This window comes from Bos mutus, chromosome 23, assembly GCF_027580195.1.
Source record: "Bos mutus isolate GX-2022 chromosome 23, NWIPB_WYAK_1.1, whole genome shotgun sequence".
NCBI lineage: Eukaryota > Metazoa > Chordata > Mammalia > Artiodactyla > Bovidae > Bos > Bos mutus.
The window spans coordinates 35,358,479-35,645,670 of NC_091639.1; the positions used below are offsets into that span (position 1 = coordinate 35,358,479).

At 49.5% G+C, this 287,192-nt stretch overlaps 1 protein-coding gene, 1 long non-coding RNA gene and 2 other non-coding genes across 5 annotated transcripts; 2 read left to right on the forward strand and 2 right to left on the reverse strand.

The window, feature by feature from the left end:
- The first annotated feature begins 6,227 nt into the window (after positions 1-6,227).
- TRNAR-CCU (transfer RNA arginine (anticodon CCU)) lies at positions 6,228-6,300 on the forward strand. The gene has a single exon. It is a non-coding gene; the product is annotated as a tRNA-Arg (tRNA).
- Positions 6,301-31,343: 25,043 nt separating this feature from the next.
- LRFN2 (leucine rich repeat and fibronectin type III domain containing 2) lies at positions 31,344-234,335 on the forward strand. 2 transcript variants are annotated; one of them, XM_005896428.2, is made up of 3 exons: positions 31,344-31,797; positions 189,964-191,388; positions 231,029-234,335. In XM_005896428.2, the coding sequence occupies exons 2-3, from the start codon at positions 189,989-189,991 to the stop codon at positions 231,990-231,992; spliced, it is 2,364 nt and encodes a 787-aa protein (XP_005896490.2). In that variant the 5' UTR covers positions 31,344-31,797; positions 189,964-189,988; the 3' UTR covers positions 231,993-234,335. The 2 variants fall into 2 exon arrangements, with proteins under 2 accessions (XP_005896490.2, XP_070216814.1); XM_070360713.1 differs by having other exon boundaries at positions 189,964-191,374; positions 231,029-231,716.
- LOC138985160 (U6 spliceosomal RNA) lies at positions 215,805-215,909 on the reverse strand. Its single transcript, XR_011462415.1, has one exon. It is a non-coding gene; the product is annotated as a U6 spliceosomal RNA (small nuclear RNA).
- Positions 234,336-245,691: 11,356 nt separating the features above from the next.
- Positions 245,692-247,197, reverse strand: LOC106700865 (uncharacterized). Its single transcript, XR_001351479.2, has 3 exons — positions 246,997-247,197; positions 246,740-246,809; positions 245,692-246,292 (listed from the first exon to the last, which is right to left on the reverse strand). It is a non-coding gene; the product is annotated as an uncharacterized lncRNA (long non-coding RNA).
- Positions 247,198-287,192: the final 39,995 nt, after the last annotated feature.

Genomic DNA, 287,192 nt, shown 5'->3' on the forward strand with positions numbered 1-287,192 from the left:
AGATTCCCTGGAGAAGGGCATGGCAACTCACTCCAGTATTCTTGCCTGGAGAATCCCCATGGACTGAGGAGCCTAGTGCGCTACAGTCCATAGGGTCGCAAAGAATTGGACACGACTGAAGCGACTGAGCACGCACTCACAAACATACATCTAACCCGTGACTCAGTAATTTCACCCCAAATGAAGTACTATTTATCCAAATGAAGTGAAAGCATATGTTCACAAGAAGTATTGTATAGCATGTTCATATCGTCTTTGTTAATAATTTTCCCAAACTGAAAACAATCTGGGTGTCCATTAGCAGGACAATGGAACATAAAACCCTGAGTTCTCCAGTCAATGAACTTAGCCGCAAAAAGGAATGATTTACTGACTCACACTGCATGATGAAGCTTTAAAACATGCTATGTGAAAGAAGTCTTAGGCCAAAGAGTATGTACTGTTTGTATATGTGTCCATTTATATAAAATTCTAGAACTGGCAAGCTATTCTATGGGTTTTCAGTGTTTTTTTTTTTTTGGCCATGCAGAGTCTTAGTTCCTGGGCCAAGGATCTAAAATCGAACCCTTGGCAGTGAAAGTTCTGAATCCTAACCACTGGACCACCAGGGAATTCCCTATTCTATGGTAAAAAAAAAAATCACAACAGTGCTTATCTTTGCAGAGAATGAGGGTGATGCGGAGGTGACTGGAAGAGATATGAGGGGCTTTCTGGACTGATGATTTGGGTTTACAGACATGCGCATCTGCCAAAAACTCATCAAATGGTATATTTAAGATCGATGCATTCACTATATGCAAATTTCACAGGAAAAGAACTGTAAACTAATATTAAATTCTAGTTAATGTTGTGAATACCAAAGTATTTAAAAGTGAATTTCACTGACGTCTATAATACATTTTGAAATGTATCAAAAGCAAGACTTATTAATGGATGGATACATGATAGATATGATAAAGCAAATATTCTAAAATACTGATCGTAGAATATAGGTGATGAGTATATAGTCCATCCGTGCTCAGCCTCTCAGTCATGTCTGACTCTTTGAGACACTATGAACTGTACCTCACCAAGCTTTTTGGTCCAGGAGACTTTCCAGATAAGAATACTGGAGAGGGTCACCATTCCCTCCTCCAGGGGAGCTTCCTGACTCAGGGAACAAACCCAGGTCTCTCACATTGTGGGCAGATTCTTTACCGTCTGAGCCACCAGAGACGCCCATCTGGGAAACCTCAAGTATATCATAGTCACTGACAAATTACTTTCTCGTTTCAGTCTGCTTGAAATTTTTCATTAAGAATGTTTGGAAAATATGAGGGAAATATTGTTGGAAAGTATTTGTATACACCCCCAAATTTATGGGAAATAAGTTTCCTTTATAATGATAAATACCAGCATGCTTAGCTTTTAAGTGACAGATTTGCAGCAAAAGGCTACCCCAAAGAACAGAGGTGCCATGCATTAATTAAAGAATTTTCATATGAACATATAACCTCAAGGCTAAGCTTTTTAGTGTATAGTATGATGTTCTGCCTTCATCAAAGTCATTAGCGGGATTGAGAATATGATTATGTCCTGACACGTCTGTTTGCATTTCACAGCTGCTAGTCAGGCTCAGTCAACACTTCCACGTGCTGATAATCGTAATCAACCCATTTGTTCATTTAAGACAAACAAATGATTACTCTTTGGGGAAGAAATACCTTGAGTCCTAATTGGCAAATTATTCCTTCTTATGAACATTAGCCAGTTATTCTGTTTTTCTCCCCAAACATATAGAACCTTAGAGCTACTTTTTCCCTTCCCTGGAAGATTGGTCTGGGAACTTTCTTCTACTCTTCTGGCTTGTAAATGCCCAATTATAAGAAATATGTAATGGGCATTTCACACACAAAATCCACACACATATGCACACACGGTAATGGGAAGCAAGGAGGCATTTTACTTTAGTGCAAATATTACTGTTTAAATTACAGTGCAAGGCCTTTAAATGTACATTAAAAACCATAATATGCAGGCTATGACCATGCCAACTGGCGGAAGGGATGCCCAGCTGCATTTGAGGATTTGATGCATCCATTCAGCTGTGCCTAGGCCCTGTCCTGAGGAACTCTGTCCTTCTAAGTTCAGATTAGAAGACACAAACCTTTCACCAACTTTGGAACTAGAATGCGGCCCCTTAATCAAAGATCTTGCCAGATCAGAATCTGGCAAGAAGCGTAATCTTACCAGAAGCGGAATCAAGACTAGTGGAAACTCAGGGCAGTCTCTTCACTCGGCAGACTTCCTGGAAGAGGTGAGCTCTGAGATTAGCCGAGAACGACAGGAGAACCAACAAAAGGAGACGGCGAATGTTCCAGGGGTTTGGTGAACAAGAGTGGAGGGAGAGGGCACATTTGCTGGGTACCATGCCCATGGGGGAGATGGCTCACCTGGCCATACCAGCCATTGAAAGCTCTCAATTCTGTGATACCACCCCCCTTCCCAGCCAGGTCTTCATGTTGAGGTCCTCTGAGATGAGCAGTGCGCAACCTTAACAAAGCTGCGTGGTCAAGGCCACAGGGGCCAGCCTCATGCTCAGAGCACCTGCTTGGCCGGAAGACAGCCAGCTTCCTCTTTTGCATTGTATCTCTCTCATGGGTGCTCTGCAAGCCCTCATTTCTCAGTTTTAGTGTTCATGGGCTGTGGCTTTGAGGATAGTAGCTACTTGCCCATTTCTCTAATATGCTTACTTTGTCCTTTAGGCTGGGATAAATGCTGAACAAGGAGCTTTTAATCCAGAGAGATTCAATCCAGAACAAGAAGGAAGAAGGGGACCAGGAGCCTGGGGTCCATAGTAGGCAGGAAAAGACAGTCGTTTAGGGTGACCCGCTCATCCTGGTTTGCCTAGGCCTTGCCAGTGTTAGCCCTGAAAGTGCCGCACCCCAGGAACCTGCTTCCCACACCTCTGCTGCTGCTGCTAAGTCACTTTAGTCGTGTCCGACTCTGTGCGACCCCATAGACGGCAGCCCACCAGGATCCCCTGTCCCTGGGATTCTCCAGGCAAGTTGAGATAATTGGTTACCTTACAGCTTTCCTGGTCCTTCAGGAGCCTAGGACATTACTGATCCCCTACTTCTGGGAAAGGCAAACGGGCCCCCAAACTGGGGGATCCCAGAGGAAGCAGAGATGATAAAGCTGATATTCTCAAACTCAGAGTGGATAGGAGCCTGTCTGGAGGACTCAGAAATCTCTAGCTAAGAATGGCTTCTCTCCCTACTCCCTCCCCACCCCATGGGCTGTTCTGGAGACTGACGAAGAGATGGTGATGGGCACGGGCCTCTCTCTGCTAGCCTTTCAGCAGAGAAATCTGAAAAGCCACAGTATCATCCCAGGCCTGGTTGCTCATTTTTCTGGGCAACTGTTTAGAGAAAGGAGGCTGCCAACCCCGTCATCCTCAAAGACCTGCCCTACCTGCGTGGCAGCCAGCCTCAGAGCTCCTCAGGGTCCCTGGCAGGAGGATATCTCTACTGTTAGCTCCGTGTCAGGCCTCCCTCTCTGACTTCCACCCTGACCGCTGCAGCAGCCTGCATCAGAGCAGCAAGGCACAGCCCACCTGGTGGTGGGCCTGCAGGGGAGTGGGCGGCTGCACACTCATGGGGGCAGCCCGGCAGGAGGGAGGGGACCCCAGCCCTTTCCATCACAGCTTCCATCACCTCCAGATACTTACCATGCTTCTGTTTTCTACTTCCTTTTTTCTTTTTGACCATGCCATGATGCTTGTGGATCTTAGTTCCCCAACTAGGGATCAAACCCATGGAAGCTCAGAGTCCTAATCACCAGGGAATTCCCTAGCTATGTTTCTCAGTGTAGACCAGTGGATGGATCTGAGCCAGGGTCCTAGGCTTTCCTTGTGCCAGTGACACCATCTGGAAAATGGATTTGTAACCTCATAATAAAGAGTTCAAGAAATGAACTCATTGAGGGGAACTTTGGGCTGTGGGAGTTGGGGTGTTAAGCTGTTTAAGAAGCCCAGGAAGATTGTGTTGGCTGATTGTTCTGGGCAGGTTTACAAATAGTAACGTTTTGGTTACAGATTACAGGTGTCTGCTCAACTGACATCCCAGTAATGGAGTCCCTAGAACATGCAGCCAATCTGGGTTAGGCGTGAGACTAGCAGGAAGTGGAATTTACCTTTGGCAATCAACACAGAAATTCCCAGGAAGGGGAATGGATCTAAAACCAAGGGGATGGGATTGAGATTTTATTAAGCAACCAGTCCAGTGCCTGGCATGGAGTGGGCCTACTACAGAAGGATGCTACTACTGTTACTCTAGAGAGAGTCTGGGAGTCAGGGATTGAACTGAGAGTCACAGGGATGAGGAACAAAGAGAGGCTGGCAGGAACGGCCACAAAGGCAGAGATCATGAGGAGTCATCGTCCTGCCCACAGGCATGTTCGAGGGTGTGGCAGTTAAATGTTTCCATGGACTTTCTCTGGGATGCAGGTTGCTAGGAAAAGAAGCGAGGCCCCAGTTTACAGATGAAGACGTCAGCTATGCTTGGAGCTGGGATTTATAATATTTTACTGTCAGCATCACCCCATGCCTCAAAGATCATGTGCTTTCTTTCTCTTTCTACTGCATCACCCCTCTAGTATTTTTCAAGTATTGGGGGGAGTCAGCTGAATTCCTCGAGGAGAGGGGTTGTGATTGGAAATTCTGAGATTATGGACTTAAGTGGCTTCCTCAAACTGGAAATCCCTGAGGCCAGGGATGGGGTCTATCCATCCCTCAGATTGGGAATTCTCAGCTCATGGCAGCTTTTTTACATTTTGGGTGAAAAGCAGGGCTGGGCTGGCCCTGCCATGAAAGTCGCCCCTGAGCTGGACTCAGGCTCTTTGAAGCCTCTTTGTATGAAGATGGTGGAGACTGTCCCAGGGTCCTGGCGAAGCAGTGGGACCCAGTCACATCCCAAGAGGTGGGGCCAAGAGTGACAGGCAGGGGACAGGTGTCAGGTCACACAGGTCACATCCTGTCATGCCTGCTGTTTGCACGGCCCTCGGGCCGTTTCCTGCATCTTGTACCCCACGCTCTTGCTGCTCTGGGAGCAGGCGTTGATGTGGGAGAAGCTCCGAAGAACTCCACGAAGACTACAAATAAGTGTGCTGTGCTCCTTGCTAATGCCTGAATTATTGCTTTCCCTTCTCCTCAAATGAAAGGAGCATTTTATGGGCTTGGGTTTAGGAACAAAGCATGAACAGTGGCTAGTTTTTTCGTTCTGACATGGTGAAGCTAAGGCGGGATAGGGAAGTGCTGCGGGAGAATGAGGAGGCACGGAGGTGAGAAGTGGGAGGCAGGCTGGGGGTGCGAGCAGGGTGGGTTCAGCCGGAAGGAGGAGGGAACAGTGGGACAAGGGGGTGAGTAAAGATCTGAGGAGCGGGGTAGAGGAAGTGTCTGAGGAGGGAGGCAGGAGTGGATGCTGCTTGGTGAGACATTGCATTCATCTCCCAAGAGCTCCCTGCCCATGGGAAGGTGCTAAGAGCCAAAGGCAGCAGTCAATTCCAACTAGAAAAGCATCGACTCCCTGGAGACGCTGCCCGGTCTCAGATGCCAAGGGTGCAGAGCGCTGCTTGAAGGCCAAGCAAGGGGCCAGGGTTTCCTCTAGTTTTTCTGGCCCCAGGCCACCATCATCCAGGTTCCTACATGCTATTTTTTTTTAATCCCTGAATCTGGAGTCCGAGGTTTTCGAGGGAAAGGACTTGATGCTTCTCTCATTTGGTGAAGGAGCAAGGAGAGGTCTTAATTCAGGGTGCTTTGATCTGGTTCTTCTCCTTCTGTGCATTCATGGTGCCGTTTCACGTTGGGAGTGGAGATGGAGTGAGACAGAGGGGGCAGGACTCCATCGAACCCCAGGTGCCGCCCCCCAAACTCAGCGTGCCTTTCCTTTGTCTCTGCACTCCTCCTGCTGAGGGCCATCTACTGCTTGATGATCTGTTAACCATGGGTCGCCCTTTATGTGTTGACTCAAATTTACTTCCTTTCTGGAGTATATCCTGACACTCCCAGTCTATGTTCCCACATCACCCTGTATTTATCTTTATTATTGTTTGTGTCATGCTGAATTTTGATGGTCAATGTTATCCATGCAGCATTAACTGGGTGGGGGGGGGTCCTTAGGGGGCAAGAATGGAGTCTTACTTACCTTTGTATGTTAAGTATAAGGTCGGAAATATGGTTAAGTGGAATTTCCCTGGTGATCCAGTGGCTAAGACTTTGCACTCCTAATGCAGGGGGCCCAGGTTTGATCCCTGGTCAGGGAACTAGATCCCACGCAACTAAGAGTTCACATGCTGTGATTAAAAATCCTGCAGGCCGCACCTAAGAACTGGTGCAGCCAGATAAATATATATTAAAAGAAAGGAGGGCTTCCCTGCTGGCTTAGTGGTAAAGAATCTGCCTGCCAATGCACCAGATGCGGGTTCTATCCCTGGGTTGGGAACATCCCCTGGAGGAGGAGCCTCCAGTATGCCCCTGGAAACCCACTCCAGTATTCTTGCCTGGAGAATCCCATGGACAGAGGATCCTGGAAGGCTGCAGTCTATGGGGTTGCAAAAGAGTCATGTATGATTTAGCCACTAACCAACAACAAAAGAAAGAAAGAAATGTGGTTAAATATCCAACGGTGCTCAAGGAAGCAGGAGAGGAAGGAACCGCAGAGAGGTGTCCAATGCAGCGGAAGATGCGTGGACCTTGGGTTGAGACAGCCAAAGTTACATATCTCTCCTCTGTTATTTCCAAGCTATGTGGCCTTGAGAGCTTACGTTTCAAGGTTGCCGTAAGGATTGAAGTAGCATATACACACTGCTTATCACACACCCTGGCACGTAGTCGGTGTTCAGTAGATAGTAGTGATTATACACCAGGCCTCTGGAGTGATAGGGTCAATCCTTACCAGTGCTTCCTCTTTACTCTGCCATCAGTTTTATCCACAGAATCTCCGGACCATTTTTTCTAGGAGGCAGACATGGATTTTTTTCATGGGCGGAAACAGTCTTCTTGCATCTTTGCCAGAGTTGTCAGCATGTCTGCCACAGGACTGTTGATAGGAGGTGCAAATGTATTTCCTAATTTGAGACGATGGTGTTTGGAATGCCTGCCACTGGGCTATATTTAGCTCTGAATTCCCCAAATAGCAACAGGGAGGAAGAGCCTCCCAGCCAAATATCTCCCATCCAGCTGGAAAATATAGCAGTCATAATGATTATTTTTATTATTGCTATTATTATTTGTTGGTGAAATGAATTAATGGAACTTGAATATCCATTGGCACCTAGAATGCTGGGGTCTCAGAATACCCCATCAGAGCCCTTTGAATGCTACGCAGTCAAATATAACCCATCCTACAAACAAGGAAACTGACACTGAGAGAGGAGCTGTGACTTGTATACCCAACATCAAAGCCTGGATGAGAACCCAGTTCTTTGGATTCTAGATTTGATGCTGTTTATTAAGTTCTAAGGGGCTTCACACAAGGGTGTTGAGCTGGCTTTGACCAAGAAGCTGGTCATTCTCTGGCTTATTCCTATGTCTGTCTCTGTCTTTCAAGGTCTTTGCTCAGGGGGCCACATGGAGCATGAGATCAGGAGTTAGAAGCCCTGCCTTTTAGTCTCAACTCTGCCCGACGCTAACTACATGAGCTTGGGTGGGTTGTTTCACTTTCTGGGGTTCTGTTTCTTCATTCAATGCCCATTATTTACCCACCTATCCATTTATTCATCCACTCATCCATCCAACAAGTGTAGATAGAAAATCCACTTCCAGTGGGGAAGTAGTATCATCCCTGCCCTTTAGGGTTTACATGCAACCACTGAGAGGTAGTGGAGATCTACCTGGCATGTCCACAGAGGAGAGTTATGACGAACTGGCCACATTTAGGAAGGCTACAGAGGCATGGAGAACATTCTATGACTCTTTCTCTCTGGTATTAAGAGGGAGTGAGAGTTGGCCAGTGGGCTTCTGCTTAGCCGAGACACTCATGTGAACACACACTCCTGACTGTACTCAGTTCCCCTCAAGGAGCTCTCCAAAAATGATCCTGAGAAAATCTGTGGAAGAAAAGGCCAAGGTCACAGTTAACCAGGAGCAGATGTGCGGCAGGTCACAGAAAGCTGAGGATGCAGGCTGTCGGGAGAGATGCACCCATTGTTACTCAGGTATAATATCCCAGGAAGGCAGACACTGTATCTAAGGACACTTTGGAAGTTCCCAGACCAGCAGGCACAGCCTAGGCCTGTTACTATGTGTTAGTAATTGATTGAATGCAACTGAGTTTCCTCGAGTAAGTCCATTTCCTTCCTGAGCCTCAGTTTCCACATCAGTAGGATAGTGAAGGGGTGTGAGAATAGATGCCACTTGAGTTCATTTTCAATCTTAAGAATCTGTTGTTTTATGAAAGAATGATCCTCAAAGACCTTCCCTCTGACTCTTAATCTCAGTGTTCTTCTTATATTCCATCCTCATGTTCCAAAATTTGATGTTCCAGCCATCTGATTCTTCCCTGCTCTTTCACTGTCCCTCCATCATATCCCAATTTCCTAAGCCCCCAATTCTGCTAAATCCAGTCCTCTTCTAATATCGTGGGATCTGTTAGTCAAACTAGAAATCCTCAGTTTACGGTTAGGGGGGCTGCTGCGGCCCTTCCCTCTGTGCCGTGTGTGTCTAAACACCGAGTCCCATCTCTCCTCGGTGCAATGTGCACACAAACACCCAGACCTTTCTGCAAAATGCAATGAGCCAAGAGTCCCAAGAGGAATTCCAGCTCTTGTCCGAGTTAATAGGAGAGAGGATGAGAAGAGAAGGCCTGAATTTCAATCACAATGTGATTATTGGCCTTTTTGAAGTTTTGCTGATGTTTTTTTAACCTGGTTGGCTTGATATTACTAACCAAATGCTTGTCTCACAAATCGGCTTTGGCTGCAATTCAAATTTAATTACATTCTAGCTAAGTAAAAGCAAGAAAGAAAGCAAGAGAGAAAGAGAGGAGGAAAAATATAGCTATGTTTATAGACCAGACAACTCTGTCCTAAATCTTTACATCTCCCTAGGTGCAAGAGTCAATGGGATCCAGACACAGATGGGTCAGGCTTGAGATAGATGTGAAGCAATAACAAGCTTCTTGTAAATTGAAGCTAGTGAACACTGCATGCTGAGGCTGAGAGAAAATTGAGAAGTTGGCAGAGTTGACGCAAGTGCTCCAGCCACCTTGGGTTGTTTCCATTTGGTACCTTCTAAGGCCCTCGGGCTTTCTTCCTGTGTTCCTTTCATATTCTCCCATCAGAAAACTTAACGACACTAAAGTATAGATGACAAGTGATAATTTGCATTTTTCCTGTCTAGAATTGTTTTTACTAAACACAAAACAAGGACAGACACATACACAGACAAGCACCTAAAAAGCAGATGAAAATGTTTAACTGGCAAATAAACAAGTGTGTGTTGAGTGGCCTTAAGACTAGGTATTGGGTAACTACAGATGTGTAATGTATGGAATACTAGTATAGGAAGGTATGAGGAAGGTGGGGAATGGAGTTAAGGGTGACTCAAGTTCTTTGCTATAGAAAATAAGAGAAAAAACTACTTGTGGGGAAAGGGTGATAATTTCTGCGGAGCATAGGATGAGTTTGAGGTGCTTGTGAAGATCCAGTGAAGGTGGATATTTGTGCCTGGTTTAGAGGACAGGGATACTCTAGACCATGCGTTTGGGAGCAATGAACTCACGGGAGAGAAGCCCAGGAGCATGGTTGGGCTTACTCAGGGAGAATGAATAAAGTGAGAAGAGGAGAGGATCAAGTGCAGGATCCTGGCGAATACCAAAATCTTTAAGGAGTGCTCAAGAAACTGAGGAGTGATCTAAGAGGGGAAAAACCACCATGGTCACAAATACCAAGGAAGAAGAATGATTTTTAAGGTGCTCAAAACTGTGAAGTGGTAGGGAAAATGAACTAAGAATTGAATTGCAGGGGAGGAGTCTAAGTGGATGTCGCAATTATGAGGTCACTGGTGTCCTAACCAAATGGGTATCAGTGAAGTGATTTAACTAATACCATTGTGCAGTGGATGGAGGGATGAGTGGGGGTGAGAGAAATGTGTGCTGCTTTTTAAAGAAAATCTGGCTTTTCAAGGAAGGTGAAAAAGGAGATGATTAGTTAGAAGAAGACTATAAAATGACAAAAACTTGAAACTGCTTCTGTGCTGAGAGGTAAGAGTCAGTGGAAGGGAGAGGTACATGGGAAGAGAGTGCCTTATTGATGGGAAAATGTCCTTGGAGAGATAGGATAAAGGCTCTACGTCACAGATAGAGGGGTTTTCTTTGGGCAGAAGAACACTTCCTTCTTTATGAGAGAAAGAAAGAAGGAATACATAATTGTGAGAGCAGATGGACTTTTAATGGAGCTGAGGGAATCCATGCCTAATAGCCCAATTGTTCATTGTTAACAGGGAAATGTTGTTATCTACAGAGAGTAAGTGGGACGTTAAGGATCTTCAGAAAGGTTGAAGAAGGAGTTTCCCTGGTGGTCCATTGGTTAAGAATCCACTTTGCGATGTAGGGGACGCCAGTTCGATCCCTGGTCCAGGAGGATCCCACAGGCCGCAAGGCAGCTAAGCCCATGCATGCATCATGACTACTAGGCTTATGCTGTGGAGCCCACGAGCCATAACTCCTGAGACCACAGCATCAACTGCTGAAACCTGAGCATCCTCAGCCTGTGCCGCTCAACAAGAGAAGCTGACGCAGTGAGAAGCCTGTGCACTTCAAGTAGAGAGAAGCCGCTACTCTCTGCAACTAGAGAAAGCCTGCATGCAGCAACCACACCTAAGGCAGCAAAAAATAAATATTTCAAAAAAGGAATATCAAAGTTGAGGAAGGTTAGGACTGCCACAGCAGACAGCGAGAAAGGTAGATCACACGTGCTTAGTTGCTTCACTTATATCCGACACTGCGACCCCATGAACTGTAGCCCACCAGGCTTCTCTGTCCATGGAACTTTCAAGGCAAGAATACTGGAGTGAGTTGCCATTTCCTTCTCCAGAAAAATGTAGATCACCTAAGCCCAGGTCCTAAGGGGATAAGGGGCTAGATTGAGGCATGAGATCCAACCTCTGGTCACAGTTCATAGGTGCTAAGTTGCTTCAGTTGTGTCTGACTCTTTGTTATCCTATGGACTGTAGCCCACCAGGCTCCTCCGTCCATGGGATTCTTCAGGCAAGAGTACTGGAGTGGATTGCCATGCTCTCCTCCAGGGGATCTTCCCCACCCAGGGATCATACCTTCAGTGTGCGCCTTTTCTTCCCAGGGCTCAGCAGCAGAAGTATAGGGGAAGATGGTTGGATGGACGAAAGATGAAGGGCTTCAGAATGCATGTGGTAGGCTGACAAGGTGAGGAGAATGCTGGAGACTCTGGAAAAAGGTGGCAGATAAGATGCTCTTAAAACCATGTTTTGTGTGTGTGTGTGCGTGTGCATGCGTATGTGGGGCAATGTTGTAAGGTCTGGTGAAGGAAATATGCTTGTACTTGTGGAATGGCTTGTAGTTTACCCTCATGTAGCCTGTCCACAGGGCACCCTTAACCCTAGGCTGGCTACTCCTGACTCTTCTCCCTACCTTTTCCATCTTTCTGTCTCTTGCCTCATTCAGTAAGGCTCAACACGATTACAAAAGTACACCTGCAACCCCTGCTCCCCCAATGGCTTTGAATTCAGTCTATACTCAAAATAGAAATTATTTTGTATTACATGCTATTTAGAATTCTATGAGCTTCCTCTTCCCTTCCATTGACAGAGGTAATCAAAGCCAAGTTATATTTGATCTTCTTAAATAGCAGGTGTAATCATGCCGTTGGAGAACTCCCATCTGTCCTCTGGGTCTCACATCTCCCCCTGTACCACAAGGAGGTAGTATAAGTGATTATAAAGCTCTTGTTCAGCTGTGAGGGTGTTCTCAATCTCTAGCTTCCAGCAGCCCAGTCCAGCTCAACCCAGGCCAACCCAGCTTCCAGCACCAAGGCCAGCATGCAGCAGTACCAATGGCTGCTTGAGAAGGGCATACAGCAGCTTGCCAGGACACAAACACAAAGTTTGTTCTAACGTCTCTGGTTCTAAAGTCTCAGAAGAACTGTGCAATTAACCTGGGTCGAGGCTGCAGATTCTTGCAGCCCATAGCTGGCCAGAGAGGCAGAATGATATGACTTGTTGACAGACAAAGTACAGGGGTGAATCATAATGAGATTTATGGACTGCAGGTTTTTCTACTCTCATTCCCTCTTTCTCTACCATCCTCATTCCACTTTCCAACCAGTTCCACCAGTTCCTAGTGGTGCATTCCCAATGATATATGACTTCTGGGGATGTGGCTGCCAGAGGTTACAGGAGGGAGCCCCCAAATGGAGTGGGAGCTGGACTAAGAGTTGGAGACATCTGTGGCTCCAGTCCATCTTTGCCTGGTATGTGGCTGCCAGGCATGCAGGTCTTCTCTCTCTCTGGGACTTAATTTAGTTATGAGATGGCTGAACCAGAGGACCTCTAAGATTTCAAGTTGACTGTCTTATCCTGGCTTCTCCGAGAAGCAGACACTGAACCTAGGATTCAAGCACAAGTAGTTTATGTAAGACATGAGTCCAGGAAGTACCAGTAGCAGAATCAGGAAGTCAGATGGGGAAAGAAGCCAATAGAAGGTCTGTATGAACAATTTACCACTGTGAATGACTGGGATTCAGTCCCACTGGGAACTTATAGATGGTGTAGGACATGTGTTCCAGAGGTGTCCTCATGAGGGGGTGACAAGGTAATTGATCACAAAATTCCAATTTGTCATTGATTGGATGCCTCTCTCAGGGTGTTAACTCCCTAGCATTTACAGTGTTCTCTGTGGGCTGAGGGAGGGGGCTCATGTTCTTACTGCTAGAGAAAGCCCTCAGGCAGGGAGATGCAGGTGCTTGCAATAAGAGACTCTCGGCAGGCACAGAACCAGTGACTGCTAAGGGGATGTGGGCAGGACGCTGATGGCATTTGCCATGCATATTTAATGTCCTTAAAATTCTATGACTTCCTATGACCAAACTAAGAGTGAGAAGAACCATCCATCTTGGAAGCACTCATAGGAAAAGAGTTCTTCTTTTCACCCTAAAGCTAAAAGCTCACAGAGTCTGAGAATCTTTCCTGGATGAAGAAGGCTGATAGCCTGGGTTACAGTCACAGGCTTACTGTTTACTATGGGCAAATAGTAGGGAAGACACCCTGGAGGAGGGCATGGCTAACCCACTCCAGTATTCTTGCCTGGAGAAACCCATGGACAGAAGAGTCTGGAAGGCTACAGTCTATGAGGTCACAAAGAATCAAATATGACTGAAGTGACATAGCAGCCACAGCAGCATGGGCAAATTATTCAACCCCTGTGAACTCCAGCTTCTACCCATAAAGAACACTAATACCTTGATGAGTTGTCATGATAATTAAATATAGAGGGTCAGGGGGTGAGAGAAGGGTTGGGTTGGGCTGGAGCTGAGGGAACTGATAGGAACATGTCCAATTCCCCCTGTTGAGTGTCCACTCATTAGTCCATGTTACAGCAGAGGGAGGAGCTAGGAAACTGCAGCTGGATCTGAACTGGCTCCACATCCAAGGAGGCCAATGTGATGGTGGGACACCACAGTGGGTGTTTGTGGTCATGGGAGTACACTGAGTTCTGAGGTGGGGCATACTCTTGGCTTTAGATGAGATTTCTGCTCTGGGGCATCAGCCATCAACCCAGATAAGCTGATGCAAGAAACAGGGTTTAGATTCAGGCAGGAAGAACCACTCAAGTTGGGATGTATGTTCCAGGACAGTCTCAGCAAGAAAGCCAAATATAAGACATGGTCTAGGGGGAAAGCTGGGGAATCCCAATGCTGTGTGTGTATGGCACACATCAGAAACTTTGCTTAGAGCTGAAGCAGACACAGAAATATCAATCCAAACCTTACCTGTTGCAAACAGGAATGTGGCATTAAAAATATGGCCATCATTGGTGAAAACTGGCATGGCTGAGAAATCAGGTTAATTCAAGGGAGTATTACCATGAATTTGGAAAAAAAACTGTCAGAATAGGGATAAGGGGTTCTGGCACTTTCTAATCACATGCATGGACTTGTATGAAGCTTGAGAAACCTGTGGTTTACATGGAAGGACCTAGAAGAGAGTCTCCATCAGAATGAGGTCCTGGATGAAAGGGAAAGGTTTGGATATTCAGAAATGGATATGTCTGTAGAGTACACAGTGATGATAACGATCTCCAAAGCATCAGGCCCATGAGAGGAGAGATGAGATGAGCAGTAATGGGATACCAAGTAGTAGGTTAGCAAAAGACACACAAAAAGAGAGCACACAAGACAAGCAATGGGGGTGAAGGATGGAAGGACTTGGTATCTGCCAAGGAGAAAGGTTCTGCTGAGCGCTGAAGAATTGATGCTTTCGAACTGTGGTATTGGAGAAGACTCTTGAGAGTCCCTTGGATTGCAAGGAGATCCAATCAGTCCATCCTAAAGGAAATCAGTCCTGAATATTCAGGAAGGACTGATGTTGAAGCTGAAAACTCCAATACTTTGGCCACCTGATGTGAACAACTGACTCATGTGAAAAGACCCTGATGCTGGGAAAGATTGAAGGCGGGAGGAGAAAGGCATGACAGAGGATGAGATGGTTGGATGGCATCACTGACTCAATGGACATGAGTTTGAGTAAGCTCCGGGAGTTGGAGATGGACAAGGAGGCCTGGCGTGCTGCAGTCCATGGGGTCGCAAAGAGTCGGACACGACTGAGCAACTGAACTGAGCTGAACTGAAGAAGAAAGGAGTCTTGTGCATAGACCTCTGGGCGAGAAGGAGATATGATCAACGCTGAGCCAGTTTGGTTGCAGTTACTGCTAAGGTCTTTGATTGCTACCTGGGTCCTGCTTTGCTAATTCTATCTCCTTAGCACCAAGCTAGCCAAAGTGCCACTGTGCTGAGCTAAACCTCATTCCATTTTCACCATAATATGTTGTGATGAACAATCCAGCTTCCTCTCTTAAGGACCTCTCTCATTAGCAACAACTACAAAACCACCCTCAGCACAGATGGTATCTGGCAGCTTGGGACAAGGAATGGAGTTAGGGAAAAAAAGACACTCTTTGTTGGGGGTTGAGGATGTCAAAGTGGAGACATGTAAATAAGGGAGAGAAAGAGAACCTTGGAAAAAGAGGAAGACAAAAGGATACACGGGAAGACAGTGATGCAGAAGACTAGATGGAGGAAGCTCTTTCAGCAAGTCAGGTGTCCCCTGAGATGCCATGATGAATGAGCAAAGCAATTATCACTCTACTTGGCGGGGTGCTATGCACCACACAGATGGAGAGCTGTCCACAACACGGAGGAAACTGTGCATGCAAAACTCATGCAGCAGGCCTGGGAAAGTGACACCCTGCCCAAGGGCGACAGCCATCCGCTCCACTGAGCACACAGCAGAAGCCTGCACATCTGTGCTATGCTGCACTCAGCTACACACCCTGTTGAGGGTGCCTTTATCGCTTTGCATCACAGTTAGCTGTCTGCCTATTTGCCCTGTGAGACTAAGACCTCTTGAGAGAATATGCTTTGTCTTATAGATGGTTTATCTTTCTTTGAGAAAACTAAGGTTTCACTGGAACATAATGAGTACCTTAAAAGTTTGGGGACTAAATACGTTATTTGTGCATGGGGATTCCTGAGTGTGTGTGTGTGTGTGTGTGTGTGCTGCACAGAGGGTAGGGGATATGAGGGCAGAGAAGTCATGGTGGAGAGATCAGAAAATAAAATCAGAGAGATATTCCAAATGCAATATTTCTCAGACTTCTCTGAACTGGTGCCTGGGAAAAGGCAATCAAGATGCATGTTAAAAATGCACATTGCTAGTCCTATCCCAAGCCTACAGAACCGGAACTCCACACTTAGGCCTGAAGATAGGGATTTTATCTCCCACCATAGGAAGTATTGATGGCCAGCCAGATCTGAGAGCCACTGTTCTACGGGCATCTATCGCATTTACAAGCAACTGATTCATAGCCGACCAGAACACTCAAGATCCTGTCACAGCATCTGGAACAAATTCTCGTTTTGCGGATGAAAAAAGTTGAGGCCCAGTAAGGAGGCGGGCCTTACTCAATTCCACGCTGCCACCTGGTACTCGTGTTGGGGAGACGTCTATCACCTGGGCTTTCCCCATTGCACGCACCCTGTCCGTGGTCCAGGTGATGCTATTCCTTCCATTCCTCAGAGACTTCCTTAGGCCGAGGGCGCAGTGCGCTGTCCAGCACCGCATGCTCCTGAAGCACGCCGGCCCGCAGCTGGGCAAACTCCCGCGTCCCGCACTGCGGTGAATTCAGCGACGGTGGGCGGCCCGCAGTGCAGTCTGCAGCACTGGCCGCCTGCCTCGCCCCCCGCCCCGCCCTCTGCACCCGCCGGCGTGCCGCTTCTGCTGCAGCCGCAGCGCGGGGCTTTCTCCCGCGCAGCGCTTCATCCAATTCAGGCTAGTTATAAATTGCTATTGCGAGGAGATGGTGACCCAGTCCCTGGCACATTAGTCCGCAGCTCGCTGATCTATTCCCATGTTAAAGGACCGCACAAGCAGAGGAAGTAGATTAAAATATAATGTATTGCATTGAAATCTAACACAATGCTATACTTAATATTCAGCCGGATTTGCATATTCACGTTTCCCTCCCTCAGTTTCTCTTGTAGGGTCCCACCAGGCCTTCCTTGTTAAGCTTCCGTCACTGCCGGACAAAGAAATTTAATGACTTGAGGGGCTAGAAGGGACTGCCAAATGTCATCTAACTCAGTTCCTTGTTTCTGGCGCAAGGATATTGAAATCCTGGATTCTGACCTTAAACTTGGTAAAGAGGGATGAATGATGGCTGATAGAGACCTGTTGGGTGGTTTCCACTTCACCTTCGGCCCACTCCATTGTGTCTTCTTCCGTGTGGCCTCTCATCCTCAAATCTTCTTCTCTGAGCCACGAGAAACGGTCTTTCACCGCCGTCCCTCAGATCTCCAACTGAGCACCTGATCTCAGAAACAAGGCCCACTCTCCTGTTTCTATTAGCATCCCTCTCACTCGATTGCGAGCCACGCTTATAGGGGATGATGTTAGATAAATGCCGAGTCTCTAGAGGCTTCAGATGGTGGTAGGACAGGTCTTGGAGAAAAGTACTCAGAGTGTTGAAAAGAATGACAGCCAAAGAATCCCATTTAATTTGATGGCGCAATGAATATTTAAAGTTTTATAAAGAAGTACAGGAAAGCAATCAGGCTTATTCAGGCATGTGCTCTGGGGAACAGAGTACACTCCCCATGTGTTGGCAATGTGGGAACGGGAGATGAGGATGAGGTTGGGGGTGGCGGACACACACATAAATAGTTTGTATTCTTCCCACTCTTTGTATTAAGGTGAAAACCAGCTTACAAGTGCAGTTCAAGAAGAAGTGGGGGGGGGGGCGTGGAGAACGATCCTCCCAGATAATTATCATAACGTGCTGACACCCTAAACAGTTCCTTTTAAAAACTGAATTTCTAATATCATCGCTTTGGAGATTAAAATATTGAGACCTGAATCCCTCGGCAAATGATTCAGGAACCATACACACTGTGATAAAAGCACCTGCCACAGAAACAGGAGGGGTCATAAATCTCCTACTGCATGAGTGGAATGTCTAATGGTGTCACCCTCTGGCAGAGTGAGGTTCCCAGAAACCTCCAAATAGCCACTCTGAGGGCAGTTCATTCATTATAAACAGGTACCAGGTATTTCCACTTTTTATCAGCTATTATGTCAAGTTCCAGTATCAGAGAATTAGGGTGAGATACAACCCCTGCCTTCAAAAAGCTTCAAGTTCTCCCGAAGAGACAGATATGCGTGCACAAGATACTTTAGTGCTAGTCCAGCACAGAGCCCAGAGGACAAGCTAAGAGCCAGTGGGGCAAGGACTGGGGACTTTATCAATGATGATTGTGGGAATAGGGGAAAGGCTTCATATTAGTCACTGCAGCAGTTGCTGTCATTGCCCTGCTGTTATCTCTTGAGCATTCATCTTTATACAACTAAGTTGCTACTATAAACACCTAAGACTTCATGCCGGAGGGCTTTTCCTGGTCAAGGGAGCCAGTTGTGCTGGAAAGTTAATGTCCCTGGAAGCCCTCAGTCAATGATAGATAGCAACTAGGCAGATAAATCCTCTATTCCCTCACCCCTAGAGGGGACAATTCAGAGTGCCTCACACTGTATCTCAGAGATCCCCAGTAGAATGAGCTCCAACTGAAAATACTTGCTTGATTGGATTATCCCCCTTTCTTTTTTTAAAAAATATATATTTATTTATTTTAATTGGAGGCTAATTACTTTACAATATTGTATTGGTTTTGCCATACATCAACATGAATCCGCCACAGGTATACACATGTTCCCCATCCTGAACCCCCCTCCCACCTCCCTCCCCATACCATCCCTCTGGGTCATCCCAGTGCACCAGCCCCAAGCATCCTGTATTCTGCATCGAACCTGGACTGGCGATTCGTTTCATATATGATATTATACATGTTTCAATGCCATTCTCCCAAATCATCCCACCCTCTCCTCCTCCCAGAGAGTCCAAAAGAGTGTTCTATACCTCTGTGTCTCTTTTGCTGTCTCGTATACAGGGTTATCGTTACCATCTTTCTAAATTCCATATATATGTGTTAGTATACTGTATTCAGAGAAGGCAATGGCACCCCATTCCAGTACTCTTGCCTGGAAAATCCCATGAATGGAGGAGCCTGGTAGGCTGCAATCCATGGGGTCGCTAAGAGTCGGACACGACTGAGTGACTTCACTTTCACTTTTCACTTTCATGCATTGGAGAAGGAAATGGCAACCCACTCCAGTGTTCTTGCCTGGAGAATCTCAGGGATGGGGGAGCCTGATGGGCTGCCATCTATGGGGTTGCACAGAGTCGGACAGGACTGAAGCGACTTAGCAGCAGCATCAGCAGCATACTGTATTGGTGTTTTTCTTTCTGGCTTACTTCATTCTGTATAATAGGCTCTGGTTTCATCCACCTCATTAGAACTGATTCAAATGTATTCTTTTTAATGGCTGAGTAATACTCCATTGTGTATATGTACCACAGTTTTCTTATCCATTCATCTGCTGATGGACATCTAGGTTGCTTCCATGTCCTGGCTATTATAAACAGTGCTTCGATGAACATCTTCACTTCTCACCTACCTTATCCCACTCCCCACTGACATTTTTAGGTCACCTCCCAGACTTGTTCTGAAATTCCTTCTAATGGTCTGTTTCTGGAGGAATCCAAACTAGCTCAGTTCCAATTCCTGGACTGTAGCCTGCCAGCCTCCTCTGTCCATGGAATTCTCCAAGCAAGAATACTGAAGTGGGTGTCAACCCCTTCTCCAGGGAATCTTCCAAACCTTAAGGAGCAAACTCAGGTCTCCTGCAATGCAGGCAGATTCTTTACCATCTGAGCCACCAGGGAAGCCTCAGTTCCAATAGCTGGCTTTTACTAAAAGTCACCATGCCCAGCACTGTGCTGACTTTTATACTATTTCTAATCCTTATAATAATCCTGAAGGCTAGGAATTATTGCTTCCATTTTACAGATGAAAAAACTGAGTCTTAGAAAGTGAAAATGGATTTCTCAAGATCACAGGAAAAAGTTAGAGATCTTGATCAAATTAAGTTCTGGAGACTCATCAGTAATTGTTCTTTTTCTTCCTAGAACCACACCCATTGTGAAGGGAACAATGATCCCTTTGAAACTGTGATAAATATGATATCCTCTCCCTCAGTTAAAGGAAAAAAAAAAAGCATATACACATACATGTGAAATTAACTGTGCAAATCCTAACCCTTAGAATCTCCATGGGCTCCAGATTAAGAAATTATTTTGAGGAATAATATTTGTCAAAAACAGGAGGCAAAATACATCCCTAGAGATTTGGGGAGGTGGGAAAACTATGAAGTGGACATAGTTTAGGAGGGAGTAACAGGGATAATGGGGATAATACACATATCACTGTTTGAGTCATCAGTGGGACCCATGAGGTGCAGAAGATAATGTAAACTTGGGCAGGTCGGGTAAGGACAGTGCTCTGGCTTGGGTGAAAGCTGGGAAGGGACGTTTGAGGGAAGAGCCCTTGATCCCAACAGAATTCAGAGCCCCGAGGAGGGGGTGGGAGTCTCTAGCTTCAGCTATGAATTCTTGTGCAGAGCTGTGCACTCCCTGATCTCTCAATTATTTGACCTCAGAACACCCCATCCCAAGCCCTTCCTCTCCTCTTTACTTCAGCCATCCATATCATACGCCCAGTCACAACCTGGGCTTTCTAACAGGTAAAACTGTCTCATCTGGAAAACAGAAACCATCCCAGGTATTTCAAACAGGAAGGATTTAATATAGGGAATATGTAGCAAAGGGGTTGGTTGGATTTTAAAAGTGAAGAAGAGAAGATGCAGCTCCCCGGAGATTGATACTTCACATAGTCATTACTGCTCATAGAGCTGAAGGAGTGAAAAGGGGCAAGGGTCCAGATCCCAGGATCCTGCACTCCGAGACATGAGTGGAACCGCTGCTGACAACGGCCAGAGACCCAGGAGCCTGCATCCCTGCTAACGCTGCTGCCTCATGCAGAAAACAGCTTCAACCTTCTGCATGCTTTCTAGTCTCACTGGAGCGCCTCCCCTCAGTGGGTCTTATGCAGAATCTAGCTGTCAAGGGAGTCTTGGGAATGAAGTTTTGATATCTCTATGGTGCAGGCGGTGGTGCAGTGCTCAGTCAGGCCTGACTCTTTGTGACCCCATGGACTGTAGCCCACCAGGCTTCTCTGTTGATGGAATTTTTCAGGCAAGAATACTGGAGTGAGTGGCCATTTCCTACTTCAGGGGATCTTCCTAACCCAGGGATCAAACCTGCATCTCTTGCATCTCCTGCGTTGGAGGGCAGATTCTTTACTGCTGTGCCACTTGGGAAGCCCTGTGGCACAGGGGAGAGTATGAAAGAGCAAGTATGGGTCTCCTACCAACAGGAAACACTCAGCACCAGCCTCCAAACCTGGAACTTTATCTTCTCATTTGCTCTTGGCCACATGTTCTTATCCATCTCCCACTATACATCTGTTGAACTCCAGCCCCGCTTCAGAGCAAGTCCACTCCCCATCACTAACCCTTGCCCATCCTCACTAGCCTGCTTACCTCAGATCCCACAGTCCATCTTTCACAAGGACTCCAAGTCCACCGCACACTCAGTATGTCCCCACTTGCTCCTGACTACCTGATGTCCTAGAGCACATACATACTGGTTCTTTCTGTCATTCTCAGGGTGACAAATGTCAGGACAAAGTCCCATGACCTCTCTGAGTTTCCACCACCATATACTGAAGATAGTGGGCCTCATTTCTGCCTGAAACATCCATATATATTCCCTGAATATACACTCATCTCATCCTCAGGGGGCAGTTCCAACCTTCCTCTCCCCTCAAATCCCATTTCCTCTTTCTCTACCACTCAACTTGCAAGATCCAGACCACAGAGCACTTCCCTCCACCTCGAAATGCCTGTCATCTCCTTTTTCTTTGTTCATTTCCTCTGATCTCTGTGGAAGGACCCCGCTTTCCAGGGTCCCTGCCTGAACACTTCCTGCCCCTCCCTTACCCTCCCTTGGAAGATCTCTTCTTGTTTTCTTTCTATGCTGGATGCTTCGCTCTGGCTCACACCCAACTGCTTCCCACTCCCAAGAAAGCCTTTCCTCCACTCTGATTTCTCCTGAGCTTCCATCCCACCTTCCACCCTCCTTTCACAGCTAAACTTCTCGAAAAAGTATTATACGTTCACCGCCTCTACTTCCTCACCTCCCACTCAGTTCCAACCACTAGCAATCTGGTTTCCACATCCATATCACTGCAGAAATTGCTCTCTTGAAGGCCATCAATGACCTCCGAATCACCAAGCCTGATAGTTCTGCTTTACAACCACCATTCCCCCAGCCTACTCCTCTGCCAGGTCAAACACACTATGTAACCAAATTCTGAGCCAATGGTCCCAGCTGGTGTGCCATGGCACACGGGTGTGCTGGAGGTTGGTCACAGGCAGGCCTGGGATGCAGCATTCAGCCATATGGGTGATGAAAATAGAGAAATATTTTCAATCCACTGCCAGAGTCCCCTATGTGCCCCTTTTACCACCTGGTTCCCTAAGCCCCTGCTCTAGGACCCCGAGATGGACCTCTTCATTATGTAACAAAATGATGTTTGGTGTTGTAGGGGGTTTCTGCTCTCATTAGTGGGTGCCTGGATATACCAGTTGTTGGATCTTTACAGTGTCAGAGTGTGTGTGTGTGTTTGTGTTAGTCGCTCAGTTGTGTCCAACTCTGCTATCCTGTGGACTGTAGCCTGCCAGGCTCCTCTGTCCATGGAATTCTCCAGGCAAGAATACTATTCCCTTCTCCAGGGGATCTTCCCGACTCAAGGATCGAACCCAGGTCTCCTACATTGCAGGCAGATTCTTTACCATCTGAGCCACCAGGGAAGCGTAATGCTGTGGTGAGATATTGATTACTTCAGGACTGGGACTAGCCACGTAGAGTCAGGGGAGTCTGGAGGGCAAATCACCCCGTGAAGATCAGCCTCTCTACTGACCCGCCATGTGCCATGCAAATATTTTCTATATGAGTCCTGGTATGGAGACTTGGGTAGCAAACCTCCAAGTCCTCTTCCCTTCTTTGAATCCCTTGATAAGGGGCTGTTATTCTACTCTTCTATGGGATGTTTCTCTGCTTCCTTGTCTGGCTTCTCTAACAAAGTGATCTTGGACAAGCTACTTAGTCTTGCTGAGTCTCAGCCTCCTTCCCCAACCAATTTCTGCTTTGCAGGGAGGCTCATGCATAACGAGGAAAATGGCCAGTGCAGGACCACTGGTGGAGTAAAGTCCACTGAGCGGAGGTTTCTAACCTCCACCTCCTGCGCTCTCACTCTGGGTTTTCTCCCTTAGGGATTTTCCTCCATTCCCTTGAGCTTCCACCTTCCCTGTACCCCTGACTATTTCTTCCTGACTCACTTACTAAATTACTTCCTGAACAAGAAGATCTGGGTGTCCCCAAATTCTCAAACTCCAGACATTCAACGTGGAACTCATCATTCCCCATTTCCCCTCCCACTTTCCGCCATCTTTCCAGCATCTCTCAAGGACACCAACCATCCTTCCAGCCAAGTAGACTTCATACCATAAAGTGGGCTTTGACCACAATCATCTTCGCCCTCAGACCTCACAGCTAGGCGTCTCTGAGGTCTGGTCCATTCTGCTTCTCACGTCCACCCTCTTTTATGGTCACTACTATACCTTTCAATGCGATAGTCCCCGCCCCCCACCCCGCAACCTGGATGATTTCAATATATTTGTGCATGCTTTTCTTTTATTCAGAAACTTCTCCCAGCAGGTTGACCACCAAATCCCTACATAGGTCTGCTCAAAGCGCTTCAGGGATGCCCACTGATCTGCGTAAAGGGATCTGGACCTTACCGTCACGGTGCGTGCGTGCTCAGCCGTGTCACCTTCAGGCGAGTGCCAACCTGTTCTGCTCTCTCATTTCCCACTCTGCTCTTGAATAACAATAACAGTAATAACATAGAACATTTCTCAAAATTTACTATATGCCACTTTATCTAATATTCTCAAGTTATTTATGTCACTTAATCCTCTCACGCAGGCTATGTCATTATTATTATTCTCACTTTATTGATGAAGGGAAGGAACTGCAGCGAGGCTCAGCAACTAGCTTAAGGTAACTCCCCTTGGAGGTGGGGCCTTGAACATAAACTGAGTCTGTATTCAAAGCCCATTTCTAGCCTCCATGCCTCCTTCTGCACTTGCTTCGGGCACCCATCTGCACCCCCCACCTCCCTTGCACACTTCCTGTGCTGCCCTGCCTCTGAGCCCTCGCCCACACTCCTATCCCCACCTGGCCTGCCAGGTTCTCTCATCTCTTTGCCCTCTTCCAGATGCTATTCAAGTGTCATTCACATTTTAATGCCTCCTTGAAGTCTTGTCTAATTTCCTTTCTTGGAAGTGATTCTAGTCTGTAAATACAACATTTTCCCAAACTTTTTATTTTTACCTTGTTTCCTTATATGACAATCATTTGCTCAACCAGCATGTGAGATGGGGCCACAGCTGATTTCCCCCTTAAACCTTCTCTGTATGTTTCACATGAAGCTTACAAAAGCAGTTTTATGAGCTGAAGCTGAATTATTGTCCTGCTTGGGATCTAGAATGGGTTCTGCTCTGCTCTCCAAGTCCCTCTGAAAGAAAAGCCACGGGCTTGATTAAGGAATGGAAAGAACTTTGTAGTCAGTCAATTCCTGCTGCGATAAATCTCTGGGGTGAAGGATGGTAAGGCAGGGACATAAATGACGATAGCTGTGCTCCCCGAGTCAGTTGGATTATAAAATAAACCGCATACTTATGACTGTATGTTCCAAACAATACATAACAGAAGGCAGGGAGAGGTGAAGGGAGGCACTGAGAGCTGGTGTGAGAGACAGGGAATCAGCCTGTCCATTCTGAGAGTGACAAAATGAATGAATGGCAAAATGAATCCTTATCTTGATTCTCCTTAAACAAGTTGACTCCACAACCAGTCACTGTGAGCACTCCAGCTCTGGACTTAGAGTGCCAGGGTGAGAATTCTGGCTCTGCTAGTCACCAACTCTCTGACCTAGGAAGCCACTCGGCCTCTGTCTACATCAGTTTCCACATCTGTAAAGTGAGGTCAGTAATAGTACCTGCCTCAGAGGCTTTTGTGAGAATTAAGTAAAATGACCTTTGACCAGTGTGCAAAGGAGTGGCTGGTGCCTGTGTGCCCTAAATGTAGCCTAGCACCCTTGCTGGTATATATCTGATGGCAAGAGAAGAGCCTGGGACTGGCAGGGAGATCTGGTGAAGCACTGGCAGTGCTGGGGCGGAGCTAAGAGCTGTAGTCCTTCCCAGATCTTCCTGGGCATGGGCCCCAGCCCACAGCGTTTTCTGTTTCAATACCATCCTGAAGGTTTGGAGATTCCCTGGTGGTGGTGGTGGTGGTGGTGGTTTCGTTGCTATGTCATGCCTACGTCTTGTGACCCCATGGACTGTAGCCCTCCAGGCTCCTCTGTCCATGGGATTTCCCAGGCAAGAATACTGGAATGAGTTGCCACTCCCTTCTCCAGGGGATCTTCCTGACCCAGGAATTGAACCCAGGTCTCCTGCATTGCAGGCAGATTCTTTACTGACTGAGCTACTCTGGCAGGAAGCATCTGTTGCCTCAAGTCCTGTTCCAGACGACTGTTTCCTTTATTGCTCTCTGGATCCTAGAGACCATTTTGCTCCAACACTTCTGTTTTAGAGATGGAGAAGCAAAGGTCCAGAGAGAGGAAGAGTTGCCCAAGGTCACATTAAATACCAGAATCCAGATCTTCTGTCTTCCCCTCTGGTGTTCTTCCAACCACACTACCTCAAATCCCAGGGTCTCCTAACACTGTGCATTTGTCAGGGTGCTTCTTTTGGGCTGCAAAACATCCACCAAGTTGGCCCTAGTTGCCTTGGCCTTCTCTTTGCTGGATGTCTACTGCACTTCAGGTGCACTTGGTAATTTACCACTTACTAGAAGGCAATGGCAACCCACTCCAGTACTCTTGCCTGGAAAATCCCAGGGACGGGGGAGCCTGGTGGGCTGCCGTCTATGGGGTCGCACAGAGTCGGACACGACTGAAGCGACTTAGCAGTAGCAGTAGTAGCAGGCACCCTGGCTAGTATTAGAGAGGTTGCCTTGTACACAGGAAGGAGTCTTGGGATGTGGAGTCAGAAGATTGAAACCCAGTGCCATCCAAGAGCTCCAAACTCTTGGAGCTACCATGTTACCTGTATAGGGCTTAGTCTTTTTGTGTATATAATGGGGTAATGATCGATTGCCTGTGACTGGTATGGCGAATGAGTGAGACAGCATTTACGAATGCTCTTTACAGACTGCAGGATGCTGTGCCGGTGTCAATTTGTGTCCTTTCTCTCCAGAAAGAGACTCTGCCTTCTTCCTCCCTGTCTTCTCCCCTGTGGTATGGAGCAGAGCACTAGGCAGTGTATAAACCGCACACAGTCAAGACTTCCGTGTTGATTGAATGTGATCTTTCAGGATTGTCTGACCCTTTGATGAATCAGGAACCCAATCCCAGACCTGGTATTAGGGCAAGACAGTGAGGCTGTGAAGGGAGCCCCCTGAGGCCTGGGGGAGGGGGAGAGATAAACAGAGGGCTTGCTGATGAAAAGTAAACTGGATTTAGAAAACAAACTCCAGCTAATGGCTGTAGGTGGTGTTAGTCATTCTGTTAAGGAATTTGGGAATACATATGCATACTAATAGGAATTTATTTTGGCTGCTTCTTACTCCAGCATTTGGGAAGGGAGGAGGGGTAGAGGGCACTGCAGGATTAAAAGACATGGGACTTGAATCTCTGTCAAGTTCGCTCCAGGGCTAGGCCTTGGCTCCAGAGGAAACATGGCAAGATCTATAAGGCCTGTGGGATAAACTGGGATCAGGCTGGCTGTTGGTCCTGGTAGAAGCAGAGAATGGGCCTGGAGATTTAGGAATGACTCCTAGCTTCTAGTCATGCAATCAACTCAGTGGAGGGAGGTCCCAAGGCCTCATGAGACTGTGTCCCAGGATCTCTCTGATTCCTCTGGCCCACAAAATTTGTCATCACTCCACGATGTGCTGAGGGGGACACCAAGAAGCATCCAGCGAATTCCTGGGATTACAGATGCTCTTCTTTATGGAGCAGACTCAACAGTCCTCACTCTGTGATCCCATATGTTCAGGCACCTGGCTGTGTCCTGTCATCTACCCGAATCCCTCACTGTTTTGTTTTGTTTCTAATAATTTTTGTTGATTGATTATTTGTTTATTTTTGGCTGAGCTGGGTCTTGGTTGCTGGGTAAGGGCTTTCTCTAGTTGCAGCAATCAGGGGCTACTCTCTAGTTGCCGTGTGCTGGCTTCTCATTGCTACCGAGCGTGGGCTCTCAGGCTTGCAGGCTTCAGCAGTGGTGGCGTACAGGCCTAGTTTCATGTGGGATCTTTTCAGAGCAGGAATCAAACCGATGTCCCCTGCATTGGCAGGCAGATTCTCCACCAGCGGACCACCAGGGAAGTCCCCCTCACTGCTTTTTAGACCAATTCCCTCTCTTCTCCATACTGGGTGGATATAGAGAGGCTCCTCCTTGTCTTTTGCACAAGAGTCCTTCTTTTGGTTATGAGGGCCCAGGCTAGCTTGATCTTCTCCTCCTCAGACTGAATGCCTCTCAACCTCCAGCCCCTCACAAGAACTCCTCTCCTTATGCACTGAGATCCCACTGAGCAAGCAGGATTGGGAGTCACCACCTGTCCAGAAGTGCGTAGTGGGGATCAGTACCTATAGCTCAACCAGACAGCCAGGGGATGCAGACAACAAGGTGAAGCTGGTCAGGAGTGCCCAGGAGAGCAGGGGAGGATGGTTCATGATGGGGGGCCAGCAGAGCTTGAGCTTTCTCCGTGTTGGGACATAGAGTTACCTCTGGGGAGGCAGTGCTGCCCTGATGTGCGGTGGGAAGCACAGGGCACCATCACTCTCTGCCACATAGAGACATGAAAAGGTGTATGAAAACATTCTTAAACACCTGCTGGGAGCTCTCTGGGAAATCACTTATCTGCCCTGCACTTCAGTGCCTTGGCTCTAAAACTGAAACAAAGAGGTAAGTATTATACAAAGAGCCCTGCAAATGTTCATACCCTTCTACCCAGTGATCCTACTTCAGGGAATCTAACTCAAGCAGAGAAGCGAGAAGGTGGGCAAAGACTTAGGTACAAAGATGTCCACCATAGGGTTATTTAGAAAAGTGAACAGTGTAGAAGAATCCCGATGCCCGTCCTCGGATTGGATGGTGTATGAGCTTTCATCTCCTCCCTGGACCTCTCTCTCCCTCTGCCCCACTCCTACCTCTCTCTCACAGGATGGCAGTAGCAGCCCTTTGGGAAGCCTTGGTCCAGCTCTGTGGTCAGCAATCAGGAAAAGCAGCTAGCACAGCAGTGCCCCTACCCAACCCTTCTGGGCTTGCTCAAGGAAACAAGAAACCCACCATCCCTATCTTTCCATTACTGAAGTGTAAATTGTCTTCTGGGGACTTTCAACCATGAATGGTGACGGCAGACTGGTTATTTCTTGGCCTCCTGAGGAGCATCTGGGTCCCCACCCTGCTCCATCTGCCAAGGTTGCTCATGGGTTCCTAGAGCTGGGCAGGCTGTTAGAAAGCACACAGGCTAGCCCCTTTGAGGGGATGGGGATTGTCAACATCGCTTGTTAGTATAGAGGCATGTTGAATATCCAGGCCGCCTGACTACTAGCCCAGTGCTGAGTGCTCAGGTGAGGCGAATATTATTCAAAAAAATAAGCCAGTTGTCCTCAGAATTATCCAAAGTACAAGAAATGATCCAGGTCCTGGCTCTTTATGGGATAGCCATTCCCTTCTCTGAGCTGGGACAACTTTTTTCTTTCTTTCTTTTGGTTTGCACTGGTCTTCGTAGCTGTGCACAGGCTCTGTCTAGCTGCTGTGAGCAGGGACTCCTCTTCATTGCGGTGGCTTCTCTTGTCACAGAGCATAGGCTCAAGGAGCTTGGGCTTCAGTAGCTGCAGGCTTAGTTGCTCCGAGGCATGTAGGATTTTCTTGGACCAGGGGTCGAACCCGTGTCCCCTGCATTGGCAGGCAGATTCTTATCCACTGTGTGTGCTGCTCAGTCGTGTCCGACCCTTTGCAATCCCATGGATTGTAGCCCACCAGGCTCCTCTGTCCATGGAATTCTCCAGGCAAGAATACTGGAGTGGGTAGCCATTCCCTTCTCCAAGGGATCTTCCTGACCCAGAGATCAAAACCAGGTCTTCCTTATTGCAAGCAGATTCTTTACCGTCTGAGCAACCAAGGAAGTCCTTATCCACTGAACCATCAGGGAAGTCCTGGGACAACTTCCTCATGGCGTATTGGGTTCCCTTTGGAGCAGGCATTGGGCTACCCCCAGCATCCCTGGCCTTCATGCCATCCTAATGTCTTATTGGTTTCTGAGTGCAGCTTCATTTCTGCTCTGGTCCCAGTCTCATCTTATCCCTGCTGCTAGATTCTGGTCCTCTCCTGGGTGACTGTGAAGGGGATAATCTAGTCTGATGCCCTTGAGCCTTGGAGGGGAATTCAGAGAGGAGAATCTAAGCTAAACGTCCTTCCACTCCTAACTCCTCCTCTTAGAATTCCCACCTATGGAATGCAAAACCAAAGTTAAACAAGGAAGAAAACCTCCCTGCTGATTCCCCCCATTCATTCCTTCCCCCACCTCTTCCCTTGGGGAGTCCTCCTATTTCTGCCCCCACTTCTTCTACTCAACCTCTCCTTCCTCCTTGCTTTCGCCATTTATCTTCCCTTCCCTGATGGCCTAGAGGTAAAGAATCGGCCTGCAAAGCGGGAGACCTGGGTTGATTCCTGAGTTGGGAAGACCCTCTGGAGGACAGCATAGCAACCCATTCCAGTAATTCTTGCCTGGAGAATCCCCATGGACAGAGGACCCTGGCAGGCCACAGTCCATGGGGTCGCAGAGTCAGACACTTAGCAACTAAGCATAGCACACATCTCTTCCCACCCCGTTTCTACCTCTCTTTTCTTGCCCACTCTGATGTACCTTGAGTTTCATCCTGACCATGCCCTTTCCCCCTTAGGTTTTCTAGAATTCCCCCAAGGAAGTGCCTGTCTTCCAGGGTCCGCAGAACTATGATCTGGCAGTTTCCCTGAGTGCCCACGGGAGTGCCGCACACGGGGAGTCTGGGTGCCTGGACTTGGGCAGACTTTCATCCACTTCACAGTGCACAGAGGAGGCAGGGTTTCAGATTACAGATTTAAGCAGCTGAGCTAGTCCTGGGCTGCAGAGACACATCCACATGCCACATGTGCCTCCCTGTGGGTATCTGGGACAGGTGCACGGGAGGTGTTAGCTAGGAGAGCAGAGAGGGATTGAGACATTCTCCCTGGATTTAGCAGCTGGAGTACAAGCAGGAATCTCAAATTTTCAGTTCTTTCTGTGGGAAAGGTACCTGAACCTCTTGGAAAGACCAGTAAGGCAGAGCCTGGTCCTACCTTTCTGGAAACTGGTTGCTGATCCCAGTGGACAGAGAGGATACAACCAAAGTTAGATGAGACCCCAGCCAGACCCAGACCTTCTGATGTTAAGCCCACGGGGATTTAATGACACGCCACGGGCCTCGGACAAGTCACTTTACTGTTCCGGGCCTCATTTTCCTCCAATGTCAAATGAGGGATGGTGGGAGGATCAAACAAGGGAAGGCGCTGTGCAAACAGTTAGCGCCACTGCACACTTTACAGATTCTGACGATATTCCGATATTCCGAAGTCTAAAGGTGCGTGTCCGACTCTTTGCGACCCCATGGACTATACAGTCCATGGAATTCTCCAGGCCAGCCTGCACTGGGCTCTCATTTGTCCTGGGTCGCCCCGCTAGGCTGTGGGAATCAGAACCCGGCCAGGGCTGGGTGGGCGCGATCGTCCCAGCCCCCACCCTCAGCCCAGGCCGGCGCGGCGGGGTTCTCCTCCGGCAGGCGGCGGGCTGAAGGCTGCACGGCGCGCTCCGCACGTGAGGCGGCAGCACCGGCTCCGGCCGCAGCACTCAGCCCAGGCCGCCCGGCTCGCTTGGCGCAGGGGCTGCCCGTGCCGCCGGGCCGCCCAGCCCGCCCTGCCGGCTCCTGGGCGCCAGGCCCGCCCGCCGCCCTCCCCAGACCCCAGCCACCGCTCCATGAGAGCCCCGATAGCCAGCGGCTGCCCTCGCGCCACCCCGGCGGGGACCGCGAGCCCTCCAGTTCCGGCGGCCGTGCGGGAAGGAAGGGGGTGCGCCGCGCGGCGGGCCCGAGGCCGGCTCACCGGCTCCTGCAGCTCCGCCGGCCGCCGCTGGGGGCGGCCTCGCCGAGGGGCTCGGCGGGGACGGCGCGCACGGCCCCGGGCTCCGGGCGCCTCCGGCCGCTGGGCTCTCTCCGCCGCCAGCCCTCGGCGGCCGCCGCAGCCCGCCCGGCTCCCTCCTAGCTCCATGCGTGCGATCGCCGTGCGTGTGTGTGTGTATGTGTGACGGGGGCGCGCGTGTGTGTGCGCGCGCATGGGGGGGCAGTGTGCATGCGGGGCGTGCGGGGGAGTGTGTTTGTGTGCGTGTGGGTGTGAGTGCCTGGCTCGTTCTCTCTGAGACACACACACACACACACACACACACACACACACTCACACGCACAACCGGCTGACTCGTCTGAACTTGAAGACGCCCCACATTCCAAGATGCTCGAGGTTCCTGGGGATGCCCGGGTTTCTTCGATTTGGAAAATCCTACCGCCGTCTTCCTAGGGAGAGATTATGTTTTGTTTTGTTTTTTAATCTGGAAGAGAACAAGTTGTGCTTTTTCTTTCTTTCTTCGTGCTAAATGCCGTGGATATAACTGAATAAGCCGCTCAGGGCTCTCCCCGCGTGGACATCCGAGGCCACCATCTGCCTGTGTTCGCCGGAGCCGGAGGGCTTAGCTCGAGCCGGTCTCGGGCGGGGAAGGATGCGTGGCCGAGCCGGGGAGCCCGGGCGCCCTGCGGAACCGGCCTCGGTGCCTCCCAGCCGGGGGTAGATGCTGCCTCGCCCAGGTGAGTGGTCGCCGCCGCCACCGCGTCTCAGCGATCGGGTGTCTTCGCGAGCTCGGCGCGGGGCTGAACGCTCCCGGGGGAGCTGGGAACTTTGCATCCCTTTCTTTTTTCACTTGAGGGCTCTCTCACCCGAGCATCCCTGCGGATACTCTCTTCTTTTTCGCCCATCGTTATCGCGGGAGGTTTCCTTTTCATGTCTTTCTTTCTTTCTTTTTTGATCGTGGGGGTGAAACTCTGGCCAGGAGCGGGGAGAGCGAGTTCCGTTTGAGGCCAGAGAGCAGGAGGGAGAGATGGGAGCTGCAGGTAGACCGAAACGTTGAAACAGCAGGAGAACTTTGCCGCCAGACCACTCTGTTGCATCTCCCCACAGGCGGAAGCCTGGCTGGAGCGGTTGCTGGGGGCTGGGTCGGACGCCAGGGCTCCCTGCGCTCTGTGGGTTGGGTGGGGTGGGTAGAGCCGGGTGTGGAGGAGTTGACTCAGTGCTGATGGAGCGAAGGAAGGCTTCATTGCAGTTCAGGGAGGCAGGCATGTAGGGCAACCTCAGGGACCCTCTCCTGTCTTCAGGTAGAAGGCAGGGAGATTGGGGAGATGGTGTGTGTGCAGCTTGGGGCATCAGAATGGCATGATGAAGCAATATGGAAACTGGTATTAGCTGCGCCTGGTTGGTAGGTCTGTCTCCCACCAGCCCTGCCCTGGTTCTAGGGTTCTAAGGTTGGCCTGGGCAAGGAGGAGGGAGAACAGTGGGCAGTCAGTGCCAGCAGTGCCTCGCTCTGCACAGACCCAAGGGGACGACAGGGAGGTGTCCTACCGATCTTTGCATCACCCCAATACAAAGGACATAGGCAGTGAGTTCCAGGGAGACAGAGCTCCTGAGAGCCAGAAAGTGAAAGAGAAACAGGAGGGAGCCTGAGCGGGGACCGCAGGGGGACTGATCCAGGCCAGCACCAAGTGCCTGCTGAGATGCCACAGACAGACGGGCAGATACCTGCGGGGAGCGGGAGCTTGGCGGAGCCCACACCCCACACCCTGAGCTGGTGTTACAGGCATGGCTGTAGGTGATGACCCTCTGCACTCATGACAGTGAAGTGTGTATGTGTGTGTGTGTGTGTGTGTGCATGCGTGTGTCAGGGAGGGGGTCCTCTGTGGCTGCAAAGGGCTGATTGGCCTTGAGGGGCCATGGGAGCCGGGAGGCTTCAGGAAATTGACCCCCCCATGGCTGGGGAGGAGCAGAGCTAGGCAGGAAACTGCCTGTCTCTGAGCTGTGAAGTTCCCTGGGACCAGGCTGAGAGGTTCTTGTTGGGCTGTTGTACGAGGGTGGGGGCCGTCTTGGAACTCACGGCTTGTGGGGAGACTGGGAGCACAGATGGGGGGATTGTGGGGAGACTGGGAGCTCAGATCCCGAGTCTTGGGGTTGTGTCCTGGGCTGATCGCTGTCCTCTGCGAAGAGCTGTACACAGCCACGTACAGCAGAGCCCCACCAGCTGTGGCCTCGCTTGTGCAGTACTTTGGAGGCTGAAGGGGATCAGGGTCCTGCAGGGGAGGACGAGGAAGCTCCAGAGGGCCTGCCGGCAGCCTCCGCAGACCATGCCAGCTTCCCCGGGCCCATCTGCTGACGCTGGGATGTCGTCTCTCCCTTCTGACTCGGGCTTGGGGTGCCGAGTTCCATCTCTGTCTTCCAGCTCCTCCCCTGCTTCTGCTCAAGCCCTCTGCCCAGTCCTCAATTTAGAGTTTCTGGTCTAATTCCTGTTCAGGAATGTAATTACGTATCTTCCTACCCTGGCCCTGGGGGATACAAACAGCTAACTTGGCATTTCGGTTTCAGCCTCTGGCGATGCGTCTCTGGGAGGTCGGCTCCCAGCTCCATCCCCTGTTGGGTTGGACTGGGTGCCTGCCCACCTTCTCTGATGTGCCAGTTCCTTCCTTTCCCAGGCCCTGAAATCTGAGACGCTGGGGAGTCCTGGCCTGAGAGAGGGTGAGCAGGGAGCTTTCAGGAGGCCAGATGGAGGAGGAGAGGGAGGGTGGAAGGGGTGGGAAATGCAGATGAGGTGGGTGGGGCCACTGGGAGAAGCAGGCAGCCTTTTGGGCACCCAGGCCCTGGGTTGGCTACAGTGAAAATCGCCTTTGTGTCTTGCCTGCAGTTCTGAAATAAAATCAAGGATCCAGGGGACTCTGGCCTCCAGTGTCAGGTACGTACGTCAAGCCTGTCCAGCCTGTGAGATGGAGCAGTTCTCCTTCAGAAAGTCCCCTGTCCCAGGCTGGAGGTGAGCACAGTATTGGCATCTAGGGCCTGGCTTCCCATTCTGATGGGGGAGGCTTCTAGACTGAGAGCAGAGACATGGAGCAGAAACCAACCAGAAATAGCCGAATGTAACAGGACCCTGGACAGAAGCAAGAACTATTGGAGTGTTTTGCAATTTTATTTTGAGCATAGTTGGAGTCTTAGCACAGTTTATTTGAAGTTTAGTGGTAGTTTTTGGGCACAGTTTATTTGAAGGGATAGAGTTGTCATATACAGGCATACCTTGGAGATATTGCAGTTCTGTTCCGCTATAATAAAGCAAATATTGTAATAAAGTGAGTCATGAATTTTTGGCTTCCCAGTGCATATCAAAGTTATATTTACATGATACTGTAGTCTATGAAGTGCATAAGAACATTATATCTTAAAAAAAAAAGCAAACCAATGTAATACCTTAATTAAAAAAGACTTTATTGCTAAAAACTCTAACCACTTGTAAGCCTTCAGAAAGTCATAGTAATAACATCAAAGATCACCGATTACAGATCACTGATTACAGATCACCGGTAGCAAACACAATAAAAATGAAAATGTTTGAACTACTGCAAGAATTACCAAAGTGTGACACAGAGACATGAAGTGGGCAAATGCTGTTGGTAAAATGGCCCCAGTATACTTGCTCGAAGCAAGGTTGTTGCCACAAACCTTCAATTTGTAAAGAAACACAGTATCTATGAAGGGCAATCAAGTGAAGCGCAGTAAAGCAAGATGTGCCTGGAGTGGAATGGAACCTGCACTTGGAAGGCCTGGGGTGGAATTCCAGCTCTGCCACATGTGTGTTAACCGCTGGGGCCTCTGTGCTCTCATCTGGTGACAGGAAATAATGGCACATGCTTTGCAGATGTGTATGGCCCCATATTTGCCCCAGTGCCCCCCAAACCCCTTACAGATCTGGGGGAGTGTTTGGTTGGAGGGAGAAGTTTCAGAGAGGGGGAGGGGCCCTCAGAGACCTGGAGGAGAGTGTCCCCAGCCTCCCCTGCACACAGCTGCCAGGAGGGTTTGATGCCATCCTACATAAGCGGGTCATTAAAAGACTCCAGGAAACCCTCCAAGAAAACTTGGAGAATTGATATTCGAGGAGCAGATTTCACCTCTGGGGCTGTGGCACCTGCTTCTCTCCCTGCCTCTTGTTTGCTGTGGGTTTTTACAGCCATGCACATTTGCTCAGGATGCTCTGACTCTGTGTTTTACAAGTATCATCTGTCACGCTTTCCTATCTCAAGCCTGAGTGTGAAATCTCTCCCAGAATTCAGCCCCTCCTCTTCCTTCCCTGGTTCCACCTCTTGCTGCCCCAAGAGTGGCCTCACAGGGCTGGTGTCAGAGCCAGGCTAAGTGAATGGACATAGCTCTGCTGGGGCCTCTACAGGGCCTGTGATTGGACCTGGGTCCCATTTGTGGAATTGGGTGACCCACCCAGTTGGGAAGAGGGGCTTGGGCCCAGACATGTATTTAGTGGGATCTGACTAATGAGTTACTAGAACAGGGTTGGAGGACTAGTCTAACCATCATGGGTGGGCCTAAGAAAAGGTATATTCAGGGAGCAGTAGGTCAAGTCTGGAGACGGGGACCAAGGGAAAAAGCCATGTTCAGTATGCTCAGGGTGAGGGCAATCAAGAGGGCTTCTTGGAGGAGATGAAGATTTAGGAACAGCAAAAGCCCATAAAACTCCATAGAAGTTAGATTTTGTCTTATAAATTCTCAGAGGTCACTGGGAATTTGGGAGTTTCAGGTGGGGAAAGTAGAATGGATATTCTGAGAATTTCTTAGGCTGTCAAGACCAGCTCCTTCGAACAATTTCTTGTTTGTTTATTATGTACCAGGCACAGTGCTAAGAGCTTCACATTTTTTTCTCATTGAATTCTCCCAATCCTGTGAAATGGTCACTGTTGGTACCTCCACTTTACAGATGGGGAAACAGAGGTTCAGAGAAGCTGGGTGCCTGCCAATTAGTTGGTAAGTGGCAGAGCTGTCACTGAGTCCTCACATCTGTCTGGATCAGCACCCACACTCTTAACCCCTCTGTACTGCCTCTGTCCCCAGGGGAGGATCAGTAGGATCAGCATGGATTGGTCCCTGTGTGTGCTCTGCTGGCCTCCTGGTCTGGCTGGTGAGGTGACTTCAGAGCCTTCATCACAGAGCCCTGGGGGGCTCAGTCTTCTCGTGGGCTTCCCTGCCTGCCATTCTGGCTCATACGCATCTGTTTAAAAATTCCCATCAGATAGTTAGCATTGTCCTTCTGGACAGGATGGAAGATGGTAGGCTGAACGCTGGGCTGTGAATTAGGGGTCCCGACTCTACCATGTGTGTGACTTGGGTGGGGCACCCCCGAGGCCTGGTTCCATTACTGATCTGTCAGGGTGCTGATGTTGACTTCCTAAGACAGATGTAAGGTCAGGCCCATGTGAGTGTGCTTCAGCCTTGAGCAAGCCCTTTAGCATGCAGGATTATATTTGTGACCCCTTCCTAATTTTAGATCAAGTAATTAAACTGTCAAAGGCAGTGCTGCCCAGGTATGAGGGCATTGGGGCTTCCCAAGTGGTGCTAGTGGTAAAGAGCCCACCTGCCAATGCAGGAGACTTAAGTGATGCGGGTTCGATCCCTGGGTTGGGAAGATCCCCTGGAGGAGGGCATGGCAACGCACTCCAGTATTCTTGCCTGGAGAATCCTCATGGACAGAGGAGCCTGGTGGGCTACAGTCCATGGTGTCTCAAAGAGTCAGACACAACTGAAGAGACTTAGCACACGTGCACGCACGAAGGCATTACAGGTAGGCTTTAATGTATCCATTTCATGTGGGACTGGAGTTCCCCAATAATACACTAGGTGAGGCAGGTGGACACTGTGCCTTCTGGGAAAAGGGATGCAGAACCTGCGGAAGAAGGGTCTTTGGTCCGGACAGTTGGGTGCGATCAGTGGCGGGCAGCAGGGAAGGGACACACTGATGTTATTTCATATCATGTCATATCATTTATTTGCAACTAGGTGCCATTATTGAAGCTTTGGCACCAGAGACGGTGAAGGGAGTTAGCCTTCAGCCCGTGTATCTCAACCTTTCTTTAATTATTGCCCTCTTGATGAAAACTTTTAAGACACTATTTCTTATAATTTCACTCCCATAAAATTTTAATATATACTATATATCTGTTTATGTACTGTATTAGGTATCGCTGTGCTTTGTATACAAAGAGTAAGCTGCTCCCAATAACAATTTTTGCCCCCTTGGGGGCGCTGTTGCCACCAATGAGAATTCATGTTTTAGGACTAACCAGCAACTTAGCCCCAGCAGCAGCAACTGGTGGCTCAGACGGTAAAGCGTCTGCCTGAAGTGCAGGAGATCCGGGTTCCATCCCTGGGTTGGGAAGATCCTCTGGAGAAGGAAATGGCAACCCACTCCAGTACTCTTGCCTGGAAAATCCCATGGACTGAGGAGCCTGGTAGGTTACAGTCCATGGGGTTGCAAAGAGTTGGACACGACTGAGCGACTTAACTTTTCAACTAGGATTAGAAAACGAGGTAGATTTAAAGCAAGGAGAATCCAGGAGATGGTAAGGACAGAGCCACACTGGCATGTCACTGCCTGGAGTGTGGTCCATGGACCAGGAGCATCAACATCACCCAGAAGTGGGCTGCTGCTGCTGCTGCTGAGTCACGTCAGTCATGTCCGACTCTGTGGACCCCATAGATGGAAGCCCACCAGGCTCCCCCGTCCCTGGGATTCTCCAGGCAAGAACACTGGAGTGGGTTGCCATTTCCTTCTCCAATGCATGAAAGTGAAAAGTGAAAGTGAAGTCGCTCAGTCGTGTCCGACTCTTAGCGGCCCCATGGACTGTAGCCTACCAGGCTCCTCCGTCCATGGGATTTCCCAGGCAAGAGTACTGGAGTGGGGTGCCATTGCCTTCTGGATGGATGCAAAATCCCAAACCTCTTGAATAGGCATCTCCATTTCATTGAAATGGGGGGTAAGGGCAGGGTTGGATGCATGATCCTGGAAAACAAGGCTAGTCTGTGAACAGAAGATCAAAGGAAAAGGGGTGAGAAGCCAGAGACAAGTACGTGCTGGGTCAAACGGGTTGTTAAGCTGAGTCCTAATGGACCGAGCACGTTTAAGCAATGACACAGTCTGCCTGTGTTGTGATCCATCACTTGGTTTTTTTCCCCACGATTCCTTACATTGTGGTTGCACGTTGTGTAGAAGGTGTGGGGGTCCCATGGAGGAGACGCAAGGCAGTGTTTGACTTTGCTCCTGAGCAACAGAAGGCCAGGTGTCTGATTTGGACAGATCTAAGTCTGCTTTCTTGAATATCCCCAAGGGTCAAGGTTAATGGGCACCAGACCAACCCAAGAGGCAGACTGGAACTGTAGGCACAAGACTTAGGTGTTAAACAGGGTCAAACTGGATTAAAGAGCAAAACTGAGCTCTTATAATTTATCAGTCTGCTTGTAGTTCTCTGCATAGAGCCTGGGACTCCTTGTCATAGTCCTATATATATAGGGTAATCCCGAAACATGAGAGACTGCAAAATCCCAAAGTTGGACTCTTTAGAACTCAATGCATTTACAATCGGCCCTCCTTATCCGTGGGTTCTTTATCCGTGGATGCAATCAAAAATTTTCAGAAAAAGACAAATCCCAGAAAGTTCTGAAAAGCAACACTTGAGTTTGCCATGTACTGGCAACTATTTACGTAGCATTTACATTGATTTACATAGCATTTACATTGTAGTCGGTATTATAAGTAATCTAGGGAAGATTTTAAAGTATGTGGGAGGCACAGATTTAGAGAATAAATTTATGGTTGTGGGGGGGCGGGGGGGAAGGATGAGGGGAAAGGGTAGTTACGGAGTTTGGGATGGACATGTGCACACAACTATATTTAAAATGGATAACCAACAAGGACCTACTGCATAGCATATGGAATTCTGCTCAGTGTTATGTGGCAGCCTGGATGGGAGGGGAGTTTGGAGGAGAGTGGATAAGTGTATATGTGTGGCTGAGTCCCTTCCCTACTCACCTGAAACCATCACAACATTGTTAATCGGCCATACCCCAGTACAAAATAAAGAAGTTAAAAAGTAAAGTATATGGGAAGATGTGTACAGGTTATGTGCAAATACTGTGCCATTTATAAAGAGATTAGAGCCTCTGGGTTTTAGCATCTGTGGGAGTCCTGGATACTAGAACAACCGTATTATGGGCATACCCTGCGTTAACTCATTCACAGCAGACGCAGCAAGAAAAGTGAGATGCTGTGTCTGTCTTAACCCCTTTTTCCTCTATATTTCCCTCCTGGGCCATCTCCCCTTAACACCCTCTTCTTCGGTCTAAGGCCAACACAGGAAGGTCTTCCCTTTCGTCTTAGCTCAGGTCTCTAATAAGCTTCACAGAAATGCAAAAATCTGTTTGGTCCTTCTACCTTCCCTCCCTAAGACTCACTTTCTACTCCTTTTCCCCAAAGCTAGCACCATCTTTCCTAGTTACCCTTCCTGATCTGTTCCGCTATTAAGGCAGCTTCAGTCAAAATAGCTGGGGGTGGGGATTTACTATGATCCCCAACTAATATTGGGAGTCTGTGCAGACTCCTACTTCAGACTAGTTGTAAACTAGGTCTTGCTGTTACATGACTCCCTCTGGTCCCCCAAATGAATGACATATGGTCACTCAGCCAGCAGGAGTTGGAGGAGATTGGGTGGGAAGCCAGGTTTAGGCTCCAGCTTGCATCTCAGTAGCTGATGAGAAAGAGATGTTGGGGCCCCCTGGAGGACAACAATGGAGGTGTAGGCAAGCTTGACCTGAGCTCCTGGAAAGCCCTGGAAATGCCCAATAAGGGCCATAAGATGAGGTCTAGTCATTCTAAAAAGGTATTGAGGACTCCTGGGTGGGCAAGTTGATCCTTTGATTCGATTTCCCTTCCCCTGCCCCCAGTGGAGCCTCTGTAATACCCAGATAAGTCCTCTTAGGGCAGAAGGGAGGAACATGGATGACCTGGAGACATGGAAATCAAAGGTTAGAGGTTAGAGGTCCTTGTACAGCACAAGGCACCAAGGTGTAGAGGACTCTCTGGGGTGCTGGGGAACTTGGTCAGGAACTTTCCAATGATTCACCCTGGGAGGTGGAGCCACCCTGGAGCCCTCTCTCTGCCAGGACACCTGTGTACTCTACATCTGCTCCTGTGTGGCTGTTTGGTGATTGTTCCTGACTGTCAGTCTGCTTTCAGGAGCTTTGATTCATATCACACCTCCCACAGTTGAGAAATCCCATGCTAGGTCAGTCCCCTGCGAGTTCTAGCCCCAGTTCTGCCTCATTTCCACCGAGATGGAGTGTGGGAGAGGGCTGGGAGATTTCTGTCCTCACACCGTGGAGGACGCCTTCTCATGGCCATTTCTCATTATGCTTATTAAGGGTCAAGTTATGGGTGTCATGATTTGCTAGAAACACTTTCATGGTCTCAATCCACCCCACCTCTTGAGCAAAGTTCTGTACTTTGCTGCCAGTATGAGAGTGAGGTCTCCTTTGATTTGTTCTAAAGTGTCCCCTCCACCCCGTGCGTGCTAAGTCACCTCAGTTGTGTCTGACTCTTCGTGACCCCACGGACTGTAGCCTGCCGGGTTCCTCTGTCCATGGGATTCTCCAGGCAAGAATATAGGAGTGGGTTGCCATGCTCTCCTCCAGGGGATCTTCCCAGCTCAGGGATCGAACTCATGTCTCTTACATCTCCTGCATTGCAGATGGGTTCTTTACCACTACTGCCACCCAGAAAGCCCTCAAGCCCATCGAGCTGTAAAGTCAGGAGAGCCTGAGTGTTCAGGATTTGGTGATCAAGCTCATGCTCCCTAGACCTTCCCTTTCATGACTGACTGGTCAGTGGTCCTCACTGATTCAGTTTAATTCAACACGCAGTTATTGAGCACCTACTCTGCACCACCCCCAGACCAGACACTGCACACAGCCCTCCGCCACCCCCATTGTTTGATTTCCCCTTCTGTATTTTTTCCAGCCCTGCATGTGGACTCCAGGACTTGGTGGGGGTTGGGGTTGGGATGGTGGTGGGGGTGCCCAGCTCTGGCTTGTTTCTACTGCCTTCCCTCGCCTGTGTTCCCGCGCATGCATGTGCATGTGTGTGTGTGTACATGTGCTCAGGACTCAGCTGAAGGTCATGCACGATTAACCACATGATGTAAAGCTGACAAGAGTGTTGTCAATGCTGGAGGTGGAGGGGTGACGTGGACCACTTGAGAAACGCGCTCTCAAGCTGCTTTCCCAGATCCCTCCCTGCCCCGCTGCTTAACTGGCTTCTCATCCTCTCACCCAAATGTGAACTGACTGGGTGAAGAGATTTGGGGGCTGTGGTCCCTGTTTAGGGGCAGCTGACCCTAAAGGAACCACTTAATCTTCCTCCCAGCCCGGGCATGTACGTCACAGAGGCTGAGCTGGGAGAAGGGGAACTGAGGGGAGACCCTAGAATAGACGTAAATCCCGGCCCCTCTGTCTGATCACAGCTTCTAAGCACATGAGAAATGAGGGCCATTGCACTGGGGGCGGGACGATTTCCTAGTCCTTAAACGGACAAGAATCTGGGCAGAGAGCTGCTGGCAGCAGGAGGGTGAGCAGAGAGAGGTTGCAAGTGGGCAAGGCGGGTTCCTTACTCTTGAGAAGCCGTCCTTGGGTGGAGAAAGGCCCACTTCTTGTCCTTGGGAAGTTTAGGTCTAAGAGGAGGGTGGAGCAGAGAAACATACACATTATCCCGGAATGCTTAGGCACTAAAATATGTGGACACAGTTCTTTCTTATGTAGGGAGCCTGGGTGCACTGGGGCCCCCATTCCTAGGGCTTACACCGTGTTCTCTTTTCCTGATCGTGTGGACTTGGGCAGGTTACTCGCTCTGGGCCTCAGTTTCCTCATCTGCAAAATGGAGACAATAATAGTACCCACAGCATAGGGCTGTTAGGAGAACTTGATGAATTGCTGTATGTGAGGGGCTGGAGCAGTGCCTGGCACGTGCTGCATGCTGTGTAGTGTGTGTGTGTGTGTGTGTGTGTGTGTGTGTGTGTGTGCATCCTAAGTCACTCAGTCATGTCCAACTCTCTGCGACCCCATGGACTATATAGCTCGCTAGGCTCCTCTGTCCATGGACTTCTCCAGGCAAGAATATAGGAGTGGATTGCCATCACTTCTCCAGGGGATCTTCCTGATCCAGATCCTGCAGGTGGATTCTTTATTGTCTGAGCCACCAGGGAAGCCCTCTGTGTAGTATACATTACTGTTATTCATGGTAGATAGACTAGCGGCATTTTTCCTAAGCGTGGAGGGGAGCAACTGTGGATCATCTTAATGGAGGCGCCTCTCCAACAACCACCCACTAAATCATCCAGCACCTTGGGGGAATTTCATAATACTCTCCACGTGATCTCATTTGATTCTACTGAAGTTCCTACCAGGCAAGCAGGAAGGACAGATGCTATGATTACACCCATTATACACGAGAGGACACTGAGGCACAGAGGTCGCTGAGTAGTTCCTGATGCAGTTGGGTTCTTATTATACCTGTAACCATACTGTGTTCAGCTTCGTGGCTGGGGAATTTTATGGACGAGGGGTTTGTCTGAAGATGGCTAGTGGATTCAGAATTGGACCTCACACATGGGCCTTCTTTGTTTTGGGGTCAGATTACAGGGCAATCAAGCCACATTGTGGGAGGATGTTACAGTCTACAGGCTCAGGCGGTGTCTATAGGACATGCCTCATGGGAAAGCACAAAACAGACCCTCAGGGGACGGGAGTTAGTGGCGGGGCCAGAGAACATGCTGCTTTGGGTCCTTTTGAAACCACTGTTTGGTGTGCTGTGCTGGATGGGGGTGGGACGGTACTGCGGGTTCTAATGGGGATGTGGCACTTGGATTGAGGAACTTTCTATCAAGGAAGGAGGCATCTGATTCAGCCTGGTCTCTTATGTGGAGAGAAGGCCAGAGAGCAACATCTCCCTGGGCCGTGATTCCTGCCCCCGCCCCCGACCCCAGAACCCGTTCCCCAGGGCTGAGCCAGGTGGTGGGAAGTGGGACTTCCTGGGTATTTTGGTCGGAAGAAGCTGGAAAAGCCTCTGGGGGTCAAGAAAATAGGCCTTGGAGTAGGAGGCAGAAGAGGGCATGAGCTCCCCAGCAGGAGAAACCAGATTTAGAGGCATGCTGGTGGGGGCGGGGTTTCAGGAACTGGGAGGGTCAGGTGTAGGGATGTGGGGTGATGATGGGAGGATGGGTGTGTAACTGTGGGGAGGGGACAGAATTCCGGCAGTGAAGCCACAAGAGAAGAGCTGCCATGGACGCTCCCTGGGGCTTGAGCCTCCAGATTACCCCCAGGACAAAGCCCAGGCTGCTGGGAACCCAAGCCCCATCCCAGGCTTCCTCTCTCGAGGGGAGAAGTCCAGGCCCCAAGCACATTTCCAGGACTTCATGATCAGCTGGCTCCATAGATCTTGGGCCGTGTGAATATGGTACATAACTAGGAGGCCCTGCAGGTACCTGTGGCCCTAGGGTAGCACCCAGCTGCAGGGAGAGAGCGATGGCCCATGAGTTACAGGGGAGGCCGGGGGGAGCGGGGGTAACTCACAGCTTGGGGCTGTGAGTTATCTCTGGCAGGGCCACCCTGCCATGCTGCTGCTCTCGGCGCCGGGCTGATATTTACTGTATATTGGTTTTTAAATTACAGTACGGCATTGATTCCCTGCTCTCCAAGTTCAGCCCTCACTCGCTGCCCCTGTCTTGCTTGGCCTTTCTCCGCCTCTCCTCCTCTTTCTCCATCTGTCTTCTCTCTCTCACAGTTCAGTTTTTAACGCGGAGTGTTGTCTTACGTTGGCTCATGTTACCCTGTAGTGCTATGTTTCTATTACCTTACGTTTATTAGAGGATGCGTTATTTTCAGCCCTTTCACATATACAGCTCTTGATGGTTTTTAAAGCGTAACTCACAACCACGTTTATCTGCTTTGGATCCCGTGACAGTGAGGAAGTAGGGGCGAGCGGAGTCGTCTCTGTTTAAAGGTAAGGAAATGGCCTCAAAGAGGCTAATGGAATGACCAGGTCATGCTTGGATTGAATTACATTATATTAAATAATCAGAATAATGGCTCCTGGGTATTGCCTGCTTATAGTGGGCCCGGCGCTGTTCTAATGTAAGATTTATATACTGATTTTATCCCCACATTAGTTCTGTGGGGTGGGTGCTGATTAGCTCATTTTTACAGGTGAGGAAACAGGCCCAGAGAAGTTAAGTCACTTGCCTGAGGTCACACAGCTAGTCAGAGGGCAGAGCTTGGACGTGAACCTGGGGCAGCCCGGCTCCTGAGCCCACACTCTTATCTGCGATTCAAGCTGTCACATGTTGTGATATGTGTAAGGGTGAGAGATGGGAATAGAGGTGGAGCTTCCCGGTGTATGAGAGGCTTTCTTTTTTCTTTTTAACTGGAAGGCAATTGCTTTACAATGTTGTGTTGGTTTCTGACGTATAACATCACGAATCAGTCATAACTATATATGTGTGTGTGTATATATATACACATACATATATCTCCTCTTCCTCAGAGAGACTTTCTTATTCTTGTACACCTTCAATGTCTGCAGTAGTTCTCCTGCACCCAAGGAGAAGGGCTGGAGAACCTTGTGGTGGCTAGATGTGCCCTCAGAGGGGGATTTCAGCTCTGATCACAGGCAGAGCTGCGTAGGGCTGGACTGTCTCCTAGGGGCCCCGGCAGGCCAGTGGGCATCAAAGGAGGAGCTGAAAGTGCCTGGGGGCCCACAGGTTGTGCTGGGCACAGCCCCTTCCCTCCCTGGGGAACCCCTGCTGAGCACTGCCTCCCCGCTCCTGGGTCGTGGTGAGGATGAGGTGAGTGAACATCTATGAAAGAGCCGCCATGTCTGGCGTAATTGACGTGTGTTCTCTCATTTCGTTCCCCTACAACCTTCACAAAGTAGGTATTACCTCCTTTTGTGCTGACGCGGAAGCTGGAGCTCAGAACAGCAATGGGATTTTCTCTGGGTCTAAGGTGACCAACTGACCCTCTTTGGGACCCAGGGGATTCTGGGATGCAAGACTTGAAACCAGAGAAGTCCCAGGCCAACTGGGAGGCGTCCCAGGTCACATGGACACTGAGTGGCCGAGCCAGGACCTGACCCCCCGCCGTGTCTGATTCCTGCCAGGTGCCCTTACCCACTGCTCTCGATTCCCTCAGGGGTGGTGCCTCTTCTATAGCTGCCCACGTTTGCTGAGCCCTGGCTGGCTTTAGGGATGCTAAGCTATTTCATCCTTGTGCAACCTTGGGAACTAGACGTTCAGCGTTTCCTGGAGAGGAAGCAGAGAGGGGAAGGTAACTCGCTCAGGTCCCCCAGTCAGAAGGTGGGGATTTGGGACCTGCACTCCTGGCCACTCTGCTGCAGCTCCCGTTGTATCTCTTCCCAGTCTTCTCCATCCTCATGGTCTTCTTTCCTCATCCTGGTAGCTTGTGGAGTAGACAGGGCCAGGCATTTTTAGCCAGTGTACAAGTCAGAAAATGGGAGCACAGAGAGGCCAAGGTACTTAGCCGATGACACGGCCTGTAAGTGATACAACAGGAGCGCTTGTGCCAGGCGTCCCCAGCTCGTGTTTTCCCCTTGTGCTTTCCTTGTTCTGTAACTCGGAAGAGGCCCCCAGCCCAGCCCAGCCCAGTCCTATTCAAATTCCTAGAGGTCTGAGGCCTGCGGTCTTGATCATCACGGGTCCCTTATGCAGAAGGCTGGTTCCTAGACTTGGGCTCCAGGTTGTCCTCCTGTGCTCCGGCCTCGGCAGGTAGAGGGGGCACCTGGCTGCAGTGGACATGCCTGCTGGCCTCTCAGCTCCTCTCCTCCCACCAGCTGGGAACTGAAGGCAGGGTGGGCTGCATTTTCCTGGGAGGGCAGCAGAGGCTCTGTTAACGCCAGGCTTCCTTCTAAGGCAACGACATAAAAAGAGTTGGGAAGGACAGTGACAAGAGTCTATAAATTCTGAATGATATTCAGGAAAGTACCCTGGCCCCCAGGGCCCATAAAACCCAGGCAGCCTGCTGGGTTGAGGGTGAATTATGGGGCCCTGCCTCTGCCACAGGGTCACCTGCCCATCAGGCCTCCCACTTCTAAGGTTCTTTTCTTTTTAACCTCTAAACTCTTTTCAGGATTCTTGGCATTTCATGGTTGTCCTCCAGCCACTCATAGAGATGAATGACTCCCCATTTAAAAGGTGGGGAACCTGAGGCATACAGTGGGTTGGTAAATAGCTCAGGCTCACCTAGGGACCTGAGTCTCTTGAGTCTGTCCTGGAAAATTCTCACTCACATTTATTGGACACATTTTACTGATTAAGCACTTTCTACCTGCCAGGAACCATTCCAAGCATTTTACGCCTGTTCACCCATTTAACCCACCACAACCCTAGGACATAGGATTATTGTTATCACTGTTACCTTCATTCTATAGTGAAGAGACTTGGCAGAGACAGTTGAAGTCACTTGCCCAGGACCACAGAGCTGGGAAGTTGCGGGACTGTGCTTTGAACCTACATGCTTAAGCATCATGCTGTTAGCACAACCTCAAAGCAGAATGGCCCGTGATAGTGAGCAGGGGCCCCTGGCATCCCTGGGGCACCCGGCTGGCTGCTTCTTCCCAGGAGACAGGCGGGCTCCTCTGTTCTGGGTGTTCTCGGCTCTGCACGGTTTCAGCACACAGATAGAGACATTCCTAAAGGAATGGTGAGCAGAGGCAGGGGCGAGAAGGCCGATGGAGAAGTGGCTAGTGGAGAAACCTCTGGGCTGGGGGTCTGGAAACCTAAGTCCTGGCCAGCTTTGCCAACAACGGGTCATGCGACCTGGGTGATCCCTCTGAGTTGCCTGCCCCTTTGCCTCTGCTCTCCTCTAATTTGACAGAGGTGGGGTGTCCCTTGGTTTGGGGGGCCCCGCTGGTGACGGCAGTGGCAGCAGAAGGACCACAGAAGCTCCAGCATCAGGCCTGGCCCTGCCTTCACTGTCAGGAATCCAGAGCTGCTGTAGATATTCACCAAGCGCCTAATATCGGTCAACAGCTGGGCTACAGAGGCCAGTTAGATTGGTGTCTGCCCTCAGGGCGCTCCCAGGCCAGGAGGGAGGCCGGGAGGTATATAGGCAATGGCGACACACTGCGTGCTCAGTCGCTCAGTCGTGTCCGACTCTGCGACCCCGTGGACTGCAGCCCACCAGGCTCCTCTGTCCACGGGATTCTCCAGGCAAGAATACTGGAGTGGGTTGCCATTCCCTTCTCCGGGGATCTTCCTGACCCAGGGGTGGAACCGGGTCTCTTATGCTTCTTGCTTTGGCAGGCAGGTGGTTTATCACTCGCACCGCTGGGGAAGCCCACAAGACACTGTGATGGTGCAACGATTGGAGCTGAGGAACCGAGAGAGCGTCCTGGAGGAGGCACATCTCTCTAGGTCCTGGAAATGCTGCTGGCTAAATGGCTACAGGGGGCACCTCCAGCCCACCCTGAGGTGGGCACCGTGTGCCCTGCTGATTGCTCTCATTCGGTGGCCTGCAGAGGCACTGCCCTGTCGTCGTCTTTACTTGTCTGTGCCCTCTCGCCAGCCCCCACTGGACCTCCACAGTTCCTAGCCCATGTCATGTTCACTGGCCCCCCGCCTGGAACCCCATTTCCCACACTCTGCTTGGCTGGGTCCTTCTCATCCTTCAGGACCCAGATTAAATACCACTCCTGGGGATGGCCTGGCCACCCAAAGTCAGCCCCTTGCTGCTCACACAGGCAGCTTCCCCCCGTCCATATCCCTCTTTCTACTCTATTCATTCGTTTGTTTGTGGCTTCACTCTTGCAACCTGTGAATGGCAGGGGGGCAGGAATTCAAAGCCCAGACGGATGCTCAGACTGGCTGCATGCAAGTCCTGCAATAATGCTTACCAGCTGTGTGACCCTGGGCAGGTCACTTCCCCTCTCTGTACCCCAGATTTCCCATGTATAAAACGGGGGAAATAATAGTACCTATCCCATCAAGGTGGTGTTCCCGTTGAATGAGTTAACATATGTAAAGCACTTGGAACACGGTCTGGCATATGGCAGATGCTTAATAAATATTAGTGATCATTATTATTTTTATAGCTCATGCTTAGAATAGTGCCCAACGAAGAAATAGTTGATGATTAAATAAGACACATGGGCTGAATCTTGAAGGGACTAGGTTGGGGTTGGTTAAAGAAAACAGTGGTTCTCGGGCCTAGATGTACATTGAAGTCACCTGAGGGGTTTTAAAAACCAGTGATGCTTGGACCCCTATTCCAAGAGAGTCATTGATTTAACTGTTCTGGGTGTGGCTGGGGCACTGGAGTTTTTCTTTTTTAAACCTTTCCTGGGATTCTGATTCTAGGGTTGAGAAGCATAGAGATGGGGAAAGGCAGGTGCTCACAACACCAAGAACATCCTGCAGCTGGAAGGCCTTGCTGGAGGAGCGAGCAGAGAGAAAGAGGCCAAGGCAGGGGAGCTGAAGGGTGGCACAGGAAGGCAGGGCCAAGCCAGGCAGGGTCGCTATGTGCCACGTTAAGGAGCTTAGGCTTGGTGGGGAAGCTGGTGGGGAGCCTGCAAGCCTTTTAAGGCAGAAATGATACGGTCTGATTTGCCTCTAAGGAAATTTGCCTGAGTAGATGCATGGAGGATGGTTTACTGTGAATGAAATCGAAGGTTTGGAGGTCAGAGGACAGAAGCCCTTCTGCCACCACAAGAGCAGTTCAGGGCCTGGTTCATACAGAGAAGGAGAATTGTTTGCTCTCTGTTTAATTACTTAATCCTCCTTGGCATGTCTGATCAGCAAAACTTGGACAGAGCAGCATCCTTCCTTCCACGCTGCCCGACAGCTACATTAGAAACTTCTGTCATGCTTGTTGCTCAGTCTTTCAAGTCATATCAATAAAATGGTCAAGTTGCCCGCCTTGGATTCTTTAAAGTCTGGGGTCAAGGGATTTCTTTTTTCTTCTTTTAAGTAAGATGGAATCCACCAAAGCTCCTTTCCCGCCCACTGTAATTCCATTCTGCTGGAGGAGAGCCAAGTGGCCACAGTTTTGTTTTCTTCTCTCAGCTGTGAGGGGTCAGTAGAGCCCAGAGAAAGCACGTCTTGTTCTGTCCTTGTCGGGGGCCAAGGATGAGCATCCTGGCAGCAGGAGGCTGATCCCACCCTAAGGGGCTCCCCTCTGTATTTCCTTTTCTCAAGGAAGCCAGATGGGCTAAAAGGACAGAGTCTCGGTCTGACTAGGATGCTGGCTGTCCCAGGGACTTGCAGTTTGATTAAGAGGGTCTCCTCTCCAGCCCTCTTCTGTTGTTACTTTTGTTCATTTGCTAAGTCGTGTTCGACACTTTGCGACCCCATGGACTGCAGCACGCCAGGCCTCCCTGTCCTTCACCATCTCCCTGAGTTTGCTCAAACTCACATCCATAGAGTCAGAGATGCTATCTAACCGTCTCATCCTCTGCCTACCCCTTGTCCTCCTGCCCTCAATCTTTCCCAGCATCAGAGTCTTTTCCATGAGTTGGCTCTTTGCATCAGGTGGTCAAAGTATTGGAGCTTCAGCATCAGTCCTTCCAATGAATATTCAGGGTTGATTTCCTTTAGGATTGACTGGTTTGATCAAGGGGCTCTCAATAGTCTTCTCCAACACCACAGTTGGAAAGCATCAATTCTTTGGCACTCAGCCTTCTTTATGGTCCAACTCTCACCTCTGTTTATGACTGCAGGAAAAAACCATAGCTTTGATTATATGGACCTTTGTCATCAAAGTGATGTCTCTGCTTTTTAATATGTTGTCTAGGCTTGTCATAACTTTTCTTCCAAGGAGCAAGCGTCTTTTAACTTAGCTGCAGTCACCGTCTGCAGTGATTTTGGAGCCCAAGAAAATAAAATCTGTCATTGTTGCCACTTTTCTCCCTCTATTTGCCATGAAGTGATGGGAAATCTGTTTCCTCATCTTTAACATTGGGAGATGGAAGAGTTACAGACATAATATCCTAAGGACTCTAAGGAAACAAGCCTGCCTCTTTCTGCTTTAAGTCTACTCTTTGCGCTTCTTTTTAAGGCTGCTCTCAAAGGTCATCTTCCCGAGGCTTGGCTGGAATATAAATGTTAGGGGTCCTACAGTGATTGATCTTCCAGTCCCAATCCTCTTACAGATGATCCTGGCTATTATACACCCTGCCTCAGGGCAGGAAGAGCAGAGTGCCCTCTACTATGGGCTGAGACCTTTTCTTAGAGATGTGGGAAGGCTAGGAGTTCCACAGCAGTCTTAAGGCTTTTATTTGAACAGACAGGTGCCATGATGATGTATTTCTGAGTCTTTGTCTCAAGTCGTCAGCGCTTTGATGGCAGAGCTGTTTGCCTCCATCATTGCACATAGCTCAGGCACACAGGTGGAAAGGATGCTTTGTGAAGAGTCAGGCTTTTGGGATGTTGAGGACTGCAGTGGTGGAGGGCTTGTGGTGGAGGAAGTTGGGGTGATTGTGCAGATGAAGGGCATGACTACTGTGATGCTGGAGATGGTTGTTGAGGTCATGGTGTAGGGAAAGGCTGGAGAGATAGGGCATCACAAGTAGTTAAGAAGTGTTTTTGCTAGGGACAATGGAAAGGCATTGAAGGATTACTATTATTTTTATCAACGCATAGTTGATTTACAATGTTGTGTTAATTTCTGCTATACAGCAAAGTGATTCAATTATATATATGTGTATATATACACATATACATACACACATGCTTTTAAAATATTCTTTCCCATTATGGCTTATCATAGCATATTGAATTTAGTTCTCTTTGCTGTACAGTAGGACCTTGCTGTTTACCAGTTCTATATATAATAGGAAGGATATATATTGAAGGCTTATAATTTAAAGGAAGGGGAACCAGATTTACTTTTTGAAAAGCTTACTTTAATTGCATGGTGGGAAACTCCTTGGAAGATGACAAGAGTGGATGAATGTAGACCGGTTAAGAGGCCACCGGAGTGCTCCAGGAGAGAGACGACGGTGGCTTGGACTGGGGTGGTAGAGGTGGGATGGAGAGAAGAGGGCAGGTGCTGGAGCTGGTTAGGTGGTTAAATCAACGGGACTCGATGATGATTGAATAATACTTTGATCAGAGAAGAGTGAGACGAGTTCACCTTATTAAAGATGAATGAACCTTATGTTTCTGGCTTGGGAAACTGGACGGATCATTAGATTGTAAGCTGCACGAGGGCAGGGACTTTGTTGTGTCCACCTGTCCTCCCAGGCCCTCAAGCAGCAGCTGGCACATGATAGACCCTCAGTGTACGTTGGTTGGATGACTATTGCTGTTGACCCTTGGTCCTGATCATAACAGGCCCTGTGTATTACAGTGTATATTTTTGGTTCCAGTGCCTGTGTCCTCCACAGGACACCTAACACTCTGGGAGCTGGCCCACAGACGGTTAATATTTGAATGGTTAAGAGTTGAACCTCAGACTCCGATGAACCTGAATTTAAATCCCAAAGCCTTCCTTTACTGGCTGAGTGATTTGGGGAAAGTTACTTGACTTCCCTGAGCCTCAGTATGTTCACCTCTAGTGTGTTAGTCACTCAGTCATGTCCAACTCTTTTCGACCCCATGGACTGTAGCCCACCAGGCTCCTCTGTTCATGAGATTCTCCAGGCAAGATTGCTGGAGTGGGTTGTGGGTTGCCATTCCCTTCCCCAGAAGATCATCCCAACTCAGGGATTGAACCTGGGTCTCCAGGATTGCAGGCAGATTCTTTACCATCTGAGCCATCAGGGAAGCCACAACATTCACCCCTAAGATGAGGATAAAAAAAGAGGGCTCATTTGACAGGGTTGTTGCACAGATGACGGAAGGTAATATAATGAGATAATGTTGTATAGCACTAAGCCCGGTTCCTGGACCGCAGTTGTTAGCGGTAGTCATTTAACAAAAATTAATCATCTGTGTCTTGCATCCAACACTGTGTCAGCACGCAGAGGGTGTGTCTGTGGGGTGACGGTGAGGAAGTGAGTGGAGGCGGCGAAGCTGTTGAAGACTTTGGAGATAGGGCTGGACATACTGGAAGACTGGTGCGCCTTCCACATCCATTGCGTCACTTCCGCTCTGATCTCTATTCTTGCTGCTCAGCAGTCCAGGAGATGAGACTGTGACACCGCCCTCGAGGCTTCTGATAGGCCCTGAGCGCCGACGGGGAAGGCGGAACGTCTGGGGACTCCGCTGTTCCCGTCTCTACCTTTGCTTCTGTTGAATTCCAGCCGAGTCACAAAGAAGACTGTTTTAAAAATAGCAACAGGTGATGTTCGTCCAGACAGAAGACTCTCAAACCCACCGCTCCCTAATGGCCTTTGCTCCATGATGAGCGGTGTGGATTGACAGGGAGCCCTGGCAGTGGCTGCTCTCCATGCCTTTCCTCCCTTTGATGGGAAAGTGAGGACTCTGCGAGCCTGAGGACCCCTGAGGGCCTCCCAGAGCAGGAGGCGAGGGAGCTCACTGGCCCAGCCGCCGGCCCTGTGGCTGTCCTCATGCGTCCACACTGGAGAGAAGCGGAGATGAAAGTCCCAGACGTTGAGCTACTGACTGGATGCAGAGAGGCAATGAGAGTAGGGCAGAGAGAGGTGCCCATCCACACCTGAGTCATCTGTGGGTACCACATAGGGGTGCAGGGAGGAGTCTGCACGTGGTGCCCCTTGAGCCCTCTGTCAGCTTCAAGTCAATGCTCGGGAAGACATGGATGGGACCAGGAGCCAACCTGGGTCAAAATCTGGACTTGGGCCTTGGGGAGACCTGCACGGGACACACACCCCTGCACAGACAGAGGCGCAGGTCCTGACCCTCGAGTCCTCGGTGGCCAGCCCCTCCCTCAGGCTCACCCGTGGTCCCTTGAGGGGCACAGCCATCAGCAAGCCCCACTTCGGACCTCTCGGGAATAATGCAGTGTGTGTGTGTGTGTGTGTGTGTGTGTGTGTGTGTACACCTACGCACGCAAGTGCCTTTACACGTACAATGGAACCTCAACAGTCAGTTTCTAGGGAAGTCTTCATTCCCAAGTGGTGACAGAAATAGTCTGAATTTCTTTGGAGTGCTTTCTCTGCCTGGTTGACACGCATGTGATGGCAGAACCGGGGGCCGCGTTCCTGCTGCTCTCCAGTGACTAAGGCCCTTCAGCTTGGGGGCGGCAGAGGGAGACTCCAACAAGCTCTGCCTCTGGCTGGAGCCACAGGGTCCTGGCAAAGTGGCCCATTCCCCAGGTGGACCCTGCTTCCCCTTGGGGATGTGAGATTGGAAATCTTGTCTCTTTCCAGGCCCTTTCCTCCTCCTCGCTTTGTACCTTTTCCTTGGCATCCTCTGGGCCAGTTCCTAGTTGTTTCTATTCATCCAAACTCAGGAGGCCCCCCAGCACCTGCCAGGTCTGAACATGAGACTGACACCCCTCCTTTGTCCCCTTGGGCACCCTGTGCTCTCCAGTCCCGGCACTCCACTGCCCACATGCCTCCTGCTGCTGGCCTGTAACCCCCGCCTCCAGGAAGCCTCCTGTGGTTGCTCTGGCCCAGCCTTGCCCATAACAGCCACCTCATTCCTCCTCTGCACCTCCTCTGCCTCTCATCATATGTTCACTTTTAAATGCTCTTTCTCTTTGTCACTGTCCTCATGCCCTAGCTGGACTTCATCTTCATTCCTTCATTTATCCCTCAAACACTCAATGAATTTCCTGTCTGCTATGAGCCAGACCCTGGACTGGGTCCTGGGGCTATGGAGGTGAGGGAGACTAACTTTGGGGCTTTGGGGCTTCTTGACTCCAGGTCAGCAGATGGAGGGGGTTCCCTGAAGCCTGAGGTTGGAGAGCAGGGTTGGGGGGCCTAACTGGAGGGAGTCTTCACCTAGAGCCCAGGAAAGAGAGCAGCCCGGGTGGACCTCCCAGGCCTGCTGCAGCGCATCCCCTGCCTCCAGCCCTTCTGGAACTTATCCTCATTGGCATTCCCTCCTCATCCCAACTTTCCCATCAGGGCTAAGTGCGGGAAAGCTAAGGCTCTTGTTTTTTTAGTATCTGAAATGGCTGTGCCTCCCTTTGCTTCATTTCTGAGCAATTTCCTGTCAAATCCTTGAGCAAAGGTGCCTTCCTGCGGACAGTGGATCCAGCTGCTCCTGGAAGCCCCCTGAGCTGGCAGGGTCTAATGCAGCCACCTCCCCGCTCCCAGCACGGGAGACGGCACCATCACTGTGGCCTGCCTGTGGCACAGTACGCCAGCCCCTGGGACAGGCCTGGGCAGCAGTGGGAGCTGTGCTCATGGGAAGTTTTAGGAGACGTGGGTTCTACTCCAGGCAGCCCCCAGCCACTGGCCTCCCTCTGCAGGGGCCTCAGGATCCCCAACTACAAAATGAGGGTTGGCACAAAAACTGCCTGGGGTCCCTTCCAGTAGGCCATCTCTCCTGCAGCCACACAAAGCCTGTCCTTTACTTTCTGTTTCTCTGGAGGCGGGTGAGCTGCAAAGAGCTTCAAGGGGGTTGTCCCCGTTGCCCTTCCCCTGGGGCCCCAGCTCACGGTGCTGCCTCATGGCCTGGCAACTGTGTGTAGAACACACATCCATGCTGAACATGCCCAGCTAAGACCCCAGGGAGAGGACAGCTCCAGTCAGTCAGTTCAGTTCCGTTCAGTCGCTCAGTCGTGTCCAACTCTTTGCATCCCCATGGACTGCAGCACGCCAGGCTTCCCTGTCCATTACCAACTCCCGGAGTTTACTCAAACTCATGTCTATTGAGTCAGTGATGCCATCCAGCCATCTCGTCCTCTGTCGTCCCCTTCTCCTCTGGCCTTCAATCTTTGCCAGCATCAGGGTCGTTTCTAATGAGTTGCTTATTCACATCAGGTGGCCAAAGTATTGGAGCTTCAGCTTCAGCATCAGTCCTTCCAATGAATATTCAGGACTGATTTCCTTTAGGATGGATTAGTTGGAGCTCCACGAGTCAAATCAGGTATACCCCGATAAATTTTTTTTTAAATGTTATCTGTAAAAATTAGAATGGAAATGCCCAAGAATAGGGGGAACAGTGTGCTATAGATGGAAACAAGATAGAAGACTATTACAATATTTTTAAAGAAAGAAAAAAAGAGTCTGTTAAAAATATCACTAACGCAGATGGACATGCTACTTCATGGCTGAGTCAAATGATAAGGAGAGGGCACAAGTCGGGTAGATTTGGTAGATTTGTGAGCAATCTAGGTCACCTACATTAGTGGCTTTCAAACTTTTTTTTTTTACTGGAACCCCAGAGTAAGAAGTATATTTTACGTCACAACCTAGTCGGTACATTTGACACATACAGACACCCGTGTGTATAGTGGAAATTATAACAGAAACAAAAATTTTGTGAACTAATGTTCTTACTAAGTGTTATGCCCTATGCTATTCTATTCTGTTTTATTCCATCTAATCCCACCTTACCCTGTTTTGTTTTGTTCTGTTAAGCACACTGGTCATGATCTATTGCATTGATTCCATCACCGATCAGTGGGTCTTGAACCGCAATTTGATGAACACTGCCCTGGAGAGATTGGGCAAACCTGCTGGGATGGATGCTGGGAGCGTCTGTCTGTTCCAGTGTGTGTTAGTGAGGACAGCCTTCCTCCTGGATCATCTTCCGGCTGACCCATCCCGACAGAGAACTTTCACTCAGCAGCGTGCCAGCAACCGCAGACCCTTTCCCTGCGGGAGCGAGGCATGCCCTCCACCCGCCATTTCTGTATTTCTGCCCTGCCCCTGTATTTCTGCGGTGCTGCCCAGGCATTTCTGAACATGTGAGGATCCCTGGCCTCACAAGGGCTCTCCTGCCCGGGGATACATCACAGCCTCCTGGCCTGGTCACAGGAAGAGCCCAAAGAGCCTGGAGTACGTGATTTCTGAAAGGTGGGAGGTGGCGGTGATTGGAGGCTTGTCCCAGTGGGAGGTGCCTCCTGGCCTGGATTCAGCCCACAAACACTCATCTCACATTTTCTGTGTCCCCACACTGTGATTCCCTTGTGGCTCAGCTGGTAAAGAATCTGCCCGCAATTTGGGAGATATGGGTTTGATCTCTGAGTTGGGAAGATCCCCTGGAGAAGGGAAAGGCAACCCACTCCAGGATTCTGGCCTGGAGAATTCTCTGGACTGTGTAGACCATGGGGTCGCAAAGAGCTGGACATGACAGAGTGACTCTCCCTTTTCCCACGCTGTGATACATTAAGGCCACAAAAACAAAGAGATCTCTCACCGAATGTTCATTGAGCTTCCTCTGAGCACTCAGCCCAGGGCTAATCAAGACAAGGCAGAGATGAAGGAGACGTGGTCCTGCTCTCCAGGAGCTGGTGTCTGGGGAGGGTGGGGTGTGTGTGTGGACAGCTGCTTAAAGCTGTCCTTGGCTTTGGGATGGCCGAGTCAGGATGGAGTCTGGGAAATGGAAGAGGGAGAAAGACCAGCCCTTGTGCATTGGCTGCTCTCGCATGAGTGGGGTTGGGGAGAGCAGTAGAGGAGTGAGGACTTGTAAACAGCCTGGGGGAGACTGACCAGGGTGGGGAGGTGGAGGTCTGCAGGGTGGGAGAAGGGGAGTCAGTGCAGCCCAGTTTGGGAGGATGCTAGGCCGGGGAGGATGGCAGGCTTGAGTCACATCCCTCCACAGGCTGGGCTTCACCTTGACCCTGAACTGTGCGGGGCACAGAGGGTGCCAGCTGCACGTGCCCAGGGGAGTGCCAGCATCAGAGAAGGAGCCTGCAGTAGTGATTTCTGAGGACAATGAAGATGAATGCAGGGACTTGGCAAGGAGCTTTGTTGGGGTGCAGATCCCAGCAGGGAAGCGTGTTGGATCTCTGATCCCTCACTAATCTCAAGCCTTACTTCTCAGGGTAATCAAAAAAAAAAATGGGCAATTAACAGAAGGGACCAAGTAACCCCTAGGGTTCTCTTCTCTCCCTCTCCCCTCTCTCCCCCAGACAGTGCTAGGCTCCCCCTGACAGTCCCAGACAGCCTTCCCTACTCAGGCCTGGGACAGTCCCAGCTGGACCAGGGATTCCCAGGGTGTGGGGGCATTGCTTTCCCTGCCCTGTTGTGCTCTAGGCAGGGTTTACCGAGGCCGGAGTTATAAACTAAAACTCTAGTTGCGACTCAAACAGTGGCATCGGGCAATAGACTGAGCACTTCGCTGAGGAGCGCTGACTTGCAGCATCATCAGGCAGCTCCTGCCCTTTGCTGGGGGAGCATTCAGAGGTTGACCTCTCCCCACCACTCACTCCCTCACCCCATTCTGCACATGACACCCTCTGGAGAGCAGGGCAGCCCTGCCTCACCCACCCCCACACCCATCACAGCCAGCAGCTTCATCTCACCATCCTGACACGCTTTGCTGCTGGGACCCGCACCCCAACACAGCTCCTCACGAGCGCCCCCCATTCATCCTCATTGTCCTCAGAAAGCAGTCCGGCGGCCACCTCCCCCGATGCTGGCCCTCCCCTGGGTGCGTGCAGCTGGCAGCCTCTGTCTCCCGCACAGTTCAGGGTCACGGTGAAGCCAGGCCTGTGGACCCTGAGCTGCCTCTGGCCGCTGTGGACCTTGGGTGGGTTCCGTAGCTTCTCCCTGCCTCCTTCTCCTCACCTGTATGATGACATCACCCACCTCCCAGTGCGCTTTGTAGGGATTAAATGACAGGATGCAAGGAAAGTGCTTGGAGGAGCAGAGGAGGAGCTCTGAGTAATATGAGTAGGAGCTGATAGTACAAATAATAATGCTTATTATTACGGAATGATTCTAATGTAAGTATAGCCGTCACCTTTCCCCACTAGATCCCAAACTCCAGAAGTCAGGAACCATCTTCCCTATCAGATGGAGGGCATCTTCTTCCGCTGTGCCCCCAACCCTCGCCTTCTTGTGACCCACTGGTCTCTCACGCTCAGCTCACTGACTGTCTAAATCCCACAGGAGCCATGTGGCCGCAGCCTTTTCCCACCCCCGGTGCAAAGCCATCTGTGCTGATCCTGGCCGTGGGGCTGGAGAGCAGAACGGCAGGTCCTTCACAGAGAGCACTGGCCCAGGCCTTCAGCCATCCAGGGGAAGGAAGTCCTGTCTGCTTCTCTCATGGCTATGAGCCAGTGGCCAGGAGAGAAGCCATGCGCTGTTCACTTGGGAGCACCAAGGGTGTAGGATGGGAGTTTCCTCCCATTCCCAGGCCCTGGGTGGGCTGCTCCTGCCTAGATCCATGGGCGAGCTGGGCCAAAGGAGCCATGGTGTCAAAGAATCCCTCTGGGTGATCAAGACAGCTTCCCTGCAGACTTCTGCTTACTGAGCCCCTGGAGCCCCAGAAAGCACCATCAACCAGCAGACACTTCTTCTCCCCTCTCCCCTTCTTGAGGGGAGTCAGCAGGCACGGGGCACCCCTTCACGGACCTCCACTGCGCAGTCCTGAAATTTGTTACTTTCCACGTAAATGGGCAAATAAACCCTTACCCAAAGTCTAGAAACCGGGGAACAGCAAATCGCTGGGGATTCAGTTAGAGAAGGCTTCCATGCAATGAAATAACATCATTATCATCCACGTCAATAATAATTATCACTCATAGGGCACTTTTTACATGCCAGGTACTGTCATAACACTGTACATGCTCATTTAAATCTCTCAGGGTTCTTACAAAGTAGGTGCTGCTCTCAGTCCAGTTTCATAGACGAAGCACAGAAAGGGCGAGGAACTTGCCCCAGGTCACACAGCAGAGCCAGGATCTGCATACTTAACCACAGGTGTGTAGGAGCATCTCTGATGCAAGGGTTTGTAGCACCTCTGCGCCCCAGTTTCTTTCCCCTGTGAGTACACCTCACTCTCATCTTTACTTGTTGATGTCCTGCCAAGGCCAAGCCTGGCCCTTGACCCCAAGGCCTCCGCAGACCCTTGCCTGGGGATCTTGTTTTTTTGTGGCTCTCCGGGGTAGAGACCAGGAGTGGCAGCCTTGGCCCCACCATCATCTCCACCATTCTTGTCCCTTCTCTGAACCCCTGCACCTCTGCTTCCTGACCTTTTCCTCCCTTTCTGTATCATTTCTGTGAGACAGTCAGGACATCACTTCTGCTGGCCACCTGTCAGTGCTTTGAGGGCAGGCTTATGTCTTCCGAAGGTCAGATATGTGCTGGACCAGTGGGGGCCTTGCCCCTCCTGAAGGAGGGACTGATGGATCATGGGGCACCCTCTGTTGTGAGCTCATAGCCACCCCAGCACAAACCCTTCCAGGGTGTTAGGCTGGGGGACCTGCAGAGCATGAAGCGAGCCCCTGATGGAGAGAGGCTGGAGGCGTGCCAATCGGGAAGGGGTGCCCGGGGGGACACGGAGCAGTTGGGTGTGGATTATGATCCTGGGTATTATCATGCCCCTTGTCTTAGGAGCTCTCCATCAATAGTGACATAAATCACACGAAACTGAAGAGTTCCTTGGGCTGGATTTGTATCTTTGGTGCTCTCAGTGTTGGTGGCCATGGCCTCAGGAATTTTGGAGTGGGCCAGATTTGGGATGACTTAGACAGGGAGACAGGAGTCCAAGAAATCAGCCATTCAGAAGCGGGCCTAGGACTTCAGTAGGGGAGTGTGTGTGTGTGTGTGTGTGTAAGAGAGCTGCTGAGTCTTAGCCACCTATCACTAACCAGCTGGGTGACCTTGTGCCCACTACCTGCATGCCGTCCTGAGGATAAGTAGCTTTCTGAAGCTGTAGTGGTGGGATGTCCTGCAGAGTCAGGGCCAGGGCGTCCTAGGAGAATGATCACACTCCAGGTGTCTCTCTCCTCCCCTCCCCTTGCCCTTTCAGGAGAGCACAGCGCGTGGCCTCTCTCCTCCCTACTGCTCTGTCCCTTCAGAGCAGCTTCAGATTACATTCGTCCTTTTGGGCAGAAGGGCTCTTGCCCTGGGGTCAGAGGGGCCTGCACAGCAACCCACTCCAGTATTCTTGCCTGGTGAATCCCATGAACAGTGGAACCTGGTAGGCTGCAGTCCATGGGGTCACAAAGAGTCAGATACAACTGAAGCGACTTAGCACCCACACACGACAAGGTGTCAGGGTTCAGACTAGGACCAGAAGGGCTGGTTTCCTGCAGGCTGTAGAATCAGGGGACTGGGGAGCTGGCACCAAAGCCTGAGCCAACGCCTGGGAGGGGGGCCTCAGAGGACCCTCTGATGGTCATGGCTCCTCCCAGGCTCTTCAGACCCCAAGCCAGACCCCATCCCAGGTGGCTCAGGTGGGCGGGATGGGAGGAGCTTGAGGAGGCCAGGTCTGCCGACAGCAGACCTGGGGTCACGGTGCCCAGAACATGCTTGGCGCAGAGCCGGAAACAGAGTACATTCTCAATGTATTATTATTATTATTGTTAAGGTTATCTATTTTTAATACATATCTTGTTGTTAGGGAGCTTCCAGTCTGAGATGACACAGATGTAGGCATAAAAGGAAAGACATGGCGCAGTAAAACCATCCGTAGTTTCTAGGTAGGAAACTCTCTGGGCAGGATGCATGTCAGGGACACGTGTATGTGGGGTGGGTGCTCCGTAGTGGGGTTCCAGGTCAGGGTGGAGAGGGCTGGACCAGAATCTCCACCGCCTCTCATCTGTTGCAGGTGAGATTTCCTGATTGGGAAGCTGGTTCTTTAGCTCTTTTGGAGGATGAGAGAGAAACTGGCTGGGAACAAAGAGGGAGTACAGGGGTATGGGGCTGACAATTAGGGATGTGTCTCACAAGGCCAGGAGCTGCAGACTCCACCCCTGCCCCCTGGAGCAGGGCCTGTGAGGAGGGGTTTCTGCACGCAGTTCTCACCTCCCGGATAGGGCCCCGACAGACAGTGCAGTATCCCCTTGGCAGCCACCCATGCCTCTGTGATCAATACTCTGAGAAAGGTTTCCTGTATCCTGCCGGCTCAGCTTCACGTGCACGCAGAGGGGAGAGAAAGAGCCAGGAGGGTCTCCTCTCCTAACCGGCGCTGAGCTCATCTCCACCCGCCTCCCCTCGCCCCCCGTCCCTGTGGAGGAGCCGGCAGGAGGGGCCCCCAGCAGAGTGCATTCCATTGTCCTGGTCTTTCCAAGGTTGGCAAAGACAATGCCTTATGTTCTCAGGGAAAAGAGAAGTGGGGGAGATGATTTAATCAACCGTAAAGAGAAGGACGGAGCTGTGTTAGATGTCAGGAAGAACTTTCCACCAGCCTGCAAGGAAAAGGCCTTTCTTACACGTTATAATTAATTATACATCATTGAAAACGGCTCTGTTAGAAACAGAATGTCGTCTCACCTGCTTCTGCTGTGGAAACCACTGTGCTTGTAGGTTGATTTGCTGTGGGGTGACTTTGAACCAGGAAACTGGCTGGGGGCAGAGATAAAAGATAGGTGGAAGATACGCAGGTGAAAGGATAAGAGTGATTTTTTTCAGAGACAAGGAGGGAGGGAGGGAGAAGAAGGAAGAGAGGGTGAGTAGGGAGAGAGAGACAGATCGGGAGATTGGAAAACGAAAGCATGAAAAATAAATAGTGTTTGAGACTTCAGGCCAATCATTGGACCTCCTTGGGCCTCAGTTTGCTCATCTGTAAAAGGGGGCCCCATTTTAGCTTAGTCTGTGGTTTTATGGAGGTGTGATTATAATTTGACATCCAATTTTTGGGTCCTCTTTACCTTGAATTAATCATTGCTCTTGGAAAACAGACAATGAAAAGAGTACAGATAACTACCTATTTCTTTGGGACCTTTCTGCTTTCTGTCAGTTTGTCCATCCAAGCTATCTCCTGTCATCTTGTCTCTCCACCCATCCATCTCTGTATCGCTCCATCCACTCACACCCTCCCTCTATCCCATTCATCCACCCACCTGTCCATCTATCTCATTCATCCATCTGTTAGTCCATTCATCTCTCTATCAGTCTTGAATTCTAGCTTACTCTTTGGTGGAACCAAGGTAGGGAAGACAGAATTTTGGAAGGCCCAAGAAGAAAGACCCTGAGGAGAGTCTGAGGTTAGTACATTTAGGCAGAAGCCTCCAGAAGTGAGGTGATCTCATAAACTGAATCCCAGATTCACTCATACGTTCCTACAACCCAGACCTGTGGGCAGCCTCTGGGCAGCTTGCTCTTCCACAAACTCTCTGCTTTGCTTTCATGTATCACACAGACCATTCTTCTCCCTCTTAGGAGAGGATGGGGATAAGGGGAAGGAATCTGTATGCAATAAGGAAGCCCTTATTCTCAGATGGTGGGGATGAAGGGACCCGTCAGTGCAGGGACCCAAGTGAATAGGTAGGAGGGAAGAAGCGGGAAGTTGAGGGTGATTCCTTCTCTGCAGCCTTTGAAAGGTCAGCTGAGGGAGGAGAGGTCTCTCATGTTTGAAGCCATGGGAGACACAAAGGACCCCTGTGTCCTTGAACAACACTCTCCAGGGCAGATGGACCTCTATGGCCCAGAGAATTAACTAACTTGTTGAATAGCTGAGTATATTAATGGACTGATTAAGGGTTTTTACTGATTAAGATAAATGAGAATTGGATAAGAGCACTCCAGAACAGAATTATTCTAGTTCAGAAGACTCCATAGTACATGATAGGAGCTGGGTTTTTTTTTTTTTTTTTTATGGATATGTATGAACAAAGATTGGAAGGATTATGCAAATATAAAAAAAATAGTTGCTGGGGTGATTAGAGTGTAAGTGTTTTTCTTCCTTTCCTTTCTAAAAGCCTTTTACTGATATTGCTTTTATAATGCAAGTTTTTTTTTTTTTTTTAAGTGAGAAAGACAAGAAAAATAGGTTTTGGGACTTTAGGGGCCTATGTTTTATACTTGAATTATCTAATGTCTTTAGCTATAAATAGATCTTCTTTTACATGGTGTAGTTCTTCTCTGGGATTTTACTTTTTTCAAGTCCTCCGTGATTGTGTCTGCTTAGCTACCTTGGTAAGAAGTTCTAATTTGTACAAGTGATGGGGAGCAGATGCAAAATAATGCTTTAATACAGAGAGTTTTGCTATTCAAACTGTGGTTGGTTCACAGAGCATCGGTATCACCTGGGAACTAGTTAGAAATGACAGTTCTTGGGTCCTACCCCAGACCTGCTAAATTTGAACTGGCATTTTAACAAGATCCTCAGGTAATTTGTATGCACCTTCAGGTTTGAGAACCACTGTTCTAGAAGAGTGGTTCTCAGGCTTGAGCATACACCTGGAGAGCTTGGCAAGACTAGGATTGTGGAGCCCACTTCAGAGCTTCGGATTCAGTAGGTCTGGGGTGGAACCCAAGAGAATTTGCATTTCTTCTGGGTTCCCTGGTGGGGCTGCTGCTGCACTTGGAGATCAGACTTTGAAAACCACTCTTCTCTGGATGGAGTGAAATGCCCTGGCCCCCAAGGAGGGAACTGTGTGGCAACTGATGTGCCCTTCACCTGTGTAAATGGATCGTCATACCTGTGGGTCTTGTCTTCTCTTTTGGCTTCAACTTCCTCAGCAGTTAAGTGGGCGAATTGGACGTGATGGACTAAAATCTTCCATCTGCCTCTGATCTTTCTTAATATTCGATTCTGTCACATTTGCATGTCAAAGCTGATCAGAGTAATTAATACACATGTCTCTCAGGAGACCCAGGTCAAATCTCTGGGTTGGGAAGATGCCCTGGAAAAGGAAATGGCAACCCACTCCAGTATTTTTGCCTGGAGAATCCCGTGGACAGAGGAGCCTGACAGGCTACAGTCCATGGGGTTGCAAAGAGTCGGACATGACTGAACGAGTAAGCATGCACACAGGCTGTCTGTATGGAGAATGCTCTGTTCCTTCTTCAGCCACCCTCCTGAATTGCTAGGTTGACTGCTCACTAAGACAGCATCATAGCATCTATAGGCCTCTATAGTTCTGCCTTGGGATAAGCCCTCAACAGCTACTTCTCCTCCCATGTTTCATGGTTGTCATATTTATTGACTTATTCAACACATATTTATCAATCACGATCTAGACTCCTGCCAGTGGGTTTGGGTGCTCTGATGAAATCCAGAGAAGTGGATTAAGCTTGGGAGATTCATACACAGCGTATCTTTGAATGTAAGTAATGGAAAACCCAACTCAAAGCTAAAGCCATCAAGAGTAATTTTGGTTCACGTGCTTGAAAAGTTGGACCATAATATGGACTTCAGGAGCAGCCTGAGCAGGCTGCGGGCTCCATTTCTCATTGGCTCTTTGGGTCTTTTCCTCTGTGTGCTGGCCTTGTCTTCCTCCTCTGACTTCCCTCCTGGTCTCGCATCTGTATCCTGTGGTTTCTTGAAGGATGTGAGTTTCTGGAGGACAAAGCCCATGGCTCTGTTCACTGTAGGATCTGCCATTGCCTAGAACAGTGCTGGGATGCAGATGGCCTCTGTAATCACTTATTGCTGAGTACTGTGTCCCTGAGAGTCACTCTAAATGGACACATTTGGCCCACAGTTTCCTCAGGAAATAGTCTTTTTGGCTCAGGTCACGAGCAGTCACTATCTGTCCTTGTGTCATGTACATGCTCCATGTACATGGAGCTGAGTTTGAATCAGTTTTCCCAGACTGACCCATGGGAGGTCCTATAGAATTTGTGTGCTTCAGTGATGCATCTTTGGAAGGCAACCACAGATGTCCATTGCACGCCACCTCTTTGGTTGCCACACATCTCTTGTACTACATGTACATGTTATGGAACACCCACTTGCATACATGGACTCACCTCATGTCTAGAGCGAGGTATGAGATTTCACCCAGGTGCTTCTTACAGCTCCTAGTCCAGCATCTTTTAGGGCTCCAAATTCTCTTCATCCAAAGCTGATGAATCTGCTGATGTTTCAGGCCTTGATTTGTTAAATGATAAGCTATCTATGTCTCAACGCACATATGGAGAAAAAATATGAGAGTTGCAAAAAGTAAATCAAGCAAACAAAAACATACTCCTTCCATTGGGAAAACAATAAAACTGGAAAGCCACGCTGCTATCACGGGCGTGTGGTCCCTAGCATCTTCTTGCGGCAGTGTGCACATTCCTTGGGTAGCCAGTCATGGTGGGAGGCTTTCCCTGGGCCATTGTCCTCTCAAGACCCCTCTAAGGTGGACATGGCAGAGGGCTTCTCTTTTCTACTATGTTAGCAGTTAGAACTTGGGCATCGCCTTAGGTTGGAGTAATCAAAGGTCGTTGTCAGCCAGACTTGACAATGTAACTCTCTCTAAAGACCTTAGATTTCCAGTCTGTTTACCTCCCAGTCAATACCATGTGCCGATAACAGCAGCCAAGAGGTATTGCTGAGTAAGTCTTAAGTCTGAGAATTGTCTCCTAGCAACAGACCTCCTTGCTCTGCTTATTCCCTAGTCCTTAATTTCATAGCTTCTGCCTCCACACTCTACCTCCTGGGGCCTGTTCTTTGGGCAAGGGAGGCCCCACCGATCTGCCCTTTCCTCACTGCCTACACCTCGGCTGCCTCCTTACAACAGAAGAGATTGTCTTCCTTTACAGGAAGGGAGTTTATTTCAAGAGATGTTTGTGTGTGGTCCAGGGATTCAGACCGCCTATGGATCTCAATCTTATGTGCCACTATGGCACCTACACTTACCTTTGCTCACACACCACAGCATGACTTTTCCATCCCTGCCAGGATCCAGATTACCATAATCTCAAGAAAATTTGGATTATAAACCACAGGTGCCAATGACAGCTTCTCATAGCAGGGCCATATTTTCTTTTTTTCTTCTGCTCTCAAAGGGCCACCTTGAACCATAGGTTTTCTCTGTACTGTGAGACCCCACGCCTTTTTGAAGGCCACAAGAAGCAGTCAGTATATTCCAGAATCCTAAATTTTTCTTACCTGCCATAGCCTTATTGGGCACACAGGTCTGTGACCCCAGGAGACTGGGGCAACACTTTAGCCACCCTCCTTGCTGTTACATACAAGTGCTGATGGTTTGCCAGATTGGGTAATGATAGCCTGCTGCTTCCCCAGTTGACATCACTGCGCCAATTTTTAAAAAACCTCCCCTTCTTCAAGTCATTCTACTGCCATGTGCAAGAAAGCTGTCTTATGAAGCCACAGGTCTCTGATGGCTATGCAGTTTCAATGAACGCGCCCTGGGGCTGTGTAAGGCGCTGTGCACAGCAGCCCTAGATGACAGCATCTTTGTTGTTTGCCAGCACATCTCTTTGGCGTGTTGTAAACACTTTGTCTGATGTTTAGGGTCAATTATGTCAACATTCCACTTCTGGTAACAAAGTCTCAATCCACTAGATGCAATTTAAGACAAGTAGACAAAAACCCAATTTAACCTGACTTCTAAAAATGAACATTATTGGTTTGTGTATCAAGAAAGCAGTGTGAACTTTAGGCTGGATTCACCAGAGTCTGGCTCCATTTCCCCAACCTCTGTGAGTTGGTTTTATCCTCAGGATGCTTTCCTTGGGGGTAGTGAGATGGCTGTAGCAGGTGTGAGCTGCATGTCCACAGATCAGGCCATCTAGAAGGAGAGAAAATACATTTTCCCAACAGTCTTGGGAGGAGTTCTGAGTGTCACTCTGATTAGACCTGCTGGAGCCATATGTTCCTCTCATAACCAATCACCATGGCCTCTGGAATTAAATGTACCAATTGCTGCTGGGAGTGGGTGGAATCTACTTCACAGAACCACATAACTCCCCAAGCAGAATCAAGGACTTGGGGGAAGATAGCCATATTATACTCCTGATATATCAAACACTAATAATGCTGATGGCTGTTTATTATCCTTCTATGTGCATTGGCTCAAAATAACCTATAAAGTAGGTACAATTTTTTTTACCCTCAATTTTATTCCCATGTGAAAAGAGATGAGAAAACTGAAGTTCTTACCTACGTCACATGACTGGTAAGTATTAGAACAAGATCTGACCCAAAGTCTGCCAAACTTCAGTGAAAAAGATGCTTTCAGGCTTCATCTAGTTGACGCTGTCCATGGTTCAGGCCCTACTGGGAGAAAGATGACACCCTCAAATGAGTTATTTGAAAGGGTTAAAGGAACTGTTTGCAAAGGTGTAGGTATGGCATTGTGAAGAAGCCACAGGGATGGTGAAATACCATAAGGCTAGGTTGTTAGTACTCCTAAACTTGAAGGGATAAAGGGAGAGGGTAGTTCCTAAAATCCAGAGACTGTGACCTTTGCTTGAAGGTCACAGTGAGACTCACATGGAGGCATTAGGGGTGGGGATAAATAACCCCAATCCACTCTCCTCTCCCTCTTCCTTCTCCTTCTGCTCCTCCCTGTTTGTCCTGTCGCAAGCAGAAGCAGAGAGCATGATGGCCATTGATTTTGAACACACGGACTAGCCTCCAGGCAGTGACGAGGGTAGAGAGGCTGGATGGTGGATCTGGAGGGGAAACAAGATTCTCAGCAAAGGGTGGCACTAATTCATAATAAGCTGAATAATGTGCTAGATAGAAGAGGTTTTATGGGGCAGAAGAGCAACCATGGTTTGGGGCCATTTACTGACATGAATCAAGATATACTTTATTGCCATTTTTACAACAGAAATACACTCTTAAATCAGTAAAATGTAACAGGTGCTGTTTCTTGAACACATATTATCCTTTCCCAAGTATTTTATATAATGTTATTTCAAATCTTCTCAGTAACTCTAAAAAGAAGGTACTGTGATGAGCCTTGTTTGACAAATAAGGAAACACAGTCTTGGAGAGGTTACACAGGTGTCATGGAAGGTGAGAGCCAGGGCTGGGGAGGCTGACTGCTTGAGTTCAGATCCTAACTTTACCACTCACTCTTGTGACTTTGTGCCTCAGTTTCCTCATCTGAAAAATGGGATAACAGTAGTATCTGCCACACGGGGTAATGAATGTACATGCAAACACCTGAAACAGTGCCTGGAGCACAGTAAATTCTCGATCAACACGAGTTTATCTTATTTGCCAAGTGCCTCGAGCTGTGTGGTTTGGAAGCTGCAGAGCTGCGGTTTGAATTCAGATTCCAAAGCCAGTGAGTGGTCCCATATCACAGAGTTGGCCAAGACAGTGAGGAAGGGCCTGTCATCAGGGGCTCCCCTGGGCTTCCCACCAGCACAGCCAGGAGGTGGTTAATGTGCTTGGACCTGGCTACTCACTTCTGTTCCAACTGAATTGGGGTCTAACAGTTGGGGGCTTTACAGAGGCTGCAAGGAGACTCAAGGTCTGTATCAGCAGGTCATTGGAGTCAATGGGGCCACCTTCCTTCCAGAAAGGAAGAGTTGCAATGCACAGGATTTGGCATGAAATCCTTTGGAACATGTCCTAACTTCAATACTGATCCGCATTTTCATCTGTGTTCCATGTTGGCTCCGTGCTGTCTGTCCTGTGCTGCCCACCAGCAAAACCACTTGTCGCCCACCATCCGGGGGCTGCTGTACTGAGCTCTCTTTACCACAGCCCCCTGATCAGCTCAGCTTAGATCCTCAAAATTAGCCATTGGGATTCTCTGAGTCCCCCACCCTGTCTCTCCCTGAGCTCAGGGCAGAAGCTGCTGGGCTACAACCTGTTGGTTGATAGCCTGCATGGATATATTCTCATTCCATAAATGGTGATTGTATGTTTCCCTGGACAGGCATGAGTCTAGGGCCTGAAGATACCACACTCAACAAAGAGTTAAAAAAAGAAACAGTTAAAAATAGTCCCTACCCTCATGGAGCTTTCTTTTCAAATTCCTTTCTACTCACAGGCCAAAGGATGTCTGCAGCCTTTGGAATTGTGTTGTGGTTACCATTTCAGCTCACCACGTCCAGATCCGGAGGCTCACTGCAGCCCCCTTGCCCTCTGCTCCTCCCTGCATCCTTCCCTTTCCCCTCCTCCTCCCCTCCCCCTTCCTCTTTTCCACCTCCTCCCTTTCCTCCCCCTCCCTTCTCTCCCACCCTTTCCTCCTCTCCTCATCTTGGGGCCTCCAGTGTCTCCCTCTCTCCTCCCCCCACATCCTGCCTCCACCTCTGCAGACAGTCACCCTTTTAACATGCTCCAGGGGTGGCCCCAGTGCCTGAGTGTGGGAGCTGGGGGAATGCAAATCATTCAGTCAATTTGTTTTCCATGCGGGTGGCTCCTGCTCTCCCCTTGTTGACCAACAGCACACTGTAGCAGCCGGTGTGTCTGGCTCTGCAGCAGGAATGAGTGAGTGGTCTTGCAGGGGCCACAGCCCTCTGATATCCCGTGCTGCCCAGTGACCTCACCTTCATCCATGTTCCCACACCTCCAGGGCTCCATCATGCACTGTTCTCCAGAATTAGAGGGCTGGGTGCCTTGTTATCTGATTAGTTTTCCAAGAGAAGAAAATAATAATACCAAGTGCTAAGCACTCACTGTGTCCCTTGCTCTGTGCTGAGCATTTTGCATGAACCAGCTCATTGGATCCCACAGTTCCATCAGGTGGGCTCTTGTTACCCCTGATTTCAGTGCAGAAACCCTGGCTCAGTGAAGAGGAGTGACTGATCCTGGCTCATCCACTCCCTAACTGGGAGAGCTGGATTTGAATTTGGGACAACATGCTTCCAACCACCCTCCTGTGGGGTGGCACTTGTTCTGTTAATGTGTCCTAACTCATCTCAGCTGCAAAGGGCACTGCCACCCACTTGCTCTATCCTCCTCCTTAGAAAGATGTGGGTTTAGGGTCAAAGGAGGGAAAACACTTTGTTGAGGTCACCCATGGGGCCAGTACTGAGCAGGGACTTGCTGTTTCTGGCCAGGACCGTAAACATGCAGGTTACCCTTGGTTCTGTAGGAACTCGGCGCTGGGCCATCCCTGGAGCTGCCGGGCTGTTTTGTGAAGAGTAGGGAAGGCAGGTGGTTGTTGCTCACCCTCCTTTGAGCTTGGGTGGTTTTCTTCTCCTCCTCCATCACAGGAGGGCATCAGAGGCAGTGACTCCATGGCACTCTCCAGCTCACATGTTCTGAGTCAGTGGTTTGAGACAGGAAGGCCTGGACTCCCAGACCCTTGGGGAGGGGGAGGGTGGGGGGGGGTGGACAGGGCACGTGGCCCTGCAGGAAACACTGGATTATTCATGGCTGTTTACTCAAATCCAGGTGGAAATGCTCAACTGCAGGACCGCCAGGCCTGGGGTTTTTAATGGCAGCTTCAAGTTGATGCTGAAAGTTTGTGTTAAAAAAAAAAAACCAAGAGGTTTGAAAACATGAGCCTCAGGTGGGACTTTCAAGTCTGGCGTTCGTGGAGGTGGATGAAACTCTGAAGACTTTGTGGGTCGGGCAGGTTGCTGTGTTTGCAAGGAAGGAAGGAGAGTTTCAGCTCAAAGCGAGGGCTGCTATTCCTTCTCTCTCTCTCTCTTCCTTTTCTCTTTTCTTCTCCCAGCTGGCCAGGTTGGAAAAGGACTTCTGAGACTTGAGTAGGACTGATGAATGGTGCTCCACTGTGAGTCTCTGGATAGCCCAGAATCTCGGGGTGGGGATGGTGGTGGTGGGTGGGGATGGTCCATGCCAGTCCCGTAAGGAAGTTGGGGGCCACTGGGGCTAGGACACGGTGAGCAGGCCAGGCCCAGGGTCCTCTGCGGCTGATGAGCTGGGCATTTCATACCTGGCTGTAGGCATTTGCTTCACCGAGAATAATTCAGGAGATGACAGGAGCCCGGCATTTGATGAGGGCAAGAAATGGGAGAAAATGGGAAGAGGCATTTCCCCAGGCAAAAACTCTGGTCACGTCCCTTTCAGCCCACCTCTAGGATGCCTGGCTCTTTGCTGATATAAAAGATGCCCAAGCAAGGGGAGCCCCCAGCGCCCGCAGCTGCTTCCCGCTCAAGACTTGACCCATAATTATAATCCCTTTCCTTTGATTTTTCCCTGCGAAAACAGCAACATTCCAGCTAGGCTTTGAGCTGTAAAAAAAAAAAAAGAAAAAACAGCACCGTGCAGAGCTTAAGAGATTTATAAACACGGTGAAAAATCAGTCTTGTTTCCCCACAGCTGGTTTCCCTAGGTGTGTGGAGGGAGGAGGGGAGTCACAAGTGGGAGTAGGCAGGGTACAGATGTGCAAGACACCTGGGTGTGCATGGACCAGAGCAGAAGGAAGCCAAGAACATGACTCAGCTGCCAAAAGCCTAGCTCACCGGCTCTGGTGGCAATGAGGAAGGTACATACATACACACATAGGTGTCATATGCAGGTGCCCCAGGCGCCCGTCTAAAGGCTTGATAGAGAAACAGAAGCCAGAAGGAGAGGGATGAACCTCCTCTGGACTTCCTGCCATGGAGGAACTGAATAAGCCAGGGAGACGTCCATCAGTGTGCCTGACGATGTCGAAGTTCCACCGTTCAAGGTCAGTTGAGAGTACCCCAGCTTTGGGGGCTGGCAGGGGCTCCCGAAGTCATCAGGCCCAATCCTTTACTCTGGAAGTGGTTTGTGGCCTATTTTGCAGAGAAGTCATCTGGGTGGCAGGACGGGGGAGCGGGAATTAGCACTCTGATCCGTAGCCCCTGTTCACCTTGGAACCCTGCCTTTGTCTATGGAGTGCTTTGGTGTTAGGTATCTTGGGGAAAATGTGGATGGGGCTTTGGGAACTCAGGGCTCCTGCTGCATCCAGAGGCCTGGCCTGGAGGACTCCTCCTAGGAGGCGAGGGCAGCTGGGGGTGCCCAGCTCTCTGGGTGCAGGCTCAAGGCAGGTGCCTGAGGGACTCTTGTTCTGGCTGGAGCTAGGAGGGCCAGGGGGAACCAAGGTGAATATTGCCTTTGGGAAGAGGCAAGGTGTGGTCAGAGCTGGGGCAGGGCTGGATACAGAGCACTGAGGAAGAGGGTTGTTTTAGCATCTTACTTCTCTGCGCTCAGCCAGGCTCAGAGGCCAGGTGGTGTAGGTGTCCTGGGCAGAGATGAGGAAGCTGCTGACTGAGGCTGGGGTGCGCAGGGACAGGGGCTCAGCTCTCTGTACCTGTGGGCAGAGCCTCTGAAAGTCTCTCTGGGGCTGCTGGGCTGTGCTGCAGTGCCTCCCGCCCAGCCATCCGCCTGCCTGCCCCGGTTCCTTCCTCCTCCCACAAGCACTGCCTGAGCTGCATCCTTAATGACCCCCCGCTGCCCCTGAGCCTCTCAGGGCTCAGGTTTCCTAATTGGAAAACTCACAGCCTGCAACCCTGGAAAAGGCAATCACCCAGGGGCCTAGGAGGCTCAAGGTGGAGTATGTGGGCTTCCTCCGACCACGATAGTCTCACTCCTCCTGTCAGAAATGATGGGAGCAGGCCTTGCAGCAAGCATTCAAGCCAAAGCAGCAGCCCACATGGAAATGGAGTGTGTGCATGTGGGTCTTTGAATGACCAAGTCTCTCCTGAATGACCGAGTTTGGGTGTGGCGAAGCCCCTGCAGCTGGCTGGGAGGACAGAGGCACGGTGGTGTGTGCCTGCATGGGGCACTGCCTTGTGTGTGCATGCGTCTGGGCATGCGGGCATCCTCAGCTGTCTGTCTGTGTCTCTGTAGATATACGTTCATGTGTTCCATGCACAGGTGGGGGTGATCTTCTGGGTGCCCGTGTGACAACGCATACTGCTATGGTGTCTGATGGGTGCACATGTTTGAGTAACATGATGAGCATCTCTCAATGGGCCGGATGTCCACTGTCCGGTGTATGTCTACGGGGGAGGTGGTGCTGGAGGGCTGGGGGGCTGTGGCTGCCCTGGCCGTGGCCCCTGTCCAGCCGAGCCATGTTTTCCAGAATCCTCTGCATGTGAGACCTGTCACTGACACCTGTGTTCGGGGATTTGTCAGTGAGTTCAGTGTCTCCCTGGGCTCTGCTGCCCACCCACCGCAACCCTGAGCTTCCTCTCTGTCATCTTCTCTCCCTGATTGGGCAGAGAAGGCTCCTGAGGGCACCCCTATGCCCTCAGCACTGTGGTATCTGCCTCTGTCACTGCCTCACCCCCACCACATTCCATCCTGGATCTCAGGGACCCTATCCCTTCTTGACACCTCAGGGAAAGTGGGGGTTATGGTGAACAAAGACTTTGGGGGGTCCCCAGCTGTCCCCAGGGGACACGTTCTGCCTCCGGGCTCAGTTGTGTGTTCCTTGGGGGCTGGGCTTGGCACAGACAGGTCCTTTGGGGGAACATGAGGTTAAATGAATGAATGGACGGGTGTGCCAGACACTTGCGCTTCCCCTGTGGCTCAGTTGTTAAGAAGCCACCTGCAATGCAAGAGTTTCAGGAGATGCAGCTTTGATGCCTAGGTTGGGAAGATCCCCTGGAGGAGGGCACAGTAACCCACTTTAGTATTCTTATCTGGAGAGTCCCATGGAAGAGCCTCATTCCCATAGAATAGCTTCAGTTCAGTTGCTCAGTTGTGTCCAACTCTTTGCAACTCCATGGGCTGCATAGTCTGGCAGGTTACAATCCATAAGGTTGCAAAGAGTCGGACACGATAGAAGTGACTTAGCACTCATGCACGCCAGATACATACATATGTGCAGAGAGGTGCCATCTGGCACAGTTTGAGCAGGGAGGTTACTGGGGGTGCAGCAGCATTAATGGGGAGAGTCCAGGCCAGGCAGAAACACCCCAGGTTGAAATGGCCACTCATTGCAGGAAGCTTGAAATTTGCTGCTGGTCACCCAGGCAAGGGTCAGGACCTGATGATGCCTGTTCCAGTGGGGTGCCCATGGCAGAGTTAGGGCACATGTACTCTGTGTCTACTGGCTCTGGGTACTCACAGTCCTGCTGCTGCAAGATGAGGGGGTGAAGTGAGCCTCCAGGACATATCTTGGGTACAAGGCTCTAAGGTACCCACCCTCCTTTCCTGGGGAGAAATCTCTTTCCCTCTTTCCCAGGGGCCTCCTGCACCCTCCAGGCAGGCTCTTTCCAGCCCCAAGAAGAAGCTGGAGAAGGACTTCATTTGCCAGCTCCCCTCTTCCATCGAGGAGAGCTTTGCCTCTCTGGGCACCGCAGGCCCCTAGTATGCCCCTTGGGCCTCTGCGGGTCCAGTTGTCTCTTGGTCCCCAAGCCTGTGGGCCATCTCCACCACCAGGCCGAGCTGCCCTCCAGCAAAGGAGGAAAGAAACACATGTCTCTGCAGAAGGCTAGCCCCACTCCAAGCTTCCCTTTCATAATGAAGATACCATTACGTTTTCTGCTCTCAGCAATATCTCAGCAGAGGCAGCTGGCTGCCCCTTGGGCGACATCTTCCTTCCCCATGCTGCCAGTCACAGCAGATCCACAAAGACAACCGCAGCATCCACGACCTCTCTGGCTGTCTCCTCCTCCCCAGCCACGGCACCTAGAGATGCTCCAGGCCTCTGTGCCATCAGAGATGGGGAGTGGGCAGACCCTAACTAAGGGTCTAGGGCTGCCGATCCAGAGGGAAGATGCTCTACCAAAGTTCGGAGTCCAGAGGGGAGCTTAGGTCCAACCTGTTCATTCACCAGATGGAACACCTGCAACCCAGAGGAGGCACAGGCTGGCCCAAGGTCACCCAGCAAGCTCCTGATCGCCCACATGTCCGCAGCACTTGCTAAGTGCCAGGGACTATTCTGAGTATTTTATTTGCAGTAATACTATCAGGTGTAGGGGTAGTGTTTTCCCCATGCACTCTATGAGGAAACTGAGGCACAGAGCCTTTCTCAAGTTCCTGGGACTTGGTGGGCTTGAGCTGGTATTGAACCAAGTCAAATTCAGCATCCATTCACTCATTTGCCAGTGCTCCATGGTCTGTGCCCAGGCCTCATGTTGTGTGATAGTGGTAAAGAACCTGCTTGCCAGTGCAGGTAGACATAAGAGATGCAGGTTCGATCCCTGGGTGGGGAAGATCCCCTGGAGGAGGGCATGGAAACCCACTCCAGTGTTCTTGCCTGGAGAATCCCCATGGACAGAGGAGCCTGGTGGGCTGCAGTCCATGGGGTCACAAAGCAACTTAGCAAGCATGCATTGTCTGTGGCCACACCAGCAACATGACCCTGACCCTGGGTCTAGCACTCTTTCTGCACTGGGGGAGATTTACAAGATTTCAAACATCACAGCGCCTGTCCTCTCCTGGTATCTCACAGCATCCCAGAGAGGTGATGGGGAAGGGAGAGGAGGAGTGAGGATTAGCCTGTCCTGGTCACAGGTGGTGACACTGAGTCGGGAATTGCCGTACCCACAGTGAGTAAGGCAGGTGCCACGATCTAAAACTGAGACCCCAGCTGCCTACCCATGTAAGCTTTTCTACCCTACGTAGGGGCTTAGAGCTGTCTTCACTCTTTGCTCAAGACACAGAGACAGTCCAGTGGATCCTCCTAGGCTGCTCAGCATCACGGGGCTGTGAATCCATGCGGGTGCAGACAGGTGTGGTCTGTGAGTGGGGCGTCTGTGCGGGTGGGGCTGTGCCTCCCCCTGGGACTCAGAACGGAAGCTCTGAGGGCAGCGAGTCTGTTTCGTTCCCTGCTGTATCTGCAGCTCCTCAAACTGCACCTGCCACATAATGGGTGTGCCCACGATGTGCTGATTGAATAAATGAACGAATGGAACTGGAAGCAGCTCAGGGCTGCCCAGAGTGGCTGCCGCCTGCATCGGTGAGAACTCCTCGGCTTTATTTATTCCTCTGGGCACCAAACTGTTAGTGTTGGTTTCTACCGAACCCTTGTCAGCGGCGGTCGTGAAAGAAACATCAACATGACTGAAGTTGGGGAAGTTGCACCTCTGGGGCAGTGTGGACAGGATGAGGGGTGGTCAGTGACCCCAGAAAGGAAAGGCAGCCTCAGCTCTGTTGTGGAAGGTTTGAGATACCTGTGCTAGCAAGTGCTTCCAGCCTCTGCCCTCTGTTCCTCAGGCGTGGCCCTGGGACGGGGGGAGATGGAGGGCAAGATGGAGGGGAAGGAGTCTCACTCTACATGAAGGGTGATGGACTTGAGGCTGGGGAGGGGGAGAGGGTAGGGTGAGTATCCGGCTACTGATAGTAGTGTCAGCTGACGGTGTCAGCTGCTGTGTCATTAGAGATGGAGGAGACTGGAGAGGGTCCCAGACTCCCCCCAGCCGCAGGGAATATGTGTCGGGCAGGAACAGGGCGAGGCGCCCAGCTTGGCTGCAAAATTGAAGTGGATGCTCCAGGCAGTTGAGTTGAAGAATCTTTCAATGCAATGTTTCTTAAAAAAAAATACACACACAATTATGACAAACACAAAAAGACAGGATCTGATAGTATGCTTACACGATGGACCCCGCTCCTTGCCCTATGAACCCCTGTCCTGGGCCTGGTGAAGAATGGGTGTCACAGAATGCAGGGCCAGGATGGAGGTGGGGCTGTTGTGAGGAGAGGCCCTGGGTCTGGGTCAGAGAGGATGAATGTGGATGGTGGTGATTGGGGATGGGGTGGGATGTGTCTTGGGAGGTGTTGGTAGAGAGCTGTGATTTGGGGAAGAGGTGATTGGGGTTTGTGGTGACTGGGTGTGCTTAGGAGAGGCTGTGAGCAGGGAGGAGAGTACAGTGGCCAATTTGCCTGGTGCTGGAGGGGAGGAAGAGAGGGCCCTGTGTGTGAATATTTCCCTTAAACCAGCCAATCTCTAATTGGGCCCATTGTGTTTATGGTAATTCACACTGGGGTTGGGGTGCAGGAATCTGGAGCGGTGGTTGGGGCTGCCTTCTCTGGAATGAGCTGTCAGCAGGGAAGGTGTGGGCGGTGGGCGGCTGGGGGCCCTGCAGAGGGGAGAGTGAGACCCAGCAGAGACCTGGATGCTGGGGTGTCATTGGACCTGTGGCTTCCCATCACCCCTCTCAGCCCCAGCCCCTTCCCCTCTTTCCATGGTGCAGCCCTCACTTCTGGCCCCTCCCTAGAGCCCTGAATGCCCAGGACTTAAGTAGTTGTTTCTCCTGCAACCCTTTCTCATAACAGCAAAGAGCGAAGTGAAGAGGCAGCTCCTCCCCTTAGCACCCAGAGAGACAGGTGGTGGGAGGAGGCTCCAGGGCTTCCCTCTCTTTCTGATCCTCAAGCCTGAGCACGGTGAAGTCTAAGCCACAGGAGAGATGACGAAGCATGAGAGAGGGGGCTCCCTGGGCCATCCAGGGCCCCATTAGGTTCTGGGAGGTCCTGCTGCTGCTGCTAAGTCACTTCAGTCGTGTCCGACTCTGTGCGACCCCATAGACGGCAGCCCACCAGGCTCTGCCGTCCCTGGGATTCTCCAGGCAAGAACATTGGAGTGGGTTGCCATTTCCTTCTCCAATGCATGAAAGTGAAAAGTGAAAGTGAAGTTGCTCAGTCATGTCCGACCCTCAGCGACCCCATGGACTGCAGCCTTCCAGGCTCCTCCATCCATGGAATTTTCCAGGCAGGAGTACTGGAGTGGGGTGCCATTGCCTTCTCCTCTGGGAGGTCCTAGGGTCTCTTATTTGCAGCTGGAGCACTGAAGGAGCTGGGGTGGGTAATGTGCCCCAACTGCTCCTTGTCACCTCGATGGCCGTCCATCTTTTTTTTTTTTAATTTTTATTTATTTATTTGGCTGTGCCGGGTCTTAATTGTGGCATACAGGATCGTCAGTCTTCACTGAGGCACCTGGGAACTTTAGTTGCAGTATGTGGAATCTAGTTCCCTGACTAAAGATAGCATGCGAGCCCCCTGCATTGGGAGCTCCGAGTCAGCCACTAGACCACCAGGGAAGTCCCAGCCATCCATCTTTAACACCAAGGGGGGCCCCTGTTCCTAACTCTATGCCAAGGCACTGAGGGCCTGGGTGGCACACGATGCCAAGTCTCTGCCCCCTGCTTTGGAGCTTGTGGGTCAATGTGAAAGTGGGGTCCCCCACACAGACAGGAACCAACCCCATCAGGCGTGGCTCAGAACCACATCTGGGGAGAGGTGAAGACAGGGGGAGTCTAAAGGAGAGGGGCAGCAGGAGCTGTCAGGGATGCTTCCTGGAGGAGGGGGCACTTGAGACGGGCCTTGCTTTCAGCTCAGTCTCAGTTCCCATGGTGCTTGCTCCTTGGGAATCTCCTTGTTTGGGTGTCCGTTCCTGGGGCTCTTTCTGGCCACACTGAGTGTGGGGCTCTGCTGGAACCTGTGGCTGTGCCCTGGTCGTCGCCCAGGGGTGATGGGATGTAGCCCTAGAGGAGGTCTCTGCTGGAGGAGATTCACTTCACGACTGCTCCTGAGGACGTGTACTCTTCTCGGTGCTTAGGTCACATCCTATTGGCCCTTCTATGTCTAGGGTGATAAGCCTCTGCTCTCTGCTTCAGATTATTCTAGAAGGTACCCTAACAAAAGCAGCCTTCCAGGTACTTAGCTCCTAGTCCCTGCAATCAAGCAAAAAATGGATAGCCACATTGTAGATCCCCTGGGTCCAAATTCCATCTGTGCCATGTTCTAGCTGCTAAACTTTTGGTGCTAACTTACATTCTCTGTGCCCCAGTTTCCTCACCTGAAGAACAGGGATAATAACCTACCTCGTAATGTTGTTTAAGAAAGCTTATACACGGAAGGTCATGAAAACGGTGTCGGATATAGGTTAAGTACTCAATAAATGGTGCTTTGTGCTAATAGTGGTAATTATTGCTGTGATTATCCTCTGGGCTTTTCTCTCTGCCTGGGGACAGGAGATGAGATTCAAGGCCTCAGCAGCTCCACCAGATCTGAGTTTCTGGCTTCTTAGCTGTCCTCTATCTGTCCTCCATTCAGGAACCTGCCCTCTGAGAAGATGGGCTTCCAGGTCTGTTGTGGAGGCTCAGTCCTGCACAGAGCCCCTCCAGGCCAGCCCTCCTCCTGCTCTGCTGGGCAGGGCTGGCTTTCCCCGGCTATTACCTACCTCCTAGTGGCTCCCAGCTGAGAACAGGCTCCTCTTCATGTTCCCCGTACCTCCGTTTATCTAAACATAGACACAGACCCTTCGGTTCCATCACTCTGGTTCTTTTCATTTGCATAATTCAGTGAAGCTGAGGAAAAAATCCAGGTACCAATCTCATCATTCTATTTAGTTCTGAATACACCGAGAGTCATATCCTGACCTCGGGGTGTTGTTAATACCTATGTAAATTCCCTGCGCATCACTTTGGGAAAGGCAAGACTTTTAACTTTTTTCACACCAGAAGCTTTATGCAAGTAGAGGTTATTTCTTCTCCTACAAACTACATCTCCCTGAGAGCAGAGCTGTGTCTCCCCTCAGTGTGAGAGTTCTCCTAGGTTCTGACTGCCTTCTAGACTATTTTTCATCCTTCTCCCCTCCCCTTATGATCCTTCTACATCTTTTTTTCTGTGCTGCTTCTGCCTGAAGAGTTGTCTGGTGACTGGTCACATGCAGCTGGCACCTGACCTCAGCTTCTTTTATTTTCATCTCTCACCTGACTCCCCGATTCTGGGCCTGGACAGAATCTTTCTAACATCCCAACTTGGGTCAGACCATCTGCCTGTACATCGCTGAGCCAGCTGCAAAACCAGGTCACCCTCCCTCTCCTTGTCTTTCTTGTCCCCTTTCCCTAATCGAATTATTTTTCCTCTGCATTGTGCGCGTCAGACGAAGTATCAACAGACGCAGGTTCTCTGCACTCACTGGAAATCCTGAGCACAGTGATGAGATGGGTATAATGAGAGCCTTGATGTATAATCAGCAAAGCACAGGCCCTTCGCACCTTCCTGTCCCCCCTCCCCCCTGCACCACCACCACCACGGCTTGGTTGCAGGACTGGGAGTGGGGCTGCAGGCAAGCTGGAGTGGGGTGCTGGTTCCTAGTCCTGCCGTTTGCTAGTGGGGTGACCGAATTGGGGAGGACAGATCCAGGTGGTTGGTGGATTCCCATCAGAGCTGGTGTCTCAGTGGCTGGAGCGGGGATGTCTCCCAACCCCAAGCGGTTCCTGTCCATCCTGGGACACCAAGGCAGTAGCAGGGATGGTCCAAGCCCTGCTCCTCCCTCCTCTTTGGAGCTTTGTTCAGGTCACAGCCTGGCTTTCTGGCTGCCCCAAGCTCTCCCGAGCATCCAGGGCCCAGCTGTCCATCTGCTTACTTGGGGTGAGCCATCGTAATCATCCTGATAGTGACACTAATCATGCAGCCTTGTTGTAAATGCTCCAATGCCCGCCAAAGGGCACTCCCTGCCATTATCACATCTGACAGGCAGGGTGGCTGAGACGCAGTGATATCGAGAGGATTTTTTTTATGATTACACAGCATGGCGGCACCAAGGCCCCTCTCCCCTTGGCCCCTTTCTGCTTTCTGGAGTGACAGAGACCCGAGGCCTGACCCTTGGCTGCCCCAGGGAGGTGATGTGAAGCCTGGGCTTTGGAGTCAGACATGTGTGCTAAGTCTCTTCAGTTGTGTCCTAATCTTTGCGACGCTATAGACTGTATAGCCCATCAGGTTCCTCTGTCCAGGCAAGAATACTGGAGTGGGTTGCCATTTCCTTCTCCAGGAATCTTCCCAACCCAGGAATTGAACTCTCATCTCGTATGCCTCCTGCATTGCCAGGCAGATTCTTTATCACCAGCTCCATCTGGGAATACTGGAGCCAGACAGACCTCAGTCCAAATCCCAGCCCTGCTGTTCTCCATCATGGGCCTTGGGCAAATTGCTTCATCACGCTGGGCCTCTGGCACTTCATCTGTGAAATGGAGTGGTGGCCTTTTGCCCAGGGATTTTAGAAGCAGCAGGCAGGGCGCCTGGCACTTGGTAGTGCTCAGTAAGTGGCATCCTTCTTGGTCTGGTCTTGTCTGACAGCCCACTGCCCCTCCTCTTCCTCCCAGCAAGGTGGCCCATAGCCTGTGTCCAGGGTCCCAAGGAGAGTGACCAGAAAGGGGAGGCAGAGAATGACTTCAGACGATATCAATAGCAATTCCCCGCGCATATCAGCCTCTTATTCCATGCCAGGCAACGCCCTAAGCTCTTTACATGCAGCTTCTCAGTACATTCTCAGAAAGCCCTTATGAAGTATCTATTATTATGAAGCTCACTTTCAGGAGGGGAAACTGAGGCACAGGAGAGCTACACAGTCGGTTTCAAAGCCTGCCCATCTCGCAGTGCCTTATCCAGGGTCCACACGACAAGGTGATAAAGCTAATACTGGGCCTTGGGGCTCCCAATCCCCTCAAATGTTTAGAAAGTGGTTCAGACTCTGCAGCTCAGACTGCCTGGCCTGTGCCGCTTACCAGCTGTGTGACCACAGGCAAGCTCCTTCGTCCCTGTGTGCCTCAGTTTTCTCACCTGGAAAATGGGGATAATAGTTATAAGACTACTTATGATGTAAGAATTAAATGAGCTAGTGCTTGGAAAGAAGTTAAAACAGTGCCTGATGGAGTCTACGTGCTCAGTGAATGTGGCTGTTCATCATATTAGCATCATAACATTAACACACTGGTGCTGTTCGATTCTGCATCTACCTTGCCTTCTCACTTTTCCTCAGTTCAGGCTATGCTGAGGTCTACACACTTGGCTTCCAAATCCCCTCTCCTCCACAACATGCTTCTTATGATTTAGCAACCCCCCCTTTCCATAGGGGCTTCCCTTGTGGCTCGGCTGGTAAAGAATCCGCCTGCAATGCAGGAGACCTGGGTTCAATCCCTGGGCTGGGAAGATCCCCTGGAGATGGGAAAGGCAACCCACCCAAGTATTCTGGCCTAGAGAATTCCATGGACTGTATAGTCCATGGGGATGCAAAGAGCTGGACACGACTGAGTGACTTTCACTTTCTTTCACTTTCACTTTCCACAGGTGCAGTGCTCGTCTCCTTCATCAGAACATCAGGTCCGTACACCCAGGGCATGCATCGATCTTTTATTTTTTGTTCAAAGAAGGGATGTCCTGTCCTCTGCTCCTGGGGCATTTGGTGCTGGCTGGATGACCTGATGCCATCGAGGAAGATGTACCTTAGTTTAGTTGGGGTGATGGACAGGGTGCTTTTTTCCCCTGTCAGTTGTCAGTAATTGACAGAGGGAGATGACTTGAGCATCCCTTAAAGGAAATCTTGTGTGTGTGTGTGTGTGTGTGTGTGTGTGTGTGTGTGTGTGTGTGTTGAGCAAGAGAGCAGTAAAGTAGAAAACAGCCCACTCAGATACTTTTTTAGAGCAGGGAACAGAAAAAAATTCAGTTGGTACAACAAGCAACAGAAAATATATCTTGATTCTGTTTTTTGTCCAGTTAAGGGAAAGAGAAAGAAAAGACAAGGAGACAGAGAAAGGGAGAAAGAGGAAGGAGGAGAGAGAGAGCAAAGCAAAATAGAGACCCATGAGTGAACCAAGAGAATGGTCACTAAGACATTCTAAAAAGCCCTGAGAAACATCCTCCTCCTGTCGGAGCCTAAGACTCTGGCACTAAGACCTTTAAGAGTTCTGTTGCATTTTTACAACCATAGGCAACCTGTCACCTTTCTGTGCTTGACCTGCAGTCCAGGTGAATTAAGCTGAGGACTTGATTAAGCCTGAAGGCTGGAGGCCTTCATAACCGCCTTGCTGATATCATTCTTGTGTTGTGCTCAATACCCACCTGCTGGGCTCAAGGCACAAAATTGACAGGGTTCCGCCCTTAATGAGCTCCCAGCCCCAGTCGGGGAGGCAGACACGTAAATAACGACGATCATAAAAGTCAGGCTGCTATAATTACTATAATAAAAGTTCAGATAAAGAGCACGGAGGAGAGATGAGTTAATTCTGACTGGGAAATCCGGAACTGCTTTGTAGGGAGTAAGTGATAAGGCCTCTGGGACAAAGACCAGGGTTTCTGTAGGCAGGGCAGAGGTGCTGGGGGTGGGCTGGATTTTGTGTCCGACAACTTGGGTTTAATCTCGGTGCCACGTCCTAGCTGTGTGCTTTGGGGCGGGTGACTTCACCTCTCTGTGCCTGTTTCTTCATCCAGGAAGTGAGAGTAACAGTCTCCTTAGGCTGTTGGTTTTGTTTTGTTGTTGTTCAGTCACTAAGTCGTGTCCAACTCTTTGCAACCTCATGGACTGTAGCACACCAGGCTCCTCTTCCCTCTACTATCTCCCGGAGTTTGCTCAAGTTCATGTCCACTGAGTCGGTGATGCTATCTAACCAGTTCTTCCTCTGCTGCCCCCTTCTCTTTTCACCTTCAGTCTTTCCCATCATCCAAGGTCTTTTCCAATGACTCAACTCTACGCGTCAGATGGCCAAAGTATTGGAGTTTCCATTTCATCATCCGGCCTTCCAATGAATATTCAGGGTTGATTTCCTTTAGGATTGACTGCTGTGATCTCCTTGCAGTCCAAAGGACTCTCAAGAGTCTTCTCCAGCACCATAATTTGAAAGCACCAATTCTTCAGGCTATTACATGAATTCATAGTGCTATTACATGAAGAGATAAAATATGTGACGCTCTCTTATGAAATATCCACTGTGGGACACAAGTGAAAAAGAACCCTAGGGGACCTGGTTGTCATAGGATGACCGTGACCACCGAGCACGTTACCCTTACGTGAGACTACAAACTTGGTGGCTCCCTGGAGGTGGAGGCTGGCCAGCATTTGCCCATAGCTGTCTATATTTCCTGACCACTGGGTACAATAAGGAGTGCAGCTGGCTAGGAGGCCATCTGAGCAGAACAGAGATTCTCTCTGGCCTTTGAAAAGCCAAAAATGACCCTTTTATGGGATACGGGTAGCTTCATGCACCTGTGGCAGCTTAGACTGTTGGGAAGTGTGTCAGCTCCTGTCCTTCTGCAGCTCGGCACAAACGAAAGTTTAGTCATGTTAGGATGAATGTGTCTTGCCCTGGCAGTGGCCCCACCCACCCCTCCCAGCCCACTTGGGCGTGAACAAGGCAGCCTTCATTCACTCTTGAGTGGGCAAGGTGAGCTACCATGAACTAGAGGTCCATTCCCACCACCTTTGGGACTGATGACCCCCAAGTAAGACTAGATTGCTGCCTGTGCTGTCTGCCTGAAACAAGCCCCAAAAGGGGGAAAGAATTTCAGGTCAAGGGAAGGGCACCTACCTGGCACATGGTGGGTGTGCAGTAATAATCCTTGGGTGACTCCATGGCTGTATGGGAGGCAGCCGTCTCTGGTCCAGGGTCAATAAGGGAACTTCAGGGGGCGAGATTGGAAGGGTCAGTGGGGGCAGAATGAGAAGTGGAGCATCTCCTGTGTCTTGAGCGCGGGGATGCTCCAGGAGCTGTGAGGAGACCCAGCATCTGCCCACAAGGCGTTCCCAGGTTCCATCATGGCCACTTTGCTTTAGGTGCTGGGTACTATTGCTTCTTGGCCTTTTGGCAAAGATCAAGTGTAAATCCTGGGGATTGTCAGGTTCTTGAGCAGAAAGTGGTGATGCTGGAGGACATCCTGCTGAGAGGTGGAGGATAGAGTGGGGGAAGGGGCGGTTCAGACTCCTAAGGAAGGACTGGAATTGGTGACAGCCCAGCCAGGAGAGAATGAGGGCAGAAAAGGGAATGGCAGTGGGACCAGAGAGGATGGCAGGGATTAAAAACCTATCATGTAAATAGAACCAGCAGGACTCAGGGCCCAGGGGAAGCACCCTCAAAAACAAAAAAACTAGCACACACATAAGACAGCTATAAATGCTCCTTGGAGACAAGGGAGAAGGAGGGAGGAGTCAACACAGCTCCAAGGGCAACTGAAATTCTCCTGTGCTGCTGGATGGAGAAGGCAATGGCACCCCACTCCAGTACTCTTGCCTGGAAAATCCCATGGATGGAGGAGTCTGATGGGCTGTAGTCCATGGGGTCGCTAAGAGTCGGACACGACTGAAGCGACTTAGCAGCAGCAGCTGCAGTGCTGCTGGAGGGAGGCGATGTCAGGGCAGACACTTAGAAAACCACTGGGCAGGACTGATTACAGCTGTCTCTGTGCAGAGTCTGGGACCCGGGAACTCTCTCCTAGTTATAGAGGTGGCAGAAATGCACACATATGCCCCCCAAAGATGTGTTCTCCGGTGTTCACAGCAGCGCTGGATATCTACAATAGCTCCAATGGGATGCAGCCCAGATGCTCCCCAGCAGAGGACAGGAGATGTGACTTAAAGAACACTGTCCAGTAAAGCAAGAAAGGCCAAAATCACAGCGCAATCTGTGACAGTCTCATGAACAAAGTCTCCTGAACATCTGAAAAAAGCCAGACATAAAAGAATACAGACAGCAGGAGCCTGTTGATATAAATTACAGAAACAGATGTATCTGCGGTGAAACAAATCCAGACAATGGTCACCCATGTAGGGGATGGGCTTCTAGGGGGGCTGGGTCTGTTCTGTTTCCTGATCTGAGTGGTGTTTTCACGCTTCTATGCGTGTGTTTATTTTGTGCAAATTCACTGAACTTATAACATGAAACTTTTCTGTATGCATCTTATAGTCCCACAATCAACTTTTTTTTTTTTTTTTTTTTTGTCGCACTGCAAGATTCTCTCCACAAATAGCTTTTAAAAAATATTCCCTTTCCCCATCCCCCCAGAAAGGATTGGGTTTGGAGCAACCAGCCAAAGAGTGATGAGAATAACCAAGGTCAGGAACACAATGGCTGAAGCAGAAGAGAATTTAGTTTGGACTCCTTGGCAGGAAAGTTATGACTAACCTAGACAGCACATTAAAAAGCAGAGACATTATTTTGCCAACAAAGGTCCGTCTAGTCAAGGCTGTGGTTTTTCCAGTAGTCATTTATGGATGTGAGTATTAGACTATAAAGAAAGCTGAGTGCGGAAGAATTGATGCTTTTGAATTGTGGTGTTGGAGAAGACTCTTGAGAGTCCCTTGGACTGCAAAGAGATCCAACCAGTCCATCCTAAAAGAGATCAGTCCTGTATATTCATTGGAAGGACTGATGTTGAAGCTGAAACTCCAATACTTTGGACACCTTATGCAAAGAACTGACTCATTTGAAAAGATCCTGAAGCTGTGAAAGATTGAAGGCAGGAGGAGAAGGGGACGACAGAGGATGATATGGTTGGATGGCATCACCGACTCAATGGACACGAGTTTGAGTAAACTCCGGGAGTTGGTGATGGACAGGGAGGCCTGGCATGCTGCGGTGCATGGGGTCAGAAAGAGTTGGACACAACTGAGTGACTGAACTGAACTGAGGTTGATTTAGGGTGCCTGAGGAGTCAGTCAAGAGAAACTGAACTGGGCCCTGGGGCCGGGATAGGAGGTGGATGGCTTGCCACCTGGGGCTCCTGGAGACAGGGGCAGTTCACCCGCGAGGAGTGCAGACACTGAGGAGAGAAGCCTGCACAGAGTCGGGTGCTGGGAATACCAGGGTTCAAGGGCAGACAGAGAGGGAGATTCTCACAGGCAGCTGGGAGGGGATGGTCAGAGGTTCAAACCCAGGAAGGGGTGGGATTCAGGGAGAAAATGGTCACTAGGGTCACATGTTAGTGGAGAGGTCAGTTCAGTTCAGTTCAGTTGTTCGGTTGTGTCTGACTCTTTGTGACCCCATGAACCGCAGCATGCCAGGCCTCCCTGTCCATCACCAACTCCCAGAGTCCACCCAAACCCATGTCCATTGAGTAGGTGAGTCAGCTCTTCACATCAGGTGGCCAAAGTTTTGCAGTTTCAGCTTCAGCATCAGTCCTTCCAATGAATATTCAGGACTGATTTCCTTTAGGATGGACTGGTTGGATCTCCTTTCAGTCCAAGGGACTCTCAGGAGTCTTCTCCAACATCACAGTTCAAAAGCATCAATTCTTCTGCGCTCAGCTTTCTTTATGGTCCAACTCTCACATCCATACGTGCTGCTGCTGCGGCTGCTAAGTCACTTAAGTCGTGTCCAACTCTGTGCAACCCAATAGATGGCAGCCCACCAGGCTCCTCCGTCCCTGGGATTCTCCAGGCAAAAGTACTGGAGTGGCTTGCCATTGCCTTCTCCCATCCATACATGACCACTGGGAAAACCATAGCCTTGACTAGACGGACCTTTGCTGACAAAGTAATATCTCTGCTTTTCAATATGCTGTCTAGGTTGGTCATAACTTTCCTTCCAAGGAGTAAGCATCTTTTAATTTCATGGCTGCAGTCACCATCTGCGGTGATCTTGGAGCCCAGAAAAATAAAGTCAGCTACTGTTTCCACTGTTTCCCTATCTATTTGCCATGAAGTAATGGGACTGGATGCCATGATCCTAGTTTTCTGAATGTTGAGCTTTAAGCCAACTTTTTCACTCTCCTCTTTCAATTTCATCAAGAGGCTCTTTAGTTCCTCTTCACTTTCTGCCATAAGGGTGGTGTCATCTGCATATCTGAGGTTATTGATATTTCTCCCAGCAATCTTGATTCCAGCTTGTGCTTCTTCCAGCCCAGCGTTTCTCATGATCTACTCAGCATATAAGTTAAATAAGCAGGGTGACAATATACAGCCTTGACATACTCCTTTCCCTATTTGGAACCAGTCTGTTGTTCTATGTCCAGCTCTAACTGTTGCTTCCTGACTTGTGTACAGGTTTCTCAAGAGGCAGGTCAGGTGGCCTGGTATTCCCATCTCTTTCAGAATTTTCCACAGTTTCTTGTGATCCACACAGTCAAAGGCTTTGGCATAGTCAATAAAGCAGAAATAGATGTTTTTCTGGAACTCTCTTGCTTTTTCGATGACCCAGCGGATGTTCAAGCCTGGTCATTTTGACCATCACCACCACTACCACTGCCTCCTGTATCCTCCACTCCCTCTACCTGCCTCCAAATCTTTTCTCTCATAACGATCTACTTAGTCCAGTTACCCTCCCCTGTTCTGAACATCACTGCCCACCCCTACTAACTTAACTCAGGCCCTTTTGGATTCCTAGAACTGCTTCCGAGCCAGAGCCCCCCTATCCTCTGCCTGTGCCATCAATTGTTCTAACCCAAATGTGGAACTTTCCATTTATGTCTGTTAGACTTCACCTTTCTGTCTCAGCTGCAGAGGAGAGTGGAGGAGGGTGAGGCTTGGATGTTGGGTGACCCAAAGTCCAGAGTCTGGGTGGAGCAGGCAGCTGGCATCCCAAGGAGAGTGTCTGTCTCTGCTTCAATTCCTTCTGGATCACCTGCCCCAGGCCTGCCATTTCCCAGGTCACAGCAGGCATGTTGCCTAATTCATTTCCCTGTAGGGACCACAGTTATTTCTAACCACCAGAAGTGAAAATCTATGCTTCTGTTTGGGTGTCTGTGATATGAAATTAGGAAGTTGAGAAGAACCCTACAAAACCACAAGAATCCCTCACATTCAAATAACAACAATGATAATACTACCTACCGTTTATTGAAACACTTACTATGTGCCAGCATGTGCATATGTAACCTGATTGAACTGCCACATGGACCATGTCCGGTGTATGCAATGATTGCCCCCATTTTACAGCTGGGGAAATTGAGGCACAGGGAGGTTCACAACCTTGCCCAAAGTCACTCAGCTAGTAAGTGACAAACCTATGGCTTAAACCCAGACAGCTCAGACTCTCTACTGCCTTTCATGAAATATTACGAGTGATGTGAACACAGGAAGCTGTGACAAAGTATGCATAATCTACTCGTAAGACAATTCTTGGGCCTTTCATTTTGGGCTTAAAATGCGCTGCTTGATGACTTAACAACAAATTTATTTCCCTTCTGTATTCTATTTGGTTTAAGCAAATATTTTTTTTACTGACTTATGTTTTTTTAAATTTCTTAAATTAGTTGATTATTCATTTTGTTGCTGTGAGAGAGCTTCCTGTCATTGAGAGAGGACGTGAGAGGACTTCTCACTGCGGTGGCTTCTCTTGTTGAGGAGCACGGGCACCTAGGCTTCAGTAGCTGTGGCGCACAGGCTTAGCTGCCCCTCGGCATGTGGAATCTGCTCTCCTGCATTGGCAGGCAAATTCTTATCCACTGGACCTCCAGGGAAGTCCTAAGCAAATATTAAGCTGAGTTATATTTCCCTTAAGGCCACATTGACCAGCTGCAGGAAACAATGTGGATAGTTAGGTACGCAGCTTGGTCACAAATTTAGGTGGGGACTAAATTTCACACGTTCTTGATTTTATTTCGACTACCGTAATACTCACCCTGAATCCTCACCTCGCACCTTTGATTGATACGGAATTTCAGTTTCTGTCATGATTGGGACTTTTCTTTCCTACTCAGTGGAGGATTGTGCAAAGGTCGTGGGGTCCTCTGAAGTGCTGGCTGACCTCCCACATCTTATCAGTGCCTTCAGAGCTCCTCTTTAGAACACCGCAAGTAATTTCCTCACCAAATTTATACTTTTTTTTTTTTCTAAAAAAAGACAAAAGGGGCCATGACCTCAAGCATCTTTTACTTTCCATCCTGAGAACATTCCTGAAGCCTGTGGGGAAAAAAAAAGAAAGAGAGAGTCAAGACAAATTAGAACATGTATGTCTGTGGGGAGGTCCGTCTCTACTAGAGGAGTGGGAGCTGCCCAGGCAGTGCCTTCCCCAGACTTGCAAATGAACTCAGCCCAGGTGATGTCCTGGGCGGTGAGAATAGGGGAACTGGCATGCCTAGTTGGAGTGACCATTCTAGGAGGCCTCCTAGAGAATCTGAGGGGACCCAGGGTAAAGATCAGAGAGCCCAGAAGACTCTGCCTCTTGGAAGAGTGAAGGAAGGAGTACTAGTCTAGCCCAGAGCCCCCAGCCTCTGGAATGAGCCATGCCTCCTGGCTTTGATGGGGTTCCACCTTGGAACCCCCAGTATAGCAGCAGCAGGGCAGACAGGAGGCACTTAGTACCCCAAAGAGGGAACCCCAGAGAAAACAATGGAAGACAGAAACAAGGGCTCCCAACTTCTGAGCGCTGGAATTCTCTAGGGTCAGCTAGGCCAGCTTCCTCCTCGTGTTGAAGAACAGATCTGCATTTAAGAGCTGAGAAGCTGTGCCCTCCCACTGGGTTCCTCTGCTGGGCCCACGTGCCCACAAGGGTGCCTGGAGTGCCTGGACATCCAGGAGTTACTGCTTTCAACCTGGTCCCCCTTAGCAAGCTGCCAGGGGAAGATGGGTTTGAGAGCTGGCAACAAAAACCTAACTGCTTCCTTTAATATACTTAAAACAAAACAAAAACTAGGATATGCTATAGGGGCTATTTGAGCTCTGGCACCACAGAAAAATGGATTTGAATTCCAGCTCTGGCGCTAACCAGCTGTGTGACTTTGGGCAAGTTTCTCAACCTCTCTGAGACTCCGTATTCTGCTCTATTATTGGGAATAACCACAGCCACTTCATAGGATTGTATGAATTTGTGTGTTTAAAGTTAGTAACTGCATATTATAGCTATTAGAAGTTACAGTTATTATTATTATCTGGTGACAGGTTGTCCCTCCATCTCCTTTCCATGATCCGAACTACAAGCTGAACTTGGTTCCAAATCTAGGCTCTGACCATGGAATTTCAAATACCTTAGCATGTTTTGTTTTAATTAATGTAAAAACAGCATCATTAGGCAATCATGAATGGATAGAATAATTTATATTAGATCATTTTCAAACTCTTCTCAAGTTCAATATGGTAGCTTTCTACTTAATCATTTATACACTCAGCATATCTCTGGCCAGGCGCACATTCATTCTTTCTAAATGATCTGAAGTCCAGTTTCCTAATTTTCTTTCTGATTGGCACATCATCTGTAGTGGCTCATAACTGGAGCCTCTGGGCCCTGGAAAAAGTCCAGGCTTTGTGGTTAGACAGACCTGCTTTCCAATTCTGGCTCTGCCACTTGCTAGCTGTGTGGCTTTAGATGAATCTCTCTGAGCCTCACTAGCTCCTTGGGTATAATAAATAGTACGTTACCTCATACAGGATGGGGACCAATAAAATAAAATAAAATCTGCAACCTCTGGTTTAGGATAAACACCAGTGGATGTTAGTTTCCTTCTTGTTCCTTTCCATCCTTTCATCTTCGTGCTATGGGCTGTCCTGGTATATTGCATTGTTGGATAGGAGACCAGAAGTTGAGGCTTAATCTGACGGCAGCTCTAGGCTTTCCCTTTTAAAAAGTTTCTGGAGAACTGCTCTCCAGTGCAGAGAAGGTCAATTTCCATTTCACTTCTAAGGGCGAGTGAAACACCCGTCTCCCGGAGGAATTTCTAGAAGCACTGTATGTGAGCCGTAACTGGTCCCACATTCAGGGCCACTTCCCTCCGCCACCATAGCTGGTGCAGCTAGGAATGAAACTTCCGCTTGCAAACCCCAGTTTCTGCCCTCAGTGGCACCTTTTAATACAAAGCGTTTGTCTTTTCCTCTTGATGGAGATATAATGGGCTTCATCAAAACCCTGCCCTCCCTTTCTGCAGCCCCTTCTCACCAGGAACATATCACTTAATGCTGACCTTGTGGAGGAAGGGATCTGGCAGAGCCACAGACCACTTGGTCTGGATTCTTGCCTTTGGTTCCTGCAGTGAGGATCCGCGGGCTCCCAAAGGTCATTCCTATAGGAAGTATGTGTTCAGTCATGTCCAACTATTTGTGACCCCGTGAACTGTAGCCCGCCAGGCTCCTCTGTCCATGGGAGTCTCCAGGCAAGAATAATGGAGCCGGTTGTCATTTCCTACTCCAGGGGATCTTCCCGACCCAGGGATCAAACCCACATCTCCTGCATTGGCAGGTGGATTCTTTACCATTGAGCAACCTGGGGAGCCCTCCTATGAGAGAAGAGCCCCTGAATCTGTAATAGTAGGATAAGAGTCAGTGAGGATGATGGACTGGGAAGATATATAGGGGTGTCCTTCTCAGCCCTTTTCAGGTCATCCAGCTTAGACCTTGACCAACCCTGCCTAAGGATGGACCTGACTGTGTACAGACCTGGCTTTGAGCCTGGCTGTGCCCTCACCTGGGTATGTGATGCTGTGAGCGCTGCTTCACCTCCTGGGTCTCAATCTGCCAAGTCCCCCGTGCAGAATGAATGTCAGTGGACGTTCACTCTTTCTTGTCCCCCTCTATCAAATTTTGTAGACTCTATCTATAAAGCGTGGGCTGAGCGTGGTTCCTAAAGCTTGGGGCTAGTGATGTCGCTCAGTCGTGTCCGACTCTTTGCGACCCCATGGACTGTAGCCTATCAGACTCCTCCGTCCATGGGATTTTCCAGGCAAGAGTGCTGGAGTGGATTGCCATTTCCTTCTCCAGGGGATCTTCCTGATCCAGGAATTGAACCCGGGTCTCCCACATTGCAAGCAGAAACTTTACCATCTGAGCCACCAGGAAGATCCTTGGGGTTAAGGAGGTGATGAATGTGCAGAGAGGAGAGGGGCAGGAAGCAGGTGAATGGTGGGGGGTTCTGTTGGCCCCTCCAGTGGCTCCACACATTTGTATTCCGAGTGCCAGGTGCCCTGGGGGCACCAATGGAACAGAAACAGCTGGCCTTGCCCTCACAGTAATAGGCAGGGGGGGGGAAATAAATGGAGAGAGACCTTCCAGGCAATGTGAAGAACTGATGTGCTAAAGATGGATGGTCATGCGATCCAGGCATGACCCCTTCCTGGTGGGACAGGCTGAAGAAAGGTATCATTTTCTGGCCTTGCTAAGGTTTGTTTTGCAGCCCCTTCAAAGAAAACTATAAAAGAAGTTTAATTTGGCTTCCACGGCTTGGAATGACCTTTTCTGCTCACTGGGAAAAGGCCATAATTTGGTTTGGAGGCTGACTTTTGATGGTGCTGCCTGGAATCAATCCTGCCCGTTTGCGCCTGTCTAGTAGGTAAGCTCTCTGAAGAAGCATCGTTTTCATCAACTAGACAGCAGGCAACAGCAGCCCCCCCTGCAGAGGATGCTCCGCAAGCTGTGCCCAGAGCAGCGCCCAGCAAACAGAGGATGGAATTAAACCAGGAGCATCTTGGAGACGGGGACTTTTGATCCCTTCCTCTTCCCAGAATAGGTTCCTGCCTGCATGCTCAGTGTCCACTTTGGCAAAAGGTGGTGACTTTTAGCTGGTTCCTGAGAGGGTAGATTTTAATACACAGAGATGGAGAAAGTAGAGAGATGTGGGTGGGTAGATCATGTAAGGTGGGGTCTTGGGGGCAGAGTTCCAGGACAAGATTGTGTAGGAGGTAACAGTGGCAGCCCCTGGTGGAGGCCTGGCAGTGCTGGAAGGCCAGAGGAATGGGTGGGCTTCCTGGAGGAGGTGAGGGGGTGAGCTGGCATAAGGAAAATTGAGAGGAAGGGGTGGCAAGAGGAAGAGCCACGGGGCAGAGGGTGGGTAGGAGCTGGTGTAAATCTCAATTCCCTCAGCTCATAAAGTTCTGCAGATGCCATATTTCTGTCAGTTTTATATTAACATTTACATAACAAGTAGATTGAGAGATTGCATTATTTACATATATATGGAGGCCGGCTGGAACTGGGGAATCCTTGTGCCTGTACATGACGTTTTATTGATTAATAAATTAGACACTTACAGATCAAGCACAAATCAAATTCACCCATTTCAGACACCCATCAGGTGCAAATGAATGTAAATTGGCGGCTTCATTTGCATACGGAAAGCAAACCATTTAGTCGTCATTTGTCACAGGCACCCTCGAGAGGCTGTAATTTGCCTTGTGGCGCCAGCCTGCAGCAGGGCCGCCCTGGCGCTGCATGATTTCTGAGACTAGCAAGGCAGCTCGGCTCCAGGCAGGTGGGCACTGGCTGGCCTGGGGACTGCTCCTGTCTTCAGCTCCCTGTCCCTGGTCACCGGCCTGCTCCACTGGGGTCAGTGGAGTTGAGTGGAGGCCACTGCCTTGTCACAGAGTCAGAGTCCAGTGACCAGAACAGCAGGACATCCTTTTTTTTTTTTTTTCAATTGCAGTATTTTTGGAGAAGGCAATGGCACCCCACTCCAGTACTCTTGCCTGGAAAATCCCATGGACCGAGGAGCCGTGTAGGCTGCAGTCCATGGGGTCGCAAGAGTTGGACACGATTGAGCGACTTCACTTTCACTTTTCACTTTCATGCATTGGAGAAGGAAATGGCAACCCACTCCAGTGTTCTTGCCTGGAGAATCCCAGGGACAGGGGAGCCTGGGGGGCTGCCGTCTATGGGGTCACACAGAGTCGCACATGACTGAAGTGACTCAGCATAGCATAGCATAGTTGCTTTACAATGTTGTGTTAGTTTTGCTGTACAATGAAGTGAATCAGCTCTATGTATACATATGTGCTGTGTTAAATTGCTTCAATCGTGTCCGACTCTTTGTGACCCTGTGGACTATAGCCCACCAGGCTCCTCTGTTCATGGACTTTTCCAGGCAAGAATACTGGGGTGGGTTGTCATTTCCTTCTCCAGGAGATCTCCCAACCCAGGGATCAAACTTGCGTCTCTTATATTTCCTGCATTGACAGGCAGGTTCTTTACCACTGAAAAGTCCAGGTATACATATATCTGCTCCGTTTTGGATTTCCTTCCCACTTAGGTGACCACAGAGCACTGAACAGAGTTCCCTGTGCTATGCAGTGGGTTCTCATTAGTTATCTATGTTATACATTGTAGTGTATGCACGTCAATCCCAATTTCCCAATTCATCCCACCCGCTTTCCCCTCCTTAGTGTCCATACACTTACAGAACTGGAGGATACCTTGAAGTCCATCTCTACCAGCCCTGTATTTTATAGATAATGAACTGAAGTCCAGAGAAGGGAAGTGACTTTTCCTAAGGTCACACAGCCAGGTGAGTGCAATACCAGGACTAGACCCCAGTTCTCCCCATCCCAAGAGCAGTGCTTTATCTGTGATGCCACACTGGTTCTTTCTAATAGGAAAGAACCCTATTTCTCCAGAGTCCAGAGCTTCTGGAACCATTGAACCCCGAGTTCCATTTCCCGGAGCAGGGCTTAGGCCTGAAGATTCAGGATGAAGACAAGCTGGATCTGCTACTCTTAGGATGTATTTGTCCACAAGTCTCTGTCACAGCCTGAGTTCAGGGCACCGGGTGGCTCCTCGGCCCTGGGAATATCTCCTCCAACATCCCTCTGATTCCTCAGATTTCTTTAAGGACAGAAAGCACTTTTCATGACATAAGAAAAAGACACTGTCTAAAGGCTGGCTGGGATGGGAATAGGCAATGAAGCAGGTGAACCTTGGTCCCCTGCCTGGGTGAGCCAGATCCCAAGAAGGATGGAAAAGGTGCAAGAAGGGGAAATACCAGAGGCCAAGCTCCAAAATACCAGAGGCCAAGCTCCACCTACTTTACAACAGAAGGGAGAGGAGGGCTGCAGGTGTGTGTGTACGATGTAGGGTCCAGAATGCGGTTCAGGGCAGAGGGAGGTGGCTGACCCTCTTGTCACTGACTGCCTGTGATCCCGGGTGTCTCACCTGGCCTCTCCAGCCAGTATCCTGTGTGCGAGGGGGAACAGGGCTGACAGTAAGCTTAGCCCTCACGGCCATGCACGCCAGCACCTGGTCCTGGACGGCACACCGTGGGTGCCCAGTGGGCTGAACTGTTATTCACAGGGTCTCTGGTAAAGGAAGGTCCAGTTATGCCAACTTACAAGAGCTTTTGGTGATGAAGCACCTGAAGCTGCTCCAGCACTAAAAGCAATGGGAGTGCTTTGGTTTAATGACTCAGTGTAATTAACTTTCTCCGCTGAGCAGTGGGGCTGAGCTTGTAAAACCCACTCCTGGTGAGTTCAGTGGTGATGCCATCAAACAGCTGTCCAAAGGGGCGGAACTGGAGTCCTCAGTGGACGTGTAGAGGGAGGAAAAGGAGGGGTTCAAATTCCCCAATACTGAGCATATATTGAGCGCCTACTGCGTGCCAGGCACTTAGGTATCATCACGTTTGTCACCCTGGCCTTCAAACAGTCCCTTGAGCCTCTGAGCCACTGTAACAAAATGGTAACAGGCGTGTAAAAGCTCACACCTGTGGAGACTTTGACGCTCTTGGTCTCTCCAACGTCGCTGGGACAGTAGCTTCATTAATCCAGTCCTGGGCCCTCACCCCCTTGCACACATCCAGTGGAACCCCCACCCCTGACACTCAGCCCAGCTCCTAGCCCATCACACAGAGCAGAGAAGCCAACCAACAGGAAGCGGCTAAAGCATCAGAGGCGTTGGTCCTCTACTCTTGTTTTCCTTTAAACACTCTGGGTTCACATGGAGATGCTGCTGCCTTTCCAAGCCAATGGTTTGCAAACTGTAGTGCTCGCAGGATTCCAGGGCCCTGCCCCCAGGAGCTCTGAAGCAGTGAAGGCCAGGGGCCCAGGAATTCCCATGCAGGTAGACAATGACCTTCACATAGTCCCCTTGCTTGCTTGGGTTCCACTCCAGTACCAGCAGTGAAGTGGGTTACCAGTAGCTTTAGCCAGAAAACTCTGTTTCACCCTCCCTTCTCCCCACACATCGCTTCTCCAGCTTCTCGTGAGTTTCGGGGCAAGGTTACAGGTGCTTTGGGTGGTGGGCTCTGCCCTGGGTCTTCTCTCCCAGCAAAACAGGCTGGACTGTCAGCTTTCCGGCTCCATCACATCATCTCTGAGCTCCACGTTCCCTTGGCTGTGGCCCACATGCCCCATGACTCCACGCTTGTGGGCGCCCCTAGACTCAGCCGACTTGTACCTGGGTGCACCCCTCCTCCCAGAGTGGGCAATCAGACCTTGGTTGCCGGTTAATTTTTCCTCATTTCTCCGTGCACTGGGCAGGCCTGTCCTAGCTCCCTGCCACTCTCCCCCACGATCTCCCAGCATGACTTGCAGCTGGCGGTAGCCACCACCTCCTACCTCTTGCTTTGCCATGAGGACCCATCCACCCCAGAGGCTGTGTGATTTTCCTGCCTCTCCATTGGCTGAGCAGCACCTAGGACCCCATATAAAGACTCTCTCCCTTACTTCCGGCCTTGGAGGTGTGGCTTCCCTCCCTGACTCACTCCCCAGGCCGCCCATCTCACACATGAAAACCTGGGCTGTGAAACTCGCCTTGTCTCAAACCCCACATTGAGCACCATCTCACGGTGGTGGAACTTTGCTAGCAGCCCTTCTGGGAGCTGTTCCCCAGCCCAAGAGGTCCCTCCCCTCCTTATCGCTGGCTTTGTTCCTTCCCATGGGGGAAGTAAGAGATGGATAGAAAAAGGTGGCTCAAGGTGTGATTCAGCACAAAGAAGCTCCCTGCCCACCTCCCTCCACACCCCCAAGACAGCCCTCAGCCACAGTCCCTCAAGGGCAGAGCCCTAGAGCATCTTGTTGCTGTTTTGCGAATCTTGAGTGATAATTATATGTATAAAATTTGACTGCTTAAACTGCTCAGGATTAATCGGCACCAACACACAGAAACGCGCCTTGCCTGTAATTAGCCATTCCCTGGCAAATGCATTTTGTAAAATAGCACTTGATTTTAATAACAGGCTGTTAGTATTAGAACACTGTGCCCATTTTGTTTCAAATTGTCAGAGAAGCCCCCTTGCTCTGGGGCCCCTGCCTCTGCTCCCACGTGCTTTGGGCTCTGAGATCCTGGTTGGGGGTCCCGGCGCCCCAGAGAGAGGGTTTCTTGGTGGTGTCTTCCATCCAGGCCCTTCTAAGCCTCTCCCACCCCACCCTCCATCCTCTCAGGGTGCACCAAGATCTCAGCTGCTGGCAGAACAGAAGTGAGAATCGCAGCCCTTCTCATCAGAGTGCTCCTTCCCTTCCTCCTCTCGTCTCCCTCCCCTCCACACACCCACTCCTTGCACTTGCCTGCCTCCCCTTCTCTCCTTTCCCTCTGGCTCCAGGGTTCTCTGTGCCCCAAGTTCTGTCTCTCTCCAGCTGGACAGCTGGGGAGACAGCAGCTCCGCATCTTTGAAGGCCTCACCGGGTCTGTCTGTCCCCGCCTCCCTCCACTCCTCTCCGGCTTTCTCATTGCTTCTCCCTGTCCAGGTTGCTATTGTTTCCAAGCTGGGGTCCGGCAGAAGGGACCGGAGCTCGGGTGCGGTGGTTGCCTGCCCCTCTATCCCCATCCCTGCCTCCAAAGGCCCCTCTCCAGACAGGCACTGTCTGGACACTCCATGTCAGCACGGAGCCAGCTGCCTGTCCTCAGGATGTGTGGACTGCGTGGCCATTCGAGGGACCTTTTTGACTGGGGGCCAGGGGAAGACAGAAAGTCCAAGCCGCCTCTGGTTGGGTCGGACAGATGACCTAGTGGTGGGGTAGGACCCAAGGCTGCAAGGAAGGGCACCCCCTCTCCCGCCTCCTGCAATGGCAGCTCACCCCAGCCGAGTCTCCTTCCCCCTCACCCCCATCCCCAGAACCGACCCTCCTCCCACTTCCCCACAGCCCCCCAGCCCAGTTGCCCAGGCTGGAGACCAGGGCCTCATCCTTGGCTCCTCCATCCTGCCCCTCCCTTTCAGTCCGTATCCAAAAGCTGCCCATCGTCCACCCCCTCCGTCACTGCTCTGAGTCAGAAATGCTGCAGCGTCTCTGTTGGCTGGCCTTCCTGCCTTCTGCTCAGCAGTTCTCATGGCTGCCAGAGGGTTCTGTCTAAAATTAGAGCCAGGTCTCATCGTCACACTACTTAACATCCTTCAAGAGGTCTCTGTCACCTCAGCATGAGACCCACCTCATCCACCTGGCCCGCCTGCCTTTGCAGCATTGTCTCCCACACGCCCAGACACGCCAGGTTGTTCCCAGGCCCGCCATACCTTCGTGTATGCCATTCCCTCTGCCTGGAACGCCCTTCCCTGTCCCTTCTCATCTGAAAAACTCCAGTGCCTAGACCAGGGCTTGGCACATAGTATGTGCTCATTTGGCGTTTGTCGAATGAGTGGCGGACCTTACTCATCGTCTAGCCTCAGTTCAAATGTCTCCTCCTCTACCATTTCTGCCTGCTCTAGACTTACCTGCACCTCCTGTGTGCTATTAGGACAGCTTTTCTGTGTCACTTTTCCTACCTGAAATGAAAGCAGACCTGTTGTATCTGTCTGCTGCTGCTGAGTAACAAGCCACACTCAAAGCCAGGCGCTGAAAGCAGCAGTGTTAAGCTGGGCCAGAGCAGCTCTGCTCTCGCGTCTCATTCATTTCCTGGGACCGCAGGCTAGCCCAGGCATATCAGCGTGGCAGTGGCAGATGCACAAGAGAGCCAGGGGAACTGGAAGGTGTCGTGAAGCCTCAGCTTGGAACGGGCACAGTATCGTGTCACCCTGATCTATGGCCAAAGCAAGTCAAATAGATTAAAGTCAAGAGTGGGGCAGTACACATGTCCCTTTGTGGGAAGCATTTCGAAGCAAAGAATATGAATATGGGGGGTTGGGCCCCCCAACACTGTTTGAATCTCTGACTCCCTGCTTATCAATATAGACAAGTCATTTCACCTGTCTGAACACCAGTTTCCTTATTTTTCATGGGGTTGTTATGAGAATTTAAAAACTTCATCTGTTCATGTACTCAGTGCATGTTTACTGAGCACCTACTGTGTGTCAGATGCTGTTAGTACTGTGGAGTTATCAGGGAAAGATGACAGAAAATGATGCCCACTGCCTGTCATGGAGCCTCTCGTCTACAGAGCACTTGCCCTACCCGGGACTCAGGGTGTATTGGACCAAGTCCTGCCCCTGTTTGACATCTGTAGTCAGTAGATCATCTGAGTGCAGCAGGACAGGAAGTGACCTTAGTGATTTGCATTTAATTTGCTGTGCATCAGTTTCTCCCACTGAAAAGTGGGATTAAAATAATTCTGGCTTCATAGAGGAGTTGGAAGCACTTATCAAACAAACCAGTATTTATTGGTCATCAGCCATGTGCCAGGCATTGAAGAGAGAGCAGGGGACAGAATAAAATCAGCACAGGATCAAATAAGATGCTGCATGAAACTGCTTAGCACAAGACTGAGTTCACAGCACACACTAAATGTTCACAGCTGTGCCTATTGCCCTCGAGTCCAGATCCTGTCGCTTGACCAGTGAAATAACTGAGGCTCAGAGAGGGCGGGAATTCACCCAAGATCACACAGCGGATTAGGAACAGGGTTGGGACTAGAAACCAGGTTGCCTGATGCCCAAGCAGGGCTCCATGTACTTCACCACCCACTTGTACTTGGAGAGGGGTCAGCTGGGAGATGAGAGGTTGGCACAGAGAGGGTGGGAGGTGGGGGAAGACCAGCCTGATCCACCCTCGTTCTCCTCTTGGCACTTGAGTGATGCAATTTCTGTTGTCAACGCCCAATTATCTGCACTAACGGAGCAGAGATAATCCCCAAGTGCAGCTAATCGCATAAACCATCCTCCCCAGCCCCATGACACTGTGCCATCGTGTGGGTACTGCTGCTGGGTGTGTGTGTGTGTGTGAGGGGAGGTCACTCACTGACACCCCTACTCAGGCTTTGCACAGAGTGATACTGAAATGAGCCTCCTTCTTTCAAGTGCCTCTGCACAGGTGCTGGGGAGCATCCTTGGTGGGAGATCCTAGCTGGGATGACGGAGCCCAAGACAAGCAGGGAGATCTGAGCAAGAGCTGGCTCTGCAGGTGAAGGGAGTTTAAGACCTTTCTCTGCCCTTGTCCAGGGTCTGTAGCAGAGACCAGGGCCTGATGCTCTGCCCTGATTGAAACTCATGTGGTGCAGCATGCATTTTGTCTTAAGACTCTGAGATTGGGGTCAGTGGGAAGGTGTATCCTGTAGGGGGCATTTGCCTCCTCATTGTGAGCTTTCTGTGTCTTGAAGGGCTTAGGTCCTCCACCTGAGAACCAAACCTTCATTCCCCCTGTGTCACAGGTAGAACTGACCTGCTACAAGGTGGTGGAGACAACCTGTCAATTCAATCCAATAGGTTTAGATTGGGACCTTGGGCCTGACCTTGGGGGTGTGGAGGAAGGCGGCCAAGAGGAATGGGGCCAGTTCTCTTATCAGAACACCTGGGAGACCAAATCTTTTTGTCACTGGCAGGAAAATTGCATCCCAGCAAGAGCTAGAGTATAAACCCTGTGCAAAAAGGCACTGTTTTTTTATAAGTAGGCTTATTCGTAGTACACATCCTGAGCGCCCAGAAGAGGGCTTGGTGCATAGTGGCTGCTCAATAACAAAAAAAAGTGGTGGAAGGAACCCATCACAGATGAGGGTGGAAGGGCTCCTTCCCTGCCCTTTCCTCAAAGAGGAGATCCAGAGAGATGGAGGTATCTTCCCTAGGCTCAGACTGGGGACTCATCCATCCAGGCCCCTTGGGGGTGACTGTTTCTCTCCTGGCCACCCCTTAATCTTTCAGGAACCTGGAGACTTGAGTGGGAGCAGTCCACGACCAGCGTGGGGTGTGTGTGAGAGACAACTGCTGAAAGGTGGGGAGGCCTGCACCGCCACGTGTCTGCAAGGCGGTGGGCCGATGCTAGGGGAGAAGCCCGGGGGGGTAACTTTCTAATTAGGAAAACAGGAGACCGCCCAGTGATTCCTACAAATCACATCAGGGGACCTCTTCCTGCCATCCCACAGTGTGTGACAAGCTTCCTCTGCTGCCCCCAGATGAGACAAGGCTGCATCCTTCTTTGACCAAGCGTCCTTGTTCCTGTTTCTTTGTGAATATTTTGGTCCCTGGGAAGCCTTCTTGATGACCTTCCCAGGCCTAACTTGGTAGAAATGATTTTGGAAATACTAACAGTTCAGTTCAATTGCTCACTCATGTCTGACTCTTTGCAACCTCATGGACTGCACCACTCCTGGCTGCCCTGTCCATCACCAACTCCTGGAGCCTGCTCAAACTCATGTCTATTGAGTCAGTGATGCCATCCAACCATCTCATCCTCTGTCGTCCCCTTCTCCTCCTGCCTTCAATCTTTCCCTGCATCAGGGTCTTTTCCAGTGAGTCAGATCTTCACATCAGGTGGCCAAAGTATTGGAGTTACAGCTTCAACATCAGTCCTTCCAATGAATATTCAGGACTGATTTCCTTTAGGATGGACTGGTTTGATCTCCTTGCAGTCCAAGAGTCTTCTCCAACACCACAGTTCAAAAACATCAATTCTTCAGTGCTCAGCTTTTTTTATAGTCCAACTTTCACATCCATACATGACTACTGGAAAAAACCATAGCTTGACTAGATGGACCTTTGTTGGCAAAGTAATGTCTCTTCTTTTTAATATGCTATCTAGGTTGGTCATAGCTTTTCTTCCAAGGAGTAGGCATCTTTTAATTTCATGGTTGCAGTCATCATCAGCAGTGACTTTGGAGCCCAAGAAAATAAAGTCTGTCACTGTTTCCATTGTTTCCCCATCTATTTGCCGTGAAGTGATTGGATCAGATGCCATGATCGTAGTTTTCTGAATGTTGAGCTTTAAGCCAACTTTTTCACTCTCCTCTTTCACTTTCATCAAGAGGCTCTTCAGTTCTTCACTTTCTGCCATTAGAGTGGTGTCATCTGCATGTTTGAGGTTATTGATATTTCTCTCAGCAATTTTGATTGCAGCTTGTGTTTCATCCTGCCCGGCATTTTGCATGGTGTACTTTTTATAAGTTAAATAAGTAGGGTGACAATATACAACCTTGATATACTCCTTTCTCTATTTGGAACCATTCTTTTGTTCCATGTCCAGTTCTAACTGTTGCTTCTTGACCTGCATACAGATTTCTCAGGAGGCAGGTCACGTGGTCTGGTATTCCCAGCTCTTTAATAATTTTCCACAGTTTGTTGTGATCCACACAGTCAAAGGCTTTGGCATAGTCAATAAAGCAGAAGTAGATGTTTTTCTGAAACTCTCTTACTTTTTTGATCATCCAACAGATGTTGGCAATTTGATCTCTGATTCCTCTGCCTTTTCTAAATCCAGCTTGAGCATCTGGAAGTTCACGGTTCATGTATTGTTAAAGCCTGGCTTGGAGAATTTTGAGCATTACTTTGCTAGCATGTGAGATGAGTGCAATTGTGCTGTAGTTTGAGCATTCTTTGGCATTGCCTTTCTTTGGGATGGGAATGAAAACTGACCTTTTCCTGTCCTGTGGCCACTGCTGAAGTTTTCCAAACTTGCTGGCCTATTGAGTGCAGCACTTTTACAGCATCATCTTTTAGGATTTGAAATAGCTCAACTGGAATTCCATCACCTCTACTATCTTTATTGGTAGTGATGCTTCCTAAGGCCCACTTGACTTCATATTCCAGGATGGCTCTAGGTGAGTGTGAGTGATCACCCGTCATGATTATCTGGGCCATGATGATTTTTTTTGTATAGTTCTTCCGTGTATTCTTGCCACCTCTTCTTAATATCTTCTGCTTCTGTTAGGTCCATACCTTTTCTGTCCTTTTCTGTCCTTTTTTGTGCCCATCTTTGCATGAAATGTTCCCTTGTTATCACTAATTTTCTTGAGACCTCTAGTCTTTCCCATTCTATTGTTTTCCACTATCTCTTTGCATTGATCACTGAGGAAGGCTTTCTTTTCTCTCCTTGCTATTCTTTGGAACTCTGCATTCATATGGGTATATCTTTCCTTTTCTCCTTTGCTTTTCACTTGTCTTCTTTTCTCAGCTATTTGTAAGGCCTCCTCAGACAACTATTTTGCCTTTTTGCATTTCTGTTTCTTGGGGATGGTCTTGATCACTGCCTCCTGTACAATGTCACAAACCTCTGTCCATAGGTCTTCAGGCATTCTGCCTATCGGATCTAATCCCTTGAATCTATTTGTCACTTCCACTGTATAATCATAAGGGACTTGATTTAGGTCATACTGAATGGTCTGGTGTTTTTCCCTACTTTCTTCAATTTAAATCTGAATTTGGCAATAAGAAGTTCATGATCTGAGCCACAGTCAGCTCCTGGTCTTGTTTTTGCTGACTCTATAGAGCTTCTCCCTCTTTGGCTGCAAAGAATATAATCAATCTGACTTTGGTATTGACCATCTGGTGATGTCCATGTGTAGAGTCTTCTCTTGTGTTGTTGGAAGAGGATGTTTGCTATGACTGGTGCATTCCCTTGGCAAAACTCTGTTAGCCTTTGCCCTGCTTCATTTTGTACTCCAAGGCCAAATTTGCCCATTACTCCAGGTGTTTCTTGACTTCCTACTTTTGCATTCCAGTCCCCTATGATGAAAAGAACATCTTTTTTGGGTGTTAGTTCTAGAAGGTCGTATAGGTCTTCATAGAAACATTCAACTTCAGATTCTTTGGCATTAGTGGTTGGGGCATAGACTTGGATTACTGTGATATTGAATGGTTTGCCTTGGAAATGAACAGAGATCATTCTGTCGTTTTTTAGATTGCACCCAAGAACTGCATTTCAAACTCTTGTTGACTATGAGGGCTACTCCATTTCTTCTAAAGGATTCTTGCCTACAATAGTAGATATAATGGTCATCTGAGTTAAATTTGCCCATTCCAGTTCATTTTAGTTCACTGATTCCTAAAACGTCGATGTTCACTCTTGCCATCTCCTGTTTGACCACTTCTGCTGCTGCTGCTAAGTCACTTCAGTCATGTCTGACTCTGTGTGACCCCATAGACGGCAGCCCACCAGGCTCCCCCGTCCCTGGGATTCTCCAGGCAAGAACACTGGAGTGGGTTGCCATTTCCTTCTCCAATGCATGAAAGTGAAAAGTGAGAGTGAAGCCCCCACTTCTAGTTTACCTTAATTCACGGACCTAACATTCCAGTTTCCTATACAATATTGCTGTTTACAGCATTGGACTTTACTTCCATCACCAGTCACATCCACAATTGGGCAGTGTTTTCTCTTTGGCTTGTCTCTTCATTCTTTCTGGTGTTATTTCTCCACTCGTCTTCAGTAGCATATTGGGCACCTACCGACTTGGAAAACCACAATCACAGAAAACTAATCAAACTGATCACATGGGTCACAGCCTTTCTAACTCAATAAAACTATGAGCCATGCCATGTAGGACCACCCAAGACGGATGGGTCATGGTAGAGAGTTCTGCCAAAATGTAGCCCACTGGAGAAGGCAATGGCAAACCACTTGAGTATTCTTGCCTTGAGAACTCCATGAACAGTATGAAAAGGCAAAAAGATATGATACTGAAAGATGAACTCCCCAGGTCAGAGATACTAACAAGGGCTCAGGATCATCCAGCATCCATAGGCAACCCCAGAACCTTCCGAAGAAGTGTATGGAGCCAGGTCATGCGCCTTCTCCAATGCCAGGGAAAACCAGACTCACACCAGGCTGTGTCCAGCTCCCCCAACCAGGAAGAGCTGGATTTTTTAGTGTGTGTTCCCTAGAAGTCAACCCTGAGACAAGATCTGAGTGTAAGCAGTTTATTTTATAGCTTGGCTCAAGAAACACTGATGGGTGGTGTGGATGGAGGATGGCAAGACAGAGCAGGGTATACAGCCCAGAAGGGTGGGTTTTCAAGTCAGTTACCCCAGTGCCAACTCCAGCTTAATCCTACTGGGGAATGTAGTAATCCAGCAAAGACACTAGCCTCAGAATTGCACCTCCTGTGTGGTCAGTGAGCTGGGGTATTTATACTCTTCTCCAGCAAACATTGGTTGAGGACCTCTTGCATTGAGGATGGGGCAGGTGTTAATTTCCTGGCACTTTTGACCCACCATGTGGGCAGACAGAGTGGCTTTAGTACAAGAGAAGCCCTCAGGGAGAAAGACGCAGGTGCTGGCAGCTGGGAGTTGGGCACTGTCATGGAAAGGGCACGCTTCAGAGAGCATCGGATCTCAATGAGTGAAACTCCCTCAACCCTACCCCCAGCTCGTTTGTGCTTTTTGCAACAAATCTCTCTGAACCACATGTTCCACTCTTTTTTTTTTTTTTTTTCCTGTCACTGCTGATTGGAGCACAGTTTCAGCACCAGATCAGCACACAGTTTCCAGTCAGGAGGGTTTTTCAACAGGAGAGTGAGGAAGCAGACACGAGCCACAGTGTGTATGAAATTCCCCAGCGGCTTCCCCAAGCATCTCCCTGGGCCCTCTTCCTCCCTTCTCTCAGCATGTGTTCCAAAAAAGCAGGCTCTTTTTAGCATGTGTCTGAGTGAGGCCAAATCAGGAAGGTAAGGATGAAGTAAAAATAAACTCACTTAAGCATGCCAAAAATAAATGGCTTTTGGATTATCTGCTGTTTTGGATTATGCTATCTCTGTGGAGAGTGACCAGTGACTGCTGGGCTCACCTGCTGCAGGCTGACTGGGTTGGAGGCTGCCCAGATGGCCATCCGGGTGGGGCTGCCATTGAGGAGTTCTAGAAACGGGGCCTCGAGCCGGGGCGGGATGGGGGCGGATTGCATGAAGAGCACACACACTACAGGAAACGGGAACTGCTTGGTATCATGTCCTTCGATCTGCTGTTTCTCCAGGAGGGTTCAGAAGTGTGAGGGTGTGGGGAGAGAGAAATGAAAAAGAGCTGTGTGGTCAGGTTAGTCTGACCACGCTAGAACTGAAAAGGTTGAAAGTGTCTTTATTGCAGACATCCTCAGATCCTTTACAATGCAAATCAGCGTTGTGTTTTTCCAAAAAAAGGAATGTGGTATACATAAATATGGGCTTTCCAGGTGGTGCTAGTGGTAGAGAACCCACCTGCCAATGCAGGAGACAGGAGAGACCCAGGTTTGATCCCTGGGTCAGGAAGATCCCCTGGAGTAGGAAATGGCAACCCATACCAATAGCCTGGCGGGCTACAGTCTGTGGGTTGGAGATAACTGGAGCGACTTGACATGCATGCACGCATTCACAAATGTAAACACTTACATATATTTTGTTTGTTTTCGCCCAAACCCTATAGATCATGAAAACCTTTGTTTCATGCAGAGTTCTTAGGGCTTGGGTAAGTGCCGTGTGGAACATTCTCTGGGAATGCCATTTGGCATTTTTCCAGAGCTTTTCATACCCCGTTTGCATCAAATCCTATTAAAAACAGAACGCAGGACTTCATCACTTCTCCGCTTCAGATCCTCACGTTTCCCCAAGCATGTTGGGCAATGCTCAGATAATTTTAGCCTGGTTTAACCGGACCCTCATGAGCTAGCTACTCCTCTCATATCTTTTCTTGCTGGGCCCCCTATTCTTGGTAGCTCCTTGGGGTGACCCTGAGCTTGCTAACCCCTGGACCTTTGCACATACTGCTCCATGTGTCAGGAGGGTCTTCCCTCTAACCCCCTGTGGCTTAGTAAGCTCCTGTTCATGTCTCAAGACTCAGTCCAGCTATCACTTTGGGGGCATTTTCCTTGATCTTGTCACCATCTAAGGAGGCCTTCCTGACTGTTCTTAAAATCACAACCCATGACCCGAGAGTGAACTCTTCCCCTCCCCCTCCTTGACTCTTATCTGTATTGTTACCTTATTTGTTTTGTGTATTGTTTGTGATCCATCTCTCATCTCCTGAATGTTGGCTCCAGGAGGGCAGGGACCACCATCCATGTTGTTCTCCATTCACAAGACCTAGTGCGGAGTAGATGCTCAAAAATATTTGTTAAGAGACAGGATATAGTAAGCACTTCCTCAGCTGTTCTGCCTTGATCACCTCAATGCACAATTGTTATATTGATACAAGACCCAGGCTTGCAAACAAATAATTGCCCCAGCTCCCTGGCTTCTCAGGGGCAACTGTTCTGGGCCCCACCTCTCGATACAGCAGCTGGTAAGTCTCTGTCACTACAGACTTGCTGAACGAACCGCTGTTATGAGCATTATCTGCATTTTTATAAACAGAGAAGCCAGCTCTCCTCCTGGCTAAGCTGGGACACAGTGGACTGGATCTTGTGACCCCCTGACCCTGTTCAGCCCAGGGCACTCTGTCTTCATTGCTCTCTCCTCTCCCTGGCTTACTGTTGTTCCACAACTCGGGGATACTGACTGTAGTTAATGTTTTTCCTCTGCAGAAACCTGCAGGGATTGTCTCTCCTTAGAGGCTCGGTGTAAAGGGTGGGGTCCTGGTGTCCTCCAGGGGGACCTTTCTTATCCCAGAGTGGCTCAGATAGTGGGTCCAGGAAGCTTTGGGGCCTGGTGAGGTCTCAGGAGGGATCCAGGGTCTGTTCTGTGCATTTTCAATGCACCGAGGGGGAGAATCCAACAGGGCTGAACTAAGGCCAGAACCAGGGTTGGGGACCTGGCCCCGGGGGTGTAGATCGTCTCTGCCACTAGGATGTGTCCAGGATATTGAAGGGGATACAATATGGCATGGAACCTAAGACTTCTTCAATTAGAAGATGAACTGTTATTTTTCGTATGCCTAAGAAAGTCACGCCGCTGCCGATTAAACTTTGACATGGCATTGACTAAGACGCATTCCAGTTTCAGAAATGTTAAGAAACATCTGAGGGTTGTTGAAACGTGGCATCCTTACCCACAGGAAATGGGGGCGGTAGAAGGTTAAGTAGACACCTGGGCAGAACCGGAGGATGACTCGAGGTCTTGGGTTTGCAAGAGGCACAGAGGTTGGTTCTAATCTCGCCAGCCTCCCCTTAGGACAGTGTGCAGGAGAGTCTCTTCATGGGGGCTGGGGACTCTGGTTAGTGCCTGGGAAGCCGGCAGGGGTGGGCGTCCCTGCCTTGATGATCTGGCTCCTAAGGGTCCAGAAGTCTGACATCAGCCCCAGGCTGCTTCTCTCTAGGGTTCTGTTGACTCAGGGCTATCAAAGTGACTCTTAAAGGCCCCTCAACCACCCACTCTGCCATTTCTTATATAGCCACCCTCTGGGTCCCTCCCTCGCCTGTTTTTCCCCTTCATTCTTCCTCCTTTCTCTCTGTCTCTTGTCCTTCCTTCTTGTCAGTGTTGGATGTAATTCTTTGAAACCTATACCCTTGTATTATTTCTGCTTTATAGAAAACCCTGCCTCCAGTTGGGAAGGGTCATCATATTAAAACCTTGGATCACGATAGTACACCTCCTTTCTTCCCCTCATCTCCCTTCTCCTCTGCTGGGAGCTGGCCGTATCTCCACCACCGCACGCCTGGTTCTCACAGCCACCTTCTCAGTGGTCTCTTCCTCTCCCATCTGCCCCGTGGGCTTCCTGGACCACACTTCATGCCTCCTCTCGAAACCCCACAGCACCCCGCTGTGACCCTGGCCTCTCACAGACAGGAAGGAGATGTTCTAGGGGCAGAAAACAAGCTCCAGAGCCAGACTGGCCTGCATTCAAGTCCCCTTGGGCCTTATGAGTTGTATGAATGTGGATCAAGCTATCAACCCTCCCACTGCCCCTACTTCCTGTGGATCACAAGGCTACATTCCCAATGCTAAGATCTTTATTTAACCTCTCTGAGATTGGAATGCTTGTGACAATCTATGACATGTCAAAGTTTAAATAGCTGCGACATTTCTTTCTCAGGGCTACCAAAATTAACAGTCCATTTGCTAATCTAAAGAGCCTTAGATTAGCCAGGACATGGAAGCAACCTAGATGTCCATCAGCAGATGAATGGATAAGAAAGCTATGGTACATATACACAATGGAGTATTACTCAGCCATTAAAAAGAAATCAGTTCTAATGAGGTGGATGAAACTGGAGCCTATTATACAGAGTGAAATAAGCCAGAAAGAAAAACACCAATACAGTATACTAACGCATATATATGGAATTTAGAAAGATGGTAACAATAACTCTGTATACGAGACAGCAAAAGAGACACTGATGTATAGAACAGTCTTATGGACTCTGTGGGAGAGGGAGAGGGTGGGAAGATCTGGGAGAATGACATTGAAACATATATAATATCATATATGAAACGAGTCGCCAGTCCAGGCTCGATGCACGATTCTGGATGCTTGGGGCTGGTGCACTGGGACGACCCAGAGGGATGGTATGGAGAGGGAGAAGGGAGGAGGGTTCAGGATGGGGAACACAGGTATACCTGTGGTGGATTCATTTCAATATTTGGCAAAACCAATACAATATTGTAAAATTTAAAAATAAAATAAAATTAAAAAAATAAATATTAAGCTTAAAAAAAAAAAAAGAAAGAGCCTTAAATGTGATGAAATGTTGTAACATCTACTTCAAGGGTTGTGAAGATTCAATTACATAACACGTGAAAAATTCTCATCACAGGCCTGGAGTGTGATAGGTGTCCCCCAAATGTTGCTATAAATGATGCCGCAAGAGTAGACTCCATCTGACCTTCTGGTTCCCCTCACCGTCCCCATCAGTGGGCACGATGCCCTCCTGCACTAGGCCCCATTTGCCCATTTTCTCCCCATCCCTGGGATGCCCACTCATCTCCTGTTCACTTACATTAATCAGCTCTTCTGTTCCTTGTTGCAGAAAGGGAATCCTGGCTACACCTAGGCTTGCCCTTGCTAATCTGCAGTTCGCCCCACCCCACCCAGTTTTAACCCAGGCGTCTGGACAACTCTCCTCTATTTCTGCTGTAAATCTCATCTTCCTGCTGCTCTTCAGAGCCGAGAGCCCTGTCATCATTACACACTTACTCCTGAACCCTGCCTGCTTATGGCCCAGGCATGAATGACCATCAATGTGGCCGCCCAATCTGAAAGAGCATCTCTGTCTGCCCTTGGCCCTGCTTTCATTTCCTCCAGCACATTGCCCAGCCTGGCATCCTGGGCATATGTCTGTGGGTTTTTTTTTTAACTGGCTTCTCATGCTGGACTGTGAATTCCCTGGGGCGGTGGCCTGTCTACTCATTACTGCACCCCGGCCCCCAGCCTGAGGCCTGGAGTGATGCAGATGCTTGATAAATGTTCCTGGGATTTATATGCATTTTTCTTGCTTACCGACCCGGGATTGCAAATGTTTGCAGAATGGATATGCATTTTCTTCTCCTGTGACTGATTTGTTGATCACCTGAGGGCAGAGGGTTTGGGGGCAGGGGTGGGACTGGTGACTCAGCTCCCCGCAGATTGAAGCTCACATGTCAGGACAGAGGCGGGGGCTCCAGACAACCGGGGAAGAACTCACTGGGGTCTCCAGCCTTGCCTGGCTTGATGCTAGTCTCATCTCAAAATACCTTCCTGGTAGAGGAGGAGACCAAGGCCTGGGAAGTCAAATTATGTGCTCTAGGTGTGTGGCTTCCAAACTTCTCTGACACGTCCTATGGTAATACATGCAACTCACATCTCACGGCTATACTCACCTCCTACTCTGTACAACACTATTTTCTCTGCCATTTTATTCCACTTTCTGCTCTTTCATTATGGTTTTTTTTTTAATGTTTATTTATGGCTGTGCTGGGTCCTCATTGCTGCATGCAGGCTTTCTCTAGTTGTGGACAATGGGGGCTACCCTCTAGTTGCAGTGTATGGGCTTCTCATTGCAGTGGCTTCTCTGGGCTCTTGGAAGGTTGTGGTGTACTGGCTTTGTTGCCCTGGGCATGTGGGATCTTCCCGGCGCATCTGTTAAGTTGCTTCAGCCATGTCTGACTCTTTGCAATGCTATGGACTATAGCCCACCAGCCTCCTCTGACCATGGAATTCTCCATGGCAAGAATACTGGAGTGGATTGCCATGCCTTCCTCCAGGGGATCTTCCCAACCCAGGGATAAAATTTGCATCTTTTATGTCTCCTACGTTGGCAGACAGGTTCTTTATCACTAGCGCAACCTGGGAAGCCCAGGGATCCCACCAGGGATCCCACCAGGGATCAAACAGTTGTCTCCCGCATTGCAAGGCAGAGACAACCACTGGACCACCAGGGGAGCCCTCATTACATCTTAATGCCAGACACAACCGACTACACTAAGTTTATGACCCACAAATGAATCATGCCCCTCACTCTGGGAAACGTGGCCCAGTGTCCCCGAGCTACCTGGTGTGGAGGGTGACCGTCCACTCAGACTTGCTGGACACAAAGACTGTGCACTGTCCAGTGGGCAGTCCTGCCTGGGAGACCAGGGACAGAAACTCATGATTATGAAGAGAGAAAGATTATTCTTAGAAAGGAGCTGAGTGGTTCAATCAGAGCTGGGGAAGGAAGAGGTGCAGGTGCGCCCTTATGGGCTGGGTCATTCCAGAAGAGAGAGCCCGCTTTGTCGGTGGGAGGCTCTCTGAAAAGTGTGCTGACCGAATGAGTGAGTGAATCCCCCGCCACATCCCCACACGCCTCCAGCACAGATCCTGCTGGTGGAGAGAGAATCTGGCACGCTGGTTGCCGTGGTCCTTAGAAGGAGGGGATTTCAAAGTCCGGAAATGGAAGAAGACCCAGAAATCATCTTGTCCACTCATCACTGCATGGCAGCAGGAACTGAGGTCCGGAGAGGAGCCGTGGCCTGTCCGAGATCGCGCCCGGGTCACTGGCAGAGCTGTAGCTGGGAGTAGCCGTGCGCTGGCTCCCAGGCTGGTGCTGAGACCGTATGGTGAATGGGGAGAGTCTAGACTTTGGGGACTAGAACACAGTGCTTCTGATATGACTCTTCCTATTAGTGATGATGGTATCTTTGAGCATTTATGGCGTGCTAACTGCCTGATGAGCACAGCTTTCAATTTCTTACATGTATTAAGCCCTTTGCTCCACATGCCAACCCTAGAAATAGGTGCCCTTATCAATCCAGGTCTCCTTCCATTGCAGGGCTTTCCAGGGAGGAAACTGAGGCACAGAGGAGTAAGGCGGCTTGCTCTCAGTGGCCCACTAGTTCATGGTGGGGCAAGGGTTTAAGCTCCTGTTGGAGGCGTGGTAGGGGACGCAGAGGCTCTCTGAGCACAGGCAAAATACCCAGGTCCCCTTGGGTGGATCCCCCTCCCCCTCTGCAGGTCAGACCCCTTCAGAGACCTCCATCCCTCCTGCCTATGATGGCTGCAGAGGGAGAGGGAGCAGGCTGAGGGGGCGGCTCAAGGCAGGAGGCTGTGGGGTCGCAGAGGGGGCCCTGGAGTGGGGCAGGGCAGGAAACCTGAGCCCCCCTCCACCCCTTCCCCATGGAGTGTCCTTGGGCAGGAAACACCATAGCTGTACTATGTAGTACTATGGCTAGTATCATAGCCAGTGGTACTAGGTGCCGGCACCGTGTTTGGATCATCAGATCCAAGACTAGGAAGTAGTGGTGGGTACTCAGAGGATGCAAAACTAGTCCCAGGTGACAGCTGGGTCAGGACAGAGCCAGGTGTGGGCACCAACTTGACCCAGCTCCCAAGCCTCTGCTCTCCCCGCACTGGTGCTGAACTGCAGGCTAGTGACCAGCTCTACACCCCGGCTTCCCCACCTTTCCAGTGGAGAGGAGTCTCCTACCTTCAGTACAGTTACAATCGTCATCAGGCGTCTGGCTTCTAAAAGACTCTTATTCATCTTACTGTCATCATGGCATCAGAATCAGAATGCCTGACTCTGAGTTGTGGCTCGAGGTTTAATCAGATTCAGATAGAATCTGAAACTTTTCAGGGCCTTCATGTTTCATGAGTAGATCATTAAGAATCCACTAGAGGCAAGACCAAAGGACAAGTCAAAACGAGACGGCCCAGCACCTTCCTGGCTGGTGCAGTGTGCCAGCACTTTCTCATTTCCTCGTCAGAGCCCCAAGTGAGAAGCATCTGCCCAATTTTCAGATAAATTCTGCCCAATTTTCAGATAAGAAAACCAAGGTTCAGAGGGTCTGAAGAATCTGCTCACCCCTAAGAGAGGCCGTATAGTGTTGGAGGACCCCTCTTCCAGCCGGCTCTGTGTCTCTTACCTTCTCTGAGATGGAGCCTGTCTCAGCAAGCCATCGTGAACATGAAAGGAGATGCTGTGTGTTCAGGGTGTAGTGCGTGTCTGACCCAGAGCAAGCACTCAGTAAACTGTAGTGTTTAAAATTCCATCTGTGTTTCATTAGGGTACAGAAGACAGGGAGGAGATATCCCTCTTTAGATCATGAACTAAACCAAGCTATGTGAGTCTGACACAGGGAGGAGCTGGAGGCATCGGAGCAGTTATTAAGAGCCAGCCAGGTGTGAGACGAGTCAGGCTCTTTGGGTCTAGCAGAGATGCTGAGCGGAGCCTTGCAGGCATCAAGTGCTGGCTCCCAACTCCAAATCCAGGGCCCATGGTATCCCCACAACACAGGGAGTCGACCTGAATCACTACCATTAGACACCATCAGTTGGCTTATCAGTGTCATTTTTTGTTTTCCCTTTCAGCTGTACCACGCAGCATGCGGGATCTTAGCTTCCCAGCCAGGAACTGAACCCACGTGCCATGCAGTGGAAATGTGGGGTGTTAATGACTGCACCACCAGGGAAGACCCACTATTTAGATTAATAGTGGTACCTTCTCTGTTGTGGGCTTCCCTGATGGCTCAGACGGTAAAGAATTTACCTGCAGGGTGGGAGACCCTGGTTCAATCCCTGGGTTGGGAAGATCCCTTGGAGGAGGAAATGGCAACCCACTCCAGGATTCTTGCCTGGAGAATTCCATGGACAGAGGAGCCCAGTGGGGTACAGTCCACGGGGTCGCAAAGAGTCAGACACGACTGAGCGACTAAAGCTGCTGCTGCTGCTGCTGCTGAGTCGCTTCAGTCGTGTCCGACTCTGTGCGATCCCATAGACAGCAGCCCACCAGGCTTCTGGGTCATTTGGGCCCCCTCACATATCTGGACGTCTTGGGGCTCTCTGGAGAGTCACAGCTGGGACCCCCAGTGCCCGTTAGGAGGCATGAAGTTAAGATGGAGGTGGGGGTTGAGAAGACGAATGATCCCTGTGAGAAGTGAAATCCCACAGCCAGCCCCACCGAGAGCCACCCTAGAGGCCCTGCGGGGGCCGCCTGCCTGGTGATTCCACGATGGCGCCCAGTCCGTCAGGGCGCCAGGGGGCGCTGTGATCTCTTCCCTCTTCCCACCTGGGCAAGGCGAGGCTTTTGTGCGGCAACTTCCCGATTTCACATTTTAATTTTCAAAAAGGAAATAAATTCTCTCCAGCCAAAGCTGTAATTGATTCTGGAGTTGTGACTTTATCATGCAAATGGTTATTTGTGGACTTTTAGGAACCTGCGTCATGGAGCGAAATTACATACTTAGAGACTTCTGAAGCCATGGATTAAGGTCCCAACAGATCCTAATGATTCTCTGGGTGCCATTAGGGTATTACGTGAAAATGCATATTTAGAGGATGATTAAAAAGCAAATGAGCACGCACGGTGAAATTCCTTGTGGGAAGTGGTGATTAGACGCACTGTGAGGCCATTTTCTCGTGTTAGGGAGCTCAGTGACCAACATTTCCGCCTTGCCCCCTGCCCCCGCAGAGCCCAGCGAGGCCCTGCTGACAGGTTATAAACAATCACAGACACAAACCTGAAGGAGGAGAGACGCCCCCCTTGCAGAAGGAGCCTGCTGCCCGCTCTGCGGCAGCAGAAGTCTGGGACTGTTTTGTGCATGATCCAGGTGAATTTTCTGCACACACATCCTCCCCCTCCACTCTGGGCTCCATCACTTCACATATTCCGAAAACAGTCCAGCATGAAACCCCTTTGGCAGTAAGAGGGCTTCCCAACCCAGGTGGGGCAGGCAGTTTGTAGGGACAGGAGCTTTAGTTCTGAGCAAGGTTTGAGACCCTGGTTTAATGTCTAATCTGTGTGTGTGTATACGAAGAAATTTTGCTTTTTTCACTTAACATTTTATGATGTTTATTTTCCTGTGACTCTAAGCATTTTTTAAAAAGATTTTTTGATGTGGACTATTTTTAAAGTCTTTATTGAATTTGTTACAATATTGCTTCTATATTATGTTTTAGGTTTTTTGGCCTTGAGGCAGGTGGCATCTTAGCTACCCGACCAGGGATTGAATCTGTATCCTCCACATTGGAAGGCAAAGTCTTAAGCAGTGGACCACTAGGGAATTCCCCTAAATACTTTTTAAAATACAATTTTTAATAGTTGCACCTATATTGTTAATAACTTCTAGTCAGTAGAATAATTTCTGCTCAATGAAGAAAAGGCATCTCCCCACCCAGAAATGTACTAAGGAATAAAACAGCCACTGCCCGTAATTTACATATTCAAGGGGGATGCAGTTGACATTTTTGTATATGTGCTTCACATACATTCTCTTTCCAAACCTGTGGATATTATTTTCAGTGGTATCAGATTGCCCATAGACTTGGCAGCCTACTGTTTTTCTGAGAGGTGTAGTGACTGTTCCCCAGTATTGGTGAATATGTTTGCACTCATTGTCCTCAGTAGCTGCAGTCCAGTGAACACTGTCTGGATTACTCACTCAATGTCTGGTGGTTGGACTTCTAGGTTCCTTCCATTTTTTTTTTCGGTCATTATAAACAACACTGTAATGAACATCCTTATGTGAAAACCTCATGTGCTGCCATGACTGTCTCCTTGTATGTTGCTGGTTTCACTGTCCTTCAAAGTATTTAAGAAAGGGATTTTTCACAAAAGTGTGGGCAGAGTTGACAGATCCACAAGAATGCCAGGCACCCAAAGACTAGCAGTGTAGGAGCCATTAGGTACCTACCCCGGCCAGAAGTGATCAGGAGATGAAATGAAAGCGAGGTGCTGAAGCCAGAGGGAGTGTGAGCAGAGGTATCCAGCCTCATCTCCTCCTGTCGTCTGACCTCTCATTGGCCAACCCAAGTGGAAAGAGAAGGAATAGGGTCTGGGGGATGCAGTCCATAGAGGCCAGGCTCCCGGAGCACAGAGCTGGCCGAGGAAGGCTGCAGAGAAGATGCAGGGACAAGCAGAATAGCCCTCTCAGCGGCGACCATCCATCCATGGAGCCATGGCTTCACCCTCCATCCATCCCGCAGTCTGGGAGCTGGTCGCCACAGTTTGGGGAGAAGGGAGAAGGGTGGGAGGCTGACAGGAGCCGACATCCTCTGCGGGCTTACAGGACCGCCTCTGAATGATGTGTATACAATTCTTTATAATATAGACTTGTTTAACCCTCACAGTAGCCCTATGAAGTAGTTGCTGTTGTTTTTCCTATATTATAGATGAGGAAACTGAAGCATAGAGAGATTAAAAAAAAAAAAAAAGCCCTTCTCCTGCAGCTCAGAGAAGGCAGAGCTGGGGGCCTAAACCTGGCTCAGTGGCTCCAAATCCACTGCCCTGGACCCACTACGGGGCCAGCGGGTCCCTGGTCTCAGGCAGGGACCAGCCGCAGACCCAGCTTTCTGACCTCCTCCTCTCTGCCTGCTCTTTCTGTTTCCACTCTGTCCAGCAGGGGAATAAAGAGAAACCACACACGCACACACACCACAACCTGAAGAGGAGCCCTGCAAAGCCCTAAATCCACTCCAGTTGTGTTTTCTCTCTATCCCTTGGAAAATAAGAACTGCTTAGCACCTGCTATTTTCTCTGAAACTTTGTAGCAGAAATCTTCTCCTGGGCTCTGACCCTGGGAGTCAGCTTTCAGCCCAAAGCGCATTTTTACTGCCAAGGTATTTCTGATTCTTTAAAAGCCAAAGAAGAAGCAAAAAAAAAAAAAAAATGTCTGAAAGGAGCAGACTCTATCTGTAATGCAATGGCTCAGCAAAATCCGCTGGCCGGTGGACCCGCGTTTGGTTTCTGTCCTGACGGTGAGGCTGGGAGGCATCTTGAACAGCAAGGGGGGAGTTCAAGGCTGCAGGCAGCCCCTGGCGTTGTCATTATTTGAAGGACATGAGAGGATGGAGCAGAGAAGATGACTTGAGGTTGGAGGAGAGGTGCACACAGCTGGGGAGAGGAATGGGCCGCTTACAGATCTGACTTTGGACTTGCTCCTCATTCTAAATGAACTGCTTCCTGGGGCCTTGTATAATAAAAATGCCTTGAATCTGGGTTTGTATTTAAAGTCACCAAGAGCCGTGCATGTGTGTGCACCCAAGTGTGTGCATGCAGGTTGCGTGTAGCGCTGTTAGGCTTATGTTTCTGAGTGTGCCTTTATGGGGGCTTCCCTAGTAGCTCAGATGGTAAAGAATCTTCTTGCAATGCAGGAGATCCCAGTTCAATCCCTGGGTCACGAAGATCCCCTGGAGAAGGGAATAGAATCCACTCCAGTATTCTTGCCTGGGAAATCTCATGGACAGACCATGGGGTCCCAAAGAGTAGACACAACTGAGCAGCTAACACACATGAGAGAAGGAACCATATTGGTTTTGCCCACCTGTATCTCCTCCACACCAAGCTTGCTTCCTGGGACGAAGCAGGTGCTCAATACATGTTTTTTGGGAGTCAGTTTGAGCCCCTACATGTATGTAAATAATCTATGTGCAGGGGTCTGAGGGGATGTGTCTGTGCATCTCCGTGGATGGTGGCCTAGAATGTCACCTCCCTGAGGGCAGGGATCTTGGTCAGCTTCATTCACCAACATATCCAAGCTCATACCGCAGGGCTGTGTGTATCTGCATGTCTGTGTGGGGTCTTGGCTGGCCTGAGCATGGGCATAGTGAGTGAAAGAGATGGGTGAGAATAGATGTCTTTGTATATCGAGGTGCCCAGGGGTATCCAGATTGGATGTATCTGCATCTGGGAGCAAGTGTCTGTGCTTGTTTGTTGAGATGTGTGCATGCGTGCTCAGGTATGTCTGACTCTTTGTGACCCCATGGACTATAGACTGCCAGGCTTTTCTGTCTATGGGATTTTCCAGGCAAGAATACTGGAGTGGGTTGCCATCCCCTTCTCTAGGGGATCTTTCTGATGCAGGGATCAAACCCAGGTCTCCCTCATTGCAGGCAGATTCTTTCTTAACCATCTGAGAGCCACCAGGGAAGCCCGAAATATCTAGAAATATCTTTACAAATATGCCAGGCTCCTCTCCCACAGGCTCTGGCCTCTCTGCCTATAGCCCTTGGCATGTCTGGATTCAGGTCTTAATTGTAGACCCTTCAATCACAAACACAGCTTAGATTCAATTACTAGGAAGGACCTGGAGGTAGGAACCTGGACTGCTGGGCGCAGACACTCATTACTTACCTCTCTGGCTGTGACAGCCCTTCCAGCCATCTTTCAATTTCCCCATTCAGTCTCTCCAGGCTTCCCTGACCTTCTGGAAGAGCCATTAGCGTGGACACAGGTCTGGACACCCACTGTCGTTTGGCCCGTATTCCCTCTGGACAGTCTGGACTTCATCCCCCTTTTCTTGCTCCTCCATCTCTACCTGACCCTCCCAGGCCCCTCGTCTCTGGGCACCCCAGCGGGTACCCCATAAGTTATTCTCTCCTTCCTCAAGGTCAGCTCCATCTCAGGACTGCCCCCCACCCAACAGTAAGGATGATAAATGGTTCTTGTGGTCCCAGACTGGGGAGGTGACATTTCTCTAGCCTTCCAAGAATTCCCTGTGTGCAGCTGATTGCTGTCCCGATTTTGGTGTTTTTTTTTTTATCATCCTAGCATCCTGGGGAGCCCAAGGCCTTCTCTGCAAAGGCCATGCATCAATTCTGAGGAAGACAGGAAGGCAGGGTGGGGGTGAGGTGTGTTTTGGAAAATCTAGGGCATCTACGCTGCACAGCCTCCTCTGTGCATACATGGAAACTGAGGCATTGTCAGACACTCAGCTTCTTCTCTCCCCATCCTTGTACTATTCTGAGTGCATTCTTTTCTGTTTCACCCCACATTCTGTGAAGCACAAGGGACTTCTTAGATGCTAATGTGCCAGCGGATGACTCCTAGAAAAGGAGAAGATAAAGCCACAAGACAGGTTTACAAGCAGGTATCTGGGTGGGCAGGGATGCGGCAGGAAAGACCAGGGGAGTCCTGGCTATCAGGGATTGACACGGATAGCAGGCAGAGTTCGGGGGGCTTGGAGAAGATGCTAGAAGAGAGGGGTGCTGGGGTCCTCAGCCTGTGAGATCTGGGGAGCAGTCTGCTCCACAGGGACAGAGAATCCAGAGGAATCCCCGAGGGGGAATCTCAGGCTGGGACAAGGAGCAGAAGCCGAGGTGAAAACAAAAGAACCGACTTCTGAGCTAGACAGGCAGGTGACAGCGGGCTCAGAGGAGTCTCACTTTGGGATGCTATAAACTCCTTTCCGAGGCAAGCCCCTTTCTGCTGAGTCAGGTAGGGGACTGAAGCCTTTGCAGGGCACTTTACAGATCGTAAAGCTCTGTCACATCCAATAACCTTATACCAGCCCCTAGAGGCACATCAGGGTTGGAACACTTACCTTAAAAACCAAGAAGGCATTTTAGGGACAGTCAGCAAGGAACTGAAGATCTAGGACTAGTAGGTCAACTTAATAAGCACCTACTGTGTGCCAGATGATTTTTAGATACTAGGATTAGAGTCAGGAACCACATAGATGGAAGCCCTGCCCTCGGGGTCTAGTATTTCAGAGGGAAGCAGCTGAGACTCACACACAAGTCCATCGGGAAGATGCTTTTAAAAACAAAAAACACTTAAAAGTAATTTTATTTATGTATTTATTTTTCGCTGTACTGAGTCTTCATTATTGTATGGGCTTTTTGTATTTGCAGTGAGCAGGGGCTACTCTGTAGTTGCGGTTTTGGGCTTCTCAATGTGGTGGCTTCTCTTGTTGCAGAGCACAGACTCTAGGGGGTGTGGGCTTCAGCACTTGCGGTTCCCAGGCTCTAGAGCTCAGGCTCAATAGTTGTGGCGAACGGGCCCAGTTGCTCCGAGGCATGTGGGATCCTCCCGGACCAGGGATCAAACTTGTGTCTCCTACATTGGTGGGCAGATTCTTTACCACTGAGCCACCGGGGAAGCCCAGTAAAGATGCTTTTCAGTATCTTTGAACAAGATAAAATAGGTTAGTGTAAGGGACGGTGGCAGTACAGTGGGCTTGGGGTTGCAGCCCTGTGACCAGGGTGGTCAGGGGTGGCTTCTCAGAGGAGGTGACACATGAAATGAGATCTGAATGATGACGAGAGGGTGTGTGAAGACTGAGGGGTGGGGAGAAGAGGGATCCAAGCAGAAGGGATAAGTGCAAAGATTCCAAGACTGGGAAGAGTTGCAGCTGGGGGTCTGGAGCTTCCAGTGTGAGAGCAGGGCTGGAGAAAGATGAGACTGGAGGGGTGGGCAGGGGCTGGACCACACAGGGCCTTGTAGGCTGCAGTGAGGACCGTGGTTTTTATCTCCTGTGGAACAGGAGTCTCTGAAAGGCTTTAAAACAGTGGGCTGACCTGACCTGATTCTGGTTTACGTAGTTTCCTCCAGCTGCTCTGTGGAGGGCGGATTGAAGGCAGAACTACAGGATAGAGAAAGTTAGAGGATAAATGGACTGGTCCAGCTGAGAGATGATGGTACTTGGACCAGGCAGTAGCAGTGGAGGCAGTGAGAAGGGTCAGATTCAGGACACATTTTGGAGGTTCAACCAACAAGGTTCAGTGATGGATGGGGTATTAGATGTGAGGGAAAGAGGAATCAAGAGCAATTGAATGAGTGATTGGTGGGGCATTGGAGATGGAGAAGGCTCCAAGGGGAGCAGGTATGGAGAGGGGGTTTATTGTTCTGTTTTGGCTTGAGAAGCCAAATAGACATCAAGTGGAGATGGCATGTTGGTAGCAGTTCTGGTAGAGTCAAGAGGAAAGGTCCAGGCTGGAGGTAAAATTTTGAGTGTCATATGCTAAGTCCCTTCGGTCACAACCCCATGGACTGTAGCCCACCAAGCCCTCTGTACATGGGATTGCCCAGGCAAGAATACTGGAGTGGGTTGCCATTTCCTCCTGGGGATCCTCCCAACCTAGGGATTGAACCCTATTCTCCTGCGTCTCCTGCATTGCAGTGGATTCTTTACCACTGAGCCACAGGGAAGCCCAGTAGAAACAGTGAAAGTGAAAGTCGCTCAGTCATGTCTGACTCTTTGTGACCCCATGGACTATACAGTCCATGGAATTCTCCAGGCCAGAATATTGCAGTGGGTAGCTGTTCCCTTCTTCCCAACCCAGGGATTGAACCTAGGTCTCCTGCATTGCAGGTGGATTCTTTACCAGCTGAGCTATGAGGGAAGCCCCAGTAGAGACAGTATTAACTAGTAAACCTTTGGCTGGAGGTGAAGCAGGACAGGACAAGAAAATAGAGGGGCTAAAAAGCAATGTGGAGTCAAGGGAAAGACTTATTTCTTCTAAGATGTGAACTAGTAAGACATGTTTGTCAATCAGGTTGATCCAAAGAGAGCGAGAGAGATAGTGGTGATGCAGGGATGGAGGGAATCATTGCAGGAGAACCTTGGAGAAGATGAGCCCAGATAGGATTCCTGTTCACAGGGGAAGAGCTTGAAATCAATGGTGTGTGTGTGTGTATATATATATATATATATACACACACACATATATTTTCAAGAAAAAGGGAGGCTGGGAAGGTGAGGACAGATGTAGGTAGGTGGGTGAGGTATGGGTAGGAAGAAGAGACGGGTTTTTGATGTCATCGATTTCTCTATGAAATACACATCAAAGCCATCATCTGGTGAGAAGGGCCAAGCAGAGAAGATGATCATTTAAGAGATGAGGGGGATTTTCGAAATAATGTTTTCAGAGAGCTGGAAAGTAGGTTTACGAGGAACGTCCAGAAACATTACCTGGCAGAGTTCAAAGGTATGTCCAGTCATGAATGTGAACTAGTCCACAAGGTGGTGTGATATTCTCTAGAGAATTCCTAGAGAGCAACTGGCTGGGGGGCTGGAGCTGCTGAGGCAGTGGATGGTGGGGTTTAACCAGGGTGGGTTTTTTTTCTGATGAATATGAAGGAGGGGGAGGGGCCAAGGACATCAAGAGAACTGGGAAGGGGATGGTTGGGGGGCTGAAATCTGTGAAATCTGGGCTGAGTGATGACCGGATTGGGAGGTCTCAGTCGGTATTTTGTTAACACAGCATAACTGGAGTACTAAAGGGGATGAAGTTAGACTGGGGGTCCTTGAAGTTAAGCATTCTGAGTGAGGGTGTTACTGGAGATGATGTGGCCTACAGTGTAGCCATGTGTGTGGAAGGTGGAGAAGAAGGACAGGAGACGTTTGGTGCTAAGGCGGGGGTGGCGGTCCATGAACTGAGAGGCCAGGGTGTGGAGCAGACCATCAGAGGGATGCTAAAGATGTTGCAGATGATGGCAGGAACATGGTGGAGAGGAAAAGAGAGAGGCAGCGAGCCAAGTGCTGAGGTTATCAATGGGTGGCTAATCTTTAATTCTTGGAATTTCCAAGTCATCTAGTGAAGTGGTTTTAAAACGATTTGTCAAACTCTCAACTCTTGTTTACAGGAAGCATTTTGAGGCAGCTTGAAACAAACAGTGAAAGTGAAAGCCATCTACTGTGGAAATAGGGTGGAGTTCTGAGGCCCGAATCCTCACCTCTGCTCTGAGGGGTTTTTGGAAGGGCTCCACAGAAACTTCCCCGGCACAGCTAGAAAACCCCTGATTTAATCCACTGCACCTTATTTTTCATCTGAGGAACAAGAGTGCTCCTTCTCCAAGGTCACCCCGGTAGTTAGGAACAGAGGAAGGAGGGGGCCCAGGCTTCCTGTCTCCCACGGGACCTGGCTTCCATAACTACTCAGAACCTGTTTTCCTATTCTGTGCTGCTTTCCCTGAGGCTCCTAACAGTCTGTGTTTAAACACAAGACTGACCACAGCACTAGCAGGAAGCTTCTCTCCAGCATGCCCTTAGCGAGGTCCGTTTCACCCTGCCTACACTTTTCCAGAACAATACCGTTCTACCATAGTAGGAGGCTAGGCTTAGGTGAAAACCAGGCTGGGATGGCTGAGACACTTACTCAGCTGCACGGTCTGCCCTTGGTCAGAACTCAGGGTCCAGGGTTAACTTCAACCTGGGACTCTCCCATTTCTGGGTTCTTAGAGCATTGGCTGGACGTGGATGAGGCAGGATTGACTCACAGGCTAGGAATCAGTGCCCAGAGGTAAGGCCGGCACCCAGCTAAGTGGACTGCCCAAGTCAGACATCAGCCTGGTTGAGAGGGAGAAGCCAGCTGCAAGGCAATGGGACAGAAAACAGACTTTAAGAGATGGAGGAGGGTTGGGAGGAGGGGAGGAGACAGAAGTGGAGGGCTTTCAGAAATGCTGGAGAGCACAGGGGCTTTTCATAGTTTCCTGGGGCTCACCGGTAAGCGAGGTGCTGGACAGGACTGTATACAGGGGGCATGTCTAGCCCAAAGATGTCAAGAGGGACATGAAGGCAGAGGGCAGTACCCAAGGCCGGCTGGGCATCCCGTCTTGATTTTGAGCTGTCTGCCCACGCACAGAGGACCCACCTAGCCTGGGATGTAGGAACCAGTGTCAAAGTCAAGACACCAAGTGCACCAGAACGCCCTCCAGAGAAACGTGCAGAAGCCCCAGCGGGTGGACGGGAGCAGGGGTGTCTCTTCCACCTCTGAGCCCAGCCTTCATTCAGGCCCCCATGCACAGAGGACTCGAGGGTGTCCCCTCTGCCCTGAAGCTCTTCTCCAGCAAGACCCAGCTGCCTCACATGTCCCCTCCTAGGAGAGGTCTTTCCTGACCACCCCCAGGCCTCATAGCCCCTTCCTCTCCCAGCCCTGAACCTACTCTCTGTTCTCAGAAGCCCATACTACACCGGACATCTCAGAATGCATGTGAATACTGCTATTGTCCACCTTGCACATTTGCACACTGGGAAGCCCCCAAGGTCAGAACTGGATTTCCTTGTCATTCAGATCCCAGGACGAGGGGCTGACTCAGCATTGAGTTGGGAGGGGGTGCCCTGTGGCCTCTCCTGCTTTCCCAGCTCCCGGGGCACGGTTGAGTTGTAGCCACCCCCACTCTCAATGCCTCACGCTCTGTAGAGCTGGGTCTGAGCTTAGGTCTGCAGGGAGGCCGACCTCCCTGTCCAGCCCCATCCGCCCCCTCCTGCCTGGGAGTCCTGTTCCTCCCAGCAGAGGTGGGGGCCCTGGCTGCCATGCTGTGATGCTCACCCGCTTCCTGGGAGCAGGGCCTCACCTGAGGGCAAGTGAGCAGCACTGGACCTCTGGAAACACCTGGCCGGTTGTATCAAGGCTGATAAGCCTTAGTAAGTGGCTCTAAAGAAAATCAATTGTTTTCATTCTGAGTGAAATAACCGGCTCCTAGGAACCTCTGTTTAAAAGCCGCATACATACGTCAGATCCATCTCTTGTTAAATTGTTGCGTGTGAGGATCTGATTTGACCTGGCAGCTTCAATGTGCTCCCCGCTCAGAGCCAGAGATGGGGCTGGCAGGAGAGCTGGGGCTGGACAGATGGAGCCGAGGGGAGCTGCAGAGGGGACAGCTGAGCAAGAAGAGAGTCTAGGACAGACAAGGAATGGAACCTCACCTCCCAGCTTCCCCCACCTCTGGGACTCAGATGAGAGCTCCCATGGGAAACCTTGCCCTAACTGTCCTCCTCCTCCTCAGATCCAGGAGAATTAGTGGCTTGGCTGGAAGGCACCTCAGATCACAGGCTCCAAACCCTTGATTTTCCAGAGAGGAAATTAGAGGTTCAGAGAGGGTAAGCTGCTTACCCAAAGTCACACAGCGTAATAGTGGCAGAGTAGAGTCAGGGCCAGGGACACCAGAGTCCCACCCAGTATTCTTCGTAGGCACTGCTGGGGAGGGAATCTTCTCTCTTCCATTCGATGGTGGCCTTGACAAGGCCAGGGCACATCTTGCCCCTTGCCTGCCCACCAGGAACATCCTGAGATGGGGATGAGATAGGCACCCACTGAACATTGTTAAATGAGTTAAGAGGGGTCCATGGGGTCCCACAGAGGGACAGGAGACTTTGTGGGGAGGCAATGGGCCAGCTTGAATAGATGAGGCTCCGGAGAATGGGTAAGCAACAATCTTTGACCACACAAGGCAGATCATGCCCCCTCCCTTGCTCCAGATCCTGCTGTGGCTCCCCAGTTCACTCAGAGTGAAAGCCCAAGACCTTCCACGGTCACATGGGCACACGAGACCTCACGTGATCCCGCCCTGACCTCGTGGCTACTCCTCTGCCTTCTCAGCACCCTATGGCCACACTGGTTTCCTTCCTGGTGCCCCTTTGACAGGGAAGAGCCACAGACTCTGAAGGAGTTGGAGCCGAGAGGCATAAGTGAAGATGGCAGCCTGGGAGGGTGGACAGGCATGTGGACAGCAGAAGGGGCCTAACACCCATTTCTTGGAGCCAGGGAGGTATCCAGCAGAGGGTTCCTCAGGGTCCCTGTCCTGGTGGGCCTCACATGCGGGGTGGCTGCTGAAGGACCCCCAGCACCAGCCACGAGAGCTCCAGAAGGAGGGCAGGGACCAGGCAGCATGAGCCAGGTCGGCAGGCGGAGATGGGCCACGGTAGCCATGTTTTCACCTGACGGTCGAGAGTGACGTGGGACTCAGTCCCAGGGAGGGCGCTTCTACAGAGGAGCCGCCAGTGACCCGTGAGGGCTGTGGGGGCTCCCGGGGTGTCTGTGACTGAACCCCGAGCCTGGGTTTGCAGTCCAGGCAGCCCCACTCTGTCCACGGGGTAGCTGGGGCCCCTCCTCGTCTCTCCAGGCCGGTGGTGGCCTGAGGCGGACGTGGCCATCAATAACAGTAATAACGAGAGTCTGTTCCAAGCGAGATGATTTTGTGAAATTACATTTTTGAAAAGGTTAATTCTTCCATCTCTCCGCTTGTACTCCAATCTGGAGAGGCAAATGTGGATTAATTGGTCCCATTTCCTCCCAGGCCGCCGTGGAACCTTGACAAGATGTTCGCTTCCGCCGGGGTCTGCCTTCTCCCGCCGGCTGGCCGGAAGCTGCAGACGCCGGGCCCTGGTTCCTTCTGGCGCCGGCCGACCTCCCGGTCCGGCTCGGGGCGAGCAGCGGCCCGGCCTCTGCTGCCCACGCCATCCGGGAGCGAGGGGCCCGGCGTGGAAGCCCTGCAGGCAGATCCGCAACTCGCCCGGGGGAGGGGAAATCCTGGCAGACTGAACTGGCAGGTGGGACGGAGAGGGGACCCGGAGAGGCCGTGGCCAAGTGGGCTTGGAGTGCAGGAGAAGCAGATGGGGGTGAGGTGGGCCTAGTCGGGGACTGGAGCGGCGGGCCCCCAGGCATATGCGTGGAGTGGGCGGGATGCTGTGAGTCAGAGAGGGGCAGTGAATGGGCACAGATGACAGACAGCCGAGGGAGGAGCCGGTGGGCAGGCCCTCTCTCTGGTCGCTACTCTGCACCTTTACATTTTCCCCTGAATCAGGCAGAGGACAGACCCCCGAGGGAAGGCGCTTACCTCCTCACGAGGCAAGGAGAAGGGGAAGGAGTATTTCCTTCCTCAGAGTTCTAAGCCTCACCTGAGTCCTTCCCACCACATCTGCTCATCACCTCCCCAAGGCAGCCCTCGCCCATCACCCCACTGTCTCCCAGCAGTAAGGAGAGGAGGAGTTAGAACAGACCAGGGGCGGAACCTCGCCTCCCGGCTTCCCCCACCTCTGGGACTCAGGTGAGGGCTCCTGTGGGAAACTCTGCCCTAACTGGCCCCCTCCCTGGATCCAGGAGAATTAGTGGCTTGGCTGGAAGGCACCCTAGACCCCAGGATCTGAACCCTTGATTTTTCCAGAGAGGAAATTAGAGACTCAGAGAGGGTAAGTTGCTTACCCAAAGTCACACAGCATTATAGTGGCAGAGTAGAGTTAGGGCCTGGGACACCAGGGTCCCACCTGGTGTTCTTTGTAGGCACTGCTGGGGAGGGAATCTTCTCTCTTCCACGAGGTGGTGGCCTTGACAAGGGCAGGGGTACGTCCTGCCCCTTGCCTGCCCGCCAGGCACACCCTGAGATGGGCACCCGGTTGAATGAGTGATGAGGGGCCCAAGGGGTCCCAGGCAGTGCCAGTCTGAGGTGGCGCAGCTAAAGAGTGGCAGAGTTGGGGACGCAGTGCAGGCCTGCTGATGCCACCCCAGTTGTGTCCTCTCAGACAGGCACTGCCTCACTCTGGGCCTCAGATACCCAATCCATGGAGTTAAGAGGTCAGGCAAGCTTACTTCAAACCCCCTTCCAGCTCTGCAGGGTGGAGATGGTTTGAGTGGAGTTCAGGGGAAAGGGGTTTGCTCCGCTGTTTTGTTGCAGTAAGGCTTCATGTTGGTAAGAGATCGTCAGTGGTTTTTAAGTGCAACAAAGTGGACCTGCAGGGATCAGAGAGGGCAGCGGGGTGGAGGCAGTCTCTGTGGGGGTGTCTTTCCCTGTCCATGCTGTGAGGCACGTGCCTACATGTATGTAGGGGAAGAGGTTAGGGTTGTACGTGTCTCTGTACAAAGGACGAAGTTTATACCAGGCTGCGTGCTTCATGCTGCGTGAAATGTTTACTCCAACACCTTGAAAACAAAATAAAATTGACCATAATCAATCCAGTGCTCCTCCAGCAGGTGCTTTTTGTGTGGCTGAGTCAGTTCTCCTTGGGTTTGCTCCGAACATTTCACACTTTGTAGGTGATCCCTAATCCTAGTCATTCCCTAACCCAACACCCTGAAGCCTTGTGGAATACAGAGTGGACCTGCTCTCAAGGAGGCACAGAAGGTGAGGCTCCTTCATGCAGGAATGATTCACCTTTAGACCAGACCAGGAGGCTTAGGCTATAACTAGAATTACTCCAATTTGCAGTGGGTACAGGGAAGAGGCATTAAATCTGCCAGTGAGCTGTAGAGATCAGGGAGGACTTCCTGGAGGAGGAGACGTAAACAGAGTCATTATACTCTAAGGGCCATGGGAGGTTGGGCAAATGGTCAGACAAGGGATCGAGTGGTGGGGGCGGTGCCCAGAATGTGTGGCTGTGACTTAGTGGGTCTGAAAAGAGAAAGGTGAGGAAGGCTTCCACAGGAAATGAGGCTTCGACGGGAGGTGGGTTTGCTTCAGTGAAGGACAGGACACCCTGGCGGAGGGGTGCTGGGGTCAGGGAGGACCGGGGTGGAGGGAATGGAGGACAGGTGTGGATGGGGAAGGGACAGGCAGGTGACCAACACAGTGGAACCCGGCTGCCTGGTGCTCCAGGAGAAGGAAAGTCTGGGCTGGAGAGGAGATTCAGTCCTCTCCCCTCAGGGACTCCTTACAGGCCCAAGCCACCTATTTCCTGGTGTAAGTCCCCTCCTGACAGGCGCTCTCCCTGTTTATTCCTGTTCAAAGAGCGGGGAAGACCTATTTCCCTCCCAGGAGCCTATTTATTCTGCTTTCTCATTTTCCAATCCAGTGACTTAACGGCTTTTTATTGTTCGGCTCCATCCTCCCAACAACAAGAGGAGCCATTCCCTCTCCTGCTCGACCAACCCCCGGATGGGGAGGAACTGAGGGCCGCGGCTGTGACTGGGGGGCCTGGGGCCCTGCTATGTGGAGCCTTTACCTGGGCACCTGCCAGATGGGTCTGGGGTCCCCCACTCTCCACTCCAGGCCATTTCTGGCTGGGATTGGTGCTCACATCAGAGCTGCTGCTGTGGGACCAGGGCGTGCAGAGAGAGGGCGGTTCCCACTGCCTTGAAGCCTGGTGGGTGGAGGGGAGTAGTGCAGGTCAGACGAAAGTGCAGAGGAGCAGACTGGGTCCAGAGATCAGGTTGGGGGTGCGGGGCAGGGCTCACAGGTAGCAGTGGGTGGTGGGCCTGGGGGCTTCCTTTGGTTTGCTCCTGCCGTGTATTGTCCACACTTCTCGGGGGCGGGTCTGTATTCCTAGCCATTCCCTTACCTACCACCCTTGGAGCTGCTGGTAAAACACACGGACTTCTCACCATCTATGTCTTGGTTCTTTGGGTGCCCAGCCATTGTTTTACCTCCATCTTTCCAAAAGTAAGAGGTCCTTCCCCTTCCGCAGCCATCTGCCTACCTCCCTGCCTTTCCGTTGACTTTCCTGGGACATGTTCAAGGTACAAAGGTGGAAGGATGGGCTCCACAGGGTTGCCATTTCCTGAGATGAGGAAAGCTGCAGGAACAGCAGGCTCCAGGGGAAGCAGCGAGAGCTTGATGTGGCCCTGTTAGGTCTGAGATGTAGAGCTTGATGTGGCCCTGTTAGGTCTGAGATGTCTGTTAGTCACCCCAGGGGAGAGGTCCTGGAAGGTAGAATTGTGGGTCTAAGAGCTCAGGGTGAAGTCAGGGCTGGGGACTGGAGGGAACTCATCAGCATACAATGATATTACCCCAAGGGAAAGGAAGAAAGAAAAGAAAGGGCCAGGAAGGGCCTGGGGCACTTCGGTGTTTTGCTGAAAGAACCAGCATTAGAGGTGAGCAGGAGAGACCAGGAGTGACATCTGATTCCAGTGTCTTCCTATTATGGCTGCTCCCTGGTGGTCTTCGGACCATTTCACATAGTGAGCTCACATCTTCCGGGAACAGACCAGAAAGAACACAGATTGAATCGGAAGCCCAGTCTCAGCCCCCACCCCCCAGCTGTGTGGCCTTGGACAACTGACTTTGCCCTTCTGAAGCACACTTCTCCACTCTGCAAGCAGAGAACTCAATAAAGCCGACGTGTCTTATTTACCTGGCACCTAGTAGCCACTCCGTAAATGTCAGTTCTCCTGCCCCTCCTTACTCTTCCCAAAATAAAACCACCACAGCGTGCATCATCTCAGAAGGAAGTCCTGTAGAAGTTGAGATATTGGTCTTTAAATACACTATCTTACACTTGCCCACACCGTGTCTCATCTGTTGCTTTTCTGCCCACTCACACACACCCTTGTGGGATTCTGTCGTGTATCCCCATTGGCTTGACATTTCGCTTCCCCCAAAAAACTTGGTGCCATTTGCACATCTCCAGCTCTCACTGCTGCACACTCTCTCTTCCAGATGATACATTAAAATTTCAAATAAGACTCCCTGCCCTAACACAGGATGCCTCTGTTAGCCGTTCTCCATCCAAAGAAGTGGTCCAGAGCATCTTTAAAACTCCTGTCCGTTTCTAACCCAGAAAGGGTGCCACTGAGAGGCCCTCCCACCATCCCGAGGGCCCCTCTGTAAGTCTGAATCAATCCACAGCAAGGGCTTGCTACCTGCTGATTCCCTGAGGAGTCCTTGTGCTTTGGGGCTCTGGGGTCCTGCCCTTTTTAGAGATGAGTGCAGTTCTTACTGGGTCAGAAAGTGAAACTACTTAGTCCATGCATCCCAAGTCTCTTCTAAGATGACTCCTACTGGGCTCTGCTTACTCTCTATGGAGCAGCAATGACCCTCACCCTCAACCCCATGACGTTAACCTCAGTTCTCACCACTTCCACCTGCATCTTCAGCTTATGGGCCTTCCCTGGCCCCTGGAGCACTCTACACAGGCAAGTCTCTAGGCCAGAAGTGCTGGGGGACTTCACTACTGGAACTGCCCTCAAAACAGTGACCTTTGGGCACTTCCGTCCTAACACCCTCACCCTGCAGCAGAGAGAACTCTGATGTGGGTCCTACGAGTTGCCCAGAGGTCCCAGTGGGACTGAGCTCCATTGCTCATCATTGTAACTTGCTCGATAACACACACTTTTTGGGTTGCCTTCTGTTTTCCTTCTCATGTCCCCTACACCCAGTGTTTTCAGGGGTGACTCCCCAAGTAAACCACGTGTCCTCGAATCTGTGTCTCAGGATCTCCTGGGGAAATGTAAAATCACTCAAGTTCATTGGGCCGTGATAACCCAGAGTCTCTGGGCTGGAACTGACCTAATTTTTTGGGGTGCAAGAGTCCAGTCTCTGTGTGTACTCCTCACTGAGTTCTCCCCAGCTCTGGCCAGCAAGCAGCCTGACCTGGTCCAAGACCTCATGGGCTGCTGGGCCAGAGACCGCTCCTCTGGGTCAGGGTATATCTGAGCACAGACATCAATGCTGGAAGAGTTTATCTTGTCACTATCTGCATTGTCTGCTGATTTATCTCTGTCCAGCGGAGTGGGGCCCAGCTGCAGACAGCAAACGTATTGAGTAAATTCCTAATGAACTGATTACTCAGCTTAGCATTTTAACTGCAGCATTAAGCACCCTCTCACCCTCATAAACATGTTGAACTACTGAAAGGATTATGGCTTCCAGGCTGGCCACTCTGTCACTGGGAAAAATTAATCTTGAGATTTAATCAAAGCCAAAACCACACACTGCTGTAGGGAAGGGACTTTTTCTCTCCACGATGCCCGGTTGATGGTAGGGAATTCATAGATTTTCTCTGACTTGTGAGTGACCTTGATATGTCGCCTGGCCCATCCTCTTGTGTCTGAATGCACACAGACCCCCTTGGACTGATGGATGAGATCTTTTCTAGAAATGACCTGGCTGAGAAATACACCTTTTACAGATAGAAGTGTAAACCCAAGGGGAAGTAGGTTAATGGTGACCTTTTCTGCACAAGGTCGGAATACAATTCACAAAGCGGATATGGGGTTCTTACCATTCTTAGGCTCTTTGGGGAGTGGTTCACTGTGCCCCTCAGATCCTCATTTGGGGGATTTTCTACTAGCCAAGACTACATCCCTGGTGGCTCAGATAGTAAAGAATCTGCCTACAATGTGGGAGACCTGCGTTCAATCCACAGGAAGAAACCCTGAAGAAGGAAATGGCAACCCACTTCAGTATTCTTGCCTGGAGAATTCCATGGACAGAAGAACCTGGCTGCAGTCCATGGGGTCGCAGAGTTAGACACGGCTGAGCTACTGACATACAAGCTGACATCTGGACTCTCACTGTGTCTTCCCTGAGCTTTCTCATCTCTCCTGAACTCTGCCAGCATCTGTGGGATCAGACTGTGGGTGAGTGCAGACGACAGAGCCATTCTGTGCAACTCTCACCCGGCCATTCTTGTTAGTGTGTGAGGTCTGGAGGGATCTAAGGACTGCATTCCTCCATGGAAGGGACTAGGTGCTACGTTTCGTGGCTTAGAGGTATTGAACTCCGTTGCTCAGAACTCACGGTCTTAGTCTGAAGATGCTCGTGGGCAGGCCTGTATGACTGGTAGGCAGCAGCTGAGAGCAATTGTGTGATGTCTAGTTCCAAAGGAGGCATCCCAGAAGAAGGCCTTGGGGGGGCCATATGAGGCTTTGGGGACTCCTAGACCCTTGGCTTTCAAAGGTTTTTCTCTTAGGATGCCATCCTGAGTCATCTCAGTTCCAGTTCAATCGTGTCTGACTCTTTGCGACCCCATGGACTGCAGCACGCCAGGCTTCCCTGTCCATTGTCAACTCCCAGAATTTACTCAAACTCATGTCCATTGAGTCGGTGATAATCTCATCCTCTGCCATCCCTTTCTCCTCCCGCCTTCAATCTTTCCCAGCATCAGGGTCTTTTCAGATGAGTCAGTTCTTTGCATCAGGTGGCCAAAGTATTGGAGTTTCAGCTTCAGCATCAGTCCTTCCAATGAATATTCAGGACTGATTTCCTTTAGGATGGACTGGTTGGATCTCCTTCAGTCATCTAGGCTCTCACTAACCCTGACTCCCAAATAATGTCCAGAGAGCTAGAAATGTAGTATCTCAGGTCCCACCTGGATCTTCCAAATCAGGATCTGCTCTTTCCTGGAGTCCCAGGTGGTTGGTGTGTGCGTTTGAGTGTGTGCAGCTCTGGCTCACACTAGAGAGGCGGCTGGGAGAAACCGCTCTGGGACTCAGAAAGTTGGGGCAGGATCCAGAGAGGGGAGCCCTCCCTCCCCAGTTTGGACCTGCAGTGGAGCAGGTGAGATTTAGAAGTGGCAAATAGCCAGGAGGCTCCAGGAGGCTGAGAAAACAAAAAGCTGCTGAGCAGTAAGTGGGCAGAAGCCTCTGGAAGTGAGAGCTCTCAGCCAGCCCTGTCCCTCGACCTGTCACCACACTGCGTCCCTGGCAGGGCCCGCTGTCCCTGTCTGTCTGCTGCTAAACCCTTGCTCCTGGAATGAGATGGTTTCCTTGACTGTGGGGTGGCAGCTGGCGCAGAGTCACTGCTAAAGAAAGGTGGTGAGAGGTGAGTAACGGGACCCAGCCCTACAGAGCTGGCATGGGCTGGCAGGATGGTGAAGGTTTTGCCAGAGGAGACTGAGAATTCTGCTACCTGCAGGGACGGGCCCGTTCCTAGCAGGAAGTCTACAGAGATGGCCACGTACTCTGCGTTGGGCACGTGGACAGACTCTGGAGGTTGGTGGGTGACCTTGAACTTGAACCAAGGATGCTTTCAGGGATTCAGAGTAGTTGGGATGTGATGGCAAGACCTGTGTCAAAGCCAACTGCGACCTGGCAAAAGGAAGGGCAAGAAGACGCTGCTTGTCCCCTGAGGTGCCGGGTCCCCTCTTCCTCCTCCCCTCTTGTGTCCCACGCTGTAGAATCACAGCTCCTTCCCCGTTACCTGCCACTGCTTGTCTTCTCCAGGCATGAAGTGGGGATGGCGGTAGTTAAGTGCCACAGAGGGGCAGTGGCATGATTCCATGAGCTGCTTCGTGGAAAACTCCTCAAATAGAATCTGGCACGTTGTAAGTGCTTCATAGAGGGTGTCCACTGCTGTTGTCCTCATGCTCTCACTGGCTTCCCATCAGAGGTCAAGGCTGTCCCTTCTGGACACCAAGCATCCCCTACCCCCACCTTCCCCAAGAAGTCCTATGACCTCAGGGAAGAACCAGTGACTCCAGGCTGGAAGCAATAAAGCCTGGGGAGGAAGGGGTGGAGAGCAGACAGAGCTAGGATGATGCTGGCAAAGAGGGGAAAGCAAAGTGGATTCACAGAGACAGAAGTCGAGAAGCAGGGCGGGCGGGGAGGAGGGATGGGAACAGTGGGGAGCAGAGGGGGAAGAGTGTTGCTCTGGCATCTGCTGCGTCTCTGATATTGGCACACACTTCCCATTTATGCCCCACAGCAACACTCAGTCTCCCCTTGTGGGTGTAAAAGGTGAGGCTCTGAACGGTAAAATTCCTCAGCCAGGATCAAGCCAATCCGTTTTCACAGAATCTGTCTTCTCGACTACACGGGAGCCTTCTGGGCTATGGTGGAAGAATAGAGAGCCCGCAGGACAGAGGAGAGGCCAGGGGGACAGAGGGGACGGAGGCTGCCGCAGGCCCAGTGAGCAGGCAATGCAGCGGGCCTGGCCCCTTGGACAGCTCAGTCATGTCCAGGCATCCCTGGCAGAGGTCCCTGCCACCCGAGAGCTCATTACTGTCACTTACCCGCTTGTGTGCCTGGTTCTTCTGAAGTCCTCTCCACCCCATCCTGAGCCGTCTCCGCCTCCACCCATGGCATCTGAACCAGCCTGGCCAGGAGGAACAGGAGGCTGGGGCTGGGGACCTGCGAGGGCAAACATGGCCGGGGGTGGGACGGCGGGCTGCAGAAAGAGGGTCCAGGGCTGAGGGGGAAGCTGCCAAGGCCACGGGAGGGAGCTGAGGCCTGACTTCAGAGAAGCTGGCAGGTGTCTCCATGGCAACCACAGACAGGCGACATCTTTGAAAAAGAATAAAGACCACAAGTTTGGAGATTTTATTGGCTGTCCTCGCATCCTTTGCAGGAGGAGGAGTGGGGAGCTTGGGGAATGCTGAGCAGGTGGGTGGGTGGGTGTCAGGGGTAAGATTCCTTCTGAAGAGAGGATGTGAGTCGCCCCCTATAGAAGCCTTCTCCGTGTGGGCCTCAGGACCCTGGACCTTGGCATCCTGTCCTCTTGGCATGCTGGTCCAGCTGTACTCTGCCTCCCAGATTCTGTTTCAAGAACTGGGGACTCTGTGGGGCTTGTCACCCGGGTCTGGCCAAGGGACCCACAGAGAAAGCCTTTTCAGACTTGGGCTCACTAGGAAGAGGGGATTTCAGAAGCTAACACTTACCCTACTCTCCTACTCTCCCCATCCTGCCTAAAAGTACCTCCTCCATCTGCACAGTGCTTGACATCCATCCAAGAGGCCCAGGGGACAAGAATTCAGACCCCAGAGTCCCACTGCCTGGCCTCACAGCCCCAGTGTCCCTTCTAGCTGCCAGGGCTGGTTAGCTACGGTGCCTCAGTTTCCCTCCTGCGAGGCAGAGACGATAATCATATCTGTCTCACTGGATTGTTGGAAGGGCTTCATGTGTTGGCGTAAGTAAAATACTCAGGGCAGTGTCATGGGTCTGGACTGCTGCTGCAGGGTTTCTGTAATCTTCAGCCTCGGGAACTGAGGCTTTGATGGCTGGGCTGTGGGACTGAGCTCCCGGAGACCCCATCTCCTGTCCCCGGGCATAGGGACCTCTCAGACATGGGCCCAGGGAGCCCCCAGCCATGTGGAAGCAGAGGAGGGGAAGCCCCCTCCCCTCAGGCCGGCCTCTCCAGGAACCCTTGGGCCTGGCTGTGCACCCAGATTCCCTGGACCTCAGTTTCTCCAAGCTGCTTTCCATTTCCGCCGTTTCTAGAATTCTGAGCAAGAAAAATAAACAAACCTCAAACAAGCTGATTTCGATCCTCAGGGAGGACCTGTCGGCATTGATGACAGTCTGAACCAGACACTGCTTTTCAATAAGTAGTTTCTTTCCTTCCAGGCCCAAGCCCAAACAGACCCAGACGCTTGTCAGGGGCCTGTCAGCCATTCGTGACTCACTCAAATTAGCATGGCGTTTGCAAATGACATGTAAGTGCTCTAGAAAGGTTCTTGTGGATGTTTTCCCGTGAACATTTATTTAAACCTGCTCTCCACACGTATAGCTGATAGTATTTTAGGCTCCATCTCAGTTACTATGAAGTTCAGCATAATTAGGTTTTGCATTAAGCACCCTCAGCCATCTGATATTTTTATAAACCACAAATAATAGCACCTGCTAAGTGTTTATGTCCCACTAAGTCACTTCTGAGACTTGATGATAGATTAATACATTATTGATAATTCCCAATCATAACTCTGCAGTCGTATCCTCATTTCGGAGGTCGTGGACTCATTCAAGGCCACACAGTGACCTGGTCAATGAGTCAGGCTTCAGACCTAAGAACACTCAGCTCTAAGATGTTCAGGTCCTAAGACATGACCCCTGCTGGTGATTAGAGTCTGAACTCCCCACCAGACAAGAGGGACTGAATTCCAGTTTCCCCAGTATCCAGCTATGTGAAACCAGCTTTCAGGCCTCCATTTCCTCATCTGAAAAACAGAGATCATACTGCTAATCTGGTGCTGTTAAAAAAAAAAAAAAAGTAAGTTAATATATGCAAAGCTCTTAGAACAAAGCTTGGAACACAGTAAGTGCTAAATTTGTGTTTATCATTTCTACTAGCCCTCGAGGCTTCCATATATGGACCTGGAAAATGGGAGTAAGTGTGAGCCTCTACCCAAACACTGATATTCAAGAGTCCTTGAGATTTTCCTAGAAGCAGGCCTTAAAAAAAATCTCAGGTTTTATGCTCAAACTATTTTGCCAAACTAATGGACATGACTGAGCACACACACACACGCACACACGCACACACACACACAGAGTTTCATAGCAGCATAGATTCCTTGGGCTGGCAGGGCCTCACCTAGAGGAGGAAGAAAGGAATATGGAGCCAGATGGACTTGATTTAGAATTCAAGTTCTGCCCTTCATAAAATAGAGACCCGGGCACATTCTTCACCCTCCCTGGTGCCCTAGGACTTTCTAGGGAGAGCCTATGGTGAGGACAGTCCTTCCACTTGGCTGGGTTCCTGCTCTGGGTTTCAGCTTCCTCACCTGTGAATTGAGGACCTTGCTCCTGTGTTTTAGCAACACAGGCTCAGATTGATGTCCCCCCAACTCAGAGTGCCCCTCAGAATGCCAGGTGACAGTACCAGATGTTCATAGCAGGAAGAAGAGAGGAGAGAGATCCTAGAAATTCCACAAAGTGAGAGCTGAAAGGGATCCTTAAAAGTTACTTAGTACACTTCCCATTTTACAGATGAGGAAAGTGAGGCCCCACTGCAGGGGAAGTGCCTTGTGTGATGTCAGAGCTGGGACGAGGAAACACACATGTTGTGTCTCACAGGCCCAGGGACCTTGACACTGTAGCAGCTGTTAGCTCAGGAGTGTGAAACCTGACCCCAACCCTCCCACCCCCCCCCCCCCCGCAACCTCTGCATTTTCACTCCTTATCAGCTTAAGGAAAGTGAATCTTCTCAAGTGCTGAGGCACAAAGATGGAGAGAGACACAAATGCTATTCATTGTAATGATGGTGATGATAGCCGTAATTTACTAAGTGCTAGTGCCAGGCGTCGGAGAAGGCAATGGCACCCCACTCCAGTACTCTCGCCTGGAAAATCCCATGGACGGAGGAGCCTGATGGGCTGCAGTCCATGGGGTCGCTAAGAATCGGACACGACTGAGCGACTTCACTTTCACTTTTCACTTTCACGCATTGGAGAAGGAAATGGCAACCCACTCCAGCATTCTTGCCTGGAGAATCCCAGGGACGGGGGAGCCTGGTGGGCTGCCGTCTATGGGATTGCACAGAGTCGGACACGACTAAAGCGACTTAGCAGCAGCAGCAGCGCCAGGCATTGTTCTAAGTGCGAAATATTCTTCTAATCTTGTGAGGTGGGAACCATCTTCATCTTCCTTTATAAAGAGAAGCTGAGGCACAGAGAAGATAAGCGGTTTGCCTGAGGTTTCCCGTTTGGTACTTGTAGGAATTTGGTCTATTTTAAAAAATAATTCTATTTATTTTTTATTTTTGGCTGTGCTGGGTCTTTGTTGCTGCTTGGGCTTATCTCTATTGTGCCGAGTGGGGCTACTCTAGCTGCAGTGTGTGAGCTTCTCACTGCGGTGGTTTCTCTTGTTGCAGAGCAGAGCTCTAGGGCATTTGGGCTTCAGCAGTTGTGGCTCCCAGACTCGAGAGCACAGGCTCAATAGTTGCGGTGCACGGGCTTAGCTGCTTTGCAGCATGTGGGGTCTTCCCGGATCAGGGATTGAACCCATTCGTGTCTCCTGTATTGACAAGTGGATTCTTTACCACTGAACCACCAGGGAAGCCCCAGGAACTTGGTCTTGAGCTAAACAAAATTCTAAAACCTGCCTTTCAGCTATTTGTCTATACTGACTCCTTGGAAGGTAATGTTTCTGCATGTCCAGTCTATAGATGTGCAGGGAACATAATGGTGCTGGATTTGAGGCAGTTTAACTTCATCAGTATATTTGTTGAGACCTAGTATATAATTGGGGCTTCCCAGGTGGTTCGGTGGTAAAGAAGCCACCTGCCAATGCAGGAGATGCAAAAGATGCGGATTCGAACCTTGGGTTGAGAAGATCCCCTGGAGTAGGAAATGGCAACCCACTCCAGTATTCATGCTTGGAAGATTCCATGGACAGAAGAACCTCACAAGCTACAGTCCACAGGGTCACAAAATGTCAGACACAACTGAGTGACTAAATACACACACACACACACACACACACAGAGTATATGATCAGCAGGATAGCCCAAAACAGTGACTGGTTCTTAAGTGTATCAATATAAGATGAATTTCAGATCTAACCTTTCACATACTATGCAGGTGGATATGCACACACACATACACACACAAATACACACACTTATCACACCTACCCATACCCACTCATTAGAAAAGGCTGAGAGCTTGGCCAAGCAGAAAGTATACTGAATCCAGAGACCCAGAGCTCCTAATCAAGTCCTAACCCCACTGCTGTCCAGCGGAGGGAAGCTTGGCAACTTAATTTGCCTGCCGTGTGAGAGATGTGGCTGTGTCTATTTCATTTGCCCCTGAATTTCCAGTTGTTCTTATTCAACAAATGACTAGATTATTTCCTCACTTTTGCTTTCTAGCTGTGTGACCATTGGTAAGTTACTCAACCCCTCTGTTCCCCATTTCTCCCATCAGTAAAACAAGAATAATAACCATACTACTCATAGGACTGTTGCAAGAATTAAATAAATTGATACGTGGAAAAGACTCAGAGCTTAGCAGATAGTAAATACGCACAGATATTAAATTAACCATGATTGTGGGGATAATGGTGATAATATGATTTATTGCTTTTTGCCTACAAAATGAGCTAGTAATAGCATTTACCTCTTAGGGTTATTCTGAGGACCAAGCAAAAGTGTGAGGACCCAGAGTGTAGGTTCAGCCCCCAACTCATGTCTCAGATCAGGGACAGAAGGGTGTGCAGGGTACCACCTTGTTCCCCTGCCCAGGAGGTAGAAGAGGGCGGCAGGGTAGGCCCTGGCCTGGAGACTGGCCTGGCAGCAGACAGGGCGCTTGGTCCCCTTGTGCCAGCATGCGCCTGTGGCTTCCCGCCCTGGCGTTGCCACTTTGCATGTGTGACCCAGGCTGTCTAATTATCACGCGAGGGAGGAGAAGCTGCAAACAGGTTTACGATATTCACGGTTTGCTGCATCTGTAGTACATCCTGTGTGCGTGTAAACAGCTTCTTGTGGCATTGTCTGAGAAATGAAATATCTCTGGGCTTGGAGAGGAGTGTCGGGTCCCCAAACAGAGTGCGGGTGACTCATCGCCTGGGCCACTGCAGAGCTTCTCGTGGAGCTCTTAGAGCGAGTGCTCAGGAGGGGATAGGAGGTGGAGAGTGTGCAGCTACAGCCTGGGGGTCTGTTTACTGACAGAGGACATGTGGGAGGACACGCAGGATGTGGCCAGAGCTGGCCACGGAGAGGCTGAGGAGGGGTCACCCAGGGAGACAGAGCAGGAACGCCTTTACAGCCCCGGGTGCTGGGGAAAGGCACGCTGCTCACCATCCCCAAGACTTGTCCATCTCACTTGTCCCCTAGTGAGAGTCCCTCTGCTCAGCCCGCCACTGAATCATTGGTTGAAAGAACCTACTTATCAACTCAGTTCTGCCATCTGCCTAGCTGGGTGACCTTGTGAAAGACACTCAACGTCTCTGGACCCAGAGACAACGGAGAAAACCATGTTAAAGGCAGGCAGCCGAATCACAGCATCCAGGGGAAACTCTTCCCAGGCAGCCTTCCCCTTGGCTTAGGAAATGAGCCTAGAAATAGAACATCGTGAGAACAGAAGGGGACCCTTTTGATGAGAAAACTCATTCAACCCCAGGCTGAATGCTCCTCACCCCCTGATAATTAGAATCACCTGAAGAGTCTTTTAAAAACACCAAAAATACTAATGCGGGGGTGGGTGGGGTCCCCCTTCCCAGAGTTTCTGATGTCATTGATCTGCCCGAAGCCCAGGCGTGGGAATTTTATAAAAGCTTCACACATGTCTGACATGCAGCCAGGGCTGAGAGCCATAGATATGACCTAGATAATCCACTCCCTAGCGATCAAAAGTTGAAGGTGATTTTAATTAATGAAGAAGATGGGAAGAGATTTGGGGGAACCAGATGTCTAGGTCTTTTGGCATCTAGACCTGAGACATTCCTTGGGGTCCAGCCCAGGAGGCTGGAAATAGGATACTGCTCCTGACTCTGCTTCCCACTGAGCGTTGGCTGAGGCTGAGGCAGAAAACATCCATCAGGTCACTACTGACTCCTGAGGCTTGGGCTGAGCCCTGTTATTAAGGAAGCCCCAGGGCGCTGGGAAAACAGCCCTGTAAAGCATGATGAGGGGGTTGTATGATCTGTCCTCCAGTGAGGTTGCGTGCTGGGAACTGTGGAGAGTGGGAAAGAGGAGAGATGGCTTCTCTCTGGGAAGGTAAAGGAGGGCTTCTGGAAGCAGGAGACTTGAGCTGGGGCTTTGAAGGGTGTATATAAGTTTGCCTGGTGGAAAGCAGGAGAGGTAGCAGCATTCCTAAGCAGGAAACAGGAAACAGCGACTACGTCTCTGTGTCTGGCCCAGGGGCTGTTCCTGCCCAGGGGGCTCCCTGTGTGCCCAGCACTGTACCAGGCTTTGCTGGTGTACCTGGGAAGTGGTACCCACAGGAGAGCCAAGGCTCACCCTTATACTTACAGTGAGGCTGGGAGACACACAGTTCAAACCATTTCAAGATGGTTCCATACAAAGGGAATTCCAAGTAGGGTCTCCTAATAGGCTTTTTAGTTATCTGGGAAGGCTGCTTGGAGGTGGTGAGTCTGCAGAAATGTATAGCACACAGGAAGCAGGTAACATTTCAGGGGACTGAAGTAGCTATGGGCAGGGGAGAGCAGGAAGTCTGCATATTTGATGATCCAGCCCCTGACATGGTCTGGGGTATGGGTGGGGCAGGGAAGCCCCTGTGACTGAGGTCCAGGGAGGTTCCTGGGCAGAGCTGCACCAGACCAGGCTGGGGCAGGATGATAAAGTGTCCCTAGAAGACACACTGGGCTGAGTAGACCCATTCTCAAGTCTTTAAAGTTGAATAAAATATTTTAATGTTTAATCAGGCCTGGATCGTATTCCTCTTTATACCAATGCAATCATAAAATACAATTTTTAATATCTTTTTGTGGCAGAAGGAGCCCAGCAAGGCAAACATGTCTTGAGCCCAGGAAAGTCACGATGCCACCCTGGGGCAGACAGCTCAGCTGGAGATTCTACATCCCTAGATCCTCTTCCGAGCCCTACCTTTGATTAACTGGGTGTCTTGGGGCAAATCACCAATCTTCTTTGAACCTCAGTTTTTCCTTCTGTGCATGCCCAGTTGCTTCAGTTGTGTCCAGCTCTTTGCAACGCTATGGACTGTAGCCCACCAGGCTCCTCTGTCCACGGGATTCTCCAGGCAAGAATACTGGAGTGGATTGCTATGCCCTCCTCTAGGGGATCTTCCCAACCCAGGGATCGAACGTCTCTTGGGTCTCCTGCATTGGCAGGTGGGTTCTTTACAACTAGTGCCACCTGGGAAGCCCTTCCCTTATGAAACCAGGGGCAGTTGACCCAGCTCATAAGCAGTGCCCTCTGCGGGGTGCCAACAACCTGGGGTCCGTAGAGTATGTACAACAGGATGGAAGGGGCCACAGGAGTGAGGACTCTGCAAAATAGGAGGAGTGAAACCACTTGAAAAAAAAAGGCAGCTCTGATGAGAGCCTTAGTCTTAGCACTTGGTTAAGGGATCGAGGGCCTTTCTCTCAGCTTCAGTATCCCCATTCCCTACACATCCCATCAAGTCTTCTCACTGAAACAAAGAGACCCATTCAGTTTGAAGTACTGATAATACCCTTTCTCTGCACAAACTACAGAGCTCTGTTTGCATGCTCCTTGACACCCTCTAGCCCCAAGGCCCAGGATCTGACTCTGTCTATTCCCATCCTGCATGCCCTGCACTCAGCTCTGTCTAATGCTGCGGCCAGCACTGGTGGGAGGCCAGCTGGTGCTTGTCTGTGATACTGAGCGAAATCCCAAATCCTTCCCTACTTGCCCTCTAGAGCCGCTGCTGGGCTCATCCTGGTCTCTTCCCTGTGATGCTCCTTTGTCCCAGCTGCCTTCTCAGAGCAGTACGGCTACAGTCAAATGCAGTCTCACAGTCTCAGCCGGTGCTGGGATTCCCAGCCCAGCCCAGCCCCTGTCCACTGGCACTCTGCAGGCTCTGCCCTTCCTCCATGTGCTGGGTACACATGGCAACCCCAGTTTCCAGCAATCATGAGAGTGGGTGCAGCCAGGGCCATCCCCACTAGTGGCTGCCCAGCCTCATTGGTTGATGTGGTGCAATCCTCCTCTTCCTTCAAGACCCAGAAGAGCACATGGTCTTCTAGCACCATCTTCTCTATGTAAGGAGCATGAAGAATGTGTCATGGGTTGAATCATGGCTCCAAAAGATAAGTGCACTCAGGACCTCAGCGATAATAAGGACCTTGAGATGAGATCATCCTGGATTAAGCTGGGCCCTAATCCCCAGGTGTGTGTCCTCATAAGCAACAAAGAAAAGGCATCATCTCCCCACGCTTCCTAAGATGCAGAGGGGCACAGGGAAGACCTCCACAAGAAAACAGAGGCAGAGATTGGAGCAATGCGGCCATGAGCTAAGGAAGGCTGGGTATTTCAAGGAGTACCCAGAAGCTGGCAGAGCCAACATGGAATTCCTCCCAAGAGCCTTCAGAGGTTGCATGGCATTGCTGACACCTTGATTTCAGACTTCTGGCTTCCAGAGCTGTGAGAGAATCAATTTCTGTTTAAAGCCACAGAGTTTGTGGCAATTTGTTAAGGTCACCCCAGGAAACTACTGCAGAAGAGTCATGAGATACCTGCCTGTGTCCTGCTCTCCCTGTTTCTTTTTTCTCTCCTTATTTTTTAAAAAATCTTTTGGCCGCTCCACCTGGCACATGGGATCTTAGTTCCTCAACCAGGGATGGAACCCATGCTTCCTTCAGTGGAAGCAAGAGTCTTAACCACTGGACGACCAGGGAAGGCCCTGCTCTTCCTTTTCCAGTCTCCCTTACTACACCAATCCCGTCCCACTGGCCTTCCTGAAGATGCCATGTCTTCATGCAGTCAGTTCAGTTCAGTCACTCAGTCATGTCTGACTCTTTGCAACCCCATGGACTGCAGCAGGCCAGACTTCCCTGTCCATCACCAACTCCTGGAGCTTGCTCAAACTCATGTCCATCGAGTCTGTGATGCCATCCAACCATCTCATCCTCTGTCATCCCCTTCTCCTGCCTTCAATCTTTTCCAGCATCAGGGTCTTTTCCAATGAGTCAGTTCTTCACATCTGGTGGCCTAAGTATTGGAGTTTCAGTTTCAGCATCAGTCCTTCCAATGAATATTCAGGACTGATTTCCTTTAGGATTGACTGGTTGGATCTCCTTGTGGTCCAAGGGACTCTCAAGAGTCTTCTCCAACACCACAGCTCAAATGCATCAATTCTTCAATGCTCAGCTTTCTTTACGGTCCAACACTCACATCCATACATGACCACTGGAAAAACCATAGCTTTGACTAGACAGACCTTTGTCAGCAAAGTAATATCTCTGCTTTTTAATATGCTGTCTAGGTTGGTCATAACTTTCCTTCCAAGGAGTAAGCATCTTTTAATTTCATGGCTGCAGTCACCGTCTGCAGTGATTTTGGAGCCCAGAAAAATAAAGTCCATCACTGTCTCCATTGTTTCCCCATCTATCTGCCATGAAGTGATGGGACCAGATACCACGATCTTAGTTTTTTTGAATACTGAGTTTTAAGCCAGCTTTTCCACTCTCCTCTTTCACTTTAATCAAGAGGCTTTTTAGTTCCTATTCACTTTCTGCCATAAGGGTGGTGTCATCTGCGTTTCTGAGGTTATTGATATTTCTCCCTGTAATCTTGATTCCAGCTTATGCTTTATCCAGTCCAGCATTTTGCATAATGTACTCTGCATATAAGTTAAATAAGCAGAGTAACAATATACAGCCTTGACGTACTCTTTTCCCAATTTGGAACCAGTCCATTGTTCCATGTCCAGTTCTAACTGTTGCTTCTTGACCTGCATACAGATTTCTCACGAGGCAGGTAAGGTGGTCTGATATTTCCATCTCTTGAAGAATTTTCCAGTTTGTTGTGATCCATATAATCAAAGGCTTTAGTGAAGTCAATGAAGCAGAGGTAGATGTTTTTCTGGAATTCTCTTGCTTTTTCTATGATTCAATGGATGTTGGCAATTTGATCTCTGGTTCCTCTGCCTTACCTAAATTCAGCTTCAACATTGGGAGGTTCTCCGTTCATGTACTATTGAAGCCTAGCTTGGAGAATTAGAAGCCTAGCATTACTTTGCTAGCGTGTGAGATGAGTGCAGTTGTGCAGTAGTTTGAACATTCTTTGGCATTGCCTTTCTTTGGGATTGGAATGAAAACAGACCTTTTCCAGTCCTATGGCTACTGCTGAGTTTTCCAAATTTGCTGGTATATTGAGTGTCTAGATTACCAACAACCATAAGACCATCTTGCCTTTACCGAGTGCCTGCTGTGAGCCGGGGAACATCTGGATGTTTGCATTCTAACGTGAGAAAGACACGTGTGAGAAGTTGTGTGTGATCGTGATTAAGGCCGCAGTAGAGCTGAGGCCCGCTTTCTAGTCATGTGTCCATGGGCAGGTGATTTAACCACTTGGTGCCTCAGTTTCCTCATCAATGAAATGGAGGTGGGAACAGCAATGCCCACCCCCGGGGCTGTAGGGAGGATTACCTGAATCAGCCGCAAATGACACTTGGGGCATCAGGCTGGGACTCAGCGAGTCTCAGTCATTATCCATCACCTCCTCACGGCTCGGGGAGGAAGCGGAGGCCCGGGAGGGTTATGTCACTTTCCTAACCCCAGCTAGCAGATGGCCTGGCTGGAGTTAACTCTAGGTTTTTCTGACTTTGAAGCAGAGGCGCTTTCTAGTCTGACGCACTGTCTCCTTTTCAGGAGCTTCCTGGAGACTTGACATTTAAGCTGAGGGGAGGTGTGACGTTACCTGAGCTGCCTAACAGGGCTTCTTGTCAAGGGTGGCAGCTGGGGGCTGTTCTGCTTGTCGGTTTAAAACCATCATTCCTGGCCACCACCTGGCAGAGAGCAGAGCCTCGGAACTGGGCTGGCGCCCAGGAGGTCTCAAATTATGAGGAAAAAGAAGGTAGAGGCGGGGCCTGGAGGCAGGGAAATGGGAGGATGAGGTGTGAGTGGTCATGGAGGATGGGGGGAGCCAGACACAGAGGAGCAGGAACAGGCCAGGTGTGGGCTGTGTTCCTCTGATGGCACAAGGTGGCCCAGCATCTCAGCCAGTGAGACCTGTTCCCATAGCAACCTGAGAAACAGGTGTTTAAGGAGCTACTGGAGGATGCAGCCCATAGTGAACGAAGGGTGTGAACATCAGGATGGAAAGACACAGGAGATTCCAGGCCAAGGAGAATCACAGTCGTGGAAAGCTGAGAACCAATGAAAACGGGATTTGGGGAATGAATGACGTAGTTCCTGCCTGTCGGACCGTCAGGGTAGCTGAAGGTGGGGCTGACAGCCCCGGGCAGAGCAGAGGCCAAGGGGGAGAATAGGACATCGTTGTCTCCATTGATGCTCGGAGTCATGAGATGTCTAGGGCTCCCCAGAGGGCCTCCTTGGAACCACAGGATGCAGTTTCTTGAATGATTCGTGCCAACATCAGCATCAGGAGGAGGGACGTGCACTGGGCCACTGGACTTCCCAAGGACCGAGGCTGCGGGTTCATGGCAGGGCGATCTGGAGCTCTGTGGGGCCCAAGGGGTACGTTGGGCTGGACCCCTGGGAGTCCCTATTGGACTAAAAATGACCACAGTGGCCCCCCTGCTCCCTGTGCCCTCAGATTCTCCCCCTAACCGGCCGGGTCTTCAGATGCCAGCTCAGCCGGTGAACAAGTGAGTTCAGGCAGGTGGTGGCAGTTATTGTGAGAATAAGTCCTTGGATTTCAGGCTTTCACAAAGCCCTGCCCGCTAGGTCCCTGAACTGGTGGAATCAACCAGTTGTTTTGACCTGGAAATACCTATTCCGGCTCTGGGAGAAGAGGAAACAAGAGAAACTGAAGGGGAAGGAGGGAACAGGGAGGAAGATGGGAAGCATCGATGGAGAGGGGAGGGTAAGTGGGAGGTGGGGGAGGGTCCAGCTTTTTTTTTATAACCACCTTGTCTCTAACCTCTGTGTACACATAAGGGAGGCTTACCATCAAGGCCTCTGTGTGGGGTGGAGCATACGTTCAGACAGGTTATTGGGTCCCTGAAACTGTGCCATCAGCACGTGGGATGCTTGGGGACATAAAGTTTACTAAATAAGTGTGAATGGTGGGCCTCACTGATTCTGGGCACTTGCACCCTCTCGCTAGCCTTGCCTGCAGACATGGGGTCCCCTGTTCACCTTCTTCCTATGGGCAAATCTGCTCTGGCTATGGGTGTAGACAAGTCACCTCACAGAGGGCATCTCTTGACGTGATACAGAACAAAACAGCAGTCATTCGAAGGGGGTGCAGCCATTTTTACCCCCACTGTACAGCAGGGAGCTTCAGCCAGCTGCCCCGGGCCACACTGCTGTTAATAACATAGTGGGGATTTGAATCCAGGCCAGCTGCCTCCAGTCTATGCTCTGGACTCCACGGCATGCCACCTCTACAGGACAGCTTTAGGGTATCAGGAAGAGATTTTATCCGTCAGAGTAACATCCTTTACAGAGACCCACATGGCAGCATCCCTGGATCCCACAGCCCAGTTGGAACACATCCAATGATGGGCTGCTTGTTACTTTTCCAGGAGGCTGAACCCATCTTCCTGGAGTTTGGAGTTTTGGAAAAGAAATGTTTGGATGCTGAGCCCCAAACTTGCCTGCCTTTCCTCTCCTGCCCTGGCTGAAATTCTAGAGCCACTGAGAAGTCTGTCCCTTTGGCCTGAGATCCCTCGGATATTTGCAGGCCAGCTTCCTACCTGCACCTGCAGACTCGGATAGGACAAGTAGGGTCCCCTGGCCCTTCAACCCTTCCTCCTTCTTGGCCATCGGCTCCCATGCCCCTCACCTGTAAGGCCTGGGCCTGCTGAACATGCTCAGTTTTGCCAGCATTCTTCTCGTCTGCTGTCCACTGGCTTAGGGACTCTCTGGGTGTGAGCTGCTACTCCTGGCCCTCGGCCTCATCTGTAGGGACAGAGTTGGCTCAGGTGGCTCTGATGTCGTGTCCAGCTCTGACACTGGAGCCCGTACCCGTGTGCATCCTCCACCCCGTCCTGTCTCCTGCCTGTCACGTTCCACCCCCATCCAGGTGCTCCCTGAAGTGGGCCTGGGCCTGGCGGTTGCATATGTCAGAGCTCAACAGTTAGAGCAACAGGAGGTGATGTGGGGGCCAGAGCAGGAGGAGGGTGCAGGTGCTGAGGTCAGGGGGATGGGGCTGGGGGTCATCACAAGCTGCTCGATCTTCCAAATATCTCTCTCTCTCCTCTCTCAGGGAATTCCGATGAGAGCAGGCAGAAAGCAGCCTCTTCAATCATTGGCTAAGTTGGCAGAAACAGTTGGCATAATTCCACTGTTTGTTTCTATTGCATGAGGAGGGGCGCTGTGTTTCTTAGAGGCGGGCCCACCCTGCCTGTGGGCCCCAAGCCGGCATGCCCCAGGGGACCAAGCTGGCCAGGGCAGGGAAGTCCTGGGTGGGGTTCCACAGGGAAGCTGGGGATGTGTGGCAGGTGGAGACATGGAGGCCCGGGCACCTGCTTCAAGTGACAAGGGGCCTATTGTAACCGCATGTGATAGTTTCGAGAGAAAACTCTGCCAGTGAGAATTCGAACGGAAGGGGCTGGCTCTGAGGTGAGAAGTCTGTCCCTCTGCCCCAAGTCAGTGGGCACTGGCTAGCAGGAACACGGCTACAAGGATGACTAACTCCCAGCGTTACCAGAGGGATGAGTGAGCAGATGGTTTGCAGAGGTGTGGGCAGGGCAGCAGGACCCACTAGGGCGGGTGCACTCCCAGCACAAGGCTGGGACAGTTACCATCCCTGGGGACTGCGGAGCAAGGGGAGGGGGCAGAGGTGCCACCGAGAGCTGCGTCCAGGGATAGGGGCCGTCCCACAGGAGCTGCGGCCGCTGGACACAGCCATGGCCAGATGGCCACAAAACCCACACCATGGCAGGGCAGTGGGAAAATGCCCTGCCTCACTCTCCAGGTTCCTGTCGGTGCCCCTGGAGACCAACCCAAGAAAGCCAGAGCAAAGGGGAGTCTGTGAAATGCAGCTGATGGGGACTTGCCTGCAAGGGTCTGAGCAGGAAAGTCAATGGATTGGAGAGGGGGTGGATCCACGGAGAATAGACAGTGTGAGCCAGTGATGAGAATTGTTTTTGCTTCCTCCACAAATTGGATGGCTTAAAACAACAGGAAGGTGTCCACTCTGAGTTCTGGAGGCCACGAGTCTGAAATGAAGTCTCTGGTGTGGTGCCCCCTCCAGTGCTCTGGGGGGTAATCCTTCTTCCCCCTTTGACTTCTGGTGGCTCCAGGTGTCCCTTGGCGGTGGCAGGAACATTCCAATTTCTGCCTCTGTCCTCAGTGACCTTCTCCATTATGTCTTTGTATCTCCTCTTCTGTCCTTTGGAAGGACACTTGTCACTGGAGTTTGGGTCGAGGATGACCTCATCACCTTAACTGAATTACATCTTCAAAGACCCCCTTTCCCAAATCAGGCAGCATTCACAGGTTCCGGAAGTTAGGAGGTGGACCTATCTTTTGGGGGAGTGGACCATTCAACTCGCTTTAATGGTCATCTCGGGTGAGCGCCTATCCCTTCTCGATGTCCCCTACATGTGTCACCTCAGTGCATTTCAGAACTGGCCAGAAAGGAAGGAAGGGCTGATGCTATTTCCAGTTTACAGATGAAGCCAAAGAGGAGAAGAGATGTACCTGAAAGGATGGGAGTAAGATAGAGGTGGGAGGGAGCCTGGGGGTGTTGATCACGTACCCCTCACCCCCACCCCAATCCAGCAGACATAGATAAGCCCACTCTCAGCTCCTCAGCACTCTGTCCCCTCGTCTCTTTGTATCGTTTCCACTCAGTGGTTTTTTCCTCTTTGGGTTTCAGGTTCCCAGACGTGGTTGAGTCACACGCCTCACTGGTTTCCTATGAGCCACTTTTATTGGCTGTTTCATTACTGTCTTTAGTAATGGAGGGCATGCACTAACTCCCAGGAAACAGCTTGAATACAACCTACATCTGCACTCACTTCCCCCATCCCACACCCCTGATCCCCCACATGTGAATCCCCCATTGCTCTGAGTCCTGGACATTCCCTCAGCTTTCCTTTCTGTGTGGTTCTATTGCATGTCTTTCTCATCATGTTTCTTTTTCTCTTAAATTATGAAAATTTCAAGCATCCAGAAAAGTGTAGAAAGTAGTGTATTGATAGCTGCCTTGCTGTGTGTTAAATGCAGCTGGTTATTTTTGAGCACCAACTTTGGGCCTGAACCCCATGCTGGGCACAGGTCAGGGAGGTGGCAATCCTGACAGCCGGCGAGGTTAGAACATGTCAACAGGGCATTACGGGACCTCTCAATACAGCACTGAGGTGACACATGTAGGGGACATCGAGAAGGGACAAGAGCTCACCCGAGATGACCGTTAAAGTCCATTCCATTCCCCCAAAAGATAAGTCCACCACCTAACTTCCAGAACCTGTGAATGCTGCCTGACTTGGGAAAGGGGGTCTTTGAAGATGTAATTCAGTTAAGGTGATGAGGTCATCCTCGACCCAAACTCCAAGTGCTTGGGGTAGGGAAGAAGAGCGATGGGAGGAGGACTTGTTCATTTCCCTTTTTCTGACACTGGGTGGGAATTTCTGGAAAGTAGAGGCCAGATTCAAAGAGGTTCATCTCTGAAGCCCCACTGCCTGCCTGAGAGCAGGAGCTCAGTAAGCAGAATTGATAGAATTAATAACAGAAGTGTTTCTGAAGTAGATGCTAAACCTCCTGTTGTAGGTCAGCAGAGCCTGCGGCCCACTCAGGAAAGTCATGAGCAAGGTCTGGGGTTGGTTGGGTGGAGGTGTTCGCCAGGCAGCCCATTCCATATCTGATTCAGGGGAATCATTCCCAGATGAACCCATTATATCCCTTTCCACATGGTGATGTTTGCACTAGCCTGCGACAGACGCTCTCTGTGTATGTTCTAATCCTCTCACTAGGAGATCCTTCAGGCCAGGGTTTGGGGATCTGAGGTCAGGTCCTGAATCAGATTTGGAGATTTCTGAAGCAGAGGCCGTCCATCCCCTTTAGATTGGGGCCACCTGTCACAGCCATGGGGTCTCTTCTGCCATGAGGGGAGATACCATAAATCAGGTGTGTCTCCCCTATCAGCTTGGGGCATCCTAAGGTGTCTTTCACCTGAGAGATTTTCCTGAAGTTGGAGGTGGGAAGTTGATTGGGAGTCGCCTGAAGACAGGGGCTGTATCTCTCCATCAGACTGTAAGGACTGTAAGACTGTAAGACTCCATCTGTAAGGCTGGGGTGGCTTTCTTTTTTCCATCAGAAGCTCCTGCAGTGAGAGCTGTCTTCTTGCCATTGTGCAAGAGACAAGGTGCAGTGTTTCTTTGTGCTTCCAGAAAGCAGAGCTGGCCCCCTGCCTCCTGTCCCTGAGATGTCCTTGGGCAGTACCTACCTCTCTGAGGCATCCTTGTTTTCTTTTCTTACCTCCCAGCCTGGAGATAACTCACTTGAAAAAAAAAAAAAGTCCCGTTGCCTCTCACTGGACTTTGCCAAGAGTCACTTACCATGTTCCTCAGACACCGTGTCTCCAGCTCTGAGCTTCTGAGATGTGACCATAGCTGGACTGCAGGGGGACGCAGGCATAGGAGGGGATGCCATGTCCTGTAATCTAGGCCTTGGCTCCAGCCCAGAGCTTGCTACAGTGTCTGCAGGCTGAGTGCAGTCTCTTTGAACATGGGCAGCTGGGCCTGCCCTGAGATGGGATCTGAAGGAAGCTCTTCCCCTCTGGCCACCAACTGATGTCAAAGAAAGGACATCAGGGACCTGGGAGGCAGGCAGAGGGGAAGGGGAAAGGGCCTCATGTTTGGACCATGCATCTCATTCAAATTTCCAGCTACTGAGATAAGTAAAACATATGTTGTCTTCATTTTGCCAGTGAGAAAGTTAAGGTGGAGAGAGGAGTAGCTTGTCTGGGGTGATCTGAGTGGCAGAGGGCTTCCCAGGTGGCGCTAGAGGTAAAGAACCCACCTGCCAACAGGTGGGTTGATCCTGTTGGGTTGATCCCTGGGTTGAGAATACCCGCTGGAGGAGGGAATGGCAACTCACTTCAGTATTCTTGCCTGGAGAATCCCATGGACAGAGGAACCCGGCGGGCTACAGTCCATGGTGCTGAATATGACAGCACGGCACACAGAGAAGCAGAAGTAGGTCAGAGCATGTTCTCTCTGTAAATCTCATGCTGTGCCCAGCCCAAGACCCTGTGGCTTACCCTCTAGGAGGAGTGATCCTGATAGGAGCTTGAGTGGGGTCCTCTCCTTTCTGTTCACATCACATCATAGTGAAGACACCCACTCTTCCAAAGCTTTGTTGGGTGTGTGGCCAATGGATGTCTTCCAGGTGGGTGTCCTGATCCCCCACCCGCTGATTATATCAGGGTCTCCTTAAAGATGGGGCTGGGTCTCTGTCCTCAGACTGGGAGCTCTCCAGGCCAGAGCTCTGCTTCTGCCTTCTGGCCCTTCCCCTAGAGCAGGGGTCCCCAACTTCTGGGATCTAATCCCTGATGATCTGAAGTGGAGCTGATGTAATAATAATAATAAAAATAAAGTGAACAATAAAAGTACTGTTCTTGAATCATCTGGAAACCATTCCCCACCTCACCACCACTGTCCATGGAAAAATTGTCTTCCACGAAACCAGTCCCTGGTGTCAAGAATGCTGGGGACTGCTGCCTCAGAGCAGGTGGCGGTTGTGCCAGGAAGACCTTTGCTTAGTGCATTTATAGGTTCTCCTGATTATCCCTCTCTTTGGCCATGCTGTCTGTTCCCTGGGGCGGTTTTAAGGTCATAAAAGCTCCAAACTCAGATTTGAATGGGTCTGCAAAGGTCATCCCATTTATTCTAGTTCCTGGATCCTTTGCAGAGAAATTCCACACTCAAAGGATGTGCTTTATGGCTCGAGAGACAGTGCCCAGCTCACAGCTGGAACCTGACTTCTTCTGTGGCTCCACTCTCTCCTTTCCATAAACTGGGTTTTTTAGGGCACTGCACATCACCACCACCACCCTATTCTCCAGCTACTGTCCCTCCCCAACCTCTTCTCCAGGCTAAAGCCTCTTATTTCCTACAGGCACCTTTCTGAAAAAAGCAGAGGGTGAGTGGGAAGTCACTGCCTCCCTTCTCTGGGTGGCCCTTCTGAGCCCCCTGCTGCTCCACCTGCCCTTTCCCCTCTCTGTTCCACCCCCTCCAGCCCACCTCTCCTTTTGAGCTCCTACTGGGCTTCCCCTCACCCCTGGTCACTGCGGTATATCTCTTAGGTCTCCAAGTTCCCATAAATGTGATCATCCTGGGAACTTAATCCCCCCAAAGTTCCTGAAGCTATTGGGTATCAGACCTGGTTCAAATTCTGCGTCAGGAGAGCCCAGGCCTTATTGTTCAAGTAATACTCTAGTTATTCCAATTAACTAATGCCTTCTGTTGTGTCCCCCAGATGCAAACCAAGGCAAGGATTTGAGGGTAAATAGATTACCCTCAATCTATTGGGGATGAACTCAGGAAGCATTAGCAGAGAAATGGGGACATGAGATCAGGAAAGGCAGGAAGCCAATGTGAGGTGTGTTAATGAGCAAATTACTGGTTTGAACAACTGGAACTCAGTCCCACTGGGGAGCTCTAGGAGTGTATTAGTTTTCTGTAGCTGCTGTAACAAATACCATACACTTAGTGGCTTAAAAGGACAAATGTATTATCTTATAGTTCTATAGTGCAGAACTCCACACTTGTTCACACGGGGCTGAAACCAAGGTCTTGGCAATGCTGCCCTTCTGAAGGCTCATGGGCAGAATCCTCTTCTTGGCCCTTTCCAGATTCTAGAGGCTGCCCACATTCATTGGCTCATGGCCTCATCCTTCAGAGGTGGCCACAGTTTTTCATACTGCACCACTCTGACCTCCTCTTCTGCCTCCCTCTTCCACATTTAAGGATCTTTTTGATTGCATTGGACCTACCAAGATATTCCATGATTACCTCTATTTTAAGGTCAGCTGATTAGCAACCTTAATTACATCTGTAATCTTAATTCCCCATTTGCCACATAGCCTAACATATACACAGGGTTAGGATGTGACATCTTTGAGGAGCCCACCAAAGGAATTTTTACAGATCACACCTCAGAGTTGTTCCACACAAGGAGTGAGAGAGTATTTATCCACCCCCATCCAAGCCTGGTTTCAGGGGAAAGTAATTTCTCAGCATTTCTGGCCTGTCTGTCCTAGCTCAGGGAACTCCTGTGGCCAGAGAAAGCTTTTAGAGTCCCAGATGCTTGGAGTATGAAGCCATCAACAAGCATGGGAATGGTCCTGAGGTGATATGGTTCACTCATCAACAGAGTATGGTACAGTTAATTCATCTATTTATTCATCAAAAATCTGAATGTCTGATTTGGCCAGGTCGTTACCAAGTTCCAGTGAGAGAATGATGAAATTGATGCCAGTCCCTACTCTGTGAAGGGGAGACACAAAGAAGATGGTTATAATGTAGTATGGTCTGTTTAGTATAGGCCTGAGCCAGAGTTACATGGTCTGGATGGGGGATAAGGGGTAGATCAGAGACGGTATCCTGCAGTGCTAAAGCCTGAGTTCACACCGAAGGACATTTAGGAGTTGGCCAGATCACAGGGGCAGGTCACTGTTTCTGACGGAGGAGATGGCATGAACAAACAGACCTGGGAAAGCAATGGTATGATGCATGCAGAGAAGATGGAGTGGAGTAAGCAGCCTGGCTTACAACACTGGGCGGGGGACTGTAGGAACTCCTCTGTAGAGCTAGGCAGGGGTGTGGTCATGGAGCATTCTCTCCCACCAGAAGAGGTTTGAGCACCATCTTGTAGCAAAGGGGAAACCATTTAAGGTTTTGAGACAGTAAGAGATATAGCCAGATGGGCATACTTGGTAGGTGCCTCTGTCCCTCCCTGGTGTATGAAATAGCAAGCCTAGAAGCAGGGAGCTATTGCAGTGGTCCAGGGGAGAGAAGAAGAGCCTTCAGATTATGATTCTGGTTGCAGAGGTAGAAAGACTATGTCTGTGTTATAAAGCCAGCTGTGTTTATAGATGAAACATTATTTAGGATAAAGTGTGACTTTGACTTACAGAAAATCCAAACTGGACAATAGAAGTTTATTCCATTTTACCTAAAAGCCCAGCTAGGCAGCTGGGCCTCCTTCTACCTTGTTTCCCTGATAACTATGGCCTCTGTTTCCAAACTCACCTCTTGGCCCAAAATGGCCACTGCAGCTCCAGCAATCACATCTACATTCCAGGTACCAGGAAGGAGAAGGACCCACCCAAACTTTCTATGATTCTGACACTAATTCCAACGTGTGTTCTTTTTCCACCCCAAAATTCTCCAGAGTCAGCTGTGTGTCCTACAAGTCAATTCTGACACAATCTACTTGGAGATATTAATAGTATCAGAATCCCACAGCTTAAGGGCTCAGTCCTGCAAGACTGTTCTCCACTTCAGACACCAGTTTTAAGTCCAGTTTTGTCTCCTATGCTTCTGAGCAACTGACTATTGATTAGAAGTTCCCCACAGTCCTCTCCTTGGGTTTCATTAATTTGCTAGAGCAGCTCACAGAACTCAGAGAGACATTTTACTTACTAGCTCACCAGTTTCTTATAGAAATATATACATTACTCAGGAACAGCCATTGTAAGAGATGCACAGGGCAAGATGTGTGGGAAGGGGCAGAGAACACTTCCATGTCCTGTACGAGGTGTTCACCAACCTGGACGTTCTCCAGAGCCTTCTCACTGAGGACTCGTCATACATGCATGGTTGATTCATCTTTGGCTACCAGTGACTGATTCAGCATCACTCCCCTCCCAAGAGGTCAGGAGGGTATGACTGAAGGTTCAAACTCTAACCAAATGGTTGACTCCCCCAGCAACCAGACTCCATCCTTAGGTGTTTTCCAAAAGTACCATTAACATAGCAGAAGATGCCTTTATGACTCTCATCACAGGAAATTATAAAGGATTTTAGGAGCTCTGGGCCCAGACCAGGATGAAGACTGAATTATATTCTAATAAGAGTATATCACACCTTCCTGTAAGGACACTTCTTTTTTTTAGCTTTTTATTTTGTATTGGAGTATAGCTGATTAACCATGTTGGGAGAGTTTCAGGTGGACAGCAAAGGGACTCAGCCATACATGTGTATGTATCTATTCTCCCCAAACTCCCCTCCCATTCAGGCTGCCACATAAGATTGAGCAGAGTTCCCTGTGCTAAACAGTGGACCTCATTGGTTACCCATTTTAAATATAGAAGTGTCAGTCCCAAGCTCCCTAATTGTCCCTTTTCTGCATCCTTCCCCACTGGCAACCATAAATTCATTGTCTAAGTCTGTGAGTCTGTATCTATTTTGTAAATAAGTTCATTTGTATCATTAGGACACTTGTGATAAGTTGCATTTACCTCTACCACTTACAACTCCATGGCCAGAACTCAGTCACATGGCCATACCTAGTTGCAGGAAGGGCTGGGAAATGTTTTCTTTCTAGAAGCCATATGCCCAGCCACAAAGAAGGGCACCGTGGACTCTGGAAGCAACTGGTCATGAGGAGGTAATAGTGGCCATGTGCATTGTGACCAGAGAGGCCTGGCTTCCATTCCTTGTTACCTTAGTTAGACTCTTCCTCTGAACCTGGGTGCCCTTCTCCTTAAACAGCGATGTAGGATTTTTGTGAGGACTCGATAAAATAACGGACACAAAAAACTTTATAAGCTGTCAAGTGCTGTCACTTGTGAGATATCCCTGAGCTTGTATGCACTGTGGCCCCATTGATGAGTTGGAACTGCTTTACCAGGATGTCAGCAAAAAAGTTTGGGATGGAAGAGGGAAGTGAGGAATGTGGTGTTGGGGCTTTTTCCAGACTGAGAGGGCTTAGGGCAGGGAGGCTGTGAATCAGGTACTGAGGGCACCTGGAGGGGTGTCCACATATCTTTGGAGAAGGCATCTTCAAGCAAAGCCCCATGGTTGTACCTGAATTGAGCAAGAGAGTATGAAAGCAGTTAAATAGCTTCCCTCATAATCCAGTCATCTTTGGAGCCTCCTCCATCATCTGACCCCACAAAGCTTCTGTCCTTGGACCCAACCAAGGTGAAGATTACTTGCTGAGGTCCTGTTTTCCTCTTCGTGGGCAAATGAAATCATTGCTTGGTTTAGCTGAGGTGCCCTTAGTTCCTTGTAGTAATTATTGCTCTATCAGTGAACGGAAAGGTTTTAATTTCACAAGGGTGCATGCAAATCGTGCATTTTGCATTTATTATGCCTTTAATCAATACTGTAAGAGAATTAAGAGGTCCCAGCAAGCCTTGTGATGTTACCTAAGCTAATAATAAATGAGCGTACACAACTACACACAAGACCTTAGCCAATGTACTTGTCGATAACTGGGGACCACATTTTTCTGTCTTGTACCACATTTGCTCTGGTTTATTCAGTTATTGACTGAAAGCATGTGTGTTTTTCGTGGCAGGGCCAGTCTATCATTTCTGCTACAGTTTCAGGTTTTATGTCATCTTCTTTCATGTCAACCTGATTACATTGCATTTCAACCTCAAGTCCGGTCATCAGTAATCTCCATCCTCTCCATTGCTTGTTTTTTCTCAACACTTACTGCCTTCTAGTATTCTCTCTATTTTGTTTAACTCGTTTATTCCCTGTCTCTCCTCTGTTTTGTCTCATTTATTCACTGCTGTGTCTGTCCTTGGTACCTACAACAATGCCTGGCACATGACAGAAACTCAAGAAATTATTTGCTACTGGAAGGGACGAAATCACCTGGTATGATGGTTGTGTACAGAGTGGGCAACAGTTTCTAATGTCACTTTTGGCTCTAAAATTCTGTGTTTCCAGATGCTGGGTATATAGTGTATACTTGCCCCAGCTGGTTGATTAAATAAATGGATGAATCAAATGTTACATTACAATGATGGAAAATAATGTCATGTTCCATCCGATAGCCGCCCTTCCCCCCCTAGCTGTTCCGCAGACCCAGCTGGCCAGAAGGAAGGAAGCATGGAGAACAAGCATATATTCTCTGCCCTTATCTCTCCAGCACACGGCCAATTTTTAAAATAGCATTTAATGACCATTGCATAAAGATGTCACTGCATCAGTGCTGTCCCCAAGCAGCTGGGAGACTGTGAAGCCCCCGTGTCTTTCTGCGACATCCCTCCCAGGGACCGCAGAGGGGGCTTCCTGGCCCAGCTCACCTACTTCATTTGTAACCCAACTCCCAGGATAGGATATTCTGCTAAATACACCGGGTCCCTTATTGGTCTCTCCTATGGTAATGCTCTTGCTACACAAGCCAGACAATTAGAGGTAATTGGGATAATCGGCATTTATTATGGCAATTTGCATTTCTACAGCAGGCAGTACAGAATTTACCACCCGGCTTGGGAATGTGCTTTTTGGATCTGCGGTGAATGCGGCTCTCCATTCTGAAGCACTTTTTAGAGCCCACAGGATTTGTCCCTCCTTTGCTCTCCTGATGTCCTTAGGTCTGCATTAGGTGTGAATCTCCCCAGTCAATCAAAGGGGAGCATGCGAACTAGGGTCTGGGAACTAGGGAAGCCTCGCTTCCATCACCTGGGACCTGGGAGGAGCCCTGGGTCTGTGGCCAGACCCCTCGTGATTGATTTTTCACTACATTGACCAGATGTTTGGCTTAATTGGCAGAATTGTTTTGCTGTCTCAGCTGAGTAGCTCAAAACTCAAGCCTGCTGTTATGTGATGGCTCCACACACAAGCCCAAGGGGCTTCTGAACACAGGGGTGCCTGTTCCTGTCTGCAGCACCTCCTCTGTCATGAACACTTTCCTTGTGCCCAGCTTCTTGGGTATCTGCTTGTCCCTCTCATGAATGAGGGCAGTGGTATGCAATGACCATAACTGTCAGCTCTCTACTGCAGCTTCCTGGGCTGGAATCTCTTCTCCACCAGTTGTTAGCTTGGTGACCATGGGTTCCTTAACCTCTTGGTGCTAGTTTCCTCATCCTTCAAGTGGAGGTAACAATAGTACCTGACTCTAGGATTGACTTCCCTGGTGGCTCAGATGGTAAAGCGTCTGCCTGCAATGTGGGAGACCTGGGTTCCATCCCTGGGTTGGGAAGATCTCCTGGAGAAGGAAATGGCAACCCACTCTAGTACTCTTGCCTGGACAATCCCATGGACTGAGGAGCCTGGTAGGCTACAGTCCATGGGGTCGCAAAGAGTTGGACACGACTGAGCGACTTCACTTTCACTGTCTAGGATTGACATAAAAATCAAGTGAGAAGGACTTACCTGGTGGTCCAGTGGTTAAGATGCCATGCCTCTAATGCAGGGGGCATGGGTTTGATCCCTGGTCGGGAAATTATGATCCTACATGCTGCGCAGTGCAGCCAAAAAAATAAAAAAGTTAATTTTAAAAAATCAAGTGAGCATATATTTGAGTCCTTTAGCAGAAAGCCAGAGACAGATGTTAGATGCTCTCATTAAAAGGACCTCTCTCCAGCCACTCTGCAAGCCTTCATTATGTGTTTTCACCAACTCATCTACAAGGCACAGAGTTCCAAGGGTCCCCAAGGAAACACAGATAAAAATGCTTTACCAGTTTGGAGAAGGGAGAAATTGATCTGGGTGTGGACAACATGCAGGTTTTTCAGGGGAAAGAGGTAGCATTTGTTCTGGGCCTGACAAGACTGATAGATAAGACTGACAGAGAGGAGATGGAGGCCATTAGGAAGCAAGAAATGGTGGGCTGTGCATCAAGACAAAGGGCATATGTTTGTATCTGTACCTAAAATATCTCTATTTACATGAAAAATGTTTTCAATTTCACTGAAATTTACAAACAAGTTATACATTACTCACATCCTCCCCAAGTCTCTTACCCGATCCCATCTATCACCCCTGGGCAGGGATACCAGGGGGCCTGTGTCAGCCTGTGTCAGCTGGGCCTTTTCCATGGCAGCTCCTCTGATCTAAGACTTTACTCCTTTGACAGTCCCATCATAGACTCTGTCCACTTTGTTAAGAATGTGGCAGCCAAGCTGGAGATACAGTTTCCTTGGATTAATAGGGAAAGAGGAGTGTTAGATGATGGGGGCAACAGATCACTAGACTCTTCAGAGCCCCCAGCCTGCCTGCCTAGGAGAAGAACCTGGCTTTCCTTCTCAGGGAAGAAGCAATGTTTAGCCAGTTTCCATAAACAGGAAAGATTGCTTCTGTTGCAATTGGCCCTATGGGTTCTTGGAAAGCATGTGTGAAATCAACTAAAGCATTCACTGCAGCCTCTTTTCACCCAGTATGTCAGGATAAAGGTGAAGTTGCTGTTACAGAGTCCTGAGAGAGTGGCTTAAATGAGAGGAAAGTGTGTTTTACTCTCACATAACAGTCTAGTTGGTTCAGGCTGGTGGGACCACTGTGATTGACAGAATGTTCAGACCCAGGTTCCTTCCATCTTGTGGCTCAACTCTCCCCTGGGCATTGTGCTCATTTGCGTGGTTGGAGCTGTGAGGCTGGCACATTTGCTTTCTAACACGTGCGGACTGGAAAGAGAAGCTGAGCTTAAAGGCTCTTCCTTAGAGCAAGCGATGCAGAAGCTGCACTCATCACTTCTGCACACTTTCCTTTGAAAATACAAGATCACACTGTCACACCTAACCCTACAAGGGGCTGGGAAATAGTCTCTGGCTAGTACTTTGTGCCCGGTGGAGCCCTGGGGAAGGGGTGGGTTCTGTTAGCATAAGGAATCTGAGTGTGAGTGTTTCTGCTCTGACTGTTGAGGAAATAGAAGCAGCTGAGATTAATTTCCCATTGCTCTGGACCGTCACCTCCCAATGAAACCGGAGCTTAGAGCCCAATTATGCAAAATAACTGTGGACAGCTGTGGTGTGTACTCAGTCGTGTCTGACTCTTCGTGCCCTCGTGGACTATAGCCTGCCAGACTCTTCTGACCATGGAATTTTCCAGGCAAGAATACTGGAGTGGGTTGCCATTTCCTAAGGGATCTTCCCAACCCAGGGATCGAAACTGCATCTCTTGCATCTCCTGCATTGGCAGGTAGATTCTTTACCACTGAACCACCTGGAAAACCCAGGCAGCTGTGGAGCTGAGCACTAAAAGGAACATGTGTTGCTGTTTTCTGAGACTGCTGGGCTTTTGCTGCTCTTAAGCAGGACCTCATTTCATGAGAATGTCCACCGTCCAGCTCTTCCTGCCTCCTGCACCAGGGCCATCCCTGCTCACATGGAAGACCAGAACCAAGGGTCAACAAAACCTCCCTTCTCTGATCTAACCTGATACTGGTTCATGTTTGCAAAGCAGTTTCTATGGTTTCTGTTCCTTGTGGCTACCCTAGGATGAAGGCTGGCAGATTTTCTCCATATCATCAAAGAGAAGGCAGGCTCAGTGAAGTTAGATGTATTAATTAGGATAAGCTAGTTATGCTTTAATAACAAGCAGCCCCCAGTCTCGGTACCCAAACACAACAGCAGTTTACTTCTTACCCACACAAAGTAAAAGGGGCCTGAGAGACTCTTCAGGGCAACTGTCTTCCATGTGGTCCTCAAAGATCCAGGATGATGATGGCTCCATCTTCCTGTACGTTCATCATCTGGAACATGAAGCCAGCTCTTTGGTCCTCAAAGCGGGGCAAGAGAGAGACCAGGTAATCATGTCTGATGATGATATACAGTCTACTCAGGTTCCATTGTGACATAGTCACAGAGCTCACAGACCTGCAAGGGAGCCGAGAAGAGTTGTCTGGAAGTGGGAAGAGATGGGTATGGGTGAATGTTAGACATGAATTTTTTGCTCAAGATCTCATGGAAAATAATGGCACAAAGCCTTTTTTTAAATGATTTAAAATTGTAGTGCTGGAGAAGACTCTTGAGAATTCCTTGGACTGCAAGGAGTACATATCAGTCAAGCCTAAAGGAAATCAACCCTGAATACTCATTGGAAGGACTGATGCTGAAGCTGCAGCTCCAGTATATTGGCCATGTGATGAGAAGAGCTGATTCATTGGGGAAAACCCTGATGCTGGGAAAGATTGAAGGCAGCAGGAGAAAGGGGCAGCAGAGGATGAGATGGTTGGATGGCATCACCAGCTCAATGGACATAAGTTTGAGCAAACTCCAGGAGATAATGAAGGACAGGGAGAGTGCTGCAGTCCATGGGGTTGCAAAGAGTCAGACACAACTTTAAGGCTGAACAGCAACAGCACGCTTTTTAAAGAGTTTTCTCATTTCTGATGTAACCCTAGTCTGATAATAAGGCGAGCTCCACCTATTTTTTTCCCCTAGGAATAACAACAAATAATTACCTTTGTGACTGATAAGATAGTCATTTGGGGGAGAAAAAGGCTAATCCCATAAACAGAACCTTCTTGTGAGATGCTAGGCTTTCTTGCAGAGTAGGCAGCTTACTTATATTTCAAGGCCCCAAATCCACATAATTACAATCCCTTTTTTTGGATTAGAGCTGTGGGAAAGCCCTCTTAAAATGCACACTTTCTCTTGGCTTGGAGACAGGCATGTACAATCATCATTATTCATTCACACCTCCATATGGCGATGATATTCTTAGTGGGCAGAGACTGGGAATCAGAACAGGTATGTTTCAATAGGAGAAGAGGAGGAGGAAAAAGAGGAAAGGGAGGGGAGGTGCAGAATGGAGAGTGTGGGATGCCCAGAGGGGAGAGACGCTGACCAGTCTAATCCTTCACTGAGTAAAAAACTGAAGGTCTGTGTGGTTGACCTGTTACTGGCTAGAGAAAAACATGTATGGGGTGAGGGGAACTCTGGAATGCCGTTTTCCCCAGGTGCCAAAATTCCTCTAAGTAAGCATTAAGTAGGGCTGCCTTTCAGACTTGTTCCCAGGGCCTTGACCCAAGGAACAGAGCTGCTCCTTCTTCTTTCTTCTCTTTTATGTTCCTCCTTGGAGGCACCCATGAGCCTTGAGCTCTGGACAACCATTTAATAATGATGTAACCACAGAGAGGCTTTAACTCTCTGTTTTCATTTTCTTCCCTTGTAAAATGAAGATGAAAATATTCTCTCTGGAGTTCTTGGAGAATCAAACGTGGAAAAAAATGTACCAGTTTTTTTTTTTTTTTTAAACTATAAAGAGCTGTGCAAACTAAGGGGTTACCATTGTACTATCATCATCGTTGTCGTCATCCTCACCATTATTTTACTTCTGTATATAAGAGCAGAAGACACAAAGATAGCAGCAATTTACTAGTATCCAGAGTAGTTATCGAGTCTGGCTATTTCCGGCTTAGGAAACAAATTTGTCAGCATGCCTGGGTCTGGTTTCCCTCAGCCTCTCTTTCCTCGATCCAGTTCCCCCTGGTATGATTTCATTTTCCTCTGACTCTCTGTGCCTCCTCTTTTTAGTCTGAAAAGAATCCACACTTCTGGATATCCGGGTTAGATTTAATCACTGTACAACAGATAACTGGGGCTTCCCAGGTGGCGCTAGCGGTACAGAACCCGCCTGCCAATGCAGGAGATGAGGGTTTGATTCCTGGGTCGGGAAGATTCTCTGGAGGAGAAAATAGCAACCCACTCCAGTATTCTTGCCTGGAAAATCCCATGGACAGAGGAGCCTGGCGAGCTATACTCTATGAGGCCACAAAGAGTAGGACATGACTGAGTGACTGAGCTTGTACACACACACACACACACACACACACACATAACAAATGCTTAAATAACACAGATGTATTGCCTCACAGTGTCTTGTAGATCCTCTGCTCAGAATCTCACGTGGCTGAGATCAAGGAATTCTTACCCGGAAGCTCAGCTAGGGAGATATCCACTCCCAAGCTCTCTCAGATTGTTGGCAGAATTCCGCTACCTGTGGCTGTAGGACTGAGGCCCCTACTCTTTTGTTGGCTGAATCCCGTAGCTCCTAGAGCCTGCCTGCTGTCCCCGGCCACGTGGCCCTTCCACAGCATGGCAGTGTGCACCTTCAAGGCCAGCAGGAGAAATCTCTCTGATCTTAGAAAGAGCTGAGTCCCTTTTAAGGGCTCACCTGATTAAATCAGGCCCATGCAGTATAATCTCCCTTTTGATTAACTCAAAGTCAGTTGATTAGGGACCTTCTTCAGTAACATCCACAAAACTCTTCTGTCATATAATGTAACATAATCATGGGAGTAATATGGCAGCATATTCACAAGTCCCCATATTCCACTTCCTCACCCTGAGGGGGGAGGGAATTGTTCAAGAGCTGGGCCTCCTGGAGGCCATCTGAGCATTCTTCCTACCGCAGTATCCAAGAGGTTTCAGTTCAAGCTGAACTCTATTCAACAAAGATTGGGTCTTCTCTGGTACCCTAAATAGGAAAAATGCAAAGAGGCCTAGAAACAAGTAATTGTTGGAGTGGTTATCTTTGCCCGAGGTTCCTAGAAATGAGAGCCTGGGGCAGGGATGAAGTGCTGATGCTTATTTAGGAGGTACAGTCCCAGGGCAATGAGAGTGAGGGCAAAGGGGAGACAGGCAGGGAAGGATGGGAGCACGCATGGTGATGGGCCACTATCATTGCGATGGCCATGGCCTCACAACAGCCCACAAGGAGGCGTCAGATAAACCTGCTCAGCCAGGCAAAACTTCTCTGGACAGGTTGTATGGGAAATCTGTCCTTTGAAGGGAAGAGGCGATAGAGAAAGCTGGCTGTCTGACTTTCTCCTACCTCCTGCTTTCCATTGGCCCCTTCATAGAGAGCTGCTCTAGAAGCCAGATCCCATGCCCTGGGGTGTGGGGTGTGGTTCCAGGCCACGCTTGTCTGCATGAAAGTGTTCTGCCAGGGTGACGACTGAGATGCAGCTAATGATCTGGGAGGCAGGTGAGGCCAGGAGATCACGGTGCGTTTGGTAGAGTGATACACACTAATCTCGTGGTGATGCAAAAGCAGCCACTCACAGAGGAGGGAGAGCAAGGGCAACGGAGAGCACCTGCTGTGGCCCACGTGGAGGAAATGGCTCACAGGCAGGAGCAATGACAATATGGTGTGTGAGGGGAATCAAGATATTTATAACTGCTTTTTTTATTATAGAGGTAGTACCTTTAAATAAAGAATGGACACAGTCAAAAAAAGTATGAATGATAAAATGAAAGTCTTTTTTATGCCCTAGATTTCCAAGTATAGTTCCCAGAGAAACCACAATTTTTTTGTGACCTTCCAAAAACTGTCTGGCTTGTAAATCAAAGATAGGTAGATAGATAGACAGACAGACAAATAGATAAAGTATGTGTCCTTTTCTGGGTACATATAGGATCTCATGATACTTTAGGTTTTGGCAACTCAGCACTTCAAATATAGATGTGCTATAGGTGAACACTTAAATCATATGAAGACTTTGTTGCAAACAATGCTTTAATGAAATCCTTGTATCTACTTCTTTGTGCAGATGTACAGGTATCTATGTAAAATTCACTTCTTAGATGTGGACTAGTGGACGTCGTTTGAATTTCTGTAGGTATTGCCAAAGTGTCTTCCAGGAAATCTATCCTAATTTGCACCCCCTCTCCCTACCACCCCAACAGTGTTCGGTTATTTTTATTTGCCTATAGCCTCACAGCACTGGATATTAACGGTCTTTATCCACCCTCTCAATGGAAGATGATATTCAGATGTTTTCATTTGCATTTTCTTAATTATGGATAAGGTTGAGAATGTTGAGGGAGTTTTAAAGTAAAGTTCTGACTTTTTACCTGCCCACTGGATCTGGCAGTCCGTCCTCTTGGTCTGAAGCATCCCAGCTGAACAGGCTCACTCCTAACAGGATGAGATGGAGCAGAGAGTTAGTCAAGCACAAAAGCTCGTGGGGACTGAGGGTTAATCCGAATCAGGGGGAGGCTGGTAGATGTTTGAACCTGAGGAATGATGGATGGGACTTACATGCCTATTGACTTTGAGCTCCGGCATGTCTGTGACAACCTTGACATGAGTTTGCTGTAGAGGATAGTCAGTATGAGTGGCTTTCTGATCCTGGACATGAAACTTGCCCCCCAGAAAATCAGAGACCCTGCAAAGGATCAGTGAGTATAACTTCAAGCCCTCCTGCAAAACACCCAGTCCTGACCTCACTTCCCTTGGGGAAATGCCTTTTGGGGGGGAAAAAGAGGGATTTTTGAACCTAAAGGAAAGAAGCATCTGGACAGCAAAGCCAGGCTCAGAGTTGTGTGTGTGTGTGTCTGGGTAGGGGAATGGGTGGGGTTTCCACTACTGGGGAGTTACGGTGGGGGAGTGGCTTTGCTAAGGGTGGTGGCTGTGGGTGCGGTGGGGCAGTGCTGTTTATAAGGATGCTTTCCTCTTAGATCCCTAAAGCTAGAGGGAGCTGAGACTTCATCCATCCTCCATAGTGGGAATCACTGAGACTATCGGGGCTGGCCAGTCACATCACCCTTTCTCCACAACAGCGTTGCCACAGCTTCACCCTCCACCTCTCCTTTTCCCCTCTTCCTTCTCCTTCCAAGCTCCAGACACAGCCAGCAACTTTCCAGGGTGACAGCAGCTTACAGGACACACATAGGGAAGCACGGCTGATTGTTCACTGGATCCACCTGCAGTGGTGAATCACAGTGAAGCAGGGCCACGGGACATCCCCCATGGGAAAGAAATCACCTACGGCGTCATCGCCTGTACTTGACAACAGGACACTCTGTTTCTGCATTGGTACAACTACAACCAGCCTCCTGCCCTTGGGAGCCAGTGTGTCTGTTTCCAAAGCTCCATGTATTCATTTATAATTCTCTCGCTCTCTCTTCCTCTCTCTCCTTCCTTCCCCCCCCGCCAACTTCCTTCCTCCCTTTTTTCTCTTTCTCACTCTATCCTTCTAACTCCCTCCCTCCCTCTCTCTATATCGGTTCCTCTTCCTGTGCTATAGGGAGGTGTGGGGAAGAAGGGATATTCCCTGGTGGCTCAGTGGTAAAGAATCTGCCTGCCAATGCAAGAGATGTGGATTCAATCTCTGGGTCAGGAATATTCCCTGGAGTAGGAAATGGCAGCCCACTCCAGTATTCTTGCCTGGAGAATCTTAGGGACAGAGGAGCCTGGTGGGCTACAGTTCATGGGATCGCAAAGAGTCGGGCATGACTGAGTGACCAAAGCAGCAGCAGCAGCAGCCAGGGAGGAAGGATTATTCTGTTTGTTCACGGTTGACTGCAGGGAACCTTGCTAATGTCGTCAGTCATTTCTCTTCTGTTGGTGCCTGTGTGGCTCCATTCAGAGCCCCTGTGACCCATCTGTAAGTTCTTCTGGACCTGATGGAATGATCAGGTGTGTCTAATCCCTCAGTTCTTGCTTCTGATGTAGAGGATTTGGGGCAGGCTCCCTTCACACACTACAGGCCCAAAGACTGAAGAGCACCTCTCTCTACCATACCCAGGATGCCCTGAGGTGAGAGTTCAGCTGGGCCCAGAGCTCACCAGCGTGGACACGGACGTTATAATCCTGACTGGCGTCACCGCTGGCTCCTGTGGCTTTGACAGCTCATGTGGTTCCTTATGGATCATGCTACTGGTCTTGCGGGAGCAGACTGATGGTGTGGCGAACTCAGGGTTAGTGGCCTTGGACTTACGATGTTGAACAGCCATGACTCTGGCCTTGAGGCCAGCTGATACCATGGATGGTAAGCAGGCTGACCTAGAAGAACTCCCAACTGCACCGTCAGGTATGTGCGTGCATGCTAAGTCAGTTCAGTCATTTCTGACTCTTTGTAAACCTCTGGACTGTAGCCCACCAGGCTCCTCTGTTGATGGGATTCTCCAGGCAAGAATACTGGAGTGGGTTGCCATGCCCTCCTCCAGGGGATCTTCCTGACCCAGGGACAGAACCTGCATCTCCTGTGTCTCCTGCATTGGCAGGTGAGTTCTTTACCACTAGTGCCACCTTGGAAACCCGTGCACTGTTGCATTACACAACAAATCTGGTGTGTGTCTCACCCTTTGTTTCCAGAAGACCTTCACGGAGGAGGTAACACTGATCCCTTTAAATGTCCTTCCAGGGTTTTCTGTCAATGCCCCTGGCCTCTTTCCTGGGCCTCTGCTTCTCCTTGTGTAGCAAGGAAGATAATGGTGATCCTGACAGTGACCTGGAATGTCCATAATGTCATTTTCATGGGGAGAGGTACCCTTGGAACTGACAAGATGAAGGAGGGATGGTTCCTGGAAGACTGTCCACCAGCCACCTGTGGAATTCTTTCTCATTCCTAATCTGGAAGGGAGAAGTGACGTGTCTCCTCATCATCTCTCAGCAGCCAGAGCGGTCCGGGCCCAAGGGCACAGCCCCACTAGGCCTTCATGTACTTTGGAGTCCCCTACAAGGGCCTTCTTGCCTCCCCTGGTCACACACAGCTACACGTGAGACTAGGGGGTGGATGAGAGCTTGCACGTTTTGAAAGAGGCAAGGCTCACAAAAGGATTGTGCTTAGGACTCTGGCTCCTTCTCTTAATTGTCAGGAAACCAGGATCAACACGGCACCACTGAATTCTGCTAATGAAATGTCTGCTCTCCTGAACACAGGTCTCATGGCCAGTCCAGAGAGATGCTCATTAAGTGAAAGGGTGGATAATTCAATCACTGCAGGGCTGGACCTAAGCAGAGGATGCTGCCTCCTTGGAGAAGAGCTGGCCCTGCCTGGACGCCCCCCCTCACCCTGTCCTCTGCCTCCTGCCCACCTCCCCGAGCTGGGGCTGGGGCTGGAACTGGTTTAGTCTCTGCAAATCAATCTCAGGAATAAAGTCTGTGAAGGAAGGGCTGCATTTAGAAAACCTCCAACCTGCTCTTCATGGAGTGGATCCATTTAGACAAGTCATAGTTTGAGATCCAGCAAGGTCTTACTTCTTGCCAGCTTCTAGAATAGGGGTCCAACTTAGGGGGAGATCACCTCTACTTTGCAGAATTTGGTGGAGGCTATGCATATTCCTCCCAGAGAAGTGCTTGAATACACAAAATTCAGCACACAATTCCAGTAATTTCATGGACCCCAGAAACCCTTCCTTACTGGGTTACATCATGTGCGTTCAGCTCCATGAGTGTATTTCCATCCTGTTTGGGGGTAACAATGATACTAAAGCTGATGGCAATGTGGGTAGATGAGGTTTGTGCTATCTTTGAGTTGATTGTCCCCTTAAACCCTCCTCCGTGCACATCTAAAGGTAGATCCTTCAAGCCTCGTGGCAAAGCCTTTGAAATACATCCCTGATTTCTCCTTCCCTCTTTGTCCAAGGACCCAAAGAGCATTGTACCCCTGGCCAGGATGACCATTTTCTGCTTACATCGTATGTTTAGATGTCTTCTGTCCTCTCTAAGGGTGGCCTGTTCCCAGGAGGCAGGGACCAGCCGTATTTGTCTCATCATCAGTTGCCCCTCAGCCCCTCTTGTCGAGTCTTTTGCATGTAGCGAGTGCTCACTAAATGTTCTCTGGATGAAGCAATGGATGAGGAATGCATGTCCTCCCTTGGGGACTGCGCATGTCTAACCGGACTGCCCACGGTGGGATGAAGGTGGACTTTGACAAACACAGCCCACTCGGCCTTCCTGGTAGACTTCCAACACAGCTACATCGCCCACACACACCCGCTCAGGGACACAGAGAAGGCTGTCCCCCGTGGAGATGGTCCCCCTCCCTCCCAGGCAGCACGCTCAGGAGCCTTTGACATTTAACTCCAGTGCAATTTGTTTGTTTTCACCCGAGTTGAAAATACCAACAAATGTCACCCGCCTTCGCTTCCCTGTCCTGACATGTGACTCTGACGGGCCAGGAACCAGCAACACTAATGAGCATCTCAGGTCTCCCTGAAGTAGCAGGGGATGCAGAGCTCTGCATAGGTAAGAGGTGGGGGTAGAGGTGGATCCAGCAAGAGAAAGACGAGCGAAGATTTAAGCGTGGGGACAGGGAGGCCTGCCAAGGGCAGTGGAGGAGCAAGGAGGTGGGAGAGGACAGTCCATTCACCAGCACCATTGAAGGGAAGACGCGTGATAGTCCTATGCCTCCCACGCTTTGAAAGGACTTCTCCACACTGCCCTGAAGGTTGTCTGGTTGTTCCCTGTATCTGGACCAGCTCCTTCTGCCTACCATGTGCCTCTCTCTGGAGTGGGATTTGGATGCCATCTTATACCTTTTGGAAATTATATCAGTCAGAAATTTTTTGATTTCATTGTGAGTGATAAAAAAAACAAAACCAAGTAGCCTAAATGAAAAAGATGTTTATTTCTCTCTCTTGTAGAAAGTACAAGGAATAAGGTCTATATTCAAGTGAATGGCACTGTAATAAGGTCAAGTTCCTCCTTTAAAAATGTATTGATACTATGGGTATGTGAGATATTATCATGGGAAGAAGTGGGGTGAAGTGTCTATGGGAACTCTTACTATTTTTGAAACTTCTTATGTCTTAAACATTTTTAAAAGTTATAATTAAAACAAAAGCCAAAACCTTCAGAGATTCCAGGACTGAATAGTGGTGCCATGATCACCAGGCGTCCACATTCCTTCTGTTTCATAATTTTGTATCCTCAACACTCGGCTGCCAGTTCATGGGCCAAGATAGCTGCTCAAGTTCTGTACATGCATCAGCATTCCAGTCTTAGGAAAGAGGGAGGGGCAAAGAAGGGTGTATCCTTTTTTAAAGTACACCACTAGGGTATCACATAGGGTTTCCCTGATAGCTCAGTTGGTAAAGAATCCACCTGCAATGCAGGAGACCCCAGTTTGATTCCTGGGTCAGGAAGATCCCCTGGAGAAGGGATAGGCTACCCACTCCAGTATTCTTGGACTTCTCTTTTGGCTGAGCTGGTAAAGAATCCGCCTGCAATGTGGGAGACCTGGGTTCGATCCCTGGGTCGGGAAGATTCCCCGGAAGAAGGGAAAGGCTACCCATTCCAGTATCCTGGCCTGGAGAATTCCGTGGACTGTGGGGTCAAAAGAGTCGGACATGACTTTCACTTTCAGGATATCACATACTAGTGTTTTGCCTATAGATCATTGGATAAAACTTGATCATATGACCACACCTAGGTACAAGGGAGGCTGGGAAATGTGGTCTTTATTCTGCATGGCCTTGTGGCCAAATAACACTTGGAAATTCTTACTAGGGAGGAGGGGAGAATGGATATTAGAGGACAACAAATAATAACTATAGAGCCTGGAGGCTCCATGCTGTCACTGCATGGGGGAAGTGCACAATGCTGGGTGTCGAGGAAGAGCTGACTGATTTGATCGCCCTCTCAACTCTCCAACCTGACTTCCCCAGTACTCCTCCACTCAACTACAGAAGGAAGTCACCCTGTTTCCTTCCTTCAGCAAAGCAGGCTGAGTCCTCCTTTACTTATCAAGCAGCCTCCATCCAATCTCCTTAGCTCTTCAAGAGACCTTAGTGAAAGTGAACGTGAAGTCGCTCAGTTGTGTCCGACTCTTTGCGACCCTGTGGACTGTAGCCCACCAGGCTCCTCCGTCCATGGGATTCTCCAGGCAAGAATACTGGGGTGGGTTGCCATTTCCTTCTCCGTGAGACCTTAAGCCACAGGCATTTGTCCTTTCTGGTCCTGCTTTCTGTCAAAAGATGGGAGGCACTCATGTGATGTGAATTAGGGGAAATGATTAGACTTTCTCCAGCCTTGCAGTCTCACCAAATACCACTCCCACAAGTCAGGGGATAATGCCTAACATTTCATTAGGGACTCAGTCCCTTGGTTAAGGCAGTGCAGAAGTCTCAGTTAACCTAATCAGCCATTAATAGTTTAACCATTGATTTATCTGCTCTTTTAAAGTGTTGCAGCAAGAATAGGATTAGGAAAGGTTAGGTCTGGAAGAGGACTCAGAGATCGCCTTGCTCCCAAACTCCCCTCCCATGTACATTGGAGACAACTGAGGTTGGTAGGCTAGCCGAGGTTGGCTGTGGTCACACGGCACCAAGGATGGCTCCCCTTTGGCATCAAGTTCACTCTGATCCCCTAATTTATCAGAATAAGGATTTTTTTTTTTTTACCTTACCTGAATTGGGATCTCAAAAGAAGCACTGGCTTGCTGAGCACTAACCCCCCAAGGTTTACAGGAGAAACATAAAACTTATTGCCTCAACCGAGCACTGATCCACCTCTCCCATTCATAGCAGGAAGGACTGAGTCCTTTCCTTGTGTTGGCAGCCCCCCTGAAGCCTGAGGCCAAGCGATGGTGTGATTCAAACTCCCCCACTAAGGCCAGTAAGAAGGAGACCACTGCGGAACAACCAGCCCCCTGACCTCTCATGTACTTGTGCTCAAATTCTGGGAGCACTCTGACCTTTGACATGTCAGGGCAGGGAACCCCCACCCTGAAATTCTGAGATGAGCTCCCCATTCTCCTTCAGTTAAGTGTTTGACAATAAAGTGATTGTGCTGACTGTTGGGCTAGAGCCTGGGTGTATTTTGTTGGTTGCCTCTCCAGGAGAATGAGTGAGTCCTAGGGTCCCGAGGCTGACAATATTGGCAAACCCAGAGGCACCAGCGGCCACTGACTAAGAAGAGGATTTGGCAAGTCACCTATTCATCTCCCTGAGCCTCACTTGCTTCATCTGTATAAGAGTAATGATTACTCTAAAATGTTCACCATTAGATCATGATGGATGATGTTGATGGTGTCATGTACATTTCAAGTGCTGAAGAGTAAGAATCACTGAAGCCACATTCAAGTCTTTGGCCTTCTGAGAAATATATCAATTTAAGGACAAAGTTTTTCAAGATTCTCTAAGCACAGGTCCCCAGTTAGTTCAGGTGGGAGAAGGCATCACCAGACAGTGACGGCTGTGCCTGTGGGGATGCTAAAGGGAGCCAAGTCTGGGGAAAGAAGAGACACTGAAGGTGAGGCTCACTTCTGAATCTGTGGTTAACATCATAACATCACAACAACTTTAAAGCTACGACCCAGATAATCACGATGGTGTGATCACTGACCTGGAGCCGGACATCCTGGAATGTGAAGTCAAGTAAGCCTTAGAAAGCATCACTACGAACAAAGCTAGAGGAGGTGATGGAATTCCAGTTGAGCTATTTCAAATCCTGAAAGATAATGCTGTGAAAGTGCTGCACTCAATATGCCAGCAAATTTGGAAGACTCAGCAGTGGCCACAGGACTGGAAAAGGTCAGTTTTCATTCTAATCCCAAAGAAAGGCAATGCCAAAGAATGCTCAAACTACCGCACAATTGCACTCATCTCACACGCTAGTAAAGTAATGCTCAAAATTCTCCAAGCCAGGCTTCAGCAATACATGAACCATGAACTTCCTGATGTTCAAGCTGGTTTTAGAAAAGGCAGAGGAACAAGAGATCAAATTGCCAACATCCGCTGGATCATGGAAAAAGCAAGAGAGTTAAAAAAAAAACCCATCTATTTTTGCTTTATTGACTATGCCAAGGCCTTTGACTGTGTGGATCACAATAAACTGTGGAAAATTCTGAAAGAGATGGGAATACCAGACCACCTGATCTGCCTCTTGAGAAATCTGTATGCAGGTCAGGAAGCAACAGTTAGAACTGGACATGGAACAACAGACTAGTTCCAAATAGGAAAAGGAGTACGTCAAGGCTGTATATTGTCACCCTGTTTATTTAACTTATATGCAGAGTACATCATGAGAAACGCTGGACTGGAAGAAGCACAAGCTGGAATCAAGATTGCCGGGAGAAATATCAATAACCTCAGATATGCAGATGACACAACCCTTATGGCACAAAGTGAAGAGGAACTCAAAAGCCTCTTGATGAAAGTGGAGAGTGAAAAAGTTGGCTTAAAGCTCAACATTCAGAAAATGAAGACCATGGCATCCAGTCCCATCACTTCATGGCAAATAGATGGGGAAACAGTGGAAACAGTGTCAGACTTTTTTTTTTTGGGCTCCAAGATCACTGCAGATGGTGACTGCAGCCATGAAATTAAAAGACGTTTACTCCTTGGAAGGAAAGTTATGACCAACCTAGATAACATATTCAAAAGCAGAGACATTACTTTGCCAACAAAGGTTCATCTAGTCAAGGCTTTGGTTTTTCCTGTGGTCATGTATGGATGTGAGAGTTGGACTGTGAAGAAGGCTGAGCACCAAAGAATTGATGCTTTCGAACTGTGGTGTTGGAGAAGACTCTTGAGAGTCCCTTGGACTGCAAGGAGATCCAACCAGTCCATTCTGAAGGAGATCAGCCCTGGGATTTCTTTGGAAGGAATGATGCTAAAGCTGAAACTCCAGTACTTTGGCCACCTCCTGCGAAGAGTTGACTCATTGGCAAAGACTCTGATGCTGGGAGGGATTGGGGGCAGGAGGAGAAGGGGACAACAGAGGATGAGATGGCTGGATGGCATCACTGACTCGATGGATGTGAGTCTGAGTGAACTCCAGGAGTTGGTGATGGACAGGGAGGCCTGGCGTGCTGCGATTCATGGGGTCATGGAGAGTCGGACACGACTGAGGGACTGAACTGAACTGAACTGAATGCCCACATTTACAGGGCAGGAAACTGACGCACGAACTGGGAGGATGCTGAGCTTGAGGTTAATGAAAAGGTCAATGGGGTATTCAGTTCTTTTTCTTTTCTTTTATTTGTTTGGCTGTGTCCAGTCTTAGTGCTGGCACTTGGGATCTTTCATGTGTCTTGTGGAAGCTTTCGCTGTGTCTTACAAAGCCTCTGTGGCATCAGGGCTCAGTAGTTGTGGCTCATGGACTTGGTTACTTCACAGCAAGTGGGATCTTAGTTCTCCGACCAGGGATAAAACCTGCATCCCCTGCATTGCAAGGCAGACTCTTAACCACTGGACCACCAGGGAAGCCCCAGGTGTTCATTTATTGCACTAAAGAAGCATACACAGAGCGTTTATGAAGAACTATTATTATGATCGTGAAATACAGGATTTTGGTACAAGGGAGCCCCAGTTGCCGAGAGGAGACAGCCCATCCCCAGGGAACCCCAGTCTGAGAGGAGACACAGCCCTGCCTCAAGGAACCCCAGTCTGGGGGAGACACAGCTCCACCTCAGGGATCCCCAGTCTGGGGGAGACACAGCCCCACCTCAGGGAGCCCCAGTCTCAGGACACAGCCCCACCTCAGGGAGCCCCAGTCTGGGGGAGACACAGCCCCTGTTTCTTGGTGAGTTGCAGGGTGAGGAGGAGGCAGGGCAGATCTTACTTCCTTCATGTGTCTGCTGCCAGCTCCACCTCTCCCCTTTCCCTCAGGGCTGGCTCTTCCTGTCTTGCCTTTAATAGATTGCAGTCTCCCAGAGGACAGGAAGGAACTGTTTATTGAGAAATCTGTATGGTGCCCAGCACAGCAGGTGCTCAATAAATATTTATAGCTGCTTAATGATTTAGCACAATAGATATGTACCCAACACCTAAAGACAGAAGCCTAATGAACAGAACATGGAACTGCTGTTCTGGTGGGGTCACTGGTGAAGAAACAGGCTGGGGATAGAATTACGAAGGAGCCTGGAGTGAGAAGAGAGGAGAGGCGGGGACACTTTCTCTATGGCCCCGTAGTGAGTGGCCATAAAATACCCTGATCAGAGCTTCATTATGACTTTCATAGGTTCTAAGCACTTTTACCTTTGAAGACTCTTTCCTTCACTTAAAAAAAAAAAAATTACTCTCTCTTCATTTTTGGCTACATTTTCCCTGGGCTGGAGGCATCCTACATACAAAGCAACCCTCAAGCCTAATCCTGGAATCTGAGCAGCTGGGTTGGAGGAAGATTCAGTTATTGCTCCTAGACCCCAGCTTTCCTGGCCTTAACTCCTCCCATGGAGCCTACAATGACAAGATTTCTTAAACTAGTGGCTGAGGTCCCCTGTGGGTGCTGAGTTCTATGAATATGTTTTACCTTTTAGCTTTTGATTTTAGTAGCAAATCTAAGAAAACATCCAGTTGCAGCTTAAAGACCATCCCCAGGAGAAGAATTATAGTGGGTGACACAGGTTTGAGATTTCACTCTGTGTGGCCTGCTGAGGTGTTTGACATGGAGGGACCCAGTCAGCGTCCACAACCCTGTGAGATCATCCAGTTTTACAGATGAGCACACCGATGTAGTGGGAAGGGAAGCAACTTGCCCAAGGTCACGAGGCTTGTGAGTGGTAACCCTTTGCCCATGAAGGGGGCTGGACTCTGGAATCCACGTGCCTCCAAGTCAAGCTTCTAACCACAGTGCTTCTCAAACTGGGGCCTTCAGAAGCGCTTTCCTTTAAAAGGTTTCTGTAATTACCCAACTTCGATAGATCTTCCTCAGTCTACCAAGTACTGTGAATCTTTGTTCTTCTAGAATAATCTCCATAAGAGAATCAACCTTAGTTGTTGATATCCTATCACCCATTCTTCAAGACCACAGTTCACATCCCTTCCTCCAAGGGGGATTCCATCACTCTAGTTAGGATGGATGTCTTCTGAAGAATTCTGTGAGGACAGTGCCATTCGTGGTAGGGTTGGGTGTATCTGGACTGCCTTTTGGAATTACAGCTCTGCCTTTTTTCTTCAGTCATTGTGCAAGTTATAGAAGCTTCCCAAGCCTCAGTTTCTCCACCTGTAAAATGGGTAAATAGTACTGTGGCAGCAAATGGCTTAACTGAGATGCCATGTGTAAAGTGCCAGATGCACTCGATACACTCCCATACTCTGGTGGCTCCCGGTTAAGTATGTGTGTGTGTAAGCTCCTCTTGAGGAGAGGGGAGATATCCCATCTGACTCTGTCCACCTTTATGCCCACGCCCTGCTTGCCACATAGAGCAGCTGCTCCACGGAAGCCTGATGGAATGACTGAGCCCTTGCTGCGGGATCAGGCTCATCCCCAAGTCTGTAGCGGTGGGTGGAAGGTCATATTGGGGAGGGATTGCTGTACCATTCCAGATCTCGATTCTGACATCTCCAGAGAGGAAGCCGAGGGAGAAAGGAAGGAGAGGATGAAGCATACAGGCAGAGGGAACTTGGGAAGGATGGAGGATTATGAGAGAAAGAGGGGCAGGAAGAAAAGGAAGGAGGTAAAGGGGAGGGAGAGATGAGTCTGCAAACAGAAAAAATAAAGGAAAAAGAGAAGCTCTTTGAGATTTTCAGACATTAGGATGGAGAGAGAGGCAGCCAAGGTCTCTCATTTCCCACACGTGAGGAAGGGACCAGGTTAGGAGCGGGCTAGGGTGCCGGGGGAGCCTGGTGGGCTGCCGTCTATGGGGTCGCACAGAGTCGAGCACGACTGCAGTGACTTAGCAGCAGGGTGCTCAGCTGGTTTGAGTCTCCTTTGCTCCCCACCCAGATCTCACCAGGCTGGGGCTGGAAATGAATTTGAATAGAGGACCCCTCACACCCTCTGCCCCCCGACACCATCCAGCCAAATTCCCCAGATAAGGAAACCGAGGCCTGCAGAGGAGAGGCGGCTTGCTGAAGTCCTGGGCAGGGCCAGGATGGGACCCAGGTCTCAGAACTCCAGCACCAAACTCTTCCTGCCGAATTAGTCTGCCCCTGGGAGCCAGAGTGCTTCTATTCCTACATGAAGAAAGACAATATTAGGAATGCAGAGAGCAAATCCCAGGGTAATGGAGCCTGGTGTTTGCAATAAAAATTTAAATGTGCCGTCCTGGTGGCAATAGCGACTTTTATCTGATCAGCCTGTCAGCGCTTAAGAAGGCTGGGCTGTGTAAATGGCAAAGGCAAATTGAATTCATATTTACTGCCCTTGAGTCTGTGGGGTTTATTGTTTCCAATGGATTCATGTCTCTCTCCTCTCTCCCCTTCTTCCTTTTCCTCCCTGTTCTCCTTACACTTACAAGTACTTTTATTATCCGACTACTCACTGGGAAAGTTGACAAGAGAGAAGGCTGCTCTGTGTGTGCAGATTTTTTTTCCATCTGCTGCTCCAAGTGAACTTTCCTCCTTTATCTGCCCTGCCCTGTGCCCTGGGAAGCTGTCCTATATGAACTGCCTCCTACAGTATCCTTTGTCCTCTGGCTTCCTCCATTTGGTTGTTGGGAGGCGCAGCAGGAGGTGAGAAAGAGGATGAGAGGGGGGGCCTGTTTCCTTGGCTGGCTCCCTCCCAGGCCCTAGTAGGTCAGTGGGTTGTATCCATCCTTATCTCTCTCCCGTGGCTGTAACTCTGCATGGGTTCTGGGAACTGCCCTCTGCCTTCACCCCTTCAGGCCTGGGGTGAAAGGATTTGAAAAGCCCTCCTCTGTTGCCAGCCCCTGGGGGCCTCATCACCCCAATTGGGTTTCCTTAACCTTGCCCATACGTGCGTGCTTCAGTTGTGTCCAACTCTTTGCAACCTCATGGACTATAGCCTGCTAGGCTCCTCTGTCCATGGGATTTTCCAGGCAACAGTGCTGGAGGGGGTTGCCATTCTCTTCTCCAGGGGATCTTCCCAACCCAGGGATCCAACCCGCATCTAACCCTGCCCACACCTCCGTAAACAGTGCCTTCATTAAACGTCCCTCAGGTACACCTGCGATTCTGTCATCTGTTCTTCCCTGACTGATGCCTCTCTGTCCCTTCTGTTCAGAAATGGGCGGGCACAGAGGACACTTTTCACAAAGTGGGAGGAGCCTCAGGGGCTGGAGCTAACCTGGACTGTGAGGAGCGGTTTGCGCAGAGGTGGGGAGGGCACACAGGCCTGGCACCCCAGACCACCACCCCCCGGAAGGGCTGGACAGCCCCGCCTCACCACCCCTCCTACCCCTTAGTGCTGCTCGCCTGGGGCATGTGACAGTCTCGCAGGCCTTTTCTCTAGTGAGACTTTTTCTCAAGACTTATGTCTGCTGAGGAAATTTGTGGGGTTAGGGTTAGCAAAGGCAGCGCCGACTGGAAAGTCCTGAAAAGTCTTCTTGCTTTCGTGTGTCACCTTGTGAGTCTAGGTTGGCCAACAGGTGATGAGGATTCCGTCCCAAGGCCAATTAAAGACCTGACATTGGAGGTGGCAACGTGGGAATCCTCGTCTGTAACTGTGTCCTCCATTGCAGCAGCCCCTCCCTACTACCCACAAATAATCAAATAAACTCCCATCAAGCCAATTTGATTGCCTAAATTCTTTTTATTTGAATAATCACAGGTGTTATTAGGAGTCCAAGATTAAACATGCTATGCTCGATGTTGTACCAAAGGCACATAACAAGGAAGGGTAATAACTGCAGGCCTGCGCAGTGAGACAGCGTCCTTCTCAGAGCAGCCTGGGAGCTTTCGTGATACAATGCCCGCGAGCAGCCCCTGATGAGGCCCAGCTGTGGACTTGTGGGGAAGGGCTGCTTCAGGGAGGGCAGGCCCTCGCCTCGGCTTCCCAGGGTGGGGCGAGGAGAGGGGGCTGTGAGGAGCAGGAGTACACTGCTAATAATCCTCATCCTGAAGGAAGAACTGTGGGCAGATGCTAGACACAGCCCTGCCTCAGGGAGCCCCAGTCTGAGGGGAGACACAGCCCCGCCTCAGGGAGCCCCAGTCTGAGGGGAGACACAGCCCCGCCTCAGGGAGCCCCAGTCTGAGGGGAGACACAGCCTAACCTCAGGGAGCCCCAGTCTGAGGGGAGACACAGCCCTGCTTCAGGGAGCCCAGTCTGCTGAGTGAAATCCAACCCCTACTTCTATTGACCTTCAAGGCTGTTATCCTAGTCAGATGTTAGCCTATAATCAAGTTCCCTAGCTGGACTAAACTTCAGTGCTATTCCACCATTGCCTACACTGTAGCCTGGGTGGCTTGAAGAAGAAAAGCCAATTTTAATTTTAGCCAGAGCCAAACATAATGAGGAGAGTAAATCATAGAGTGAACATTCCCCAGCCAAATGGAAATGAGTTTTGGATTATCTGCCGCTTTGAATTATCCACCCCACTGCTCCCTTCATCACCAAGGTCCTAGAGGGGGCTACACACTCAGTTTGCTCCCCTGAGTGTGGGGACTAGGGAGAGGCTAGGGGTACTTGAGGGCGGCGCTGGTGAGTCAGTGAACCTGGGGATGCTCTGTGATTTAGAGCAGAGAAGAATGAAAGGGCTAAAATGACAGACTGGGTCATTGGATGTGAATCTGCTGGAGAAGTCCTTGGGAGAGAGAGCGAGGACTGAAAGCCTGGATTGACTAGAAGTGCAACCCTGTGTATCCACATTCTCCACACTCCACCTCTGAGGTAAGAAGGAATCAGGCCACCCAGGTTCCGAGAACTGAAGCCTTGCTTGAGCCTTCAGGTGACAGAATCGAAAAGATGCTTGAAATGGGGCCAGGGGTATTGCAGAGACAGAGTCTTGAAAGTCATGACTGAATAAAAGCACAAAATCTCTGTGTGAAACCAGAGCCCCCACACACTCACACCTGAGGGCCAGAGTGGACGCTGACAGGAGGACACGGAGAGGAAGGCCGAGGCCTAAACTGCTGCTGCGAGCTGCCAGCCCTGTGGGCTCTCTGTGTCCCCTAAGCAGGGCCGGATCACAGGCAACCATGGAGATTAATGCATTCGTAGTTGACAACACGCCCACAGAACAGTATTTGTCCCTATCAAAGCCGAACGAATAAGCTCGCCTCCCGTCCCTCACACACCCTCATTCACATCCAGGCCCTCATTCGTAAAACCAGGCCCTCCTTCACCCACACAGCCCTCCATTCACCAAGCACACAAGTTCTCTCAGTCATCACCTCCATTCATGCGACGCCCCCTCTCTCATACACAAAGGCACATTCAGTCAGACACGCCTGCTTTTTCACACACACACACCTCTCCACTCACACTCCACACCCCTCTGATCACAGGTCTTCTTCATTCACAGTAAACACTCACCACGCACAAACACTCATCCGCATATTGGCTCACACAGGTCTCAAGACAAAAGAGGACTCGGGTTCTACAACCCCAGTTGTGACTACATTGGGTAGATACATTTTCCCATTCAACTCTCAATACCAACCATTTGCATGGCAACTAAAAGTCCCTTTCCTTCAGTGAGTGGCCTGTTTGTGTTAGTCTTTGACAAGAATGTACATGGCTTTTTGATCCTTTTTTTTTTTTTTAATTCCCAATAGTCCAGGCTCAGTGGGTACATTAAATCCTGAGAGTTATAATTAAGAAGTGTCCCCTGGGCTGGATTCCCCAGAAATGGACTTGAAACAAGGATTTGAGCGTAAGTGGCTTATTCAGCCCATGATGGCAGGGCACTCGGAAAAAAGGAAGATGGGTAGGAGGTGAGATGAGGAGCCGGGACAGGTTGTATAAGAAGCAGGTTACTGCGAAGGGCCGCCAGGGCTCATTCTCACTGGGGACCTGAAGGAGACTGTGCAGAACGTGTTTGGAGTCATCCCACCCAACCAGTGAGGAAGTTGAGGGGTTTATCCTTCATCCCCGCTGCTGGCCTTGGTTGGGGGGCTGCTCTCCAGGGCATGAATTTGCCCCAGCCTGCCTGGCCTGCCCCAGATGGGAGTGAGCACACTTCTGCAGTAAGAGGGCATGAACAGAGTGTCAAAGGTGCCAGGGTGTACGCTGGAGCACTCATCCATCCATTCATTTGGTCATTCATTCATTCCTTCTCCCTTCAAATGTCCCCGGTGCCTGCTCAGTGCTAGGTACTGGCCTTGCTACTGGGGATTCAGAACTAAACAAAATACAGTCCCTGCCAAGAAGAGGTTCCCAGGTGAATGGGGTAGAAGACAGGGAAACACATAATTACACTGCAATACAATGAAAGCTACCGGGGATGCTTTAACACGGAGGCAGAGTGCTGTCACCCAGAACAGAGAGGAAGCAGTTCTGAGCTTAATAACTTACTTACCGTAACAACTGCTTACCTTGCACAATAGAAGTTTACACAGACTCTAAATGGGCTCAATCTGCCCTCGGATGTTTTAGATTCCATTTCCCCTTTTCTTTCCTGTTACCTCTGCTGTCTAAGACCACTCTTTCCAGTTTATGAAGCAGTCCCGGGATTCAGGATGTGGTTTCTGTCTCTGTGGCTTTGCCCGGGGACAGCACAGGGAATGTTTTTGCCCATCCTGTGTGGGTGTCTTTCTGCAGTAATGGAACTTGGACCTTCCAAGGGCAGAGGGATCCCTTGGGATTTTGGCTTTTTCTGCCTCTCTCTCTCTCTGTCTCTCTCTCTCCTTCTCTCTCTTCAAACTAGAAGCTGTAATCAAAATTGAAGCTGCCTGATGTCAAAGACTGGGCTTCCCAGGTGGCGCCAGTGGTAAAGAACCTGCCTGCCATTGCAAGAGACATAAGAGACGCAGGTTCGATCCCTGGGTCGGGAAGATCCTCTGGAGAAGGTCATGGCAACCCACTTCAGTATTCTTGCCTGGAGAATCCCAAGGACAGAAAAGCCTGGTAGGCTATAGTCCATGGGGTCGCAGAGTCAGACATGACTGAAGCAACTTAGCATGAGGTCAAAGACTATGCCTCCCTGATCAGACTGAGATCATTGAAGTCAGGAGCTATCTCCTCTCCAACACTTTCATTGAACTTGCACCCTCCCTTCTTTCTCAAGGTTCTAGAAGGATTCCTATACACGTCAGCATCAGAGAGGGGAATGGGGAATACCAGTTCTCTGATACTAACTCATTTTTCTTACCCTTAGAAGAAGCCCCAAACTGTTACTTCTGGAGGGCCTGGAAGGTGGTGGGCCTGGAGCAAGGGCAGGGCTTGAAGCATCCAACTGGAACCACACCCCAGGCTAGGGGCAGGGTCCCACCTGGCAACTCCTAGACCAGAGAAGCAGCGTCTTCTGGAAGCCCATGTCTGGAAATCAAGTTTCCTTTTCTAGTCCCCTGGCTCCAGAGTCGGTCCCTTCAGAGCTCGTCTTGAGTGGTGTGATTTATGGGGAGCAGCCAGCTCTCTGCGAGGGCAAAACGCAGGCGGCTGCCTCTCCTAGCAGATTCAAACCCCTCCCACTCTTATTAATTCACACTTTCCCATCAGCCTGGAGCACCCTGGAGGGGCCATTTCTTTTTACCTGAAGCAGAGACAGGCATCTTACTTGATTTACAGGCTCCAGGGGCGGGTGGCTCCTCGGCTGGTTGCTAAGGTATCTTTTAAATGGAAATCAGGGTGGAGAGATATCACATATATCGTGCCAGCCATCTGCTAAATGTTGCCTCTTCTGTCTGGAACAGCTTGAGGTGGTTCTGACGGGGAAGCATGGCCCAGGGGCTGGGGAAGTGGGGGAGGGAAGTCTGTGGTCTCCACATCAAGTGAAGGAAGGCGAACTTTCATTTTATGCCACCTTGTCTGCCGTGTCCCTTAGCTTTTCCCTTTCTGTCCTCATCTTTCTTTTTTCCCTTTTGTTTTAAATGTAAAATCCCATCTGGAGATTCTGTACAAACCACCAGCCTTGTTCCACAACTCTAAATTCATCGCCAGTATATTTAATTGTGTGCATGCATTGTGTGTGTGTGTGTGTGTACATGAGTGACTCAATACCGATGGGCCTGACAGGTGGGTCTTCCTGAGCCAATGAAGCCTCAGCTTCTGAGAACACCAGCATTCCTTCTAGGCTCCTCCCCAAGCAGGAAACACAAGTGCCCAAATTTAGCTGAACAGCTGGGCCGTCCCAGGTTACTAAGCAATCTCGTAGTAGAGGCAGCCAGTTTCTATGTACACCAGGCACGTGGAAGCCTCTGGAGTGTCTCTTCTCTATCAGGTTCTTCTCTCTCCTCTTCTACTATTAGGATGGCCCGAAGCTAGACTCTCCTGAGTTCAAATTCTGATCCTTCTTGCGGGAGCTGGGAGAGTTTGGGCAGGTCCAAATCTCTTTGAACCTTCCTGGTGGTTAAAATAGGGGTAGCAATACTCAGGTCGTCAGTATGGTAGGGCAAGTTACTCACTGGACAAATCTGTTCAGCTAAGGAGCCAGTCCAAATGCCCAGTGGGGACTGCTGCTGCTGCTGCTAAGTCACTTCAGTCGTGTCCGACTCTGTGCAACCCCATAGATGGCAGCCCACCAGGCTCCCCCGTCCCTGGGATTCTCCAGGCAAGAACACTGGAGTGGGTTGCCATTTCCTTCTCCAATGCATGAAAATTAGAAGTGAAAGTGAAGTCGCTCAGTTGTGTCCGATTCTTAGTGACCCCATGGACTGCAGCCCACCAGGCTCCTCCGCCCATGGAATTTTCCAGGCAAGAGTACAGGAGTGGGTCGCCATTGCCTTCTCCGCCAGTGGGGACACCTCTTTCTAATTACACAAGAGCACCGTTGGGCCAGCCTTAGCACTCACCTTGCAGAGTTGTGAAAACCAAGTGCAGAACCTAGGGAAGGAGACAGGAGACACTGTTCCTACCCTGGGTAAACTCCTAGAGATGTGCTGATTTTCTCAGACACTGTAGGTCCAAAGAAGACTGTTTCTCTTCCTCTTCAGTTCATCGCCTCTGTTTCTCTGGCAACTTTCCCCACTCGCCCCTCCCTTCCCCCAGTCCTGGCTCATAGACATTCTGAGCAGACAAGGTCTGGCTCCCTTGCAGATGGATTCTTCCCATGAAGGCTGATTCTGACATTTGATACCAGCATCCATTTCACAGCCTCCTTCAGATCCCCACGCACCTCTCTCAGTTTTGCCCACAAATAATCCTATGGCCCCTCCTGCCTGCTTTCATCAGCTTCTTTGTTCCTGATCCCAGCCTTCTACTCCTAATCTCCACCCCTCCGTGGTCCCCTCCACCACCTACACCATTCCGAGATGCTAAGAGGGACCTGGGTTGCTCCTTCTAGCATTTGCTAAAATCCCTTCTCAAAAGAGAGAGCCCTCTGCCCCCTAGGGTGTGCACTAATTGCCTGTTATTCACCCTGTTCCTCTCACCTCCCTCCCAACTTGGGGTTTAAGCTGCTTTTTGTTGGCTATGAGAGTAATATATTAAGTGACAGTTCTCAGAATACAATTTTAATTAAGCTTCAATAGTCACTTCTCTGTCAGTAATCTTCCATGCTGATTACTTAAAATATATTTACCCAGCTCTATTATGTCATTGATTTGAATTCATTAGACGTTTGTTAATCCTCAACAAACTTTTTTTTTAAAACAACTGTGTTTTGTTTAGCATAATTTTCAAGGACGAAACTGTTTTAAACCATGGGCTCCGTGCATCCCAAAGTGTCCAGATCTTTCCTGCTTGCTGATGCCTTGTCACTCTCTCCCAGAGGGCAGCCAATGGAGGCGCGACTGAAAGGCACAAGGATGCCGTGGCACAGGGCGGTCAGTCCACGTGACCCTGATGTTGCCATACTGGTCAGCCTTCCAGGACACAGGGCAGGGCTGGAGAGGGTGGAGAGAGGATCTGGAGGGGCAGTGGAAGATACCCCCACAGGCCACTGACAGCCTCGGCCCTGAACTCGCATGTACCTGACAATGATTATTACTGTTTGCTATGTGTGCTATGACGGGGAGACGTTGGGAAGCGCTGCTGAGCCTCCAAAAATGCAGGGTTGATGGTTGCCAGAGGGGAAGGATGGGAGGAAGGGATAGTTAGGGAGTTGGGGATGGACATGTACACACTGCTATATTGCAAATGGATAACCAACAGGGTCCCCCTGTATAGCACAGGGAATTCTGCTCAATGTTATGTGGTAGCCTGGATGGGAGGGGAGTTTGGGGGAGAAGGGATACATGTATATGTATGACTGAGTCCCTTTGCCATCCACCTGAAACTATCACAACGCTGTTAATCAGCTACACTCCCAATACAAAATAAAAAATTTAAAAGAAAAAGAAAATGCAGTGTGACAAGAGCTCATAAGGAGGATGCCTTTCTCAAACCCTGTCCCCTTCCTCCATAAACATACACATGCACATACATACATGCACGCAGGCATGCAGCCACCTCCAGTTTAACTATCGAGGGACCTCCTGGGTGTGACTGTTGCTGTCCCTGTGTCCCCCGTGAGTATAGGGGATACCTCTCACCTCTCCTTGAACAGATGCAGTGGCCAGAGGCATATTCTATGACTGCAGTGAGCCAACCTGGAGAGCATAGCAGATGACTGGCAGAAGATGCTTCTGAAGCTTCTGTGTGACCAGGCCACCCAACAAAGATGGTTTTCTCAGCTGATTAGCCAAGTGAGTGTTGGCTCTGGCCAATGTTGATACAGAACTCAGAACTCAGTGACAATGCCAGAAATTCACTGGGTTCAGTACCATAGTTCATTCACTCATTCATTCATTCCATACTGATTGGGAAACTTACTATTAGGTGGGTGTGGTATTGGTGCTAAGATACAGTGACAGGTGGACATGATAGATACATTCCCTGCCTCATGGAGTTTCCGGTCTAGGAAGGCAGACATGTAAGTGATTAAGGAACTGTGTAAGTATGGTGAGTGATACATAAGACAAGTATAGGGTTGTTGTCGTTCAGTCGCTCAGTCATGTCTCTTTGTGACCCTTTGTGACCCCCTGGACTGCAGCACGCCAGGCTTCCCTGTCCTTTACCATCTCCTGGAGCTTGCTCAAACTCAAGTCCATCGAGTTGGTGATGCCATCCAACCATCTCATCCTCTGTGGTCCCCTTCTCCTCCTGCCTTCAATCTTTCCCAGCATCAGGGTCTGTTCTAATGAGTCGGCTCTTCACATCAGGTGGCCAAAGTGTTGGTGCTTCAGCTTCAGCATCAGTCCTTCCAATGAATACTCAGGATTGATCTCCTTTAGGATGGACTGGTGGCTCTCTTTGCAGTCCAAGGGACTCTCAAAAGTCTTCTCCAACACCACAGTTCAAAAGCATCAATTCTTGGCACTCAGCCTTCCTTATGGTCCAACTCTCACATTCATACATGAGTACTGGAAAAACCATAGCTTTGACTAGATGGAACTTTGTTGGCAAAGTAATGTCTGGGCTTTTTAATGTGCTGTCTAGGTTTTTTGACTATAGGGTACTAAGGGGCAAATAGCAGAAGGGTCTGTTTTGGTCTAGATTTTGGAGAGGCTTCCTGGAGCAGGTGATGTTTAAGCTGGGCCTAGAGGTGGACTAGGAGTTTGGTTAGCCAGGAGTGGAGGTGGGAGAGAAGCCAGGAAGAGACCAGAGCAAGGAGGAAGTCCCAGAGGAAGAGCAGATTGGCATTTATAAGTGAAAGAGGTGGAATGTAGTTGGAGCAAGAAGAACAAAGGGAGAGAGAGTTGGGAGAAGTAAAGTGAAAAAATGGGCAGAACCAGCTCTTGCAAAGACTTGTTCTTATGCCAAAAAGATAAGAAGAAGGTCAATGTAGATGGAGAAGATTCCTGTTTGTGTTATTAGGACTAAGTTAAGTGTGAACCTAGAAGGTCAGACATATTTGCATGTTGAGGAAGTGGCAGGCAGACACCTCTAGGGTGGATGTGGCTGGGTGGTACCAGGGTCAGGGCAGGCTGGTACCCTTCATGGAAGAGGTCAGCGAGAGCAGGGACTGGAAAGGTGGGCAGTTGCTCACGGGACTTCAGAGCAGAGTTGCATGGAATTAGGTATGTTGACAAAGACTTTTAATGAGGGTGACCATAATGAAGATGAAAAGGGGAGATATCCTGTGGAACAGAGGTAAGCAAACTTTTTCTATAAATGGCAAGACAATAAATATTTTAGGCTTTGCTGGCCCTGTTCTATCTGTTGCAACTACTTACTCCCACCATTGTAGCATGAAAAAAAAAAGCCATAGACAATATGCAGATATGTGCAAGGCTGTGTTCTAATAAAACTTTATTGACAACAACAGGTGGCAGGCTATATTTGGCCCTTGGAATACACTTAGCTAACCCCTGCTCTAATGGTCCTGTCCAGTGTAGAAGCCCATAGCCACATAAGGCTATTGAGCACTTGAAATGTTCTCTAAGTGTTAAATACTCTTAGATTTTGAAGACTTAGTACAAATAAAAAAGATTGCTACACACCTCATTCATAATTGTTTGTATTGATTACACATTGAAATAATATTTTAGATACAGTAGGCTAAATTAAATACCTGATCAAAACTGATTTCACTTGTTTCTTTTCACATTTTTAATAGGGGTGTATAATTTAAATGTAATTTAATATGTATGTAATTTAAAATTACATTTATGGCTCACAGTACATTTCTATTAGACAGTGTTATTCAGGAATAATCCTACAGATGAAATGTAGAGTAAGTTTCTAGCCCTAAAGGATCTCAGGTGGGAGATTTACCTTTAAGGAGATACAATGATGGAATTCAAATCTTCACAGTAAAGTAATATTCAATTTGAATAGGTTTTTTTATTTACAAAGCATTTTTTTAAGAAAACCATAAATATTTACTGAGATGTAAAAAAAAAGTCTTGCTATATAAAGAGATGTCTCATATTTCATAGAAGATAGACTGACAAATATGTTAATTATTCTAAATTAATTTAGAATGGGTTTTTAAATTTACTATATATCTTGTTTTTTTTGTATCAGCTAGTTGTCTGCATCTGTGCTCCTCAAACAGAGCAATGGAGCTCTGCTTTCTCAAGATATTAATAGTTGTTATGCAAAAAAGGAGTATATTTAACTAAAAAAAGAAGCCACACGGCATTAAACATTAATCCAAATTTCTTTACTGCCACAGAATTTCTCAACCCTTCTGAACTTGCTAGTGTGTAGAGAGCTTTCGCAAGAGAGGGTGTACTTCCCAATTCACTGGCCTTAGGCGTCTTCCTTGTAGAACCCAATTCACACTCCTAGAAGGCAAATTGAGAAGTGCTAGTCTGTGTGATGCAACAAAACCAGTGTGCGCGATTTTCCAAAAGTCCAGCTCAGTGGATGTTTTTAGCACCACGTAAATAGAGCCACACTGCGTGCAACATGGAATAGTGAGAAACCTATAATATTCGAAGGTTCAAAGACCTGAACCAAAGCCCCATCCCTTCCTTCCCTGGTTAGTCATTCTTGCAAAAGCACATTCTATGTGCCAGGCGGCGCTTTAGGCCTTTTATTCGGTGGTGAATTAAAAACAAGTCCCAACTGTTTCGAGCTTTGTTGTCATTTAAGAAGACAAACGGTAACAAGACACATAGACGAAATATACAGTAAGGTAGATAGTGATTGATTCCAAGGAGAAAGCAGAGCAAGGAAGAGGGATGTGCACAGAGGGTAAGGCCTCGGTGAGAAAGTGACTTTTTCATAAGGACCTGAAGGAGGTTCTTAGGCTCCTTAGATGGACAAGTCCTCATCTATATACACTGGTAAGTCCTTCCCTGTGAAGGGTGCTCCCAAAGCCCAGATGAGGTGATGTGTACGAAGATCTGGGCAGGGGACCAGTACGTACTGAGCGCTCAGAAGAAGTCTATGCCTTGGTTTCCCATCCCACCCCCTTCTTCACTCCCCTAAGCTCCCATTCTGTGGATTCTCCATGATAAAGAATTTATCCAAAGCCAGTTCCCCGTTTACCCTGGCGACTCCCAGGGATAGCTCTCTCCTTGTCCACCTTCTTGTTCTTAGGGAATGCTGGTCCAATCTGATTTCACAGTGAGTCTAATCCAGTTAAGAAGGCAAAACCACTTCAAAAGGCTGCTATAATGTACGTTTCAAATCCAAAGATTACTAGACAAACCACTGATATGGAATTATCCATCCATCCATGCATCCAACAAGTATTGAGCACCTACTGTGTTTCAAGCACTGTGCTAGATGAACTGTTGTTATTTAGTCACCAAGTTGTGCCCGACTCTTTGTGACCCCCAAGGACTGTAGCCCGCCAGGCTCCCCTGTCCATGGGATTTCCCTGGGCAAGAATACTGGAGTGGGCTGTCATTTCCTTCTCAAGGGGATCTTCCCAACCCAGGGATTGAACCTGTGTCTTCTGCATTGGCAGGCAGATTCTTTACCACTGAGCCACCTGGGAAGTGATTAGAGCAATGAACAGAACAGACAAAAGGGCCTGCCCTCCTGGAACTGACATTCTAGTTGGGGAGATAGAAAATATTCCATAAACATAATTAATAAGAAAATCAAGTAAGCTGTTCCAAGGCGATAAGAGCTAAGGAGAAAGGAAACATTAGAACTGTTATCAGCAGGATTGCTAGAAGAGATCACTCCTGCGTGAGCTGATGCCATTCTCCACTGCTCCCTAGGGCAGCCGGTAGGTGTGAGAGTGGGCGCTGCAGGTGAGGGCGTTAGGAAGTCGCCTCCCAATCCTGACCTTGTGTCCCTCCTTCCAGGCACCACGGCCTGAGTGACCAGACCATGGAGACCCTGCTTGGCGGCCTGCTGGCGTTTGGCATGGCGTTTGCTGTGGTCGACGCCTGTCCCAAGTACTGCGTCTGTCAGAACCTGTCTGAGTCACTGGGGACCCTGTGCCCCTCCAAGGGGCTGCTCTTCGTGCCGCCAGACATTGATCGGCGGACAGTGGAGCTGCGTCTGGGTGGCAATTTCATCATCCACATTGGCCGCCAGGACTTCGCCAACATGACGGGGCTGGTGGACCTGACCCTGTCCAGGAACACCATCAGTCACATCCAGCCCTTCTCCTTCCTGGACCTGGAGAGCCTGCGCTCCCTGCACCTGGACAGCAACCGGCTGCCCAGCCTCGGGGAGGACACGCTGCGCGGCCTGGTCAACCTGCAGCATCTCATCGTGAACAACAACCAGCTGGGCGGCATCGCAGAGGAGGCCTTTGAGGACTTCCTGCTGACCCTGGAGGACTTGGACCTCTCCTACAACAACCTCCACGGGCTGCCCTGGGGCTCTGTGCGGCGCATGATCAACCTGCACCAGCTGAGCCTCGACCACAACCTGCTGGACCACATCGCCGAGGGCACCTTCACCGACCTGCAGAAACTGGCCCGCCTGGACCTCACCTCCAACCGGCTGCAGAAGCTGCCCCCGGACCCCATCTTCGCCCGCTCCCAGGCCTCGGCTCTGACCGCCACGCCCTTCGCCCCACCCCTGTCCTTTAGTTTCGGGGGCAACCCGCTGCACTGTAACTGTGAGCTTCTCTGGCTCCGCAGGCTGGAGCGGGACGACGACCTGGAGACGTGCGGCTCCCCGGGGGGCCTCAAGGGCCGCTACTTCTGGCACGTGCGCGAGGAGGAGTTTGTGTGCGAACCGCCGCTCATCACCCAGCACACGCACAAGCTGCTTGTCCTGGAGGGCCAGGCGGCCACGCTCAAGTGCAAGGCCATCGGGGACCCCAGCCCCCTCATCCACTGGGTGGCCCCCGATGACCGCCTGGTGGGGAATTCCTCCAGGACCGCCGTGTATGACAATGGCACCCTGGACATCCTCATCACCACGTCTCAGGACAGCGGCGCCTTCACCTGCATCGCTGCCAACGCCGCCGGGGAGGCCACGGCCACGGTGGAGGTCTCCATCGTCCAGCTGCCGCACCTCAGCAACAGCACCAGCCGGGCGGCACCCCCCAAGTCCCGGCTCTCGGACATCACCGGCTCCAGCAAGACCAGCCGCGGAGGTGGAGGAAGTGGGGGCGGGGAGCCTCCCAAAAGCCCCCCGGAACGGGCTGTGCTGGTGTCTGACGTGACCACCACCTCGGCCCTGGTCAAGTGGTCAGTCAGCAAGTCTGCCCCGCGGGTGAAAATGTACCAGCTGCAGTACAATTGCTCCGACGATGAGGTACTGATTTACAGGTGAGCCGAGGCTGCTGCAATGCAGGGAGGTGTCCAGATGGGCCTGGAGGAAGTTATGGGGTGGGTTTAGAGCTGTTCCTACCGATGCCGCCCCCCACTCCCACCCCCCAGAGGTGTTTGTGCGATTCCAGGGACACACTGTGCCATTTGTGCAGGTGAGGGGAAATAGAATGAACATTATGTACAAGTTTCAGGAGAGGGTGCCCTACATGTGCAGCCTGAAGAGATGTGTGTGTGGGAGGATGGTGCCTCCCAGAGGTCTGGCAGTGGTAGGTGGTCTCAATGACTATGAGCTCCGAGTTTTCTTCTTTTTTTTTTTTTAATTAATTAATTTATTTTAATTGGAGGATAATTATTTTACAATATTGTGATGGTTTTTGTCATACATCAACCAACATGAATCAGCCACATTTGAGCCTTAGATGGAGGACACACAATAACAATAAGGAGATCTCTTGGCCAGAGGATCTGACTCCTCCAACGAAGGATGAATCTGGCCTTCACCTAGATTCATAGGCAGTCATGGCTAAGGTCAGGAAGTGTAGAATTCAGATCATCACTCTGCCATTTGCTAATCATTTAATTGTCTTGCCCTGCCTCAGTTTTCCTCATCTGTAAAATGGGGATAATCCACGCCTGACTTAGTCTGCAGGTGAAAGTGAAACTCTTAGTTGCTCAGTTGTGTCCAGGTCTTCGCAACCCCATGGACTGTAGCCACCAGACTCCTCTCTCCTTGGAATTCTCCAAGAATACTGGAGTGGATAGCCATTCCCTTCTCCAGGGGATCTTTCCAACCAAGGGATCAAACCTGAGTCTTCTGCACTGCAGGCAGATTGTTTACGGTGTGACCCACCAGGGAAGCCCACACTGGCTGAAAGAAGAAACAGGCAGAGATAACTGAAACTCAGCATCCTGCCTCAGACCCAGCTAGATCAAAGGGCCCACAAGCATTCTGCACTCAGTTTCTTTGCTTCCCTAAGTTTTCTTTTCTTCTGGGTTTGGCTTCACCGTCACATACCTCTTTCCTCTGGGCAGCCCTAGAAGAAGAGCCTCCCTGTCCCAGTTGTTCCACCAAAGTCCTGGATGAGCTCTGATTAACCAGAGCAGGTCATGTGAGCCAGTGAGTATTAGGTCATCCTGCCCAGCTGTCCTGACCTCTCCAGGTGTCAGTCTTTTCATCTGTAAAATGGAGACAATAGTGTTGACTTTGTCGATCTGCTGTGAGGATCAAAGGGTCATTTCTTAGGCTGGTAGAAGGGAGGTGAAGACTCAAAAGCTGCAACAGAACTGCTTAAGTTGTCCAGAAGGAAGGCTCCATCAAATAATGGATCCAAGCTAAAGGGTCAGGGTCTGACCACAGGTGTGTTTCCTTTGCAGCCAGATTCCTGCTTGTGTTAAACATGACAGATGTGGCTTAGAGTCTTACAGTTCAAGGAATGTATGGTTTCTTTTGAAATCCTGTGTGTTTTATCTTATGCATTCAAAATGATTATTCTGAGAAGGGATCCCATAGACTTTACCAGACAGCTGAAGGGTCCATGGTGCAAGAGAGATCAAGAACCTTGATCCATTGATGAGCTTTCTTCCAGCTCTGATTTTCTCACTTGATGAATAGGTCTCTGGATAGGAAGGTGTGGACAAAGAAAGGCATTTATTCACCAAATGAGATGGAGGGTAGGAGCCCCATGGACATTGGTGGAGCCAAGGAACTTCCCTTATCTTGCGTCACATATGTGGCTTGTCTAGGGGGCAGTTTCCTTCTCAGCATGTAAAGAAAATAGCAGTAGAACTTAACTGAAGTATATGCATTCACATATATATATATATGAAATTAAATAATACATATTGTTATATATGTGACATACATGTAAAATTAAACAATATACATATGTATTTTTCTGATTACAACAGTAATAGTCTTTGTAGAAAATTTGGAACATTGACAAAATGATAAAGAAATAGAGGAAAATTGCCTGTAATCCCACCACTCATAGTTAACCAGAGCATTTTATCTCTAAGTTTTATTTCAGTTTAAAACAATACTCATGATTAATCTAATGTGTCCTTTTGATTCTTAATTCTTTCCACTCAACATTGTACCTTGCTTATATCTCACGATATTAAAATATTTTTCATTTGGCTATAACATAATTTATTTAATCAATCTTTTATTTTTCAACATTTAGGCTGTTTCCATTTTTCAGTATTAAAAGCAAAAAAGTAGTAAAGCAGCAATGGATATATCTTTTTACATAAATATAGTTATGCAAAACTTCAGTGATTTCCTTAGCCTATTTTCCTAGGGGTTGAGTTACTGGTTTCATAGGTAAATAATGATCTTTATAGATTGCATATAAACACTTAGTTATCCTCTCACCAGTGAGAGGTACCCATTTTGACCACACCCTTGCCAATTATAGATATATAATTACTTTCATTTTTGCCAATCTCACAGGTGAAAAATGGAACTTGTTTTAATTTGCATTTCTTTGATAGTGTATAAGGTTGACCTTTTGAAAATAAGTATATTTCTTCACTTGTGAATTTATTATATGGTTTTGACTTTGATATAAACTGTAAAGGAGAAAAGCTACCAGCTCTGAGGCCTACACAGGCATAGGATGAAAGGAAATGCAGTTTGCAAGGGAAGAGATGCTGGCATCAAGGTGGCAGAAAGCCAAGACTGCCAAAATGGAGCCCCTCCCTGGGGCATCTCAGAAATCCTGGGAGGACCCCCAAGAGGGGTCGGAGTTATGCTTCTGAAGTCACTCAAAGCTGGATTCAAACCACTTTTATTTGGTGATTGAGATCTTGGAGACACTAGGTTTATAAACAGAAATACAAGCAGACTTTGAAGATATTTTGGATTGGGTTCCAGACCATGGCAATAAAGCGAATATTGCAATAAAGCAAGCCACATCAATTTTTTGCTTTCCCAGTGCATATAAAAGTTATGCTGATACTATACTGTAGTCTGTTAAATGTGCAATAACATTATGTCTAAAAAAACAATGTACATACTTTAATTAAAAAATACCTTAATGCTAAAAAATACCAACCATCATCTGAGCCTTCAGAGAATCATAGTAGTAACACCAAAGATCACTGGTCACGGACACCATAACAAATATAATAATAATGAAAAAAGTTTGAAATTGTGAGAGAATTACCAAAATGTGACACAGAGACATGAAGTGAGAAAATGCTGTTAGAAAAACATCACCTATAGACTTCTTCAATGCAGCATTGCCTCAAATCTTCAATTTGTAAAAAATACAGCATTTGCCAAGTGTAATAAGCAAAGTGCAATAAAGAAAAGTAAATGGAAGCATCAGGAAGCTTAGGGGAAAAATGCAGATAACAGTGCTGACTTCCCCTTATTGAGGTCTTGAAGATTAGAAGAGAAACATCATGGAAAGCTTTCTGAATCGTGCAGGCATGTAGTAAGTGTTCAGGCAATATAAGTGATTATTGTTGTTGTTATTAGCAATTGGGGTAGGAGTAACAGTAATGGTGAGAGTGAGACCATTATCTTGTCTGCCATCCTGGGGGGCAAAGGGAAGAGGAAGGTTAGATACACAGCTCAATCTTTAAGAAGCCGGATTTCCAAAATTTAAAGGAAAAGGACAGTGTGAGTCTGTAGCTAGTTAATAGTAACGGCAATCACTAGACAACATTTTTACCAGCTTACTGTGGGTTTTACATGTAGCTTTCCAAGGAGTAAGCATCTCATTTCATTCTCCTGGACATACCAGGAAGTATAAAAGACCAAGAGAATTAAACTCTCCCAAGGTCACTCCCCTGGCTTCAGTTCCGAAATTCAGCCACCGTGGCCATTCTACCTTCGTCCTTACAGTGCAACTGGCTGTTAAGACAAATAGGAGACTCCAAGGAAGAGCAGTAGGTTTTTAGAAAGTGAACTGTCCCCACGGGAAAGAAGAGACACCAACCGGGCTGCACATTGGCTCTGTGATATGCTCAGCCTACAACAGCGACGTGTTCACACGAGGGGCAGAAAGGTTTCTACCCGAAGATGAATATGACAGCACTCAAAAAACTATGATCATGGCATCCAGTCCCATCACTTCATGGCAAATAGATGGGGAAAAAGTGGAAACAGTGACAGATTTTATTTTCTTAGACTCCAGAATCACTGTGGATGGTGACTGCAGCCATGAATTTAAAAGACACTTGCTCCTTGGAAGAAAAGCTATGACAAACCTAGACAGCATGTTAAAAAGCAGAGACATCACTTCGCTGACAAAGGTCCGTGTAGTCAAAGCTATGGTTTTTCCAGTAATCATGTATGGATGTAAGAATTGGACCATAAAGAAGGCTGAGCACCAAAGAATTGAAGCTTTTAAACTGTGGTGCTAAAGAAGACTCCTGAGAGTCCCTTGGACAGCAAGGAGATCAAACTAGTAATTCTAAAGGAAATCAACCCTGAATGTTCATTGGAAGGACTGATGCTGAAGCTGAAATTCCAATACTTTGGCCACCTAATGGGAAGAGCTGACTCATTGAAAAAGACCCTGATGCTGGGTAAGGTTGAAAGCAGGAGGAGAAGGGGACGACAGAGGATGAAATGGTTCAGTGGAATCACTGACTCAATGGACATGAGTTTGAGCAAACTTTGGGAGATGGTGAAGGACAGGAAAGCCTGGCATTCTGCAGTCCATGGGGTCGCAAAGAGTTGGACAGGACTGAGCAACTAAACAACAGCAATATACGATACAGAGATGCTCACGGCAGGGCTTTTAATCCATGTTTGTCGCTGGAAGGACAAACCTCCTGGCTGAGAAGGAAGCTGCAGGAAGACTAGACAAGAGCAGCAGGCAAAGCCACAGTTTCCAAATTGCCTCCCTTTCCCCGGCAAGAATGGCCACAGCAATAATGTTACAAATTTGCATTGAGAGCTTGTTTGAACCAGGCACTATTCTGAGGACTTTATACACATGAACTCAACAGTTTTCCCAAAACCCTGGCGTTTGAGAACTACCGTTATTCCACTTCCCATATAAGAAACTGGCTCAAGGTTTCAGAGATAGAACTTGAATCCAGGCCACGTGGAAAGGGCAAGACTAATACTCAGGGAGGGACCCGAGGCCAACAGAGACACATCATACTGCCCTGCATTTGTTCTGGTCCCCAAGCCCCAAGGGTCACGTCCAAGGACTAGAGGATACAAGCCAAGGTTCCAAGCCCATGGGAGTGAGCTTGAGACAGCACGGACAGAAAGAGGAGTGCCCAAGATGGGAAAAGTGCAGATACTCTGCTTTTGAAGACTAGACTCTATAAAGCATAGGATGCTAGGCTGGGCGTGGACAGTCCAAATTCCAGAAAGGATTGCTCAACAGATGTCTGTAAGCCCTTGGAAAAGAATGCCGATTGCCAGAACCCCATAAGGACTCCCAAGGGGCCAAATCATGCCCAGGTATTGAGTTGTCTTCAGGGGACACTGTGACCCAGTTCTTTTCTTTTTCATGTTTTAATTGAAGTATAGTTGATGTACATAATTTACAGATGTACAGCATAGTGATTCACAGTTTTTAAAGGTTATATTCCATTTATAGTTCCTGCAAAATACTGGCTATATTCCCTGTGTTGTACAATGCATCGTTGTTGCTTATTTATTTTAAATGTTCATAGTTTCAGTTCAGTTCAGTTCAGTCGCTCAGTCGTATTGGACTCTTTGCGACCCCATGAATCGCAGCACACCAGGCCTCCCTGTCCATCACAAACTCCCGGAGTTCACCCAGACTCACGTCCATCGAGTCAGTGGTGCCATCCAGCCATCTCATCCTCTGTCGTCCCCTTCTCCTCCTGCCCCCAATCCCTCCCAGCATCAGAGTCTTTGCCAATGAGTCAACGCTTCGCATGAGGTGGCCAAAGTACTGGAGTTTCAGCTTTAGCATCATTCCTTCCAAAGAAATCCCAGGGCTGATCTCCTTCAGAATGGACTGGTTGGATCTCCTTGCAGTCCAAGGGACTCTCAAGAGTCTTCTCCAACACCACAGTTCAAAAGCATCAATTCTTTGGTGCTCAGCCTTCTTCACAGTCCAACTCTCACATCCATACGTGATCACAGGAAAAGCCATAGCCTTGACTAGACGGACCTTTGTTGGCAAAGTAATGTCTCTGCTATCTAGGTTGGTCATAACTTTCCTTCCAAGGAGTAAGCATCTTTTAATTTCATGGCTGCAGTTAATAGTTTAAATTATTCTTAATCTTTAAATCTTTAATCTTCTTAATCCCCTATCCCAATCTTGCCCCTCCACCCGACTGGTATAACCGTTAGTTTGTTCTCTATATCCATGAGTCTTTCTTTTGTTATATTCACTATTTTGTGACCCAGTAGTTCTTTTCATCTGCCTCCCTCATCATTCACAAGGACAGCCCTTCACAGTGACATCCCTCCTGACACAAGATTCTCTCCATGAGACGCGTTCATCCCACGCGTCTCCATGGGGGAGGTGGACCAGAACCTCTGGGGTGGTAGATGCTGTTGGAAAGCATCCTAGCGGGTTTCCAGTGGCTGTGACTCAGCGCCGTAAACAGAGTGCATCACAACTGTCAAAGACAGTGGACAAAAACCCCACCCTGAGTTTGGGCCAAAACAGAGATGCGTAAACTGTGAAATGAGCTTGTAACTGGTCAACCAGATTATTTTTTAGTTCCTTTTTTTCCAAAAATTTAGTTTTAATTGGAGAATAATCGCTTTACAATGTTGTGTCAGTTTCTGCCACGTGACAGTGTGAGTCGCCTGTAAGTATACATATGTTCCCTCCCTCGTGAGCCTCCCTCCCACCCCACCCCCATTGATACAATACACACTACCGTGTGTAAATAGGCAGCTAGTGGGAAGCTCCAGAGAGCTCAGCCCGGTACCCTGGGGCCAGATTGCTTAACAAATTGCTGTGCACATGGGAGAAAGCCTCTGGCTTGTACCTCCACACCTGCCCCATTCTGCGCTGCTCAGAATATTTTCTTATTGACATGGATAATGACACAGAAAATGTTTATTCTTTTTGGTTCAAAAACTCAGCTGCCATAGTTCAAGATGAAGAGAATCTGGCTTGATGGGAGCTTTGTGTGGCATCAGCTCAGAGTTTTAGCTGATCTCAAGGATGTTGTGGCTGAAAAGTGATGGAGCTGCCAAAAGACTCCTGTAATTGGGGGCTGTGTTAACAGAAGTCAAGTGCTGAGATCATGGGAGGTTGCAGTTTTAACCACTGAGTCATTTTGAGCTGGTCAGAGCAGAGCTGTAACACATTTACTATAGGAAGACACAGTCTTCAGAGATTATCTTCGCCAGTGGCAATATATCCAGAGATCCACTGATGAGAATGGGATTCTAGAATCTTGTGAGATGGACGGAGGTTGGTGATGACAGGATTTGGGAAAGAAGTCATATATCCTTTAATTTATTCACAGAACGTACGAGTAGAAGAGAACACACACACACTCTAAAGCAGGCATCAGCCCATTACAACAAAAAATTTCCAATAGCAGCACCTGTACATACCTCTCTCGTTGCTCTCCGTCTGGCTGCAGAAGGACTTGGCTTGTATCTTTCTTCTTCTCTAACATGTGCCACTCATGCATACTCATCTTCGTATCCCCCGCTCCTAGCGAGACCTGGCCCACGAAGGCTAGTGGGTCAATATCTGGTGAACTGAACAGAATGGAAGTAAACATCAGGGCTGCCCGACAGCAGACAAAACAAGGGCTGCCACAGGGTAGCAAGCTGCCTGTACCAGGATGATTCAAGCTGATTCCACACCAGGGATGCCCAGTGGGCAGCCTGACTGTAACGTTTGACTTAAACAATCCCACCCTGATGGTCTGTGACTCTGTTTAAGGCTTATTATCCCATGATCAAGACAATATGCTTACCAGTTGCCAGTTGGGGCCACATGGCGTTTTGCCTCCCAGGGTTAGGGTGCCCTGTCTCATAGGGGTTTGAGCCCAGGGTCTGAGGTCACAGACAGGGACCTTGGTGGAGGCTTAATTGTCCAACCAGATTGGACATGTCATTGACAGGTCACCATTGACTGACACCATGGTCCTGCAGAAACCCTGGGAGCTGGGAGCTGTGTGTGAACCATCAGGTTCCAGTCTATATACCTTGGCTTCCCTGGAACCTAGCAATAAAGAATCTGCTTGCAATTCAGGAGAGGCGGGTTTGATCCCTGGGTCAGGAAGATGCCCTGGAAAAGGAAATGGCAACCTACTCCAGTTGATTTGCCTGGGAAATCCAATGGACAGAGAATCCTGGTGGGCTATCGTCCATGGGGTTGAAAAAGAATCAGATACGGTTAGTGACTGAACAATGACAAACAACAATCTACATACCAGGAAGGGGAAGCAGAGGCCTGGTTAATCCCAAACCATGGATAAATCAGGATTTGAATTTGGCTATGAAATAGTGTCTTGCCTTTTTTTTATTATTATCAGATGATTAGCTCTCTAATTATCTAAGGGTTTTTGCTGACCTCCCAAGGCATTCGCCTTCCCTAAGTACCCATGACTGAGCCCTGGAGGCAGCTCTGGGTCATACTAGACGCAGACAGTCCACAAGTGGGACCATGTGACTGGGGAAGACTGACTCCTGCATCTGTCAGCCCCAGGGCCTGCCCTTTCAGGAAGTGACTGTCATTCATGGGAGCAGTGTCAGAAGTAGGGGAGTCAATGAGGGGAAGAAAGGTGGGAGAGGTGAGTCAGAAAGAAGGGGCCTCCCCTCCCCAAGGAGAGAGCAACAGCGCATCCCAGCTGTGCCTCATCCCTGGTATGACATGGTAAGTTAAGTGTCCCGCATGTCATTATCAGCCCAAGTGACACTCACAAACACTTGTCTCTAAGAGTCATCAAGAACATCTGTCACCAGGCGTGATGTTAGAACAGTCCCCGGGAGGGCCAGGGGAACAGCCAGCTTACTTCTAAAGCACAGCATGAAATTAGCCAGGATGCAGCCTTGTCTTCGAGAAGCTTATTCTGCTGTCATCATCTCCACGTAGCAAAAGTGAGGGCTTATGAGGCAAGAGACCCTGAAGGTGGTGTAAGATAGTAGCCATTCTATGACCTGCTGCAACTTTATCTTGAACCCCCTTCCCGTACCATATTCCTCCATGACATAATCTCCACCTTGAAGGAGGCTGGACCACCTTATTGAGTTTTGCAAGGCTTAGAGTGGGGCATTTTTAAATTATTATTATTCCTGTTGGTCTTTCTCTCATCTAGGGAAAAAATAAGGAGGCAGATTCAATCTGCCTACTCCATCATTTTGAATCAATACCCCAGTGGAGATTGCCCCTGCCCTCTGCCCCATGAAAATGCAGCTAATTGGAACTCCACAATAGGGTAGAGGGAAATTTACTAATGAACCTATGATCCTGTGGATATGGGGAGAAACTTCTGGGGAGGATGCTCCCTAAAGTGTTAGTCACTCAGTTGTGTCCAACTTTTTGTGACCGCATGGTCTATAGCCCACCAGGTGTCTCTGTCCGTGGAATTCTCTAGGTAAGGATACTGGAGTGGATAGTCATTCCCTTCTCTAGGGAATCTTCCCAACCCAGGGACTGAACCCAGTCTCCTGCATCGCAGGCAGATTCTTTACCATCTGAGCCACCAAGGAAGCCAGGGAGGGCTATACCAGATATAAGAGCTCCCATCTATGCAGGGGAAGGGTTCTTTGATTCAGCTGCTTCCACAGACATCGCAGCTTCTACTGAAAGGTTGGATTGGACCCCACTGTCAGGGAAAAAATGTGTAAAGGAGAAAGTTGGGGTGACTGGGGTAGAAAGATTCCCGGGAACTCCCTGGTTAGAGCCAAAATCAGCCTGCCTTGGATTTTATATTTTTTTTACACTGTCTGACTATTGAAATCTGACATCAACAAGCAGGGATGGCCAAAACAAATATTAGACCCATTTTAAAGCTCATGAAACTGAGTCTTTAATGAATTGAGATTTCCCAAGGTTCCACAAAGCAAAGACTAGAAATATCGTACCCACATCCAATGCCAGGTACATGCTGTGTGAAACTTCTCACTAATATCCCAAGGAGTTTTCCTTAAGGCTGGAGACTTGGGCTGAGGGACACCAACTGTGACTTCTTTTTCTCAGAAGGATGGGGTAATTCACTGGGAGGCTGCTGAGATTTTCTCTTCCAGTTTTAGTTGCTTTCCTCACATTTCTAAGGCCTAGCCATAGCAATTAGGATGAACAGAAAACTCAACCAAAGGAGATTTAAATTCATATGGGTTTATGTCTCTTGTGTAAAAGAAGTCAGTGGAAGGGAGTTTAGTCTGGGTCTCTGGGCAGCCTGGCCACCAAGGACCCAGCTCCTACCTTTCTGCTCAGCCATCCTCAGCACACAGATTCTGTCCTTAAGGTTTCCTCATGGTGAGAAATGGCTGCTGGCATGCTAGCTATCACATCTCCTTTCTATACAGTGGGAAAGATGAAAAGCAGAAGGATAAGAGGGCAAAGGAGAGGAGGTTCTCCCTCCCGTAACTTCTGCTTCTATCTCTTTTGGCCATATCTGTCTGCAAGGGAGGCTGAGAGATGTAGATTTTTAAAGCTAGGCCAAATGCACTGCCAGTCATATAGCACTTCTAGAACCTGAGTTTGCACCCCAACTCTACCATTTACTAGTCCTGGGACCATGGGCAAATCACTACGCCACTCTCATATTAATACCAATAGTGGCATGAACTGAATGAGATCACATATTTGGAAGCGCATTTACATGGTCAACTATGAAGTATCAGAAACATGTCAGTACTTACTGTTATTAGGAGCCTGACAACTTTCCCTCCTTGGGCCCCTCTTCTTGTCCTTGTTCTCCAGGCTTCTTCTTGTGGCTCCATTCTTCAAAACTTACTCCAAGAGAGCTGTAAACTGGGAAAACAATCTGATAACATTTTAAGAGATTAAGGTGTAAGACATAATCCCTTTCAGAAATCTTTGTAGTTCAATTGGAAACTCTGAAAGACCCAAAAGAGTGAATCTCTAAGGGTGTAATTTCAAAGCCCAGAGCAGGTTTCAGCATAGGAGAGACATTTTTCAGGGGTGCCTTCCAGGAGCATCTCAAATCACATCATTACTTTCTCATCCTGCCCCTCTTGCTTCACACAAGATGAACACCACTCAGATGCAAAACCTTCAGGGCATCAGTTCAGAGGTGACTAAATTCTCTACGTGTCATTCCCTCTATTCTCCAAAGTTCTGTCTGAAGACATCTCTGAAGAGAGAAAAATTAGCAGGAGTAAAATTATTACAGTGTGTATCCAGCCTGCTTTTCTTTTGGAATGTGGCTTTTTTCCCTTGTAGTGAAGGGAGAACCAGAGAGCCAGCTCCGTTCAGCCTCATAACAGCTCCAGGAGGGCCGGAAGTCAGGCAGGTGGGAAACCCAGGCATTCTGACACCGAACCTGGGGTTTCCCACCACCCTAGTGTTCCCCAAGCCTGGCTGTGTGTTGGAATCTATGGGGAGCTGCATCCTGTCTCCAGGAGATCCCAAGCCAGCTTCAGGTGGGGCCCAAGCATCCGTGTTTTTAAAACTCCCCCAGTGACTCTGATGTGTGTTCCACATCGGGCCCTTGTGCCTGGGGAATGGGCATTGCTGGGAGGCAAGCTGCTATAAATCCCACAGGTGGGGCTTTGGTATCTGAACTTCTGGTGAGAGAAGTCAGCAGACCGGGGTTCCCACCCCAGCTCTCCCATGCCCTTGTCATCTCACCTCTCTTAGACTTTGTTTCATCTATAACACTGAAATACAAACTCTTTCAAATGGGATCATCTCCAAGGAGATAAAGTATGTGAAACATTCAGGAAACAACAGCACCTTGTGCATTTTAGTTGCTGGAGTCATTTTTCTTGCCCTTCGGCTGAGGCTGAGTGATGAATACCAGGAGGCTAGAATCATGGACTCCAGACATGGGCTCTCATCTCCCCTCCCTGTCCTTCTCTGAGCCTCAGGCTTCTCATCTGTAAAATGGGGACGCTAGTGACTCCCAAAGGTGTTGTGAAATGGGAAGAGATGTAAGGCGTGAAGAAGAGCAGCTTCAGATAGTGCGAAGTGCTTCTTATCACCAAGATCTGACTATAGCCGTTTGACCAAACTGAGGATTTGTTTCTGTCATGTAATGGAATTCCAGAGGGCTGGTGCTCAGGACTGGCATGGGAGTTCCATGGACCTCAGGGACTGAGGCTCCTTCTCAAGTTGCACAACCTTTAACATGTGGCTCTCTGCCTCTGGGCTCGCTGACCCTTCCCCCCAGGACTTCCTCCTGCGTGCCCAGCCCACAGAGAGGGCAGCTGAAGTGGAGGAGAGCTGATGTCCCCAGAAGCAGCCCCAGTCTATGCTGGGGAGGATTAACCCCCCAGCTTCCTCCCCTAGTGGGGAAGAAAGACAGTTGAGGCGTATTCTATGCAGTCCCTAGAGGGTCCCGATACGACTGAACCCAGATTGCTCACGATGGTAACTTGCTTAGCAACACACCCTGTATGGACCTTCTTCCCCAAAAGAAGAGAGTCCTGGGCCCAAATAAACTATTGGCACTCAAATCTTTGTCTTAGAGTCTGCTCCGGGAAAGCCAGATGAAGGAAGACAGGCACCAACCATTCAGATGAGTCAGCCCCTTTATTTACTTAGTTTTTGAAAGTCTTTATTGAATTTGTTACAATACTGCTTCTGTTTTATGTTAGTTTTTTTGGCGGGCGGGGGGGAGGTTGGGGCTGGGAGGCATGTAGGATCTTAGCTCTGCAACCAGGGATTGAACCCACAAGCCCTGCATTAGAAGGTGAAGTCTTAACCATCTAACTGCCAGAGAAGTCCCTGAGTCAGCCCACTGAAAGAATCCCCCAGGAATCCCACCCCATGACTCCCACTTCTATCCGTTGTATTTCCTCAGTCTGCATCAGAGGCTGAGAAAGTTGGCTGTTTGTTCAGGCATGTTGCTTTCCCAAATAAAGTCAGGGATCTGCTGAGGAGTCAGGGGAGGAGGATGGCTGTCCGGCCGGTGTGCAGCCCCAGAGAGCTCTATGCATGAAAGCATCAGTGTCGTTCACATTTCTTGGCACCCACCTGCCCACACCACCCCAGGAGCCAGCAGCCTGCATGTGTAGCTGAATCCAGCCTGGGGAATGGAGATGATCTGGGCTGCTTTTGAGCACTCTTTTCTCATCTCTAGAGACACTGAGACAGAGAAAGAAGCCGAGGGGGATGTCTGAGTCTTTGCCAATTAGACCTATGGTCTGGCAAGTGCGTGTGTGATGAGAGTGGGCACCCTGTGGGTGACAGAAGGGCTCCAGACGTAAAGTCAAATTAACGCCCATCATCTTCAGAGCCTCAGAGGTGGTGGGGGGTGGTGAGCGAGCAGGATCACACAGAACCACAGACTGTGATGTGCCAGCCCAGGGTGAGAGTGGGGCCATGGAGACGTGCAACGTGGATGAATAAGCTCATTAACTATTTACAAAGGAGAGCTATTTCTAGCGGGGGTGGGCTCCAGAGATGGCCTCCCGCTTGTGCTGTGGCTGCAGTGCTGATGCTGTGGGGGGAGAAGTATGGGTCCAGATGTGGGAGCTCAACTTCCACTGCCTTGTCAAGAAGGTACCTGTTCAGAAATTAAACGTCACACGGAACTATTAAACACTTAACCTTCTAACCAGATAATTCATTAGTGATGATACTAAGTTAGGGGGCTGTTCAATTTAGTAATTGACCACCTAAAAGGTGAAAATGTAAATGAATTGCTTGGTGAAGTTGATCTACTTGAGCTTTTTCATGAGCTAATGGAAGTGCATTCACAAGCCTGGGTGGGGAGGGGTGTATTCTGTGGCTGGGTGGGCAGAGCTTCTGGAATTAGGTGGAGTGGGCTATAAGCTGTGTCCTGGGGAGTAGGTGGGATTTGGAAGGAAGAGCGGAGGAGTTAGCTGTTTTAGGTGGAAGCAATAATAAAGAGGCCAAGGCAGGAATGATCAGGCCCAGTCAAGGACCCCTGAAAACCCTGGTGTATTAGTCAGTGCTGCCACAATAGTAATGCTGCATGACAAACAAGTCCAAAATCTCAGTAGCTTACAGCTTCTTGAATCTTATTCCTTGTGGGTGTGCAAGTTGGTTGGAATTCACTGGGTCTCAGCTGGGCTGGGCTCCAGGCTCCAAGTCTGGTTTAAATCTTCTCCATGTATTTTATTCTGGAGCTCAGGTACAGGGGCAGTGGTCATCCAGAGTATGTTTTTCTCATGGTGATAGCAGAAATGAAGAGGGCAGGTGAAGAAGCAAACATCAAGCCTCTGCTGGCATTACATCGGCTAAATCCCATGGGGCAAAGCAAGTTACAAGGCCAAGCCCAGTCAAGGGGCAGGGCATGCACATCACCCACCATCAGGCCATGGCAAGACTGTGGAGATTTCATTTTATTGGTATTTAGTTGTTCATTCATATCTGACTCTTTTGCGACCCCATGGACTATAACCCACCAGGCTCCTCTGTCCATGGGATTCTCCAGGCAAGAATACTGGAGTGGGTTGCCATTTCCTTTATCCAGGGGATCTTCCTGACCCAGGGATCGGACCTGCATCTCCTGCATTGCAAGAGGATTCTTTACCACTGAACAACCTAGAAAGCCCAATTAAAGAGAAGTGAAGGAATAGGTCCAGCAGCTCAGTCTACCACACCTGGCTGATTTGGTGGAAACGCTATCTCTAGTGCAGTGGGTCTCAAACTTGAGCACACGTCAGAATCACTAACAAACTTAGCACTGTTAGCACAGCGCTGCAGGGCCCTACCCTCCTGGGTTTCTGACCCATTCGGTCTGGAGTGGGGTCTGAGAATCTACAATTCTAACATATTCTCCCAGTGATGCTGATGCTGTCCATCCGGGGCCACTTTTGGATACCCTCTGGTCTATGGAAACAATAGGTTTGTTCGGAGAGAATGGAAGAGAGTAGACTGTGGGTGGCCTGGAGTGTCACACCCAGTAGCTGTATTTACTGAGCCCTAACTACATTCTATGCTGCGATTCATGGGGTCGCAAAGACTCGGACACGACTGAGCGACCGAACTGAACTACGTTCCAGGTATTGTTCTAAAGATGTGCTGTGTACTTCATTCTCTTACGTGGAGGGGGTGGAGCTAGACTTTGTAGCTGTCCTGACTTCAGGCTTTCTCCTTTTGGCTGTGGGGAGCCAGGGTCAAGCTCTGAGGGGAGAAACGACCTGTGACGGAAGGACTCCGGATTTGGAACTGGATGGTCTAGGCACAAACTGCACTTTGACTCTTGGTATCTAGGTTTTTTATTTATTCAACTGGTAAATACTTGTTGAGTGCTGGCTTTGGGGTAGAATCTACTCAAGACCATAAGGTTAGAACAAAATAGGCAAAGCCTTGGTCTACAAGGAGCTTACGTTCTTATGGAGGAGAGGGATGAAAAATGTTAAATGTGTGCTAGGAAAAGAAATAAGTAGTGTAAGGATACACTGGGGAGCGCTGTTTTATATGGGTGGCCAGAGAAGGCCTTTCTAAAGAGTGATATTGGAGCAGAGGCCGGAATGGAGTGAGAGAAAGAGCAGGCAGTGAGGAAACAGCAACGCCAAAGGCCCTGGGGTAGGGTGTCCTTGTCCTGCTGGGAGATGCAGCCAGACTCCACTGCATCTGGAGGGAGAGTGACAGTGAGTGAGGTCAGAGAATTGGATGTGGCTGGATCAGGTAGGGCCTCGCAGGCCATGTGAGGCCTTGGACTTTATGTGGGATGAGATGGGAGTCATTGCGGGGATGAGCACAGGAGAGTGGCATGATGTGATTAAGAAAGACAATTCTGGCTGACTACAGAATCTGGAGACCACAGGGGGCAGGGGCGGAAGCAGGGAGACCAGGTACACCATGGTTGTTGGAGTCTTAGCTATGTCTTGAGACCCTCCTGCTCCTGAATGCCCATATCCATAAAATGGGAAGAGGACCCCTTCCACTGAAATTTCCCCTCCTGGGCTTGTTATAATAGTGGGAGGGAGGTCAGGGTGTGGGCATATGAGTGAGCAGGAAATACTCAGGAAGGGAACAAAATGGCATCTTGTGATGATTTTTCTGGCAGAATCCTTGGAGCTGCGTCTGCCTGGCCCGGGAACCTCCCCGAGGCCCAGCCCACAGCCACGGCGGAGAGAGGAGTTTCCCATCTCCCCCTCCAGAGCATCACAGCTCACCCATCACTCTCCCAGCTCCTCCAGTCAGCACCCTGCCCTCTCCCCCCAAGTCCTCTCACTCTGATAGGGAAGTAATTATTTATGTTCCTGTTTAATTAGCTCATTAGGCATGTGCTGCAGTATTTCTGAGACTAAATCTCCCTCTCTAGTGGCTCTTAAGAGCATTTTTGCTGGTGCCTGGCCGCAACGATTGGGGCGGCCCTTGTGGGTTTGAGGGTGGCCGGTGGTCAGGGGCTGGGTGACCTGTGTTCGGGTCCTGGGGTGTGTGTGTGTGGACAGGTGGGGAGGCTGCTGAGGCCCTGGGCATGGAGACAGGATCTTGGAAACTGCGATGGTGGCAACAGCCGGCACTGAACACCAGAGAGATATTTTTACCACCCGTCAGAATGCCACTGCGTGTGAGCCATTGCCAAGGGCTGCTTCCAAAGGCTGCTTTTCCTTCAAGCTTTGATTGTCGATCAAAGAACGGTCTGTGTGGAACAGGGAGGCTTTGAAAATTCCCAGGTCGGCTAGGCTGGTGCTCCGCAGTCCTTTCCCTCTGGCAGGGAAGCTGGAAGGAAGCTTCAGTCCTGCAGCAAAAGTGAGTGGGTGGAGCCCGCCCTCCTGAGGTCAGGAAAGGAGTCCCCCCATTGTCCCTCATCTTTCCTAGAGGGGGCCTAGGAATAGAATCCCACCCAGAAATACTGCCTTCATGTAAGATCAGGAGGTTGACATTCCACCATTAGAGATGTGTTTCTTTCCATCTGTCATGGGAGATACTCACTCAGGCAGTTTCCTCTGGGCCTGACAGACAGAGGATACAGACATGACAGAGACCGCAGTGGAGGCTCTAGCAGGAGGTGGCAGGGAGAGTCAGGAAGGCATCGTTAGGAAACCTCGAAGCCCAGTTGCCTTGTGTGGACATATTGCTAAGGGCTTGACAGCGTTCAGGGAGAGGGGAGGACGTCAAGGTCTTGGGACTAATTCGGTTGTTCATTCTTTAAAACTCTTTTCTGACTCTTTAAAATGGGCATAGTTCTTGCTACTCCCATAGACTGAAAAAAGTCCAGAGTGAAAAGGGGACAGTTCAAGGTCATCCAGGCCCGCCTTCTCATTTCTTCACCAATTCTTACAATGCCCACCACCCTTCCTACCCATCACTCCCACCCCTACCATCTTCTTGGAATGCTGACTGGCCCCACATGGGGGATAACTTCCAGACACAAGAACCTTCCCTTCTTTTTATTCAAGAGCCCAGACCACCGCTGGGTGCCTTTAAGTTGAGAGGTTTTGTTTTTGTTTGTTTTTTTTTTTCCTTACAGGCCCCAAACTTCATCTCTCTCTACCACCTAGCCTTAGATTCTGTCTTCATCCTCATCAGGCATAAAACTCATTCTTCTTCCACAATATTTAATTTTTGCAGATAATTCTCCTGGCTCACCTAGTACTATTTGTTTTTTCAAATTCAAGATCCTCCCTCCCTGCTGCCTTCCACTTTTGCCTTTCACTTTTAGTCATTCTAGAGGTTTTCATCTGCTGCTTATGATGCCAGGTCTGGGCCACTCATGGGGAAGACAACTGGGAACAGGACACCCTCACCCTTCTGCAGCTCATATTTCCCAGGGAGGGAGGCATTAAAGGACTGTGTACTTGTATAGTCTGGTTCAGATACCATAGCTGTGATAAGCTGTGTGAGGCTTGACAAGAGCAGATGCTGGGGAGGTCCGAGAAGTCTTCCTGGAGGAGGTGACCCAGAAGGTCAAGTAGGAGCTCAATCAGGGAAGAAATGTGGGTGGCACTGCAGCTGAAGGACTGCGTGTTTGTCCTGGAGCAAGGAGGGACCTGGGCTGTGTCCCTTGCTTCAGGTGCGTGTCAGGTCGTGCCCTCCTGCATGTGTGGGATCCAGCAACTGGATGCGGCCTGACCAGAGCAGAGTGGACTGCATCTGAAGTCCCCCACATCTGAAGGCAGCCTCAGGCCCCCTGGTCTCCTCTGATCCAACTCCCACACAGACAAAGTAGCCCTACAAAGCCACTCCCCTCACATGTTCTGAAGCCCCCACACCCCCTCCTCCCTGGGTTCTTCCCAGGATGAAGTGGCCCCAGGGATGTGTGGCCACCTGGTTGGTATGTGGGCATTATAAGTGAGGTCAGTGTTTGGACATCACAGCAAACATCCTGGCATCCTCCACTTCAAGCCTTCTTAATGACTTTTGATCTGCCATAAAACATTTTAAAAATGTACTCATCTCGTTTTACATGTTTTTATGTTGCAAGTCCTTGTATGCACTTGGTTGAAGGTCATACGTGTGTGCTTGGTCACTCAGTCATGTCCAACTCTGCAACCCCATGGACTGTAGCCTGCCAGGCTCCTCTGTCCATGGAATTCTCCAGGCAAGAATACTGGAGTGGATTGCCATTCCCTTCTCCAGGGGATCTTCCTGACCCACGGATTGAACCCGTGTCTCCTGTATTGCAGGTGGATTCTTTACCATCTGAGCCACCAGGAGAGCCCTGGTTGCTCAGGTCAGTGGTCAGTGGAATTATAAGTCACAAAGTCAGTTGATGGGGGTTAGGTCAAAAGTACTGAGTGGTTGTGGACGGTCTCTTCTCCAGCCATGACAATGAGACTGAGAACCTACCTTTCTGAGAAATGGTTATATGCCAGGTACTCATCTAAGTTCATTCATTAACTCATTTAATTCTTGCAACATCCCAATGAAGAAGGTGCTGTTATGATCCTGATGAGAAAACTGAGGTCTGAAGAGGTCAAGGTGTCTCACCTGGGATTTGACTCCGGAGCCTTCCCCTCGAGGCCTTGATAATACGTACTTAGCATCTGAGTGCTTGCTGTGTGCTTCTCAGGGCACCAAGCATGTGCACCACCCCTGGGAGGCAGTTTTACACCTAAGACCGCTTAACAGGGTAGGAATCTCTGGGATCAGAGAGGGTAAGTAAGCTGCCTAAGGTCTCCCAGCTTGAAAGTGGCAGAACCAGAATTCAAGTCTAGGTTGGCTGTGCTCCAGAGAGCTTCTGACCCTTCCTTTCCTTCCCAGGACATGAGTTAGGATGGAGAGGAGCAAGGCAAGTGTCTCGGGGTCACAGGTGGTGTGTTCAAAATAGAGGTCGGTGACCACATTTCCTTTCAGACAGTCTAGCCGCTCCTTCCCAGCCACCTAGTCTATTAGCAAACCCAGGTCACTCAGAAGCACCAGGAGGAAACAGGGGGAATCTGAACCAGACCAGACCATTCCCCCCCAACCATGCACACATAGAGGAGAGGCAGGAGAGGGGAGTGCTTCAGGGAGGGGTCTCAGTTAAGACATGGGGAAGAACTTCCAGGCAGTCCTGGTGGTGTCTGGCGAGCAAAGCCAGGCTTCTTTGAGAGCAAGAGGCTTCGGCTGCCTGAAGGGCCTGGAGGGTTCCATCTGAGGCAGACAGGCTTTTTACTCCTTTATGCTAAAAAAAAACCTGATGGCCGTACCCTGGGCGTTCTAATGTGTGACTTGCCCTTTGAACACGGCTGCCTCCTCCCAGGGCTGAAATGAAACCTGGGTCATGAGTTCAGCCCTGGTGATGGGGGTGCTCTGGGGAGAGGAGGGAGATTTATGGCTCAGTCTCTGCCCTCTGTGAGCCGTCATCCCCTGGAGCCACCATGGCTACTGCCTCCTCGGCCAAGCAAGGCCCAGGCCCAGCGCCAAGGGGCAGGGGGTTGTGGGGCGGGGAGGGGACGCCATGAGTCTCTGACAGCCCTGGGGCTCCCTGGCTCACAGAAGGCAGTGGAGGGAGCAGCCGATAGATCACAGCTGGGCTGTTGACCTTGAGTCTTAAGCAAAGTGAAGAATAAAAGGTCATACTTATTCCGTCAGAGCCACGGGAGCCGTGAAATATCGGAGTGTGAATAAAGATGGTGCTAAATCACTCACCACCGCTGGGGACTTGGCTGATCTGTCTTCTGGCCCCATCATCACCCACTGGGTGAGCTGGGGCTCAGTATACTCAGAGAAGGATGGAAAAGAAGAGATGGGGACTCCAGGGGACCCCTAACGGAATAGAGCGGTGCCAAGACCCCTGCGATTCATAGGCTTCTGGAGTGTAAGATGTCCCTTGCCTCAAATGTCACCTCTAAATACCCCTGATCAGCCCACATGGAGCTGAGTCTGTCCTCCCTACCAGCCCCCAGCCCTTTCACCTTCTTTTAACCTGCTATGCTTTTTCTTTTTCCCATAGTACACTCCACTTTCTAACATATTATGTGATTTACCAGTTGTGTTCCTCACTTACTGTCTGCCTTCTCCCTGCCCGGAGTGTCAGCTCCATGGGGTGGGGACTTGTGTCTCATGCTCATGGCTGTACCCCCAGCAGCAGCACTGGCACACGACAGATAGATGCCCCATGAAAGTCAGATGAACAGATGAGTCTGGGAAGACTTTAGCAAAAGTCTAATCACAGCCTCTCACCAGGGAAGAGTGGTGACTCAGATTGGGGATGGGGCTTGCCCTAGGCCATCCAGCCTAGTGGGGGCTGCAGAGCTGGGAGATGAATCTGGGCACCTGCCTCCGGGGCTCAGGTGCTGTGTGGTCCAGGCTGCTCTCACGCCTATCAGAGGACGCGCTTGCTGGTCACATGCTATTAAATACCGGTAGGGACCCAGAGCCGCGCAGCCTGGGGTGGGGTGGGCTGGAGTCTGGCTCGCTTCTTCCCTTGATTAAAACAAACAAACAAACAATGACAACCAGAAAAACCCCAGATAGTAAATTTACTGATAATTAGGTTCCTAACCCAAAAGGGGTCCAAAACTATGGATTTCATGACTGGAGGATGTCAGGGAATTTTCCTTCCTGGGAATTTTCAAGGGGTAGAGGGGGAGTGAGGCGATAAGTGTGCATTAAGCACCTTCACCCTCGCGTGGATCATTCACTCGGTTCCATCTCCCAGGCTGTGACGGAGTGTAGTGATAATAGCCAGCCTGAGCTCTGTGCCAAGCACAGTTATCGGTGCTTTTAGGTAATTCATTCATTTCCCTTGCCCAACAGCTCTTCAAAATGGATAGCTTCTGTTATGGTCCTCATGTTACAGATGAGGAACTGGAGGCAAATACGCCATAAAATAAATGTTACTCTTCTGGGTGCTCTGGATGCAGTCAGCGAACAGAACACCCGGAGATCCTCAGCCTCATGGGGAACCGGCAACAAGCAGTATAAATGGGCAGATTATAGACGTGCGGGGAGCAGTCAGTGCTCGGCCCAGAAGAATCCATCCGCAGAGCCCGGTAAGGGGCATGGGGCTGGGGAGGGGTGTGGGCAGATGGCAATATTAAATAGGGGGTCTGGGCGGGCCTCCCTGAGAAGGTGAGGTGTGGCAACGACTTGAAGGAGGTGAGTCAAGCAGGGGTCTGCAGAAAGGGCATTTCAGGCAGAGGGAACAGCCAGGGTGAGGCCTCAAGGGTGGAGCATGTCTGGGGAGCAGCGGGAGCCAGGGAGGGGCAGGGTCCGGGAGACTGGGCAGGGAGGTCGTGGGACCAGACCACGTGGAGCCTTGCAGGCTCTTGGAGCATGTTTTCTCCACGTTCTGGCTTGTTCAAATGCTCGCCTCATCGAAATGCTCACGTTCACTGACAGCCTCAAGCCAGCACTCTCATCTCCTCACACACTAATGAGGCTTCAACCCTAGTCAGCAGGCATGCACACACAACACACCCACACACCTGCGCACCAGTCAGTGGACACACACGCAGCTCCTCCGTGGGGCTTCACCCTCTATCCCGCCTGTGTGGCTGGGAGAGTAGCAGGCGGCTCACCAGCCTAGCCCCCGCTGCAGCTGCAGCAGGGCCGCTCCCCGGCCCAACCAGGAGAGGGAGAAGTGAGCCTGGGGCCTTGGACCTGTGCACCCCCAATAAACAGCGCTGGAGAGACTCCCAGGAAGCTCCAGAGCTGTGTGCTGTGCTCACAGGATTACTTCCCTGCTGAGATCAGAGACTGATGGTGGGCTGTCCTCCTGGGACCCTGAAGCACATTTGGAGGCTCATTGTCCCCACAGGAGCTGCTGCCCCCAGGCTGGGGGAGGGGGTGAGGGAGGGGAAGATACGAATAGCGCTTTAAGTTGTTCCCAGTTAAACCATGAGGATGCATGGCTACACCCAGGCCAGCCTCACCTGAAAACTCTCAACTCATGAGGAAGTCCCACAGTGAAGTCGATCTTCCCACTTAGTACAGGGGCGACAACCCCCAGACACCCCACCAGTGACCCCAGGCAGTTCACCTTCACCACTGCAAGAGGTCCTACTGGGAGATGGGTGGGTTGGATGGTGTTCATGTTCTCTATGATGACACTATGATGACATGATGACACTATGATGATAGTTAGGTGATAGGTAGAAGACAGATAGATAGATATGATACATAAACAGATGATAGATGGATAGATGATAAAGTAAGCATTCACTAGATACGTACATGATCTATTGAGTATATATTGCATGTCAGCGCCTTCCTTAATTTAATTCTCATACGACTCTGCAGATTAGCTTTGCAGACTGCTTTTACAATCAAGACGACTAAGCTCTGGGAAGTTAAGCACTGGGGTAAAGATTATGCAGCCAGTAAGATGTGAGTCAGGACTGAAGCCCAGAGCCCAGGTCACTCTGGTGTCAAATCCCATTCAGAATTGGGGACCCGGTGCCCAAACTCCCACAGCCCTTTGATGACTGTGCCTGGCCTTCTCTCCTCCTGCCTCTCCCTTGCTCCCATCACCCCTCTCCCAGTAATATTCTTGTGGAGTTCTAGATGTCAGAATTGGACACTGGAACACAGAGAAGGAAGGTGACTTGCCCAAGGTCACACAGCAAGTCCATGAGAGAGCCAGGGTTAGAGTCTTGTCCCTCCAGCTGGACTGGAGAATATTTGGTGGGTGTGGACAGTTCTGCTTCTCCATCCACTGGACAGAGTGGCCTCCCCATTGCCCACAGAGGTTTTCTCCCTACCCTGAGTCATCCCTTCCCAGTCAGCCTGCTTGTTAGAGGCAGAGATGTCCAGGGCAGGATCAGCAGAAGTGCAGGCCGGAGAAGTGCCGAGTGGGCTCCACGAGACCACCAGCTGAAAGGACATCTCTCCGTGGGGTAAGGCAGCAAGCACGATGGCCCTGCAGCTCAGTGAGCCGGAAGTCGAGCAGCCCCCTCGGTCGCGGGGTACAGCCTCGGGCATGTAACTTGGAGCACCTGTCAGTTTCTCAGTTCCTCATTCATGCAGAGCTGTTGAGGGTCGTCATTTAAAAAAAAAATGACACCTCACCTTTGCAAGCACTTTACCACGTGCAGACAGGAGCTTGGTAGGTTTTCTCAACAATCTCCTAGTCTCACTCAGCTAGTAGCTGCCAGGGCCAGGGTTTGAACTCGATCTTCAGGCACCAAATCCAAGTATCATCATGACTGCTTTTTCTTCCCCAGTAAACTCTTGAGGCCTCTAAGAAACAGCACAGAGAAACACTTATTGCTAAGTTGCTAAAGGTAATACTGATTACTGCTATTTTTTAAAAAAAATTTGTTGAAGCATTAATTTAAAATGTGTTAATTTCTACTGATGGCTGCTTTTTATTGCACAAACATATCTTGAGCACTGTACTCAGTACTTAACAAATACTATTGTGTTTAAGTTTCACAAAGATACTGTAGGATCCATGCTATTAACCCATTTTGTAGGCAAGAAAACTGAGGGAGACTTAGAGATGTGAAGCGACTTACCTACATTGCATGGTCAATAAGCTTTTTTCACCCTAGCACAGACTTACCTAGGGAGTGATACAGTTCCCTTCTTCAAGAAGCTTCTGATCTGATAGAGGGAGGGGATTACAATGGGGGTAAAAGGCAACAAGCATCTTTTTTGGCCACTTTGTTACTGTGCTAAAATGTACATAACATAAAATTACCATTGTAACCATTTTTAAGTCTGTAGTGCAAGAACCTTAAGTATATTTGCGTTGTAGAACCATCACCATCACCCATCTTCACTTTTCCATCATCCTAAACTGAAACTCTGTGCCAGTCTGATGCTAACTCCCCATTCCCTCCTCCCCCAGCCCCTAGCAAACATTCTTCTACTGTCAGTCTATGAATTTGACCACTCTAGGTACCTCCTGTAAGGGGAGACACACAATATTTCTGTTTTGTGTCTGGCTTGTTTCACTCAGCATTATGTCCTCAAGATTCACCCAAGCTGTAACATGTGTCAACATTTCATAGAAATGCAGAATGCTTCATGAATTTGCTTGTCATCCTTGTGCAAGGATCATCCTAATCTCTTCTGCATCATTCTGATTCAAGTATATTCGTAGCTTAAGTAAGCGCCGGCGTGACATTTTTAAGGAGTTGGCGCCACAGGTGACTTTGCCTCTGCGCGGTGCCCCTGGGAAATCACAGATCTGCTGGCTGGGCAGGGTTGTCTGATCGGGTACATCCCTGGGTGGCACTGACTTGGCATCTGCTGGCTGTTCTAGTGCGTTTGGAGGTGGCTGGTGGGGAATCTTCATTTTGTTCACTCCTGTGTTTACAATGAGGTATAATTGGTCTGACACCTTCTGTGTTTCTTCTGTAAGTGATGAATTGTTATTGAGCAAGTTTTTCTCAGCTCCTTGAGGAGATAAATGGCAATGATCATCGCCATCGTCATCGTCGTTGGGGTACCAAGTGGCCCTGGGAAGGAGAGGAGGGGCAGTCGTGTTTTCCCCAGCACACATCATGTATCACACTCACTGCAGGAGGTTGGTACCGCTCTCCCCATTTCTCATGTGAGCAAACTGAAGTTCAGAGAGAGGGAAAAAGTGACCGCGAGTTACACCGTTGGTCGGGGGCAGAACCAGCCTTCAAAGAGAGGTTTCTGCCAGGTTCCAAAGACCACAGTTTTTTTTCCCTGTGATGTGCCGACCTGGTGACTCAGATGATAAGGAATCTACCTGTGATGCAGGAGATCCAGGTTGAATTCCTGGGTCAGGGAAAATCCCCTGGAGAAGGGAATGGCTACTTGCTCCAGTATTCTTGCCTGGAGAATTCTGTGGACAGAGGAGCCTGTGGGCTGCAGTCCATGAGGTTGCAAAGAGTCAGACATGACAGAGTGACTAGCGCTTTGCATTTTGTATTGTGCTGACCCAATCCTCAGGGGCTGGAAGCCAAGGACAGTTAAATGCAGAGAAAAGTCCCATATCCATAGAAACGTGGATGAGGAGAGACAGAGAGAGAAGGATATACAGAGAGAGAGAGGCCTGGTGTGGGTAGGGGGCCTTGCCTGGGTGGGCTCAGCCGACAGTGGTGGAGACGTGACTTCAGGGAGCAGGATGGGAGCAGTGTGGCTTAAACGTGGGTAATCTGAGGGCGTTTCCATTAACTGCCTGCTTAGGGTGAGCTGTGGTTGCGATGCGGCTTCCTGAACAGAGTGTTGTCTTAGGGTGGGGGGCCTCAGGAAAAGTAGGGTCTACTTGGGGGAAAGTGATGCTTTTCTAAGAGTTCAAACCCACCCCCAACACTCATACATGCAGAGAGGAGGGCCAAAGACAGATGGGCATGTGATCAGAGGGGAGCAGCTGGGGTGCAAGCTGGAGAGCAAGTCCCAAGGAGATGGTGGGGAGGGATGGAAATGTTCATTCCGGAGAAGTGGAAACGCAAGGCAGGCTGAGAGAGCTGCTGCACAGTTTGGGAAGTGCCAACATATGTTCAAGAAAGAAACGCCTTGTCCCGTGGGTGTCCCCATGGGGTTGAGTTGGGACTGGTGGGACCAAGCGGCAACTGTCAGACCTCAGCAGTGAGAGCAGGAATTCTGAGCTGCTCAGGGTTGTGTGAAGCTGGAGGTGGGGCTGTCTGGTGTGTCCGTGGAAGTGTGTGAGTGGAGGGCCAACAGCCAGAGGTGTCGATGGCCCCCTCGGCCCACCCTTCCTGTGATCTGAGAGTGGAGGTGGCAGAGGGAGGGCTAGAAGGAGCTGCAGCATCGTGGCGGGTCAACCGGAGACGGGCCGGGCTGGAGGGCTGGCTGGGCCAGTGCAGAGTCCCGCCACCAGAGCTCGGCCAGCGGGCCTAGAGTGGGACTGTGCGCCTGCCTCCCCAGCTAGTATTTAATCTAACCTCATGCTGCAGATTCATCTCTGGCCTCATTGGGACCAGATGACCCCCCTCGGTCAGAATCGGTAACATCCTCTAAGCTCGTGATGGACCAGGGACAGTTTCAATTGCAGGCACTGGCTCATTTCATCTTCATAGCAAGCCAGTGAGGGAGGCTCTATTGTCTGTCCCCCTCTACAAAGAGGTTAAGTGGCTTTCCCAAGGTCACAGAGCCAGTGAGCAATGGCACTGGGCTTGGAACTCTGGGGGTCCAGCCCCACGCTCACATGCTGACCTCTCGGCTTTACCCGCTTGATGAAGGGATGCCGTGGAACAGGGAGGAATTCCTGCCCTGACACTGTGGTCTCAGCTGAACACAGAGGCTGGTGGTTTCCCAAACCCTTGCCAGGTAGCTGGGTCTGTCGCAAGTGCCGGGTCAGGGAGCAAAGGCAGGGCCTCCCCAGGTCAGATCCTTACCTGTCATCAGGTAAGTCCTGACCCTGGGGAGGTGGGTGAAGAGGCAGCTTGCTGGGACTTGGCTCCCTTTGGTTTATTTTCCAGTAATCTCTGCAATCACTCAGCCAGGGCTGAATGAACACTGTCACCAGGTGTCATCTGAAAAAGACTTTTGGAGTCACATGAGGTGGGAGCAGGGGGGACGGGATGAGGGTGGGGGGAGACATGCTGTTGAAGCCACGAGGTCTCCTGTCGGCCCAGCCAGGATCCAGGCACCTCCCACATCTCCCATGAGATGCTTGCAAGAGATTTGCCAGCCACGAACCCTTGAGGCCTGGATTTCCACTGTCAGAGATAAACGTTACTTTTAGCTCAGCATCACCCAGTCCTTTATATAACAAACCCTCCAGTGGCTCTTACTGTGTGCCAGACACTGATCCAGGTTCCCCATGAATCATGACTCATTTAAACTTTATAACATCCCCACAGAGTGGAGATTATAAATGCCTCATTTTACAGAAATAGGATATTTCTAGGAAAATAGGCCCCGAAGGTAAAGAATTTGCCCCCTCTACCACCACCAGTAAGTGATTTCAGCTACGAAGGGGCAGAAGCAGTGTTTGAACCCAGCATCTATCTATCTCCAGGGTCACCATTGCCCTCTACCACCTCTCTTTCTAAAGGTGTCTGTTCCTGAGAAGGGTGACAGTCATAATGGTGACTGGATTCATCAGGGACTTTTCTTAATAGAGACAAAGCAGAAGTCTAAGGATAGCTAGTAGATGAAAAGTGGGAATGCAGGAACGCCCTGCAGCAATGGGGGGACCAGCGGGGCCAAAGCCTCTCTGGTTTGGCCTGGGGCTGGCCCAGCCTGTGAACCGTGGGTAAAGGGAGGCTGCTTGGAAAGGGGCTGGACCACAGGCTGAGTGAGAGGCAGACAGGCAGAGCACTGTGGAGGAGGGGCAACAAGCTTGCGTCAGGCCTGGGGGAGCCCCAGAGAGACCCCAGTGAACCTAGAAGGCCCAGGAGCCAAGGGAAGCTGGAAGAGCTGAAAAGAAGGGCTGAAACTCTCCAGAGTCACAGAGAGAAGGCCTAGGAAGACAGAGAGCTCAGAGGCCTGGATTGAAGCCTACGAGATCAATTGTCCTTGTTTGGAGGGTGTCTGTGAGCCTGACAACGCTCCCCGGCCTGGCCCACCTTTTTGGGGGCGCCGGGGCTCACGTGGGAGATGGCAGGACTCCTACCACCTGCTGGAGAGGGGCATAGAGTCTCGGTGAGTAGAACTCTGTGACGGTGGGCTGCTTCCCAGCCGCACGGTCCAGTGTGGAGCCACTGGCCACTTGTGACCGTTGAGCCCTTGAAATATGCCTAGTGTGACGGAGGAACTGAAAGGCCATGTATAGCTACTGCACTTTATTTATTTGATTTGTTAGTCACTCAGTCGTGTCTGACTCTTTGTGACTCCATGGACTGTAGCCCTCCAGGCTCCTCTGTCCTCGGGATTTTCCAGGCAAGAATACTAGAGTGGGTTGCCATTTCCTTCTCCAGCGGATCTTCCCCACCCTCCTACATTACAGATGGATTCTTTACCAACGGAGCCACCTGGGAAGCCCAGCTACTATATTGGGAAGTGCCAATACAGAACATTCACTTCATTCCGAATGTTCTTGAGGGCCTACTATGTGCCAAGTGTTGTTTTAGAGGCTGAGGAAATATCAGTGAGCAAAGGAGACAAAAAACCCTGATCTTAACCCTGAACTGAGATTCTAGTGGGAGAAGAGAGAGAGAGAATTAACAGGAAGCCTAGTAAATAAGCAAACGACAGTGTCTGTCAGGCAATAAAAATGCAGTGGGAAAAGACAGAGCAGAGTAAGGGGCTTGCAGGGGGCAACAGATGGGGAAGCTGGCAGTGTTAAATAGGGCAGTTAGAGGAGGTGACGTTGGAGCAGAGTTGAAGGAGATGAGGCAGGGAGTGTAGGACGTCTGGAGGAGGAGCATCCAGGTAAGGGCAACAGGCAGTGCAAAGGCCCTGTGGCAGGAGCACCCTTGGCAAGTCTGAGGGGTAGCAGGGAGGCCAGGAGACTGGTGCAGAGTGGGTGGGTTGAGTAGGATGAGGGAAACTGGGAGGGCTGAGAGGAGATCACAAAGGGCCCGTGGGGCAGGAGAGACTCTGACTAGGTGAGACAGGCCTCACTGGGGGCATGGGGCAGAGGAAGGACTTGACCTGACCTGGGCCTTAACAGGACGCACTGGCCATTTGTAGAGGAAGGGTGGGGGTGGGGAGCCAGGGAGGTCATCTGAGGCCGGTGTAACCGGAAGTTTTGATCCCCAGCCCCGCCTGCTGTCCTCAGGGCTGTGGGAATGGATATTGGGGTTCTCTGCCTCGGAATCTCACTCCTGTTGAATGTGACTCCTTTACTCTCTGATGGGCAAAATCATTGCCAATAAGACAGAGTGCCTCAGGCACCCAGGAGAGCCCCCGTGTTCTCAGGAGGGGTAGGGGCTGTGGGGCAGTGACTGAGCCTGGCCCCTGGCCCTTCTCAGAAGCTAATGAGAGGCTCTTGATTCTCGGAGCCCTCACTGAGTCGAGCCGGCTCTACGGGAATCCTGTTCTGAGAAGGAGCCACGGGCCTGCCCCTGTTATCACTCAGGGCCCTGCATTCAGGGAAGGCCAGCACCTGGCGCAAGACCAGAAGAGGGGATTCTGCGATACATATTGGTAATTACAGTCCTTCTCTCTAATTGCTCTCTGATCCCGAGATCAGAAACGACAAATACAAAAGACAGGTCCTTCCAGACCCACGGCAGTCTGTCCTGCTGAGTTTGAACACAGCCTCAGAATTCTTCTCAACACCAGCACTCGTCTAATCCTTGGAGCTGGCACACCAGACAAGGCCTCTAGAACCCAGCTCCTGGCTCCTAATTTGGTGACTTCGTTTCCCACCACTCTCCCTTTCCATCACTCTGTTTTGGCCAAACCGGTCTTCTCAAGGTCCCTGCCTCAGGGCCTTTGCACTGGCAGCGGCTCCCTCTATGGGAAAACTGCCCACAGAGAACCAGGCAGCCCCCTCATTTCCTTCAGGCCTCCCAGAAGCTTTCAGAAGTAGTAGGACAACGCTTACCACTCATGGAACTCTCGTCTCTGATTAGCTCTGTGGCTTCAGGTCAATTCGGCTAATTCTCATCTCTAAAGTGGGGAGCATTATTACGAGAGGTACTTCAGGGTTATCAAGAGCATTGATTGAGAGTGCTGGGTTCAAGTCTCGGCCAGGCACAAATGTTTTCTCTGTTGAGCAGATCACTTAACTCCTCTGAGCCTTGATTTCTTCTTTTGTGTAAACTGGGGGTAATAATAGTACCTCCCTCATAGAGCTGCTGTGGGGATTAAATCAGTTAATACAGGTAGAGTGCTTAGAACACTGACTGGCATATAGTAAGTGTTCAATAAATGTTACCTGCCATTGTAGTAACAATTTTGTGTTTTTTGTGTTTTACAAACAGCTAGACACTGAGATTTGCTTCTGCTATGATCTGATTCTGCCCAGTTCAGTTCAAGGTAATAATACGGTACAGGGAAGATCGTGCTGGGTGGCCTGGCAGCCCTGGCTTACAAAGCTGGCTCAGCCGCCTTCCAGCTGTGTGAACTTGAGCAGGTGACTGATCTACCTGAGTCTCAGTTTCTTCATCTGTAGTATGGAGATAATTATTCCTACTCACAGAGTCAGTGTGCAGAATCAGAGAGACCCTGCCTATCAAGTGCTGGGTGCATAGTATGTACTCAATAAATCATATGCCAGATAGACCCAGCCGCTTGGGTTCTCCTCCCTTGCAGCTGCGCAGGGAAGCCAACCGGCCCCTTTGGGACTGGCAGGTAGAGGGAGGGGCTGGGGAGCCAGGCTGCTTGCCTTGGTTTAATGAGGCCCTTTCATGTGCCCTGAGATGTCATGGCCGGCCAGGGAGCTTGGCAGGCTGGGGATTCTGTGAAGAGCCAGTAATGAGGGTGCAGAGCCAGCGAAGTGGAGTGGGGGCAGCTTGACGTGGTCTACAAATTAGTGCCGGGGCTCAGCAGGAGGCCGGTGCATCGCTGATGGGGGAGGGGAGGGGGAGGGGGAGGAAGGGAGAGCACCTCAAAGTGCTGGGAGCTGAGGGGATGGAGGCTGGGGTGAAAGACGTGGTGTCTGTTCCCAACTCCAGGAAGGCAAGAATTGCATTTCTTGTGTAGACACCAGCACCAACTGCTTCCTCTTACACAAACACACACATTCCCCTTCAGTCACCTGCCCCCACACACACACTCACCCCCTCTCTTTTTCTCTGTCACACACCTACACATAATGAACTCCTCAGGGTCACCTCATTATATCTGCAGGGGGCTGGATTAGTCAGGAGAGGCCAGCTCCTGGGGTGAATGGAGGCAAATGCAAAAGGCTCAAGCATGGGGGAGTTTGATGTTTTGCTCTCCCGGGGGTCCAGGGTGGTCTCCCAGGTTTGTCAGGAGGCCTTCCTCACATGCAGACTTGGGCACCAGGTTTCCAGCGCCCCTCGGGTGGGCTGAGGCTGGTCACCGCACCCAGGGTCCAGGGAGAATGGAGCAGGGAGTCCCCCTGTTTCTGGGCCTGGCCCAGAGGTATACACACTGCTGCTGCTGTGTCCCCTTTGCCAGCACTCACCACCTGGACGCCGCCCAGGGCACAGGTGGCTGGGGAGTGCGGTCTGGAGTGAGCCCACGAAAGGGGGCCAGTCGTCATCGGTGGTCCGCTCACAGGCTTTGCCCCCAGGCTCAGGTGGCCTCTAAGAACCTCTCTCATCCCCATTCCCAGATGTTCCAGGAGTAGTATAGCTTTAATGGTAGTAGTAGTAGTAGTAGTAGTAGTAGTAAAGCTGCTGCTGCTGCTAAGTCGCTTCAGTCGTGTCCGACTCTGTGTGACCCCATAGACGGCAGCCCACCAGGCTCCCCCGTCCCTGGGATTCTCCAGGCAAGAACACTGAAGTGGGCTGCCATTTCCTTCTCCAATGCATGAAAGTGAAAAGTGAAAGTGAAGTCGTCACTCAGTCGTGTCCGACTCTTTGCAACCCCATGGACTGTAGCCTACCAGGCTCCTCCATCCATGGGATTTTCCAGGCAAGAGTACTGGAGTGGGGTGCCATCGCATTCTCCGGTAGTAAAGCTAGCAGTAGCTTTAAAGGTAGCAGTTAGGGAGAAGTAGACTTGGCCTGCAAGGGTCTCTGGGAGAGGTCATGTGGGGAGTCCCCTCAGAAGTACTGGGGGACATGTGGAGTCTCTGGGGCACTGAGGAAGCTGGGTAGAAGAGGGACATAGCAGTAACCAACGCTGGATGGAAGCAGAACTTTTGTGTACCATTTGTATGTGAACACTTACACACACACACACACACACACAAATACTCAGGCAGTCAACTCTCAAATGATAGACACACAGACATGTCTCCCACACATCTTTTCACACACACACACACACACACACACACATTCACTTGCACTCACACAGTCCAACATGTATCTATGTGCAAGTTCATAAAGATTGTCAGGGGTGCCCTTCAAAGATGTAGAAAAATGCCTTTCCAGGAAGATTTCCTTAGGACCAGCCAGTGTCTGAGAGTCACCAGCCATCGTATTATATTTAACTAAGAATCCCTCAAATTTGTACAGGCCTTAACATTTAGCAAAGCACTCTTTCATTCACTGCTCAACCATAGGGTAAATATTTACTCAGCAGTGACTCAAGGCCAGATACTATGAATTGGCAGAGGAGATGCAAAGATGAAGACACAGCCCATGTCCTCCAGGGAGACACAGGCATCTGTGGAGAAGGGCTCTATTGGAGGAAGGCAGGAGGGGCTGTGGGAGCAGAGAGTAGAGATGGGGTCGGAGGTGACGCTGAGTCAGGCCTCGAAAGACGAGGTCACCAGGTGGAAAACACAAGTGATTTCCAGGATGAGGGTCTGCTCTGTGCAAAAGTGCCAGGTGGTAGATTTGGGGAGTGATGAGTGATTCCGAGAAGGTGGCAAAGTGCTGCCTTCAGCTGGAGTTCTACTAGATAAGATGTGATGCTACTGACATGAAGTAATGACAGTTTTCTCCAGAAATGCAAGGAAAAAACAATTTTTTCCTTCTTGTCGTGTAAAGTATATGTTCTTATGTCACCTAGGATTCAGTCAAGGGAAAAAATGAGCATTCTAGATCTAGGAAGGAATCTGGTACTGGGGTTGGGTTACAGGTGATGGAATTGCTGAGGGGTGAGCATCGCAGAGATTAGCTATAGCCAGAAGCCACTGCCACCACCCACCCCACCCCAGGACTTGAGGTACATGGAGGAGATGGTCTGATCAGAGCCTAAGATCCAGGTCTATCTGGCAGGAGCTAGAACCCCTGAAGGTGGGATCACAGAGGAGGCTCAGGAGCTGACAAGCAGATACCACTTGAAGCAGAAAAAGAGGAAGAAATACCAGGCTCTCCCCTCCTCCTACCTGCTAGGGCCTCCATTGGCCAACTCTACCTGGGAAGCAAAGGAGCTTGGGGACAGGCAAGGGAGTCTGGGAAATGTAGTTCCTTGTTGTTCAGGAGCGGGCAGATGAAGGGAAGACAGATGGCAGAGAATAACCAGTATGAGAATGATGACCACTATGAGAGAGTAACCAATATGCTCCTGTGTGATTTCTTCTAAAACCTCTGCTATCAACTGTAGAAATCAGCTGTATATTTATTTGCTAGTGTTAAACTGAATGAACAAATACCAAAAGAATATTAATGGGGGGAGGAGGAAAAACAGCTCAGAAGCAGCCACTTAACGCTTGTTTTGTGTTTCCTGGGTAAGCACTTGGGGTGGCAGTTTTAAATTACGCTTTAGAGCGTATGAGCTTAATTAAATTTAACACTTTGGAGCAACTTAAAATAGCAATTCATGTTTTCTACTAAAAGAGATGTTGCCAGTTTATGTGACGGAAAGAAATCTATCAAGATTTCAGGTTGAGTCTTTCACAAAGAGGGCTGTGACCCAATAGTTGTGCCAGATATCTTTTTTTTTTTTTTCTTGCCTCTCCAGATCCATTTGCCCCTCCTGCCCACTGCTGTGTGCCCTGAAAGGCTGACCAACGCGCGCCCATGAACTCTGGCTTTCAGCTGGGTTCGGTCATGGGGAGCAGTAGCAGAAGCCTGGGAAGAGGGAAGAGACTTGAGGCTGGGGTACCTGTCTGGTCCTCACCCTGTACAGTTGCCACTGGTTGTCTCTGTTCCTCAACCAAGTTTTCTAGACTGATGTGTCCCAACAGGAGGTGATTCTGTCCCCAGATGGTAATGTCTGGAGACATCTTTGGTTGTCATAACTGGGGAGGGGGGCGGTTACTGGCACCCAGTGGGCAGAGGCCAGGGATGCTGCTAATAAACACATATAGTACACAGGACCGCCCCACCACCAAAACTCATCGCCCAAGTGTCAGCAGTGCCAAGCCTGAGGCACCCTGCTCTGCCTAGGCCAGTGCTTCTCAAGGTATTTGTGGTGAACGACCAGCTTTCTTTTTTGCAGACCAATGCTTTTTTAAGAATATCATAGAAACACTTTATCAGAAAAAAATGATCACTCATTCAGGTGTCACAACCAGTGCTAAATGGCTGTAAAACATTCTTAAAGCTTACTCTCAATGTCTGTGCTGTCTGATCAGGGACCAGGAACAAACAGCTCATGAACGACCACCCTCCTATGGGCCACACTCGGAGTAGTGCTGACCTGCGTGAGTCTCCTTCCTGAATCTGGAAACAGCTTGGCTGCGGCTAGCCCTGGGTCACTGCCTGTGCTCTGTGGTCCCCATCCCCTGTCCACTCTTGGTAACGAGTCCATTTACAAGTGGTCCTTTATCATCCCATTGCTCTGTGAGTGTGCCCTCTGCACCACAAGGCCTAACTGATTCTGAGTTGTTTTAAGAACATGGGCTAGGATGAGGGTATGTGAGTGGAAGGGCAAGGATGGGATGGGAAGTCTGGATTGGGAGCCCAGCTCAGGACCCTGGACATCCCTTGTAGGTAATGGTTAGCCCTTGAAGACTGTTTCAGCGGCCAGGGGACACGTCCAGAGTTGTGCTTTAGCTGGAGCACTCTGGAGATGATGGTGCTGAGCACAGACTTCAAGGAAGCACAACCAGAGGCGGGGAGGCCAGTTTGGAGAACACTGCATCCATCCAGACCAGAAACGACGAGGCCCAGGCAAAAGCATGAGTGTGGTGATGGAAAGAGGGAGAGGTTCAGAAGGCACAGCCTTCCAGCCAGAGTGCTAGTAGGGTGTGGGTAGGAGTGAAGTTGTTAATAACCTGGGTTCTTGGACTCTTTAATCAATGGAAATTGCTAACGGCCAGATGAGAAATTCAGGCAAGGCTTTATTGGGGCTCCTGCTGTAGCACGAGGAAGCAGAAACAAGTACAGTTGCCCTTATTCACCCCCCAGGGGGAAGGGGGTTGAGCTGGCCCCTTAAATGGGACAAGAGTGGGACAGATTGGTGGGTCAGGCTCAAAGGGTGGCTTGGGTGGTCTGCCCACCCCTGTGTTGGTGCTGCGTGCAGAGATCATGCACAGGACCCTGCTTTTGCTTCTAGCACCTCAGAAGTGGCAGTTGGGTTTTGGCCTTTTTGTAGCTTGTTGTTCATAATTTGCCCCAACTGCACATGCACGCAGTTACTTTTAGTCCTTTGTAGCTTCTTTGTCAGAGAAGGCAATGGCGTCCCACTCCAGTACTCTTGCCTGGAAAATCTCATGGACGGAGGAGCCTGGGAGGCTGCAGTCCATGGGGTTGCTAAGAGTTGGACACAACTGAGTGACGTCACTTTCACTTTTCACTTTCATGCATTGGAGAAGGAAATGGCAACCCACTCCAGCATTCTTGCCTGGAGAATCCCAGGGACGGGGGAGCCTGGTGGGCTGCCGTCTATGGGGTCACACAGAGTCGGACACGACTGAAGCGACTTAGCAGCAGCAGCAGCAGCTTCTTTGTAGGGCTTCCCTGGTGGCTCAGATGATAAAGAATCTACCTGCAATGTGGGAAACCCCAGTTCAATCCCTGGGTCAGGAAGATCCCCTGGAGAAGGGAATCTTCTTTGTATGCCGTTGCTCGAGGAGACATTTGTCCAGGTGCAAGCACTGCAGTGAAGGGCCCCAGGTCCTAGTCTGTCTCAAAGAGGGATCCAGGCTCCCCAGATCTAGTCTGGGGGCAGTAAGTAGTCAGGAACAAAATGGGGTGGACATGGCCACATGGGCAGGAGATGAGGTTGGTTCTGTTACTAGGGTTTGAATAGTGCCTGATTCACATAACTTTCTCACGCAGGCCGTCCTTTTGCTGCCTGGAGTGGGGAGCAGTCTTGCTTGTGATTAAGAACCGGGCTCTGAATCCTGGATACAAATCTGGTCTCAGCTCCATTCCCCCAAGGGAAAGTGAAAACTGTTTAGCTTCCTCCTTTCCTAAGTGGGAATGATAGCTTATCATTGTTAAGAGGCTAAATGAGATACTACATGTAAACTGCCCAGCACAAGGTTAGCACTTGGTGAATGTTGGTTATTATTGTCAGCAAAGGAAAGCTTGATTTCCAACGAGGTTTGAGCCAGCTGGTTCTAGTTCTCCTGTTAAGTCCACACACACACACACACACACACACACACACACCCACACCCCCAACCCCCCAGAGAAAACAAGAGCTGCTTTTCTGCTCTTAATCCTGGAAAGCAGGCTTTTCTATCTGGCCTTGCTTCTGATGGACCATTTACAGTGCAAGGGTTTCCCCAGCCTGACCCTTCATCCCCGGTGCCAGCTGCTTGCTAAGGATCAGCCTCACCCTGAAACACCTCCCTTAACAGCAGCCCAGTTGCAGCTTCATCGCATCATGATCTTCCCTGACTCAGGAAGCAAGGGGGATGGGGAGAGGCCGGGCAGGGTCCACACAACGTCGCCCCAGGGAGGGCAGGAAGACAGGGCAGTGGCTGTGAGGCAGCAAGGCACAGCGATCAGGAGTGGAAGCTCTGGGTCCAGACTGTCTGGTTCGGATCCCAGCTCTGCCACGTACTAGCTGGGCACTCTCAGGCAGGAAACTTAACCTTTCTGTGCCTCAGGTTCTTACATGTAAAACAGTAATAATAACGACCTCCCAACAATTGTTGGATTAAATGAATTAATCCTCTTAATGATCCTGGCACAGAGGAAGCCCTCAGTGTTGGCTACTCTTCGTAGTAGTAGTAGTAGTAGTAGTAGTAGTAATAGCCGGGTCTGCTTCCAGGATAAGACAGCTAAATACTGAGATGATTTCTAGGCTCAGAGTCCCTCTCCTGTGTCCTGGGATTGTGGTGAGGTTTAAACACAATATTGAGTGTGAAAACCCTTGTCACATATCAGGGGTTCAATAAACCAGCCAACCCATCCCCGCCCTAAAGGGATATGTTCTTTTATTACTCATGACCCAGAGAGGTGGCCGAGTGAGGTGGGTCAGAGTGGATAGGAGCTGGACTGCCTGGGTTTAAATACTGACTTGGCCATGTTACGTTTGCCTAACACCTCTGCAGAAAAAAGACCACGACAGTAGCTGCTTCAGAGAGTTGCTGTAGGGCTAAGCGAGTTGATAGACATAGGGTGCCTAAAGCAGAGCCTGAACACACTTGCCTTGAAGCATTTGCTCTACTGTCATCGGGCTTCCCAGTGGCGCTAGCGGTAAAGCACCTGCCTGCCAGTGTGTAAGACTGAGAGACACGGGTTCAACCCCTGGGTTAGAAAGATCCCCTGGAGGAGGGCATGGCAACCCACTCCAGTATTCTTGCCTGGAGAAACCCCATGGTCAGAGGAGCCTAGCAAGCTACAGTCCATAGGGTCGCAAAGAGTTGGACACAACTGAAGTGACTAAGCACACAGCCTACTATTGCACTATTCTGGGTGTGCATAGCTCCTGCTGCTCCAACTCATGACACTCACATCGCTACCCTGAGGTGGAAGGAAGTGAACTCTGCACAGCAGTGGGCCTAGCAGAACCAAGGTTCTGTTTGTGGAGGAGCGTGAGCCTCAGTGAGCTAGGTTGCTCCATGGAAGGGGCTGGCTGATCTGCAACAGGCCGGGGCAAGGTTTTCACTGAGATGAGGAAAATCATCCTCATTTGTGGAAAGGAATAAGCCCAGACTGTGGATCTAGAAGCTAGTGTCAAAGCCCCAACTGCCTCATCCTGGCAGTCCCAGCTGGGTGACCTCAGGCAAATCACTTAACCTCTCTGAGCCTTGGCCAGTCCTCTGTGATCTGAGGGCCCAGGCTTGCCATGACGCACAGGTGGAACAGATAGACCTAAGGGGCTGGGTGCAGTGCCTTTGCTGGATCCAGGCCCCCAACTCCTCCACTCACCTCTTCTGCCCCACGCACTGTAGCTATAGGATGGAGGTGGGCATGGGGCAGAGGACTCAATTTCCTCGTGTGGCTTCCCCAGCAGCCTAGAGGGGCCGAGAGTGAGGCGGGAGGCAGGAGCCTCCAGGGCTGCCCACTGACGAGATGTCAATACCTGCCTGTCAGTCCCAGCCTCCGTGCGCAGTTCCCAGGTGGAAGTCTTCAGGCTCCAGGATTTCATGTTTGAGGTCTCAATTAAGCTGCCTGGGTGTGAGCCATTGACGGGCACAGATGGCGCTGGAGTAGCAGGGGACAGGAGCACACCGGGCTCTTTGGCAGTGTGGGTCTGGGGGGCGGTGGGGAGGCTGCAGGGAGATGTGGCTCCTTTCGGACTAGGTGAGTATTTCTGCAAGAGTGTATGTGGGATGAGACAGGCGTCGTTTCTAGGAACTCCCACCAGAAGGCATGCTGGAAGGGCTAAGGCTAGGGTGGACCGGCCCCAGTGTGGGGAGATTGCTGCCCCCTCTGACCCTCCCTTAAGGTGGAGGGAGCCGTAGAGGCCTCCCCAACCAGTGATACTGCCCCGGGGGTCTTTGGATGGCCCTGGCCTGCTATGGCAGTGACGGAGGACCCCTCCCCCACTCTGGGAAGCAGAGTTCCCCCCAGTCTTCAACATTGCACCCTGCCCTTCCTCTCCAAGCAACGCCCCTCTTCACGCCTCCAGTTTCCTTCTGCCTAGACCCCCCCACACACCCCAACCCATCTGCAGCAGTGAAGTTGTCCCTCCTGAGACGTGAGAAAGCCATCTAGAGAGGAGGATGGCCTTGGGCCCTCAGGACAGGACCTTGTCTGTGACAGCTCAGGCTCTGAACGGCGCTCAGTCAGTGCTGGGGAATCTCCCAGGACAGACAGCGGGTGGAGGCAGCCCTCGGGCTGGGAGGCTATGGCTGACCTGAGTCTCACCCCCATGGCCCAGAGACTGAGGGGGCTGTTTGAAGCAGACAAGGCAGAAGGAGGTGGGGAGTCCCTTTTGTTTAATTGCTGCTGCTTCACATCTTTAATCTCTCTGCCTCCCCCTCCGCCCCTCCCCCATGCCTTCTCTCTCTCCTCTCCCCTGAATCTCTCCCCTTTGGTCTCCGAACCTCCAACTCTAACCGCTTTCCACCGTCAACTACCTCCTGTTCCATTCCCTTCTTGGTCACACTCATCATCGATTTATTTCCACATCTTCTGGGTTGTTTTCCGCACCTGGTTGCCGATGTCTCTTTCTCTGTGTATCCGGCTCTGACACATCTTCCCCCTGGCCCGGAATCTTCCTCTCTCTTTCCCCCCATCTCTGTTCTCCTGCCTGGGTCCCCTCCTCTCTGTCTCGCCCTCTCTCCCTTTTCCTGTCTCTCCACCCGTCACCTCCCCTCTCTGCCTCATTCTCTCTGCGCCTGTGGCTCTCTCCTTCTCCACATCTCCTCTCTGTCACCCTATCTCTTTCTTCCACTTCTGCCCCTGTCCCCCCATCACCTGACTGCTCCTCACCATCCCTCCCCGTCTGGACCTATCCCCTCCACCTCCCAGGATGATCCCAGCCTCCAACAAGGCCTTTGTGGTCAACAACCTTGTGTCCGGGACTGGCTACGACCTGTGCGTGCTGGCCATGTGGGACGACACAGCCACCACGCTCACGGCCACCAACATTGTGGGCTGCGCCCAGTTCTTCACCAAGGCCGACTACCCGCAGTGCCAGTCCATGCACAGCCAGATCCTGGGCGGCACCATGATCCTGGTCATCGGCGGCATCATCGTGGCCACGCTGCTGGTTTTCATCGTCATCCTCATGGTGCGCTACAAGGTCTGCAACCAGGAGGGCGCGGGGAAGCCCGCGGCGGCCGTCACCAACGTGCACTCCCAGACCAACGGGGCCCAGCCGCCCGCTCTGGGCAGCGTGCCCAGCGGGGCCCCTGTGCCCGGACCGCCCAAGGTGGTGGTTCGCAACGAGCTCATGGACTTCAGTGCCAGCCTGGCCCGAGGCAGCGACTCCTCTTCCTCCAGCTCCCTGGGCATTGGGGAGGGGCTGGGACGGGGCCCCTGGAGGCTCCCACCCCCTGCCCCCCGCCCCAAGCCCAACCTTGACCGCCTCATGGGGGCCTTCGCCTCCTTGGACCTCAAAAGTCAGAGAAAGGAGGAGCTGCTGGACTCCAGGACTCCAGGCAGGAGGGGGTCTGGGACGTCGGCCAAGGGCCACCCCTCGGACCGAGAGCCACTGCTGGGGCCGCCCGCGGCCAGGGCCAGGAGCCTGCTCCCCTTGCCCCTGGAGGGCAAGGCCAAACGCAGCCACTCCTTCGACATGGGGGACTTTGCGGCCGCAGCTACCGGAGGGGTCGCCCCCGGAGGCTACAGCCCCCCGCGGAGGGTCTCGAACATCTGGACAAAGCGCAGCCTCTCTGTAAATGGCATGCTCTTGCCCTTCGAGGAGAGTGGCCTGGTGGGGGCCCGAGGAACTTTCGGCAGCTCCGAGTGGGTGATGGAGAGCACGGTGTAGGCCTGGGGGTGGGCCTCCTCCCTCCCACCCTACCAGGGTGGGGGAAGGGGAAGCATCTTTACCCACAAGTCTTTGTGGAGTTTCCATGGTGATGTTTACATCCAGGGACCATTTTGTCTCCCTGTCAACGGCCTCCCCCCTCCCCACTACGCCACCCACACACACCTTCCCAGGCCCGTCCCCCACCACCCGTCGGGGTGTGCTCAGGGAAAGCGGACTCGATCGCTCACATGTCAGACTGAGCCCTGAGTGTTTGGAAAGGCAGGGCTCCTGCCCTTCTAATCACAAATGTAGCCTATAAGCAAGCGGCTTTGGATTGCGGATGGTTCCAGTGTTGTTTTTGTTTCTTAATTTATTTCTTCCACGTCCCAGACTCCTCCTCTTCAGTGACACAGATAATGGAGAATTTATGCCACACAAAAGCAGGTCCCAGCAGCCCTGGTAGTGGGCAGTTGCTGCCAGCTGAGCAAAGCAGGGAATGATTTGGGTGGCACATTTGTTTGGGGGAACATTGAAGTCCTCCACCTAGACTCTCTCATTATTCCCAAGTCCCCACACTCAGGAGGGGTGAGTGAACCCCCCATTGCTGGCCCAGCTTCCTTTGCTTCTCAAACACAACGCCCCACACCCAGCACATCAGCTTAAACCAGAAGGGTAACTTCCAGGACTCTACATGCGGGAGAGGGAGAAGGGTTTTATGAGACCCATGGGTATAAGGTATGTTAACTTATGGAGGTGCTTTGGGATTTTTGCTTCTTTTAAGGGAAGCTGGACAGGGTGGGGCATGGTTGTGAGGGGCTTGCCAAGAGGTTTTCTCTTAAGGGGAGCAGACTCGAAGGAGCAGAAGGAGCACTGGACACAGAGTCCAAAGCTGCAAGTCTGGGTTTCAGAGCCACCACCCAATATCCAGTTGAATACAGCAGGCAAGACCCCTTCTCTCTGGGACCTCAGGCTCCTAATTCATAAAATACCAAGAGTGTACCAAATCTCCAATCCCTTCCAGCTCGAAGGACTAAGGACTCTTCATGACTAAATGAGTTGTAGGATTTTGAAGATCGAAGAGGTGTTTGCGATCATTTCAACCTTCTCTCTCCTTCCCGCCAGAGTCCAAGGGACCTGCCCAAGGTCACATAGTGAGTTAGTGACCAAGTCAGGGCAGGGCCCAAGGCCACGTACCTCTTGGGGGTGGTGTCTGAAATCTGTTACCAAGTCTTCACCGTGGCTAGGGCGTTTCTGTGTGTAGAGCCTGTCCTTCGTTGTTCTTGAAGAAGGTGGCTCAGGGTGGGACACGGGGACACAGGGGCTGCCTTCCATGATGCCAGTCAGGAGGCGGATCTGTCATGGAAATGACAAGATGAGGAGGGGCACACGGGTTCCTGTCCATCTGGAGACTGAACCCCACACTCACAGACACTGGTGAGAGGAGACAGAGGACTTGTGGCCAGTGTGGGGGAAGGCATCTGGAAGCATCTGGAGGGTCTTCCCCAGCATCTCTGTCTCTCTTGGCCCCTGTCTGTCCGAGGTCTCGCCTCACTGCCAACACACTACCTCTCCCCACCTCATTCCTTTCTCTCCCAAACCTCCACCACAGAGTTCTAGCCTCCGTTTCCCACTCTCCCTCCTTCTGCCACTTGCCGACCACGCAGCCTACAACGCATACAGGTGAGTCCATTTGGGGCTGAAACGTTCTGATGGGCTCAGGCCTGGAGCTGAGCTGGTGGTCTCCCAGCCCTGCCCAGAACACACAGGCAGAGGGCGGGGAACCGTCTATGCAGGACTGCCTTCTGGCTCCCGCCCAGGAGCCTCCAGACCCCATGCCTTCCTCCTTCCCTGCCCCCTCCTCTCTCTCCTCACCTTCCCTCCTGTCTCCTGTCTTCATTCCTTTTCTGCTGGTGCCTCTCTGCCTTCCCCCAGTCCCTTTCTGGGCCTGACCAGGTCATCAACAGACCGGGCCGGGCTCTTCCTGAGACCACAAGCTCACTTCCACTCCCAGCGCTGGAGCACAAGCTTTCTGCAGTCATGGGAGACCTCCAGCCTTGGTGGCGTGAAAGAAAAATCTCCCCCACCCTCCCTTTCTCTGCCCCACTTTCCTCCTCTCCTTTTTCCCTCTGCACTTTCTCACTCAGCCTTTTCTAAATGTAGCCATTGAGGAGGTGACCCCAAGTGCCACTCTCTTTTTTGCCTTTGGGTTCAGACGCCTAGAGGAAAAGGGGTAGGCTTGGGAAGCGAGGGGAACCAGCTGTCTGTTCTCGTCGGCGGCTCCAAGCTCTGTCGTGACATGACATGTTTCTAGCACTTGTGTTTGCCAGGTTTGGAAAGCGACATCCCTGTGGGCAGAATACAAATGCCAACCTTCTCCTTTGCTAAAAAAAAAAAAAAAAAAAGTGTACAGTAAAATGTACAGTTTTAAAAACAACTAACCACACTTCTTCGGAGAGACAAAAAAAAAAAAAAAGAACATTCCTGTGTCTGTGAAGTCTGCTGTTTATTTCTCTGGAAACTCTGTGGTTTTCTGAAGGTGGCCTTGAGATGGCATTTTTCTCTCACACCTGTGTCTGGTTCTGCCTGGTGAGAGCCTGCTTCCTGCCAAGTTCACATATAAGACGGGAGCCTTCCGAACTAAGAGAGAATGGGCCCGCCCTCCTGGAGTAAAGGTCAGTAGAGGGTCTGGAATGAAGCTCCAGGCGAAGAAGGAATAGTTCAGTCTGTCCAGGCTACCTACCACCTGACAGCTCTGTCCTCTCACCTTCAGCCCCGCTTCCTTTTTCCTGGACAGTGGCCACCACCACACGTGGCCACTAGGGGCGCCAGAGTGCCTTCCACCCACTCTGTGCCCAAGATGGCATTTTTTTTTCAAAAAGGTCTTTTTTTTTAAATTTTATTTTATTTTTAAACTTTACAATATTGTATTGGTTTTGTCAAATATCAAAATGAATCTGCCACAGGTATACATGGGAAGCAGGAAAACAAGGTGGAGCTAGGGGTAAAGAACCCGCCGGCCAATGCAGGAGACACAAGAGACTCAGGTTTGATCCCTGGGTCGGGAAGATCTCCTGGAAGAGGGCATGGCAACCCACTCTAGTATTCTTGCCAGGAGAATCCCCATGGACAGAGGAGCCTGGCGGGCTACAGTCCACAGGGCCACAAAGAGTCTGCAACTGAAGTGACTGAGCATACATGCACGCAAGACAACAAACCAAAGCACAGACCCACGGTAGAGAAACAAATGAGCTTCTGGAACACAGCTTCCCAACCCTATCTTCCTCTAGTGTCTAGGTCAGCACTGTCTAAGAGGTATAAAGTCTGTGCTGCCCTGTAATTTTAAATTTTCTAGAAGGCCATTAAATCAAGTATAGAGAACCAGGTGAAGTTAATATATAGTTTATTTAACCCAATATATTAAAACTATTTTTATTTCAACATATAATCACTACAGAATTATTAATAAGATATTGTACCCTTTTTCTGTACATGGTGTCGGGAATCTGATGTGTGTTTCACACGGCACATCTCAGTTCAGACTAACTGGCTTTAAAGGGCTTGAGAACTGCACGGAGCTCATATAGCCAGCTCTACATGTACAGCCACTGACTTGCAAGCTCAGTTTCTGGAAGGGGAAGGAAGCTAACAGTTACTGAGCTCCTACAGTTCTAGGTCCTGTGCTGCTGCTTCAGCTGCACATATCACTAAACCCTCACGGCAGCCTCTCAAGGTAAATACTATTATGCCAGTCTTTCAGATGAAGGGCTGAGGCTCAGCGGGGTTAAGTAACTTGCACAAGGTCACACAGTAAGTCTGGCTGCAAACCCTTAGCTCTTCCCATGACATCACACTACCTCCCCCACTCTTTCTTCCTCCCTTCAACTCATTAGCTTCAGACAGTATTTTGTCCTGGCTGAAGTAGTCAAATTTATAGTCTGATCTGAAAGCCCTTGGTTTGGTCTCAAGGACTAAAATTCTCAGAATGTTGACTCAAGGTCCTCTTGGTTAAGTGACTTCTTCTGACCCCATGTTAGTCTTTTTGGCCTTTTTTGGCTTGTATACATTCCTACTCTGGCCAGGAAAATCCACCCAGGCTTCAGATGGTCCTGCCCAGACCTTACCATTCCTCCTCCTGGCCTGGTGACCTCTAGAGGTCCCTTGTTTAATAGTTTTCCACCTCCAGCCTCATCTGGTCCTCTCTGCCCTGAAAGCCTATACCTTTGTCTCCTAGAGACAGAAAACCTCACAATAGCGCACTCCAAAGACCAAACCCATCTTCCTGTCTCTTCCTAATTCAAAAACCTCTAACTGAAGAGGTGTTTGCCTACCAGATCCTCTTTCCTGATAGACAGAAGGCTTTAGCTCTCTGATCTCTTGCAGAAGAGAGGTGGCTGATACACTCTGAGCCTGTCTGAATTATTAATCTTTCTGGCAAGACTTCAACCCTCTCCCCCAAGTTCAGTCAACAAATTGATACAGTCCACAGATTCTCCTCAAAGGAGATTTTTATTTTGCCATGATTACAGCACTAAAATTCCAAAAGAACTTAGACTTGCTTTTTTTTTTTTTAAGTGATATCATTTCTAACCAGGTAAGAGGAAGGTCACTGTCTCAGATGTCCCCCTTCCCACATGGGTAGTAACTTTTCTCCCAGAGTCTGTGGGTATCGATTTTTTGTAAATACAGGCTGAGTACTTCTGTGTCTTCTGTTGTCTGTTCTCAGTGTTTGTAGTAAAGGTCTCAGGGCTTCAGTAAACTGGGTGGGGCTTCCTCTGTTTTTGCAGCAATGGGGATTTCTGCAAACTGCTGCTGGTGAAATAGACACAGTTATCCAAACGAAAGGGCTTCCCTGGTGGCTCAGACGGTAAAGAATTTGCCTGCAATGCAGGAAACCCAGGTTTGATTCCTGGGTAGGGAAAATCCCTTGGGAGGGGAATGGCTATTCAGTCAAGTATTCTTGTCTGAAGAATTCCATGGACAGAGGAGCCAGGTGGGCTATAGTCCATGGGGTTGCCAAGAGTCGGACATGACTGAGCGAGTAAGCATGCATGCATCCGAAAAAAAAGACTGTTGATAAAGAGCAGGCAAAATCTGAACACATAGTTTTGCACATCACGCTTAGATTCCCCAGACCTGTGTGATGCAGTTGGCGGCAGGAAAAGTTTGCTGTGAAAAGAAGGCTTCTCACAGGTAAACAACTGAGGTTTCTACCTTTGAATAATAAAATCAGACCCCTACATGGATTGCTCCGCAAACATCTCAAAGGAACACTACCCCCTTCTCAGTCTAAAAATATCTATTTGTGTTTTCAGCCTTTAAACCAAAGATCTTAGATTCTCAGCTTTCATTTTCTTATTTCAAGTTCCCAAGCTCACAGCAGTGAATGTTTACAAGGCTCATAGGTTTCCCTTCCCTGCAGCCTCTAGCAGAGGGAAATTAATACGTTTCCCAACAGACCAAAGAGGGAAGCTGACCTTTCCCTCTCCAGCTATCCTGTGATCCCCAGAAGGGCCATCCAGTGTCTTCGGACAAGTGCAGCGGTCTTGTCCCATGATCTTATTTGGGACAATGTTTGACATCTTTCTTCTGCTCACTGACTCCGGGGAAATGGACCCAGATTGCAGGCTCTAGTCTGGTTATTGTTCTGCTTTGTTGGGATAAGGATCTTCTGATCCTTTTAGCCAACAGTTGAGTGTACTCCTGGTGAAGCACAGCCAGCATTCTCTCCACCACTGAGTGCTGGAGTCTCTCTGGGGCTGCGCTGAGGAAGATCTCACTATCCAGGCCCTTCCTGGGATGTCAGTGAAGCCTGCAGTTACTTACCTGGCTTCCTGTTGATGAGAGGGTGAATCTGGAATTTCACCCATCTCCATGGGATCCCCAAGCCTGTCTGGTCCACAGCCAGTCAGCCTACTGACCAACCTCCCACGGCCCTGGGCCCCTCCATCCAGACTGCCCATCTGGGGGTGATGATGAGCACACCCCCTCTTCTTCTGTCACCTCCTCTGTAACATGTGTTCATTGGTGCTTTCTGGCACATCCAGCAGTGATATAAATCCAGCATTTATATGTCTTTCCTGGGTGAATGTCTTTCCTTTGAATCCCCAGTGCTGTATCTGAGGTGTCCTTGGTTCCCCAAACCATGGTTACATGTATCAGCTGACCTTTCTGTGGCCAATCCCACTTTCCCATGAGACAAAACCTCAGAGCCCCACACCTGTCCCCTCCATCTCTGACTTGGCATGTCCTGGTAACAAGCAAGTATCTTGTTCACCATTTGAGAAGGAATATTGCCAAGAAGAAGAGAATTAAGCCTTCAGTTACATCCAGTAATCTTGAATGTTACCCTCCTGGGTTTCCTATCATACCCTTTCCACACATTCCTTGGGGGATCTCTCGAGGATAATATTCTGCCTGTCTACCAGGGATTGGCTGGTTGCCTTAACTACCCTAATTATGGGAAAGTTCTCATCCATTCATAGGTTGACACAAGCTTGGTATTTTCCAAGTTGACGTTGAACTGCAAGATTACATTGATAATAGCTGACATTCATTGAATTTCCTATGTGCTGTGCACTGTTCTAAGAGCTTCCTATAGATTGTCTCAATTTGTCATCAAAACAATCCAGTCAAGTGGGTTACTATTATCATCCCCACTGGGGAAGCTAAGGTAGAGAGGGGTTAAATAACTTGCCCAAGGTCACACAGCTAGTGAGTGGCAGAGCTGGGTAAACATTCAATAAATTGATTTACACTGAAGTTACCTACAGAACTGCAGAGACCATTAGAGATGCAGAGCTTGCTGGGTTTTAGGTCGGAGCTTGAATCTTGGTATGTGAACCTTGAACTTGAGAAAATGAACCAGAAGAAAAAGTGAGAGAGTTGGAGCAATCAGCACTAGGTGCTTTCAGCAAGCATCTGCGGACCTACTGCATGCTGAGCACTCTCTAGCGTGGAGAGAAATCAAAATAAAAGTGAAGGACACGGGGCACACACTGGAGGGGCACACTTCCCCAAGGGGCAGGGTTAAGCTGGTTTCCAGGTCTCTGGTTTTACAGAGATGGCCTATTTTCACTCCTTAAAGATAACCTATAGATCTACTACCCAGGAGGAGACGTATGGGTGGATGGATTGGCCTCAAGCCCACACGGCACCTCTGACTGGAAGAATTCACTAGATTTTAAGTTTCAAAGGGACCAGCATGGTGACGTGACCAGCTTTGGGTCAAAGGGACCCAGGCAGGACTAGAATCCTGTACCAGACAAGCAGGGGCAGAAGGATAACAACTGTGGCAATCCCAGGAGCTTCTGAGGTGGCTGGGAGGAGGCCTGGAAGAGGGCAGATGGACAGCTGCGAAGAACTGGAGGGTCCTGAATAGCCTGAGGCAGGAGCACCTGCTCCTCGAGGAGGAGGGGCATCCAGCGTGAGAAGCTGGTTTCAGAGTCTGTTTTTTGGCCTGAGTTTTCTTTCTTATAAAGTAACAGTGGTAAGTATCATCTCTGGTAAGTACGCCTGAGGAGTTACCATTTATATAGATCACACTTCAGGTTGGGAAAGGCAGAGTGATAACGGTCATTATTATTAATGATATGCATCATTGAAAACATTATTATAATTTACAGCATATTAGCAATAATATTAGGGATCTCAGGCTCACAGAATCTCAGGGCTCACAGAGCTATTAGGGGTCATCCACGCTAGCCTCCCTCAATGGGCATTAGAATCACCTGTTCAATATCCAGGAAAACTATTAGTAATCTTATTACCAGTAAGCTCACGCATGATGAATTTCAGAATTCACCCCAGACAAGGAGCAGCTCCCTGTACTCCAGTCAGACCAGTGCTTCCTGGTGGGCCCTTGCAGAGCCATCATTCCTTCCTTCCCAAGAAATCCAGAGCCCAGAGAGAAAGTAGCTCGCAGAGACTGCTGTGGCCCAGCAATGGTAGGAAACAGCTATAGAGCCACAGTCCTGCAGGGAGAATCTCCCCTGGGTGCAGTCAGTGGCGGGGAGGAGCTGTTGTTTCCTTGCTGAATCAACCCTGGTCATGCCATTGAGAGAAGGAAGGAGGCAGGAAAGGAGCAGAAAGTACATGGTAGCCTCTGCAGTCCCTGATGTTCCTTTAATTTCTGAGCTCCACTGTCCCAGCAGTTAGAAGGACCTGGAAGATTCCAGACCTCTTCCATAGGTTCCCCCACTCATCGATTCCCCAATCCCTGCTCCCCCTTCACCCTTGTCCCAGGTCTGACATGATGATGAAAATCAAACCATCGGGGCTCTGGAATGACAAGTGCTGCCACTAAAAACCTCCCACTGGCTTTTCCTTATTCCTTTGGGTGAAAAGACCCTTCTACAAGGTAAATACTTACAGGAAGACGCTGTCAGGTGCCAGGTAAACAGGGAGAGGCTGGCTCTGTTCAAGAAAGTAGAGGGGCCAGAGGGTCCCCTTTGGAGTCAGGTGATGAGTACTCCCAAGGGGTGATGGGATGACCCCAGGCAGCCCTCTCCCCAGCCCTCTCTGCCTCTCCTTAACATCCAGGTTTCCTGTAGCAAAAACATACATCTGCTTGAGGTGGAAAGATCATAATTGGCTCCCAGTTTGGTTTTTACTTCTGAAACATCACACTAGTCCAAGCTTGAATGAAGAAAGAATGTTAGAGAAACATTTCACCCACTCTGGAGGTAGAGGGGGCTGGCTGGAGTGTGCACAGCTGGAGAGGTCCCTTGCGAGAGCTGCCAGCACACAGTTGCTTCAGGAAGGGCAACGGGACACGATACTGGGGATCAGTGACCCCCACAAGACCAAGAGCTTGGCTTCCATGTCAAAAAATAAATGGAGACAACTGTGAGTCACCCTAGAGGTCTGGGAGGAGGCGGGGAGTATCGCAACAGCAATCAAGGGGCCTCATTCTTCCTGTATCTTCACACTTTTAAGCCTTCTGTTGAGATTCTACCTTCTGAGGAATCCTTCAAACGGCTGTAGGTTAATTCAGCCCTGCCCTGCTAGGGAAGCAGAGGCTGGGACTTTCCCTGGGACTTTTCTGTTGAATTCTAGGGCCTTCTGTCCTCCGTGAGATTTATGGGAAAATGGGGTCTGTGCCAGGCATGATAAAATCCCCTTGCCTGAGCTGCCTCCATCTTTGGTTTGGAGTAAAATACAAGACAGAGCGGGCCTAGGCAAGAGTATCCAAGTCTACCCAGGAGGAATAAATGGCAACCCACTCCAGTATTCTTGCCTGGAAAAAACCCCATGGACAGAGGAGCCTCGTGGGCTATAGTCCGTGGAGTTGTAAAGAGTTGCACACGACTGAGCACTCACTCACACCATGGCTTCTTTGGTGAGCCATGTTCTTTTTCAGGTGCCTTGGCTAAGATTTTAAAATCACACACACACACACACTCACACATACACTTCTACACATTTGAGATTTTGATTGGCATTGCACTGAACCTGAAGACCAGATCCAGTGACCTGCCATCGTTGCAATATTGACTCATAACTCAAACATGGTGTCTCACTCCACTAATTTAGGTCTCTGTAATTTCCCCCAATATTTTCCCCACTTTCTGCATAAAGGGCTTGTATATCTTCTGTTAGGTTTATTCCAAGGAATTTGATGTTCTGATATGGTATAAATGGTAAAATTTCAAAATTCCAAAATTTTCATTTCATACTCTTTAAAAGACTGTTTGCTGTTTAAAATAATAATACTTTCAATGTATCATGGGGTTCATAACATGTTGAAGTAACCTATATAACATGGATAATACAATATTAAGAAAAGATCAATAAAATTATAATTAGGGGAAAAATAAATAAAATTATAATTAAAGAGTATCCAATTCTAGGGGTGGTCAACCAGTGTTCCTTCCCCACATCCAACTTTGTCTGCAGAATGGTGGAGGATGAAATGTAACTAGAGACACTTATGATACATAAAGTCAGCAGCAGAGGTAGAGAGCCTGTGTGGCATCTCACTATCAAAAAACGAATTCTTTCACATGGATTACCATTCCTTCCATTCCTTACCTAAAAACTCCAACTTATACATTACTGCTTTCCCCACTTTACAGATTCTCCAAACTGAGGATGAAAGTTGCCCATTTCCGCCCAAGTTCTTATAGAGCTTATGAAGCAGAGTGGGTCTCAAACTAAATTTTCTGACCCCACAATTGGAGTTCCCTTCACATGATACCCCCGACACTCAGCCATCACAGTGCTGGCTGCCACAACAGGAAGGCAGGCAGCCAGAGGTAGGAAAGACAACCACACAGGCAGGTCTTGGAGAGGCAGGCAAAGGCTACAGGACCCTAGGAAGTTGAGAGATGGGGCTGAGAAGGGCAGCTCTGCAGGAATTCTATGTGGATATGAGGCTTGGCCCTCTGGGGACAGCCCAGATGGAGAGGGGTCATAGACTCTAATCCATCTTGGGATAAGCAAAAAAGAATGGATGTGAGAGGGGTCCAAGCAAGGATGAGCAGGACAGGAATACAGGGCAGGATCAGAAGAGTAGTTGGGAGGACAGCTGTGCAGGTCCAAGGTGTGGATCCAGTCCATCCACCGTCCTCATCTAGAAGAGGGGGAAGGAGCTGGGGTGCACTCCACAAGGAGTACCCTTGAGGGCCCTCTACCTAGTGAAGCCAGGAGGCTAGCAGGGCCCACCAAGGAGTTGGTTGTTTTTAGGATTTGAATGATTGTAAGCTTTGAGGCTCTGATTTCTCAAAGGAACCAGTCTGGCAAAGATTCTTGACCCATGTAGTAAGAGAGTGAAAGTGAAGTCGGTCAGTCATGTCCGACTTTTTGCGACCCCATGGACTGAGGAGCCTGCAGGATCTTCAGTCCATAGGATTTTCCAGGCAAGAATACTGGAGTGGGTTGTCATTAAATCGTGGCTATGTCTGCATCTGCATTTCAAGGTCTACTGAAGGAAGAAAGGGTTGGCTTCTCCATGCTACTGGAGACTTTGGGGCACAGCTGCACCATCAAATCCACTTGCCTCTTCCAGGTCTCCACGAGGGGATGGCTGGAGACTAGATGAGTAGAGAATGATGGAAGGTGATGAGCCCCAGGCCTTTCAGATTGTTCCAGAATGCACTGACCTGCCACAGCCAGTTTCTGGGAAGACGGCTGCTGCACAGAAAGATGGAAATCTTTCAGAAAGGTTTATGGAATCTGGGTTGGCCTTGAACCAGCTTGGGGAGGGAGGACTTGGGACTGCCTTCCTTTTGGTTGTGATACACCCTAAATAGGCTAGTTCTTTTCAGAATACAAAGGATTGTCCAAGCAGGAGAGAGGGAACTAGCGTTATTTACCAAACAGTGTGGTAAGCATCTCATATACTTCATGTATTGTTCCTCATAGTCTTCACCCATCCTGGTGACCTAGGGGTTAGATCATCCATTTTCTGAGAAAACAGACACAGAGATGTTAATGACTGGCTGTAGGTCATACAACTAGTTAGGGAGAGGGCTGGAGATTTAATCACTCAATAACTGCAGTTGCCCCCAAAGTAACCTATGCAACAGCTAACGACATTAGAATTTCAGTGAATTTTCTGGAAGTTGAGCAATGAAGAGGGATTCTGACATTAAAAAGTAGAAGACATGGAGAGATGCACTGAGCAAGTATCTAGTGACTTCTCTGTGCCTCTCCCTTGCTTCTTGAGTCACACTTTGTCCTGAAAAACTAAGCACTAAATAAACCCCATGTCACTGTTTGCGTTTTTTGTTTTCACTTTCTAAAGTGTAAGGATTGGAAAGAGGGGAGAAGTAATATAGAGCAATTAGGCAAGCGCACTGCACACCCCTCCCTTCAAAGGAGTTGGGTCTTTTTCCCATTTCAGAAATGCTCATCTGTAAAATGGCCACAGTATCTCTCTACCTCCAAATCACAGAGCTCTCTACAGCACAAATAACCCATAGGATTTGAGAAGTTACAGATTCATGATGCTGGAGAAGGCAATGGCAACCCACTCCACTACTCTTGCCTGGAAAATCCCATGGACGGAGGAGCCTGGTAGGCTGCAGCCCACGGGGTCGCTACAAGTTGGACACGACTGAGCGACTTCTTTCACTTTTCACTTTCGTGCATTGGAGAAGGAAATGGCAACCCACTCCAGTGTTCTTGCCTGGAGAATCCCAGGGACAGGGGAGCCTGGTGAGCTGCCGTCTATGGGGTGACACAGAGTCGGACACGACTGAAGCAACTTAGCAGCAGCAGATCCATGATGATTGGATCAATGGTAATACTGTTATAGATTTCAGGCCACTAGTGATTATTATCTTTCCCAACATCAGGGTCTTTTCCAATGAGTCAGGTCTTTGCATCAGGTGGCCAAAGTATTGGAGTCTCAGCTTCAACATCAGTCCTTCTAATGAACACCCAGGACTGATCTCCTTTAGGATGGACTGGTTGGATCTCTTTGCAGTCCAAGGGACTCTCAAGAGTCTTCTCCAACATCACAGTTCAAAAGCATCAATTCTTCAGCGCTCAGCTTTCTTCACAGTCCAACTCTCACATCCACACATGACTACTGGAAAAACCATAGCCTTGATGGAGAAGGGGACAACAGAGGATGAGATGGTTGGGTGGCATCACTGACTCAATGAACATAAATGAGTAGACTCTGGGAGTTGGTGATGGACAGGGAGGCCTGGTGCGCTGCAGTCCATGGGGTCACAAAGAGTTGGACATGACTGAGTGACTGAACTATTATATGCATATTAGGCCCAGAGTCTAAAGGCTGGAAAGATCGGAGGTTTCCAAAGAAGCCCTCCTCCACTCACCAGTATTCCCACTGGGTGGCGTGATTATACACAGGTCCATACCTTTCATTCCTAAGTGCACCAAGGAACAGACAGATGAAGCATACTCTGTGCTTCAAGGAGCTCCAGGTTTATCCAGACTCCACCATTCCTCCTCTTTAAAAGGTGGCCAGAGCCATTACAGAAGACAACTCCAGGAGTATTCTGTGATCATCACTGACATAGAAAAACACAGAACCAGGGCCCCAGATGGAAAGTCTTAGGGAGGTCTGTTCTCTTGCCGCATCAGTTCTGGTATCCATGGTACACAGGGAAGATAGGCATGGGAGAAAGGCAGAGGCACTGGGCAAGCTCTGAGGCCCCAGGAAGCAGATGCTTGTGGACCAGGACTGCCGCTCCCACCTGCGGGGTCCAGGGATGGGGCCCACACCTCCCAGGTGCACATCACAGGCGCTCTTCCATCCCTGCTCGCATGAGGACAAAGACCCCCTCCTCCACCCTTTTCCCACCACCAATTTGTTCCTTTACAATTCTCCATTTATCCTCCATCAAGGACTAAAAGAGCAAAGTTATAAAAATAGCAACTAATAAAATTCTAGGGCCTTAATATGAATCACTGTTTACCTGCTTCCTCTGACCTGACTTTCTGGTGGATAAATTTGTTCCCTTTTAGTTCCTGCCCTATTACAATGCAAATACTCAGAAAACTCTGCCAGGTGTCTAGTAAACCAGGTAATTCCACGTCCCTAGAGGAGACAGTGATGAGTTTTATTCAAAGGCAGGGGTGGGCAGGCTGGGGTGCCCATTATAACATCCCCTCCACCCACCTCGCATTGCTCATTTCCCTGGGGATGCAAACACCTTCCACCTGGTTTAAGTGGGAAGGATAAAAAGGATCCCTATGAGTCTTCACTTCTGAATCAGCACACTGAACACAAGCTACAAGTCAAGAAGTAATGACATCTTTATTAAACTTCTCCACATTACCAGTGGTCTGAGGCTTCGGGGGAGGCTGGGTGACTGGCCAGGCCCCTTGAGTCCCACAAGCCTCCTTCATGAAAAGGCAGTTTTTGGGAACAAGATGATGCACAAAAGAGGGAAAATATACCTATATGAAGAGTCAAGTTTCCATGTTGATGGTAAACAGAAAAGCTTTGGGGTTATAGCAGAACTATGGGACAAACGGAAAAGAAGAGTGAAGACGGGACGGCAGTGGCCCAGACCTCTTAACCAAGGATCTTGGGAACCTTGGCCTTGGAGGGAACCAAAGCCCTTGAAGGTTTGGTTTTCTCCGGTTGCCTGAAGTTCAAGTCTCCTTCCTGAAGGCAAAGTACTGGATATCTGGAGGGAAGGCTTATGGGTGTGAACAAAAGTCCCAGGTCCTACCAGCAGCTCTTTTTCCAGATGGCTAATGCCACAGCAACGGCTGGGAAGGAAGAACTGGGGAAGTCCACTGGGGCAGGGACGCAGGAAGGGTGCTTCCTAGTTCCTAGAAGATGACAGGGTGGACAAAGGAACTGGCTCCATGCTCTGTTATGGCTTGACTGACCCATCCTGTGGGAGGAAAAAGGCAGAAACCTCGTACATAGAAAAGACAGCAGCTGCGGGGAGGGCAGCAGGAAGAACAGAGTTAAAACCCCAATAAGGAATTTGCAGCACATCTGTATTTCAAAGACACTGACATAACACTCCAGCTCTCACGGTGATTCAATGAGCATTATGATTTTTGTCACTTTCCAGGTGAGAACACACACTCATGAAAGGGTCAGTAAATTTCCCACGATCACACAGAGCTCGTAGGGGCATCTTTGGACTTGAAACTGATCCCGGACCTCCCACCCCTCAACTCCCAGATCTCCAGTTCATCCACCCCAACCCTTCACCAATCACAGCAGAGAGGGAGATGATAGATGAGACTAAGAAGTTAGGAAAGATACCCGCAAACCGGGAAAGGGAGGCCGGGGAAAAGCCCGGGGCGCACAGCGATGGGCCGGCACATACCTGTCCTCGGAGTCCCAGTGTCTTTCAGGACATTCGAGTGGCTCTCCTCCTTGGGATGGAAGAATGGAATCTTCCCACAAGAGAGACACAGAGGTAAAGGGAGAAAAGAGCGGAGAAATGCTCGGATGAGCCCCGAGGCGAGGGGGAAGGGGCTTGTGAAGGACTTGGGGGCCCATCTCCAACCACCGCCCATCTCCTGGCGGGACCGGGAGCACAAAACCCCTTGCACCCCTCCCTCCACAACGTCTACAACCAACCGGCGGTGAGGGACGGGGCGCTCAGTTCTCCACATCCTGGGCCTCAGGGGTTTTCCTGAATCCTTATAGCAGTTCTCATCTTCCTGAAAGGGGAGATCCCCATAAGCCCGTTCTCCAACTAAGTCAGCTTCATGCCATCTTAGAGAAAAATGAGCGAAGTGCCGCTGGAACTTAACGGATCCCAACGACTTCTTCAGGGGCCGTTGGACACGCCCACCGCCCCGCCCTCTCACCAAGCCTCCTCCAATCAGAGGCCTCCCTCCCTCTCTGCTCCTTCCGCCCCGCTGTTGTGTAGGAGGCAGTGCGGGGGAGGGGCTCTGCCCCTGCCAGAACGTTCCACAGCCTCTGAGGAATTTCCCTAGCTGCTCATGCGGTAGAGTCTGCCTGCAGTGCAGGAGACCCGGGTTCGATCCCTGGGTAGGGAAGAGCCCCTGAAGGAGGAAATGGCAACCCACTCCAGTATCCTTGCCTGGAAAATTCCATGGACGGAGGAGCCTGGCAGGCTACTGTCCACGGGGTCTCAAAGAGTCGGACACGACTGGGCAACTTCACTTCAGACCAGCTGTCCCAAGGCAAGAGTGTAAGGAAAGAAACCTGCTGGACTCCGTGTAGTTTGGGGGCTTCTGGGAAACGTCTGTGTCTTGGATGAGCCAAGCACTGTGGGAAGGAGGTGGAGGTGTGGGGTGAGGGCAGCAGAAGGGGAGGTAGGAGAGGGACTGTGAGCCCCCAGAACCTTCCAGGATATAGATAAGCTACAGTCTGGCCTCTGAGAGCAGTGGCCCGCGCTTTATAGTTAGCAGACCAGCAAACCACACTGATGATGATGTGGTGCCTCTGATCCCAGAGTCCTCACTTCTATTTTACCTCAGAGAAAAGCACCATCCAGAAGGCCCTGAGGTTGAGGCCTCGTGAGGGTTAGGGGCAGAGGTGGCGTTCAGATCCTGCTAATGACAACTTTCGACCTCCTCCCACCAATCAAGGCCCTGTCACAATAAACGAAGCTTTAACCAGTCTCAGCCAGCTTTGGGGACCCAGAGTCTTCTAGGACTAGTTGCCATTATCCTCTGCCTCCTTGTATCCCTGCAGCAGGACCTGGGGAACCCGGGTCCTTAATCAGAGTCATGGTTTCAAGCCAATGGGAGAGGGTTGCTGAGCAGATGAGGAGGCCTCTGACTTCCTAGAGAAGAGGCCCATGTGTTACTATTTGGGGCTTCCCTGGTGGCTCAGACGGTGAAGAATCTTCCTGCAGTGCAGGAGACCGTTTTTATTGGGCACTTATTTTGAAAGACTCAGTCCTGAAAAGTTCAAAATAGATCATTGTATTTGAGCATCTCATATTAATTATTTAAAAATTGAAATAAGGAGTTCTCTAGTAGTCTAGTGGTTAGGATTCCATGCTTTAACTGCAGAGGTCAGGGTTCAGCCCTGGTGGGGGAACTGAGATCCCATTAAAAAAATTGAAATAGAATTCACATAACATAAGGTTTATCATTTTAACCATTTTTTAAGTGTATGATTCAGTGGCTTATAGTACATTCACAGTACTGTCCAATCATTCCCACTACTTATTAATAATTCCAGGACATTTTTTATACATCTCCACCTCCAGGAATTCCACACACATTAAGCAGTTCATCCCCATTCTCACCTCCTGTTAGCCTCTGGCAACCTCGCATCAGCTTTCTACTTTAATGGATTTGGCTATTCTAGACTTTCTATGTAAGTGAAATCACAAGGTACATAACTTTGTGTCTGGCTTTTTAAATTATTATTAATACTTAGCATAGTATTTTCAAGATTTATCCATGTTGTAGCATGTATCACTACTTCCTTCTGTTTAAGGCTAAATAATATTCCCCTGCACAGATATACCATATTACATTTATCTGTTTCATGTTGATGGACATTTTGGATTGCTTCCACCTTTTGGTGATGAATAGTTTTGCTGTAACATTCGTGTACATGTTTTTTGTTTGAACCTATTGTTTTCACTTCTTTCAGATGTATACCAAGGAGTGGAACTACTGGGTCCTAACTGTTTAACTTTTGAGGAGCTGCCATCATGCAGTTGATGTACCATTTTATAGCCTTACCAGCAGTGTACAAGGGTTCCAGTTTCTCTGCATCCTCATCACTTTTTATTTTAAAAAGTTATAGCCATCTAAGTAAGCATGGAGTGGGCATCTCATTGTGGTTTTGATTTGCATTTCCCTTGCTTTTTGTTTTGTGACTTTTCTGCACTAGTTTTGTAAAGTTTGTATCCTTTGTCATATATGGTCATTAAAGTCTGTTCTGTTCGATTAATGGTCAGCCACCAGCTTCCCTGGTGGCTCAGACGGTAAAGAATCCACCTGCAATGCAGGAGACCTGGGTTCGATCCCTGGGTTGGGACGATCCCCTGGAGGAGGACCTGGCAATGCACTCCAGTATTCTTACCTGGAGAATCACCATGGACAGAAGAGCTTGTCAGGCTACAGTCCATGGGGTCGCAAAGAGTCAAACATGACTGAGCGACTAAGCACACACACAGTGATTCAAGAGAAATTTCCTTATGCCCTTAGAACTAAAAGAAAAAAAAAACATCCCAGTCTTTGCAGATGGACTGTGCGTGTGCGTGTGTGTGTACATGCATTCAGCACTTGGCCAAGCAGATTACAACTTGGCCTAAGCCTTCACTCCTTGCTCCTGCAGAGCCTGAAGTCAGCCAGAGGTAAGAGCCTAGGGCCTTCTCAGGTCTTTTCTGAGCATGTGTCCAGCCGTGAATGTGGGCATGGACTTCTAGATTCCCAGAAAGAGGTGACAGCTTTTCAAAATCCTTATTCCCCAAAGCATCTCCTTCCCTAGCCTTTCCTTCCAAGCTTTCAGGTTATTGTTTTCCCCAACTATTATTCCCAGTTTCCAGAAGCAACTATGTAAGTATGCATGTATGTATGTATGCATACATACATTTGCCTTTAAATGTTTTGAGCAAAGTTTTCCTAGGTAGCTGCTTCAACCCTGGGAATGTTCTTAGGTGAAAATAAGCAAGCCATTTAAGACAGTTCTTCAAGGAACCACCAGGTAGGTTAAAACAAAAACCACATTTGCGAATAAGGCCTGTTCTGCTCCCTCTGGTTACCAGGTACACACTGGGAATGCCAGCCATTGTCTTCAGGCCACTGCAAGCTGGGAAGCAGGAGATGGTATTGTACCATGGTAAGTTAAAATGTCTCAAAGCTGTCTTATCTAGACTTATCTGGTTTTTTCACCTTAATTATTTAATTATTTCCCTGCTTGTGGTAAATTTTGATTTGATTCCAGAGTTCTGAAAAAAGTTGATTCTCATCAGTTTTTGCCAGTTCATTCATTGCCTTTGTGGAAAACAAACTTTTGGAGTTCCTACTTCTCATTTTTTGTGGGTGTCATCTTCCCCATATTCCTTTGAAGTAAGTGCTTATTAGGAGCTAAGTTCTGAGGAAGTTCAGTAACCTGTTCGTGTTGCATGAAGGAACATTAAGAGCCAGGATTTGACTTGTCGGACTTTAGAGCCAATTTTATCCAATTATACATTTATTCTCTAATTCAAGAGTATCTATCTTCCCTCTATGAAATGCTAGGTACATTGTTGTAGAAATAGGATTTCTTCATTGTACACAATAGCAAAGATTCCTATCCCTGAGAACTTGTATTTTTATGGAGAGAGATTCATAATACACAAACTATATATTTGATATTAGAACTTAAGTGTTATGGAATTAAAAAATTGGGATACTTAAGGTACAGAAGGGAATCGTTGCTATAGGAGTGGTATGAATACAATTATTTAACATGTATCTTGTTTTAGTTGCCAATTTATAGAAAAGTCCCAAGGATAGTACATGAATTGCTGTCTATACATACTTAGATCTATTCATGGTTAACATTTTGCTGTATTTGCTTTATCATTCTGTCTCTCTCTCTCTCATTGAGTAATTTCATCATGCCTGTTTACTCCTTTATAATTATTTTTTTCCTAACAATAAGGAAATTCTGTTGTATGAGCTCAGTATTGTTAACAATCAGGAAAGTTACCATCTATACAATACTAGTATTTAATCAACAATTTATATTCTAATTTCCTCTATTATTCAAGCAGTGTCCTTTACACCAATTATGTTTTCCAGCCCAGGATTCAATTCAGCCTATTTGCATTTAGTTGTTCCAAGTGTCTTCAATTTGAAACAGTTCCCTCTTCTTTTATATTTTATTACATGTGGATTGGATTCAGTTAGTGTATTCTTGGCAGAAACTCTGCTTAAGTGAATTTTGTCAGTGAAATACAGAAGAGGGCCATGATGTTGGCTTGTCCCATTATTGATAGTGCTAATGTTCATCACTTCAAAATGTTTTTAAGCCAGATTTAACCATTGTAAAGTTGTTACTTTTTTCTTTTGTAACTAATAAGTAATTTGTTGGAAGATACCTAGAGATGATGTAAATATCTTTTCCCTCATGTTGTTTCAATTTTATTCTTTGAATATGTAAAATATTAACATGATTCTAAATTTCAAACCATATACAATGCATAATCAGTGAATTTTTACTCAATCCCCTACTCTTTCCACCCAGTTCATTTGCATATATGTGTAGAAAGGGGCACTTTTTTTTTTTTTTTAGTGTTCATTTTCTTTATTTGGCTGCACCAGGTAGGAAATGGCAACCTGCTCCAGTATTCTTGCCTGGGGAATCCCATGGACAGAGGAGCCTGGCAAGCTACAGTCCATGGGGTTGAAAAAGACTCAGACACGACTTAGTGACTCAACAACAAAAACAAGGTCTTAATTGTGGCAGACGTGTGGGATCTAGTTCCCTGGTCAGGGTTCGTTCAAACCTGGGCCCCCTGTGTCAAGAGCACAGGGTCTTAGCCACTGAACTACACTTGTCAATCACCCTGGGATTATATTTATTGGTTAGCTTTACTACTGCCCTCTTGTCTGTCTGAGCTATTTATGTATTTAGCTTTATTATTTTCTTTTTCTGGGCTTTTTAGGGGTAATTATTATTTTTATTCTTCTCTTTTGAGCGATATATGTGTTTATGACTGAATTTTCCTCTTATCTATGCGTTAAATATGTCTTGATAGGATATTTAGTGTTTTAATTATTCTTTTATTTTTCCAGAATTCTCTATTTCCTGTTGGCATTTTTGTAATCACCTAAGAATTGTTTAATAAAAGATTGTTTTTCAATTCCAGTCAGAAGGACATATTACAAATATTTTTCGATCTGAAAGTCTTTTCTTAGCAGTTTTATTGAGGTATAATTAACAGAAGAAATCGCATATATTTAAGTACAATTTGATAAGTTCTGACAATTATAAACACCAGGGAAATCATCACCATTACAGTCAAGTTAGTGAGCAATTAAACTCAAGTTTGTGTGTGTCCCTTTGTAATTTCTCTCACCCCTCATTCCTTCAAGCAACCACTGACCTGCTTTGTCACTGTAGATTATTTGGCATTCATAGAATTTTATATAAATGGAATCATAAAGGATGCAGTCTTTTATTATCTGGATTTTTTAATTTAGCATAATTGTTTTGATACTCATCCATGTTTTAGTGTTCATTTCTTCTTATTGCAGAACAGAATCAAATTGGAAATATGTACAACAATTTGTTTATCTATCAATATTTATCAGCTGATGATGAGCGCTTGTGTTGTTTCCAGTTTAGTTAAAACAAATAAAGCTGCTCTGAACATTAGTGTAAAATTTGTAAGGACATATGCTTTCATTCTCTTGGATAAATACCTAGGAATAGAATGACTGGATCATATGATGTGTCTATGTTGTAAAAATTGCCAAGTTATTTTCCAAATAGACTGTGGTTTTTATGTTCCCTGGAGAGTATATGAGAGTTTCAGTTTCTCCACGTTCTCACCAACACTTAGCACAGTTTGTTTTGTTTTTAATTTTAGCCATTATATAATGTGTGTAGTAGTATCTTGTTTTGGTTTTAATTTGCATTTCTTTAATGACTGCTGATGGTGAGTATCTTTTAAGGTGCTTTTTTGCCATCCGTGTATCTTCTTTGGTGGAGTGTCCAAGTTACTTGCCCATTTTCTTATAGATTTGTACGGTTTACGTTTTGAGAGATTTTATATATTCTGTATATAAATTCTTTGTCAGGAATAGAATTCACAAGTATTTATTCTGATGTGTAGCTTGTCTTTTCATTCTCTTAGGAATATAAGAACAGATGTTTTTAATTCTGATGAAGTTCAATTTATAAATTTGGTCTCTTATGGGTCATGGTTTTGACATCATATGTGAAAAATCTTTGCCTCACCAAAGGTTGCAAATGCTTTCTCCTATGTTTTCTTTAGAAGCATTTTGCTTTTAGATTTCACATTTAGTTATACAACCTATTTTTAGGTTAACTCTCGTCTATGATGCAAGGTATGGACAGAAAATTATTATTTTTTGCATATGGATATCCATTGTTCCAAGACCATTTGTTGAAAAGGCTATTCCTTTTCCACTTAATTGTTATATGCATCTTTGTCAAAAGTAATTTGTTCACATATATGTGGGCTTATCTCTAGACTTTCTGTTCTGTTCCACTGACCTATTTGCCTATTCTTATACCAATGCTGGGCTTCCCAGGTAGCTCAGTGGGTAAAGAATCCTCCTGCAACACAGGAGACCCAGGTTCGATCCCTGGTTTGGGAAGATCCCCTGGAGGAGGGCATGGCAACCCGCTCCAGTATTCTTGCCTGGAGAATCCCACCAACAGAGGAGCCTGGTGGGCTACAGTCCATAGCCTCACAAAGAGTGGGACACAACTAAAGCAACTGAGCATACAAGCACGCATAACAATGCTACATTGTCTTCAACTTTATAATAAGTCTTGAAATCAGGTAGCATTAATCTACCAACTTTATCCTTCTTTTCAAAAGTTGTTTTGGCTATTCTGGGTTCTTTAGTTCCCATGTGATATAGGAAGTCAGCCTGTGAATTCTGACCAAAAAAAAACCCCCAAAACACTGTTGACATTTGGATTAGAATTGCTTTGAGTCTAATGGTAAATTTGAGAATTCACATTTTAACAATATTGAGTCTTCTAAATTATGAACATAACATATCTCTTTATTTACTCATGTCTGTTTTAATTTGCAGTGATTTATAGGCTTCAGTATACAGGTCTTGGTCATCTTTTGTCAAACTTATTTCTAAGTATTTCACATTTTGAATACCATTGTAAATGGTATTGATTTAATTTCAATTTTCTATTGTTCGTTACTAATATATAGAGATAAAATTGATTTTTTCTACTTCCTTGTGTCATACAAACTTGCTAAACTCACTTATTCTAGTAACTATTTTTGTGGATTCCATAGAATTTCTACATAGAAAATAATGTAGAAATCTTCTACAAATACAGACAGTTTTATTTTTTCCTTTGTAATCTGGATGCTTTTTTTCTCTTTGCCTTATTGCTCTGGCTAGAACCTTCAAGTACGGAGAAGGCAATGGCAACTCACTCCAGTACTCTTGCCTGGAAAATCCCATGGACAGAGGAGCCTGGTGGGCTGCAGTCCATGGGGTCGTTAAGAGTCAGACACAACTGAGCGACTTCACTTTCACTTCTCACTTTCATGCATTGGAGAAGGAAATGGCAACCCACTCTAGTGTTCTTGCCTGGAGAATCCCAGGGGCGGGGGAGCCTAGTGGGCTGCCATCTATGGGGTCACACAGAGTTGGACACGACTGAAGCGACTTAGCAGCAGCAGCAGAACTTTCAAGAAGAAAAATAACCTGAGTTATTTTAAAATTTTAACTTCTAATTAGAAACCTTCAAATAAAAATCCTTTCATCCCAAGTAGCTTCACTGGTGAATCCTGTTGACACTCGGGGAGGAAATAATAGCAATTCAACAGCAACTTTTCCAGAACATTAGAAAGAAGGGTGTATTACCCAACTTATTTTATGAGGCCAGTATAACCTTGATAAAAATAAGCAAGGACATTATAAGAGAGCAAAACTAAAGACTAATATCTGTTGGGTTTCCCTGGTCATCCAGTGGTTAAGATTCTGTGCTTTCAGTGCAGAGGGCATAGGTTCAAACTCTGGTTAGGAAAGATCACACATGTTGCATGATGCAGTCAAAAAGTAAGGGAAAATAAAAGACTAATATCTGTCATAAAAACATGCAAAAATTATTAATATTTTAAATCAAACTCATCAAAATATTAAAAAGATAATGTGTTATGACCAAGTGGGATTTATCCCAGGAATTCAAGTCTGGTTTAACATTTTAAAAAAACAATATAATTTACCATATTAAGAAACTAAAAGGTAAAAGTTATATGATCATCTTTGTGGATTCAGAAAATCACTTGAAAAAAGTCAAACATCCATTCCTGATAAAAACTCTAAGCAAAGTAAGAAGAGAAAAAGACTTCCATAACCTGATAAAGAATACCATTGGAAAACTTACAAACATAATCACACTTAAAAGTGAAAAACTAAATACTTTCCCATGAAAAGAAGGAAAGAAGATAAGGAAGTTGGTCTTATCATTTCTCATTCCTTTACCTTAACTTCTTTGTGTCTTTGTATTTAAAGTGAGTTTTGTGTAGGCAGCAATACTGGGGATTGCTTTTTTATCCATTTTAACGATCTCTGCCTCTTTATTGTTTACAGGTAATGTGGTTATTGATATAGTTAGGTTTAAGTACATCATCTTGCAATCTGTTCTGTTTTTCCCCATAAACTTTATTTTTACTTTCTTCTTTTCTTGCTCTCTTTTTAATTATTTGAATTTTTACTCCCATTTTTCTATCCTTCAGTGGCATGTGGTTTATAATTCTTTGTTTTGCTATTTTAGTGGTGGTTTTAGGATTTATAGTATGCATCATTACCTCACCACAACCTATCTTCAAATGATTTTATATTACATCATATATATTATAAATCTCTCAATAGCATATTTCCGTTTATCTACTTGAAGGTTTTATGATATCTCTGTCACAGAGTTCACTTTTACACATATTATAAACTCTACAATGTTTTCTTAAAACTGATTATCTTTCAAAGGGATTTAAATAATAGGAAATACATCTTATTATTTATCCATATAGCAACCATTTTCAGTGTTCTTCAATTTTTTGTGTAATTTGTATTTCCATCTGGTATTCTTTTCTTCTGCCTGAAGGACTTCTTTCAGCAAATCTTGCAGTGTGGTCCTGCAGGGCGTGAATTCTTCATTTGCATTAGTTTTCAAAAGATACTTTCACTGGGTATTGAATTCTAGGTTGACATTTAACTTCTTTCAGTATTTTGAAGATTGTGCTTCAAGTCTTGCTTGTATTGTTTTTGACTTTTATCTGGTTGTTTTTAAACTTTTCTCTTTACCTTTGGTTTTTGAGTAAATTTGTTATGATTTGACTTAGTCTTGTTTCTTTGTGTTTCTTGTGCTTGGGGTTTGTTGACCTTCTTGACTCTGTGGATTAGTATTTTTAATCATATTTTTAATATTTTGAGCCAGTATTTTTTTCAGATTTTTTTGGTCTCTCTCTATCCTGTCCTCTGGGGACTCCAATCATAGGTATAATAGGCAGCATGAAGGTGTCCTACAGCTCACTGATGCTCTTTTCATTTTTTTATTATTATGATTTTGCTGAGTGTTTTGTTTTAGGTTGTTTCTATTGCTGTGTCTTAAAAAATTTACTAATCTTCTCTAATGTTTATTCTGTATTAATCCCATGTTAATTCTAACATTTGCTGCCAATTCTGGTTGGTTTTAATTGATTTTTTCTCTTCATTGTGGGTTATATTTTCCTGCTTATTTGTACATCAGGTAATTTTTATTAGATGCTAGACATTAGGAATTTTAATTTATTGTGTTTTGGATATTTCTGTATTCCTATAAATATTCCTGAGCTTTGTTCTGGGTTTCAGTTAAGTTACTTGGAAAAAGTTCAGTCCTTTCAGGTCTTAGTTTAAAGATTTGTCAGATAGAGCCATTGCAGTGTTTAGTCTAGGGCTAATTATTCCCCACCTTTGAGGCAAGATCCTTCTGAGTACACTATATAATTTACATGAAATTATATTATGGGGTTTTCCAGTTCAGCTAGCTAGACCAGACACTACTCTTCGTTCTTTGAGAATATCTGGCAGTGTTTCTTTTTATCATTTTAGGAGGCTTTGGGCAGTGCTTTTGGTTTGATTGTTTGTGTCAGCCTCCAACCTCTCCCTGGCAAATTCTTATGTTGAAATTCTAGCCCCCAGAGGTGACGGCATTAGTGGGTGGGGCATTTGGGAGGTGCCTAAGTCCTGAGGATCGAACTCTCCTGTCTTAAAAGAGAGGTTCTAGAGAGCTTCCTAGCACCTCCCACCGTGTGAGGATGCAGTGAGAAGTCTGAGACCTGAAGAGGGCTCCCACCAGACCATCCTGGTACCCAGGTCTCAGACTTCCAGCCTCCAGAATTGTAGGAAATAAGCTCCTGTTACGTGCAAGCTTCCCAGTCTTTGGTATTTTGCTACAATGGTCTGACTAGACTAAGGAGTTTCCTCACATGTGTGGGCCGATCAGCATCCTGCTGAATATTTGAGGGGAACTCTCATCGATTGTTCTGTCTCTGGTAGTCTGTCCTATGAACTCTGGCGACCTTGATCTCCTCGAACTCTAAATTTCTCAAATCAGGGAGTTCACTTGGCTCTGCCTGGCTTCAACGTTCCTGTGCCTGGAAACCCTCTCCAGGCACCAAACCGGTGGGATTGTAGAACGCATCTCATTTGTTCCCCAGCTCTTTGGGATCATTATTCTTCAGGGTTTGATGTCTGGTGTCTTGAAAACCATTGTTTCATGCAGTATTTTGTTCAGATATTTTTGCTGTTGCTTTAGGTAGGAGAGTAAAGTCAGTCCCCTTTTCTCCATCTTTGGAAGGGCATTTAATTTTTTATTTTTTCTTTTCATTTCTACTTTTACTGCATTGTGATCAGAAATTTCTGTTTGTAATATTCCTACTATGGAACCTACTTATGTTTCTTTTGTGATATAATATATGATCAATTTCACTGAGTGTTTCCTGTCTGCTTGAGAAGAAAGGATATTTTTTATTAAAGGGTGCAGCACTTAATACATTTTATGATACCTAATTTATTATTCATGTTAAAGTCTTCTCTCTTCATACTTATTTTTTGTTCACATGCCCCTCTCATCCTGAGTGGTGTGTAAAGCTCTCTTATCAATATTTCTATTTTTCCTTATATTGCTCTAATTTCTATTTTACAAAAAGATGGGTTTTTTTTTTTTTTTTTTTTTTTTGGTAATCTTGGGCTTTCCTTGTAGCTCAGCTGGTAAAGAATCCACCTGCAATGCAGGAGACCTGAGGTTGATCCCTGAGTTGGGAAGATCCCTTGGAGAACTGAAAGGCTACCCACTCCAGTTTTCTGGCCTAGAGAATTCCATGGACCATGTAGTCCATGGGGTCTCAAAGAATCAGACATGACTAAGCGACTTTCACTTCACTTTTGGTAATCAGGTACATAGTCTGTATTTTATTGTATTTCAGATTGTGACTTTCTACCATATAATGTTTTTATTTGTCTTGTTTGATGTTTTTGGCCTAAATTCTGCATTACCTAATATTAGGCTTGCTATCCTTGCTTTGGAGTTGTTCTATTTAGCTGGCATAAGTTTTCCCATCCTCTTTCATTGTTTTAGCCTTTGAATCACTTTGTTTTAAATATTTCCCCTATATATGGAAGACTCCAAAGTTTTCCTTTGTAAGATATTTTGAAAATCTATTTCTTTTACTAAACAAGTTAATCTTTACATTTCTTGATATGACAAATATATTGGGTGTAAATTGTTTACAACATTTTATATTATAATCTATGATTATGTTATATTTTTTTCTTTCTTTTTTTCTTTTTTCTATATCTTTTTTTCTTTCTCTGTATGCCTCATTTTTTCTTGAAAAAATTGCTTTGACATTTATAAAAGTGTACATTTTGCTTTGATAGTTACCTTTGCATTGATATCTTTTAAAATATCCTCAATATCCTTACTTAAGGAGATAAAAATTAAAGTAAGATAAACCCTTACTTAACCTTTTACTATCTGGATGTTGTTGTTCAGTTGCTAAATTGTGTCTTGACTCTTTGTGACCCCATGAACTGTAGCATACCAGGTTTCTCTGTCCTTCACTATCTCCCGGAGTTTGCTCAAACTCACGTCCATTAAGTCAGTGATGCCATCCAACCATCTCATCCTCTGTTGTCCCCTTCTCCTCTTACCTTCAATCTTTTCCAGCATCAGAGTCTTTTCCAATGCATCTGCTCTTCACATCAGGCGGCCAAAGTATTGGAGCTTCAGCTTCAGCATCAGTCCTTTCAATGAATAATCAAGGTTGATTTCCTTTAGGATTGATAAGCTTAATCTCCTTGCTATCCAAGGGATTCTCAAGAGCCTTCTCCAGCACCACAATTCGAAAGTATCAGTTCTTCAGTGCTCAACCTTCTTTTGGTGAAGGAAATGGCCACCCACTCCAGTACTCTTGCCTAGAGAATCCCGAGGATGAAGGAGCCTGGTGGGCTGCCATCTATGGGGTCCCACAGAGTCAGACACAATTGAGGTGACTTAGCAGCAGCAGCAGCAGCAACCTTCATGGTCCAGCTCTCACATTCATACATGACTACTGGAAAAACCATAGCTTTGACTCTACATACCTTTGTCCGCAAAGTGATGTCTCTGCTTTTTAATACACTGTCTAGGTTTGTCATAGATTTTCATCCAAGGAGCAAGTGTCTTTTAATTTTGTGGCTGCAGTCACGATCCTTGGTGATTTTGGAGTCCAAGAAAATAAAATCTGTCACTGTTTTCAAATTTTCTCCATCTGTTTGCCACGAAGCTATGGGACCAGATGCCATGATCTTTGTTTTTTGAATGTTGAGTTTTAAGCCAGCTTTTTCACTCTATCCAGATATGGATAGTCAGTATTTTTCACTATTATCTGGATAGTCAATTCAAAATGATATCATTTGATTTCTAACTGTTCCCTATGCAACAGTGATTTTACCCTACTTTCCTCTGTCTTTCTTCTTAGCTCAAATTTTAAGTTGCATTTTTCTACTTTATCAGAACATACAACATTTACAAAGTATTTTCCACCTTTGTTCATAATCCTTGTATAAATTTTAGATCGACATGCTTTAAATACACTTTAAATATACTACATCCTCCATCATTCTTTTGCCAAAAATGTTCCCCAGTTATCTCTTGGTTAAATAGAATTCATCCTCTAACAGGTCATCCAAGAAGGACTTATATGCACAGATTCTTTCACTCTTTGCATATATAATTTACTTTTCTATAGCCTTGATAATTGAATGATGGCTTTGTTGTGTATAAAGTCCTTGGCTCACAATTTGTTTCTTTTCTTTGTTACTTCAGAATAATGTTCCATTCTTGCCTTGTTTTGCAAGTAGCTCTTAGATATACTGATGCCAATCTAATTTTTTCATACTCTTGTAGGTATTATGGGTATTGTGCCTGGAGTTCTTGGGTATGGTTTCTTTGTTTTTAAAATTTAATCATTTTTTAGGCTGTGTCTCTGAGTTGATCATTCTCAGTCAATTTTCCCAGGCATATGGTTGACTTAAATAAATACAGGCTTTCTTTTATTTGTATAAAGGATTCTCGAGTTTTGTTTTAAAAATATTAGCTCTTTTCTATTATTCCCTCCAACTTTTAGGGTCACCAGTGTTCTTAAACATGAGAGAAGGGGTGGATATAGCAGAAAAGTGGAGGGACTGGATTTAGATAGGAACATGGATGGTCCATTTATGTTATGGGAAGGAAAACAGAGAGTGTGGACATGGATGTTGACAGTTGATACCTAAAGAAGTGCTCTTCTTTTCTTTTTTGGCCATGTCCCCCAACTTGTAGGATCTTAGTTCTTTCCCCAAGGATGGAATCGAGGCTCCTGGCAGTGAAAGCATGGAGTCCTGACCCCCGGACCGCCAGGAAACTCCCAGGAGGTTCTCTTATAATGGCTTTGGCATTCTCAGTGGTGAGAAGCAAGATCTAAGCTAATTCTCTAACTCCCTCACCTGAAAAAGGGTAGGGGAAGAGTGCATTTGCCAAATTTATATTTGTGTCCTGAGCGGAAAGTCATTTACCGTAATCTGTGAAAGATGTTGTAGAAGGAGCTCAGAGAACAATCAGCCCCCTGGCCCTTCTGCCTAGGTAGAACAAGCAAAGCTACTTCCTTCAGGGATTTGTTCACAGCCAGAGGGACTGAAACAGCATTGATGGGGGATTCAACCAAGGGAGAGGTCAAACAGTCTGGAGGACTGTCCGTGGGAGGTGGTGGAGCCCTGTCCTGTGTTGCTTTAGGAGCAGTGAGAGAAAGCACAAACTTCAAGTGACTATAAGAAAGAACTTCAAGGACCAGGTGAGATTGTTGTGTGAAGTGGCGAATCCACTTTCCCCAGGAGGGGAATGTGCATTAAGTGACTGAGTATCATGATATCAGAGATGTTGGGTTGGAGATTCCTGGGTCAGCAGAGGGATGATTAGACGGTCTCCATTGTAACTCCAAGTTGACCATTCATTTTCTCTATCTGAATGCTCACTGTAAACAGCTCTTGTCCACTCTGTCTTCAACATATTTTCAGAACCCAACCGATTTTAACTTCTTCCATATGAATTGCCTTGGACCAGTCTATGTTTTCTCCCTCCTGAATTATTTTGTAACCTTCTAGATGATCCTCTGCTTCCCTCTTGGCCCCCCACTCTCCTGCTGCTGCTGCTGCTGCTGCTGCTGCTGCTAGGTCGCTTCAGTCATGTCCGACTCTGTGCGACCCCAGAGACGGCAGCCCACCAGGCTCCACCGTCACTGGGATTCTCCAGGCAAGAACACTGGAGTGGGTTGCCATTTCCTTCTCTTACCTCAGTCTATTCTCAAAATAGAATAGTCAGTTGATCTTTTTAAATTATGTCAGGCAGTGTCACTCTTCTGTGTCTAACTCCCTGCTCCCCAAAGTCCTAACAGTGGCCTGCATGATCACATGTGATCTGTTCCCTATCACCCCCATCCCACCAACCTCTGACCTCTGACCTAATCCTCAACAGCGCCCCCGCCCCCTTGCCTTGTGTTTCCCACTTACCCAGGTCCCTTGGCTGTTCCTCAGACCTGCAGTCTTGCTCTCTCTGCCTTCAAAAGACCCTGGCATTTTCTTCTTCCTGAAATACTTCGGCCTCAGATATTCAGAGAGCTCACTTTTTTCTTCTTTCTCCTTAGATTTCATTACCTATTCACAGAGGCTCTGCCTGTGCACCCTTTATAAAAAAGCACTTCCATCCTATTACTTTATTTTAACTTTTCACGGTAGTACTTATCTCCTATGTATGATACATTTAATTATTTGTTAATACTCTTGACTGCCTTGCCTGACAATGGCTTTGTCTGTTTCTTCACTGCTGAATTCTCAGTCTAGAAGGGGCCCTGCACAGAACTGGTGCCCGAGAAATATTTGTGAGAGGGATGAATAAGTGAACGGGTGTGAGGGGGAGGCAGGACAATGTGACAATCAGCCAGGACTTGTCTCCTTCCTCCTGGAGGGAGGAGAGGGACCAGGGGTGTTATAACTTGGTGGGGCTTTGAAAGCTTACTGTGTTCCATTTCAGGAGAGGTGCAGTGAGCACATGGCAGCCCCTGTCTCTCACTGACTCCAGCACCTGAGCAGAGTGTACCATACAGCCTCTGGAAAGAAAGTCTCTGAACATTAAGTACCAGAAAGTGGCTTGGGAGGTGGGCGGAACCATATTCCAGGAACCATCAAACTAGAAACTAGGGATGAGTTGAGCCTATTTGTTCCTTGGGCCTCCCCGAGCAGAACTCTGCACAGCCTGACACCTAGAAGTGAGCGCTTAGTACAAAGAGAGAGATGCTGGTTAGAGCATCCTCCTGCTCCTGGTTAGAGCAATGCAAGCCGGGACACATAAAGCTCAGAACATGGGGAGGGACTCCTGATTTTTCCTTTCTTTTCCCTCCAGTCTCTTGTCCCAGGCACCAGGGAGTCTGTGGCCGGAGTGGATGTGGCGGCCAATGTGTGTGTGTCAGCATACAGGCAGGGGCCAGGCCTCTGAGGAAGGGGAACCTGTTCTCTGGCCTCAGGGTGTGCTTTCTTCCTGCTTTGGAGGCTGTATCCCCCATGTTGGGCACCTGAGGGCTCCTGATACCTACCACTCTTACCTGTCAGTTTTTAACCTGGATCAATGGGTGTGGGGGTTCACATGCTCTCAGGGACACAGCAGCTATCACATCTGGGACAAGTTAAGAAGCCTGTAAATAAATATTCTGTAGCTGGGCTCTATGCATCATCCCACTCAGGTCTTGACCTCCAAAGACCTGAAACTCTCCTTATCCCTGGGTCAGCTGTGACTCCTGGGTATGGGGAGTAGGGCTGAGCTGGAGATCAGGGAAAGGGGGAGCAGAGAGGAGTTCCAAGATCTGGTCTTCTGGAATATTCCAAAGGACACTTGGATGGGCCAAGCCATGGCATCTGTGATGAAAGATGGAAGCCCAGGAGGTGGGGCCACTGCTAGCCTTCCTTGGTTCTGAGGTTCCATGAAAAGGAAGGTTCTTAGCAATGCAGAAAGGGTTTTCTGAGTAGGGAGCGGAAAGCTTGTGTTTCTTTATGCATGTGCTCTGCCAGTTAATTTTCACTAAGCCTGTGACGTAGGGTAGGACACCCATGTTTTAGATGAGCAAACTGAGGCATAGCATGGTTAAACAAACCTCTGTGTCCAAGATCACAGTCCTGGTAAGTGATGGTCAGAGGAATCCCTCAATAAACACAGTTGCCTGTGTTGGAATTGACAGGGAACCCAGAAAATTCCTTAATTCCTAAAGTCCTAACACCTGGGTGGTGAACTTTAAGAAGGCAGAGGTCAGCAGTGCCGGAACGCTGGAAGTCAGAACAGTTCACTTTCAGTGACTTGGTGAGTGGGCTTCCCAGGTGGCGCCAGTGGTAAAGAACCTGCCTGGCAATGCAGGAGACGTAAGAGACACGGGTTGATCCCTGGGTCAGGAAGATCCCCTGGAGGAGGGCATGGCAACCCACTGCAGTATTCTCGCCTGGAGAATCTCACAGACAGAGGAACCTGGTGGGCTATGGTCCCTAGGGTCTCAAAGAGTCAAGATACAACTGGAGCGACTTAGTGCACACTGCTAAGTACAAGACGTTCTGGCCTCACAGTGAGAAGTGAAAACACAGGCACAGCCCCCCAGGGTCCTCACAGTTCTCCTTGAGGAACCATCTCCAGTTGACAGGACAGGTGTGCTTTTCAGGGATCCCTGCACCCCCTCCTCCCATCCCCTTGTGTCTGAGGAATGGCTGGCCTGGGCAAGGATCGACTGGTCAGAGGACTGCATGGTGCAAGGTGGCACTGAACTGAGGATTCGTGGCACGGTTTGAGGGCCCCAGACCCGCACGCCTCACGTATCAGAGAAAGTGATTGAGGCCTTGGAAGGGGAAGAGATTTGCTTTGAGTCTACCCAGGTGTCAGTTAAGACTGGCAGTTGTTTCTAGGGAAGAGGAGCCCTGAGGGAGCAATCCCTAGCTTTAAATTCTGGGGGAAGGTGCTCCTCTGGGCTTGTGGAGGGAGCAGCAGTGGGTCAAAGGTCAGTGGATGGGCTGACAGCGAGGGGCTGACGTCTGTTTATGAGTTGTAGTGTGAGGGCGGGGCTAGTTTGTGGCCTCAGTTCCTTAATTGGTAAAATGGCAACAGAGAAAGACTGAGCTCAGAGGGCTGCGCTTTTATAGCTGAGAAACAGTGAGTAAAGTCTGTAACACAAAACTGGAGAAACAGAAGACTAACAGCCTCCATCACATTCCTAGTAATGCACTGTTGAACACGCTGTAATCAGTTACACCATATTAATGATAATGTTGGGTATATTGGGACCTAGAATCGCTGGAATGACAGAGTAAGGGCCTCAGAGGCCATCCAGCTTCGTCTCGGATATTGGAATTCCATGATTAATATTTGTGTCTGGAGTACTGACATCGTCCTGAGTACTAATGGGCATGTGGAATTGAGAATTCATCCAGGGACCAGGAGAGGGGGGTCTGTGCGGAACTGCCTCCATGTAGCCCTGGTTGACTAGATCCACTCTCGTCCTCTTGGACCCCAAGCACAGAGAGATTTGGCATCCAGGGTGGTCTGTGGTCACCATCTGAATAGGAAAATCAGCTCTGGGTGAGGACTTGGACTGGAACACTTTGTGTTTGCCATCCTCTCACCCCAGGAAGGGAAGAAAAGGGCAGATGGGCACGGTGGGTGGGGTGGTGGCCCACCCCTCCACCCACTGGCCCAGTATCACCTGACAGGCCCCAGAGAGCCCCTGATACACTCCAGAGCACACGTCACTGGCGCAGGACCCCGATTCCCCGTTGATCACATCCCCCAGGTGACGTCAGCATCCCCGCCACATTCATCTGTCACCTGGGAGTCACTCTGTCACCTAGTCATTCTCAGCACAATCACTGAGCAACCACGGGTAAAAAACACAGTAACTAGAGTGACTGGACCACCCCAGCCCCTGTCCCTTCCGAGGACTCTGGAGCGGCCGATTCCTCCCCGCTTTTAATCAAGTCTTATATTTCTCCAGGCAACCGACACAAAAGGCCTGGGCCAGGTGGTAGAGATGCTCGGGCTTCAAGACAGAGCTTCTCTTTTCTGTTCTGCATCCTTCTGGGCTGGGTGGTTATGGATCTGACCGCAGACGCATTCTATCGCTTAGCACGGGCTGCCAGAAGCTGGTCTTACCACCTCTGGCTCATGCTACACTGTAGAGCACTGTCTCACACACACGGCCGTCTGTGGGCTGCTCCTGGTGCAGAGGCCTCCCTGTGCACGCTCTAGTCCACAGCAGTGTGTGCCCACTAGGGCCAGGCCAAGCCCATCTGGGTGCAGCACACACTGCAGTGAAGTACAGGGCAAGATTACTGTGCCCGTGGACTTTACATCTTAGTGGCAGAAACAGTAAACCAAGAGCTAAGACCATGAAGAGCAAAGACAGAAGCCCTATGTGAGAACTGACATGGTAGCTAGAGAACAGTAGCAGAGCTGGGTGAGGAGGGATGGTAAGATCTGAGGCCAGAGATGTTGACAGGGTTCAAGGAGTCAGACCTTGTTCTCCGCAGTCACATCCCCTGGGCCCCATTCCCCACTGGGCCACTTACCAGCTGTGTGACTTTGAGAAAGTTACTTAACCACTCTGGGTTTGAAGGGGCAGTAAGGATAGAACAACTAAGGTCTGTCTAGTCAAAGCTATGGTTTTCCCAGTAGTCATGTATGGGGGTGAGAGTTGGACTGTAAAGAAAGCTTAGCACTGAAGGATTGATGCTTTTGAACTGTGGTGTTGGAGTCCCTCGGACAGCAAGGAAATCCAACTAGTCTATCCTAAAGGAAATCAGTCCTGAATATTCACTGGAAGGACTGATGCTGGAGCTGAAACTCCACTACTTTGGCCACCTGCTGCAAAGAACTGACTCATTTGAAAAGACCCTGATGCTGGGAAAGATTGAAAGTGGGAGGAGAAGGGGAGGACAGAGGATGAGATGGTTGGATGGCATCACCGACTCAATGGACATGAGTTTGAGTAAACCGCTGGAGTTGGTAATGGACAGGGAGGCCTGGCAGTCCATGGGGTAGCAAAGAGTCAGACACAGTGGAGTGACTGAATTGAACTGAAGGATAGAACCACCTTTTGAGTTGTTGTGATAGTAAGTTAACATATGTAAAGGGCTTGGAACGCCACCTGGCACATAATAGGGGCCATGTGCAAATGCGTCACCTATTCTTTTTTAATAAGTGTTTGCCCTTATAATAAGCCTTATTGTCATTACACAAACAAGCTTAGATTTTAGGAAGTGTGTGCGTTTGTCTGCTGGTGCAAGTCCTGGATTGGAAATTAGGAGAGAATTGCATCTTACTCCTTATTCCGTCTTCAAGTCCGTGGGTATCCTGTTCCTCTAAGGGTTACCAGGACAATCTCGTGGGACCCCAGCTAAGCAGTTGACATGGGAGTTGGTTCTGAAGGGTTAGACCTTAACAAGAAGATAAGATTGTTTTCCAGGGAGTGAGTTTTAATTTCATCAAAGGACTGTCATATACTCGTAGTTTAGTCATGAAGTCGTGTCTGACTCTTTGCGACCCCACGGACTGTAGCCCGCCGGCACCTCTGTCCATGGAATTCTCCAGGCAAAATTACTGGAGTGGATAGTCATTTCCTTTTCCAGGGGATCTTCCCGACCCAGGGATTGAGCCCAGGTCTCCTACACTGCAGGTGGATTCTTTACCAACTGAGTCACAGGCTTGCTCACCCTCAAAAGACACATCCATCACCTGGAGAAAGGGGAGGAGGCAGGTAGAGAAATGAGGGGCAGGCTTGGGCCTGGAGGAAACCAGACAGCAAGGCTACTTCCCAGCAGCCTTCTTTATCATTCTTGGCCTCACCATGCAGGGTGAAGGTGGCTGGGGTAAGGCAGGAAAGACCCGAGATCAAGTGGGCTCTGGGCTTGTGACAGGCCACTGCCCCATTTTTTCTTCTTCTTTTTTTCTTTCATTTTTATTTGGCCACACTGCAGCTATATGCGGAATCTTAGTTCCCAGACCACGGATTGAATCTGTAGCCCTTGCAGTTGGAAGCACAGAGTCCTAAACACTGGATGTCCAGGGAAGCCCCTGCCTCATTTTGTTCCTCTGTCAAATGAGGGAGTTGGTTGATACGATTAATAAGCTCTTTTCTAGCTGCTCGCATCAAAACATTCACGGGAGTCTGAACCACTGGGGTGCTCAGGGGTATGAGAAGAGCATGCAGGGGTGGGGGACCTCTTTGGAGATGAGCCCTGGGTTGGGGTTTGGTTCCCTCTTTACCAGCTGAAAATGGAGCAGGAACTGGCATGTAGGGCCAGCTAGGAGCCCCGACTGTGACCAGACCTCTCAGGTGTATAGCCAGGCATCAGAAATGCCTCCTCCCACAGCTAGATGACCAGAGGCCCTGACAAGTTCTGCTTATTTACAGACGCACATCCACACCCCTTCAGTGCACAGGCTTCTGAAAATGTACAGGTAAGTCACATTTTTTGTAAATCAAATTCTATTCAATGCGGTTTGGTTGCTTACTGTTTAAAGCAACCCTGTTGCAAATCCTCTTGTGAAGTAAATAGCTCTCCCTCCATAAATATCAATGTTCATATTCAGGCTTTCAAAGTGTGGGAGCCCCATCTGTTCAAGTGTGTGTGTGTGTGTGTGTGTGTGTGTGTGTCCCCATGTGTGTCTTCGTGTGTGTGTGCATCAGCATTCACTCTGGCACGTAAAAGAATCCATGAATACAAATTGTTGCCTTTTCTTCCTGCCTTTGTTGTGATATGCTGCTGGAAAAAGACACACTGTTCTTAGCGAAGGGTAGCCCCTCGAGCAGCTCAAATCTCTATCTGAGCCTTAGGCCTATCCTCCCTGGTGTCCCACTACAGCTCCCTAGGGGCATATCCCGAGGGAGCCCACCTCCGGGTCGAGGCAGAGAGGGAAATTAATCATTTGGGAAAAACGAAAATCTCGCCTCCGCCTGGCAGGGGACAGGAAAGGAGAGGCAGATGTGGGTGAAGGAGGTGACTGGGAATCCTCCTGGAATTCGTTCACTAGATCGCATTCTACAATCAATTATTCATTCGAGGGCATCCAGGGAGCCCACTACCGTCTGCTTCCTGTTTGCAGGACCAGGACGGTAGCCCTAATGGTTGTGTATTTCTATGCCCAGAAGAGCGGCCTGCCTTCCCCTGGTAAATTCATGCCCCCTCCCTGGGCATCACCCCTTGTCTCACCACCCCCATGCTGATGAACTCCATGTGGGGAAATGTCCCCCTCACCACCCCCCAGCCTTCCACACACTAGGCAGGGCCAGCTGAGGAGACGCTGGAAAGACTCATCGTTTATTTATGGTCCCTGGTCTCATCCCTGAAATAATTAGGGTTGGATACTTTCATATCATGCAGTTAATTGCCATCTGCACTGCTTAACACGTCAGGGCACCAGGCAGTGATCTGGGGGCCCAGGAGGACGTGGATGGATGGAGTCATGGTGTTGGCTGCCACAGCTTGGGGACAGAGAAGGGAGAGAGGGAGCTTGTGGGAGGTGCCAGGGCTCAGGTTCCTAGAAAGGGGTTAAGAACCCACTTCTCCTCTGGGAGAAGGAGAGGTAGATGACACTGGCAGAAAGTTAGGTTGTCATCACAACAGCACCCCAGGATGCCCCAAGAACTGTCTTAAGAACATGCAGGTTTCGGGTCAGAAGCCCTGTGTTCCAGCCCTTCAGGTTCCCCGGAAGTGGGGTCTTCACTGGAATGCCTGAGTGTGTGTGATTTGCTGAGAGAGTGCTCTCAGGAGAAGCTGTGAGGGAGTGAGGGGAACAGGAGGAGCAGAATCTGGGCCAAGAAGTCACTTCAGGTGAGGCTAAGCCAAGGCCTGATCACGGGGAGCTCTGGACCTGAATGGCATGCAGAGCTGTCCCACCTTGAGACGAGACGCTGGCTTTCCATCCCTGCCCAGTGTCATCAGCCAAGGGCCATTCCCAGGGGAGGGGCATGTGGCAGAGGCCTTAACCTCCTGGCCGTCATCTCCCAGGGAAGAGGCTCCTGACGTCTACAGACAGTCCTCTGGACAAGAGCACAGTGTGAGTCATTAGCAGCCAACACCGCAGCAGCATGGGGCGGGTGCCTGGCGGGTGGAGATCTGGGTAGGGCACCAGAGACATTGGATCCCCCTTCTACGCTGAGACTTGAACCAGCCACTCTGAGGCCCAGGTCCCTCCCACGTGGAAGAGGAGTAAACAGTCTTCCACTGCTGTCTTGTAGAGCAGAAGGATAGCTAATTGATGGAGCGCGTGGAAGGCATCCTTTAGCTGTGATGTGCTCTATAAATGCCTGCTGGTGTTACTGCATTAACCCCATGTGGTTTAGGGAAGAGGACTCAAGTTTAACTTTGTGTGTGGCTGGAGTGCACAGACCAACACTTGGCTCAATTCATAGGCTTCTCTCATCCCCCTCTCCCCTGGCCTTGGGCTCCCTCTGTCAAGCAAACCTCCTTTGGGGAAGGTATTATCCTTGGGGATAATTTACAGAGTGGAGAGGGTTAACTTCTGGTTCTCATTCATAGATTCATAGATGCGTGTAAGGACCATTTTCAGACCTTCTTAGACCAGAGCAAGACAGCAGCATGAGGGCCGAGCAGACAGGCTCAAGGTTCCCCTGAGGTGACTGCAGGGTGACCTCTTTCCATCCCCATTCATTTGGAGGCAGACTGACATGGAGGCTAGAGAGGGCTGAGCACTCGGGGGATGACAGCGGCCCTCTTGACACCCAGAGAGAATGATGAGTTCAGGGAAACACTCCCCCCACCCCGGCCCTGCTGAACCCCCTTCTTCCCTTTTCCTTGTCCTGGGTCACAGGAAAAAGGGGGCCACCCACCAAAGGAGGCTCCTGTGGGACGAGAGAGACTGCCTCAGTCAGGACGCAGCCCAGAAGGAGAGGCAGTCACTGGGGGAGGCAGGGAAGTGGGGCTGGGGGGACAGCCTGCCATTGTGACAGGTCCTGGGGGGACAAGGAGCTCCTAGGAGTGGGGAGCTCCTAGGTGGGGAGACTGGTCAGCAGAGCCCTCTGATGAGCCTGGGGCTGAGTGTGGCCTGCAGACAGCAAGCATGAACAGCATCAGGGTCAGAAAGGCTGACCTGCTGTCTGTCGGGCCTTCAGGGGAGAGAGAACAGTAACGTTCTGGCATCCTTCCCAGCCCAGAAGGGGGACTGTGTGCCTTGGCCCCTCCATCACCTCCCGCCTCCGCACTGGGCCCTGGGCCCTGGGGTGTCCTGTCTTGGTGCCCCTTTGTGGGGTCAGGTGTCACCCGGCCACAGCCCCACCTGGCCTCCTAGGTGTGCCCCATCTCTCAGGGGTGGGGAGGACCGAGAAATCCAGAAAATGCCTGGACTTGGGAAAATGCATCTTGGTTGCCATTAGTGGGAATGGGGGATTCTTCTGGGGGAAACAGCCTGACTCTGCCTTAACCAGGGGATAAGCCTAGTGTGTGTGTGTGCATGCACGCATGTGTGTGAATGCACGTGTGTGTGCTGGGGCGTAGGACACACTGTCCCCCATCTGGGAATAGATGCCTGCACGGAGCAGACAGGTGCAGACTCGGCAAGGACGAGTGACTTAAGTCTCTGGCTTTGCTGCTGCTCCCCCCGCACAAGGCTGGGCTCTGTGCACTGAGGTGGGAAGGAGAGGTGGGTCCGGCTGAGCCCCTGCCTCAGACTAGCAGATGAAATTTTCTCAGAGGTATAATGTGGGGGGGTCAGGCCTGGGGGATGGGAGAAGGGAAGCAGTGCAAAATCAGAGTTGCTGGGGAAGGCAGCCTGGAGGAGGTGGGATTTGAAAAAGCGCAGAACTTGAGAGAGAAGGAAAGAGAACAAACAGAGGGCAGCTGTGCCAGCTGAGTGCAGGGGCAGGAAGGAGAGGGGGAGCCCGGCTGGAGGAAAATCTGCCCAGAATCGCCGTTAATCATCAGCGCTAACGCTAACCGCGCACCTGCTGTGTTCCAGACACCATTCTCAGAGCTTTACATATTAGCTCATTTAATCTTCACAATGATCCTGTGAAGTGGAGAGACTTTTCCCATCTTAGGGAGGAAGAAACTGAGGCTCAGAGAGGCTAAGTAATGGGGACAAGGACACTTGGGGCTTCCCAGATGGCTCAGTGGTAAAGAGTCCACCTGCCAATGCAGGAGACACGGGTTCAATCCCTGGGTTGGAAAGATCCCCTGGAATGGGAAATGGCAACTCACTCCAATATTCTTGCCCATAAAATCCCATAGACAGAGGAGCCTGGAGGGCTACACAGTCCTTTGGGTCACAAAGAGTCGGATACAACCAAGTATGCGCGCATGCACAATGACACTCAGCCAGTGAGTGGCAGCATCAGGATTTACACTCAAGTAGCCTTGGTCTGGAGCCTATCCTCCTAATTAACTAGTTTTTCTATACAATCTGGCACACACTTAGTGCTCACAATGTGCCAGGCACCATCTTGAGCCTTCTAGTCATGTTGTTGTTAAGCCCATCTTACAGATGAGAAAACTAAAAGCCAGAAAGTTTCACATGCAGTCACTTGGGGTCACAGAGATCAGTGGAGTCTGCACTGGGCCCTAGGCCGTCTGAGTCCTCGGTGAGCCCACCATCCCTCCACAAGGAGCTGGCGGGGAGGTGGTGTGGGTGAAAGCCTTGGACATGGTGCTCAAGTGTGCAGGCTTGCGCGCCCCCCAGCACACCAGGAGGATGCACACAGCTGGGGCATTTGTCGAGGGGCCGCTTGTTAGGAGTGGGTGGGAGATACAGCCTAATAACCCACGCTTACTATGGGCATGGGGAGCCCTTTCTTGAAGCTCCACTCACTTGGTGGGTGGCACAAATTTTCTGGCTGGGCAAGCGAGCCCCTTCTGGCCCCTCACTCACGTCCCACTCACTGGGAGCCTTCCGAGGCTGGAGCAGGGGTCAGGACCTGCCTCCTCCATGGCTCCTGTGGCCTAGTTTCCAGACAGACACCAGGTAGCGGGGCCCGGCAGGCAGGTTAAAAATATCCCTGACTGACAGTGAGGCCTTCAGTCTGACACTGATGTGGATTAAGCTGGAGGTGCAGCCTCAAGATCATGGGCATTGCTATGGCATCCACTGCTCTGGGAGGGTCTCGTTGAGACCGGAGCCAAGGAGGCAATGGCGGGGAAGCAGAGACCTGAGCGCCCAGCTTTGACCCAGTTCACACTGTCCTCTGGAGAAAGCAATGGCACCCCAGTCCAGTACTCTGGCCTGGAAAATCCCATGGATGGAGGAGCCTGGTAGACTGCAGTCCATGGGGTCGCTAAGAGTCGGACACGACTGAGCGACTTCCCTTTCACTTTTCACTTTCATGCATTGGAGAAGGAAATGGCAACCCACTCCAGTGTTCTTGCCTGGAGAATCCCAGGGATGGGGGAGCCTGGTGGGCTGCCGTCTATGGGGTCGCACAGAGTTGGACACGACTGAAGTGACTTAGCATAGCATAGACTCTCTTCCTGTGTGGACCGCATCCTTCACTCCTGTTCTTACCTGCTTAGAGTTTTTCTCTAAGTCTCTCCCACTGCCTACTTCCTCTGCCCTCCCTCCAGCCTGCCCTCAGCAGGTTCTCTTAGCCCAGTCTGGGCCAGGGGCCCTCAAACCACAAGGCCTTGGTTAAGGGATCAGGTTGTCAGGTGAGGGGATGGGCTATCAGGTGAGGGATGGGTTATCAAGTAAGGGGTTGTTGGGGGGATGGATTGTAGTGGGGGATGAATTGTTGAGGGGATGTATTGTCAGATGAGAGGTGGGTTATCAGGTGGGGGATGGGTTGGTGAGGGGATGAGTTATTAGAGGGGTGCATTGTCAGGTGGGGGATGGGTTGGTGGGGAGGTGTATTGTCAGGAGATGGGGATGGGTTATCAGTTGGAGGCAGTTCTGGCTTTCTGCCCACCTTCATCTCCAGCTGCACTCCTTCCCCAGCACCTTTCATCCCCCAACCCTTTTTGAGTGTAGTTGGCCAGTGACTCTGTGTTGACCCAGCAAAGCTGTGCCCAGCTTCCTGGGGGCTTTGCATGTGTGTATTTCTGTGGCCAAGTCCACTCAGCTCATAAAAACAGTATTTAGAAATCTCAGGTCTCACCACCAGTCAGGACATAAAGGATGAATTTACTGAGAATGAGGCTCAGAGAAGCCACATGATGTGTGCACAGCTAAAGCCCAGGCATTCTGAACTCTGACTCCCAGCCCGGTGCCCTCTGGGACAGCCTGCCTTTGGATTTGGTTCCATATCAAAGGAGCCCCAAGGGACCTAGGTTGGGGCTAAGGGGACCTGGGCGTTGGAGTGGGGAGTTGATGGGGTTGGTGTCTGTGATAAGCACATGATGTCTTGGAGAAGAAGCTGCAGGTGTTAGGAAAACCAGCATCAGAGGCCCTCAGAGTGGCCAGGAGGGACTGCCAGCTGGACTCACTGACCCAGCTGATGTGGATGCGGGAGCAAAGAAAGATGGTGGCAATTCCAGCTAGAGCCTTTCAAAAACAACCCAGTACTGCCCTCATTCAGAGGCCAAGGGCCCTTCCCTCCTCCAGAGGGTTGAAAGGAGCAGGAAAGCAAATCCAGACCACAGCTCACCGTGAGTCTGAGGACTGAGCTGATCAGGCTGTGGAGATAGTCCCAGTACATCCCGGGGAGGAGATAGTGCCCAGTGAGCAGCCCCCTTCAAGAAGGCTGGCTGGAGAAGTGTGTGCACTGTCAGGAGCGTTTCCTGGGAACTTGCCCAGGCTGTGCTGGCCCCGCAGGGCTCGCCTCCACCATCTCAGGGCCTCCAGGGAGCTCAGAAGCAGGTCGGTCTGGAAGGAGGAGGCACTGCAGGGCTTTAGGTGGCTCAGAGGTGAGGGCCCAGGCCCCTGCCTGGCATGCCTGTGCCCAGAGAGGGAAGTGCCTTCGAGACTCACACCTGAGCATGCCACTTCCCTGTGCCCAGCTGCTGCCTCCCCAGGGCCAGGCAGGCGAGGGATTCATGTGGCCGTGAAGGGCTCTGCTCCTCTTCTGGCCTGGCTTGGTAGGTGTTGGCGGGGCTTTTCCTTCCTTCCTTCCAGTTGAAGCTGGTTGCTGCCATGCACTCTGATACCATCGGCTGACATTTAGGCCCCGCCTTTCTAAAGGCGGAAAGGACAAGGTAGGCGCCAGCTTGGGCTGTGGGGCAGTGGCCACTGAGGACATGGGCCTTTCCAGCAGCATGTGGGGCATTGGCCACTCTAGGGCTTCCTTTGAGAGAATGGGGAATAGGCTTTCTTTGCCGGTTGTGGAGACTTAGAGTGCCCTGGTTTGGTCTGAAGGCAGAGGGGAGACATGCTCCTCCCCGATTCATGCTCCATCCTCAACTCAGCCTGAATTCCACCACTGCAGCCGCTTTTATCTCATGGGTGGCAAATCAGAGACTCATAGCCAGGTGCTTGGTTTGGTCAACCAGCATTTCATGATTTTGAATTTGAGTGCTGCGCTCTCTCTTTCTCTTTGGTTCCTATCACTCCCTGTTGTCTTTCTTACTGCTCTAACCGTGTACTTCACCTGTCCGCTACCTTGTGAATAATGCCATCTCCAAACTTCTTGTAAATGCAGGTGGCCCTGGGAAAGGTAGAACCTATTAATTCCTTGTGAGAATTCATTTTTCAGAGTCATCTTCCAATAACCAGTTGACTAGGACTCTTGGGGGTCGGCAGTGAGCTGGGGTCATGTTGGAGCCTGGGACACTGGCCTGGACTAGAGCAGGCGGCAGAAGGGACAGGTGGGAGGTTCTTGAGCAAGTCTTCATGGGATGACTTCCAGCCACCATTTTTTAAGCACCCACCACGAGCCAGGGAAGGTGCTGAGTGCTTCAGAGACATCATTTAAGCCAATTGTCCCCACATCACAGATGGGAAAACTGAGATTCAGAAAGGAGGAGTCACAGTGGACTGGAGGCCATTGGGGGTCTTGCTAGCTCTACTCAGCACTGTGTGACATGTATCTTCACGTGGCAGCCTCCCTTTCACTGATTCATCAAAGCTGGGTTCATGGAATGTGTCCCCCTCCCTAGGATACAGGCCAGATACGGTCCAGGGCCCTGGCCAATTCCCAGGCTGATGGGAGGGGCAGATGAATAAGTGGGCATCTTCTAATTCTCATAGGTGGGTGCTACAGGACTCCTGTACCACCGCCACCAACAAGACAACCAGCAGCCTTTCCCAGGGGCTAGGGGCATCCGCCTGTCCTGGGGCTTCGCAGGTGTTAACTACCTCAACAGCACGACCAAGTAGGTACTGTCACCATCTCTTTTTTAGATAGTCGACTAACTGGGTCTCAGAGAGCTTAAGTAATTTACCCCATGCAATACAGCATGTACAGGCCAGGTTTCTTCCCTGACATCACCTAACAGAGGTAGGAGCAGAAGCACCGGAGACTGGACAGCCACCCAGAGTCCACTGGCTGCTCCCAACAGGCCCACTTGCGCAAGACACTTAACAGAGACCTGGGGCAGGTAAGTGAGCGGCCCAAAGTCACTCAGCGCGCAGAGAGTGGAGCTGGGTTTTCACCCCTGGTGTTCTGTCTCCGAGATTTTGTTCATCCCATTGTCTGCACTGGCTGGGAAGAACTCCTTGGTGATAGGGAGGAGATGATGAGAAATGCCTCCTTAGAAATTCTCTACTCCCAGGCGGAGGCTGCCGTAATTCAGTTTATGAAGTGCTGGGCCTGCTGACCTTGGTCTGTTACAGGGGGTTCCACCAGCAGAATCTGCCCCCTGTTTGAGGCGTGCAGCCTGCCTCTGACTGAGCCGTCTGAGCCTCTCAGTCCCCAGGAGCGATTCCGTCTCATGAGTGAGAGCCTCCTACATCTGTACCTGTTAGGCGACAAATCCAGACACACACACTTCCTGTCTGGGTGGAGATGCATCCGGCTCGATGAGGCCCGGGAACCTGCCTGCTGCTCCCGGATCCCTAAAGCTGAAACCACAAAGATAAAAGGAAGTAGGGAGTAATTCATGCCGGGAAGATGCCTGCTGACGCGTTGCGAAGGGTCTAGGGTAGACACGTGAAAGGGTGGGCAGACGACAGCTCCTACCACCTGCATGAAGGCTGGTGGGGTGAATGTCTGCCTGGGGCAAGGCAAGGGGTCCCATGCCCACCAGTTCCTGGTCCCTATCCAGCACAAGTGTCTTCCACCTCTGGAGCATCCAGCGGGGAGTGTTCTTGTCTTTTATGGGCCTGCTCCAAGCTGGGCGGAGAGGAAACACAGGCAGCCGATGGGCAGAAGTAGCCTGACAGCAGGTCGACAGTGATTTGTGCACAGCCAGGCTGTCCTGCTCCGTGCCTGCTGGGCTGGTTCTTTGGGTAACTTTTTTTTTTTTGCTTTTTATCAGCAAACACACCTAGTTAAGGGGCACCCCTGCCGCTCCCATCCATCCGCCCTTCTCCAGCTCGACTGGATAGCTCCCAGGCACGTGACCTACAGGTGGAAAGACACCAGGGGTACACCTCACCTGCTTCCCAGCAGGACTCTGCTGGATTCAGCCACCTCATCCTTGCTGGTTCCTCCAGCTCTGTCTAATCACAGGTGCTTTAGCAGGACCTTCCCATGGCTTCCATGGCAACTGATGATGGGCTGTGTCCATCCTATCTTCGGGGCTGTACCTTGCTGAGTGCTGGAAGCATGTCTGCTGTACCCCTTTGGCTTTCCCCACATGGAGTGCTGGAATAAATGTGGGGGATTAATTCAGTGAGTGGTCCCTCTGCTTAAGGCTCCTCCCCCTCTACTCCTGCACTTAGCCACCCCTCAGAGCCTCTAGGGGACTTCCCTGGTCATCTGCAGATCTTGTCCTGTTTGAAAATTTCCCCGTCTGGGAGTCCTGCTCTTGCAGTGAGAAACCAGGCTTTCCTCCCAGCCCCCATGACAGCTGAGGCACAGGGGTAGACCAGGACTCTGCCAAAGGGACTCCCTGGCAGGAGGCTTGGGCTTGAGACAGGTGTGTTGGCGCAGGTGCCAGGCAGTGTCTGTTTCCTGGTCAGAGCCATGGCGGAGGTGTCTGGCTTCAGGGGGCCAGTGGTGGAGGTCCAGGACCCTGCACTCCAGCACTGGGAGCCATGACATGTGTGCCTCACCGAACAGCCATGGGGTCTTGGTGGGAGAAGAGCCGACGTGTGAGCATCATTCCTGACGTCAGAGTTTGGCTCCCACAAAGTCCTGATGTCTTGTTCTGATTAAACTACCCAGAGTTGATTTGCAAACACCCCGACTGACACGGCACTCCCTGGAGTAGGTCTGGAGTCTTGTTGATTGTGTGTGTGTGTTTTGTGTGTGTGTGTGTGTGTGTGGGTCGGGGGGTGGGTGTCCACATGGGCATGCACAGCAGTGAGTGACATACAACAACTGCCCTTAGGCTTACAAATTAAATTTCATTTCCTCATTTGTGGCTGCTCTGGGTCTTCGTGGCTGTCCGCCGGCTTTTCTCTAGTTGCAGCGAGCGGGGCCCCTCTCTAGCTGTGGTGTGCAGGTTTCTCACTGCGGTGGATTCTCTTGTGGAGCACGGGCTCCAGGGTGCACTGGCTTCAGTAGTTGCGGTGCACTGGCTTAGTGGCCCCTCAGCCTGTGGAATCTTCCTGGACCAGGGATCGACCCCGAGTCCCCGGTATTGGCAGGTGGATTTTCAACCACTGGACCACCAGGGAAGTCCTAAGCTTACCAACTAAGAAGTGGTGCTGGTGATGGGAAGGGGCACAGTCTGAGCAGCAGGAGGAGGGTGGCTGTGATCAAGACTCAGCGGGACTCTGCAGGGCATCCTGGAGGACTGCCCCTCCGGAACCCCCAGAAATGCACAGCACGAGGGGTGAGCTAGAAGGAGATGCCTCAGCGTCCGCACCCACGGCAGCAGACGGGGCCTCGGGCTGCCCCCTTGAGCAGGACGCAGGCCCCGCAGAAGACTCCTTTCCAGCTCCCAGGTCTGGATCCTCTGGCGGCTGCAGCGGCCCCTGCCACCGGCAGAGCTGCTGCCCCAAGTGCTCAGCCAGGCCTCTGTCCTCATCCGTGAGCCGAGCGTGCATGTGGGGCCCAGGACTTTCGGGGAACTTGGCTGCCGTTGCCCTCAGCATGCTCAACTCTGTGTGCCCTTGGCGGCTTCTCAGCAAAGTGCAGTCATTGCCCATGCTGGGCTTTCATTGCCCATCCTGCTCTGAAATGCAGCCTGGGGAGGCCCCGCCCTGCTTCTCCCCTCCGCACCTCACTGTCTGCCTGTGCCCTCTTACCTGCCTCCCTTGCAGGTTGCTCACATCAGCCCCCTTACTCCCTCCCTTTTCTTCCCTCTCCCCCTCCCCCTTCCCCCACCACTCTTTGCCACTACTAAGAGTAAGTGGGCCACCTACTTTCTCTCCACCCTGGCCCCCAGCCCCTCCTCCCCTTTCCCGCCAGCCATTCTTTCCCAGGACCCCTGCTGGCCTCACTTCCCACCCGCCTCCCCTGTCTTCTAGCTCAGAAACTCCAGGCAGACAGGCACAGCAGGTGGTATTGGCGTCCCCTCTCCTTGCAGGAGATGCGTCACAGTTCTCAGGGGACAAATCAAATTCTCCCATGTGCTGTAAAAGCCGAGTGTCAAACGGACAGTTCAAGGGAAGGAGGAGAGGGCAACAGCGGACTTGCGGGGAGTCGCCTCCAGGAAACCCTCTCTCCTCCGGACAGGGAGCAGGGCTTTCAGTGTGGAGGCCAGAGGGTGAGGGCTGAGATGGGCTGGGGGGACAGGTGCCCGCTCTTGGCTCAGCATGTGTCTGCTGCCCTCTTTCTCTTCCTGTCTCTCCGTTCTCTGCTCCCGCCTGTGTCTCTGAGTCTCTCTTGGTCTCTTGCATCTCTGGCTCTGTGCAGTGTAGAGGGTGAGTTGGAGTAACTCCTCAGCATTAACCACTGCTTCTGTGTGGGAAGACGTTATCTTAATTGAGTCTCAGCTTGTTCACAGCCACTCTGCTGCTATAAATAATGGATGTCCAAATGGACTGTAAACCAGAAGGACTCAACGATGCCGCATGATGTGATCACCACCAGGCTCTGCCTTCTGCAAGGAGCTCAACCTCCCTCTATTACGACCATACATTATTAAATGTATGGTCCAGGCCTGCCATAGTCAAACACCCAGAGATTCCCAACGAGGAGCTGTGTTACTCTGTGGACCAAGGTGAAACTGTGGAGAAGGATTGGAAAATTGCCCCCCATCCGATTGTTCCAAGGCAAGGGCAACGAGTGTCCTGCAGAGAGATGGGTGGCTTGGGTCTTCAGACCATCCTGTTTATAACAGCATCACTGGGACACTGACACTGACCCCTGATCTGTCTCCTATGGGCACGGGCAGATGGTCTTTTTGTCTGTGACTTTAATCCTGGGGATGAATCCTGTGACCGTCTGCTCACCAGGTCCCTGATGACTGCATCCTTCTCTGTGTAAGAGCAAGCTGCTGTTCAGAGAGTCCAAAGCTATTTGACACACTTGCCCACTTGTGCTGTTTGCAGAACCTCCCTCTGTTTGTAGAGCCTTCTAACAATTGCAGGATGAGGGCTATTTGCAGACTGATGCTGTTGGCTTACTTCTGCCCCTGGGATTCACAGTCAGTACCTCCACTCCCACACAGATGATCTCCCTCATCCCCAGATCCCAGTTCCCACTGTACGACCCCTCTCTGAAGGTTCTGCCTGCCCCTGCAGTCTTCAACTCTGACCCATGGACCACTCATGTCAAAAGTACCCCCCACCCACCCTTCCCCTAGGTCACAGCTATGCTCAGAAACTCCTCTGATAATGGTCTTTGAAACAAACCTCAGCCCTTGAGATTTCTAGGGTGGAGGAGTTGAGGGTGCCCTGGGAGAGGCCACTGAGTTGTTCAGCAGTGCCTGGTGGGTGCTTATTTGCAGTGCCCGGGGGCTGGCTTTTAAAGCTCAGGGCAAACACAAGGTATTAATGAATCTCAGTGTCTGCTTTCTTCTAACACATTCTTGTTGGTTTTGTTTTGGATGCCTGTGGGGTGGATGATGGGAAGCAAGCTGTGGTTGTTTAGTGGTTTTTAACTTTAATAGCTTTGGTAATGTAGCTAAAGCCTGTTCAACTTCTGTTGCTATTGGTACCCAAACGCTTCAGGCAAATCAAGCCCTGGTCTTCTGGTTATCTACCAGATGGACCAGACCGGAAGCACACTGGTCACTGGGATATTTGAGGTCCTCGGAGGCTCAGAGGATGGCCCCTCTGTGCCCAGAGTTGGAGAGATCACTTTGTTCAGTTCTGGCTGAGCTGAGCCTCCTGATGGGGTAACCTTCACTTGGTTCCTCTCAGTGCCCATGGGCTCACTGGTCACACACAGATCCTGAGATTGTCACCACGCTGATGAATGATGCCACTAATAACAGCACCCATACAAGCCTGTGCAGGGACAGCATTATCACACACACGACTGCACTGGATGCTCAGTGAAGGAGAGGACCTTGAACTTCAGAGACGTGTGGTGACGTCTCCAAAGGGCAGACCTCAAGTCTGCGGACTCCACACTTAGTGCTGGGGGCTCTGTTTAACCTGCTTCCAAGGAGGACTGCAGCTCCCGCAGGGCTCTCCGTGAATGCCCCGAGGTTATTTTCAGACCGTTGATGAGGATGTGTGCGCAGTTCCCCCGGGGCGAGGGTCTATCGCCTTCAGGAGGGGTGCAGGAGTGTTAGGACCACATCTTGTCTCCCACGGCCAGCCCCCTGAACCAGGCCTTCCCCGGGGCTCATTCATTCACTTGGTAAGTATTTATCGAGCACCATGAGGTTCAGGCACTATTTTCAGCACTAGGGAAACAGGTGAGCGGGGTAGACAAGGTCGCTGCCCTCAGGGAGGCTTTGTTCTAGTTGAGGAAGAGACAGGCAAGTGAGTCAAAATAAAATAAAAGGGGACTGCTTGGTTGTGAGAAGTGACGTGAGGGAATAAAGAGGATGACGGGACACTGAGAGACAGGTGGGAGGTGGGGAAGGTCCCCCTGTGCAGGTGACATGAGAGAGAACCTCCCTCCTCTGTCAGACTGGGAGCTCCCCAAGGGCAGGTGCTGCGTCTCCCCTGTCATACTTGGAGACCCAGCAGGGAAGGACCCACAAGCCCTCCACTGGGTCTAGTATGTGCCATGGAGGGAAGGCATATTCAGCCCCTCTGTTGCTTTGAAATATTGATGAGTCTGAAAAGTTCTTTAATTTGGGAAGGTGGTCGGGGTTGGGGGGGGTCCTTCACTCAGTTATTTAACAAATACCTTTCCACTCCTGGCCTCTGCAGCCTCAAAACCCTGATCTTTCCTGCCCTTCCCGGAAGGGTTCCATTCCTTTTCAGTCCTGCAGTTTCTTCCCCCGCGTCACAGTCTAAGAATAAAGACTGTGGGCGAAAGCAGGACAGATTTCCATGCCCTCTGCCCTTCCGCCTCCTCTGCCCCTTGGCTCTGCATCCCCTCCGCCCACCCACGAGCACCCGGCTTTAGAAAGCTCCAGCCACCTGGCCCATTTCCCCCTTCACAGCTGAGCGTGTAACCAAAATTGGCTGTTGTAATGGCAGACTAAACGGTGCCCTAATACCCAGATCCATCTTCCCGTAAAATAACTCATTATTCAGGCTCCAATTGCAGGGGATGGAATTAAGACAAGAACAGTTAAAGGAGGAACTGAAGAGCCAGGTAGCATTCAGGAAATGCGGGGGAAGGCCCGGCGAGGAAGATGTTGGAGAGGGGGTGGCTGAGCCTGCAGGGAGGGCTTTGTGGAAAGGAGGGTCAAGTCATTCCCCTCTTCTCCTTGAGAGGAAGTGGGGTGCCACCTTTGCAGTAAAAAAAAAAAAAAAAAAAACAGAGGACTACTTTCCGGGTGGTCCAGTGGTTAAGACCTCGCACTTCCACTGTCGGGAGCCCAAGTTCAATCCCTGTTCAGGGATGATCCCGCAGGCCGCAGAGCAATTATGCCCAGGTGCCACAACTAGAGAAAGCCTGCACCCAGCAATCAAGACCCAGTGCAGCCAGACAAACACACAAAACCAGGGCAAGCCAGCACCAGTCTACAGGGTTCCGACAGGAGTCATTTTGTTGTCAGTGCTGAGGCCAGAATAGGTGACTCTGAGCAGAGAGTGAGCCCCAGAGACAAGGGCCCGGGCTATGACTCCTGGAATGAGGCTGAGGCTCAGAGAAGGGCCTGGGACCTCTGAAGATCACTCCAGGGAGAACAATGAAAACAGCCTTCAAGCACGTGGGAGCCAGTGGAGGAGAGAATGTGGGTGGGGGAGAGGGACCCTGGCCCACATGAGTGGTGGGGACGGGACGTGGTCTGGGGACCCACACTAAGGGTCAGTCTTCCTCCCCACTGCGTCTGTTCTTACGTTACTGGGGCAGGGGCCAGAGCTCAGGAGGGGCTCCAGAGAAAGAGAGGTGGTGGTGTTGGAGCAGCTCTTCCCTCCTGACATGATTCATTCATTCATTAAATGCTCCATGTAGTTTTGCTATGTGTCCACCAGTCTGCCTCAGGAGATGTTCTAGGGAAAAGGACACTGGGTGGAGAGTTGGGAAGCCCAGGGTCAATTGCTAGCTCTGGGACTAACTGGCCAAGTGATCATGAAACTCGCCAGGTACCATTCTAAGTACTGTTTTATTAACAGTCACCCTCTGCTGTCAGAGAACCATCCAGGAGCATATGATAATTTTAAAAGTGAGCAAATGTCAACCACGTCAGGGTCTCTCTTGCAGGGGGATCTTAATCGGCAATTCCTGGACAATAGTAATAGCCATCCCTTATGCTGGGTCCTTACTAACTCAACCTTCACTATAACCTTATGAGACAGATATAAACTAACCTCCTTTTCTAGGTGAAGGAGCTGAGGTACAGAGAGGTTAAACAATTGTCCCAAGTTCGTGCCATCACTAAGTGGTACAGCCAGGATTCAAACCAGAACAGCCTGTTCTCCCAGCTTATGCTTTACGGTCAGCCTCTGCAGACAGACTCGGAAGCTCGGTATGGGAAAATAGAAACTGCCTCCCTCCAGGCAGTTACCTCCACCTCCAGGCAGGTGGAGGCAGCTCACTTCCTACCAGGCAGCTTCAACCCAAGAAGGATCGATTCTTTCCCCTGCATCTGCTTTGTGTGATAATAAGGGGAAGACGGGTGTCTTATAAATAAATGCACCTCACAAGAGAAAAAGAACAGAGCTTCGCCCGAGCAGGCCCAGCCCAAGGCAGAATCGGAAAGCATGTCAGTTTTTCTCTGATGTTTTCCAAGCGTCTCTAAGTGGTAGCGGAGGGGTAGATGGAGTCTGTGACTGTGGACTAATGATTCATACTCCTTGAAACTCAGTCTTCTCATCTGTAAAGTGAGCAGATTGAATTGTATTCACGTACTTTTCATTCTGTGTCCCAGACTCCTTTTCCCTTCCACTGTCTCCCTCTTGTTCTTCAATCCTATCAGACGTCACATCCACTGGTGTTGTATCAGAAACTGGTTCAGGCACTGGGCCTGGCAGTTAAGCAGTTCCCATCACACATATCAAATGGCTGCATCTTCATTAATGAGGAATCAATTCAACTCTCTATATCTGAAAGATACAAAATAATAATAGCTAAAATAAGACAGACGCTTACTGCTGTTGCAGAAAAAATTCAAAGATGAACCAAGGACACAGGGTGCTTCAGTGTCAGGGACCTGGGGTCCTTCCACTTTGGGTCCCTCTCTGGTGGCTCAGACAGTAAAGAATACACCTGCAATGCAGGAGACCCGGGTTTGATCTGTGGGTCAGGATGATTCTCTGGAGAAGGGAATAGCTCTCACTCCAGTATTCTTGCCTGGAGAATTCCATGGACAGAGGAGCCTGGTGGGCTACAGTCCATGGGGTCTCGAAGAGTTGGACACGACTGAGTGACTAACACTAACTATACTTGGCGTGTGACTGCTAACTCGTGGTCTAAGATGCCAGCTAGAGCCCCAGCCTTTGCATCCATATTCCAACTAGCAAGTAAGAGAAAAGAAATTAAGAAAACTGTGCCTTCTTTTAAGGAAGGCTTCACAGAAGTCCCACATAACACTTCCACTTAGGTTTCATTGGCCAGAATCTAGTCATATGGACATAGCTGACTACAGGAAGGATGGCAATGTAGTTTTATACATAAGCTGAGTTTCAAGCCCTGTGCTCAGCTAAGGGATTTGTTGCTATGAAAGAGGGAAGAAATGGATATTTTGTAGACACTAAGCTGTCTTTGCCATTTTCTCGACTTTAAATGTGTTGATACTCAGGTTGATTGAAATGATCATCGGGAGGTATATCAAGAAGGTGGGTCCTATAAGCATCAAAGGCCAGGATCTCAGAGTTCTAGACTTATCTAGACTGGGGGTAGTTGAAGATGTGGTCAATGGCATGAGTCAGGAACTTCAAGGGTGTCACATGACAGCCACGCTGCCTGCCCAGGACCTTGTAAGTTCCTGTGCCCTGGGCCTGAGGCAGGTCCAAACCTCAGGGACCAAGTTCCCCAGCTGTGGGGTTTGGGAGCCAGTAAACAAGGAGCCAGGCTGCTCCTTACACCAGGCACATGGTCTGGGAGAGAGGGAGAGTGAACAAATGGAAAATCCAAGGACAGAAACGTCTGGACCCCTCATCAGGAGCAGAAGCTGACTCATAGCCTCGGGGTGGTCCCCAGAGAAGGCAGAGCTGGGCCTTCTTGAGGAATGGGAGGAGGGGCCTCTTGGAAGCTGGCTAATAGCAAGCCCCCCACTCCCGGCAATGGAAATGGTATTCTAAACAGAATAAAGCTTGGGAGGCAAAACAAAGCTATTCCGCTGAATAAATGTTCTGCATTAAAGCAGCCGGAATAGCGATGAATTAAACATCAGGTCTGAATGAAGGGAAAACGCCGTGATTTATAATTGCTTCAGGCAGGAGGCAGCCTGGGAGGGAGGCTGAGGCTCCACCAGGGACCAGGTTTCCCCACAGAGCTGCGGAAGCAGAGAGGAGATGTGGGCTGTCTTTGGGGTGGGGAGACTGGGGCGGAGTCTTCTAGAAAAGCGGGCAGCCTGGGGAGATGAAAGGAGCACATTCAGCCAGCCAGCAGGCCCATCTGCGGCGTAGCTCTGTATGACCTTGGCTAAGTCACTTGGCGTCTCTGACCTCCTTGGCCCACTTGTCTGATGGAGAAAATGATGCCTGTCTCATCTCACTTGGTCCTTGGGAGGATGAAGGGAGATAATGGATGATGGAGCGTTCTGCGAATGTAGTGTGCGGTCACTACTTCTTGGTCCCAGCGTCGCTGTGAAGGCAGCGATGACACCAGTGCTGAGTCTTCTGGCTTCCCTTAGATGATCAGTATTTGGGGCGGCAGAAGGCAGAAAGGGATAGAACAAGACGTATTGGCCAGTGCTGGGAAATGCAGCTCAGGAGGTGCCTGTCAGAACAGCTCTGTGGTGTCAGACCAGCTCCTCTTCCTACAGGCAGTGGCATGTAGTGGTTGAGATCTTGGGGGCCAGGTGTGGCATCCCAGCTCCCCCACATGTTAGTGTGTGAGCTCAGGCAAGTTAGGAAGCTTCTCTGCACCTCCGTTCCTTCCACTGTAAGATCAGTACAGTCATGGCACCTCACTGCAGTGTCCTTGTGAGGATTAAATGAGTTAATACAAGTAAAACACTCGCAGTGCTGCCTGGAACATAGACATGTCCCTGTAATTGCTAGCTCTTATTAAGTTTCTAATACTGAGTACATCAGCTAAACATCTAGAAAAGAAGCCACGGGCTGGCTTCACAGGCTCCGGAAGGCTGCCAAAACCGTGCTACTCATACTGTGCTCTGCACAGGGGTCCTCTGGGGATCTTGTTAAAATGCAGATTCTGAATCAGCAGGTCTCTGGTGGGGCCCGGGATTCTGCATTTCTAACCATCTCCCGGGTGATGCTGGGAGCACACATTGAGTAGCGAGAGGCAAAGGGATGCTCCATAGTTGAATTCCCATGGCGCCCACCTTCTCCAGTCCGGTGTAGGGCTCTTTCAGGAGGCTGCTGGGTCAGCAGGTCGGCACTGCTGCATTCTGCCCCAACCACCCCCACTCCCTACACCCCCACCCTCCACCCCTACCCGGAAGCTGCCTTCCTGAAAGAAGGAATCATCAACCTGCAAGAGGGATGAGTCTTGATTTTCAACTGACAGGAGTTTATCAGCTCACACACACACACAAAAAAAAAACCACCCAAAAGTCTCAGGCAATCTGTCTTGCTGGGATATTCCTGATCTATTACAAACGACACAGAAATCCATTCCTAAAAATTCCCAGCAGCTGACAATGGTGCCAAGGCTGCTGGGAGAAAAGTGATGAGTGGGCGGGTGTAGCTGTGGGCAAGTCCCCACTGGATGCCTGGATCCTGGGGGGCTGGCAGGCCTGTCCCTTGTGGGCTGTGTACCCAGGGGCAACTAACCTGCCCTGAGCCTGGCTTCCGCAGCACTAAGTGGGGGTCCCCCTCCCCACCCACTGCTTTATAGAGCAGCGTGCATGGGTATGAAAGACTGTCCAGGGTTGACTGTCAAGTGAAGAAAGCAAACTGCAGAAACTTAA

What these genes read in the sequence shown, in the direction of transcription:
- LRFN2 (XM_005896428.2), top strand. Translation starts at nt 189,989, where the DNA reads ATGGAGACCCTGCTTGGCGGCCTGCTGGCGTTTGGCATGGCGTTTGCT. An exon ending in GATGAGGTACTGATTTACAG is followed by an intron (nt 191,389 to 231,028) that starts GTGAGCCGAGGC and finishes TCCACCTCCCAG; the next exon opens with GATGATCCCAGCCTCCAACA.